This window comes from Panthera onca, chromosome C2, assembly GCF_046562875.1.
Source record: "Panthera onca isolate mPanOnc1 chromosome C2, mPanOnc1 haplotype 2, whole genome shotgun sequence".
NCBI lineage: Eukaryota > Metazoa > Chordata > Mammalia > Carnivora > Felidae > Panthera > Panthera onca.
The window spans coordinates 52,480,431-52,767,563 of NC_138347.1; the positions used below are offsets into that span (position 1 = coordinate 52,480,431).

At 36.5% G+C, this 287,133-nt stretch overlaps 1 protein-coding gene and 1 long non-coding RNA gene across 3 annotated transcripts; both read left to right on the plus strand.

Moving 5' to 3' along the window:
• Positions 1-12,415: 12,415 nt before the first annotated feature.
• Positions 12,416-13,983, plus strand: LOC132682762 (uncharacterized). Its single transcript, XR_009611851.3, has 3 exons — positions 12,416-12,595; positions 13,207-13,331; positions 13,897-13,983. It is a non-coding gene; the product is annotated as an uncharacterized LOC132682762 (long non-coding RNA).
• Positions 13,984-16,535: 2,552 nt separating this feature from the next.
• Positions 16,536-226,419, plus strand: ALCAM (activated leukocyte cell adhesion molecule). 2 transcript variants are annotated; one of them, XM_060640129.3, is made up of 15 exons: positions 16,537-17,283; positions 172,121-172,221; positions 175,979-176,198; positions 183,252-183,316; positions 184,761-184,848; positions 185,308-185,490; positions 194,940-195,067; positions 196,660-196,792; positions 200,578-200,690; positions 202,930-203,065; positions 203,173-203,310; positions 205,974-206,102; positions 207,939-207,977; positions 208,270-208,387; positions 226,303-226,419. In XM_060640129.3, the coding sequence occupies exons 1-15, from the start codon at positions 17,211-17,213 to the stop codon at positions 226,388-226,390; spliced, it is 1,752 nt and encodes a 583-aa protein (XP_060496112.1). In that variant the 5' UTR covers positions 16,537-17,210; the 3' UTR covers positions 226,391-226,419. The 2 variants fall into 2 exon arrangements, with proteins under 2 accessions (XP_078309102.1, XP_060496112.1); XM_078452976.2 differs by lacking the exon at positions 207,939-207,977 and having other exon boundaries at positions 16,536-17,283.
• The last annotated feature ends 60,714 nt before the right edge of the window (positions 226,420-287,133 follow it).

The following is a 287,133-nucleotide window of genomic DNA, read 5'->3' on the forward strand; positions in this document are numbered from 1 at the left end:
GTGTGGTTTCAAAGTTCATGCTTGTGAATCACAAATACCGTGAAAGGTTTTGTGGCAAAGTGAAAAGGACAATGGGAAAATCACTTCCCTTATTGTATCCTCATTTCCTCATCTTTAAAATGTGAATGCTAACATTCACCCTCTAGGCAACACAGATGTGTACATGTCTCAGATGGACTTGGCCTTCAAAATGTAAAACAATGTATACATGTTACTTCACTTTATTACAAAAAAATAATTTGTGTTTTTGAAAATTCCCTCTGAATCTCTAAATCACACACACACACACACACACACACACACACATTCAACTATATATACATGTATATACTCTGAATCTCTGAATATGTAGATGTATATATACTCACACACACATACACACATGCACACAATACATTGCATCCATCCCATCTCATATCTTATATAACCCACCTAGTACAAATATTCTGGCAAGGAATAGGCAAATCTGTGGTGGAATAGGGTTCTTCGAGGCTTCCAGGAGCCTCTCAGCAGACCAAGAGCAACACATTCCTTCCCCACTCAGGTCTTCTGAACACTTTGCAGTTTTTTAAATCACCTCCTGAAATGCTGGTTTCCTTCCTCCATCCAAGATACTCAACAAAATGGAACTTGTCAACTGTGTTTATGGTAATAAATCTCCTTTCCAGCATTTCTCCTGACATTCTAATGCCTTCCTGAACATAATAAAAAGGTCATTTTCCACCTGAATTCATCTTCTCCAAGTTACCTTATATTTCTGCAAATCCAAGTTTCAACAAGTTTGATTTCATTTCTTCTACAGTATTTTATTTGCTTTAACCAAGCTAAAAATCCCAGCTGCAACTGCAACCTTGTGCTCTCCTCTAATTGCTTGGGTGGGGATTAGGTTTTATTGGCTGACTGTATAATGTAGATACATTGTGAAAGCTCAACTGTTCCTTTTTTTTGAGTGGCACAGAATTAAATACTCCCTTTCAGATATTGTCCAAGGATTTCTTATGATTTTATTTCCCACATCAATTCAATAACTTTCTATGTATCAATTATGCCACGATCAGTATTCTCACTGTAAACATACAACAATCTCCTAGAACCACTCAGACCTGACCAGGCCTTTCATTTCGTGCAACCAACTCAGCTATATTGTCAGGTATTTCACAATCCTGTCTCCGGTTTCCAGAGGAGCTCAGGTAGCAGCCTTCCAGAAGTTACACCTTTTTGGTTCCCAATAGGTGGAATTGGTTCCAATAAAAGTAGCTGTATTTATCCTTGGTAGGTGCAGGTATTGATTTAAGTGCGATTGTCATTCTAGGCAACATTATTTGGAATATAGAGACATCTGCAATAAAAGTTTATGAGGTGGGGCGCCTAGGTGGCTCAGGTCATGATCTCAAGGTTTGTGGGTTTCAGCCCCCATCGGGCTCTGTGCGGACAGCTCAGAACCTGGAACCTGCTTTGGATTCTCTCTCTCTCTCTCTCTCTCTCTCTCTCTCTCTGCCCCTCCCCCACTCATGCTCGCGCACACACTCTCTCTTTCTCAAAAATAAATAAACATTAAGGAAAAAAAAAAGTTTATGGGTGAGTGGGACTACTAGGAGCGCCCCCAGGCAAAGATTTGGGAAAACCTGTACTTCTTGCCAGTGATAATGACAAGACACACACACAGTACTTGTTTATTCTGTTTAAGACATTTTGTGACATCCCTCTCTGAAGGCCAGTGCATCCACTTCCGGGAAATGATGAATCAATGACTTCAGACCAAGAAAGCAGGCGTGGCTCTTCACTACAGGAATAGGATCTCTGGTCACTTTGAGCACGGCCTCTCTTGCGACAGGCAGGAGCCACGGGATCCTGGGGGCGGAAGGTGCCCCAGGCGGCGAGCCAGAGCGTGCACCGCTAGGACGCAGGCAGCCGGGCTCTCCCCCGTCCCAGCGGTCCCGAGCCTGCAGCCAAGGACTGGGAGTACCCCGCCAACTCTCCAGTAGTTTCGATATGCCCTCCTTCCGGGCGCTGGGCCCGGGACGCGGTAGGGAGCAGGTGACAGCTAGGCAGAGGATATGAGGGACTCCCGGGAAGCGGAGGGAAGGGACTGGAAGGGAAGGACAGAAACCGAGACGGAGAGAGAACTAGGTTAGCCTCCTGGCCTGTTAGGGTCTCGGGACCAAACCCAACTCTGGTCTGCAGAAGGGATACAGGGTCAAGCTGCTGGAGGCCCGGAAAGACGCAAGCCTTGGACAGCAAAGGAGAGAAAAACCTTAAGAAAAGCTTCGGTTGCAAGGAGGGAGGAGGAAGAGAAGACAAAAGCATCCCTCTATTTTGGGGTTTGTTTTTTTTTTCGTCTTTTTACTAACTCCTCCCGCCCCCGCCCCAGTTTTTATTTTTATTTTTTGTTTGTTTTTTTTTTCCGTTACCAAGTGGAAAAGGCAATCAGCCGCGATTCTTGGTCTGGGGAGAACCCATTATTGAATGAAAACAGGAGAGCGGTTTTCTTCTTTGAAATAAATTCAGCAGCACTGTTTCTCTCTCTACCTCGTCGTTCTTCTTCCCCAATTTATTTTCTCCTATAAGACCCTCACCGCACCCCTACTCTATTCCCCGCTGGTCTTTTGGACTAATTGAAAGAATTTGTCTCAGTTTTTAGGTCCTGTTTATCAGGTTTTTATCTGCTTAAATGCCTTCAGAGTAAGCTATTCCACTAATTTGGACTTCCACTCTCAATGTTCCAGTCCTTTCTAGTCCAAGGATTTCATTATTAAGTGAGCTCAGTCCCTCCCTCCACCCCCTCCTTCCCTGCAGGAACACACATTTTCATTCCAAGCCCCTTGCATTCCAAGCCCTTGCTGGGTTGCTTGCTGTTTTGCCCTGAGGCTCTCCAAGCACATCAAAGAAGTTTGCTTTGACTGTCCTTAGACCCAGGTGGTGCTTAGTGGTGGGGTTGCTCTCTAGACTGGGAATCCACACCTCTTCATTCTTTTTTTTTTCCCCTGAAGCCTGTTTCAGTTCCTGATAATAAAAACAATCAAAATACTTAGACAAAGCTGTGAAGTAGGGTAATTTGACGTGTACTCTGCACTCCCAATACAATACTTCTCTCTCTCCTTTCTCATTTTCCTCCTCTATGCCCTTTCTCTATCCTCAGTTTCCAGCATCTTGAAAGTTCATTCAAAATCATGGAATCACATAAGAGAAAAGAGCTGGTAACTATCACTTTAGCTGTGCTGTAAAGTAGCACAACATTCAATCTAGAAACATGCATTGAACACTTCCTAGGTGCCAGACACTGGGAAGTGATCCAGGGACTGAAAAGTTAAGTGTGTTTCTTTTTTCATCACTCTCTCTCCTCCTCCTGCTCTCCTACCTCCTCTGTCATTATCATCGGCATCATCTCTTATAATATTGATTGAGTCCTTAATGTATGCCATAGAGGCAGCAGCTTTACGTGCATTTTCTCTTTTAATTATTATGAGGACTTTTATAATGGAGCGTTCCATTTTATAGGTGAGAAAACTTGAGATTAAAGAAGTTGAGTGGCTTCCTCAAGCTCATATATATAGTGTGTGCTGGTGCCGGGGGTTTCTAAAGCAGACAGTCTGACTCCAGACTTGTGGTATATCACTTCTAAGGAGTCACTGTTTCAGTGGAGGAGCCAGACTTGTAAACAGATAAATAGAATTCAAAGAGGTAAGTGCTAGCATTGTAGAAATAGAGGAGCAGCATGACTAACACTGCCTAGGGGGGATCAGGAAAGGCTTAAAAGCCAATTTGACTTGTGAGGTGGGTCTTGATTGAAGCAGGAGTATCCCAGGAAAACAAAGGGATGGGGGTGGTGGGTGCATTTCAGGCCGAGGAATCTATATGCCAAGCCTCAAGTTGAGAAAGGCTGCCATGGTATGTTTAGGAAACAGTGCAATCTGATTACAACATAGGCTTTGTGAGACTGTTGTGATGTGAAACTAACATTGTCGAATAGGAAACTAGAGGCAAAAATGTCAAGGACTAGAGATTTTGCTGGGAAGTTTAGCTTTTGTTTTGTAGATAAACTGACTCCAACAGAGATTTTCAAGAAAGGGCATGACATAATCACATTGGTGTCTTTGTCTGTCTGTCTTAAGATGACCAGGAAAAGTCTGGGAGAAAGGAGAGTAGAGGCAGATGGCAGAGATCCTGGCTGGAAACTTGCTATACAGATGATGGGGGCCTGAGCTAGGAGGTGTGAGACTGGAAAGGAGGGATTTTGTTCACCAAAGAATATTAGCATTACGTGTTCTACTTGATTCTAGAACAAAGGACTTCAAGCACAAAGAATTCTGTTCAAAATAAAAAGACCTCTTAAGAGAGCACTAAACCAGCTCTTCTATTTTTATAGGTATAGTTAAAGTCTGTGAAGCTTAGGAAGATTAAACCACACAATCACCTGGAATGATCATTGCCACATTTTATTTAGAGACGGCTGTCCACACACTTAGCATCCTTTAAAACATTTGACCCTCCTAACTTTTGAAAGTGAGTACAAAGCTACTCTTAAGTCCATTTAACAGGGGAAGAAGCTGAGGTCAGTAATTTGGTGAAAGCTGCACAGATAATTAGAGACAGAACTGGGATTCAAAATTATAGTTATCTGATCCCAGAGTTCATGCAGTTTTCATGTGTTATGTGCAGAGATTGAAATATAGACATCCTTACTCCTAAGCTAGTGCCGTCTTCGCTAGTTATTGCAGCCTTTATCATCTGCGATATGCAGCTTAGGCATCACTGGGCACACATTCCTGATATCTGAATGCCTATGCTACAAATGCTACAAATGTGCCCTAGAGTAGCATTTATTGTGGGTTCACTATCACATACGCTAAGCAAGACACTATGATGATCCTTTATAAGACTGGCTTTTTTGGTGAAAGAAAGAGCAAATACAAGTGACATCAACATGCAACCAGAAACCTAGCTAATCAGTGGTACAGGAATGAAGGACCAAGGGCTATTGGAGAAATAGCTGATGTTAGTTAGTACTTTTCTGTGCCAGGGGCTTGATATGTGTTATTTTATCAAAGAGCACTGACTTAGGTGAAATAACTTGCTCAGCGTCACATAATGCTAAATGGACGAGACAGAAATCAAGCTCTAGTTTATCTGGCACAGCAAACTCAGCTCTTCAGCACAATTAGATGGGTTAGTGAAGACTGAAGTTGGTCCCATGGACAGTAGTACGCTAGTAAATGTTTAACAACCAGCTCTCAAGCACAAAAACAAAAACAGCTCTGATTTGTGGTGTTGCCAACTTCCAGTTTCCAGAGGGTGTAAATGATCCACAACAGTGTATTTCACACTGCCCGTGTGACATCACTGAAGTCAGCACTGGGGAGGGATGACTGGGGAGGGAGTCTCACTGGGGAGAGCCTCAAGCATCCAGCTGTACCGCGGAGAAGGAGATGCTTGGGCAGTGTGTTAGAAGAGTAGTGGAAGAGATTTGGGGTAATTCTTAGAGAAAGAAAGGCTGGTGAAGGCTGGAATGAGGATTAGATTAGTTATATTCAAAGAAAGTAGATAGACTGAGCTAATTGTGGTTAGGTCAAGTAGAAAGCGGGGCAGTTATTTGCTTAAACTTTTGCTATTCTTGAGGGGTGGAAATTTGCTTGAAAAACGAGATCTAAAAATGGACTTATCTGAAACTTTCCACAGGCCCTCGTCTAAATGACTGACATGACCAAAAACATGCTTAAAAGACTGAAATCAGGGCTAGGTGAATCAAAAAGATTGGCCAGTATGGATTTCTGGCTAGTTATCTACTTTCGCTTTCTTTATGGCAAGGACAACAGCAGCCTGATGAAGGCGATAAATTGATAGAAAATGAGTTTTAGCGAATATATGGACAGTAAAATTGAAAACAGTTACTCAGTGCTTCCCTTCAAAAGAGATCCTGAGGAAATACCCTCTTGTTCCGTGAGACTTGCCTGAATGTAGCTTACAGTGACCTTACATCTGGGGGAAATCAATATATTTGCAAATACTTCAGAATATTTATCTTGTCACTTTGATTCATATCTTTTTTTGAGCATAAAGCAACACTAATGCTCCCCCTATTCCCACATAATCAGAAAGCACATAGGATAGTAAGGAGAAAAAACATTACCAAGGACTTGCAAATAATGCCTGTTTTCCCTCTGTGGCAATAATCTAGCCCTTTAAAAGGAGAAAGGATGAAAATAAAATTAGTTTTCTCATGATGCAGAATATTTCTATTCTCTCCCCCGTCCCTTGATAATCAAAAGCTCTTGTACACAATCTCAACAGAAAACATACTGATCCTAAGAACCAATAAAAAATAATACAAAGGAAATTAAGTGGAAGTCTCCTGTTTTTGTCTGCTCTTTGGAGAATGCCCCCCATTCCTGCGATTCTAAAGTACTGTCAAGCGTGATGCCCAGTGCCTGGCCTACAGGGGTGTCCACTAGACTCAGACCTGGTCATTCATGGTCCTGGATCTTCCAATTCACAGCAAATGACTCAAGAGATGAGGGAAAGCAATCACACTTTTTTCCATGAATAAGACGGTTTCTCTTCCTTTAGTATTTCAGTCTCTGTGGATATAAGCTTAGGTCTGAAGATAATCATCTTTTTAGTATGTGGGCTGCATCAGAGGAAATTGAGAAAATAGTCAAAGACAAGCAAAAGCATGTCAAGGTAAGAGATGGAAAAAAGGACAAAGAGCCTTGATAACTTTGCTCAAATGCCTTAAACCAGCTATGCCTAAATATATATATGTATATATGCTTTTGGAATTCCCAGTCATTTAAATTAGTAAGTCATCCCCCTGGTTGTTTTTTGTTTGTTTGTTTTGTTTTTTAGACTCCTTGGACTGGAACTGGAGTTTTTGTCACTTTCAGTTGAAAGTAACATGACCATTACAAAAACCTTAGTAAAAATTCCCCAACCTGACGACAAACTCCTGCTGGCTGACTGAGATTGTGAAAATAACATCATCCTAAATTGAACAAAAAGGCAGGGGCACCTGGGTGGCTCAGTCAGTTAAGTCATCATCTCACGATTTGTGAGATTCAGTCCTACATCAGGCTCTGCACATACAGTGCATGGCCTGCTTGACATTCTCTCTCTCCCTCTCTTTCTCTGCCCCTCTCCTACCATCAAGCACACTTTCCCTTTCTCTTCTCTCTGTCAAAGTAAATAAACTAAAAAAAACAAAAAAACAAAACAAAACAAAAAAACCAAACAAACCCTAAAAAGAAAAAAAAAATAAAATCAGAGAAGGGAGGATGGGAAATACCAAGAACTAAATTTCTTTCTTGGCCTGTATTCTAAGATATGCTAATTTATTTTATTTTGTTTCTCTCATCTGTGACTCATCACTCTTTGGACATCTCCTTCTTTCACTGGCACACAGACCACAATAGAGTCACTTCTTTATTCATAAATTATCATGGCTTTATTATTTACCTCAAAACGCAGAGCCCTCACAGAACAGGCAAAAGACAAGGTATGAAGTTGGGAGGAAAAGAAAGGAGGAAGATGTGCTAATCACTTTAGAATTGGAAGGACAAATCAGCTCCAGTTCTTTCCTTTTTAAATTTCATGGCAGATATTTGAGCAGATGGTGAAGAATCACCTCAAGATAGACTAGTTTGGGATTTTTCTTAGTTTTTCTGAGAAGATCCCAGAAGTTGAAGACTGTAGGAGGGACAAAGTGGGAATAGAAGATGATTCAGTTACTGGTCTGAGGGAAACACCTAAGTAACTAAGGCCTACCCTCTCAGGCCCAGTGAGTATAATTCCCCCTCTACATAGGCATCTCAAACTGCCCTTTGATGTGTCTCTGCCTTTAAAGTTTGAATTTAGTGCTTATTTAGTCGTGAAGTCAAGCTTTGTCTAAATCCTGAAAAAAATTAAAAATCTAAGGAATAACTTGGAGCTTGTACTCTTTTGAAATGTCCTTAGCCTAAGGGGGAAAAAAATTGAGAGTTACACTCTTTGGGACTTCTCTATTAATTTGATACGTTAACCACATCTGGAAAAAGTATTTCACTCTATAACTTGGATGTTCGTATTCACAAAAAGGCAAATAGTTTTCCTTAAGAGATGTATGTATCAATTAGCCAGTTTTAACAGAATTTCAAAACTGGAAGCTATAGCCAAAAATCATTTCATCTACCAGCTAGAATACATGACAGATTCTGGTGATTTCAATGAAAGCATGTGCATGTTTATGAATCTTTTCATGGGCTGGCTTATATAGCTGTTTTAATATGTACTGCATTTTCTCACAAGCTTTTCATCTTGAGGTACAATTATTAAGTGAATTTCTAGCCCTTACAAAGGAAAGTAAACACATTAAACACCTCCATGCAAAGTTAAAATGTTGGACATTAAATATTTGTCCTGTATCACTGCTAATTTAATAGGCTATGAATCTGTGTTTGTTGAATACAATAATTTTAGCAAATCCACTCTCTAAAGAACAAAGTATAAAGAACATGGAGGCTTAAAATCTTGAATACTGAACCGCCTCTGTAGACTTTGCAATATTGATACAGCATCCATAATCATGCCTTAGTGGAATGTTATACAGAACATTATTTAGAATGTTTGTTCTGGAGTTTGGATAAATGTATTGTATTTGAAATTGATTAATGCTGTCTGATATGCATCCAAATTTTTTATTATCTTGAGAATTTGTCTTAAAAGTTACAGGGTATCTTGTATATTTACTGTAACTGAAAGTGACCCATTTGCATTTGAGGAAAAAAACCAAAAGTGGGACCCAAAGCTGTGTTTAATTTTGGTTATGTCTTTTGGGCTTCTGGGACCTCTGTTACCTCATCTACCATATGATGTAGTTAGACTGGCCCATGGTTTTCTATCCTTTCTTTTTAAAACGTATTTATTATTGAAATATAGTTGACATACAATGTTATATTGGCTTAAGGTGTACAATATAGTGATTTGACAAATCTGTATATTAATCAATGTTCACCACCAGTGTAGTCACCATCTGTCATCATATAATGTTTTACAATGTTAGTGACCACATTCCTATGTTGTCCTTTAATCTCCACCACTTATTTATTTTATAACTGGAAGTTTGTACCTCTCAATCTCCTTCACGTATTTTGTTCATCCTTCCATCCCTCTCCCCTCTGGCAACCACCAGCTTATTCTCTGAATTTATAAGTCTGTTTCTGTTTGTTTGTTTGCTTGTTTGTTCATTTGTTTTATTTTTTAGATTCCACATATAAGTGAAATCATATGGTATTATTTTTCTTTTTCTGTCTGACATATTTCACTAAGCATGACACCCTGTAGGTCCATCTATGTTGTTACAAATGGAAATATTTCACTCTTTTTTATGACTAATATCCCATCGTGTGCATATACCATGTCTTTTTTATACATCCATCTATGGATGAACACTTGGGTTGCTTCTTATTTTAGTTATTATAAATAATGCTGTAATAAAATAGGGGTGCACATATCTTTTCAAACTAATGTTTTTGTTTCCTTCGGGTAAATATCTAGAAGTGAAATTACTGGATCATAAGGTATTTATATTTTTAATTTTTTGAGAAACCTCCTTACCATTTTTACACTGGCTGTATCAATTTACCTTCTCACCAACAGTGCCCAAGAATTCCTTTTTCTCCACATCCTTGCCAACACTTATTATTTCTTGCCTTTTTGATTCTAGCCATTCTGACAGGTTTTAGCTGATATTTCATTGTGGTGTCGATTTGCATTTCCCTGATGATGAGTGATGTTGAGCATCTTCACATGTGTCTGTTGGCCATCTAAAAAGACATTTGGAAAATTTCTTTTTGGGTCTTCTGCTCACTTTTTAATGATTTCTGGTGTTGAGTTGCATAAGTTCTTTATATGTTTTGTATATTAACCTCTTATCGGATATATCATTTGTAAATATATTCTCCCATTCAACAGGGTGCTTTTTTATTTGGGTTTTCTGATTATTCCTTTAAAGTCTAAAGGAGACAGTAAAACTTCAGGCTGCTTTTCAAACTTCAGCCAAAGCAGCTCCACCTATATCAGATTAATTACTTCATACAATAATTTATTAGTCATCCATGTATTAATAAACGGATTAAATCATTAATCAAATAGTATTGTGTGCCTACTATGTGTTTGCCTATTCTATGTATATAGCAGGGAATAAAACAGACATAAATCTCTGTTCTTGTTAACGTTTCAGTCCAGTAAAGGGAGGCAGATATTCAATATTCAGTATTCAAGATATATAAGGTTATTTATTATATGGTGGTAGAGTCTACGGAGAAAAAAAAGAAGCAGAAAAGGGAGATAAGAGTATTAGGGCTGGGGGGGTGTTGAGATTTTAAATAGTTGTTCATGGAACAGGTCAATAAAAAAGGTAACATTGGGGAAATACCTTGAAAGAGGTGAATAAGCTACAATAATGATTGTGGGGGGGGTGGGGGGAAGTTCCAAGGATTAGAAACAGCAAGTACAAAGTCTCTTATATGGGAATAGGGCAGGTGTATTTAGGAACAGTGAGGAGACCAATATGGTCTGAATGGATTGAACAAGGGAGAGATAGGAATTGGACTTAAGAATAAGCCTATATTAGAAGAAACAGCTTTGTATTTTAAAAAAAAGAGTGAAAAATGGGGTGCCTGGGTGGCTCAGTTGGTTAAGTGTCTAACTTGGCTCAGGTCATGATCTCACAGTGGGTGAGTTTGAGCCACCACGTGTGGAGCTCTGTGCTGCCAGCTCAGAGCCTGGGGCCTGCTTCGGATTCTGTGTGTGTCTTTATCTCTGCCCCTCTCCCACTTGCACTCAGTCTCTGTCTCTTTCTCTCTCAAAAATGAATAAACATTTTTAAAAAATTTTAAAAAGATTGAAAACAATTTATCTAAATTACTTGTGAGGCTCTGAAAATCATAAAAATTTTAAGGCTCTTTCTGATATTGCATAATCAATGAGCCTTTATTCAGTGTTATTAAGCTTTTTTTTTTTTTTTTTTTGTCTAAGTATTATCACTCCTTAGGGATTATCTGTTTATCTAAGAATGTCTTCTTAATACTATCCTGTAAAGTCAGTCATCTTACTTATTTTGAGGGAAAATAGTATGGATGAACTGAAATTTGTACTTAATTACTTTGCTTTCCAGAAGTCCATTAAATCCATGGTGATTTGCTTAAAAGAATCAAATATACATTGTTTTCATATTTCTACAGTCATGTATGTACCTCAAATTCCTGAATAAAAATTTCATAGATTGCAATGGCTAGGAGGTACATGAGAAAGCAAGAGATAACTTGGAAAACTTCATAAGAATTAATTAAGTTAAAATTTCCTTTAAGATATCAAACATCTGAATAACCTCACTCTGAGTCACCTATTACTCATTCAAAACCGAAAAGCTGCTTATTTCTGTTGAAAGATGAAAATATACAGAAACCTCTGAAGAGAAACTCTCTCAACAATAAAGTTCAAGGAAATATTTCTTAGCAGGATGGCTACCCATCTGTTCTCCAATCCCTATCTAGAGTGATTTTAGGAATTACTGACCCAAAAAACCTTGGGGTCCAGAAATAAAACAGAGTTTTGTTTTACCTACATAATCTCTATGACTCTTTAAAAGAGTCGTGTCTTCATAGACTTAATATAAATCCAATTTAGCCCTCTGTTTCAATCTTTGTCATCAGTGTATTAACCCAGGTGCTTGCCCATCTCCTGCCTGGTCACTTAGAAACTTTACTAGTCAGGATTCTATTCCCAGCATGCTGCCTACCCTTTTTTGTTTTAGACAAAGAGGGATGGCCCTTTTTGTTTTATTCTCATTAGGGGCAAATAGTTTTTATCATGCTCTTTCTCTTGTAGATTAACTTCTTCACTTTATATTTCAGAGTTTTCACTGGTGACTAAAACGTGACTCATTCTCTTTGCCTTTCCTAAACTTTAGTCAGCTAAGTTGTGACATTGTGATTTATAATAAGAAATATGTATTTGGTCTTGGATCCATTCCAGACAAGAGCTCCTAAAACCCTTGGAATTTTTTAAGTGATAACTGTGATGACGGTGTCTTTTGTTATGTTAATGAGTTACTTTGGAAAAGCCTTTGGATAATCTAAGAATGAATGTTGGTTGCTAGGAGGCCCAATCAGGTGATTAGAGGGTTGGAATTTTTAGTCCCACCCCTCCTGGGTGGGGAGAGGGACTCAGATATTGAGTTAAAATCACCAGGGGCCAATGATTTTAATCAGTCATACCTATGTAATGGAGCCTTCTCCAAATGTCAAAGGACAGGATTCAGAGAGCTTCGAGGTTGGTGAACACATGGAGATTTGGGGAGAGTTGTATCCTCAGAGAGCATGAAAGCTTTGCTCTCCTTCCCACACATCTTGCCATATGTATCTCTTCCAACTGGCTGATGCTGTCTCCAGGTAGATACTGTCAGAATGGAGTTGAATTCTAGAACATCCAGCTAGTGTCCAACAATTGATCGGTGGTGTGGGGGAGAAAACCACACATTGGAACTGATTTAACGGAATCATACTAGTCCAATCATTAAAGACCCACTTGAAACACCTTTCATCTCCTTATATCACTCTCCCTTGTAAGTTTGTTTCGAGGTTTATATTCTGTGAAAAAGTTCACTCACCATTCAAATGTGATTATTTATAGAGTGCTCAGTGTATTTGCAAAGTATTGGCTAGAAATGTCTAATCATCAGTGGGGAGGTGGAGGGGAAGAAAGTGAATTAGATTTATTGCATGCCCGTGAACTGCATTACCTGTTTTGTTCAAAAACTGGAACCTTACACAGAGCATGATGATATAAGGTGGTAGGAATAAATGTCACCAGCCTCCAATACCATCTTTAGTGAAATTTCATTTCTGGTAGGAAACTGTTTACATTAGAACAAGAACAAAATCATCTCAGCTTTTCAAATGTTCACATGCCTGACCTGACTATGTTTGTCACATACTGTTGGTTAATGTTTTAGTGCAGGGCAAAGGTTCCTGGTCTGAGCCTTAGGGGTCCTGAGTTCTGATCTCAATGGATTCTAAGTAGGAGAGTTGCTTGGTGTGCTGTGTCACTGCCTAGAACATACTGTCCTGATTGATGATGAATTCTTTTATATTGAAGATGCAAAACTCTTTTCATGTTCTTGGTAACATGAAATGTTTTTCTCTGGCTGACCATTATTCCTTTTAACTCTTGTAGTAAGAAGTACTGATGTGTGACTAAATCGTCTGGTAAATATCATTGGAATACTATATATTCTCAGTTGTAACAAAAGCAATTGTAATCCAGATGCAGTTGGAAAAGCTCTTCCTCTTAAGAACAAGGTAAGGTGGATCCAATCCCCCATTCTCTAGATTCTGAAGGACAAATACTCTCTTTACTACATTGTGGGGCTTATATTCTCAAGTTTCTTAACTCTGAGTTTTGCTTATGGTAAATTATTTCAGTCTAGAAATGCCCTTGACATCTCGTACGCACTGTACCTGGCTCATACAGATAGGATGCATTGCCTGATTAGTTAATTTCCCCAAGGAAAATATGTTTGAGGGTAGGAGACTTTATTAAAGTTTCAGAAGGTAAAGAGATTTCTATCTAAATCAAGTCCCCCAAACAAACAAAATAAGTCATAAATTTATTGTTAGACATCTCTGATAAGCAAAGTGGATAATGGGCCAAGTTGATAGGGATGAAGCTCCAGAATGAAATATGTTTTCCTCTGGTTGAACACTATTCATCTGACCTCTTGTAGTAAGAAGTAGCCATTCTATGCATGACTAAATTGACAGGAAAATATCATTGGAATCATCTAGAATCAAAGTGTGTGGGCTAGAAAAAAGGCTTTACCATTGCTATGAATCATGAAGTGACCTTCCTGTCTCTGGGTTTCAGTTTCTTCATGAGTGAAATGAAGACACCAAAGGCACCTATCTCCTAAGATTTTTTCGAAGAGGTAATTGTTTCAGTTCATATAAGTTGCTTAGAATAACCTAACATACAGCATGTGATCAATAACTGTTACTATTTAATTAATTAAAGTATATTTGAAGGCCTTCAACCATTTCCAAACTCATAACAATATGGCTTGGTCTTTGTCCCTTCCTTTCTCTCAGCATCATCTTCCTCCCTCCCCTGTTAAACTCCTATGTTTATTTTTATCATTTCGTAATTCTTATTTAAGTTTTTATGATGTTATTTAATAAATTGTCAGATGACCCTCACTTTCGTGGTCTTAGCTATATATAACTAGTAGCCTTCTTTTGGTGTTACTGCTCCAAGTGGCTTATCAAGGCATTTTCCTGAACTAGGACATATTCCTCTGTAAAAGGAACTCTAGAAGCAAGTGACTTTACAGATAAATATGTATATTGCTTTCAGAATTCCACACATGTGCATGTGTGTGCATAATATCCTTAAGTTATGGAATATATTTTGATCCAATCTAGCTGCACCCTTTTGAAGGTGGCACTCTACTAGGTCATCATACTTTAATTATGAGAGGCTGACTTTTGTTCAAGGTCAGTTGCTGAGTAAGTGCAGAAGAAAGATTTTAACCAGACTCTGACTATTCCCCAAAGCCAGAGCTCCTTCTACTCCCCCTAAGCAGTTCTTTTGTGTGATCTCACTTAATCCTCACCAGTCTCAAGAGAGTGGTACTATTGTTATCACTTTTTACAAATAAAGACACTAAGACTTTGAGAGGTTAAGTGAATTGACCAAGATCATGCAGCTAGTAAATGTCAGAGCCCAAGTCAGACAGTGTGCCTTTTGCAGATCTACTTTTTAACAATTATGCTGTATTAACTCCAACCCCAAAACCAAAGGGAGTCTAGGCTGAATATATAGTTAGGATGATTTGTTCTAGTAGGAGCTACTTAAAGCTGCTGTTAAAAGAAAAACAATTTCCTAAAGGAATTCTATGAGATCCCTTCGGAATGCTAGCAATTCAGTCAAACTTAGCTTATGAAACACTGAACTAAAAGGCATTTGTCTCCTAGCGTTAGCCTTCCAGTTGGTTCATAAGACGCAAATGAAATGTTAATGTTAAATCCAAGCAGGAAAAAAAAAAAAAAAAAAAACTACTTATTTTAAGAAGAAAAATATATAAGAGCTCTACTCTAGGATACTGTTGATATAAAGAAAACCAGGAGGACTAGACAGGCAGGCTTTTGACAAAAATCACAGCTGAAGACAGAGCTTGATAGTTTCCAGCATAAAAAAAGATAAAAGAATTCAGAGATCATTCTGAGTGTGTGTGTGTGTGTGTGTGTGTGTGTGTGTGTGTGTGCCGGCATGTGTCTACTTGTCTTAATAAGCTTCCCCTGCCGCCCAACTCTGCACCCCCATCTAGTTGGTGACTCGAAGCCTTCAGATGAAAGCTCAGTATGTGAGGACTACTAGTTGGCATTCTCTGCAGGAGACTAGCCTCACACAGGGGTGACCCTGTGATGCAGGAAAGGCTATTTAATGCCCTGGCGAAGTGGTTGAGGGACCAAGATTTTATTATGCTTCCGGGATCAGAGTGGTGATCCAGCATCCCTGATTTAGAGCCACTTAGGGCTCCAACAGCCCCACCCCGGAGTTCAAGAGGAAAATATTCCTGCATGGTCTCTGCCTGATCTGAAAAAGGCACAGCTTCCCGATGTTCCGCCTGGGAGATGGTTCAGTCTTTAGAAATTGCCAGAGAAGCCTGTCCATCTGCTGGGATGCCTGGCTTTCTGGAACGGACGAGAAGGAGTTAGACTTTTAATCGGAGTAACTTGAGGATTTTCTGTTTGTAACTAAAAACCGCCGCTTAATTCAAAATAAAAAAGACACATGCTGTGGCAGGTAGACACTGGGAAAATCCGTGTGACGAAGTATGATCTAAAAATTCCTCATTTAATTTCCCCCGGGAAAGAGTAAATATTTTCTCTTTGGTACTGGGGCAGTCGACTCGAGTGATCTGCCTTCAAAAGAAGGTGCGTTCGAGAGGTGGGTTAGTGGGAGCAAAACGGGGAGGAATTAGCCCAGGATTTGGATTGCTCCCGGCCAACCAGAAGCTGCTCCAGTTAACTCTCAGGAGGAGAGTTTCCACCGTTGCCACCCCCTCCAGACCCTTCTTCCTCCTCCGCTCCCGCCCTAGGACCCAAGGCGCGCCCCGCCCCACCAATCCGGAATTCTCCACCCCCCCAGCGTCCTGCCCCGCTACTCTCTTCATTGAAGATGGAGGCTGCAACATCACCGCCGAAAAATCCCTGCGGAGCGAGCCACTGGATTCAGCGTCTGGGGACAAGCGCTTTTTGAACCCTGGCGAGGCTGCGTGGTGACCAAGAAATGGGAGGCCGGACCGAGAGGGCGATCGTAAAGCCGCCGGCTAGAGGCAGCCCCGAGGGCTCCCCTCCCCGCGCGCTAGCGGCGCCTGTGTCTGCTCCGTATTGGCTAGCGTGGTTCCGGGGGCGGAGCCGCGGGAAGCACCTCCCACTCGGGGGCCCCTGGATCCCGCGAGCTGCTCACCCGCGGAGTTCCAGAGCTGGGCTCCGTCTGCGACTCGGTCCTGCAGCGCCTCTAGGCTGCAGGTCGGTGCTCCAACCACCTGCTCGGCGCTGCTTCCTGGGAAGCGGGGAAGAGAGAGGAGGGAGGGGGGGCGGCGGTGGGGGGAGGAGGAGGAGGAGAGAGGAAGCTTACACACGCCTTCCAGTCCCTCCACTCAGAGCAGCCCTGAGACCGCTGCCGTCGCCACTGCTTTCGCTGCTACGGCTCTGCCACCTGAGGAGACCGCCTGGACTCGCCGCCCCTGTGGCCACCCCCGGCGATTCCTGCCTAGCACCGGGCTTTTTATGCACACTGCCACTACCATTATTATTATTATTCCAAGAGAGGGAGAACAAGAGACCAGCCTGAAAGAACCACGTACACCTTTCTGAAATAGTCAAGTGTCTCCTGGGAAGAGAGGGTCGTCGGTCCCGGGAGAAGGAGCCACTGGGGCCAAGGGCAGGTGTTGAAGGGGAGGAAGGAAGAGTTGGGGCACTGCGTGGTGGAAAGTTGCTTGCCGCGGAGAGCCGAAGGTCCAGCGCCACAGCCCAGGGGGGGCGGTGTGCCTGGGAGAAGCCGCTGCCCCCTGCGTTGGGACCTGCGAGCTCGCGGGCAGCGCGGGGCCGGGACGACGCCCCCTCCTGCGGCGCGGACGCTGTCGGTGGCCCCCAAAGAGGACGAGGAGGAGGAATATGGCATCGAAGGCGGGCCCCTCCTGCCGTCTAGTCTTCTGCCTCTTGATCTCCGCCGCTGTCCTCCGGCCAGGTGAGCAGGGGCCTGGGAGCAGCCCAGGCCAACGTGGAACGGGGGCAATTTCCTGAGTCTGCGGCGCAGGCCTCGCACCTCCGGGGCTGTGAGCCGGGGCGAGTGGGGGCGGTGCGGGCACACATCTGGCCCTGGGTTCAGTCACCTGTGCCTCACGTTTGGGCTCGGCCGGCTGGCTCAAGTTTGGGCAGGGACTGGGGGCCTTGGGTAAATCTCCAGGAACTTTGGGTGCTGCCGGGGTTCGGGCTCCAGGGGCCCACGGGCAGTATTCGTCTGGTTCTCTCCCCGTCCCCCCCCCCCCCCCCCCCCCCCGCCCTTGCAGCTCCCGCCTAGGCGGCGAGCCCTTGCCCTCTGACAATTCCTCCAGTCTTTGGATATCAAAGTCCACGTCACTGCGCTCCGGGCAGTTTTCCTTTCGCTTAGCTTTCCGAGAAATAACTGTCTGCACTTTTGGGGGGATAAATCCCCTGGTAACTTCCCCTCGGTAAGAGGTGAAGAAGGGGTAGGAAGGGTAGAAGAGAAAGGGAGGACTTTAATCACTCCTTTTTAGAAAAACCTCCCGCAGCTCAAACCGTGGTTTGAAGCCCCCTCCCCCATGGTCTGGGTGGGTAATGAGTGCAGGGGTGGTGGCAGGCAAAGGACGCAGCCTGAACTGGACTTGGCAGCCAGGGTTGTGAGACCTTAGTGAGTGGCTTGTGGATTTTACAGGACCTGTGATTCAACCTCAGTTTTCAGTAATGTACTGAGGCTCAGAAGCAAGAAACTCAAAATCCCCAATAACTAAAATATCTAGCCGGGAATCCCTTTCCTACCCTGGGGACGGCCCCTGTGGCTGTCATCCTGAGACCCACCGGTCGGCCGACGCGAGTTGGTCCCTAACAGGGCATTCTGTATGTTCGCCGTCACTTGATAGAGCAGCAGGTTCATTTGCTCGCTAGACTCGAGTAATTTTTGGAATTGTTTTCTCCTTTTGAAGTTTTATCTCCAGCCCTTCATAGACATTTGCAAGTAAAAACTCCTACTTCCCTTTTTTTTTTTTTCCGGCTTCTGTTTGTTCTTTTATCCTTTTCTTTAGTTTTTAGCAAAGAAAGACTCACTTCCTTTCCGCGTCTTTAATTTCTCAACATCCCTTCAGTTACCAAGCTGAGGCTGAAAAAAAAAAAAAAAAAAAGATGTTTGGAAGCCTCCGTGGCTCTCCCAGGAAAAGAGGGAAAGTGAGGCTGGGGCTGGAGCCAGAAGATCACAAGTGTTTGTGAACTGCTGCTGCTGTGCCGGCTTCCTGGTGGTGGTGCGGAGGAGGGGGGTGGGTGCCCTCGCCCGATCTCTATTATAAAGTTACATTTCTGGGTGAGGTCCTGAGCTCACCTGCAGTTCTGAGGCTAGCGAGAATCATCTGCGACGCATCTCTAGCTCCAGGGCGGGGCGTGTGAAGCGCGAGTTGAACCGGATTTGAAGCAGGTGGGTTGGGGTAAGCACACCCGGGACGTGGCCAGGGGAGAGCCACCTGACTTTGGCACATTGTGGATTTCACTTTTTCCTGATCCCATTGTCCGATGTAGGAAGGAAGGGCACTCACTCTGGGGCCGAGGGGCGAGGAGGGTGGACGAGGGTGAGGTAAGTTAGTAGAATGCAAAGACCCACCCTCCCCACGGTTGGTTTTCAGTTTAACCCTCTGCCCAGTTGGAGAGTTGCAGTCTCACCACACCAATTCCCCGGGAGAACACGCACACGCCCGGTTTCCTTTTCAGTGCGGTCGCTCTGGAGTCAGTTTTCAGTCGGGCCACCTCCGAGGACAGGTTTTCCCTCATATTTAGCTGCTAAAAAGGGAGCGGTTCCGCTTTCAGACTTCCTTCTCTGAGATTCTTTTGGAGCCGCAAGCTCGCGTTTGCAGCCGGTTCCCAGAGGCGCGCTTTCGGTGAGCTGGATGCATTCTAGCTGCGCCGCCAACCTCGGCTGATCTGAGGGTCAGAAACCTCAGACCCTTAGATCAGTGGTTTGCTTGGATTTATTGGGTTGGCATATGTACAGAATTCTCGGTGTCAGTGTGTTTAAAAGAAAGGTTTGTGGCACTAACAGCGCCTCGTCCAGACTCGGGACGCAAGTCCTGGAAGGCAAGTGCGCCTCCTTCGGAGCCCTCTGCATAGCTGCGCCCGTTGGGGATACGTGCCAATGGCCAGGCTGGCTTAATCCAAGAGACCAACTGACTTACCCGCCTGCAACCCTTCATTTAAGGAGCACTTTTAGTAGTGTGTGTTGAGACCTAGAGAACAAAAATTCGCGCCTGTGGAACTGCTTCTGCAGGTCTTTTGGGCTGTAGTCGCTACATAGTCATTGATACGTTCGGGCATGGCCTGTCACCTGTTTTGAAGGGAGGGGGACAGTATGTATGAACCACAGAAACTGAATTCAGAGATGAAGGCAATGAAGTAAGTGCTGAGCATCCGAGGAAGCAAGAATCTCATTATCCTTGTAGAAAGAGCGTCAGCCTGTGGTGACATTTTGTATTGCTTTTTTAAAAAAATGCTTTCCTTGATTACTTACAACAAGGAGGTGCAGTTAACTGTTTCTTCTCTTGGATCTTTGGTGTGCACCCTTCTCAGGAATTTTTCTTAATTTCTTACTGATACAAGGTTAATTCTAAGACATAAGCACACTTAAGTTTTTCCCCCAGAGTGGGGTATTATGTTCTCAAGGCATTGTTTATCTCAGTAGGCCTTGGGGAAAGCATCAACTCAAATAATGTCTTTGCAGACTGCCTGATGTGGGACTATTAAAATTTATTAATTTAAAAATGGCAAACTGCTTAGTAGCCAGTAAATATTGCTTTTTCCTTGATGATTTATATAATCCAATAGTCATTTACAACTTAATGGGATACTATTTTCAGTAAGCTGCTTTCCTAGGCTTGGCTCAGCATCATTCACCTTTGGGCACTTGAGCAAGTTATTTCACATATTTGGACTTCAACTCTCTCATATGTAAGTAAAACGGTGGACTAAGGATCTACTCTCTGGGATCTCTTTAGCTCAAAACTGTTTCTAATGACCTAAGGTAAAATGCTGATTTGATCAAGGCAGAGTCATTATCCACAAAACAGATGAACATAAGGGAAGGTAAACAAAAATAATATAAAAACAGGGAGGGGGACAAAACAGAAGAGACTCATAAACATGGAAAACAAACTGAGGGTTACTGGAGGGGTTGTGGGAGGGGGGATGAGCTAAATGGGTCAGGGGCATTAAGGAATCTACTCCTGAAATCATGGATTCACTATATGCTAACTAATTTGGATGTAAATTTAAAAAAATTAAAAATTAAAAAAAAACCCTGTTTCTAATGACCTAAGGTAAAATGCTGATTTGGTCAAGGCAGAGTCATTATCCACTTGTATTTTTCTAATGCTTTCAGACAGACTGAAGGGATACAGTTCATATAAATTGTGTTGCTAGAAAATGTCAGTGGTACCCAATTGCGAAATTTCCATCTCTTTTCCTACTTGTTTAAACCCATTATAATACCTTGTGCTTATTCCTCCAGGCCTGAAGAGGGCTATTAAAAAAAAAAAAAAAAAAAAAAAAAAAAAAAAAAAAAAAAAAAAAAAAGTGTGATAGAGAGGATTTAGTCTCCTACTATCCTGGGAAAAGAGAGATTTTTAGGTCTCAGAAAACGCCATTAGTATAACCCATATGTCCTGGAAGACTGCCTCTATTTAAACTGCATATGTGGTTCCTAGAATGAAATGTTAAGTGATCGTTGATGCTAATATGTTCATGTGACAAAGCCTTATATGTACATCCTTAAGATGCCCCTAAAATAATTGATTTGCAAGGTGGTTTTAAGTGCACTATGGAAGGAAGTAGAAAATAATAATGCTTTCCTGTGGTTTTAAAATCTGTAGAAATCCAAAATTTTTTCATGACACAATTTCAAACTTTGACTTTTTAGAAAATTCAATTTAGCTTATCTTTTTAAATAGAATTTTGGAAGAGAATGCTTGTTTGCTGTTAACTTATTAAAGAGAAGAAAATCAATAAAAGTCTACTTTGATAGTCTTAAGTGTTACCAGAAATTATTTTTTTATTGGAGTCAGCACTCACATGTTCAGTTTCAGTTATGTCATATAGGAATGTTCTGACTTTGGGAAAGCTATTTTCCTCCTCCTTCTTATTTCCCATCTGTAAGTTTTTCTGTCTTTGTAATGCATGGTTCTGATTTTGGTGAGATTAGTAATTCCCTTGCTCAGCATTTGAATTTTTCAACTAAAGCATGTTATATTAACGTGCTATATGACATTATATTATTAATAGAAAAACACTCTTTAATTTATTACATTTAATTATCACTTTGACCATTTTAAAACTTAGTTTTTATTTTTTATCTTAGGGGAGGGGGAGGGACAGAGAGAGGGACAGAGGGAGAGAATCTTAAGCAGACTCTGTGCTGATGGCAGAGCCCCGTGCGGGGCTCTGTCTCACCATTGTGAGATCATGACCTGAGCAGAAATCAAGAGTGGGGCACTTAACCAACTGAGCTGCCCAGGCGACCCACATACCATTTTTTAAAAATCAGGCAAAAATGTCTCTTTTTGTTTCTTTTTTCTCCTTTTTCTTTTTCTCAAGTTTTCAGATCACCAAACATAGGCCTTTGTAAAATTGATCACTAAGTTGTTAACATTACTTGGTGTAAGAAGTTAGTATTTTGTCATACAGTATCTTAGATACTTTATAATCATCTTGTTTTATATTCTTAAACACACTTCTTTCTGTTCTAGTCATTTATTTAGCATAAAATATCACCAAAGGGTTCTCACTCTCTGAAGCTGTTAACTCAAGCAGTCACAGACATGTATATTACCAATTATGCAAGAGAGCAACATAGGTGCAACTATGATAAAATAGTGTGTATACATAGAAACTTGAATTTAACTTCTCAGAGTGTCAACTTTATTCTTCATTGTTAGGTTTTAACAAAGGCCCATTTCATTTTTTACACATGAATGTATGTGGCATATTAAGAAATGAGCTAACTCACTGGAATATTAAAGAAAGTTTCCTTAAGAGTGGTGGGTATGATGTAACATTCATCTATGTATTTACTCTTGGATATAAGAGCCCCTTCTTATGTTCAATAAGAAATGAAAAAAGACTGGAAAAATGTTCACTTGAATTTCTCATTACTTTTTTTTTTTTAAATTAGGGCAGAATTTCCCCTATGGAGAATAAAGTCAAGACTAAAATATATGTTTTATATTTAAGAAGAGGATATTATATGCTATTTGATAAGGTTAAATCCTACAGTTATTACAAGTATCCTTACAGTGTACAAAGTATTATATATTTGGAGTTACTTATATTACCATTCAGCTAATTTCTCTGTTTAATTAACAGGATTTATATGCTTCCTCTCACCTTATTACTAGATGTAATATCATATATATTTCAACTAGGACTAGTTCCAAATATGCTGTGGTATTCAGTAATTGTTTTATGGTAACCTATTATCATAGTCCATTACTGTAGTGTATTTTCCAAGAATGAAATTAGCTTTTAGTGCTTACTCTCTTATTTATCCAGTCAGTTCTCAATTATCCATTCCATTCAAGGGGAAATCAGTCCAATCCAAAACAGTTTGTAATCAAAGGATTACTTAATTCGACTTTGAATTGACGTATTTCAATGAACATGCCTGTGTCTGATCTTCTAAGAATTCATAGCATTGCGACATAATGAAACTAAACTGGGAGAATAGATTAATCAGAAATCAGACTGCTGTCCAGCTTCTCTGGCTTGTTAGCCCCCCTGTCCTCCCCCCCCTTTTCCCCCTAAAACTCTCTCCTCTATTACTCTGAGCAATACATCCCGGTATATCCACAACAGTCCTGGTTTATCCTGATGTCCTGATTCAGTTATTAATGGGACCTTACTTCACCTTCAGAAGTGCAGTTTGGATGACAAATTATATGGTCACTATGAGTATTAATGACTTGCCTGTTAATATGTCTTAGACTACTTAACTGTAAGTACTCTCATGCTGACAAAGTGCATATTTCTAACCTTTTTTATTTATAAGCTACAGGGAAATATCAATAAGAGGCCACATGTCCTCCCTATAGTGTCAAGTATAGGAGAGATGTAAAGTAAGAGCCTAGAACCTCAGAATATTGTAGTGGGTATAAAACATTAAGGATCCCATGGTTTGGAATGGAAACCAAATTGACCTGAGATACCAAGAGAATAGTAGTGTTTGGAATTCACCTGGGAGATATACTTTGTATCTATGAAAGCCTATTTCAGTCTGATTCTGAAACCCTTTCTCCGCCATTTGCACAATTCCCATTCTGTTCTTCTATGAGGTTTCTCAGTAGATCCACTATCAATTTGGATATAAAAATAATTGTCAGGGATGTCTATACAATTGAAGGAAGCTCTTAAGTCTTTTTGTACATGTAAGGTGACTTGACTTGGGGCAGCCAACAATATGGCTAGGACATTTGGTGCCAACACTGACTTCCTAATTAGGTGCCCATGTGTTCTTTGGTTCATCTATATCTAAGTGTCTCAAGTACTCAGAAAACCCCAAAAGGGAATGGAGGTAGGAAAGGTGAGACATTATTATCTAAGCACACAAAGGATGCCATAATTTTGTTCTTGATACTACAGCAGAATGAAGGGAGACGGCGTGGGTCATTGTGGCTAAAACTCTTGTCAGCACATCCCCAAGTATTTTCCCTAATTAGTTGGGGAGTTTATCAGTGTGGAATTTACCTAGTTCCAAATCAAGAAAACATAAAAACCCATGTAGCTACTCTTATTACATTTTTGAACCATAGTATATCAATTAATTGTGCTGTAAAATAGAACACTCCAAAACATAGTGGTTTAAACAGCAACCATTTTATGCAGTTCATTATTTTGCAGGCTGGCAATTTAGATTGGACAGTTGGGTGTTTTTCTGATTTTAGTTAGATATCTTCATTTTACTGTAATCTGCTGTGGGTCAGCTGAGGTAGCTTTGCTTCTGGGAGTTGGCTGGTTGTCATTCAGGGAAAATTGACTCTTCTCCATGGTCTTTGGTTCTCTAACAGGCTTCCCTAGATTTGTTCTCTTGGTGGAAGCAGGGTTCTGAGAGGAAGCAGAAATCTGCAAGGCTCCTCTGGCAAACCATCACTTCTTCCACATTCAGTTGGTGAAGACAAGTCCCAAGCCCAGCTCAAATTCAAGGGTGGGAAAATCATCTATTGAATGGAAGGAGCTAGAAACACTTGGCAAACAGTATGCATAAAGATCAGGGGAGAGGATTAGGACCATTTTTGCCATCAGTCAACCAGTGGGGGATGTGACAGCAGCTAGTATCCTTACTTAGCCCCATATTCATAGTTTACACCTTCCTCTTCTAGATCCTTTGGCAAGAAATATAACAGATTATAGAGGCTCAAGTAGTGTCAATAAAAACACTATTTCCTGTGGCTAAACCCTTATCTTCCCTTGGAATAAAATTATGGAAAGTTAAGTGTGTGTGTGTGTGTGTGTGTGAGTGAGAGAGAGAGAGAGAGAGAGAGAGAGAGAGAGAGAGAGACACGAGAGAGGAAAGAGAAAGGGAGAGAGGAAGAGGGAAAGAGCACACACAATTTTGAAGGGTTAAAGGCATGTAAATCATGGTCTGAAGTAAAATGTGATAGAAGAGGGATTGTTGGAAAAAATGGGAAATTACCTTAGATATTCATCTTGTTCAGTTTTTGTTTTGTTTTGTTTTTTTTTTGAGAGAGAGAGAGAGGGAGGGAGGGAGGGAGTGCATGTGCCTGTGTGCAGGAGAGGGAAGGGCAAAGGGAGAGAGAATCTTAAACAGGCTCCATGTATCATGGAACCCAATGCCAGACTCTGGGCTCTATTTCACTACCTTGAGATCCTGACTTAAGCTGAAACCAAGAATTGGGTGCTTACCTGACTGAGCCACCCAAGTACCCCTGTTTAGTTTCTTATTCAACAGCTGAGATAGATGAAGCCACAGGTGAAAAGATTACCTAAAATTCAATAGCAAATTAGCCAGTTTTTTGAGATAACGTCCTTAGTTTCATTTACCCCTAAACTCATAGATTCAAGGCTTGGAGCTATACAGGACCATAAAATTATTTAGGTACTTGTCTAAGTGTCACAGTGTTGGCCAATCCAAGATAAAAACTCATATAACTTAACGTGAAACTAATATAACACTGTATGTTAACTAACTGTAATTAAAATAAAAATTAAAAAAAAAACTCATGGAAATGAACTATTCAGCATTTATAAACAGCATTCAATAGATATTTATTGAGTGCTCAAATGTGCAAAATATTCTGCTTGGTGCTGGGGATATTGCAACAAACTAGTTACTAGACAGTCAAGGTCTTATCATTACAAGAAATTATCTTCTCTCTGGAAAATAGATATCAATCAATGAATTATATAATTTGCTAGAAGTTTTGCTAAGTACTACAAGGACAAATAAATAGCATTTTACATCAGAGTGCCAGATGTGACCCGGGCTGTAGGAAAATATTAGAAAGGTTCTTTCAGGAAGTGATATCTGAGGTATATGCTGAGGAATAATCAAGCAGAAGATATGGGCTGGGAGAATGGCATGAGTTAAGATGCCAACATGGGGGGCGCCTGGGTGGCTCAGTCGGTTAGGCAGCCGACTTCGGCTCCGGTCATGATCTCGCGGTCAGTGAGTTCAAGCCCCGCGTCAAGCTCTGTGCTGACAGCTCAGACCCTGGAGCCTGTTTCAGATTCTGTGTCTCCCTCTCTCTGACCCTCCCCCGTTCATGCTCTGTCTCTCTCTGTCTCAAAAATAAATAAACGTTTAAAAAAAATTAAAAAAAAAAAAAAGATGCCAACATGGAAGGAACATGACTTCTAATTCCTGGAGGTCACCAGGAATTCATTCCTGTAATTTCCCTAATTTACTCACCAGTTGTGGGGTTTAAAGAGGATCTATTTGATCTTATTCAAATACTCACATACAGTAAATACTTGCATATATACTTTTTCCCTTTAAAAAAATCAAGTGGGAACATACTATACATACCATTTTGTGCCTTTCCTTTTTTTGCTTAATAGCACATTTTGGAGATTAAGAGATTATCCCATATCAGCACATATAGCTCTACCTGATTTTTAAAGATGTATTGGGTTTTATTGTACACACCATAATTAATTTAAGCATTTCCCTAGTTCTTGAAAATGTAGACGGTTTCCAGTGTTTTTTGTTATAAACATGACTGTAGTGAACATCCTAATACATGTCTTATTCATATGCACTGTTACGTTGGTAGGAAATGTCCTGGATGTGAAATTGCTGAGTCAAAGAATATGTGCATTTTTCACTTGGAAAGAAATTCTAAAATTACAGTTCAGAAGTATATACTGTATTGTATATATTTGGAAGCTGCTAAGAGAGAAGATCTTAAAAATTCTCATCATGAAAAAAAAGTGTTAACTGTGTGGTGATGGGATAGTAAGTAAACTTGTGATAATCATTTTGCAATATATACATATATTATATCACTATGTTATATACCAAAATAATACAATGTTATATGTCAATTATTTCTCAATTAAAAAAGAGTGTGTATCTTTAAAATCTCAACAAGAGTGTATGAGGATGCCCCTTCCTCATATTAATAGTACAGAGTTATGGGGAAAGTATAATTTAAAAGAAAACAGGATAATAGGTTGATTCTTATTTATTTAAAACTATGGGAAAAGTGAGAATTATAGGAGTAATAGGCACACACATGCTCACGTGTAAGGTAAAACTATAGATTGATCGGTGCTTAGCTTTATGACGCACGTGTTGGGACCAACCTTGGGTGAAAGAAGTGCATTTATTTGAATTACTACCATTGCTCTTTCCACATGGCTTTCCATAAAGATGGCTAACTTTGAGAACATAAACTATGTAAGTCATATTTTCTTTCATTTTGGAAGATTCATAGTCTATAGGGTCAGATTAACTAAAACAGTGGATTAAGAGACAACAACATGTGAACCTTAAGGATAGTTGATATTGGGGCACCTGGGTGGCTCAGTCGGTTGAGTTTTTGACTTCAGCTCCAGTCATGATCTCAAGGTTCATGAGTTTGAGCCCTGCATCAGGCTCACTGTTGTCAGCCTGTCAACGCAGGGCCCACTTTGGATCCTCTGTCTCTGCTCTCTCTGCCCCTCCTCCGCTTGCACATGCTCTCTCTCGAAAAATTAAAAAATAAATAAATAAAACTTAATTAAAAAAAGAATAGTTGATATTATTTTATGTTACACAGATGGTTTCCAAATATTTGTGTTAGTTCATTGTAGGTACAATATACATTGTGTAGGTGGACTAATGCCGTTTTGTAAGCCCTGTATAATAGGTTTTACTAAACAGATTTCACTTATTTTTAAGTAAGTCATATTTTGAACAATTATTCCAACAAGTTTGTTTTAACAGTCTCATCAAAATTGTTTACTAGTGGATAAAACGTATCATCTTCTGTAAATTTATAAAAAACATCAGTGCCATTAAATATATTTTACCCTGTAATTTTTAGATCTCTTATGGAAGGGAGTAAAACATATTTTTATTGAAACTTCTGTATAGAAAAACTATAACAATATGTTTGTGAAGAGTTTTCAATAAGTATGTAATGAAGATATATTTTTTAAACAAGGCAACAAATATTCATAGTGGAGTTAATATTAATATGCACAAACTATAATTTCATAAATCAGTTTCTGCCTAGTATTTAGTTTTAAATGTTTCAGCTTGTGGCATTTGTACTTCATTCTGCAAGCATTTTCTCTACCTGGTGATAGGTATGACACTTTCTAAGAAAAATGCTTATGTCAGTTATAAGCATAGGTTTTATATTTTTGCAGAGATCGGCATGACTCTAAATATGAATAATGCTTTTGCTATCAGATCTAAGAGTAAAACGTAATATGTATTTGGATTTACCCTGTTGGATTAATCCTTTACCCAACCCCAGTGGATGGTAATCTAGTTCTCAAATAGAAATTTTCTTTAGGAAATGACTGTTTTAGTATGAAATAAAATTGCTTTTCTTATCATAGTAGAATGACAAATAAGTATCTGTTTATTAAAACAAAACCTGCATCTGCTTAGCTGTTTTTCTCTGCTGATAAGAAATATGTCTCCTTTCTAAAATAAATGATAACACAGTTAAAAAAAAAAAAGAGTAGAGTTTCAGGGTATGGTTTAGAGGTTATCATTTTTTAGAATTGATCTACAATGTTTAGTTAGAAAGGATGTGAACAGCCTGAATAGTGATTTTATTGTAGATAGTATGGTTATACCTCTATGATATTTTAAAAAAGTAATTATGTTCTTAATTTTTGTGGACTGTCAATGCTTACAGATTTCACAGACTGTCAATACATAACCTAGAATTGCATCTGAGTTCAAGGGCGTGGGTGATGGATCAGAACATTAGTTTAATATTCTAGCTCTTGTCTCTGTTTTCTGATTTGTAATATGAGGATAACAGTATTTCCAAGTTCATTTGATATGGATGTTCCAATAAGGTAATGAGTGTATAGCATTTCTCAGTGCCTGACATATAGTGGACTCTCAACAAATTATAATTGTTATGAATCACATTTTTTAGTAGTCATTTAACTGTATCAGCATCAGCTGATCAGTTTATTCATATCAGAAAATACCTCATTTTACTGTTTGGAAGATCAATTTCAGTTCCATCTAAGGACATTTTGGGGGGTTTCCATAACAAAGTTGGACTTCATATTCTTATTAGAATGTTTCATCGTCCCACTATCTGTCAAGCAATTTCAGTTTTAGCAACTAAAGGAAAACAAAAGAAAAACACGTGACTGAAAATTACAATCTTAAATGTGATTTGCTGCAAGCAAAAGCTGTTAAAAAAAAATACATGTTCTAATTCTTTGTAATTTACAATATTATCCTTAGAAATTTATATTGCATATGGTTTCTATAATTTGAAAGATATTAGACCTTAGAAAGAGAAAAAATTTACTATTATTATAATGGAATCATTTTGATGATAAAATTATGATTTTAAATACAAGGCACATTTTCTCAACTGTAATTCAATAGAGGGAGCTCCACTACTTTCCTTTTATGAGCACTGTAGGGTGCTTCTATTTATTATGATTTTCTGGTGATGTTTAATTTAATAATGAAATTATTAAGAATTTATAATTTTAATGTTAACAATATTTTAGAAATTGAGTAATATCCTCTTACTAATGAGATTCAAAAATGCTTCTACAAATAATATATACTCTAAAATCCTAGCTTTTAATTCTCTGTATCCGTTGGATAATAAATCACTAGAAGAAATCAAAGTAGTTATACCCCTGAAAAGCATACTTCATTCTTTTTTATTTTTTTTATTTTTTATTTTTGGGACAGAGAGAGACAGAGCATGAACGGGGGAGGGGCAGAGAGAGAGGGAGACACAGAATCGGAAACAGGCTCCAGGCTCCGAGCCATCAGCCCAGAGCCTGACGCGGGGCTCGAACTCACGGACCGCGAGATCGTGACCTGGCTGAAGTCGGACGCTTAACCGACTGCGCCACCCAGGCGCCCAAGCATACTTCATTCTAATATAGAAGGCATCAAAGGAGAACAAAGTTTATTTCCAATGATAAAATGCTAAATTTTTTGACACCACTTTTATGGTATCTATTAAATGAAAATAGCTATGTATTTGAATAGGAAACGAAAAATAGCTGGTATTTTTCTCAATGACTCTGCCTAGATTTTTATCCAGATGATTATAGATTTCTACATGGAACTATTCTGCACTCACATCTTTCTCTCTTTTTAATTTTCCCAAATGTCCTCTTGATTTAAAGAACTCCAACTATATTTTCAATCTAAGTTGGTCCATTACCTGTGTGTGACCCTGACAATTTATTTACCTTTTATGACATTCACCTTTGTCATGGAAGTATTGTACCATATGATTTCTAAGATCTTTACAGCCTAAAAATTCTAGGATTCAAAATTATATGTGATTTAGAGAAATATGTTTGAAATGATGGTAAGCAGTAACTTTTATTGGAACTCCAATTAAGAAAAAAATATTTGAAATGATGATCCTTGTTGATTTTTTATTCAAAATGGGAATTATTTTTTTGAGTTTTGCAGAAAATTGCATAATTCCACACATTAGATCTCTTAATTTATTACTAAAATGCTGTCAGTTAAAGAAATGGCCCAGTTCTCTGGTGTATTTAAGACTAGCCAACACAGAGACAACTTTTAAACATTTCATATTGAAATAAGACGCACTGTTAAGAGGGTAGCCTGGGGATTGAGGCCTGTAGCTTACTCATAATTTTAAGCATTCTTTAAAGTAAGTAATTGTTTTATTGTGCTTACTTGCCATTATAGATTAGAGTTTGAGAATGTGACTTCTGGAGCCAAATTGTGTGGTTTTGAAACTCATATCTCTACTCTCCACCAAAGAGCCAGGTGACACTGAATGGCTTAACCCTTTTCCTGTTCTAACCAGTGCAGTAGGGATAAGCTCATTCATCACTGTGATTGTCAAATAATAAACTCTTCAATCTCTTCTCTCCTCTGCCTCCAAAATGATATAAGATGAATAGAATCCTGTAACTGCTCTGCTTAAAATAATTCAGTGACTCCCCATTAGAGTAAGGATAAAATATAAACTCCTTAGCATAGCATTTAGGGTTCTAGTTATGTTTTGTAACACAAGTCTTTCTTGGAATTCCATGCTCCCACCATACTTCTAAATGTATCATTGCCTTCTTGTTCCCTGTCCCTTTTTAAATCCAAGAACGCTACTGTTATGCCCTCTCCCATCACCCTTTCTTTGCCTGAATAAGTAGTATCCCCATCTTTCAGAACACAGTTTAGATGCCGTCTCCTCTAAAAATTCTTCCCCGGTCTCTCTAAAGTGCTGTGTAGTTTTAAAGCTCATTTCATTTATTGCCTATTTATTCTTGTCATTCTTCCCTTAGAGGTTTTGAGATCCTGCAGGCAGGGTCTATGTCTTCTTAGTATTTTTTCAACTCCTTGTCTATTGATATATAACATATCTCCAGCACATATATGATGATTGAATAAATGGATTAATAAAAATTAGAAAACTTGACTATTAATGAAGCCGATTTATAATTGGTAAATATATTCACATATGAATAGGAAATATTTATATTGAGATAAATTTTTAGTCGTTTTCATAAATTTAATTAGCGAGTAAGTCTCCTGAGTTCTTAAAAAACAAACCCACAAAAACGGTATTTGCCATATTCTACCCAAGCTGTACAAATGAAGTATAAATAGAAATGGAATTGAGTTAGTATCCATCTGAAGATATTCCATGTTCATGTATTGGATGAACCAATATTGTTAAAATGTCCATACCACCCAAAGCAATCTACAGATATAATGCAATCTCTATCAAAATACCAACAACATTACAGAACTAGAACAAATAATACTAAAATTTGTGTGGAACCACAAAAGATCCTGAAACGCCAAAGCACTCGAGAAAGAAGAATAAAACTTGAGGTATCACAACCCCAGATTTCAAGATATACTATGAGCTATAGTAATCAAAGCATTCTGGTATTAGCACAAAAATATAGATCAACAGAACAGAATACAGAGCCCAGAAATCAGTCTGTCTGTCTGTCTGTCTATCTATCTATCTATCTATCTATCTATCGTCAGTTAATCTACAACAAAGGAGGCAAGAATATACAATGGTAAAAAGGTAGTCTTTTCAACAAATGGTGCTGGGAAGCTGGACAGCTATCATAAAACCTGGACAGTTTTATGATAAAGGATGTGATCACAGGAAAAGTGAGTATTCTGTAACTGCAGAGCACAAGAGATATTTAAGAGGACAGCTTGTCCTGCTGAGGGAGGTAGAGGAGGGAATGAGAGGACCTCTCTACAGAGAGAAGAGAAAGATAAGACCTGGAAACAAGCATGAAAAGGAAATTGCTATAAAAAAAAAAAAAGATACTTCCACATTATATATGTGGACCGGTAGCATTATACTATAAAATCATTTTTTTGCTTTGTTGAGACGCCTAGTTGATAATACATTCTAGTAATTCTAAATTTGAATCTCTCCTGTTAGTAACAATCATTTAATTTCTTTTCTTGAATTGTGAAGAACAAGGGCTGTCCAGAAACTTCTTACAGATAAATTCTGATGTAAAGCTCTCTTGAAGTCCTGAGAGTTATTGACCAAATTTAGCAATGCTTTTCAAATTTGACAATGTGAATTATGGTTCTTTATCAAAATTTAGGTATCTGAATGGCATTAGTTTGCTAAAATTCTAGAGGTAAACTAAAGTTAAGTAATGCTAGGGAATATCATTTAATAATACAATTAGGTAAATATACAATGTACCTATTAGTTTCCAACTGAGCATATATCTGGCATATACTCAGATCTGTGGGGAAAACTAGAGGCTTGTCTATACAGGTTCATGCCTGAGCCAATGAGAATGTAGTAAGACTGTTTTTGAAACTCCTCCCCCACAGATGGATGGAGCATATATTATTAATATACTACTGAGTGATCTACTCTAAACCCAGTGTGCCTGAGGTAAACTTGAGCATTGAGCTTCTCCTTCCCTTTACCCAAAGAGTGGGGTTAGGGCTAGAATACAGACGTTACTTCTCAAGTTTGTAGAGGAAGTTAAAATTAGAGAAATGAGTTTAAGAGAGAGGTAAGTGGTGATTACTCAAATTCTAGAAAGGGAAGTCTGATGAGTGAACAAATTTGAAGGAACAAGAAAAGGATGTTAGAAAAGCAGAATTAGGAAGACAAAAATGAGCCAGTGAGATGTCTGGTTAGAACAAATGCCTGTATATCTGTGTGGAATCAACTGCACAATGCTTCATGCATGGACAACTGAATAGAACTATTCGAGGCCAGAATAAACTGGAGATTTGGTTATAGTTTCAGGTTTTTTTCCATTGGCTTATTCACAAATAGAGCCCAATGAAATCCATTTTCATTGGCTATGAACATTACTCCCCATGCTTCGATTTTGGAAGACATTCCCTCACACCCTACCTTCTTACCCCTTTCCCCATATTCCCTACCCCTAGATATTGACTATTTCCTGACAGCTTAGACTTGACCTGCTTATCATATTGAAGTCAATATATACAGTTTATATTTATATTTAATTGCTTTCTTAGTGAGTTGTGGATTTTTTTCTTTAAAAAATTAAATTCATGTGGAAAGGGATGTTATATTGTTTCCTATTGAGTTAGGCACATATATAAGAAGCATGTCTGCTTGGACACAAAGCTCTAACTCAGGAACTACTAAATAATTACTATTATTTTATTCCTTCTTCAAGCAGTCTCCAATGTTTAGAATGCTATTCTTCTGAACTTAATCCTTTAATGTGAAAACAAACATCAAAGGTACTATGAGCAAGTCACCCAGTAAAAATGACTTTCACAATAGTTTTGATCTCAAATCTCACTCTGGTTAATACCATATTAAGTGTTAATGATATTTCAAACTGACTCCTCTTTTTACACCAGGTCATTTTTTAAATAGAAATTTAAGGATTTTTCCATAAGAGAAATAGAGTAACAGAGGAGTAATTACATTTCAACAGCAGTATTTAGTAGTCAAACAGGCTGAGCTTCCAAATGAGTTTGCTATAGGAATGGCAGGCGGAAATAAAAATAAAATAGTCCTCTCCACCCACAAAAAGAAAAAAAAAATAAAACAAACAAACCAAGAAACCATCAAACAAAACCCAGAAACACTTCAAGCATAAGATCATCTTTTACTTTACTTTTTTGCTGGTTATTTACTTTGCCTTCTGGAAATATTGCATAATCTATTAGCTTTTTCTGTTTAGATGTTGCTGGGTACAAAATGTACTAATAACTTTTAAAAAATAAACATTGATTCTCACGACATAAGCAGTGAGGAATTTTTAACCACATAACTACATTGTTGAATATAGTTGCTTCACAAATAACGAAGTAAAATGAAAAAGAAGTTAAGAAAACAGGCCCCATTCAAATAGTCCATATACTCCACTAACTTTATTATTTTGTGGCTTAAACTAGGAAACATTTAATAGTGAGTGTTGGTATATTATTAATGAATCAATAGCAGTAACCAGGACCAGGAACTTGCCTTCCCAGTGGCCTGAATGCCAGTGGTCACTGAGGAGGTAGATGACTGGAGAGGGAGTATCAGCCCCAGGTTTCAGTTCTGCCTTTGTCAGCAGCCCTGAGGTTTTGGTTAGTTACTTCTTATTTCTGTTTTCTGTTTCTTTGCTTATTCAATGACGATCTTAGGCTAGAACTGAGTGGGCGTCCTTCCATGTGATTATGAGCATTGTGTGATTTTATTCCATTGCCAAATAAAAATGATCTTTGCATTGTGTCTTTTTGTATGATGTATACTTCTTTTGTTCTCTTCAGTATGCTCAGTTAAGAGCTAGCCATGTAACATTTCCCAGATTGAGATTCCTAGTCACAGTGGTCCATTAATGAAATAATTGAGCCATAGAAATAAATGCAATGTAGGCAAGTGTTAACAGAGTGTAAAATTATGACAGACAAAGAGGGATACAACTTCTACTTTACTCAACACTGAACAAACTTCATGAGAGTACAGTATTATATTCCATTTCAGTCTCCCTATTTTAAACAAAGAGAAGTTGGATTTGGTTTAAGAGAAAAACAATAAAACAGGTGCTGTGAGGAAGGGTTAAGGTCAAGAAGGAAGGGGAGAAGTGAATTAATAGCTGTGATGAGAACATTGATCCTTGAGTCCCTGTCTCCATAGACAGCTGTTTCATAACAATAATGACAAAATAGGACTCAACTGCTGAAGAAAAATCCTTGACTTTGAATTTGCTACTTTTGGACAAGACTCAGAAACTGCTATCTCTGATAGTGTCATAAAATGTTACAGCCACTTGTTGGTCTGGGGTATTTTATATGTATTCCATACTCCAGTCAGAGATTTTCTGATGTCTCTTTCAATTTAGAGATGAGTACAAAAGGATAATAAATGTGTTGAGAAGTGCTTCATTTTTCTTATCTATAAAGTGATAGGAAGAAATTATAACTTACTTGGCTCAAGTGTTCTATGATCCTTTGAGTGTTGGGATGTTGGATCTAAACCTTAGCTTAATATGTTATTATAGAAATATTCTTCTAGGATACCTGTTTTAGTTTAAGAAATCAATCTTTTCTTTATTCTTCTTTTAAAATATAAAATGGGCATATTTTGAACTTAGTAACTGGATTCCAAATGGTTCTAACCACACCCTGAGGATTTTTTGCCCTTGAGGCCTCAAAGCCCTGAGAATTTATAGTCAATATTTAGAGACTATGAACTGAGTGGCTATAAAGATTTTGTGAAAGAATAGAGGAAGATTGAATAACTGAAATAAGTTATTTAAGTGCACAAGTTATATAATATATCTATGTCAGTTTCCTTGTCTGTAAAATGAAAGGAATAATGGTAATTATATCAGAGGTTTGTTGAAAGAACTAAGATAATCTTTGTAAAGTGATTAGCAAAATGAATGGGAAGTAACAGGCTTTGGAAATGTTAACTATTATTATTAATATTGCCAATATTGTCAGCATCTTAAACTGAACATTTTAATATATTGTACCTTCCAACAGAAAGTTCAAATATGACACACTTCAAATGTAATAGAAAAGATGAAAATATTTCCATGTAAAGTGGAAAATTATCCCACTACAGTTTTCTCTATTCTTATTTATTAAAAATACAAGGTTGAATAGTAAGGAGTGAAAGAACAATGTGTATCGTGTGCTCATTTGCATGAAAATGTATTTAAATAGACATAATCATTAAACATGACTGGGTATATGTTGATATTTTCTCTTGAAAAATATACAAGAACCTTTAATATGGCTATCTGTGAAAGGAAGAACTGGGGATAGGAGATAGGAAGGAAGCCCTATTTAAAACTTCATGCCATTTTTTATTAAGTTTATTTATTTATTTTGAGAGAGAGAGAGAGAGAGAGAGAGAGAGCAAGTGGGGAAGGGGCAGAGAGAGAGAAAGAGAGAGAATCCCAATCAGGCTATATACCACCAGCACAGAGACTGACGTGGGGCTCAAGCTCACAAACCATGAGATCATGACCTGAGCCAAAGTCAGATGCTTAACCTACTGAGCCACCCAGGTGCCTCCAAAACTACATACTCTTTTTTAACTAGATCACTCTTTTCGTGATGTGACTATTTATAATGTGTGTATTATTTTTAAATAAACTACCAGGGTGAAGATAATGGTAACAATGATGCTACTACCAAAACTGTAGAAGAGACATGCTTCCCAAGTAGTAATTTACTTATTTTGAATGAAGAAATTAGGATATTGAATTGTACATAGTGCTATCCATGATTATGAAATTTTAGAGTACCAATTTTACTCATTTTTATATATTTCATGCTTTTCTTTCCTTCGGCACATGAAAGTTTTCTGATTTATTATAGTATGCCTACAAACATACTGGAATTAAAATGATCCGTCATGTTTATTAGCATTTAAAGAAACATCAGTCCATATTTAAATTTAAACCGCATTTAAGATGAGATTGCAGAGTTTGCTTGCCGATTGGTGTTTTGAAGTGAATTGCAAATGTAAAATTGTAAGCCTGTTTGGTGACTTGTGAAAGATTGCTCAAACATATAGTTAGCAGATTTACACCTGTGATAACAAGCTAGTGAGTATGAGAAGACATACAATGAGAGGAATTCATATTTTGTATTAGTAATAATTTTCTTAACACCAAAGGTTGTTGAACCTTGTTTAATGGAATGGATTATTTTAGCAGCTGGTGGCATAGTAGTCCCAGAGAAATGTTTCCAAAATTCATGTGATCCCAATAATGAGGACATGCTCAACTTCATTTGTGGAATGGTGTATATTTATACTTACTCTTGGAATTCACAGTACAAATAAGCTTTGCTAATTCCTGATGTAAATAAATTTGTTTAACACTGTTTAATCTGATGTCTAATTGGAGATACTTGGAGAACCACTGCGTAGGAAACATTACTATAGTTATATCTACAAATAAAATATATCATATAGAAATATTACACAAATGAAACATATTATCCAGATTTAGGATTATTTAATTTCTGGCATCTTCTAAAACTATATTTCTGCATTATAAGTAAAAATACAATAGAACAAAAGAAACCTGTTCATTTCTATGAGTCTGCATGTAAGATTTTTGCATGATTTGGAATTTATATCATCCAAATTTAAATTTTAAGCTTACCCAAATATGGGCAATTTTGAATTTGAGGAAGTAGCCAATAATAATTGTATTATTATTTTTTGCCTGATGTATTGAATGCTTAATACCTCATTAATGGATGCTGGAGGCCTCAGAGATTCTCAAGGATATAACGTTACTACACAGAATATAGAAAAATTTTGTGGCTTTCTATTGTGTTGCCAAACTATTTTTCTCAGTCAGAAAACATTTCAAAACATAGATATCTATAAGTAAAACATTTTTGTTATTCTAATTAAAGAACTGCCTGGAGAAGTGGAACAATATTAGATCTTATCTCTCCATTAGAAGTTCACGGGAGGAATTTAACAGAGTTAAATTCTGCGAGACAGACTTAACCCTCCTAAAAATCTTTGCAACATTGAGGTTGATTCTTTTTGAGGCAGATTCATAAAAAATATGTTTATAACTCACCTGATTTAAAAACACACCAATTGGCCACCATCTCCCTATAGCTATTAACTCTGGCATTTTTCAGAAAGATCACGCATAAAATGATTCTTTTATATTCTGGCAGTCCAGGGGCACCTGGGTCACTTAGTCGGTCAAGCATCTGACTCTTCGTTTCTGCTCAGGTCATGATCTCAAGGTTCATGGGTTTAAGCCCCACATCAGCTGACAGTGCAGAGCCTTCTTGGGATTCTCTCTCTCTCCCTCTTCTTCTAACTGCCCCCCCCCCCCCAACCTGTCATGCTCTCTCCCTCTCTCTCTCTCTCTCTCTCAAAATAAATGAATAAACTTAAAAATATAAATAGGTTCTGGCAGTCTGAGTAATGGTGTCTTACTTTTAGATTGTATTCTGGCATTTACAAATCCAAACTGTTCTGATATCTTTGTCCTCCTTTGTATCTGAGATTTAGTTTATAGCTAGTTGAGAGCTAATTTGAAAGAAATTAGACTTTAAAATATATGTAAACATGTTTTAAAAGAAACAACTGAAAGAATAAGATAGTATAATTAAGACAGGAAGAGAAAGTTTTTACTGTTGCTGTTTGTTTGTTTTAAATTTAAAAATATGATGAACACCTGCCTGTAAGTAATCAACAATTCCAGAGTATTTAAACTGACCTCACTGTCCAGCCTATTTAAGTAAAAGTGCTTTAAATTTATGAGCTGGGATGAATAGTTTATGAAGGGCACTATGAATCCCCTCAAATTGCAGTAGTAGTCCAGCAGCTATAGGAGCAAACGAAAAGGCTTTGTGTGTTTTCACAGTATAGTTCTAAGCCCATTTCCCCAAGAATGCCACATCAATAGCCCGGATACGATGGCACTTTCACTAAGTGTGGTAACAGCCTGCAAAACACCTAAAACTGGAAGAATTAAAAGTAATCCTTAGATAATTGAACTAGCTAAGAAAGTACAGAATAGTTTGGTGCAGAGGTTGATCGTGCATTCTCCTTCTACCTCACCATGTGTGCCCATAATACAGGACTCACTACCTATCTGTGTCTCTGTCTGAGATGTCAGTACCTAAACTGGATGTGTGAGGAAGGGGAAGCATAGACATCTTGAAACAGTCCTACTTTCTTGTTGCTGACACACACAGTCATGGTCAGGAAGCCACTGCTCTCACTCACAGATGCCTAGGCTTTTCTAAATGCCTGATTTCATCTTCAAGAAGCCCATAGAACATTTTCTGCTTCTTTGCTGCTACTAACATTTTCTAAGACCTCAGAGATTTTCTTCGACTCCTTCAACCTAGGCAGACTTTGTAAAAGCTGACCTTTGTGCCAGAGGATTTTTAAAAAAATTATCACTTTGGGGCACTTGGGTAGCTCAGTCAGTTAAGCGTCTGACTTTGGCTCAGGGTTTGTGGGTTCCAGCCCTGCATCGTGCTGTGTGCTGACAGCTCAGAGCCTGGAGCCTGCTTCAGATTCTGTGCCTCCTTCTCTCTCTGCCCTTCTCTGCTCGCATTTTTTTCTCCCTGTCTCTCAAAAATAAATAAATGTTTAAAAATAATTTTTTTTTTAGTTATCACTTTTTTTTCTCCTTTGCTTTTCCCTATAGAGAACGAATGGATAGTTACCAGAAGGGAGGTAGGTGGGGGGATGGGTTAAATAGGTATTGGGGATTAAGGAGTGCATTTGTTGTGATGAGCACCGGATGTTGTATGGAAGTCTTGAGTCACTATTGTACACCTGAAATTGATATTATACTGTATGTTAACTAACTGGAATTTTAATAAAAACTTAAAAAGCAGTTATTAAAAATGCAAGACATGAAACATATTCCACAAATTACTCCTGAAAGGTATTTTCCTTATTTCAGAGTTACATTGAGTATATTTAAAACTATGCAGCTCTATGCCCTCCTAGAACTCATGCATTCATTGTCGTGAACATTTATTTAGTTTGGGAAGTGATTTTTTTTTTCCATTTACATTTTTTTTTTTTTTAACGTTTATTTTTGAGACAGAGAGAGACAGATCATGAACAGGGGAGGGGCAGAGAGAGAGGGAGAAACAGAATCTGAAACAGGCTCCAGGCTCTGAGCTGTCAGCACAGAGCCCGACGCGGGGCTCGAACTCACGGACCGCGAGATCGTGACCTGAGCCGAAGTTGGCCGCTTAACCAACTGAGCCACCCAGGCACCCCTTTTTTTTTCCATTTAAGATTAACTGCACCCATACAGAAAGTGTGGCAAGCCAATGATTATATTTTGGAAAATAATTTAATAATTCATTAGCTTACAGAAATTGCCTTTGCCTTTTCTGAGTTCATCATAGTGGACTGATGCGGTTTTGTTCTGTGTTGTTGTCCTTTCCATTAATGTGGAATGTAGAAGTAGTTTTATAATTGGTGAAAAGAATGCAGAGTAAGTAATAATGACCACGGTTTACATAGAGTTGTTCATAATATTATAATTGGAAGCATAGTAAATAAAGCATGTGTCTCATGCCACAAATATTATACCCAAAGCTTATACCTTTATCAAATGACCCTCCTGCCAATTTATTGACAAAGGATTTGTGCTATTAAAATTTTTTCATGTTTACTTTGGCCTCTTTGCACCTTTGCATTAAAAAATATGGTTAGTGGGGTGTCTGGGTGGCTCAGTCGGTTAAGATCCTGACTTGATTTGGGCTCAGGTCACGATCTTATGGTTCACGAGTTCAAGCCTCATGTCAGGCTCCACACTAACAGTGGAGAGCCTGCTTGGGATTCTCTCTGTCTCTCTCTCTCTCTTTCTCTCTCTCTGCCCTTCCCCCACTTGTGCATGTGCTCTCTATCTCTCTCTCACAAAATAAATAAATAAACAAAAAAATATAGTTAGTGGTCACAAAGAAGTATGATTTTACATTTTAGGTTGAGTAATATTCAACAGAACTTTTTTAGGATGATGTTCCATACATTGTCATCCCAATCCTATATAGTAAAATAAATATCTAGAAACTTTTGTCCTTGGAGAATATACAGAAATTTAGAAATCTAGAGCAACAATTAGGCCCCACTTTGCACATGCAGATATTCTTTCTCACTAAATTTGTCTCTGTTTATACTGATGTGATACATTTTTTTTCTGTATGATTTCAAGTGGCTTTTCCACATTAGCTTTCTAGTTAGATTATTTTCTCTGGAAATATGCTTTTCTCTTATTAAGTTAAAAGCAAGTAACTAGATATGACTCATGATTCTGGCACCTGTGTTATTTAGGGTATTTTATGGCAATGACCTACAGGATCTAGCCTAAGCAAAAAAATGGGGAATGTATAATAATATATTTTATATACTAATTTGTTTTATATAATGATATATTTTATAATATAATATAATATAATATAATATAATATAATATAATATAATATAATCTCTGTAACCTTGGGAGATGATATAGCTAGAACTTACAACTCGGGAACTAATTAGAATCAAGGGTATAAATGCTGCCAGTTCTCTCTGTCTTTGTTTCTCAGTTCTTTCTTTTATGTGCCTTCTTCTCTCACTCTATAGACTATCAAATTTTGATTACAATGCTATATGACAGTCTATAGCTCCTGGATTTAGTTTTCTTCCATTAATAAACTAACCATCATGGTTTGTCTCATTTTGATTCCAAATTTGCACAGAAAAAATTCTGATTGGCTCAGTTTAGGTTAAGTACTGACTTAAGGCCAATCAATTAAAATTGTGGGAGGGGACGTTGGCAGATTTCTGTGAAGTTTCAGGAAAACCATAACTGTGGTAACAGAAAGGACTAGGCAGGCAAGATAATACTTGCTTTCTATAGAACTTTGTAATTTAACTTAATTAACTTAGTATTTCTTACACATCCACTATAAGCAAGCCATTGCATATAGCTATTGTGTTGAATAAAGATGAATAAGATACAGTATCTGTATTCAGAAAATGTAAGGGAATACAGCTGCTGCACGGATCATTGGGGTATGGTACAGACAGAGAATGGGGTTTGGTGCTGATCATAGGGAGAGAAATAGGAGGTTAAGAGATGAAAGGTTTGCTCCTCTGGAGAGTTTTTGGGGTAGAAGAGGTCTAAGTATATGTGGGGCCCAAAAGAAAAAAGGAGCAAGCCAAAGGAGCCGGACTAAACTTAGAAGCAAATGAGGATTGATTGAGCAGAGTGTTAGAATTGGAAGAAGAGGAGGAGACAAGAAATGGAAGAAGAGGGCTTAGGAATTTGTTTGGTTTCTTCCTCAAAGATGAAACCAAATGATGGATAAAGGCATTAGTAACAGTTGAGTTGTTAAATAGGGTTGTAGTGGACTTAATAAAGTTTGGGACATTCGTCAGCAATATCTACTACTTAGGAGTTAAAATGTGGAACCATTTCTTCCCCATTGCCTGGTCCTCTATTTCTTTGATTCTTTCCCCCTGTCCGTGATGCTCATGGTGTCAGCAGTTGTTGGCATGGTTAACCCCACAGATGGCATTCAGGAAAGTAGATTGTCTCCCTAAGGGTTATCATTTCTTCCCAAAGATCATGGCTTCCGGATTCACTTCTTAGCAGTTCTTTTGTTATATGTTAGCATGTGAAATAATAATATTTATAAAAAGGATATGTGTATGATTAGGTGTCATTAAAGTGTTTGCTAACTTACTGCTTGTTGGCCTTCAGATAATTTTCAGCTCATGGTGACAGGTTTCCTGTTGCAGGTGAACTGAATTAATTTTTTAAAGTAATATTTTTTGGTAAGGCTATGTCAAATGGTATGTTAGATTTCAAATGTATTACTTTGCCCCATTTGTTATATTCTACAAACTTTTATAATTCAAACAACAAATATAATAAGTGTGTCTCCGAAAATTGTACATTGAGGAATGATGATGGCCATTACTCTCCCCTTCAGATTCATGAATTTTCCTCTTGGCATTTGTTCCCTTATTTAACTGGCAATATAAATTTACAGTTTACAGACACCAATCCTATCATTTTTTTGTTTTCGTTTTCGTGCATTTTCTATAGACAATGATTTTGAAAAAATAAAGCCTATGTTTTGCAGGTTGTACACATGTACATATGAATTTGCCCATACACGGATTTAAAACTATATATGTAATGACTTTCACAATATCTTTTTAAAGAATATTTTGTTTTTCAAATTCAACCGACTCTAAATTTGAATAAGAATTCACCCATTTTAGTGAAGCCTTTTAAAGTTTAACATCTGTTCCATAAATGAAATTATTTGCCAGCACTAAAAATACCTAAAATGATTTTTTAAGAAAAAGTTTTTTTTTAATTAATTCATTCAACAAATGTTTATTATTTGGGGTTGCCTGTTGTACTAGGCTGGGTCCTGGGGATACAGCAGTGAACACAATATGGTCTCATGAAACTTTCATTTCAGTGGAACAGTGGTTCTCAAACTTGGACACACATCAGAGTCACCTGGAGAGTTAGCTAAAACATAGATTATTGGGCCCAGCCCTTAGAGTTTCCAAATCAATACTTTTGATGTGGGCTCCAGAATTTGCATTTCTCACAAGTTTCCCATATGTTTCTGATGCTGCTGGTCCTGTGACCACACTTTGAGAACAGCTGTGCCAGAGGAAGGCAATGCTGTCTATCCACCAGCCTATGTGTGCCCTGCTGACCCACGCCCACTGCAGGATCCCCTTTGTACTTATTTCCCATAGTAAAAATGTTTTCTATAAATGCAATTTGGTGTGTGGATAGTGCACAGATTGTGGAGTTGCTTATCAAATTATCAAGAAATTTACAAGGTCAGAGAGACATAATTTTCAAAGACAAAGCTACCTTGTTTATCCCAATGTATAAAAATGTATAATCAGCATTGTGGCCTGATTTCCAATTTAATCATCACTTTATTTTAACATAAAGCTTTTCTTTCTGATCTTTTGGTAACCCTCCAGTTTTCCGTAGTCTTTTAAAAGTGATGGCCAGTGGTTCATTTATTGCAATAATTAAGATGGATAGCAGCATGCCAGCTGGAATGACTACACTTGTGTTTGTTGTATAAATTATTTTCCTGGTATGAAAGCCTCTTTTATGGCTCTTTATTTGGTCATATCGTTTGTACCCTAAACCGTTAAACATAGCATGTTTAAGAGAGATATTTATAAAGATGCTGGTAATATTTACCAGGTTTTAATCACTATTAATTCATGTCTGCATTTCTCTTTACACTGGCGACTGCCTTTAACTTTGTTTCTTCTGCCAAGAGGAGCAGAAAGCCCTTCTAAGCCCTCATAAGTCCCCTCACCCCCCCCCCTTTTTTTTTTACTACCTTTACGCTCCCTTTATTTTGTTCTGATTCTCAACCCTTTCCCTTGTGAATTTTAAGTGGCTTTGGGCAGTTCACCCAAAGTACATAGAAACACAGCCCCCAATGTGTATTTCTTACAAGGCATATTGAAATTCCCTTAAAACACAGATAGCAGTAGACTTTTATTTTTACAAAAAAATGCTAGTTGAGTTTGATAGTCTTTCCCATTGCAAAAGTAAATGCATCTTAGATTCAACAGAAACTATTCAGATAAAGTTTGGACCCTGGTTGCCTTATTTCTGTATCTGTCATAGTACCTAATACATTTCAGTAAGTATTTGCTGACCTAGTTTTGTTCTATACATTTTAGCTTCAAAGGAAATTGCATGTATGTTATTATTCTGAGCCTTAGGATATTCACTGTTGCTATATTTACAATATGCATCTTCGCTTTTAAATTATAAATCTGAAAAGATAAATAAGAATATGACACTGTCTAAATATTAATTTAGTTATCTGTATGTCAAATAACTAGGTAAAACAATTTAGAGTAGCTAACAAGAAAATTTAGTTAAATAAGTATATATTATTATGTGTATATATACATATTAGACCTAAGTAGATTTATTGTCCGCAACTCTTTAACTGTCCTTATCAGATTTCAGTATAAAGAAAAACAGTGAATGAAATAAGCAAAAGACTATACCTGGTTGTTGTCATTGATATTAATTTCTCTATCTTGTAACTCTCTCTATATTGTGATAATTTTGTGCTTTTGGTCCAATCTTGCAGGTTAGACTTTTCTGACCACCCAAACCATGAAAATTTGCTTTCCTTGGAAAATGTGAAAGAGCCGGTCAGTTCACACAAAGACAACAAGGGTCACTCTGTTTGGAAAATGTTGGCTTTCTTTCAGCTGGGTTGCTATTGGCCTAAGAATACAGAGTATCCTTAGTAGCTAAAATTAACTTGGTTAGTGGATAGGCTGTATCCCTTTATACATAAACCTTGTTTTCTAAAAGTCGCAAAAATTGTCCTAAATCCCTTTACCCTATTCCTACTACCATCATCTACTTTGTGTTACTTACTTGCCAATATCTTTATTCTTATAAACAAATTTGATATGTTGTCATCACTCCTATTTTCAAATAATTGAATTTAAAAACATAATAACCGTAAGGAGTAACTGCATTGTCTTATAAAGGCTGATAAAGTTAATTTAGGTACATTTAAAGTATAAAGGAAGAATAAAAAGTAAATATCTCTCTTCTTGATAATCAATAAGAAGATGAAATATTTTTCTTATAGAATATTTTAGACACCTGAAAGCTTTAATTTGCCATTGGTAAACAGATAATTGTTTTAAAGATTTTTTAATAGCTTATTTATTTATTTTGAGAGAGAAACAAAGAGAGAGAACATGAGCAGGAGAGAGGTAGAGACAGAGGGAGAGTGCTGGCAGCACAGAGCCTGACACAGGGCTTGATCTCACAGACTTCAACATCATGACCTGAGCTGAGATCAAATCAGATGTGCAACCAACTGAGCCACCCATGCATCCCCCGAACAGTTATTTTATTATTAGGTTTTGAAAACTATTTTTTGACATCTGCTCTAAATGTCATTTATTTGTAAATGACAAACAAAAATAAAACATCATCTTTTTTACATGCACTACAATTTTTTTAATTTAAAATAAAAAACTGTAATGTCATTCAATAAATAGTGTTGAAGGAGAACATTTGAGTAATAAACTGATCAAGCATAATGTATCCCTTTTTTTTCCTTAGCTTGTTTGAGACATAATTGACACGTAACCTTATAAATTACAAAATGATTACCACCATAGCATTGGCTACCACCTCTATCCTGTCACATAGTTACCGTTTCTTTTTTATGGTGAGAATATTTGAAATCTACTCTCGGCAATATTCAACTATATAGTATAGTATTATTAGCTATGATAACATGCTGTACATTAGACACCCCAACATGTTAATTTTCTAACTGGAAGTTTGTACCCTTTGAGCAACATCTCTCCTTTTCCTCTACCCCCAACTTTTGGTAACCACTACTTTACTCCCTGTTTCTCTGAGTTTGTCTTTTTTAGATTCCACAAATAAGTGATACTACACAGTATATGTCTTTCTCAGTCTAACTTGTTTGACATATGTGACACCCTCTAGGCCCATCCATGTTGTTACAGATGATAGGATTTCTTTCTTTCTCATGGTCTAATAATACATATATCGCATTTTCTTTATTCATCCATTGATGGACCCTTATATGACAAAATGTCCATCAAGAATTGGCACATTAAAAAAAATTTTTTTAATGTTTATTTTTGGGAGACAGAGAGAGACAGAGTATGAGCGGGGGAGGGGCAGAGAGAGAGAGAGAGAGAGACAGAATCTGAAGAGGCTCCAGACTCTGAGCTGTCAGCACAGAGCCCAACGCGGGGCTCAAACTGACAAGCCGTGAGATCATGACCTGAGCCGAAGTTGGATGCTTAACTGATGGAGCCACCCAGGCGCCCCAAGAATTGGTGCATTTTTTGACAGAAATTTCCAGTGAGTATAAACCACTTCACTAGATTATCTAAGAGTAAGTTGTTTTACTTACTTTCCATATCTTGGCTATTATGAATAATGCTATAAGAAATAGAGGAGTGCCAATATCTTTTTGAAATACAGTTTTCATTTTCTTGGATATATACCCAGAAGTGAGATTGCTGGATCCTATGGTAGTTCTATTTTTAATTTTTTGAGGAATCTCCATAACATTTTTCATAGTGGCTGCACCAAGCATACTGTATCCCTTGCATTTCTGTAATGGTTTTGTTAATGCTCTTCTGTAATTTGATTAGATTCAGAAAAGTAATACAATGATGATAAGCATGTTTAACACTTTTCAGCCACAGCTTCAGAAGTTTGATATAGAGAAAGAACTCTTCCCAGACAGAATGGAAGAAATATTCAGGTGAAAGTTCTCCTGAAGACAAGATAGTGGTAGGTAGCGGAGGTGGTGGCGGGATTTGCTGGGTGAGAAAGGAGAAGTCAGAAGCTGTGGCTCAGACATTGGGGTCAGACAGCCCAGGGATTAGATTCCTGCTCAGTCATCAGCTAGCCATGTGCTTTTGAGAAAGTTACTTCAACGTTTTGATCCTTTTATTCCCATCTCTAAAATGAGGAAGTTAATACCTTTTTTATGATGTTATTGGCACCATTAAATTTTTTAAATGCATATGAAAGTGTTTTACACATGCGTTAGGCACTCATTAATGAGTGCTATTATTAAAAAGTCTTATTATTAAAGAAAAGAGAATAAGCTACTATTAAGGAGAAAGCAACAATCTTTGAACTGTTAGAATCGTACAGCACATGTAAGATGTTTCCCATGGAAGTTGAACCTTAATCAGAGCATAATAAGGAATTGCTACAAGCATTGGTATTTTCTTAGAAATGGACTAGTGACTTTACAAGGAAGACCTGCATCCTGATCAGTGGTGATTCCCTTTCATGTTGAATAGAGAAGACTGCAATGACACACTAAATAACAAATTGAGATATGAGTTATCTCTCTGGAATTTGTATCTTATATATGATGGAGCATCACTGAGACTTATGAACCTTGCTGACTTCCAACACAACCACCTGAGAAACTTCTTCAGGGATGACCAGGAGCAACAGAGCAGAGACATGGGACAGAATTTTTGGGAGAAGATAATATGCAAATAACCTTTGTCATAAGAAATATGTTTTGCTTCTCAAAACATTCATGGTTGCTCTCAATATGGTTGTTTGTTCATTCGTTTGTTCAGTAAATTTTTATCAAGTGTTTATTTTGTTATTAAGAAGGAGCTACACATGGAAATATAGTAATAACCAAGACAGCTATAGTCCCTGCTTTCATCAAGCTTACAGCGTGTCCAAAATTTTCTTTTTTTTAAAAACCGTTCCAAGTCTTTCAGAGGGTATCTGTCATATCAGGTAGAAGAAATTATGTAAAGTTATCACTCCCTTCCTATAACTCTTTTAATGACCCCTGCCTTTCTCATTATTAGACATGACCAGGTGCTTTAGATGCTCTGAAACAAAGTAAATGCCTCTAGATCAGTGGTTTTCAACCCTGCACTTGGAGAGGTTTAAATACCAATACCTGAGTCTTATCACAAGCAATTGAATAAAAATCCTGGGGCCTGGGGTCCAAGCATCAGTATTTAAAAATTTTTTTTTCAATGTTTATTTATTTTTGAGAGACAGAGAGAGACAGAACATGAGTGGGGTAAGGGCAGAGACAGAGAGAGACAGAGTCCAAAGCAGGCTCCAGGCTCTGAGCTGTCAGCACAGAGCCTAACATGGGGCTCGAACTCATGAATCACAAGATTATGACCTGAGCTGAAGTCAGATGCTTAATCGACTGAGCCACCCAGGTGCCCCAGTATTCATATATATATATATATATATATATATATATATATGTGTGTGTGTGTGTGTGTGTGTGTGTGTGTGTGTATATATATATATATATATATATGTTTATTTATTTATTTATTTATTTTGAGAGAGAGAGAGAGAGAGAGAGCGCACCAGAGAGGGGCAGAAAGGGAGAAAGAGAATCCCAAACAGGCTCTATGCTGTCAATTCAGAGCCTGATGAGGGGCTTGAACTCACGAACCATGAGATCATAACTGGAGCTGAAACCAAGAGTCAGGTGTTTAACTGACTGAGCCACCCAGGCATCCCGGGCATTAGTATTTTAAAAAAAAGTTTGGAGTTGATTCTAATGTGTAGCCATGATTGAGAATCACTTCTTGAGAGAGAAGAACAACAGCTATAGAATTCTGGGATAGTGAGTCCTGACAAACACCAACCAAAGAGAATGATAAAAATAATACTTCTAGAACTTTGCCAAACTTCCTTCGCATGTGTTTCAAGTATATGGTTTATACAGAAAGCAAGTAAAACAACTTGCTCTTAGATACTAGTGATTTCATTTATACCCAGTGGAAATTTCTGTCAAGAAATGTGTCAATTCTAGACATTTTGTCATGTTGTTAGGAATTTCCTATCTATACAAGGTGGATTACTGCACCATGCCTGGCCAACAGGAGCTATATAATTACAATGAATTGAGGTCAGACTGATCTATGTATTTAAGATGATAGTACCTACATGAATTTGAATTTGGGACTTGTAACTTTAAACTATTGGCTTTATTTGATCCTCCCAGTCACCTTTGATGTTGTAACAGGGCCATCTGAACAGGGGTACCATTTGCAATTTCAGTCTCCAACGTTGCCAATCTGGGTCACTCAGAATTAGTACAATGGAAGAGGCAGATGGAACAGGCTGCGTTAGAAATTACAAAGGCAAGTTGTCTTATGCTGGAGGAAAGGAGATAGTGTCTGTTGTGATGAACACCATAAAATCCATCAGAAATTCCATTCACAGTCAATCAGGGCAGAAGAGTTAACGTCCATTTCTCCTTTGTGTATGTGTATGTTTGTATGGTGTTTGGGGGTGTGTGTGTGTGTGTACCCCAATATTGTTTGAACCTCCATGGAGATAGGCTTTGCTAACTTGGTTTATCATCTACTGTTGGTTTATTTGTAAATCTAAATGCTAACTCATTTATTCTGTTTTCCTTCCTGAGGCAGGCAGGCTTCAATTCACTTAACAGCATGCGAACGACTCAGAGACTGTGAAATCTAATCACATTTTGACCCCATCCTTAAATTACTTCATATCCACACGTTAGACTTTTCATCTGTGAAAAAATGTATGATGATGCCATATTCTTCCGCAGGGATTTGTTTGAGGAATAAATATTAATAATGATTGTGGGGCACTTTGAAAATACAAAGTGTTATGAAAAGTAAATTATTTTTAAAATTTTCTTTGACATCAAGAAAAAGTTTAATGTTTCCCATTATAAGCCTTTTAGAGAAATTTAATATTTGGTTTCTCTTTATAATTTTGTACATACTTGGGTACAATACTTCTCCCAACCCATTAATGGAGTGGGTAAACATCATATAATATTGAAGGATATTTCTATTAGGCTGACTTTCAATTATTCATGTTAATGGAAGAACATTAATGCAGCTCTTACAAAATGACAGACTGTCAGAAAGTTCTCAGGAAGGATGAAGGGCCAGAAAACCTAGAGGCCCTCATTTGTATAAATTTGCTGCACTGTCTTTGTCAACTGTGGCTAATAATTGTGTTAGAGGTCATGTGGTCAGGGAGAACCCCTTCCACCTGTGCAATCAAGAGGAGCCGGGAATTGGGAACAAGTGATCCCCACCCCTCCAAGACATCCCAAGTTCACTCTGAATTCCCCACTTGGTAGAAGAAAATTCATCTATCACGGTATAATAACAGTAGGAGAGGTATCAAAGATGTAAGAGTAAGAGTAAACGAGGAGTAGTAATAACAGCAGCAGTAGCAGCAACAGTTCTAGGAGTAGTAAGAATGCTATCAGTGGCACCAGGAGAAAAAGCTAGCGTTTATTGACACTACATGCCAGGCACTATTCTAAGCTCTGTACATGTTCTAACTCAGTTAATTCTCACCATAGTCCTTCTAAAATGGGCTGTTTCCATTTTATGGGATATTGTCTACAAGAACATTATTCATCAACCCCAGCAAAGGGCCAAAGGGCAAATTGGTATGCAGCTTTGAAAGTTTAGAGATGCTGGTTGGTCATCTGAAGAGAGCTGAACGGGGACTTCTTAGCAATGCTGCCTTTAAGGCAGCAGAAGTCCTCAGGTGACTCTTTGAGTATGTGGCATAGACAGCTTCTGATGCTAAAGAGCAGAACATTCTAGAAAGTTCTTCAGTCCTCTGTGTTTGGGGTCTAATGTAGATGTAAAACATATTTATCCTGAAGATGAAAAGTATAGAAAATGACTTAATCACATTTAAAAACTTATAAACAGGGGCACCTGGGTGGCTCGGTCGGTTAAATGTCCGACCTCGGCTCAGGTCATGATCTCACGGTCCATGGGTTCGAGCCCCGCGTCGGGCTCTGTGCTGACAGCTCAGAGCCTGGAGCCTGTTTCAGATTCTGTGTCTCCCTCTCTCTGTGACCCTCCCCCGTTCATGCTCTGTCTCTCTATCTCAAAAATAAACGTTAAAAAAAAAAACAAAAACAAAAAAACCCCAAAAAACTTATAAACAACAAAACAAAGGAAAAAAGTTCACAGTGGTAAGGGCATTTCATGAACTGATAGAGCTTGCTGAAAGAGGAAATGGAATCTTTTCCCTGGGAGACATTCAGTGTCAGGACTGATGGCATCAGGATAGCATCTGAGTAAAACCTGGAGAAAGAAAGGATGAACCTCTAGAGTTCTTTCAGACCTATGATTTTATAAAGTAATTTGTACATTTTTAATATCTCAGAACAGTACTCATAATGGGAGAAAGAGAAGCCTGTGTCCAAATAATTAGAACTTCAGTTTCTTTCAGCATTCTACCTTAACAACCTTGAAGACTGTGGCAAATAAATAAATAAACAAACAAATAAATAAAAATATGAAGGTCATAAAGGATTAAAAATAAATGTGCTCTTTTCTCATTGTTGACTCATGGGAGATAATGTTTGAATTATATAATTAAAATTAATTTGAAATATAGTCCTCAAGGTTTAAACAAATACATCTTCTTCATAGTAACACTGTTAGAGGTGAAATACAGTAGAGTGATTTTGTACTGAAAACCAGTAAAATTAGCGATCCATAAGTGCCTGTTTTCATGCAAGTTATTAATCTGGTACTATTATGTATGGGAAATACTAAACTGTAATTCAAAATTATATTTTTTTAAAGCGCCATGTTGTTTCCTTTACACATGAGATGATTTACAATCTTAAGTGCTATGTTATTCCAAAGAAAAATGACTTAGGTATAGTACCAAAAGTCAACATGAGCAGAAAACAAATGATGATTTTGTTTAGTTTAAGAAAAATTTCCCCAGCTCCCTAAGTTTGGAAAATACTGGGAGAAAAATGTGAATAAAAATATGAAATACATATTAACGTTCATCCTGTATGTTTAAAATTTTATATCACATACTCAATATGAGCTGATGGGTGTGTCAATGAGTATATTAATTAGAATTTCTGCAAAGAAACATTTTAAAGTAAATGATAATAAATCTCATGCATATATACTTCTCATTATGTGAAAAACAATAATAAAAGGTTTATCTAAGTGTAACGTTTTCAGATGCTTATGATTTGCCTGGATTCTATGAATTTGTGCATATAGTTAGGAAATATATCTTGCCATTCCAGCAAGCCTGCTTCTAAATCAGTGTTCTATCACTAGCTAGCATTATGACCTTGGATAGCTTTAATAATGTCTCTGAGTTTCCCTTATTTCATCTTTAAAATGTGTATAATGATACCATTTACCTAAGTATTCTTGCGAGGATTAAATCAATTAGTGAATTAAATGCTTGGCACAGTGATGTCTAATATGTCACTGAAGATTATATTTTATACTTATATAATCTTAAATACATCTGATAACAATACCAAATATTTTAGATTAAGTATTATAGGTTGAACAGTTATAGAAATAGTGTATTTGTATAGTAATTCTAGTGCTAATTTTATGTGCAAATTTGCTGTATAAATCAGGCTACAGAATAGTTTCTCCATCTCTATGCACATTCTCAGATCATTTCTATTTTGCAGAACAGGATTTGTACTATATAAACAGATTTGTACGACAGTCTAAAACATGCCTAGACTCTATAATCAAATATACCTGACTTCTAGTTCCTGCTGTGGCACTATCCCATCTCTGAGCTTTAGTTTTCATCTGTAAAATGAAAGAATTGATATTTAACTAATAAATTGTTTGAAATTATAGATGTAACAATGTCAAGTATCTCTATTGTTGACATAGAGCAGGCTTAATACTAAATAGATATGTGTCTTGAGCTCTTCCTTATTGCTACATGTGCTTGATCCTTGTAGGCTTCCTTTTAATTACAGTCTCTTTTAGTGAGGAAACACAAAAGAAAGATAATTAAAAAATTGAATGTGTAATGTATTGGGCTGAAATTTTGTACTCACGAAACAGAGGAAAATGGTATAGTACACAATTACATTTATGTAGTCCTAAAATGTACATGTGGTTATTTATTAAACATTTTTCAGTTTAATTTAGCAATTGTAATGCCTACTGTATGCAAAACATCATGTCCAGTGTTGATGAGGGGGATAAATGTAAATTAGATACAGTTCTGCTGTTTTGTGACTTCAAATCCAGTGATGGACAAAAACATAGTAACATGAGTAGTAACTTAAGTAATGTAAGTTATGAAAGTGTTTGGGGAGATGCACATTCAAAGTGCTACGGATTTGGAGGAGAAATACAGATTTGTTCTAACTGGAATGAACTGGGTAGCCTCCTTATGTAGTTAGCCTGTGAAGGATGGGAAGGCTGCTAGGAAGTTTAAGGGCACTCTAGGAAACAACTTGAACAAAGACTCAAATTTGAGAGAACTCAAAGAGTATGTTTATGGAAATGGAATAAAGGGTGTGTGTGTGTGTGTGTGTGTGTGTGTGTGTGTGCCCGCGCGCGTGCATGTAAGCAATGGGTTAAGTCAATGTAGTGAGAGATAAAGTTCAAAACTTAAGTTGCAGTTACACTGAAGAAGGATTTGAAATCTAGGCTTAGTGCTGTGGAGCTTATTTTGTGAACACATCAAAGGCTTTTTCGGCTAGGGGAATGAAAAGTGCCAATTTATATTTGAGAAAAGCAAGGCTGATGCTTGTATTTAAGATACATTTTCAGAGAGAGTGGAAGGAGAGAGAACATTCAGGAAGCTGTGGTGAAGGTAAGAGCAAGAGGTAAACTCGATCTGATCCAGAAGAGTGTGAGTAGAGCTGATGAGATATAGTAGAGCACCAACAAGATCCGTGTCAGCTCTGATAGTTTTGCCTTCTCTGTAAAGTACTATTTTGCATGAACCTGTCAAGCTAGTACCCTGGAAATGTTGTAAAGTTCTCTTAGGAAGCACCTTGGAATAGTTGATGGATGTCCATTTTTCCATGCTCATTTACTGAGAGACTGCAGGCGGGGTGCCTCAGTTTGCTCTTTGTCAGTAAACGTGAATTACTTGCCTTCATCACTTTGGTCTCAGAGAGGTTTTAAGGATTAATTAGTTGAGATCAAGTTCTTTGGAAAGAAGAGCTACAGAACATATGGTTGTCCTGAAACAAATAAATCTTACAGATGTCTCTAGATCTGTGCTTTGGAAGTAAATTGTGAAAAGGCAGAGATTGTGTCAAGTGAAAGATAAGCAGAGATCACCAAATAACAAGCCCCCCAGGACCAGCTTTTACATAGGAAATGAAAATTTATGTCCACTGACAACAGTTTGCAGATATACCTTTAAGAAAACAACCTCCTGATTAGCCTTAGAGCCACATTAATGCCAGCAATGGAAACATTTATTGGTTCTCTTCTGGAAACCATATGAATATATTGAATCAAAGTGGCCTTGTAGTTTTATTTGAATGTATATTCTTTTAGTTATTACTGATAGGATTATATGTTGTCTTTTTCTACCATGATATTTGTCTTAGCCCCCCTCTTTCTTTTTCTTTTTCTTTTCTTTTCTTTTTTAACATTTATTTATTTTTGAGACAGGGAGAGACAGAGCATGAACAGGGGAGGGTCAGAGAGAGGGAGACACAGAATCTGAAACAGGCTCCAGGCTCTGAGCCGTCAGCACAGAGCCTGACGCGGGGCTCGAACTCACGGACCGCGAGATCATGACCTGAGACGAAGTCGGACGCTTAACCAACTGAATCACCCAGGCTCCCCTCTTTCTTTTTAAATTATGTCTACAAATTTATGTCCAAAGATATATCTTCATTATACTTTTATCAATAGTTTTTTTTTCTTTGATGCAACCATAATTGAACACCAAGCAGACTTTACAGAGAACATTCATTCTATAGGTTTTACTCTTATTCTGTAGGTTGTATGCTTAAAATGTAGTCAGAATAACGAGATATTTGGGGGCCTAAAGTCAATCTATGTTTTATTTTATTTTATTTTTATTTTCTTATTGATCTTTATTGCATCTCTATAAGACAACCATGCACTCTCAGTGCCCTGTCTACCTGCCAACAGACAAGGCAGATGTGCTTGGTAATGCTCTCCGGGGTAGTCTGCCAACTCTCCTTCTTGTTTCCAAATTCGGCCCATTTCCATTATCTTCAAACTGGCTCCTGATTCTTTGCTCCATCTGTCATTCCCAACTTGACCTTGCTTTCTCTCTCACTCTCTCTCAGCTCTCTCTGTCTCTCAGCTCTCTCTCTTTCAAGGGTGTAGTGTGGACTCTCCTTACCAGTGATTTCTGTTGGAGAATAAATTCATTAGGATGTCCCCATAGGACCTGAGACCAGTGACGGGAGACTTTGGCAATGCTTGAACTATCTTTTTCCAAATATAGCATTTAATCTCCCTTTAATACTTCTTCTTTTACATCCTATCCAGTTGGCATTGGTACATACCAGCTGTGCAAGTTACTAAACTTTTCAGTTCTTAATTTTTCCACTTGTAAAATTGAGGTAATAACTACTTCAGAGGGGGTGTTGTAAGTAACACATATAAAGCACTTAGCACAGTTTCTGCCACAGAGTTCAACAATTGGCTATCATCATCATAATTATTATTAATAGTAACAATGCTATTATTCTAAAATTGCCCCATATGCTTCTCCTTCTGTGTTCCCAATCTTGATAAGTGGCACTGTATCCAACCAATTTTTAGACCAGTATCCCAAATTATCCTTGACACATCTTTATCTGTCATATCCTACAATCAGACAACAAATTCTGTGATTCTACATCTCAGATACCTGTTGCATTGCAACACATTTTCTCCATTTCTATACATACTCATACTCTTACTTGAAGCCATCACCATTTCTTCCTTGAGCTACCACAATAAATTCCTAACTCATTTCCTACATTTCTCTTGTAGACCTACAATTTATTATCATATTATAGCTGGATAGATCTTTAGAAAGTTCAAATCTGATCATATTAACTTTGCTTAAAATATTTCAATAACATCTCATGACCTCTTATAGAATATCAAATATCTTTGATAGGAGTAATAAGAAAATCCCAGCACCCTGTGTTCTTTGCCTAATTCCCAAGTGCCATTCATCTTCTCTGTACCCAAGCTTCAGGTTTGCTGAACTTGCTTTAGTTCCCCAAAAGTCTTCCTACCCCTCTTCCACCCAAGGCCTTGACACACACTAGTTCCTCTGCCTCCAGAGATCCTGTTTCACCTGGCTAACATTTACCCTTCAGCTCTACTAACTTTTCCCAGATTTCCTGATACCTTTCTCCTTCTCCACTCTACCCCCTACTGACCTATTATTTTTAATTATTTTTAAATTATTTTCAATGTTTATTTTTGAGAGAGAGAGAGAGAGAGAGAGAGAGAGAGAAGAGAAGAGAGGGAGACACAGAATCCGAAGCAGGCTCTAGGCTCTGAGCTGTCAGCACAGAGCCCAACATAGGGCTCGAATCCACGAACCATGAGATCATGACCTGGGCTGAAGTCGGACACTCAACCGACTGAGCCACCCAGGCGCCCCTTACTGACCTATTATTAACTCTAGAATTTTTATGCTACCGTTATTATTGGGTTTTATTTACTTATTCTGGGTCTAGTGTTCTCCAACTGATTCTTAAGTTCCTTGAGGACAGTGACAATTCTGTTTTTTTCCACCACTTTTACCCAAATGTGTAGCACAAATAAGTAATAGGTATTTAGTAAGTAAACACTGGATGAAATTAATGACCTGTAGTGAGAAGGTAATAGACTTATGTTAACCATTCGGACCTGAGCCTGAATCTGAGCATGATGACTTGGTGACTCTGTACCTTGAACAAATTGTTTAGTCTCAGGTTATTTGTTTCTTGGTTTTTTTTTTCTTTTTTTTTCAAAATCAGGAAATTGGGAGATAATTATACTCTCTTCATGATGGTTATGAAAGTTAAATAAGGTAACATATGCAAAGCATTTAACATAGTGTCTTTTCTATAAATGCTACTTCTTCTTTTCCTGTTTCGTATACTCTCCTAGGACGTACAGAACACGCTTTGCTCCCTTTTTTGGTCAGTATTGTTGGAATGATTGATGATGAGCCCTTTTACTGTCTCTAGGAATGGAGGAATTATTACCCCACCTTTTATTTTACAGGAATGAGTATTACTTCCTTTGCTATAACTTGAGGAGAAGGGGTGCTCTAGGGGCTACAAGTAGCAGAAACCAATTGTTCTTTTGCTGATTAATTGGAGATGTCTGATCGTATGGTGTTTGGGTGCTGACTCACTCCGAGTGAAGACATGTGTTCCATTCTCATTTCCTCCTATGATGTATGGCTCTGCTTGCCCTTTCTTATGGAAATCTTTACATTCATGGAATATAACCTGTAATGCAAATCAGATGTGTTTTGAAAATATGCCTTACTTGATGTTTTTAAAGGTAAACAGAACAGAGGGGTTGAAGAGGTTACTCTTTTGGTTTTAAGAATATTAAGATACAATCTTCACCAGCTGTCCATTTAAAAATTAGATTCCTGTTTCTTTCATTGGGGTACTGTGTACATTGGCTAGATTTAGAGTGAGAATTAAATGCTCAAAGAGCTTTGAAGTTAATTCTCCACTAAGAAACAGCTGAGAGGTTGAGTATGACACCATTTCTCCTTGAATCTGCAGTCAAGCAGATGTGTTTCTTTCAGTCAGTCTGTGCTACCATGAGATTAACAACAACAACAAAAAAATTAATGACAGTTCAAATTAATTTCATTGAGGAAACTTTTTGATTTATTTTATTAAAGAAATTTTTTTAGAGAGAATGCACGAGAGCAGGGGAAGAGCAGAGGGAGAGAGAGAGAGAGAGAGAGAGAGAGGGAATGAGAATCTTAAGTAGGCTTCATGCTCAGGGCAGAGCCTGACATGGGGCTCGATACCAAGACCCTGGGATCATGACCTGAGCTGAAATCAAAAGTCGGACACTCAGCCAACTGAGCCACCCAGGTGCCAGAGCCACCGAGGTGCTCCCATAGAGCATACTTTTTTATTTTATTTATTTATTTATTTTTTAATATATGAAATTTATTGTCAAATTGGTTTCCATACAACACCCAGTGCTCATCCCAAAAGGTGCCCTCCTCAGTACCCATCACCCACCCTCCCTTCCCTCCCACCCCCCATCAACCCTCAGTTTGTTCTCAGTTTTTAACAGTCTCTTATGCTTTGGCTCTCTCCCACTCTAACCTCTTTTTTTTTTTTCCTTCCCCTCCCCCATGGGTTTCTGTTAAGTTTCTCAGGATCCACATAAGAGTGAAACCATATGGTATCTGTCTTTCTCTGTATGGCTTATTTCACTTAGCATCACACTCTCCAGTTCCATCCACGTTGCTACAAAAGGCCATATTTCATTCTTTCTCATTGCCACATAGAGCATACTTTTTTAAAACCATGGGTTGTGATGGTTGAGGAATTGGATTTTTTTTTTTTTCTTCTGATGCATTACTTTTTTGTTCATTTAGCTGGTTTGGCTTGGTTTTGCTACTAAGTTAAATTGATGTGATAAGGCTCATCTGCCTCAGAATTTGGAGGGTTTTAGCATGAGAAAGCTATGACCAAAATACAAATGAGGGGTGCAGTGGTATAAAAAACATATTTAGGACAAAAGTTAGTGTTTGATATTTTATGTAATTCAATTGTAGCTTTCGTTTCTTGAGTTTCCAGAAATGGAATTTTTCCCAAGTTCTATTTTTTTTATACCAAACCCTAAAATATTTCCTTACATTTCTTATATGTTATCAACCACCTGCTCTTTCATTTCTACCATTTTCTTGTTTTCTTACAAATAAACCTTTTCTTATCAATTTCTACTTCTGTGTTTCTTTGAACAGTTGATACATTCTGCTTTCTTTTGAGATCATTTCTCTTTTTCTCCAAATTCCAGTGCCTCTACAGGATCTCTGATTTTTATAATCCTCTAAAAGAAGGTTCTATAAGATTAAAAATTAACATATAATACCTGTATATACAAAATAATAAATTTCTCCTAATTTCTCTCAAAAATATAAAATAAAATGCAGTGTTATCATTTGAATTGTTACTTACTTTTTTAAAGGTTAACATGAGGCCAAAAAAAAAAAAAAAAAGGGAATTTAGGGAATAATTCTGGAAAGTGTTTAAGCTCAATAGACAACTTGATTTCTGAGTCACATTCAGATTGGGGCCACTTCTTTTCAATCCTTAGTTTGAGAAAATTGTGACAGGTAGTTAAGTTTGGGCTATATAAGGTATAACTAATGAAAATGAAAACAACAAAACAGGGGTCAGGGAAACACTAAGGTTTCTAGAGCACTAATGGGAAAATGAGGTAATATGTCAAAAGAACTGTATTACATTTGCCTTGAGAACTGATAAAAGTGACGGCCGAAATTACATTACAAGGAGCACAGTAAGTCTGTGATGTTTCCAGGATCATTTTGACAGGGAGAGTCCAGAAGTAAAGAAGGAAAATGAATATAAAATACTGAATTTTGTTAGATCTTAAAGTTGATGGTAATAAAATGTTCTATAATGAATTTTTTTTTAATGTAGCATACTAGAAATTATAAGTGGTCTCCAAAGAGTCTTATTTTCCCAGTTGAAGTAGTTGCTACAAATCTGAAGCTTTGAAGTGTGGTAAAAATAAACAGGTGTTTATGAAAAATTAAATTTCCCTAGAGAAATGAGTAAATAATAATGACATGGAAATAAGTATAGTATCACATGGTTCACATTGTGAAGAAGGTCACATAGTGAGATAAATTTAATTTCATCCCCCCAAATGAATGTTTGTTGAGTGCCTACTGTGTGCCTGCCACAGCTATTGGCACTGTTCTAACCATCTGGATATGTATATGGAAGATAGATGGGGCAGAGAAAGACATAAAACCTTTTCAGATGCATAAGCACAATACGAAAGCTTTTTTGGATGTTTTAAAGAATCACAATATTACTTCATAGAATTTTTTTTAATGTTTATTTTTGAGAGAGAGACAGAGAGTGAGTGAGCCAGAGAGAGATGGAGGAGACACAGAATCCGAAGCAGGCTCCAGGCTCTGAGCTGTCAGCACAGAGCCTGACGTGGGTCTCGAACTCATGAACCGTGAAATCGTGACCTGAGCCGAAGTAGGACGCTTAACTGACTGAGCCACCCAGGCGCCCCAACTTCATATTTTAAAGTCAGAAATATTAGCAAATATTAAATACTTTTTTACAATTCTGTAAAAAGTAGGTGCTTCAATGTTATCATAGACGCTTGACTTATCTAATGTCTTGGAAAGTGCCACTGTTGGGTGTTCTCCTTCCTCTCTTCCTTTTTTTCTTCTCTTTTCTCTTCTTTCTTACCATCATTTCTTCCATTTCTTCTAATTATTTTTTCATCTCTTATGAAGATGAATTTAAGTTGCTTATATACATATACATTAACACATACATTTTAACTATAAGGTAATATATCAGAAATGATTTGAAAGAAAAGTAGATATTCTTATACCAGGTGTATGTGTGTTTGGTGTGCCATTACAAAATCTCATAGACTGATGGCATAAGCAATAGAAACTTATTTTATTACAGTTCTGGAGGCTAGGAAGTTCATGATAAAGGTGTCAGACAATGTGGTTCCTGGTAAGAGTTCTCTTCCTGGCTTATAGGTAGCTGTTTTCTTGTGGTGTCCTCTAATTCAGGGACACAGAAAGGAAGAGGCAGAGAGTGATAACTCTATGGTTATGATATCACTTATTTTTTTCCTTTTTTTTTAATGTTTATTTATTTTTGAGAGAGAAAGAGAGAGAGCAAGCAGGGGAGGGGCAAAGAGAGAGGGAGACACAGAATCCCAAGCAGGCTCCAGGCTCTGAGCTGTCAGCACAGAGCCCGACGCAGGGTTCTAATCCACTGGCGGTAAGATCATGACCTGAGTCAAAGTCAGATGCTTAACCGACTGAGCCACCCAGTCGTGGCTCAGTGTGGCATTAGACAACATGCTGTGCTTGAAAGAGCCTTCATTTAGGGTCACAGAGAATGCTGAAATGCTCAGCCATATATGACAAATAAGTAACTTTGGACGAACTGCATCACTTCCCTGCATCTCAGTTTTCTCATTGCAAAAGTGGGGTGGACAAAATCTACTTTTTTGTGTGTGTTATTGTAGTAATCAAATAAAATTAGTGCGTGCTGCATCTTATGCAGTGCCCTACATGCAGAAGGCATCTGTGAACTTCACACTACTTTCTCTTCTAATTTCTTGAATCTAGCGGAAAGAGGGAAAGAAAATGATTATGTATATTCCATTTTTTAAAATAAACGGTAAAAAGATTCATGTAAGGAAAGCATGTTTAGTTCCAATTTTAAGGAAAAAGTAAAAACTACTTCCTATTTTTATTTAAAAGATTTTGAGGAATATAATGAATGCATGAGTTTAGCCACAGTTAAATATATACATGTATATAAATACATATATACTATACATGTGTATAATATATACATGTTAAGTGCATGTATATAATACATATATTTTTCAAATGAACATTTTTTTTATATTGGTTCTCAAAAGCTTAGGATAGTTCGTTTACATGTAACTCAATTTAACTCTTGCTTATGGACACCTAACCTGATGTGATGCATACATGGTTTTGGTTCTCCAATGTAGTATATGTACAGGGGTTCTCAATATTGATTCCATACAGAGGCTGCAGCGTGTGTTAATTCTTTGAAAAATTTGTGGTATCTTATCACTTGCATTTTTCTGAGGGGAATTTTTATTGCTTTTCTTAGTTTCTCAAAGAGGTCTTTACCTCTGAAAGGATGAAACCAATATAATACAGAGACTGAGCTTCAAGTGCCAAGAGGAAGGGACAGTTCCTACATCTCTGTGGCCTCTTCTCTCAAATACCAGACATACAAGTTGTACTTTGGGAAGGACTGGATAAGAGCTGATTCAGGATTGTGCTGACTAAGACTCCCCGAGGTTCCTTTATTCCCCAAAGAGTGTACAACCTAGAAAGTAGTTACAAGGCGTTCAGATACTCAGGATGCAAATGCAGACAATGAGAGGTCTCCCTTTTCTTTTCACTCCAGAAGGGGCAGCTTTCTCTTTTCCACCTTGCCATGTATAGACCACTCGCAGCACCTTAGACAACACTTACGCTGTTCTTAAAAACAAAAGAAAAAGTGCTCCAAAAGTGTTCAGTTCCTTAGGTATGTAATGTCATTTATTATATTCTCAGAGTTCTTTTTTTTTTTAATGTTTATTTATTTTTGAGAGAAAGAGAGAGACAAAGAGACAGAGCATGAGTGGGGGGAGGGGTGGAGAGAGAGGGAGACACAGAACGTGAAGCAGGCTCCGGGCTCTGAACTGTCAGCACAGAGCCCCATGCGGGGCTCAAACTCATGACCTGAGATCATGACCTGAGCTGAAGTCAGACACTTAACTGACTGAGCCATCCAGGCACCCCATATATTCTCAGAGTTAGAATTGCACAATATTGACAAGACTATTTTAACATAGAGAAATTCAAGGACAAATTCTATGTGCTGATATCCACCATAAAAGGACCCAAATTTGGCTGTAAGAAATGATTGCCTTAAAGAAATATTGTGTCTAAACATCAGTCAAAATGAACTAACTACAAACTGAAGTGGCAGGGAACTGAGTGGTTTGATTTGCTGGATGGGAATATTTGGAATTATATACTTGAAGTTTGGAAATTATGTCTCGTCAAATAGTAATTTTTGTTGTAAAGATCTTTCTTAGCACTCAGAGCACCTATGTCTTAATGCCACTCCTGGGGCTTTGAGTTTGGCAGTCATTTAGAGAGAACCTAGCATGTTTCGGCAGGTATAAGGTTTTTTCTTGGATGCACTTACAGTGCAGCTGAAATGACACACATATTCACTACTAACTGTAATGCATTGGGAATGAGGGTTATAATGGAGATATTGCTATGGGAACATAGATGAGGGAGCAATATATTTTAGTGGAGGTGTGGAAGGTGTCTGTGCTGGAGAGAGGAAGGTAAGAGGAGGGAGATTTATCATCCCTGTGGGAGTATGGAGTAAAGGATTCAGGGTTTTAGACACAATTTGGCTGTATTTTAAGCGAGGAAATCAGTGATGGATTCGTAGTAACTTTAATCTGGAGCAGTTTTTTCAGGATTGGCAACTGGTGAGCAAATGATTTAGTAAACATTTGTTTATATTCCTCAGACTCTACTTAAACACACTTCTAGATGTTAGGTGTTTTACTTATGTTATCTGCCTTAATAATAGCAATAACCCTCTGAGGTAAGAGTGTTAGCTTTACTTTAGAGAGAGAGAAATAGCTTTGGAAAGAATAAGCAAAATGGTTCTGGTTACACAGTTAATAATCACCACCAACATTCTAGCTGATTGAATTAAATATAAGAGAAACCTACAAAAACGAAGAGACAAATTATGGAATTGATAGAAAAAATAGTATCTGTGTTAAGCTTCTTTTGAGACCCATAAAAACTAAATTTAGTCTTTGTGTTGAACACAACATTGAAAATGCCAGATCTTGATGACATAATCTATTTATAATAAACTTCTGTCATGAAATGCCAATAAAATTGGTAACTTGAAGAATTACTTTTCTCACTATTTTTAAAATAGAAACGCAAATAGATCACTTTTTAATAGTGTCTATTCTTTTTCTTAGCCTCCCGTGTCCTAATGAAGGATCAAAAAGGGCATGGTGTCTGAGAGAAAAGTGCCTCTCTGAAGAGTGGATTAAGACTTGTTCACCCTTAGAAATCCTGGGTTTCCCAATCTTGCACAGTCCATAGCATTCAAAGAGGAGCTCCAAAGAAGTGCTCTAGTTGAAAAAAATTCCTGGGAGATTTCTGTTTTTGAGTCAAACGTTTGATGAGGTTAAAAATATTTTACTCCACTTCTAGGACCTGTTTTGAGCAGTTTTGGCCCCTCCAGGGAAACAATACTTGAAACAACTAGTAATTTCAACATTATTTTTAGTGGTATTGGTCTTGCAATTGAGAGAGAATGTGTTGACTTTCTTTTTACTTGAATCAATGCATTTTATGGAGACTGATTAATGAATCAGTGCTTCTCAATTTTTGCTTTGCCTTTGAGATATTTTATAGCCTTGGGCAAAATATACACTCTTACAAACCACAAATGATAAGTGGAAAAAACAGTGCCTTTCTTCTCTTGATGGGGGCTGTAGCAATCATTTAATGTGTGCAAAATACTAGATGTTATCATTATGGTAAAGTATTGGATTTCTTTGCTATATTATGGAGCAGAATATTGAACAATAATAAGATAGAACAGCTTTTCAAACAACTGGTGTTCTAGTCACTGATAATTCTGAAATTATGCCAGACGATCTTGTGTTTTCTCTAGTCACTTCCTAAAGAGTCAGTGGGATACAAAATGTTCTAGTTGGGGAAAGCACTAATGGACAGAGAGAGCAAGTGTAGTTATTACTCTAGGGAATGTATAGTTGAACAATTGAACACATTTTCCTGGAATTATTAGACTCATAACTAACAGTTGTACTAGTTCTGTTGGAAAATATAGTAGCCATCCCATTTAACCACATAGTATATAGGTAGGTCATAGAGTTTTACTATAATTTTCTAATGTAAGTTTCTACTGTTAGTAATGAAAGCAACAACTGGCGACTAGTGCATTTTTGAAAAAGGTAGAGGAAATAGAAATTTTGTACAAGATCTTTATTTCTATATTATAGATGGAGAATCAAAAGTCTTTTGCACAATGACTTTATCACAGTAATTTATGACAAACATTATATTATACTACCCTTAGTTCTTTACTATAATATGCTTGGTTCTTTGCTAAATCCCACTCCCATACACAAACACCCAATATTCAGTGAAAGTATGTGATGCATTTATTTCAGGGCCTATGAAAAAATTAAATATTGTGACATGTGACTGTTAACATTGTCTGTGGAGCCTCATTTGTGTATAAATGCCTCCAGTGGAGTACAAACAGGGGCAAAGATTTAATAAAGACATTAGACTGAATCAGTTACCCTGGGATTTCAGGATAGTTTTTTTTTTAATTTTTTTTTTTAACGTTTATTTATTTTTGAGACAGAGACAGAACATGAACGGGGAAGGGTCAGAGAGAGGGAGACACAGAATCTGAAACAGGCTCCAGGCTCTGAGCTGTCAGCACAGAGCCTGATGCGGGGCTTGAACTCACGGACCGCGAGATCGTGACCTGAGTCGAAGTCGGCCGCCTAACTGACTGAGCCACCCAGGCGCCCCTCAGGATAGTTTTTTTTAACTGCAGGAAATATTTAATCACATTTTGTTGGGCATTTTTTTTTTTTTTTACATCTGTTCTTTTGGAAAACAACAACATATAATTAGGTATTCTTAAATTCTGTACATTGTGCTTCTAATTCTCTGCCAGGACTATTTTTATTTCTCTAATGACTAGGATTTGTATTAGTTCAGTATTAATCAGATTACTTTAGTTGGTAACACACTATTGTCACACATTTAAGTAGAAAATTGTGTATAAACATGTCATTTTATTCTATAAATTGATGCTGTTCTAATTCTATAACATAAAGGAAAAAAAAAATCCTTACTAGTTGAAGTCCAAAGCAATCACCACTTTAGTAAACCTTAAGCCCATAGTTAAGAGTTCATGCACTTTTTACAAAGGGAAAATAGAGCCTGTAAGGGCCTAATTATATAGTCAGTAACTGATTCATGGTGACTATTTTAAATTGAGTCAAATAAGCTACCCTTATTTGCATAGTTTGGGGAAAATGCACCTAATATTTTTTTAAAGAAATGCATTTGTATTAAAACTTCATATTACGCATTCATTTACTAACATTTTTGGTTACCAGGTACACTATTCTAGGTACATAATTTTTTTAGTAGTTAAGAGTGCCAGCTTCAGAAGCTACATTCTGTTTACTGGGAAATTGCTTTAACTTTCCATGCCACAATTCCCTCATGCATGAGAGATAGTATCTTGTACACTTCATAAGGTTCTTGTATCAAATGTATAGAATGGGGCCTGAGCCACAGTATGCTCTCACTAAATTATATGTATATGTTATTACCTATTATGTCATTTAATCCTCACAAAAAGCCTTTTGGGTAGTTTTTCCCATTTTACAAGGAGCCAAGCTATCCTAAATTACACATCTAGTTAAGTGTTGAATTCAGATTAACATTTAGAATTTCTAGAATCTAAAAATCATGTTCTTCTTATTACACTGATGATGAGAAGGCATTTCAGAGCAAAAACATGTTGATATAGGACTAAGAATTTTTGTGGTACTATACAGAAGGATTAACTGCTTGATTTTAGGTTAGGGGGTAAATAATACTGAATAGATGTAAGACCAGTTTATAGAACATGTTAAAAGGCATTATAATTTGGGATTTGTTAAGGTTGGTATTTGGAGGCATTGATAACATTTAGATATGTCTAAAAGTGACAGAAAAAGGCTTTTTTTTTTTTTTTTTTTTTTTTTTTTTTTTGAAAAAGACAAGGTTAGCAACAGAAGTGGGGATGACTTTACAGGAATCTTGATGTGAAGTGGTGGCCAGACTAAAATGTCATCAGACAATGAACCCATGTTCAAGATGACACAGACATTTCAAAGAAACAAATGCTTTGTTGATAGACTGGCTATGATAGGTGAAGAAGAGGAAAGAGCAATATCCTTTCTAACCCTGGAGACTGGCTTCATTCAATCAGGATGAACAAATCAAAACTGACCACCTGCTATGTGTCTGCCATTGTGTTAAGCACAATGGAGTGAGTAGTAGAAGTGGAACTTCAACTCTGGGATGTCTTACATAGTCTCTACTCTCAGTTTCACTGTACTGCCTCCAACCTGTGGGTGGCAGCAGGTTCAGCTATTTTGAGTCTCATTCTAGAGAGGGAAAATGAGGCTCAAAGATGCCTCAAGTTATCTTAATAATAAAATAAAAGAATGAATGCTAAAATTCAGAACCTTTCCATTCATCTTCCATGTTTCATGATTGTTAAAATTGTCCACAGTTCTTTTAGCATAAGTGATAATCTCTCAGAAAAAATTAAGTTCTTGAGTTCAGGTTGTTCTACATGCTCATATGTGGTGACACATTGACCGTTTCTTTCTCTCTCTCTCTCTCTCTCTCTCTCTCTCTCTTTTTGTGTGTGTAGTATCTAGCTAGGCTTGAGTGGGATAGGGAAGCCAGTATCATCTCCTCTTCCAGAGTGGGCCCTCTTCAATCTGTCAGAGGACAAGCTTCTATTAGACGAATCTTGCACTTTTAGTGCTTCTGCTGAACACTTTCGAGTCTAGAGAATTGATTTTTTCCCCAGCAATAATTTAAAGAATAATTTATCATAAAAATTAAATAGATTACACTGTAAAAATCATATAATTACTCCTGTAACACTACAGATGAAAGCAAGCACAGAAAATTATAGTGTAAAGTTTTTAATTAGCTTCTGATTAGCTGTAAGCTTATGTTTTAAATGTACCATGCAGTACCTTATAATAAGTATGCATAAATTAAATAGCCACTAATATGTATGTGGTGAAAAGATTAATTTTACAGCTACAAGGCATTTTTGCTGTCACAGTTTTGATACTTTTTACTATAAATGAAGGTAAATTCCGTGGAGTTGGAGTTTCCATCACACGATAACTGGAATGGCAAGATATTCTTTCAGAACAATTCTTTCAAGGCAATAGTCTTACCTAGTTGCTTTGTGATTGGTGATTGGTCATCTCTTAGAAAATGAGGAGTCTGTTTTTCAAAAATGAGATCCTTGGAGGGCTTCTTCTCTGCATAGGAGATCTCCTCTGGCTGAAGGGAACACTAGCCTTAGGATCATAGCAAAACTAAGCTCTATTTTGCTACTTTGTAGGAGCTGTCGTGTCTATGTTCCTCATTTTAGGGTTATACACCGGAAACTCAATTTGAATGAGAGTCAGAGTATTTTTTTCACTGTATATTTAGTGACTTTTAAGTTGCTGGGTGACCTTGAGCAAGGCATTTAAACTCTCTGGGCTTTAGTTTTCTAATTAGTAAATTAGGAAGTTAGATTAAATGATCTTTATAGTTAGTATGAAACCAAAGGAAATCATATTTCCACAGTCATTCTATTTTTGAAGATTTTTTGGCACCTAAGTTCTTTCAATATTATCTTAGAAATCAAAAATATTTAGAAATGTTTTTAAAAAAGAAATGCCTCAATATTTTGACATGAAGATAAACATCCAATTGCTTTCCAGTTATGCAGATTGGATGTTACCTGCTTAAGCAGCTAAGATTCTTCTCAATTACACTTGGGATCTCATTGGGAAAAATCACATAAAATTTATAAACATGCCCAGAATTCAATAGGATTTAGATACAATCCCTAGACATATGTACTGGGACAATGACGATTATTTACATCTTTTTGGTTACTTTCAGGATTAACAGAAAATGGAGGAAAGACTATAACATCTGACAAACAAGGTTCAAGAGTGTACGTCATTTTATGTTTTTGAAAAGGACTTTCCTGGGGCGCCTGGGTGGCTTGGTCGGTTAAGCGTCCGACTTTGGCTCAGGTCATGATCTCACAGTCCGTGAGTTCAAGCCCGCGTCGGGCTCTGTGCTGACAGCTCAGAGCCTGGAGCCTGTTTCAGATTCTGTGTTTCCCTCTCTCTCTGCCCGTCCCCTGTTCATGCTCTGTATTTCTCTGTCTCAAAGATAAATAAACGTTAAAAAAAAAAAAATTAAAAAAAAAAAGAAAAGGACTTTCCTCAGGTCATAACTGATTTTGGATATGGTAAGGAAAGTCTGGCCAATGTAGACTCACTACTCACTTCAAATACAAAATGCAAATTAGCATATAAATGTATTTTTTTCCCCTGGGCATTATAAATATGGCCAGGATTAACAACAAAAAAGTATCATTAGAAAGACTTCTTTGAACTTATTTTTAATGTTTCTATTGATTAAATAAAAGCACAATTTAACAGAATATAGGCAGTTTTGTACTTTATATGCAATGACTGGGATATTTCTCTTACATTTGGCCAGTCATTCCTTCTGGAGAGATATGGACATTCTGCTCAGTGTCAGATGGGATTGTCCTGTGCTGGAAGAGATCCTTAAGGAGTGGAGAAGAAAAGCGGAAGAAGGCAAATTATTTTATTTGTCACCACTCCCTGTATTTTCCAAAGGACCTTCGTTAGTTCTTAGTAATTCCTTGCACATTGGGGAAGTGGAAGGAAAGAAAACACAAGAGGGATAGGATATGGAGGTAACTGGGTGGCTCAGTGAGTTAAGTGTCTGACTCTTGATTTCTGTTCAGGTCATGATTTCATGGTTGTGAGATGGAGCCCTTTGGGCTCTACGCTGACAGCTCAGAGCCTGCTTGAGATTCTTTCTTTTCGTCTCTCTCTGCCCCTCCCCCACTGGTGTGTGTGTGTGTGTGTGTGTGTGTGTGTGTGTGCGCGCGCGCGCACTCATGTGCGCATATGCATTCTCTCTCTCTCCCTCTCTCTCTCTGTGAAGAAATAAACATTAAAAAAAAAAAAAGGAGAGGGGTGCCTGGGTGGCTCAGTCGGTTGAGTGTCCAACTTCGGCTCAGGTCACGATCTCGCGGTCCGTGAGTTCGAGCCCAGCGTCGGGCTCTGGGCTGATGGCTCAGAGCCTGGAGCCTGCTTCCGATTCTGTGTCTCCCTCTCTCTCTGCCCCTCCCCCGTTCATGCTTTGTCTCTCTCTGTCTCAAAAATAAATAAACGTTAAAAAAAAAATTAAAAAAAAAAAAAAAAGGAGGGATAGAATATGTGGAGAGTCAGAAGTCAGGGTAACTAGGAGAGCAGAATGGCTAGCAAAGGTAATCTTTATCACTCTTTTACCAAACACTCCCATTGGCTATTTCTCCTCTTTTTACTGAACAAACTTCAGCTGCCCTTGCCCTTATTTTAACTTACTTTCTTCTGTAATCAAGAGGTAGAGGAGAAGGAAGGAGGAAGAGCTGGAAGCAGAGAAAAAAAAAATAGGGTGAGGGAAGAAAGGCAAACTCTAATTTAGATCACATTAAAACTTACATTGCTGCCACTTCTTGCCCTTTGTTGCCGCTGCTTTAACACCTTAGGCCAAAGACTGCCTTTGAGTGGTGAGGAAAAGAAACAGGAACCTAGGACCCTGAAAACTCTAGTCTCCTTCAGTATCCACCATTCTTCATCTATTTCTTCTGCCTTGTCTGATGCCTTACCTGGGACAAGGGTCTTAACCCCTCAGCTTCCTCATCCTTAACTGTGCTTCACAGTATTCTTTACTCCATAGAAATGTAGGCAAAGTTTGGAGTGTCTCTGAGGGTTTGGAAGGGGAGGGATCTGTAGAGTTTATCAGATTCCTAAATGCATTCTGGACTTCATTTTGTCTCAGCATAACCTAACCCACCAGTGATAGTTAACTCTTCCTTGGCTTCTTCTTACCAACTCTTTCTCAACCCTTGCATTGCTTCTGTGGGTTCTCCTGAAAACCCAACCCCCATGTGCACTGAACTGTTTCCATTGAAAAATGCCTATAAGTGATATACCAGTTTCCAGACAAAGCACTTCAAGATTAGATACAACCTATAATATTCATTTAAAATAAAATAGTAGGGAAACCAAATGCTGGGTTGAGAAAATATATATTTCATCCTCCCTCCCCCACCTCCCCCCACATGAGAATTTTAAAAAGGAAAAGAAAGGCATTTTAAAATCCTTCATTTGTAATCTTGAAGCATCTGAACTAAATATTCGAATGCCTAGAAAGACCTGGAGTTGCTATGTGCTTTTGGGATCACACTTCTCATATCCTTTGTAAATTCCTCGTGATTGAGTAAATATTATCAGACAAACTTAGAATTGGAAGCTTACGTTTTTGACCCAAAGACTTTTCAGGCCCTTTTGACAGAAAGTTCCTCTTAAGTTTTAATGAAACTGGACACAATAAAGTCTAAAAAACAAAACAAAACAAAAAAACTATGCACATCAAGAATTTTCTCTCTCTTAAATTCTCACCCTTATATCCTTGAGCCCCTTCCTTTTCTTATCTGCAAAGAAACGATTTTCCCAAAAGTTCCTACTTCCAAGATATTGTAATACGACACAGGAAGAGATTAGGTAAGTACTCTTTATGTATTTTTAGCATACCTCATATAATGCATGTTTTATAGGTGAATACTAGGAATACATATACAAACACCACTATTTAATTTTCTGCTAATCTTGTTAATGAGGGAATTAGATACTGAGCAAAGTGCAGGGACTAGACATTATAGTGCTGACTTTTTTTGAAAAATTTTTTTATGTTTATTTTTGAGAGAAAGAGACTGTGAGCGGGGGAGGGGCAGAGAGAGAGGGAGACACAGAATCTGAAACAGGCTCCAGGCTCTGAGCTGTCAGCACAGAACCCGATGTGGGGCTTGAACTCACAAACTGTGAGATCATGACCTGAGCCAAAGTCGGACGTTTAACCGACTGACCCACCCAGGCACCCCTATAGTGCTGACTTCTAATAAACATTTTCAAAAAGTATTTTAAAAGTTAATTTATGAAACACTGAATTTATATAGCTCTTAATAATTCCATTATTTATCTTTCCTGTGTAGACATGGCAGTTGGTCTGTAGACCATTATGCAACACAAAGGTAGATTAATACCACTAGCATCTGAAATAGTTAACCAAAACATTTTATTAAAACTGGAATATGTGGTTGTGAGGGCATGCAAGAAAAAGCAGTGTTACAATGCACTGAAGATGGTCTCCAGACAGGAATTGGCATAAACAGACCCTGAAGAAATGAAGAAATGAATCTTTAATCTTTATGACTTGGTAACTCACTTAACATTTCTCTATTTATCCTCAATATAACCTTCACACTGGACATAAAAAGAAACACTCTTGATGAATTTATGTTGATATTTTCATTTACAGAACAAAAATCAAACGTAATATGATTCCATGATAACCTACCACTGAAAGCTGTAATTTTTGCTTCTGTGTCATGCCCAACTTCGGACAATAAACCTTAAAGCAACATTTTTAAATTGCTCAACTCTCTACTTCTACCTACAGAAAATCTCTTTTGCTTTTTAAGACCTAATATTAGGTTTCAACCACGCTTTGTAGCACCCTTCGTTTGATTGCCACATCAGTAGACAAGGAGACTAAAAGCATCTGCTTGATGCAAATACACTGCAGTTCATTGCCAAACAGAGATTCCCAAGAAACCAAACAGAGAAGGGATAAAAATGAGAGGCGTGTTTTATGAGATGTCTTCTACACCTGCTTCCTTCATCTTTTAGACCTGTTTACCAAAGCCCACTGGATATTCGTAATTTTTTTTTGAAAGCCACAAGGCATATGAGTTAATGGCTATTTTTGTCACTGCTCTAAACACTTGTCTTGTAATATTAAATTTAAGGATAATGGCCGAGTATTAAAAAATAATAAAGTTCTGTATGTAGGGGAGCCCCATGAAAGCTTTTTAGCTGAAAAAGGTTATAGTTGCTAAGTAGATTTGTTATTTATTAAACTAGCACTGTAAATAAAGAGTATTTAAACAGCTGGTATCTGTGTGATCCTACCATTAATCTTTTCCAGAATAAGTGTGACAAGAATGATATTTGACAATAGTTTTAGAAAATGATAGTGAAAACTGATTTTGCAATTTTCATTTTATTTTCAAAATTATATTAAAATAGTATGCAATCTACTCATTTAAATTCATTTTAGAATTAATATTAACTATTTTAGCCTATATATTTATTTTAACTTTCAGAGTGAGATACTGTATGTTTGATCTAAATTAAAGTAGCAATCAGTTAAAATTAATTTGTCTATAATACTGTTTGTAAAATTACAGTTTTTCAGGTTTGGAAAAAAAAGTGCCTGAAAGTCTGATAGAACCTAACTAGATAATGAAAGGTAAAACAAGCAAATCTGGGCATCTGGGTGGCACAGTCAGGTAAGCCTCAGAATCTTGATTTTGTCATGATCTCACGCTTCATGGGTTCAAGCCCCATGTAGGGCCCTGTATTGATAGTGAGTAGCCTGCTTGGCATTCTCTCTCTCTTTCTCTCTCTCTCTCTCTGCCCCTCCCACTCATGCGTGCACTCTTTCTCAAAATAAACAAACATTTAAAAAAAAAGCAAATCAACAATATATAAACAAAAAAGATGTGTAAAACCAACCAAAATCTTCACTCTGTGCAGTATAGCGGTGAATGATAATTTACAAAAAATGCATACTTTATTGACATGTATTTTAATGGGCACTATATTTTTAAATGAAAGTTTAATTTTAGACCATCTTTGGATTTATAGAAAAGTTGTGAAAATGGGAGAGTTCCTATATACTCCATACTGTGTCCTCTGTTGTTAACATATTAGTATGATACATGTACCACAATTAATGAGCTGATAATAATTACATAATTATTAACTGAAGTTCATACTTTATTCAAACTTTCTTTTTTTTAACTTCTTTTAATGTTTATTTATTTGAGAGAGAGAGAGAGAGAGAGAGAGAGAGAGAGAGAGAAGGGGAGGGGCAGAGAGAGAGGGAGACATAGAATTTGAAGCAGGTTCCAGAGCTTCAGCACAGAGCCTGACATGGGGCTTGAACTCACGGACCACGAGATCATGACCTGAGCCGAAGTCAGGCACTTAGCTGACTGAGCCATCCAGGGGTTCCTATTCAAGCTTTGTGAATTTTTATCCATTTTTTCTGGAACATTAGAATTCCACATTACATTCAGTCATTATGTTTCTCTAAGCTCTTGGCTATGACAGTTGTCCAGACTCCTCCTCTTTTTTTTTTAAAGAGGTCTTGACAGTTCTGAGGAGTACTGGTCAAGTATTTAGCAGAATATTCCTTTGTTGAGATTTGTCTGATGTTTTTCTTATGATAGTATTGCGATCGGAATTAAAGGTTTTGGGGAGGAAAACCACACAGGCAAAATGCAGTTCTTATCACATCAAAGATAAATACTATCAACGTGATTTGTTACTGCTGAGGTTCATCTTGATCACCTGGTTGAGTTGTGGGTTTGTCAGACTTCTCCATTATCTTTTCCACTTTTTCTGCTGTGTGCTCTTTCGAAGGAAGGCAGTATGTGCAGCTCACACTTAGAAGTGGGTACTTATGCTCCACTTCCTTTAGGGTAGGATATTTACCTGAATCATTTGGAATTATTCTGCGTGGGAGATTTATTATTTATTTACTTATGTATATTTATTTTATGGTTTGGATTATAGTTCATTATTACTTCAGTTGCTCAGTTTCAGACATTATCTTTTGAACTGTTTATTATATTTGGAAGTTTCTAGTGCAGTGCCAAAAACATAGTAAATGCTCAGTAAGTGCTAACTTAATGTGAACCTAAATACAGAAATGTGCTCGGGGCACCTGGGTGGTTCAGTTGGTTGAGCAACCGATTTTGGCTCAGGTCATGATCTTGCGGTTCATGAGTTCCAACCTCACATCCGGATCAGTGATGTCAGCCTGTCAGTGCAGAGCCTGCTTCAGATCCTCTGTCCTCCTCTCTCTGTCCCTCCCCTGCTTGTGCTCTCCCCCAAAATAAACAAATATTTAGAAATATGCTTGAGGGCTATTTCCTAATTGAGAAATAGAAAATGTACTTTATTGAGATGGACTTAATCCTTAATTACAGAGCTCCACTTATGCCCTGGAAAGAAGAAGAAAATGAAAGGAGACATATAACTTAGATATTACCATGTAATGGCACGTTATAAATCACCATCAAAACTTCTCAGCAAACAACAATAAACATTTGTTTAGCTCATGAGTCTGTGGGATTCAGTTGATCTGTGCTGAGTTTGGCCGATTTTGCCCGGGTTCATGCATATGTTTATGTGGCAGGTGTGGGAGGAGTGGGAGAGTGGTTGGGGGGATCACCTGGCACTGGTTATGCCTCATGAGACAGAACAGGGCAACTCCACCCTGGTCCACTTTTGCCTCTCATGAAGGAGAATGGCTGAGCATGTTCTTGTGGCGATGGATAAGGGTCAGAGAGCAGAAACGTGTAAGTCCTTTTCTCAATTCTCTGCATCTTGTTTACTGTCATTCCAGTGGCTAAAGCAAGGCACCAGGTGTGCCCGGATTCAAGAAGTGGGGAAAGAGATTGTGCCTCTTTAGTATAAAGAACTACAAAGGCACATAGTAAATGTGTATAAAGGAAGGATAAAGAATAGGGCCATTAAAGCAATCAATCTGCCGTGCATAACTATGCAAGGGAAAACATCTAAGCTCTCTTGGGCGTGTGTTTATTGTTTTTGAAATCAGTTTCCACTCTGTTTTTGTTATGAATTATGACAGTAAGTAGAAGTGTAGCATTATCATTAACTGTCATGTTTCAAAAGCTGTTCTTTCCAAACTGAGGACCAAATCATTTAAAAGTATAAGATGGTAATTTACTTTTCAATTCCACGCACAGCTCGGATTATAATGAAATCTTATTGAACAAATGCTTTTTAATGGGATGTATTTTCAATATGAATGAGAACTTCATGCAGCAAAACTTGAAATATAATAATGAACAGGTCTATAAAATGAAAGAATTAGCTAAGCTGATAAATCTCTTCCATATACATTTATGCCAGAATTAGACATATGAATAGTCTGTTCTTAGTATTTAGGAAAGGATAAACTCTTCCTTATAAAGAGGACTCCATGGAAATGCTCTTTCAAATAGTTATTGACAATTGCAAAACATACAACTTGCAAATTTGTTGTTTTAGTGTTTGTTTAAAATAAAATAAGCCTTTAAGAATTCATGCATATCAAATCCTAATTTTGTCTGTAGAAAAACTGAAATCTTTTTTTCTCAAAACATTTGAAAATAATGTATGAGCTATAATTAAACATAAACTTCTTTGTTTACATCTTCTGTGCTAAATACACTCCTGAAAGCAGCAGTTTCTATTACACTTCCCTTAGAAAGCTGCTTATGTTTGAGGCAACACTTTGTAGAGAAAAAGAAAAAAAAAGACAAAAGAGTTTCAGATCCGGGGAGATCTGAGTTGAAATCCTGATCTGTCTTTTGGTTTAGCAGGGTTTTTAACCTCTGTGAGCCTTAGTTTCCATATCTGTAAAAAGGAAGTGTAATATCTATCCCATGTGATTTTTAATGAAAATTTACTGATAAATAAAATGTCAAATTTAGCACAGTGCCTCACACATAACAAACCCCTTACTAATATTTTGATATCACTGACTTCCAAGATAACACTTTTACATTTACTTAATGTTTAATGTCCCACTAGCTATCTTTAAAAAAGTTTTTGTCAGGGCACCTGGGTGCCTCAGTCTGTTAAGCATCTGACTCTGGATTTCAGCTCAGGTCATTATCTCATGGTTGTAAGATTGAGCCCTGCATGGAGCCTGCTTGAGATTCTCTCTCTCTTTCTCTCTCTGTCCCTCCTCTGCTTATGCACGTGTGAGTGCATACGTGTGTGTGCTCTCTTTCAAAATAAATAAACTAAAAAAAAAAGTTTATCATCATATGCTGGGATGCTGTCCTCACTTAAAAAAATTTTTTTTAATGTTTATTTATTTCTGAGACAGAGAGAGACCGAGCATGAGCAGGGAAGGAGCAGAGAGAGAGGGAGACACAGAATAAGAAACAGGCTCCAGGCTCTGAGCCATCAGCACAGAGTCCGATGCGGGGCTCGAACCCATAAACTGTGAGATCATGACCCGAGCTGAAGTTGGTCGCTCAACCGACTGAGTCACCTAGGTGTCCCTGTCCTCAACTTTTAGATTATCTACCATATACTATCACTTTGTAGGCACATGTAGGCATGGGAAAATATATACTAGAAAAGAAATCATCCTCAGAGTCTGAGCAAAACAAATGACTAGCACAAACAAGTTATGTTATTGCAAGGATTTATATATACTCTTGTTCTATTCCTATTCTCTGAAACGTAACAGGAGCGTTTGTTAACATTGGTTTGATAACCACTCTACGTGAAAAAGGTTTTCACATATATGTGTGTATACACATACACAAGTTAAGCTGGTGAACTTTGTTTAGAACACTCTGAGCTTTGAGAAATATCTACACAGGGAAGAAAACAGGATTCCAAATATTCAACTTCAGTTTAAGTATCACTTTTTCCTCTTTCCAGAGATGATGAAAACTCTTGCTTATGGCTATAATATCAGGCTATACTGTGAGATTCATTTCTAAAAACCGTTCTTAGTGTGATTCTTTTGTTATGGCCATATGTTTGTCACCAGGTATCCTAGATAATGCCAGGTCTTCAGCGCCAAAGTCAATAAAGGACAAACAGGTCCAGTTGATAAATGCATGTTCACAATGTGCAGTTTTTGATATGAGCTTCACCTCTTGGTTCAATGAAATATTCTGGTATTCCAGCCAGGGTGTTTCACTAGAAGAGTCTCAATATCATATTGTATAGAATCTGTAAACAAGAGTTATGTCTAAGCCACCACATTCCTCCTTTACCTGTTAGATAGTGCTGAGTAGAAGGTAGAGGTCTCCAATAGAACTTTACATTACTTCCATCATGGTAAGAAATACATGCACACTCCCAGACAAGCAGACACATTGAAAACTGGACTAAAGACAGTGTATTTAAATTTTGTGATGGGCATGTGATGAACAAATCCACCAGTTAGTCCTTATCCCACTGTGAAAAGTGTTCTGGATTTGTTCCCAGAAAGAAGACTGAATGATTAATCAAGAACAATTTTTACTCTGATTTCTCCCCTCAACATCAGTTACTTCATTGCCCTGCCAATGGGGATATATGCAAGGGTCTCAATTATCAGATGGAGTGGTCTTAAAATGTGACTAAAGTGCCATTGATATTAAGAATTCCTTATGATTTATATCAAATTTATAATCTATTCTCCCCTATGAAATGACTCTCCCTTTTAAAATTCTTTGGTATTTATGGAATTAGTAATGTGTTGCATTAACACAGAGCTTTTCATCCAGGAACTTCAAAGCACTTTTATTTGTCCCATACTATGGTTATTTCCTGTGACTATAAATAGCTTTTATGATTGATATGGAAGTGAGAGAACAGTGAGAAAAACCAAGTATAATTTTTGAAAGTTTTCAAATACATAAGATCTCATTTTAATGAACTGTATTAGTTTTCTGTAGTGCATGGTAGACTGAAATATGCTTCCACTTAAAAGTTAGCTTTGCTAAGATCTATTTCTTTTAAATTAGATTTTAATTTAAAATGGTTTGTCCTTATTTCAAAAAATATAATACAGAGAATATTTTGTCTCAGATTTTGAGTTTCCTTCACTAAAAATTTCATATCTTAATATATGTAAATGTATTCTACATTGGCCTTTTTATCCTCTTGGGCAATTACTAAAGTAATTCATAGACTATTCTTCCTGGTAAGTAGGAATAGATTAAATTTGTTAGGACACTTAAGTAGTATTAGACAAATTAAGTTCCATTGACCTAAAAGATAGCCAATTCTCTAGAAAAGGATCAGTTTATTTCTTAACTCTTATATAAGTTTATTTTGGAATTTTGAAGGTATTAACGAAATCATTGTTTAATGAGCTCTTAGAACACACTATGAAAATCTTTGTCATTCATCCAAGTGATAATACAGGTATGCAGAAATTGTGAACCAGTTTTCTCTATGTAAATAGAATTCTAAGCTTCAATAAATATTTTGAACTCTTATGTATGTGATTTAAAGGCAAGTTTCTGGAAATAAACTACAGCATAAAAATAAGTAAAATCATAGTATGGTTTGCTACATTATAGTTCTTGCCTCTGCTACTAGTCAGTGATGAGACGTTAGAAACGTCCCTTAATTTATTTCAACAGTAAAATGAAAGTATATGTAGGTTGATTATTCCTGAAGCCATTTTAGGCTTCTATATGATACAATAAATTGTAACTCTTTCTAAAACATGAAGTATTCTTTCTCTGTTTTTAAATCATGCCACCAGTTGTTTGCTATTGACAAAAAAAGAAGTAATGATTAATTATAAAACTTACTTCAGTTCTGTAGTCAGCAGTGCTGAAATCAGTAGCAGGTCACACAAGGAAAAATATACTATCTAGAGCTGTTGACAAAAAAATAATGCAATTTTTTCTCCTTATGAAATTTTATCCGAGTAAATTAAAGGACACAAACATTGCTGGGCATTTTTCCCCAAGTTTTAATTTAAATTCTAGTTAGTTAATATGTAGTGTAATATTAGTTTCAGGAGTAGAATTTAGTGATTCATCACTCAACATATAACACCCATTGCTCATCACAACAAGTACTGTCCCTAATACCCATCACCTATTTAGCCTATATTCCCACCCACCACCCCTCCAGCATCCTTCAGTTTGTTCTCTGCAGTTGAGAGTCTGTTTTATGGTTTGCCTCTGTCTCTCTTTTTATTTTCCTTTCACCTATGTTCATCTATTTTGCTTACACATATGAAAGAAAGCATACGGTGTTTGCTTTCTCCGACTGACTTATTTCACCTAGCATAATACACTCTAGCTCCATCCACATGACTGCAAATGGCAAGATGTCGTTCTTTTTTATAGCTGAGAATATTCCATTGTATATAAATACAACATCTTCTTTACTCACTCATTAGTCGATGAATGGGCCCTTTCCATAATTTGGCTGTTGTTCATATTACTGCTATAAACATCAGGGTGCATGTGCCCCTTCAAGTCAGTATTTTTGTATCCTTTGAGTAAATATCTAGTAGTGCAATTGCTGGGTTGTAGAGTGCTTCTATTTTTAACTTGTTGAGGAAACTCCAGACTGTTTTCTAGAGTGACTCCACCAGTTTGCACTCCCACCAACAGTGTAAGAGGGTCCCCCTTTCTCTGTATCCTCACCAATATTTCCTGTGTAGTTATTTTTAGCCATTCTGACAGGTGTGAGGTGATATCTCATTGTAGATTTACATTTTCCTGATGTTGAGTGGTGATGAGCATCTTTTCATGTGTCTTTTAGCCATCTGGATGTCTTCTTTGGAAAAATATCTATTCATGTCTTCAGCCCATTTCTTAACTGGATTTGTTTTTCAGGTGTTGATTTTGATAAATTGTTTATAGATTTTGGATACTAATCCTTTATCCAATATGTCATTTGCAAATATCTTCTCCCGTTCTGTTGGTTGCCTTTTAGTTTTGTTGATTGTTTCCTTCCTTGTGTAGAAGCTCTTTATCTTGGTGAGGTCCCCATAGTTCATTTTTACTTTTGTCTCCCTTACCTCCAGAGACCTATCTAGTAAGAAGTTGCTACAATGTCAAAGAGGTTACATTTAGATCTTTCATCCATTTTGAATTTATTTCTGTGTGTGGTGTAAGAAAGTGGTCCACTTTCATTCTTTTGCATGTTGTCCAGTTTTTCCAGCACCATTTGTTGAAGAGGCTGTCTTTTGTCCATTGGATATTCTTTCCTGCTTTGATTAAGATTAGTTGACCACATACTTGTGGGTCCATTTCTGAGTTTTCTCTTCTGTTCCATTGATCTACGTTTCTAATATTATGCTAGTACTATACTGTCTTGATGCATACAGCATTGTAATAATAGTTTGAAGTCTGGAATTGTGATGCCTCCAGTTTTGCTTTCCTTTTTCAAGATTGCTTTGGCTATTCGGGGTCTTTTGTGGTTCCATACAAATTTTAGGATTGTTCTAGCTCTATGAAAAATGCTGGTGGTATTCTGGTAGGGATGGCATTAAGTGTGTAGATTGCTTTGGGTAGTATAGACATTTTAACAATATTTGTTTTTCTAATCTGTGATCCTGGAATTGTTTTTCCATTTTTTTTGTATCATCTTCAATTTCTTTCATAAGTGTTTTATAATTTTCAGAATACAGATCTTCTACCTCTTTGGTTACATTTATTCCTGGGTGTTTTATGGTTTTTGATGCAATTGTAAATGGGATTGATTCCTTGATTTCTCTTTCTGTTCCTTCATCATTGTTATATAGATATGCAACAGATTTCTGTATGCTGATTTTGTACTGCTGGATATTTCTAAGAGTATTGCTATGACTATCACTGTTTTCCTTCCATAGTTAGGTGACTTAACATCAGCATGGTACTATTAATTTCTTCTGTGTATAGGGAGAATAAGTAGTTAAGTAATTAATGCATGGGTATTGGAGGATATATTTGTTATGATTCTTCCAGCTGCAAATAATAGGAATACATCTCAAACGAGATTTATAAAAATGATATTTATGGATCATATAAGTTCAAAATAATAGGTTAGAACTGGCTTCAGTTCTGGAAGTGCAGAACTTAGATGATGCTAAACTATACATTTTGCTATTCTTTGGCTTGATGTTTTTTATTTTTACTTCATTTGGACAACTTCTTGCCATGGTATGTTAAGATAGCCAGAATGGAAGTCCATCCACTCAGCAACCTCAGTGTAAAAAGCTCTTTCTTAATAGTTTCAATTAGATATCTTCTGCTGAGTCTCCTTGGCCTAGTGTAGATCACATGCCATCTGAACCATTCATATGGCTCAACAGAGGACTCTTCCTATTGGCCAGATTATGTGTGTACTTGTCTCTGGAGCCTGTGAAGGTTAGGGGTGGGAACAGTGTCAACTTGCTTGAATTACATAGGCTTGAGACCTGGGAAGGAGTGATGATGTAGTGACAGTCAAGGTATTGTTCCCAGGAGAGTGAATGACTGCTGGGCTGGCTCAAGTAATAGATACCCATTTCAATAAAGAGTCAAAGAGTATGAAAAGGGGAAGTCAAAAAGGAAAGCACCATTCTTTCAACAACTATATTTTGAGTGTTACTATGTGTCCTATACACTGAGAACACAGAAGTGATCAAAACATACAAAAATCCTTGTCTGGTATTGTTTATTCTGGTGGGAGAGATAGTGTTGTATGTTGACCTCCAGTGAAATACTGGTGTCTTGGTCCTTTCAGGCTGCTATAACAGAATGCTATAGACAGGGTGGCTTATAAGCAACAGAAATTTATTGCTCATACTCCAGAAGTCCAAGATCAAGGCATCAGTGGATTTGGTGTCTGGTGAGTCTTATTTTCTGGTTCAGAGATGGACATCTTGTGTTCTCACAGGGCAGAAGGGATGAGGGAGCACTCTGATCTCTTTTGCTCTATAGTCCATCTATAAGCACATTAATTTCATACGTAAGAACTGTACTCTCATGACCTAATCACTTCCTGAAGGCCCCACCTCCTAATACCATCATATTGGGGGTTAGAACCCAAACATCTGAATTTTGGGGAGATACCAACATTGGTCTATAATAATTAGAATAATATATTTCATGATATGGGAGCTATTTGGATTCAAATTTAATTCAAGACTAGATTTCTCACCTCTACATATTATAATTTTGTGGACGAATGCTAAGGATTTTGTTTTATTCTCCTAACGATTGTTGTCTATACTAGTTACAAACCTCTAACAACTTAATAATAGAATTTTTAAACCTACACTATATCATACATTTTACTAAATATAATAGGCTTTATTATTTTCTTAAAATTCTTAGTACTTGAACATTACATCAATCCTTAACTATCTGGCAAGTGTAGATTAATGGAAAAAAAAAGTCAAACTCCTATCCCTATGATGAACTGTTCATGTACTAAAGATATTATATTAAAAACATACTGAAATATGTCAATTACCAACCAAGGCATGTGGAATTGGGATGTTATATAGCAGTTGCAAAATAGGTGAAAGTGTTTGTTCTTCATGATCGGATGAGATGGTTGCAGAGTCTTAGACAGTGAACAGCCAAATGTTGAAAGGGGAGACTTTGGCTCCGTGCTTATTAGTACCTGGGTAATGAATGAGGAAATTAGGATAACTGACAGAGGATTTGTACTTCTCAGTAGTCAGGAACAAAAGAATTTTAGAATCCTTAATGTAAATAGGTCTCTGAGGTTTTAAATTACTTATTAGTTATTACAAACATATATAATTCTAGACCACATAGATCATTTGAGTGGCTTGTGCAATTGTTACATGCCTCAGTTTCATTATCAATAAAAATGGAAAAACAAAACAAAACATTTTATTTGCTTGGGTGTTTTTGTTGTATCTTAAAAAATCATGGAATTCACCTTCTACATGGTAAGCACTCAATGAATTATACTTACTATGATCTGGATAAAGAAATGGTCTCTTTCTAAAATGAATTTATGATTCTGTTGAGAAGTCATATTACAAATAATACAAATGAATGGGAATTGAGGATGTGAAGAATTTGGGCTCAGTGTGGAATTTTGAGCCTTTTGTATTCTAAAATGAAAAGTTGCAGCAAGTGTTGATCTAGAATTGGAAAGGCCAGGTGCACTACAATCGGGAAACAAGTATTCAGGGCATAGAGTGAATCCAATACCAAGGCAGAGTGAATAACTTCTGTGATCTATTTTGTATTTCCTGAAGGAGTCTTCTAAGCTGATGGTCAGGGCAAAAAGTACAGTTGCTTCATAAAGAATAGAGTCCCTATGGCCACAGAACTTGCTGTTTTTGTTGTTGTTCTTATTGCTAATATTTGGCTATGACAAAGAAGGAAAAGGATGACATTAGGAATGTTTTTACAGTTCCAGTCTGTAAATATAATTTTAAAAGTTAATAAGTATTAATAAATTATTTTTCTAATATTGCAACTTATTTTGTCTTAAATCATATGAACCCTTTTTGTGTATAACAGTAATTCTTCCTCTTGGTTTTGAGTTTGTCTTTAAATAAAGTTAGTTATGTGAAAGTTCCTAGAAGAATTTGTAGAACGTTGTCTAGTCTCTTTTTGCTATTCTTCTTCTTTACACTTTACTCTGTTACATCATCATAAGAAGAAAATGCATATAAATAACTACTGCATAAAAACTAAAATAGGAAATGTAAGTTAAGGTTTCCATGATTAGATGCTGATGAAAGTAATGCAAATAAAATGAAAACTAGATTAAGTTACATCAATAACATCATTTCTTCTAATTCTTTTTTTTAAAACAAAGATGGATGGGGTGCCTGGGTGGCTCTGTCAGTTAAGAGTCTGATTTTTCAGCTCAGGTCATAATCTCATGGTCCGTGAGTTTGAGCCCTGCAATGGGTTCTGTGCTGACAGCTCAGAGCCTGGAGCCTACTTTGGATTCTGTGTCTCCCTGTGTCTCTGCCCCTCCCCACTCACACTCCGTCTCTGTCTCTGAAAAATGAATAAACCTTAAAAAAAATTTACAAAAAAATAAAATTAAAAAAAAAACAAAGATGGAAAGAAATTAATAAGAGTAAATACATTTTACTTTTTACTATACAAAGTTTTTAAACTAACATTCAAGTATTTTTTGAAAATTTCTAAAACTAAGTTTTCATATGACACTATTCTGAAAAAGAAAATCATTTTATTTCAGCATCTTTGCAGTTTTGTTTTCAAAACCTTATATTTAGTAATTTCTGAATTTGCATGCTATTTCTGTCCTCTCACTTCATTACTTATTTACTTCAAGGCATAAATCAATATGTTGAATTAAAAACCCTCAACCTAAGCACGGATCATCTTTAGGATGATAGTTACTTCCCATTTAGCTTTAGAAGTTCAAAATACCAAGTGAAACAAACTATCATGGTCTTTCCTCTTAGTTTATGATTATAAAAAATAAAATATTTAGAAATAATTTCTTAAAAATTGATCATTAGCCCTGTAAATAATTTTTACAAATTATTTTAACAATATTTTGTTTTAATAGGAGAGATTCTTAAATGAATTCTGTCAGAAAACACTGTTGTGGCTGATTGAGAGTGCTATCCTTTCGTCTTTAGCCTCATTTGTAAATCTTTAAAAAAAAAAAAAAACAGATAAGAATGACAAAATTTAGAAGAAGTACTTTTTGACTGGTGCCTTTGTAAAGATGAAAAATATCAAATGTTAATACCTCAGAACCAATTTTCATCAACTGAGTTGAAGTTTCAGTAAAACTTGAGTAATCTTTAGCTATTGATTGTATTAAATTCTTTTCTCCTTATTTTCATTTTAATAAAAATTAAGACTTTTTTTTTCTGTTAGACTGCAGCATATGACTTATCTTGCATTCAAAAGAATATGTTATGGCCATACATTGGGTAAACTTGTTCTTTCTAAAGATTATTTGGATATACAATATTATTGTATTCCTGTGGGGAAAATATCATCTATATATCATTCATTTAACAGTATGTAAAGGCCACTTAGTATTTGCAAGGAGCTCTACCAATCATTGAAGATTTAAGTGATCAGTGTAAGACAGATAAGGAGATAAGGAGAGAACACACCTAGGAGTTGTTCAGCTGTGGATTTATAAGGAATAGCACCCAAGTCAACTCCTAAGTCAATCTTAGGGCAGGAAAATCAAGAGAACAGAAAACAGGAAAGGAAAGCACCTTCTAGGAGGCAGCACTTGTAATAGGAAAAATAAATAAACCATTTGCTGAACAATTCTAAAGCTAAAAAGCAAAATATTTGTTGATTACTGCTCATTCTAGGGTAGCACAGGGTGTTTTCAGATCTGCTCTACTTTGTTTTATTTTGTTTAATTTTTTGTAGTTGTGGTGGGAGCAGGGGTATGGGTTGGGAGAAAACATCCTTATGTTTTAACTTCTCAACTTCAGGGGCTGAAGAGTGTCCCCTTTATGTCCCCATTTTCAGTTCAAAGCTCAGGTCTAGGAAATGAGCAACTGCCAATTAAAAAAAAAAAAAAGGCACAGTCTTTAAAGGGTTGCCAAGTTACTGATCTCTTATCTACAACATGCCCTAGGGAAGACGTTAACAAAGAGCACTAGGCCTACCACCTCCTGTCACTAATCAGGATCCATTTATGTTAATAATCCCCCCCCCCCTTTTTTTTGAAAGCAAGTCAGACTGGAAATTTAAGTCCATTCACACTTCTACATAAATTACCTCTATCGGAAAACCAAACAAATTGCTTTTCTTTTTATGCTATCTCAGATCTCCTGTCCCAGGATATTTTTTTCAAGCAGTAGAGGAGAGGTGTGAGTTTCTTTGGGAGTCCTGGCCATTGGGATCTTGGTGTATTGGCTTGGGGAATAGAATGAGGGCATGGAAACACAAGAGAAAAGTAAAGGCAAAACAGAGAAAACACTGAGAAGAAACTTTGTTTTATTTTCATTTAGGGTTTATGTTTAAGTTAGAAAATCCTTTCAAGAACATTTGTTGTAAGTTGCTGACTCCAGAACTAATGTAAAATAATAAGACCCGAATTTATGACTTTGTTTTGTACATCAATCATAATCACTGGATAATAAACAGAATCCTACATATCATTTGAACATTTGCCAAAGGGTCATGACACTTTGTGACCAAACAAGAGTAAAAGGTAATATATAAGTTCTAAATATCTGACTTTTCTTGTGGTCTTACAATTTTTTAGTCCAGGACTAGCATTGGTTCTGTTTTTCAAATTTACTCATATTATTTAACTATGGTAACTAAGTGGTCTCAATGGTACAGTTGTAGAGAAAAAAAATTTTTACCTTATTTTCAGGTTCTTCTAGCTGGACTAAGGATTAAATTGACATGAGACAGATTAACAGGAGAAAATCAAATTTAATTTCATACATACAGGGAATACACATAAATATGAGATTCCAAAGACTGGCAAAATGATGTGTATATGTCATTCTGGACTAAAGAGAAAGGGATAATGTCTGGGACATTAAATGGAAGGAATCAATTCACAGGAAGATAAAAATAAGTAAATGTTTGGCAAACAAATGTTTGCTGAGCCATTCAGAAATGATGGGACATAGAGAGGACTTTGGTCAAAGGGGCTTTGCTAAGTTGCTTCCTATCTACCACAGCTATATCATATGCAACTGTAGTTATCTGTGATGATGGCTCTTTTCCTAGAGTAGCTCCTCCATCTAAATTCTTTTAAGCAACTGTGGGGGTTGGGAGGGGTGGGGTTTGAGTTTCTTCCTGAGTCTTTTGGGCCTTGATTGTTTTCAGCCTGGCATAATCTACATGCCAAAGTGGCCCATATTGGGGTGGCCCACCCTTGACCCAGACTCTACAATAGCCAGAGTTCATGGGCCAGTGTCTGTGGTAATGTAATGAATAAGGTTTCTACCCCCCCTCCTTTTTTTTTTTTATAAAAAGGAAGATTGACTGAAGAGAACACTGCCACCTTTTTCATTATGTATAGCTCATTAGTTCCCTTGTCAACTTTTCTTTGCTTTTAAACATTTGAAGGAAAAAGGCTTCACAGATTTTCAGTAGGAAACATATGGAGCTGTAACTCATCAGTAATGTGTGAACTTAATTTAAAGGTGCAGCTGACCTTGACCATGCATCCTTCCCAAGTTGCCTCTTGTAAATCCTGTGATCAATAAATGAAATAGTATTTCAGCCCCTTCACAACTCACCTTCAAATGTCTGTTTCCCCACAGATCATCTAAGCTTCCGTAAAACTTCCCCCCCCCCCCACTCTGTAACAGGAACCAATCCTTTTTATATTACCAGTTTCATAAAAGAAGGGTTTAGCATTTCTCCTCAATATTAAGTTATGACTAAAATAATGAGTTAACAGATTGATATTTTAAGAAGTCCAACTCTCTTTAAATATCTAAATAAATGCTGCATCCGTCTAAGGAGTCACTATGAGTGGCAGCATATTTATTTCAAGGGTTTTGCCATTGCATGTAGGTTATTGGTGTTCCTTTGGAATGGCATTTAGAATCTACTTGCAAGTTTCAATACTTTACAGTTAAGCCCTAATTTTCATTATTTACTCAAGTGAAGCTTTCTCTTCATCAGCTTTTAAAAAATAAACAACGGTATTGAACATCCACCAGTATATTTCTTTTTCTCTGTATGTATTTGTGAGGGTGTTGGGAAGGGTAAAAGATTGGAGATGGGTTGATGCTGGATATGAGACTGGATGAGATTTTATATTATTAATTTGGATTAAAATATGCCTAGAACTAACTTATCTTGGGCCTTTATACTCCTTTTTTGTCTCTTGGGTGTGAGGTATCAGGGCACATTTAGGGTCATCCTAACTCTTAGAAACATCATGGGCTTAAGTAGAATGAACTTTATTATTTTCAAAGTATATTAAAACATTGCAGGATGTTGGCTAAGTAACTTGTAAAACTTACTTCTTTCACTATAAGGGAATAATGAGATACCTTTCCACTTTGTTCCTTGGAATAAGGGAGAAAAATATTTAATATTTAAGGATAAAAGATTTTTTTTTTAAAGAGAGTTAACTGTAAAATAAGTAAACTTTAAGTTTTAAGGTTGGAAGAGGCATTTAATGTATTGAAACTTACTGTTAAAAGAGGTAGAAATTACATTAATAAAAATAATTCTTTCAACGAAAGATTTTTTTTCTCAATTCTATTTTGAGTGTACTTTAAGCTCTCAAGTATACTATTAAAATGTTATATGCGTTATTTGGAAAACAGAATTGAAACCTTATCCATTTAATCATTGATTTTTATATGAGGACAAGCATATATTCCTGGAAGGGGGTAAATTATGAGGCTTAGAGAGATTTTTTTTCAAAATGCTTTCCTACCTTCCCAGCCTCCTCCAGATCTGATATGCCTCCTCCTGTTCCCTTCACTTCTCCTGTGTGGAAAATCATACAGTGCACATGCAGTGTTTCTGAGTGGATTATGTTCTGCAAATAAGCTTTCTAACACTGAGGAAATATTGAGAACCAATGAATTAAACCATACCAATCTAAAATACATTGAAAATAGTAAGAGGTATACAATAGAATTTAATATTCATTAATTAACACTGTAGCTGGGGTTTTCCCCTAAAAGATTATTGACTTTTATAACTAGGAAATATATATTGAAAATCTAATTTAAAACGATTTCTCTTGAAATTGTAATAAAACATATATATGTTGGTTGGATCTTAAACACTGGGCAAAAGTAGAATGAAATGCCTATGCTTATTTAAAATAGGTATAGACAGGTTTCAAATGATTCTGCATATAAACTTGCTGATATGCAGAATTCTAAATGAGGCCAGTTATAGCTTTCATTCTTTGGACTAAATTCAAAATTCTGTTACTTTCACAGTATTACAGAAAAAAACTAAATGTTTTTAGTTTCATTCAGTCCACACCCAATTTGAAGGACTGCTGTCAACAATGTCAAAAACATGTACTGAATATTTAGTAACATTCCTGATATGATAAAGAGAATCTGGGGTAATTGTATACCATAGTCTGATTGCTGAACCCATTTCATACTTTTCAAATAAAACTGAGCTACCACTAGTTTCTTAAAGGTCTTTACAAAAATTGACTGCAAGAACATGATTTGATCATAGAGCAAAATATGCCATTTTTTATAGTGCATTCAAAATGGAGGTGGTTATGTTTATTTTTAGATGATATTGTGATTTATTTTCTATATAAGTAAAAAAAAATACTGACAATGTAAAAACACAATGTAAAATCAATTTAAAAAGCCCCAAAATACTTTTTAAAATTTGTTCTGAAGATAAAAAATAATTAAAAATGTTGTAACTTTTGGGGCACCTGGGTAGCTCAGTTGGTTAACCATTTGACTCTTAGTTTTGGCTCAGGTCATGATCTCACGGCTTCGTGGATTTGAGCCCCACATTGGGTTTTGTGCTGGCATTGTTGAGCCTGCTTGGTATTCTCTCTCTCTCCCTCTGTCTCTGCCCCTCCCCAATTTGTGCTGTCTCTGTCTCAATAAATAAATAAATAAATAAATAAATAAATAAATAAAATGTCATAACTATCTAAATCAGAAGCTGCCATTGTACAAGGTGTTTATCTTCACAATTAGAACCAAAATGCTTAGTAATGCTACTTTAGTTTATATATACCTTCAAAAAGTATTCATGCCCTTTATCTCCCTGTTCTTTTATCTTCCTCATTTTCTTTTTCTTTTTTTTTTTTTGAAGATAAACAGGTAAGCAATCACTGATGCGGTTTTACAATAAATTATGACACCAGTCTGTTTTATCTTAGTACATATGAACAATGACCTTTTCTTTGAGAATATTTAAAGCATTCCTGGAAAGAAATTATATATATATGTATATATTTTTAAATGGCTCATATATTCCAAGTACATCCAGGAGACAACGAATAGTTTCTTTGATGTATGATATATCAAACAAATTACTTAAGTGACTTTATTTATCTTAGCCTAAAAGACAATAATAGTATTTCTAATGAGCTCAAAGAACAACAACATTAAAAATGGAGATACTAACATTGAAGTTATAAAATAAATAAATAAAGTCATTCTATCACACAATTTCTATGTATTCAAATACATTAAATGCTGGCTAAGTAATACATGAACAGGTAATTTTTATCTTGAAAATTTGGAAGGATTAGCTAAGAGGGAAAAATGTTTTAATTTTTAAATTAAATTTTTAATTTAATTTTTAAATTAAAAAGGGTTTTAATTTCAGCAGAGTGGATTTCAGAATTTTAAACATTTTTAAAGGTAAATTATGACCTGTCCATTAAAAGGGAGAAAAATCTTTGTTTATAATTTAAAAAATATATAGTTCTGAAAATTCTAGCATGTTTTTGTCAAGGTGTTTTGCTTTTGTCATCAAAGTATGCTGGCATTTGCCGGTGGAATGGGATTCAATTTTCTTTCATATCATTGTTACCAGTATATACATGAATAGAATAAAAAGGTGTATTTCACTTTTTCTTTATCATGTTATAGGAGTAGGTTGAGAATATGAGCAGGAAGTTGTTTCGATAATTCTGATTGTATTTTTGTCATATAGATTTCTAGATTTCTGCAATTGGATGTGTCTAACATCAACCTCTGATATATAGTCATTACAACTACCCACAAAAAGCAATTGGGATTGTGAAGTTCTGATAGTATGGAAGGTGCTTTCATTTTTTTTTTTTTTTTGGAGGAGAGGTTAGCTATTTAAAGATCATCTGAAGCTGGACTGTTCGTATTTCAATAGATTCCGGAAATAATTTGGTTCTAATTCAGAGACCTGCTTCTTGTGATCATTTTGAAACATTTTCCATACACACATACATATTTGTTTAACATATATTCTGATAAATAAATTTATAAGTACATAGAAATCTAGGTGTTAAATATATATGTTTACATTTCAGACATTATAAAGTCATAAAGTTGAAGTTTTATAAGCAGAAATAAATAATATGTAAAAATCTTATGTAGTATATGATTATTGGTAAGTTTGTGACTGCTCTGATTAAATTCCTTTAAGATAAAAGAAAAATGTCACATGCAATTGTTTAGTCTCTGTTAAAGAAAGAATTCCAGTAATCTTCTGAATCCCTTTTCAGCCAACAGCTCTGTAACATCTTGCCTTGACACGTGATGCTGCCTTTTTAACTAATTCCAACTTGGAGAGCTGAGTAACCATGGCTCCATCCAATTTTCCCCCTGACATCTGTGGCAGCATCGGCATTCACGGAACCTCTCCTGGAGAATCCCCCTTAGGTGGAGTTTGAATTTCTGTAAGAAAGTCATTGACACCGGAATCAGTCAGATTCTGCTTTAGGACTAGACGCTTCCTGGGTTCGGATGCTGACAAGGCCATGTTTCTTATCTCTGAGATTTCCTGCCCCTCCCCCACGATGCTCTGTTCCTCCAGGCTGGCAGAGAGCTTGCCTGTGGGCTAGAGGGTGACAGACCCCCTTTGATGATGAGCATCCACAGTCACAGGGAGCAGACTCCTGCTATTCATCGAGCTGCACAGCTGTGGCAACTGGATCCTGCCTGGGTGTCAAAAATTGGGGGCAGGGCTTCAGTTTAAGCAAAGAGAGAAAACCATTTAAGTACAAATGAACTACTTTTGGCTCTCTGAATTTATTGTCCTCCAGTTGCCCTGATTTAAGATCCACCCTTTATTTTACTGAAATGTCAGAGTAGACCATCTTTTTCCATGGGCTCATGGAAAAAAAAAAAAAAGACAAAAACCACTACCATCATGTTTTCACACCTAAAAAGGCATTTTCATATATAAACAGGTTGGTGGATCTTTGGCATTAATATTTTTTACAACTTATTTCTTATTAAGCCATGGGTTCAACATGAAATAAATTCTTGTTGATTCATCTTCAATACTATTGCCTGGTTTGCCTGACTGCAGGTTGTGTGGAATAATAATATTCAGTGGATTTTCATTTTTTTGTGAAAAGAAACTTACACATTTAATGAATGAACTGCTCAAGTCTTGAAGGAGTACAGGCATGTTCACCAGGCATTTTTAGAATGACACTAAATGGAATCTATAGCAAGTGGCTATTTCTAGCTATGCAAAGCTTAAAAAACACATAAAGAGTTAACTCAACTGTACAAATGAATATGCTAATCAGGGCATAATTTATCTCTGAAGAAACATATTTATTGTGTCTTCTATTTGATTAGATGGCTTCAATGTTCAATTAATCAGTTACCTTTCAATATCATTCCTGAGAGCTGCTTAATTAATCTGTTGCACTGCAGCCCTATTCATTCTACTAGCAATTCCTCGCCCCATTTCAAATGACAAGACCCAGGAACTGTGCCACATAAAGACTTTATGTCAGTGTCAGGTGAAGGTTGATAAGTGGCTGACTTTTTTTTCTTTATTAGGTTAGTCAAACCAATCAGCCTTATAGGATTCACATTTGTCAAAACATTTTCATGCATTGAAACTAATGAGAAATAGAGGAGGAAAATCACCAAGAGAATGGTGGCATTGTTTGTGTGTCTCAACGGCAGTATTCTACTTTCATCAAATGGACTATTTGCTTGTCTGTTTCCAAATGGTGGATTTTAAAAATAGTGCTAATTGAACCCAAATTAGTGTTCTAGATGTTTATTGCCTTCTGGGCACTATTTATTGCTTCCCAAATGCTACCAATAATCATCCCAGTAATAGTTCTATGAATATTTATCAGATAATAATCAGTTTGAAGGTACTCTGTTCACAACATAGAGTACCCATTACCAAATAATTATTGAGATAACCCACCTTTAAATTGCAGGTTCATGGCTGTTTCTCTCATCTGCTCCCCACACTTGGAATCTCCCTTCTATTTCCTTTCTCTTCTCTGGATACTGACTGAGCCTCCACATTGTCCCTCCATGTCACTCCCTTTTGCTCTGCAGAAGCAGAAGCATTTTGGTAGAAGTTGCACCAAATTAGGATGCAGACCTCATACCGTCTTCTTTGTCTTCCCAGTGTCCTAGGCCCAAATTTCATCTCCCAACACTACCTCACGCAGACCCACGTAGCTTTCCAACAAGGAATTAAAATACTCTGAGTCAATCATTTGTTATCCCACATAACTTCTAAAATAAAATACTCCTGAAAGCATAGGGCAATCTTTATCTTTATGTGGGTACCATAAGCCCCTTTGAGAGAAATAATAGTGATAATCATAATATTTGTATACGCTTGAGTTCTTTTAATTTACCAAGTACATTTTAATTTTTATATAAAATATGCATTATTTTATGTAACACTATCTGAAATTATCCCTATTGCTATTATTTTACTCATTGTACACATGAGAAAACTGAGACACTGGGAGATTAAATAACTTGCTGAAGAGCATGCACCACCCTATTAAAAGGGAGATAACATTAAATGTATAATTAAAAAAATGTAATTCTGAAAATTCTAGCAGGTTTATGACAAGTGCTTTGCTTTCATCATCATCTAATACTATTGACAAATAATCTTCTCCTTAATTTATTCATACCCATAGAGACTAACTGCGCAAAGTTATCCAAAATATTACCTTTTATATAAATCTAATTTAGTGGAAACTAATAGTAAACAAACTATTTTAAGCAAAAAAGAAAATTAGTGGTGTGGAGTACTAGGAGATACCAGGGTACAGTCCTAGGCATGCTTGGATGTAGGTACTGAAATGCGTCATCAGGATATCACCTCCCCCTATCTGTCAGTATGCTCTCCTTCATAGTAACTTCATTTTTAAGAAAGCTAAGTATACCAAAGTTTAGAAAGTGGACCTCAAGTCACTCAGCTTGTGTTCTAGTCCTGGCTCCTTCATTTATCAACTGGTAACCCAGTGATATCCCATTAGAGAAGTTCTGAGTAAGCTCTTCCTCATTATTTACTGCTAAATAGCAGCCAAAATAGTATTGACACATAGTAGATGATAATTAAAATTTATCGAATGAATGACATTATGTAATAACAAACCCTTGTTCAATTACTGAAAGAGATTGAGGCAAACCCCTGTGTTTTAAGTTATCGAAACTAAAATGTTATCCATAAGCTTGGTTATATGCAAGGTGATATTTTATCCAAAGTCTGATATTTATAAAGAAAAGTTGTTAGAGACGTTAAGTTCAAAATATAGAAGAGGCAGTGTAGATAGAAATGGTACACATGAATAACAAACATCAAAGCATATATTGAATGCCTTGAAAAGTTACAAATCGCCAATGACAAAATGCAAATAGATACTGGTCAGTTATTCACTAATTTATCCCCTTAAAAATGATTTCAGTGTTATATTGGAAATTAAGAATCCCTTCTTGTTGTTTTTTCTATGCATTTTAAGTAAAAGCATATTCATAGTTTTTTTAGTAATTGTTTATTCAAGCTTAAATAAGACTTGTCCAACAACTACGTGGGGGTTCCCTGGACTCCTGTTTATGTTTTATGTGTGGATATACAGTCAACTCAATATCATTCAAGTATTGAAAGGTGATGTGATGTGTTTCTTCTTACTGTGAATGCAGTTGAGTCCAATTTGGGATTATTTGCCTTTGTTCTAAATGTCACTAATGTCACTACTACCATGACCCCCCCCCCCTTAAGTATATATAAATGTAAATGTGTGTGTATATATACACTTATACACATTTATGTATATTTATACATATGTGTATATTTACATATATGTACACACATACACATATACATATACATATGCATATACATGTCCTGTTTATGCCAAAGGACTTACTGCTCTTTATACAATATATTTTAAAAGACTTTAAAAATTAATGTTAAGAAAGTGAGGAAATCAGAACACAGATGAATTAACTAAAACCAATGAGATGAGACGAGGCTGGAGACAATATTAGTACAGTGTGTATTATGAGGTACTGTCAACTTGCCAGAGGAAGGCACAAGTGACTAGCAGCCCACGAAAACAGGATGTTATATGTGCTCTGAGTTTCTAGGTTGTACAGAAGAATCAGATGTACAGAAGAATGTACGGAAGAATCAGAATCAGGTACTGAGAAAAACTTTTACATTTCCATGTCTTCTTATTAAATGTTCTCTAATTCTACCTGGAATGTCCTGCCACTCTTCTCTTGGCTAACTTGAAACACTTCACAAATTCCTCATCCATTCCTGGAATGGCATTGTTAGGTGCCTCTCCTCTGTAACGCTATCATTTGAGACATATTGCTGTCATTGTGCTTACAATATTGTATTATAATTATTTGTTTAATCATCTTTCTTTGCCATCATTTCAAAAGCTCCAGAATGGCAGTGCCTATGTATTATTATTCATCGTTTAATCTCCAAAACCTAGGACAGTGTCTGGAAAATTATAAATCAATAAATATATCTTGAATGAATGAAAGGATACTGGTATTGTGCTTAAAAAAAAAAAACCTTCTAAATGACATACTCATTATAAAGATAAAACACTGTTTTCTTAGAGCTGTTTCTTATATAGCCTCGCTGACTGTACATGCCGTTCAGAATAAAACCTCCCAAAAACCAAAAAACAAAACTTTTTTTTATAGTCAAACTTTTTTTATAGTCAAATTGATTCACTTGACTCAGAGGTAAATTTCAGAGGAATGGTTTGATTGCAAGTCATACAATCTTAAGAACTTATTTCAACCAAATAGTTGATATATGTTAAGCAGTAATGAGTTCAAGGTTATCTTCTCTGGAGATTTCCTTGAGTGCAGTAGTGCTCTGTAGCTTTCAGTGAGGAGCCATATGCTTTACCCGTTAGTGAAACTGAGTGTACCATTGACTTTTGCAAGAAAGCCACACCTATGTGGGCCAACCCAGGATTCTATTCCAACATGTAGAGAAATGTTAAATGTCATTAAGCATGCTAGAAATAGTGTCCTAGTTGTTTTTGTTAATTTTTAATTTTGTTTTTGTCTCTTTCTTTGATTAAGCTATTGGCTGTCACTTTTTACTGTTCTGTGAACACCTACCTCCCTACCTACCAAACACTTCCAGTTTCTAGTTTAAAGTGGATCGGTAAACCAGAGATTTATGCTGATTTTTAAGTTATCTAAATAAAATAAGGTGTACCCCAGATAGGTACCTGAGAACTTTCTGCTAAACATGTGGTGGATATCAAACCTGCTTTTGCTCCTGGATTTCCTATCTAGATGAGGGCACCATCAGCTCCTCAATTGTCCAAATGTGGACTACTGCAGGGACTTCTGGTCTGGTCTCTCTAATCTCAACCCCTCCAATCCTACCATTACACTCACTTCTTGGAGACTTTTCCCAAGTGCAAATCCTTTCCATATATATATATGCGTGTATATATATATATATATATATATATATACACGCATATATACGTATATATGTGTGTGTGTATATATATATATATCTATATATATGTATATAGATATATATATATCTATCTCACCCTTAGGGTAAAAGTCAAACTCCTTAATCACTCATTGATTCACAGAAAAATTTAACACCTATTATGTACCAGGCACTGTGTGGGTACTTAGCGTATGCAAAAGCTTTCCAGGATCATATTTCTTTCCTGGTTCATCTTCTAGCATCTCCCTAGTCAGATCCTGGGAGTAAACTCATCATTCAGAGCTACAAATTCTTCTTGAAAGCAGAATGTACTTTCATACTTACAGGACTCTGCATGTCATGGTACTTTGGTATGAAATGCCCTTCTTTCTTTGTCTTTCAAAATGTATCTCCTTCTTTGTAAGAACTTTCTTGCACTGCCACCGTATCTGGGCAGAGATAGAAACTTTTTCTTTGATGCCCATATAACCGTGCTTTCTATACTTAAATGCTCATTTTAATCATAATTGTCACTGTTTCCTTGCATTACTTTCCTAACAGACTGGGAAGGCCAGGGGTATTATCTTTTCATCTCACTATCCCCAGGAATTTACACAGTATCTTACAAGTAGTGAATGCCCAGTTAATGTCTTCTGAAGAAGTTGCAGAATGGCCACCTGCTGCTTTACACGGGCAATAAATTGATGGTGCTTTTGTGATCCAAACCCCATTGTATGTCATGGTTACTTGTAAAATTGTCTTCTTTCCCTTTCAATTAGATAGTAAGCTCCTGTAAGGCAGGGAGTTCTCTCTCCTGTGGTACCTAGTAAAAGACTTTGCACAGAGTAAGCACTTAGTCTATAACTGTTGAATTGAATTTTAAAATCACTCCCGTAAATTTCCCTGTAGTCTGTTTGAACTTCCAACATGATGACTTCATTGCTGTATGCTCATTAAAGAGGTATAAAGAAAGAATTGCAGAACTTCCTAGGGAAATCATTTCTCCTCTTCCTGTTCTCCTCTGGCTTCTCGCCCACTCTGATTGACTAAGCTTTAGGATTGAGAAGAGAAGGGGCACAAAACTGTGGGAGGAAAATGCGTAATATGTAATCGAGGCCCCACAGAAATAAAAAGTCAGTTGGATTTTTTAATGGCAGAAAGAGACTGCAGAAAATTGTTGGAAATATTAATTCAAGGAGCATCTTGGGTGAGAGGAGACAGAGACAGAGAAATGTGTTAGGGGGAGGGGAAGGAAGCAGTGAAAGTGAGGCAGCTTTGACAGTCTGTGGTGGATACTCTCTCTGGTATGACTAATTGAGAATTGATTGTGCATGCAGAAAGGTTATGTTTTATTAAGGGAAACCTTTTTCCCTTTTGTCTTTATGAAATCCGCTCCTCTGTAGATGTTACTCTCTTCCCATACTAAACCCTCATTAATTTATAATTCGCCACATTTGCTTTAAAAGTGCTGTGCAGATTTCCTGTTTCTCTCACATACAGTGCTTCTAATAGAGAAAGTCAAGTAGGAGAGAAGTTGAAATGCTACTTGTCTTGAGGGCTGCATGCCAGACCTGCTGGTGCCAAAACATTTCACCGATTGTGTCTTAGATCATTGTAAATGTTTCCAAGTACCATTTTGCAAGCTCCATGAAAGTGAATCTGGGCTCTAAAACAAGTCTTTTACTGTTGACTATAAATTGACTCTGGTTTCTAGAACCTAAAGTCAAAGCTAAGTGGAGTCTTCTAGTAGGGCTCTGTTAATTTCAAGGACAGGTACCCTCATACAGAGAGGGGCACCATCTCACCAAATGCAGACTCTGAGGGCAGAGGCAATAGAAATGGAGAGAAGAAAATTAATCTCCCTCCACCATCTAACAGTTCTCTCTGCCAATAGATTTGACAGAACCTGGGAAACCAATGCATATAGAAGTGTAGAAGAAGTGAAAAGTTTTTAAATGCCCAACATGCCATTAGTGAAGATACAATTAAAGAAGGAGTAGGTTTAACATCAGATTTCATTGAATCCCACTTTATACATATAGAGAAAATAAGACGATTTGACAATTTAGACAATTTTAAAAAATTTAAACATCTTGAATATGAAATGCCTAAGAGATATATATGGATATAGCTATAGATAGAGAACTCAGGTTTTTATTTAAAGACTTCAAGTAAGTTAGGAGTGTGTGTGTGTGTGTGTGTGTGTGTGTGTGTGTGTGTTGGGGTGGGTATATTAGCATGGACTATCATGCAGGAGTTAAAATCTCACCTAACCCATAGATTCTGGGAAGAGAACATAAGTAAAGCAAGCTAGGTGGAGATTGACAGAAATGTGTGCCTGGACTAAAGAGACAGTAGCTATTCATCTCTGGTTGATCACTGCCAAACAAGAATACAGGCCTGGTGTAACCAGATCTTATTTTTCTCCCAAAAGTATGACTGCTTTTTGGTCATACAATCTTACATGAATATCTGCAACTAGCCAAATATTGACATTTTGTGATGGTCAAATAAAACACGTACAGGAGACAAATTTAGCTGTAAGTTTGAGACCTCTGGATTGCACTTTTATTTATTGGGGAATAGAAACTTCAGGTTAAGCAATTCAAGAGTAGTATATCCCATTAAATAATGAGATTTTAAATTAAATAGAATAAGGTGTTTGTTGACAAATTTGTAAATGTAGAAGGGGAGAGATCAGTGTTGGCTGAGGTTAAACAGAATTATGTGAAGAAGTGGGATGTCATCTGAATCTTGAAGAGTGGATGGCTATCAGTGGCAATAAGCAAGGGAGAAAGCATCTGAAACAAGGAGCCAAGAGATGGTAATTTGGGGACAGTGAATGGATTATACTAAATAAGAACAAAGAAAGGACTAAACCATTTTTCTTTTTTTTTTTAATTTTCTTTTTTCTTTTTTAAAATTTACATCCAAATGAGTTAGCATATAGTGCAACAATGATTTCAGGAGTAGATTCCTTAATGCCCCTTACCCATTTAGCCCATCCCCCCCTCCCACAACCCCTCCAGTAACCCTCAGTTTGTTCTCCATATTTATGAGTCTCTTATGTTTTGTCCCCCTCCCTGTTTTTATATTATTTTTGTTTCCCTTCCCTTATGTTCATCTGTTTTGTCTCTTAAAGCCTCATATGAGTGAAATCATATGATTTTTGTCTTTCTCTGACTGACTAATTTCACTTAGCACAATACCCTCCAGTTCCATCCACGTAGTTGCAAATGGCAAGATTTCATTCTTTTTGATTGCCAAGTAATACTCCATTGTATATATATGCCACATTTTCTTTATCCATTCATCCATCGATGGACATTTGGGCTCTTTCCATACTTTGGCTATTGGTGATAGTGCTGCTATAAACATGGGGGTGCATGACTCCCTTCGAAACAGCACACCTGTATAAACAGCACACCCTTGGATAAATGCCTAGTAGTGCAATTGCTGGGTTGTAGGTAGTTCTATTTTCAGTTTTTTGAGGAACCTCCATACTGTCTTCCAGAGTGCTGTACCAGCTTGCATTGCCACCAACAATGCAAAAGAGATCCTCTTTCTCCGTATCCTCGCCAACATCTGTTGTTGCCTGAGTTGTTAATGTTAGCCATTCTGATAGGTGTAAGGTGGTATCTTACTGTGGTTTTGATTTGTATTTCCCTGATGATGAGTGATGTTGAGCATTTTTTCATGGGTTGGTTGGCCATCTGGATGTCTTCCTTGGAGAAGTGTCTATTCATGTCTTTTGCCCATTTCTTCACTGGATTATTTGTTTTTTGAGTGTTGAGTTGGTAAGTTCTTTGTAGATTTTGGATACTAACCCTTTATCTGATATGTTATTTGCAAATAACTTCTCCCATTACGTCGGTTGCCTTTTAGTTTTGCTGATTGTTTCCTTCTCTGTGCAGAAGGTTTTTATTTTGATGAGGTCCCAGTAGTTCATTTTTGCTTTCATTTCCCTTGCCTCCGGAGACATGTTGAGTAAGAAACTGCTGTGGCCAAGATCAAAGAGGTTTTTGCCTGCTTTCTCCTCAAGGATTTTGATGGCTTCGTGTTTTACATTTAGCTCTTTCATCCATTTTGAGTTTATTTTTGTGTATGGTGTAAGAAAGTGATCCATGTTCATTCTTCTGTATGTCGCTGTCCAGTTTTCCCAGCACCACTTGTTGAAGAGACTGTCTTTATTCCATTGGCTATTCTTTCCTGCTTTGTCAAAGATTGGTTGGCCATACGTTTGTGGGTCAATGAGAACTATTTTTTTCTAACTCAAGTCCTTATCTTGATCTAGGATAAAATAGAGAGAGTATAAATTAAGTAAATATTTACTGAATGCCAAGCACTACTCTAGGCTCCAGATGACAGTGGGTGTTAATGCTATTTACATACTCTCCCATGCATGTGGACACAGATGAAGTCCAACTTTATTACAAATTGATCACATCAGTAGTCATACTAGATACATTTTAATTATTCTAGAAGGAAATGGAATCGAGAATTTCCATAATCCTGGAAAAGTATAACCAAAAAATAAATTTTGCGTATGAGATTCTATAGTAAGTGTCAAATACTCATTTCAAATATTTCTAGAAGCAATTGATTGAGTATAAGACAATCTCATGTTCATCGACAATTTATAAGAAATTAGAAGTGGGTAGTCAACCAAAATAACAGTTTGTCCAGTTAATGAATACACCCCATTCAACAGCCATCAAATGACCACTTAGCATTAGGACAAATATTCAGATCAGTATAAAAATGTTTTTATATTTTGCTTTCTTGCTTCTCACGTACTTTGAGAAGGTGGCATATGCAGAGAAATAGGTAAAGAGAATAAAAAAAGAGAGAAAGAACAACTGTGTTGGATAGGTTAATACCAAAAAGTGTGTCCCCAAAAGATCTTTAATTATATGTAGCATTTCATCTTATGAAAAAATACTATGCATGTATAACTATAAAAATTACTTAGCTTTCTGGCTTCAGCAAATGCCTTTATACTTTCTAAAATATGTAAGTGATGAATCACTAAATTCTACACCTGAAACTAATATTGCACTGTATGTAAAATAACTAGAATTTAAATAATTTGGAGAAAAAATATGATAATCTGTTTTATAGTTGAAGTATATTATGTATCAAAGGACCCATATTTAACAGTGTAAAATGTAATCTATTTAAAAAATAAGCACATTGTTAATCAATGAATATGAGTAAGTACTGGGAGAAAAATTTATTCAAGTGTTCATTGTCCCTAGCAAAGTAGATTGTAGAACATAAAGCTAACAAAAGACTATACTGACGTTTCAGACTCAGTATCACTCTTAAAACAAGATCAAACATTTGAAAGCCATTCCAAAAGCATTAAAGTCTAGGTGGTTTAATATAAAATATGTACTTACAAAGCTTGTGTTGCATAGTGACATTCAGTTCAAAAATGTTATACTGCTGCCCTAACCTTTCTATCTGTTTCGCATAGTCTTCTTATCCAGGCACTTTTCCAAGACACACACAATGTTAGCTGTGCACTCTCTAAGTTTAACTTGAAAATTGAGAGAGATCAGATCCATATGTTCAAGAAAAAGTGTCAGCAAGACCATCTTAAATCTGTATTTTGGGTATTATTTTTAAAAGCTACTCCTTCATAGCTGATATACTATGAACAAATATAATGCAATTGAACCTTATTTTGTTGAATATCTTTCACAAAACCCTTTCAATCATGAAAAGGGATACAAATCAATATGACTTAATAATTTTGATTAAAAACTATGTACCCTAAAGGAACATCCCAGTATTTGAATTTCAGCAATATTTCACCTCCCTCAGTCCAAAGTCTGCTGTGTCAGCACAACATTATCTCGAGCAGCAGCCCTTAGTGTGGTTGTTTCTCTAATGCTGGCTCTCTTGCATACATTTTACTTCTTGCTCTGGTGGAATTTTTATCTTCACAAATATGTTTTCTCATTTGTCTATTTCTGTGTCCAGTAAGTCTATATGCTAAGAAGGTAAAGGTGCAGCAATCTTTAAGTTACTTAACCTTAAGAGCAGAATTTTCCTACAGTGAACAACTTGATATACTTTCTTTAGGCACTTTTGATAAAAAATGAAACTTTCTTGTTAAGGTTTTTCATTTGCAGTTTCCAAGAATTGGGAGTTTGGAGGGTTTTGAGAAAAAGAATTATTCAGTGGATACCACCTGCATCACAAGGCTAGACTAATTCTCTTGAAAAGTTTAAAATTTGCAATTACTCTAAAAAAATCCTTTGTTGACTTTTAGCGATAATGCAGATGTCTACTATATTTTTTTATGGTGAATGTATTATAACATGTAACTGTGGAATGTTAAGGCCATGGATTCAAACATGCAAAAAGCTATTTAGAAATTTGGGAGATTTTGTTTGTTACTGAAGTATTTCCCTGAAGTCACTTAGTCAATAGAAGGAATAGCAATTTCCCAGGGACTGCAAATTACTTTATCTGGATGGTTGGCAATTTATAAAATTCACATCCTTCCTAAGGAAGGGTTTTTATAATGCACAGATATTTTTTTTCACTGAAATCACGATTAGAATAAGCTAACAAATGTGATGCTTGTTTTATCATATTTAATGCCTATAGAATGTCTACTTCTCTCAAAAGAGTTAATCTGTTAACCTCCATAATCAGCATAAGGGAGTACACGAAACAGAGATAGTCATGTCTTAAATAGTTAAATACATATTTGTCTGTCTAAGTATATTATAAAGTTTTGGTAAATCAGATTTTTATAACCAAAATTTTCACTGAAAGCTTATACTTAGAGGGATATTAGATTTTATGAAATCCAGTATAATGGGGCAATAATTGAAAACATTTAGTAATTTGGTAATTGTTTATATTGTGCATAATCTTGATTCCCAAACATAAAATTTCTGTGTATAGGTCTTTTAGTTAGTAAAAAAAAAAAAAAAAAAAAAAAAAATAGCAAGCATTTTAGAAGGGAACCTTTTTTCTTTTTAGCTAATATGTATGGGGGACTTTGGTTATCTACAGCAACCAAATTTCAGTCCACAAAGAGGTTACAACTATCTTTGAGTGAGGGGCCCAGTTTTTGTTTATATTTTCCTACTCTAAGCACACGAGGACAAATAATAAATTTTATTGCTTTTGATGCCCTTGGAGTAATGCAGTGTATTTTCTACTTTATAGGAAATTATTTTATCATCAAAAAAAAAAAAAAAAAGTCTTATCCAGGAGTAATCCTTCCCAGTAGAGGTGACTACATTTGCTGATTAATGGGGTTTTAATACGAGGTTGTCTGGTTGTCTTTGGAAAAGTACCTACAAAATAATATTTGGTGGAAATAGTTAATTAAAACGAAAGTATAAGAGGATAGTTTGGTGGAAGAAATACCAGAAAATACATGCTACACTTTCTGAATATTTTTTGAGACATAATTTGCATTTAGATCTTAATTATACAGTTCGATGAGTTTTGATGAAGCATTCAGCAGTGGAACCAGCAACCTAATCAATATATAGAACATCTCCATCACCCCAGCCAATTCCCTCATGTCCCTTTCCCATCAATGTCTCCTACCCCCTGCCTAGAGACAGTGTTACAATATCTTTCATCACAGATTAGTTCTGTCTATTCTTGAGTTTCATATACATGAAATAATATATATACTTAGACATTTTGATAGTGAAAAAAAACGAGAAAAAAAATACTAACACCTCATCATTAGAAGAGGCAAGGAAAATTTTGTCAAGATGGAAGAGACTTGTTTATATTGTTCATGGGCTCAGAGAAAAGAATCTGTGTAGAGAAAGACCTAGAAAATTTAACAAAGGGCATAAGATGTGATTTTCGAAGAGTAGAAACATACCTTTTTTGAGCTGGAGATATCAAGAAAATATGTAAATCTAAATTTACAGTGGTATCAGTCAACACTGTTACATTACTTTTTCCAGCATATTCCAAGCTGCTAAGGAGCAGGTTCCAGGGTATTGGATGACATGAGTTAGCCAGGGTTGTTTATGGGCAAGATGGGTTCAACAGATAATCAAAAATGTAATGATAATTAGAGCATAGTTGGTAAGCATCAAAGGAATGGCTGTTACTAGACAGTTACTATGAGTAATACATTTACACCCACTGGTTATTTGTGGTGAGCACTTGTGACCACTTTTAGCGTGATGTCTGAAAGTAGCTACTGACAGTTCATGCCTAATTTCTTATTCCAGTTTTAAAGAGGCAATGTGTTTATTTGAACATGACATGGTTGATAAACCTTCAGCAACTTTAGGAAATTTTTTATTTGGTTTCAACTCCTACTGTTATTGTAGAGATGCATAAAAATGAATTAGTTAACGAAGTCCTTCCAAAAACAGGATATTTTTGTAGTTTTTTAATCCTTCATAAAAAATACCTGGATCTGAGATTAAACCTGACCAGAGATCTAGACCACTGTATATTACCAAAGAGGTAAATAGATTCTGACTTTAAACACCAGGAAAAATACAGGAAGAAGGAGGCAGTTGGCCTTCAAACCCCAGCTCTACAATGGTTTCACTAACAATCAAAGTGATGCCAGTTTCTAAATTGCCTTCTATTCTATAGACATTAATTTTGCATTCATGTTTTATTGAAAGCAGTCCTTATGCACAGCGTCTAATGTCTAATTTAAAAAATGTTCTTCCACCATATTTTTCTTGGTCCTTAATTTCCAAGTCAAAGAATGTGATGATAGCTGCCTGGTTATCCTGCTCTATGGTCATGCTTTCTTAACTCTTCAAAATTTTCGGAGAGTTTCTGCCCTTGTTGACCCAGATTTACTTAATTTTCAGTGCTTTCTCTACCTAAAAAGTGTCTTTCTGGTCATCTTGAGTGTTCTCCAAAAAAGCATGGATAAAAAGACCAGGGTGAGAGCAAATAACAGCCATTTCACGAATGAGGGGCCAGAGATCAGGCAAAAGCATTCTTTACGATTGTGCCATCTTCACATTTTTATTTAAGGTTACTCGCTTATTAAGGTTGCATATGTTCCAAATATTCTGTTCCTTATGTAAGAAGTATTTAAGTGCTTTTCTTATACCCATTTGTTCTTTTTATATTAAAAAAATTCTGTCTCCTCCCAGCTCCATTAGTCATCAAAACCATTCTTTTTCATGTGCCAGGATGCAGCTCAAAGGTTAACTTGTCCATCCAGCTTAATCAAGAGGTGACTGTACTCTGCTATCCCTGAGACATGCAGAATGAAAGGTTATAAACCCTGAATGTTTAGAACATTGTTTCAGCACATATTAATTAGTGACAAATAACCTGAATTGATTCTGTCTGGATTTAGGTCAAGTGAGCAAGCAGATATTTGACTTCTAGCCTTAGATGCTAGAAGCCTGGCTGTTGGATATTTCCAGCAGTAGATCCAAGGCCTAGTATCAACAGCTTGAATGAGTTAGACTTTTGATTTTATCAGTCCCTCAGAGGGTAAATGAGTAGAGTAGGCTCTGCAGAAGTGATTTACACTAAGCAAGCTCATCAGAAACTGATTTATAGAGCAAAATGGCTTTTTATCAATTTGCAGTGGAATAGAAAGAGCATGGACTTCGGAATCACATAGAATGAGGTTTAATTTTCAGCCTCACCATTTGACATCTGTGTAACTTTGGAGATATAATTTAATCTCTCTGAATTTAATTTTCCTATTTGTAAAATGAATGTAATACTTATTCAGGACTCTACTGAGAATTACATAGGCCATATATGAAAAGTGCATAGGATCCTCCCTGGAATATATTACATGCCAAGTAAATACTGGCTTCTTTTAATTCATTCCTATTGAGAACAGAAATGTTTATCTAAGAAAAGTTTGCACTTATGTGTAGATTCCTTCGGAAAGTCAGTCTACAAATTAAATAATTATTTCATGGACATAGAATGATACAAATGGTGATAACTTTCTTCTAGGAGTAGCTTAATGAATTGGTCTTCTACAATCTAGGAATATTTCAGGACAGACAATTAATGTTAGACATTAATCTTAAAAAGTCTCATCTGTGCGGATTGTGAGACACACACACAAGAAACGTTATACTATATAGCTCACTTTTTTCAATTTTCCTTATTAGCTCACTTTTTTCAATTTTCCTTATTAATGCATGATTCTCATAATCTTTCCTAGAAGATGACATTCTTAGCTAATGGGGCTCCTAATATTTTGTGACACATTTTTGATTAGGAATACATTTTAGGATGTTCAATGAGGTTTAGATTTACCTTAAATTAATTAATTAATTAATTAATTAATTTATTTATTTAATGTCGCTAATGTTTATTTTATTTTTATTTATTTTATTTTTATTTTTTTTTCAATATATGAAATTTATTGTCAAATTGGTTTCCATACAACACCCAGTGCTCATCCAAAAGGTGCCCTCCTCAATACCCATCACTCACCCTCCTATCCCTCCCACCCCCCTTCAACCCTCAGTTTGTTCTCAGTTTTTAAGAGTCTCTTATGCTTTGGCTCTCTCCCACTCTAACCTCTTTTTTTTTTCCTTCCCCTCCCCCATGGGTTTCTGTTACGTTTCTCAGGAGCCACATAAGAGTGAAAACATATGGTATCTGTCTTTCTCTGTATGGCTTATTTCCCTTAGCATAACACTCCAGTTCCATCCACGTTGCTACAAAGGGCCATGTTTCATTCTTTCTCATTGCCACGTAGTACTCCATTGTGTATATAAACCACAATTTCTTTATCCATTCATCAGTTGATGGACATTTAGGCTCTTTCCACAATTTGGCTATTGTTGAGACTGCTGCTATAAACATTGGGGTACAAGTGCCCCTATGCATCAGCACTCCTGTATCCCTTGGGTAAATTCCTAGCAGTGCTATTGCTGGATCATAGGGTAGGTCTATTTTTAATTTTTTGAGGAACCTCCACACTGTTTTCCAGAGTGAGTGTACCAGTTTGCATTCCCACCAACAGTGCAAGAGGGTTCCTGTTTCTCCACATCCTCTCCGGCATCTATAGTCTCCTGATTTGTTCATTTTGGCCACTCTGACTGGCGTGAGGTGATATCTGAGTGTGGTTTTGATTTGTATTTCCCTGATGAGGAGCGACGTTGAGCATCTTTTCATGTGCCTGTTGGCCATCGGATGTCTTCTTTAGAGAAGTGTCTATTCATGTTTTTTGCCCATTTCTTCACTGGGTTATTTGTTTTTCGGGTGTGGAGTTTGGTGAGCTCTTTATAGATTTTGGATACTAGCCCTTTGTCTGATATGTCATTTGCAAATATCTTTTCCCATTCCGTTGGTTGCCTTTTAGTTTTGTTGTTTCCTTTGCTGTGCAGAAGCTTTTTACCTTCATAAGGTCCCAGTAGTTCATTTTTGCTTTTAACTCCCTTGCCTTTGGGGATGTGTCAAGTAAGAAATTGCTACGGCTGAGGTCAGAGAGCTCTTTTCCTGCTTTCTCCTCTAAGGTTTTGATAGTTTCCTGTCTCACATTCAGGTCCTTTATCCATTTTGAGTTTATTTTGGTGAATGGTGTGAGAAAGTGGTCTAGTTTCAATCTTTTGCATGTTGCTGTCCAGTTCTCCCAGCACCATTTGTTAAAGAGACTGTCTTTTTTTCCATTGGATGTTCTTTCCTGCTTTATCAAAGATTAGTTGGCCATACATTTGTGGGTCTAGTTCTGGGGTTTCTATTCTATTCCATTGGTCTATGTGTCTGTCTTTGTGCCAATACCATGCTGTCTTGATGATTACAGCTTTGTAGTAGAGACTAAAGTCTGGGATTGTGATGCCTCCTATTTTGGTCTTCTTCTTCAAAATTACTTTGGCTATTCGGGGCCTTTTGTGGTTCCATATGAATTTTAGGATTGCTTGTTCTAGTTTCGAGAAGAATGCTGGTGCAATTTTGATTGGGATTGCATTGAATGTGTAGATAGCTTTGGGTAGTATTGACATTTTGACAATATTTATTCTTCCAATCCATGAGCACGGAATGTTTTTCCATTTCTTTATATCTTCTTCAATTTCCTTCATAAGCTTTCTATAGTTTTCTGCATACAGATCTTTTACATCTTTGGTTAGATTTATCCCTAGGTATTTTATGTTTCTTGGTGCAATTGTGAATGGGATCAGTTTCTTTATTTGACTTTCTGTTGCTTCATTATTAGTGTATAAGAATGCAACTGATTTCTGCACATTGATTTTGTATCCTGCAACTTTGCTGAATTCATGCATCAGTTCTAGCAGACTTTTGGTGGAGTCTATCGGATTTTCCATGTATAATATCATGTCATCTGCAAAAAGCGAAAGCTTGACTTCATCTTTGCCAATTTTGATGCCTTTGATTTCCTTTTGTTGTCTGATTGCTGATGCTACAACTTCCAACACTATGCTAAACAACAGCAGTGAGAGTGGACATCCCTGTCGTGTTCCTGATCTCAGGGAAAAAGCTCTCAGTTTTTCCCCATTGAGGATGATGTTAGCTGTGGGCTTTTCATAAATGGCTTTTATGATCTTTAAGTATGTTCCTTCTATCCCGACTTTCTCGAGGGTTTTTATTAAGAAACCTTGCTGAATTTTGTCAAACGCCTTTTCTGCATCGATTGACAGGATCTTATGGTTCTTATCTTTTCTTTTTTTAATGTGATGTATCACGTTGATTGATTTGCGAATGTTGAACCAGCCCTGCATCCCAGGAATGAATCCCACTTGATCATGGTGAATAATTCTTTTTATATGCTGTTGAATTCGATTTGCTGGTATCTTATTGAGAATTTTTACATCCATATTCATCTGGGATTTTGGCCTGAAGTTCTCTTTTTTTACTGGGTCTCTGTCTGGTTTAGGAATCAAAGTAATACTGGCTTCATAGAATGAGTCTGGAAGTTTTCCTTCCCTTTCTATTTTTTGGAATAGCTTGAGAAGGATAGGTGTTATCTCTGCTTTAAATGTCTGGTAGAACTCCCCTGGGAAGCCATCTGGTCCTGGACTCTTATTGGTTGGGAGATTTTTTGATGACTGATTCAATTTCTTCGCTGGTTATGTGTCTGTTCAAGCTTCTGTTTCCTCCTGATTGGGTTTTGGAAGCGTGTAGGTGTTTAGGAATTTGTCCATTTCTTCCAGGTTGTCTGGTTTGTTGGCATATAATTTTCCATAGTATTCCCTGATAATTGCTTGTATCTTTGAGGGATCGGTCATAACAATTCCATTTTCATTCATGATTTTATCTGTTTGGGTCATCTCCCTTTTCTTTTTGAGAAGCCTGGCTAGAGGTTTATCAATTTTGTTTATTTTTTCAAAAAAACAACTCTTGGTTTCGTTGATCTGCTCTACAATTTTTTTAGATTCTATATTGTTTATTTCTGCTCCGATCTTTGTTATTTCTCTTATTCTGCTGGGTTTAGGCTGCCTTTGCCGTTCTGCTTCCATTTCCTTTAGGTGTGCTGTTAGATTTTGTATTTGGGATTTTTCTTGTTTCTTGAGATAGGCCTGGATTGCAATGTATTTTCCTCTCAGGACTGCCTTTTCTGCATCCCAAAGTGTTTGGATTGTTGTATTTTTATTTCCATTTGTTTCCATATATTTTTTAAATTTCTCCTCTAATAGCCTATTTGACCCACTCATTCTTTAGTAGGGTGTTCTTTAACCTCCATGCTTTTGGAGGTTTTCCAGACTTTTTCCTGTGGTTGATTTCAAGCTTCATAGCATTGTGGTCTGAAAGTATACATGGTATGATTTCAATTCTTGTATACTTATGAAGGGCTGTTTTGTGACCCAGTATGTGATCTATCTTGGAGAATGTTCCATGTGCACTTTAGAAGAAAGTATATTCTGTTGCTTTGGGATGCAGAGTTCTAAATAGATCTGTCAAGTCCATCTGATCCAATGTATCATTCAGGGCCCTTGTTTCTTTATTGACCGTGTGTCTAGATGATCTATCCATTTCTGTAAGTGGAGTGTTAGAGTCCCCTGCAATTACCACATTCTTATCAATAAGGTTGCTTATGTTTGTCAGTAATTGTTTTATATATTTGGGGGCTCCAGTATTCGGCGCATAGACATTTATAATTGTTAGCTCTTCCTGATGGATAGACCCTGTGATTATTATATAATGTCCTTCTTCATCTCTTGTTACAGCCTTTAATTTAAAGTCTAGTTTGTCTGATATAAGTATGGCTACTCCAGCTTTCTTTTGGCTTCCAGTGGCATGATAAATAGTTGTCCATCCCCTCACTCTCAATCTGAAGGTGTCCTCAGGTCTAAAATGAGTCTCTTGTAGACAGCAAATAGATGGGTCTTGTTTTTTTATCCATTCTGATAGCCTATATCTTTTGGTTGGTGCATTTAGTCCATTTACATTCAGTGTTATTATAGAAAGATATGGGTTTAGAGTCATGATGTCCGTAGGTTTCATGCTTGTAGCGATGTCTCTGGTACTTTTTCTCACAGGATCCCCCTTAGGATCTCTTGTAGGGCTGGTTTAGTGGTGACAAATTCCTTCAGTTTTTGTTTGTTTGGGAAGACCTTTATCTCTCCTTCTATTCTAAATGACAGACCTGCTGGATAAAGGATTCTCGGCTGCATATTTTTCCTGTTCATCACATTGAAGATCTGCCATTCCTTTCTGGCCTGCCAAGTTTCAGTAGAGAGATCGGTCACAAGTCTTATAAGTCTCCCTTTATATGTTAGAGCATGTTTATCTCTAGCTGCTTTCAGAATTTTCTCTTTATCCTTGTATTTTGCCAGTTTCACTATGACATGTCATGCAGAAGATCGATTCAGTTACGTCTGAAGGGAGTTCTCTGTGCCTCTTGGATTTCAATGCCTTTTTCCTTCCCCAGATCAGGGAAGTTCTCAGCTATTATTTCTTCAAGTATACCTTCAGCACCTTTCCCTCTCTCTTCCTCCTCTGGAATACCAATTATGTGTAGATTATTTCTCTTTAGTGCATCACTTAGTTCTCTAATTTTCCCCTCCTACTCCTGGATTTTTTATCTCTCTTTTTCTCAGCTTCTTTTTTTTCCATAATTTTATCTTCTAGTTCGCCTATTCTCTCCTCTGCCTCTTCAATACGAGCCGTGGTTGTTTTCATTTTATTTTTCAGATCATTAATAGCATTTTTTAGTTCCTCCTGGCTGTTCCTTAGTCCCTTGATTTCTGTAGCAATAGATTATCTGCTGTCCTTTATACTGTTTTCAAGCCCAGCGATTAATTTTATGACTATTATTCTAAATTCACTTTGTTATATTGTTTAAATCGTTTTTGATCAGTTCATTAGCTGTCGTTATTTCCAGTACGTTTTTTTGAGGGGAATTCTTCCGTTTCATCATTTTGGATAGTCCCTGGAGTGGTGCGGGACTGTGGGGCACTTCCCCTGTGCTGTCTTGAATAACTTGCGTTAGTGGGCGGGGCCGCAGTCAGACCTGATGTCTGCCCCCAGCCCACCGCTGGGGCCACAGTCAGACTGGTGTGTGCCTTCTCTTCCCCTCTCCTAGGGGTGGGATTCACTGTGCAGTGGCATGGCCCGTCTGGGCTACTTGCACACTGCCAGGCTTTGGGTGCTGGGGATCTGGCGTATTAGCTGGGGTGGATCAGCAAGGTGCACAGGGCCGGGAGGGGCAGGCTCATCTGGCTTTTCCTTCAGAGATCCACTTCGGGAGGGATCCTGCGGTACCTGGAGGGAGTCAGACCCGCCGGAGGGATGGATCCACAGAAGCACAGCCTTGGGTGTTTGCACGGTGCAAGCAAGTTCCCTGACAGGAACTGGTTCCCTTTGGGATTTTGACTGGGGGATGGGCGAGGGAGATGGCGCTGGCAAGTGCCTTTGTTCCCCTCCAAGCTGTGCTCTGTTGTCTGGGACTCAACAACTCTCCCTCCCGTTGTCCTCCAGCCCTCCTGTTCTCCGAGCAGAGCTGTTAACTTATAACCTTCCAGATGTTGAGTCCCGCTTGCTGTCAGAACACACTCCATCCGTCCCCTCCGCTTTTGCCAGCCAGACTCAGGGGCTCTGCTTTGCCAGCGGGCCGCCCCTCCACCCCTGCTCCCTCCCGCCAGTCCGTGTAGTGCGCACGGCCTCTCTCCTCTCCGCCCTTCCTACCCTCTTCCGTGGGCCTCTCCTCTACGCTTGGCTCTGGAGAATCCGTTCTGCTAGTCTTCTGGCGATTTCCTGGGTTATTTAGGCAGGTGTGGGTGGAATCTAACTGATCCGCAGGACGCGGTGAGCTCAGCATCCTCCTAGGCTGCCATCTTCCCAGAAGCTTAGATTTACCTTAAATTTATCAAAAGTGATTAAGGTGTGGTTTCTACAAATTTATATTGGTTCTTATTAACTTCAATTTCAGATGATTTTCAAGCCCTCATTCTGAAATGAGAACACTTACTAGGTGCCTCCAATCTCCAGTAAAAATTTTGGTTATGGACAATCCAAATGTGGGATCTCATTTTTCAAAACAGTACTGTGGCTCTTAAAATCGTATTCATGACTACCACTGCCTCGGACATCTTGTAAAACTTCTTTCCTCATTTTTTAGTTTCTCATCCCTCACAATCTTTTTGAGAGACTGTGTGTATTCACACATGGAGGAGGGGCAGAGGAAGAGAGAGGATCTTAAGCAGGCTCCATGCCCAGCATGGAGCTGAGCTGGACACAGGGCTTGATCTCATGGTCATGAGATCATGACCTGAGCCCAAATCAAGAGTCAGATGCTTAACTGACTGAGCCACCTGGTCTTTTCTTCACTCTCAACCTTTCAGCTTTGTTGAGGTCTTGAAGTAAGAATCAACTTGGGAATTCTTTCCACGTGGTGGCCTATTCCCCAAAAGTAGTAGTATTCATACCTGCTCTCAAGAAGTTTGAGTATGGTATGGGATGCAGGCAGTAAAGTAACAATTACAATAGAATGTGCTAATTTCATCACTGAGCAATGTACCTGGTGTGGTGGGAGAACAAATTGCAGGCTTAGGAGAGGGAGAGTGTCTGATTCATACTGAACATGTACCTGAAGTTTAGCCAAGAAATAATGAGACACATTTTACCAAACTCTTAGCTTTACTACTCTTCTTCTGTACCGTTGCTAAAGACCAGGATACCTATAAAATATGTAATAAAACCAGTTTAATTGCCAACTAATAAAGCAAGTTATTAAGAAGTCTGGTTGACCAGCTGGGGTTGGTTGGATAGTAATGCTGAGAGATCTAATAGCATAGCTCTGACTACTCCATACCCTTCTCAGGTAATGTCATATCGTGAACTCTTTTTAATGGTCAGAGGGTATCTATCAGTGTGACCAGAATCTATTCCTTTATATTAATTTTTCATAAAGGAATAGAAAATCTGGATGATTTTTTCATCCTGTCAGCATTGCTGGAAAGTCAACCCACAAAGAGGCATGACCATTGACAGAAGTCTGTGGTTCCATACCTACGAAGGTTCGTACATATGAAAAATTGTGACATAATTTACTTTACCATCTCTATCCCTTTCTGAAAAATAATTCCTCACTAACAGCTGAATAAGACCATAAACAATGACCAAGAGCACATAAAAAAATATTTAGTTCAATTTTGTACTTTGTTTTTACTTGAAATGTGAATCTGGCATGTCTGAAAACAGTGATGTTTATGTGAGCAAATGCTATATGCCCACACCAGCCTCTTATTTTAGGTATTATATTTTTCAATACCAGAATTTTATTTGGTTCCCTCTTATTTCTTGAGGTCACTTCCTACTTGTTTATTGGTTTGTAGCATAAATGTTTATGTCTTTGAGGATAGTTATAATAGCTGCTTTAAAATCCTTGCTTGCCAATTGTAGAGTCTGAGTCTCACAAGGGCTGGTTTATTTTGATTGTCTTTTCATTATGTGTGAGTCACATTATCCTGTTTCTTTATATATGTAGTAATTCTAGATTGTATATGGGACACGTGAGTAATACATTGTAGAGACTCTGGATCCTGTTATATTCTCCCAAAGAGTGATTTGTTTGTATGTTTGTTTTATGAGGCAGTTAAATTCCAAACTTTATATGCATTGATGTGGGGAGTAGCTGAAGTTTCTGTTGAGTTGTTTTAGCTATTTAGATGTCAGTTGGGCTTTTTAGAGTCTCCAAAGCTTAAGCATATAGGTCAGGATTCTGCTAGTGATTAGGCAGAGTTTATATATACTATTTGTCTCCTTCCTTCTGGCTATTTCTTTTCCAAGACTTTCCCCCTCAGTCTCCAGATGCTATTGTATCTCCAAACTCAAGTGAGAAATTGGGTCTTATTGTTATTTTTATAACTTGAAGGCACTGGAGAGAGATGAAATGCAAGCAGAAAGCAGAGAGGAGTTGACAGTTGAACTAAGAAATAGAGAATGGCATTGGGTGAATTCAGGCAAGTTTCCTGGTTTTACAGGTTCCCTGATGTGAGGGGCAAATGAATAAACAATGTGTATGTACAAAATATATACTATATGTATTTTTATTCCACAGTTTATAGATTATAATTTTTACATGCAGGAAAGTTGGTCTGTTTGGAACTCTAGAATTAGAACTCGAGTCCAGGTTTTAAACTCATATCTTCTAGAATGCCACCTTGTAATATCTGTCAAATTTATTTCATATTCTTCCACTTTATCAACCTTTCAGGACCCAATTCTAGTCCTCTAGGAATTATTACTTTCTTACTATACTGGCTAACAATGTAATTTCCATCTCATATTGGGACTAAATATAAACTCCCTGGCTTATTGAATCTCACTGAACCTCAGTTTTCATATCTGTAAATACAGAAATAATTATTTTCCCTATAAACACTGTGAATATTAGTGCCATATATGTGCATGTGTGTGTTTTTGTGTGTAGGTGTGTGTGTATGGTGTGTGTATAATTATATATAGTGTTTTAAAATGGTTGATAATTGGTAAATATTCAAAAAATGAAGTTTAATTTTTGCTTACAATCTTTATCTAAATCATGCATTTTATTTTACTTTACTTAAAAAAATTTTTTTAATGTTTATTTATTTTTGAAGGAGAGAGAGACAGAGTGTGAGCAGGAGAGTAACAGAGAGAGAGGGAGACACAAAATCTGAAGCAGGCTCCAGGCTCTGAGCTGTCAGCACAGAGCCCAATGCAGGGCTCAAACCCACAAGCCATGAGATATGACCTGAGCCAAAGTCAGACACTTAACCGCCTGAGCCACCCAGACTCCCCTAAGTCATGCATTTTTTAAATTGCTTTCATAAGTTAGAAAGCAGAAACCATGTACCAAGTTCAACAGTGCTTTGTACATGGTAGGTTTATAATATTAATAAAAAAAAATCATTCTAAGAAAAACCTAGATTACTATGTACTTTCCTGTCCTCTCCTTTGCATAAACATTCCATCTTCTGTACACTCCATATTAAGAAGATATGTAACCTGTTTCATTCTAAAAGCTCTTCCTATTTTCACCAGGATGAGAAAGAACTTAATTAATTTATAACTCAAAATAACCCTTATTCCAGGTTCTTCCATGCCATAAATAGCAAATGTACTGGCATATTTTGTCTTATTGTGCTTTGCTTTATTGTGCCTCACAGATACTATTTTTTCCCCCAAATTGAGGCTTTGGCAACCCTACCTCAAGCAAATCTATTGGCATCATTTTTCCAATAGCATTGTTCACTTTGTGTGTTTGCGTCACATTTTGGTAATTTTCTCAGTATTTCAAGCCTTTTCATTATATTCATCATGGTGATCAATGATCTTTGATGTTACTGTTGTAATTGTTTTACTGTTGTAATTGTTTTGGGTCACCCTGAACCACACCCATCTGAGGCAGCAAACTAAGTCAATAAATATTGTATGTATTCTGGCTGTTCCGGTAACTGGCTGGTCCCCCATCTCTCCCTCTTCTGAGGACTCCCTATTTACTAAGACACAAAAATATTAAAATAAGGCCAGTTAATAACCCTATAATGGCCTTTATATGTTCCAGTGAGAAGGAAGAGTTGCATATCTCTCACTTTAAATCAAAAGCTGAAAATGATTAAGTTTAGTGAAAGGAGGCTCAGTGAAAGCTGAGAGAGGCCAAAAGCTAGGCCTCTTGCTCCAAACAGCAGAATTGTGAATTCAAAGGAAAAGTTCTTGAAGGAAATGAAAAGTGTCACTCCATTCAACACATGAATGATAAGAAAGTAAAACAGCCAAATTGCTCATGAGGAGAAAGTTGAAGTGGTCTTGAGAGAAGATCAGACCAGCCACAATATTCCCCTAAACCAAAGCCTAATCTAGAGAAAGGCCCTAACTCTCTTCAATTCTGTGAAGGCTGAGAGAGATAAAGGAGCTGCAGAAGAAAAATTGGAAGCTGGCAGAGGTAGTTCATGAGACTTTAGGAAAGAAGCTGATTCCCTAACAGAAAAGTGCAGGGTGAAGCAGCAAATGCTGACAGAGAAGCAACAGCAAGTTATCCAGGTCTAGTTGCAATCATTAATGAAGGCAGCTACGCTAAACAATAGATTTTCAATGTAGAACAGAATAACCTTCTATCGGAAGAAGATGCCATCTAGGACTTTCATAGAGGAGAAATCAGGGCCTGGCTCGTAGGGACTAATTTGAAGTTGAAGCCAGTGCCCATTCTGAAAATCCTAGGGCCTTTAAGAATTATGCCAAATCTACTTTGCCTGTACAGTAGAAAAAATGGAACAACAAAACCTGAATGACAGCACAACTGTTTATAAAATGGTTTACTGAATATGTTCATCCTACTTTTGAGACCTCCTTCTCAGAAAAAATAAATAAAAAAATAAAAATAATTAAAAAATAAAATAAAATAAAGATCCCTTTCAAAATCGACTGCCTATTGACAATGCATCTGGTCACCCAAGAGCCCTGATGGCGATGTACAATGCAATTAATTGTTTTCATGCCTGCTAACACAACATCCATTCTGCAGTCTATAGATCAAGAGATGATTTTGACTTTCAGGTCTTATTATATAAGAGAGATGTTTTATAAGGCCATAGCTGCCATAGATAGTGACCCCTCTGATGAATGTGAACAAAATCAATTCAAAATCTTCTGGAAAGGATTCACCATTCTAGATGCTCTTGAGAACAATTGTGATCTATGGGAAGAGGTCAAAATATCAACATGAACAAGAGTTTGGAAGAAGTTGATTCCAGCCCTCATGGATGACTTTGAGGGGTTCAAGACTTTAGTGGAGGAATTAATTGCAGATTGGGTGAAAATAGAAAGAGAACCAGAATAAGAAGTGAAGCCTGAAGATGTGATTGAATTGCTTCAAGCTCATGATAAAACCTGAATAGGTGAGGAGTTGCTTCTTATGGATATGCAAAGAAAGTGTTTTTTTGAGATGGAATCTACTGCTGGTAAAGGTGCTGTGCAGATTGTTGAAATGACAACAAATATTACATAAACTTTGTTGATAAAGCAGCAGTAAGGTTTGACAGGATTGACTCCAATTTGGAAAGAATTCTACCATGGGTAAAATGCTATCAAATATCATTGCATTCTACAGAGATATCATTCATGTAAGGAAGAGTCAATCAATGCAGCAAACTTTATTGTTATCTTATTTTAAGAACTTGCCACAGACACCCCGGCCTTTAGAAACCACCACCATGATCAGTCAGCAGCAATAAACATTGAAGCAAGATCCTCAACCAGCAAAATAATTCGAACTCACTGAAAACTCAGATATGGTTAACATTTTTTAGCAAGAGTATTTTAAATTGTCAGGCACATTTTTAGACATAGTGTCTAAACATATTTAGTAGACTACATTATTATGTAAACAACTCTTATATGCACTGGGAAATGAAAAAAATATTCACTTTATTGCCATTCACTTTATTGCACTGGTCTGGAATCAAACGTGCAGTATCTCTGAGGTATGTCTGTATTTGTGTCAAGAAATGAGTTCATTAATAGGATAAGCAACCATGTTATTAGAAGTTAGGAAACAAGTGTTTAGGGTTTAAATATGATGAAAATAATTCATATTTTACCAATCAAAAATTGTGTATGTAAAATTATCATAATTTATTATAAAAAGGTTAACTCTAGTTTATCACGATTTTGTAACACTCAGATTTGAAGGAAAGAAAAAAGTAAGGGGAAAAAAAGCAAGTTATAAATAGGATTTATTCAGAAGAGAATCTTGTATGGCATTTCTTAAAGATTATATATAATCAGTTCAAAGTCCTGTACCATCCCAGAAATATACAATGAGAATTGTTATTCATAATGATAATTCTGAGTCACATGATGTAACCTATCAAATATGTACATTCTCCTCCATAGATTACACTTAGTAAGCCAAGGAAGGATTCAATCATTTTAAAAAGATTTAAAAGAAGGATTGAAATTTTAAAAATGTTTTCTTCCTGCGTTTACTTTAAGTTTATTAGAACCTCTCTTTTTTTGAGTATTGTACTATTCATGTATAAAAGATATTTTTCTTTCTTCTACTTTGTTATTAGTATATCAAAGTGCTACCTATTTCTGGGTATTCATTTTGTATACTTCTACTATATTGAATTTGTTTATTACTTCTAATAGTTTTTTGATGGAATTTTTTAGAGTTTGCTATGTATAGTATCATGTCATCTGCAAATAGTGGCAGTTTAACTTCTTCTTTACTGATATGGATGCCTCTTATTTCTTTTTCTTGTCTGATTGCTGTGGTGAGGGCTTACAGTACTATGTTGAATAAAAGTGGTAAGAGTGGACATCCTTATCTTGTTCCTGACCTTAGAGGGAGAAGTCTCGGTTTTCCGCTATTAAGTACGGTGTTAGCTATCGGTTTTTCATATATGACCTTTATTATGTTGGGGTATTGTCCCTCAAACCCCACTTTGTTGAGAGTTTTTATCATAAATGGATGTTGAATTTTGTTAAATGCATTTTCTACATCTATTGATGTGATCATATGATTTTCATCCTTTGTTTTGTTGATGTGGTATATGATGTTGATTGATTTGTGAATATTGATCCATCCTTGCATCCTTGGATTAAATCCCACTCGATTGTGATGAGTGATATTTTTAATAAATTGTTGTATGCAGTTTGCTAATATTTTTGTTAAGAATTTTTTGCATATGTTCAGCAGGAATACTGTACAGTAATTCTCTTTTTTTGTGGTTTCTTTGTCTGGTTTTGGCATTAGGGGAGTGCTGGTGTCGTAGAACATATCTGCAAGCTTTCCTTCTTCCTTTATTTTTTTATAGTTTGAATATGGAATAGTTTGAGAATGATAGGTATTAACTCTTTTTTAAATCTTTGGTGGAATTCACCTCTGAAGCCATCTGGTCCTGGACTTTTGTTTGTTGGGAGGTCTTTGATTACTGGTGTAATTTTGTTACTAGTAATTGACTTGTTCCAATTTCCTATTTCTTCCTGATTTGGTCTCAGAAGAGTAATGTTTCTAAGAATTTATTCATTTCTTCTAGGTTGTCCAGCTTATTGACATATAATTTTTTATACCAATCTTTTACAGTCCTCTGTATTTCTGTGGAGTCACTCTTTCATTTCTGATTTTACTTATTTCAGCACATTCTTTTTTTCTTGATTAGTCTGGCTAAAGGTTTATCGATTTTGTTTATCTTCTCAAAGAACCAGTTCTTGGTTTCATTGATTGATCTTTTCTATTTTTTCATTTCTATTTCATTTATTTCTGCTCTGATTTTCATTATTTCTTTACTTCTATTAACACTGGGCTTTGTTCTTCTTTTTCTTTTTCTTTTAGTTGTAAGTATAGACTGTTTATTAGGGATTTTTCTTGCTTCTTGATGTAGATCTATATTGCTATAAACTTCTCCCCTAGAACTGCTTTTACTGCATCCAAAAGATTTTAGACTGTTGTATTTTCATTTTAATTTGTCTCCAGGTATTTCTTGATTTTCTCTTTGCTTTCTTCAAGGATTCATTGGTTGTTTAGTAACATGTTACTTAGCCTCCCTGTGTTTGTGTTTCTTCCAGGTTTTTTTTCCTTGTAATTGATTTCTAGTTTCCTCCCTTTGTCAGAAAACATGCTTTAAATGATTTAAATCTTCTTAAATCTATTGAGACTTGTTCTGTGGTCTAAAATGTGATCTGTCCTGGAGTATGTATCATGTGCACTTGAAAATAATGTGTATTCTGTTGTTTTGGGGTGGAATGTTCTGTATATATCTGTGTAGTCCATCTGTCTAATGTGTCATTCAAAGCCACTGTTTTCTTATTGATTTTCTGTCTCAGTGATCTATCTATTGATGTAAGTGGGGTGTTAAAATCTCCTACTGTTACTGTATTGCTGTCAATTTCTCTCTTCATGTCTGTTAATCTTTGCTTTATACAGTTAGGTGATCCTAAATGGGTGCTAAATACTTACAGATGTTATAGCCTTTTGTTGGATTGATTGCTTTCCATAATTGTAATGAGCTTTTTTGTCTCTTGTTATAGTCTTTGTTTTAAAGTCTATCTTGTCTGATGAGTATTGCTCCCCCAGCTTTTTTTTTTTTTTTTTTTTTCACTTCTATTTGCATGAAGTAGTTTTTCCATTCATTCACTTTTAGTCTGTACGTGTCTTTAGGTCTGTAGTGAGTCTCTTGTAGACACCATACAGATGGCTCTTTTTTTTTTTTTTTTATCCATTTAGTCACTCAGTGTCTTTTGATCGGAGCATTTGGTCTGTTTACATTTAAAGGAATTATTGATAGATATGTACTTCTTGCCAGTTAGTTGTTTTCTGGTTGTTTTTATAGTTCTTCTCTGTCCTTTTCTGTTGTGGTTTAATGGCTTTCTTTAGGGTTATGTTTGGATTCCTTTCTCTTCATTTTTGTTTATCTATTATAGAGTTTTGGTTTGTAGTTACCACGGGGTTCTAATACAACATCCAATGTGCATGGCAGTCTACATTAAAGTGGTGGTCACTTAAGTTTTAACACATTATAAAAGTACTAAATTTTTATGTACTCCAGATTTTATGTATATGATGTCATATTTTACATTTTTTAAATTTCTGTAACCCTTGACTAATTTCTTTTAGATAAAATTGATTTTACTATCTTTTAACCTTTTACTGACTTTATAAGTGATTAATCTATGCCTTTACTATTTGTTTGCTTTTAATCAATGAAATTATTTCCTTTCATGATTTTCTTCTGGTTGTGCCCTTTTCTTTTTACTTAAAGAAGTCCTTTTCACATTTCTTGTAAGGCTGATTTAGTGGTGATGAACTCTTTTAACTTTTATTTGTCTGAAAAACTCTTTATCTCTGCTTCAATTCTGAATGATAGTGTAGCCAGGTGAAATGTTCTTGGTTATAGGCTTATTCTTTTGGCGCTTTGCCACTGTCTTCTCTCCTGCAAAATTTCTGCTGAAAAAATAAACTGATAGCCTTATGGTATTTCCCTTGCATGTAGCTGTTTGTTTTTCTGTTGCTGTTTTTAAGATTCTCTCTTTATCTTTAATCTTTACCACTATAATTATTATGTGTCTTAGTGTGGACCTCCTTGGATTCATGTTGTTTGGGGCTCTCTTTGATTCCTGAACAGGCATGTTTATTTCTTCCTCAGATTAGGGAAGTTTTCAATTAGGTTTTCTGCCCACTTGTCTCTCTCTTCTTCTGGAACCCTTATAATGTAAATGTTATTATGCTTGATGATATTTCAGATGTTCCTTCGAAACCTTTGTTTCTTTCTATTACCCTGTCTTCCAGAGCACCAATCTATTCTTCTGCATCCTCTAATCTGCTATTGATTCCCTCAAATGTCTTTTTCATTCATTTATCATATTCTTCAGCTCTGACTGGTTCTTTTTATATTTTGTATCTCTTTGTTGAGGTTCATCCACTCTTCTCAAGTCTTGTGAGTATCTTTATGACTATTGCTGCAAACTCTTTATCTGACATATCGCTTATCTCTGTTTCATTTAGCTCCTTTTCTGTGGTTTTGTCTGATTTTTCATTTGGAATATATACCCCCATCTCCTCATTTTGTGTAACTCTCTGTATATTTCTATGTATTAGGTAGGTCAGCTACACCTCTTGGTCTTGAAAATAGCAGTCTGTGTAGAAGGGGTCCTGTGATCCCCTGTAGAGTAGTCCCCCCTTATCACCAGAACCAAGTGCTCCAGCAGTGTCCCCTGTGTGGACTACATACACTCTCCTGTTGTGGCTGAGTTAAGATTGCTGTGGGTGCTCTGATGGGCAGGGCTGACCCTCATCTCAGCTGACTGCAAAGACCTGCTTTGCTTGCTATGGCTCACTGGTGCGCGGGCCTTGTTCCCTATGTGGCCAACTGAGAAGCTAGGCTATAATGGACATGGGCTTGCTGGTTGGTGGGCCTGGCACTTAGCCTGTCTATGTGTACTTAGCTTCTGGGACAGCTGTACTGCACAGATGGGCAGGGTTTGATCCCTGTGCAGCTGAAAGGCTCAGCTGTGGAAGCTGTGGGTACACTGGTTTATAGGGTTAGCTTCCCGGTTCCCTAGGGCAGGAGTCAGTTTCCAGGGGCTTTGGTTTCAGCCAAAGCTGCCTTTGGGTGTGGTGAGGTGGGAGCCACTTTTGAAATTCTAGGGCAGGGCATCAGATGCTAGCAAGGTAGATGGAGAGTATTAACACTGGTTCCCACGAGTGTCAGGCTATCGAGACTAGGGAAGGGCAAGAAAAATGGTCCTTACCAATTCCTTTGTTCCCTGAGAAAGCTTCTGGAGTTGTCTCCCTGACACACATCCTAAAATTAGTCAATAAATCTCCTTCATATATAAGCTAGGTGCTTTTCAGACTTGCTTCTCTGCTGTGTCTTGGGCTGAGTTATAGGGTGTGCTGGTTCTTTAAGGGTGCAGCCTTGCTTTCCTGTTGCCCTCCAGCTCTCCTGGAGTTAATCCCTGCTGTTTTTTAAAGTTCCTGGTATTAAGCCCCACTGGTTTTTAAAGCTCCTAGAGTTAAAAATCTGCCCCCACCGGGTTTTCAAAGCCAGATGTCAACGGACTATCTTCCCACTGTGGTTCCTCAGGGCCGGGTGTGCTAGTATGGAGTCTAATCCCCTCACTCCTCTGTGCTTGTGATTGCCTCCCATTTGTGGTTAGTTCTACTGGAGGTCTGTGTCTTCACCCCTCCTACCCTTTGTGATGTGGCCTTCTCCCTACAACTAGCTCTGGAGGATCTGTTTTGTAAGTCTTCAGATTGTTTTTGGAGTTAATTGCCATACATGGTATATCCATGGAACTAGATGAGCTCAGGATCCTCTTCCTCTGCCATCTTCCTTCACCAATGCTTATTATATTTACTTTTATGCTAATTTGCTGTTCTCCCAAAGGAATGGGGCTAGGGAAAGGAGAAGAAAGAACATAGGAGCCATTTATTCTTATACATGTAGGTCAGTTTATTGGTTTATCTTGTTTAATTTGAATACTCTTTGGAGACTTTATTAACATAGAGCAGATCAAATCTGATAGAACGGGGAATAAGCGTCTTTATTGTTAAAAATTAAATAATTCTCTTTTGGAAGCCATAATTTAAATCTTATCTGGCCAAACTATTTAGAAAAGAAAAGAAACCATCTGAAAAAGAAATTTATGGGAAGGAACAATGTCATTTTCTAAGAACATCTTGGCTGTAAAAAACCTGATTATTATCATATAAGAAGATCAGCAAATGGAAAATGGGTATAAGTAAAAGGAGACAATTTTAGCAGGACAGATTTGGTGGTGTGGTAAACTTCTAGATGAATGCTACTTAATGTTAGACTAATTATCTTCTGGGGAGAAGGCTGTTAGGATAAAAAAAAAAAAAACTTACAAAATTGGTACTGTAATTGGTCAGCTGAAATTTTAAGTACCATACTTCAATAATAATAATAGTAATAATAATGAAAATAATAATAATAATAATAACAATAAAATTTCTTTGAAGCCAAATATCTTTGCTCCTGTGTAGATAAAGTGTTCTTCCCTTCTGGCTTCTTTCAATATTTTTTAAAAATTGACTGTCTGAAGTTTGAATATGATATATCTAAGTTTAGACTTTTTGGCATTTTTCCTCATTGATATTCTCTGAAATTCCTGGATTTATGGCCTGTGTGTTAAAAGATTTTTCAGTTTGCTATAAAATTCATAATGAAGTTTTTGTTATAATATTTTTGATTAATATTTAGGAATGTTAGGAACAACTGCAAAATACCATCAGACTGATAGATTACTTGCCTGTTTTCTTCTCTAAGCAATGAAACGAAAATGGCGCATCCTTACTTTTTGTAGAATTTTATCTTGGCAGTTTTATGCTTAAAACTGGGTTTTTTGAAAATCTAAATATTAATACCCATCTACATTTTAAAAATAAACAATTTATTGTTTCATTGTAACTTACATATGTCTGAAACTGAGGCTCATGTAGACTAAGCAAAGAATGTAAAATTCATGTGGGCAGGTAGCACATTTGTCTTGTTTATCCTTGTGTCTCTGCCAATCAACACAGATCCTTGTACATAGGTAGACCTTTGTACTGTCTCTATCAATTGCTGCACATTCCAAATCTTGGGTTCAAAAATCCCATTTTCTAATCACAGTGACATATCCTTCTTTTTCTTTTTTTAAGTTTATTTATTTTTGAGAGAGAGAGAGAGACAGTGAGTGAGTTCAGGGGAGGGATGGAGAGCGAGAGCGAGAGCGAGAGAGAGAGGGAGAGAGATAATCTGAAGCAGGCTCTTTACTGTCACTGCAGAGCCTGAGGTGGGGCTCAAACTCACTAACTGTGAGATCATGACCTGGGCAGAAATCAAGAGTATGAGACTTAACCAACTGAGCCACCTAGGTGCTCCAGTGACACATCCTTCTATTTGAATTTCTCTATCTTAGACAAACAGATTTGATATGACAAGATAATACTTTATTTTCAAGATCTATCAGCCTTCTCCTATCTTGTTCTTACTCCCTACTTTCCCAGCCTAGATCCTATGGTTTTTCATTGTAATTAGATCCTTACAAACTATAACTTACTTGTCCCTTCCATCTTTCACTTTTCTTACTGTACAAACCCCAAGTTTCTATAAATTCAGCTATCTACCTACTCTGAACTTTTTTGTACAAACTGAGCATAGCTGGAGAAAAATTACTATTATTATTAGTGTCATATGAAGTGCATGACTATGAATCTCAGGTGAACATGCACCACTACTCAGGAATCTTACAATATAGCCCTAGAAAGTCCTTTTCTCACATGTCACTACAGCACATTATGACAAAGGAACTTGTGTATAAGACTCCCATCCACAGAGTTTCATGGCACATTCCATCTCCTGTGCCATCCTTTCCTGCTGAAGTCCTGGGATGGTACTTAGATCAATGAAGCCACTAGGCCAGGTGGGCTGCCGATAATGGGAACCAGCATAGTTTTTCTTTAAAAGTCAAGGTGGCTGTCTTCAAATGTCTGTCATACCCAATTATTTAAAAGGTTGCACTCAAGGTTGAAGCCATGGTTTTTAAGTGTCATTGACTACTTCATTACCAACTCCATCACCGTGTATATGTTCCTGTTCTATCAGTACCACAGGTAGTGGTTAGGCTTTGTAGCATTTGGTATCACTCTCAGTAATTGGGAAAGTATCCTTTGAGGTTTTAGCAATTACCCAAAACATATGCTGTTTTTCCAACAACATCAATTAGATTATGTAGACTTTGTTAAAAGAATTTTGATGCTGTTCTGTTACTTGCCCTCTCATAATTTTGAATTAAAGATGTAATTAGACACTGAACTGTTAGTATGTACTATGCATGTCAACTCTTTTCTGTGGTGTTCATGCTGCAGCTCTGCGTGTTTATGTATATGCTCCAGCTTGTTCCATGCTGCAATTCTTAGACTAGATTGAGGTATTATATGGAAAATTTTATAAAAATGTATTTTCTCTTGTTCTGTGAGAGTGTGGTGAGTCTGTTAAAATTTTTCCAGAACTTGAGGTTAATACGTAAGAGACCTATAGCGCCCATCTGTGACTTTAATCGTAATTGGTCTCATTTGCTAGGTACCTCTACTTTCAATGAAAATATTTAGACTTAAGACTTTCCTTATTTAAAAAAAAAAAGGAAGAAGGAAAGTTTTATCATCATTTTACATTAAAAGTTATTTTCTCTTTCCATATTTGGGAGTAAGTGATAGTCTATCTGCTACCTTGATAATGAAGAAAATTTGAAATAATGAAGAACATTTGACAGTAGGCAAGCTATAATTCTAAATTATTATATTTCACTTATTATAATGCATTTATAAGAATTGCTGTTTTTAAGTCTCCTTTGGCTACCCACTTCTTTTTATTTGTGTCATATGTAAAATGTTTTACAGTTTCCAGACAGTCCATTGACTTAACTGGCCAGTTGAAGACCATCCCCATAGTGGCTCAATTAGAGCAAATAATGTCTGATTATCTGGCAACTGTGTTGAATTATGGCTGGTGGAGTCATCTAATCATACACTTTGGAATAGTTCTGCCAAATTCTTGTAGATATAGCCAGAGTCACCTACCTGGCCCCCTACTGTGGCTAAAAACCTGGCAAGGCATTTTCTAACCTACTTTGTCCTTGAGAGTGTCTGATTACATTGTCAGTAGGAAAAGGGGGGGTATATTTCAAAGGCTGGATTTTGAATTTAAATCACCAAGCAAAGTCCATTAATGCAGAATTTTTAAAATTTATAGTTTCCTCAATGAATACATTTAAAAATGGTACAGATAACCCTATATAATATCCTTCATGTGAGGTTAGCTTGTATGCCAGCAAAATTTTAAATGAAATTTAAGAAAATCACTCTGGTTGCTCTGAGGAGAAATCACTCAGGTAAATCTGCAGAAATGTGACACTAAATTGCAATATGTGTTCTGTTCATCTGTTTCAGTTGTGTACTTGCTTGAAACTAATTTGCTGGTTAAGTTATCATTTCCCTTTACAATGCTCTCTTATCTGAGTAGATAAAACATATCCATAACTTTTGATTAATTGGGGCATAAATTTTAAATACAGAAGACTTAACCACATAGACACATGCACACAAAATTTGCTAGTAAAATTTTTCAGCATCAGATATAACTACTTTATAGATCTCATGCTCAGTGAAATATCAGATTATTTGAGTAAATCTAAGAGAAAACTCTTCCAAAATGCTGTCTCTGATTATTGGACTAACTCTAAAAACTTAAATAAATCCTATATGTTATAGCTTCTTACAATTTCTTCTCCCAATTTACCCTCTCTTGTGTCTATACTCTCTTCCCCTGAACTGGATCTTTGCTATCATCACCATGCTCAGAATTCTCCATCTTAAAAAACATATTTTCATAACCCTACTTTCCTCCATTATTTTAACTGCCACTTTCTTTTTCCTCTTCCTTTTTTCTTTTTTTCTAACAGCCAAACATCTTGTAAATAGTTATTTGTAATAAGTTTCCATTTCTTCTTTTTCTACACATGCCTTTCTCTTCAGGGTCTAGTTTTTCTTCAAGCTTCAGCCCTCCTTCAGCCCTCGCCCCTTTCCCCCCAACTCCCCCCAACACACACACACACACACACACACACACAAAGATTTCTCCAAAGATCAACAGAGCCCTGTATTACTAATGCAGGCTCAGGTCTTGATCTCACAGTTGTGAGAAATAAAAATTACTAATTTTTATTTTATATGACTTCTCTGGTGCATCACGAACTATAGACAATTCCTTGCTCCAGATGTTGTTTCATTGCCCTCCATCACACTGCACAACACTTGTTTCTTTCCTATCCCTGGCTCACTCTCATCCACCTAACCTTCAAATGCTGGAGATCCTTGAGGCTCAAGTGGCATAATTTATACCAGTTTTTTCTTTCTTTCATGTTCTCATTTGCAACCATAGCTCCCATTGTCCTCTCTGTGCTAACAAATTTATACCTCTAAACCAAAACATCTCTCTGACATCCACCTTTGTATTGAGCTGTATACCTAAAAATCTTCCTCTGAATATCTCGTAGCACTCCACTAAAATTTGGTTTGTCCCGATAAGATTTCTACCTTTTACATTTTTTTCTTCAGCAAATGGCATCACCATCCATTCAGTTGCTTAAGCTAAAAACCTGGGAGCCATTGTTGATTTTGTCCTCTTTTTCATTCTCCAAATCCAGAATATCTGCTATTCCTTTCAGTTGTAAATCCTTTGTCTAAAATGTCTCAAATGGTTATCCAATCTACTTAGGGAAACAAACAAACAAACAAACAAACAAAAAAAACCCACCTTTATTTGGTCTACCGGCTCAGCTGATTTGGCCTGCTGTACCTGGAGACCATATTCCCTTTCTGTCTGTGCTCCACTGATAGGCTTTTTCTTAGATCTTTCAAACACATTTTCCCCTTTTGATTCACAGCCTCACACATTCCTTTCTCTACTCAAAACTCTGTTCGTTGATTAGTTAATTTTTATTCATTCTTCAAAGCTCAGTTCCATTTTCTGTCACTGGAGGATATCTGCTCCATGTTTTGATATCACCATTTACTGTACTTTCATTGCACTGTTGTAATTACATAGTTAGCTATTTTTACTATTGTATTTACTGTCTTACTTCCACATTAGAATATAAACTTTATTAGACCAGAGAATATTGATTATATCCCTAACTCATAACATAATGCCTCATATGTACATAGAGTTAATTTTAAAAAATAACTATCAAATTAATAAATACATAATAAATGAAATTATTCTTCTCTGTTTAGATTTTAAAAGATAAATGTTTCAAAAATGAAAACAATACAAATATAATGTTTGATTATATGCCTATAAAAATAAATGTTTAGAGCTTTATCAAAAATTTTTAAAGCTTTCTGCTACTTGCACTTAGAGAATTGAATTAAAATTTTTTTGTTGATGAGGTTGCAGTTGCTCATTTACTAAATTTTAAATCATGAAGTTAATAATTTATAAAAATTTTCTTCTTTTGTTGTACAACATGGGGCTTGATCTCACAACTGTGAGATCATTAGCCGAAATCAAGAGTTGGACACTTAACTGACTGAGCCACCCAAGCACCCCAACAGCGATTTCTATTTAAGATTGATTGGATATTAACAAATAGATTTACTTATCAATGATTTACAATCAATGAAAAATACTCAATACTAAAGACTAATGAATTTTTCAAAATTAAAATCTTTTTGAAAGTATAGCAAAAATAGACAACTGATTTCATATCTTTTGCATTTATATCCCTTTCTGTTAAGGTCTTAGAAATACAAATTCTGAAAGAAAATTTACTAATTCATTGACTCCACATATCTAAGTATCTTAAAGATACTTAGGAGACTCCAACATTTTGTTTACATCTAGCTCTTTAAAGCTCTTAAGTACTATGAAAACTTGAGTATACTAGAGTGATACATTGTATGTATTGTTTGGGAAGGTTATTTTTTTCATAAATCTGTTTCAAAAACAACTAAAACTTAGCATTTTAAGTAACAAGTATTTTTTTAAGATATTTTATTATTTATTGATTTTAATTTAATTCCATAGCAGTCAGAGAGCACATTTTTTTTTTTTTATTTTAATTCTTTTACATTTGAGACTTGTTTTATGGGACAACATATGTCTGTCTTGCTGTTAGTATTATGTGTACTTGAAGATTGGGCATTTTGCATTTGCTGGGTATAGTATTATATAAATATCAATTAGGTCAAGATATTTGATAGTACTGTTTAGATTATCTACATCTTTTTTTTTTAAGTCTAGTTATTCCATCAGTTTTGGAGGATATTAAAACTCTCCAACTATGATTATAGAATTGTTTATTTTGTCCTTTAATTATACCCATTTTTGTTTCATATACCTTGAAAGTCTGCTATTAGGAGCATATACATTTATGATTTCTGTGCCTTCATATTAAATCTCATATCATTTTGAAATGCTTCTTTTATATTTAGTAATACTCTTTGTTTGGGTCAGTTTTATCTGATAGTAAAATAGCCACTGTGTAGTTTCTTATGTTTACTATTAACATGTGAGTATTTTTTCATGTACCCATTTTGAAACTGTTTCTTTATATGTGGGTTAAATAGCCATTCTTTATGAGATTAGATGATGTTATTGATTTCCTAAAATCCAATCACATCTGAGGTCTGTATCTCAAAGCTTTGAACCAGATTGTATAGTATGAGGACTCTACTCAATTGTGGCTAATCTATTCCTACTCCATACCAGGCACAATCTGAAATAGAAAGTCAGCCTTTATTCATAGTATCTTTATATCCCTATTACTCATCCTAATAATATGAATATCCACATTTTGGCATAATCTATTAACACATAAAGATATCTAGAACAAAACACAGTAGCAATAAGAGTATTTTTAAAGTTTGGCCTCAAATTTCTGGTCTAGTTAGTATTTTTCAAAGTTCTTTATATAATTTATTGTCAAATTGGCTAACATACAGTGTGTAAAGTGTGCTCTTGGTTTTTGGGGTAAATTCCCATGATTCATCGCTTACATACAATACCCAGTGCTCATCCCAACAAGTGCCCTCCTCAATGCCCATCACTCATTTTCCCCTCCCCCCACCATCCACCCTCAGTTTGTTCTCTGTATTTAAGAGTCTCTTATGGTTTGCCTCCCTCCCTCTGTCTTTGTAACTATTTTTTCCCCTTGTCTTCCCCCATGGTCTGCTGTTAGTTAAGTTTCTCGAGATCCACATATGAGTGAAAACATATGATATCTGTCCTTCTCTGACTGACTTATTTCACTCAGCATAATACCTTCCAGTTCTATCTATGTTGCTGCAAATGGCATGATTTCATTCTTTCTCTATTGCTAAGTAATATTCCATTGTATATATAAACTACTAGGAATTTATCCAAGGAATACAGGAGTGCTGATTCATAGGGGCACATGTACTCCAATGTTTATAGCAGTGCTTTCAACAATAGCCAAATTATGGAAAAAGCTTAAATGTCCATCAACTGATGAATGGATGAAGTATTTTTTGAAGTTCTTGTTACTGGAGAGAGAGATTGAGAGAGACAGGGTGTGTGTGTGTGTGTGTGTGTGTGTGTGTACTGTGAAATATTTGAAATAGTTCCTAAGAAATGGTTTGAGAAGGGAGCAGAACTCTGAGCCATTGGCTTAACAGAAAATCACAGAGCTCAGATCCAAATTCCTCCAAAGCATGGATTCAACATGGTAGTCATCTGGGATTGTTGAAGGGGCATACTCAGCTAACATGCAGCAAAAGAGAGCTTGTCAGGGTTAGGACTTTTCTGCATACATAGAATAAAGCTTCAGACTTCAGATTTTTTAAACTTTGTGTGGTATTATTTTGAACCTCTTGTATTTATGAAATACAATTTCACATTAAATGCACTTTCTGAAACAATTTATTATATGTTGGAAAATACTTGCTAGAGATATAAATGCTGTCATTTGTTCCCTGGTCTTACACAGTAATCCAACAGAATTGCTTGTATGGGGATTCTTTCCTTTGTTTCCACTCCGGTGGAGGAAGGCACCAGAGAGTGAAATCCTGTTGTCTGATTGATGAGATTTTGTTCAGGCTGTGACAGTGCATAACTCCTCTCATTGACCTATCTGTTGACCCCCAGAGAGGCTGAGAATAGCACAACCTTGGGACATAAAAAGTTTTGAATTTTTTTTCCAACACTGTTTACAACAATAGGAACCATCAGCGGCCATGATAGCGGAACGTGAAGTGTATTTTTAAGCCAGAAAGTGAAGAGAAAATTGATGAGTTCAGGTTGCTTAATGGGGCTAATAAAGCAAATGCCATTAGACTTGGCAGTTATATAAGACATATAAAAATATTCTGTTTTCCCAAACCAAAAACTGAGCCCATAACTATAGCCCATAATCATGTTTTCAACGTTACTCACAGATTGCAATGGGAACCAGGGCAGACTTAGATTATGTGTAGCTTAATGCTATTCAAGTTCCCATACTAGGAAAGAACTGGAAGTATTTTTCATTGATGGAAGTGATGGCTTTCCCTTCCTTTCTGAAGGACAGAGCATTCATACCACAAAGTTATAGGTCACCAAGTGAAAAATGTAATGTTAGGCATTAAGAGAACTTAAAATTAAGTGAAATGATGATAAAAAATGGCGTGTAATTCTGAATTAGTAGGTTTTTCTTATCTTTTTCAGAAAGACTAATTCTGCAAGCAGTCTAGACTAAATACAGACTTTAAATGATGCTTTTATCAAAGGGAACCAATAGGGGAGAATTTGTGTTTATTGAACTTCCCCATGTATTTCATAAAGTGAATTAAGATATAGAGTGGCACAAGAGAAACCATAAGAGACTCTTAAGTACAGAGAACAAACTGAGGGTTGCTGAAAGGGAGGTGGGTGAGAGGATGGGCTAAATGACCAATGGGTATTAAGGAGGGCACTTGTCTGGTGAGCACTGGGTGTTATATAAAGTGCTGAATCAATAAATTCTACATCTGAAACCAGTACTACACTGTATGTTAACTAACTAGAATTTAAATAAACAAACAAATAAATACAGACATAGAGTGGCACAAATTTAGGGATGAGAGATTTTCTTGATGGGCAAAAAATAAAGCAAAACCTTTGTCTATTGTTTAGATATTTCTTAGTCTTTATAAACTTATAAAGGTGTAATTTGAATTGTTTGACTAATTCATTAAAGGAAGTTTGCGTGTTTAAATTCAAAATGAGAGTTAAATCTATTGGCTCTTCAGTATTTACTCAATCATTTTTACTAATTAAGGATATACAATGTTATTATTTTATAGGTTTCAAAACTGTAGACTAATTAACCCTGAAGAGAAAGTTTAATGGAAAACAAATTTTAAGCAAGAGCCAAGAAATACTGCCTGAAACTTAATCATTTTTTACTAATGTTAATTCATATTATAAAGAAAGAAAGTTTTTAAATTTTCAAGAGGAATTTATTTTACAGAGAAGGTATTAAGAAAAGTTGAATTATTATTATTACTATTCATATTAGTGCAGAGTTTGTCCCTACCAGAACAAATAAATATAAAAAGACCCCTGGAAAACCCCATTCATTTTGAAGGTCACCACATAGCTGAGACCCATGTAGAACTAGAGCATAGTTCACAGGAGACCGAGACTGAATGTGATCCTACTATAGTTATCAGTATGTTTGTGCAGCCTATACTTTATATTAAAACATAAGATTCATTTGAATTCAAAAGAAGTTTATAGAATAATGCAATCTGTTTGTTTGAAGCCTCATGTTTCATGATTTGTGACTAAAATTTGGGGTCAAGTCTTTCTCTCTGAGTCTTTAATTTTGTAAGACAGAGATCTGAGGTCCTTAAGGAAAAATTGTACCCAAGTGCATCGAAGCAGTCAAAGCTACTTGGGGAGTAGAAAAACTAAATTGGTCTATGTGGAAACCACTGAATTTCCCTTTGTCACACTCCAGTTTTCTCCTGTTACTCAATCTAAAGATATTAACAGAAAACTGATAGAATGTAAATGAATAAATAAATTTATTCATTACCTAGGTTTTCATACTTTAGGTAGACTTTTTTGAACCCAGCTTAGGTAAAGTTCCTCTCCTGTACGAACTTTCCTGGAACATAGCATGCATCATATAGCTCTTTATCTCTCTCTGTTTGTCAGACGATGACCTAAATGAGGGTAGAAACTATGTCTTGGTTATCATTCATTTGTTCATTCTTGTTCTATTCATTCATCAATAAATATCTGTGGAGTACTTACTATGTGTTAGCCATTACAATGGGCCATGGTAGGATGGGGAAGGTGAGGAGGGGACAGATGACAGATATTCACGTAAGATGTTAGGATGACTTTGTTATTGGTTAGATATGGAGAACTCAGGGTGGTAGAGAAATCTAGAATGTCAGTCAAGTGCCCAATTTGATTGCCTGTACAGATTGTTGAATTAGTAATCAAGTAGAAAATAGAAGAGGAGAAGCCTATGGATAATAGAGTAAGGAAAATAAGAAAATCATTAGTTCAGGTTGGGCCATATTAAGTTTGAGGTATCTGTGAAACATTCAGATAAAGAGGACCTGTGAGCAATTACAAATATGGATCTGAATCACAGGAGCATGGTCAGGGGTGGATATAAAGATGGAGAGATCCCCACAACTGGATGCAGTTCATATAATCTAAACAGCCAGGCAGAGAGCGATAGAGAAGGATTACTGAGAGGATAGAGAGTGCCAGGAGAGCAAGATACCATGGAGGTCAAACAAGGAATGTGTTGTATAGAACACATGTGACCATAAGTTACATTGTGCTGAAAGAGGTGAAATGAACTACATACAAGAATGAGAAATTTTTATTAGAGTTATAGTTTGGTATATACTGAATGCCAGAACTTAGGCTGTCTGAGGTTTTACAAAACCCAATTAAGTTATAAGTAACTTTTTAACAAGCCGTATGTTCTTAAACAAGTCTCTTTATCTTTTTTTTATTTGTAAAATTTAGAAATTCAATAAAATGATGTGAAAGCTCTCTCTCAGTTCTAATATTTTAAACATACAACATTGGAAATAAGCAGCAAAATACTCTTAGTAGAAAGCAATTTCTGAGAAAATAAAAGTAAATGAATAGAGCCATCATATGTCAAATTCATACTATATATCAGAAAAATCAACCATACAAGAAAAATTTGAAATCACTGAAATAGAAAAGTTATAGAGCAGTTATTGAATTTTTTCCTCTACTGGGTGAGTTATTTTCATTATGCAACAAACTGGGAAACCAAATCAAGTATATCTATAATTAGGGTTTTAGTGATGTTTTCCTTCACAGACTTAAACCAAATGCATCTTATATGATTGCCACATCATATCCCAAAGAAAAAATGTTAAATATGAATGATTCTAGATGAACGAAGGTCAGTGAACCACATTATTATTACTAGTCAATATTAATACATACCTTCATGGGAAATTTTTTAAAAGGTCTATATATTGAATTTACACAGTTAACTGAAAACTATTGACTTAAACTCAAGCTTTTTTACCCAAAGTCAGTGTGGATGACTTTGTATTATCAGGATCATGATGACCCAAAGAGTTTAGTACATAGTAATACCAAGGTCACATCAATCAAGGGAGAGGGAAGAAGATGAATCATTAACATCCAAAGGCATTTTATACATGATCACAATTGTCTCCAGGTGCTCAGGTTAATATGCTTTCAATGGAAACATGTGGAATAAACAGATGTTGTGGATATGTGCCACCAAAATGAAAGCTTTGCTCAGCCAGAGGAACAATTGGCAGGCTAGTGAACCAGTACGTGCTTATACCTTAGGAAAACAAATACTTTTCACTGGGACCATAAGCAAAATTAAAACCTTGCAAGATTTCTTTGGAAAATGGTAGAAATCTTGAAAACATACTCAGTATTACTGAGTGTTTCATAAATACTGGCTCATATTTTAAAATATAACTTTTTATTCACTGTCCAATTTTTAACAGTTAAATCTTGAGTTATGAAAATAAACTTAGTTTACATATGGAGATAAAAATAAAAGTAGATATTCCGGCAAAACTCAATCTTCCATCTTTAACGTGGCATAAAAAGAAACCTGTGGATGATGTGTCCAAATTGCTGGTATCAATGCTCATACACATACTGCTCCTGGTCAAAAAGTGTCCTTATGTTTTGCCTTGAGTATTCTATTGAGATAAGTTTGAAAGAAACTTTGTGATTACAATCCTGAAACCCTGGTAGACAATCTAGTTTAATTTTTTTTTAACGTTTATTCATTTTTGAGAGACAGAGACAGAGCATGAGTAGGGGAGGGGCAGAGAGAGAGGGAGACAGAATATGAAGCAGGCTCCAAGCTGTCAGCAGAGCCCGATGCGGGGCCCTAACTCATGAACCACGAGATCATGACCTGAGCCTAAGTCCGACGCTTAACTGACTGAGCCACCCAGGCGCCCCAACAATCTAGTTTATTTTTGAGACTCCAGACAGGACTACATTTTGTGTGTGTGTGTGTGTGTGTGTGTGTGTGTGTGAGAGAGAGAGAGAGAGAGAGAATGAGAGAGAAAGAGAGAATGAGAGAGAGAACGAGAGAGAAAGAAGAAAAAGAAAAGGAAAAGGAGAGGTGGATGGTAAGACTACTGCATATAACCAAAAAAATACAGAAGAAATCCGTCTGCTTCTATGCTTCTTAGAATGCAGAAGACACAGTAAATCAATACAGTTTAACTCAGAAAGGTGGATTGAGGATTAGCTATATAAGAAGACTGAGAGATGAGTTATGTCAACTCATTTATTTGGTAAATATATAATGCAGACCAACTGTCTGGGTTATTGAATGATAATCATGGTTTTAATGAAATTATATATCTATCAACCTTGGTTGAACAATATGAAACTACCACTATGTACTCATATTTTACCTCAAAAAAAAAGGCTATTTCATATTTTGGAACTTAACATTTATCACTAAGTCATGATAAATGTTAATGGACAGCTTGTAAAGGAATTGTAAGTAAAGCACAATTTATATGAATCAAAATAATGGGAATTTAAGCTTTGACTCTACAGATTCACCCAAATTATATCAACTTACCAAAAAGACTATTTTTAAAAATCTGAGCCAAGCAAGGGCTGGCTCCTCTTGATGGTTTATCAGCTGCCAAAATAGCAAGTCAGATTTCTTATTAGAAAGTTATTGCCTGGGGCGCCTGGGTGGCGCAGTCGGTTAAGCATCCGACTTCAGCCAGGTCACGATCTCGCGGTCCGTGAGTTCGAGCCCCGCGTCAGGCTCTGGGCTGATGGCTCGGAGCCTGGAGCCTGTTTCCGATTCTGTGTCTCCCTCTCTCTCTGCCCCTCCCCCGTTCATGCTCTGTCTCTCTGTGTCCCAAAAATAAAAATAAAAAAAAATGTTGAAAAAAAAAAAAAAAAAAAAAAAAAAGAAAGTTATTGCCTATAGAACTTTTTAAACAGTTGTTTCAATAACTTTTAACGAAAACATTAAAAGTGTTAATCTATTTGTAGCAACTTTGAACCTTTCTAAATTTAATGTTTTTAAATGAAAGCATTGATTCTCCCATGCTTCATAAAGCAGCATCCTGCTGGGCAGTGTCATTACAATGATAGTCCTACTGGGAGAGACACCAATCCAGTTTATAAAACGAAGAGCTTAATATTGTGATAAATACTTCTAAAGCTCAGCTTGACTTTTAAAAAAATGCTTTCATGCCTAGTCGATGCTTACTGTACTCAGCTATTCGCGATGTTGTGGCACTTCCTGGATTTTCACATAAAGTGCTATTCTCTGAGTAGATATTACACCAGCTTTTAAACCCTGCTATATTTTCTACCTTCCAGATGGGCATTCAACAAACTTCAGTTGTGTCTTTATATTATACTGAACTATAAATCAGTAATTCTTTAAGGGGGAGAAGAGTAGAAAGAAAGCAAATCATGTGACAGCGACCATATTAGGGAGAATTAGTTTTTAATAAAGGAGAATGTGTTCTGCATTGTTTTGAATTGTCATTTTATGCCTCCTATAAAATATGCATATTTGTTATAATTGCACTGGTTGTTTACTATATAATTTACCACTGGGCAGGATGCATATATGGTTAATTTAATTCACTAGATATGGAGCATTTTGGAAGGTCAGCTGCTGACAATTAACCAATCCAAAGGCATTCCTAAAAATACAAATGGAAAACTTGCTTCAGGAAATAACTTGCGTTTATCTTTCAACATTAATTTTCAAATTGGTTAGCATAAGGCCTAACTTTAAAATGGATGGATTATATTTTGAAAATAAACACTTGCATTAAAAATTAGGTTATTTTTAACAGTGAATTATTCTTGTGCTATCTCTCTGAGCAGAATACAAGATATATTTATTTATTTAGTTGCTATGCTAGGCTAAGATTCAAAATAGGTTACTAGTGAAGGAAGATTTTTGCCTAGTTTTGCAAGTTTTATCTATAAGCCCTGTGAATAGGAAAGCTTTCTTTGGCAAATCCAGCTAAGATTCAAGAGTCATATATACATTTTGGAGATGGAATAACTGTACACAAAAAAATCGAACCATACAAAACTGTGAGAGCCCATTGAAAGAGGGCCCCCTCCCATTTTATTCTTCCAGTCACATTCGTCTCCCAGATCCTCACAGAGAGGTATGCCTAAGGGAGACTCCAGATAAATTAATACTTTTTATTACTAATTAGGGTTTAAACTTAAATCCCTATGTAATGTCTGCTCTTGGCTAGCTAAGCTGAACTTCCGCCTAATGGAGTGTACATCTAACATAAGGACTAGACTAAGGGAAAAGGTACATGAGAAGGAAATGAAGTGTTCCTGCTTATGTTCCCCTATTATCTACACAGGAAGAATAGGAGAAAAACAATGCAAAGAGGACAAGTAATCTAAGAGCTGTAGCAGGTTCCAAGAAAGGGACACTGGAAGGAGAAGAGCTCTTGATTTTTTTTTTTTTTGTTTGTTTCTTTCACCAGAAAGCATAATCTCTCACAATTTTGCCTTTGCCATGAGTACTAACATTAGTAACTATTCTTAAAAGTTAAGTGTGGGTTCAGAGGAGGAGGAGCTGAGTTTTTTGTTTGTTTGTTTGTTTGTTTGTTTGTTTTTATCTTAGCCCCAGAGAGGAGACTAAAGATTTACAGAGTAGAGACAAGATCAGCTCAGGAGAGCTAGGAATGGAACAAAGAAAAAGTTAAATTGCTGGTTTAAGAAGAGACCCTAGGGGGGCACCTGGGTGGCTCAATCAGTTAAGCGGTTAAGCCTCTAACTTCGGCTCAGGTCCGGAGTCAGCTCAGGTCATGATTCAGCTCAAGTCATGAATCGGCTCAAGTTATGATCTCGGGGTTTGTGAGTTTGTGAGTTTGTGAGTTCGAGCCCCATTTTGAGCTCTCTGCTGTCAGCGCAGAGCCCGCTTTGAATTTTCTGTCTCCCTTTCTTTCTGCCACTCTCTGCATGCATGCTGTCTCTCTCTCTCTCTCTCTCTCTCTCTCTCTCTCTCTCTCTTTTTCAAAAATAAACAAACTTAAAAAAAAATGCGAAGAAGAAGAGTTCCTAGACTGAGCCAGCAAGATTCAGGAAGTTGGAATGAATGCCACCAATCTGAATGTGATGGTCAATCCAGGCAGAAATGGAGACCAGAGCTGCAGGGGAGAATGAATAAAGTTTTAATTTAGACACAGGCCCAGCAGCAAAGATGTAACTAAGTGGGAGACTTAAATTAATGGGAACCCCACTCCAAGTCTTGTTAAAGATAAGTAGAGAGAAACCTAAGGAGAATAAACCCATTAAATAGCTCTGACATTGATGTGAGGGAAGGGAGTGAGCGCATGAATTTCAACAGAAGGCAAAGCAGAAAAAAAGAAACAAAACGAAAAAAGGAATTATTACCATCAACAAACATGTGAATGTGTGATTAAAATAGAATAAATCATATTAATGCTTGATTGTTATGGTAAACCAAGTCACTTCACCCCTCTGAACTTCAGTTTTGTCTTCTGCAAAGTGAGAGCAGGTTGAACCTAATGATTTATAACGTTCCTTAAGAATTTATTTATTTTATTTTATTTTATTTTATTTTTATTTTTATTTTATTTTATATTTTTTAAGATGTATGTTTCATTTATAGAAGTTCATTTGATTCTTTTTCCTTAAGGACTTAAAAAACCCATGATTCATGGTTCTAAATTGAGTTGAATCTATTTATTATCTAGTTATCTGCAACAAATTTATTTGAACTCTGAAAGTTTTTCGCAAAGATAACAAAATTTTTGCTAAGGGCATGTCATATAATGAGGATATCCCACAAAGGTAAACTGGACAGTATTAAAGGAAAAAATTGAGATTCAAGAACAGAAAATCCTGATTTCTCAGTAATGAAAGTCATCATTGGAGAACTTTTTATTGGAGAGTATTATGTTTGAAATCAGTGCTTCTCAGACTTCATGTGCATAAAGAACACGTGGGGCCATTGGCAAAATTCTGATTCAGTAGGTCTTAGGGATGAGGGTAGTGCTAAGCTTTTTATTTCCGACCAGATCCCAGGTAATGTCAATAAGTACCACTTTTTTTTTATATCCCAGTACATATTGTATTCTGATGGTTTAAGGTGAAAAAAACAAATACAAGTATACCATATTTATTAAGCCAAATTACAGTGATACTCATCCAGAACTAGCTCTGTATTTATCCCTTAAGCAAATAGGAGAAAGTGCTACCGGGACTTAGATAATGAAAAATAAAATTTAATGAGTGTACTGATTTAGGTTTTAATATGAAAAATTAAGACTGCTGGGTTTTAAATCTCAGTTATCTGATTCCCTCTTATGATTTAGTTCATTTTGGTAGAAGACAGGTTAGAAGTAGTAAGGATAGGAAGGGAAAAATCATTAAACCAGACATACTAAGGAAATGATGGTTGACAGCGATGAAGGAGATCAAAGAATCAGAATTTACAAAAACACAGCAATCCAGAAGGCACTTAGTGGATGCTCCAACACATTCAAACAACATAGTATCTCCCAGGGGATTCATTCTCTTAAATAAGGGACAATAGTTATGACCCTCATATCATCAAAAATAGGCTAGATTATGTGCAACATATTACCAAGTTTGATAGGTAAATCAGTGGAGTGTTCAATGCATTTTGGAAAGATTGCCATCCAAAATGTCAAAGCATGCTTTGTTAATATAATTTTATAATTAAATGACTATATTTTAGTTAACTTGAAAATTTTCTCATCCAGAACACTTCATTCCTCAGGGAAACACGTTAAAAGAAGTGTCAGTGTAGGTATATACATTTACATGCTGCCTTTAGGCATGATTCCATCTATTTGATTGGACTGAATATAAACTATGTTCTCTGAAGACTGTGTTGGCATAGTGTAGACGTATTACTGTAAGAAAGTTTTATCTTGGTATTTTTTTCCCCATACATCATTTGACCTCACTCAGCTGGGTCACCACTCAATGATTTTCACCTGTGTTATTTTTCACATTCCAGTCGTTGTGCCAATGGCCCTTTAGAAGTAGAGTTAGTTTAGCCCCTATCAGTTTCTCCCACTTGGATCTGATTACAATGTACATTTTAAGATATTTTGTTTCCCTAGCAAACTAAGGAATTTGGAGAAGTGAGGCTCAAAAATATATCTTAGGCTGCAAGTGGCCTCTCTCCTAAAAGTTTTCTTTATTGAGAGTCTTTAGGTCACAAGCGTCTTTCCTATGAAGGCATTGTAGTCAAGTTTTTATTATCTCACATTTCTTAAATACCAACTGTTTGAGCCTCTTCTGTCCCTACCCTTTCACAAACATTCAGATGATGCTTTAAAACTAGAAGAGTGATGCCAAGGACCATGCTGGATAGATGTTCTTTAACACTTAACGAAAGAAATCCGGGAAATAACAGGTATCTGTTCAGCTTTACTTTGACACTGAATCCTCTTAGCGTGTCGTACCTTTGAAAACAGGAGTAAAAGTACTGTTCTTTCTTAGGTATACACTTGTGTTCTACGGTTCTTTATTTCCTGCATATTTTCTGTTATTTGAGAGGTAACTCTATGTGCGTGTAAATGGGGATGTGTGTGTGTCATTGAGAAGAATGGTTGAGAAGAAAGCAAGATATAGATTGGGATTTAAATTTTTGGTTTCTAAATATTCTTCTCCATGTACAATTAAATTAAAAATATACTTCTATTGGACTGTTTCCTTCTTCATCATTTACTGAGCCGAACTCAGTAAATCTTGGATGTTGTTGGCACTGACCTTTCTGGATACCATTATCTTTGACCCTGCATGAGCTCCCATAAATGAAAAATGAATTTCCAATATCTGCAGTTTCTACCTAATATTAATCTGTAATTTGAATATAAATTAACAGAGAAGAATTCTCCAAAGAAAAGATAATTTTGAACAGAATAACCCATACTTTGAGCATCATGTATGTTTGTATTTATTCTCAGGACACTAGTCTATTAAGGGATATAACAGTGCCATGAGAAGATATTTTGAACATGGCTGGAACATTGTGGGGAAAATATACTTTGCCATTGTCAATTACATGTAAACCAGAAATTTCATCACCTGTGCATATTTCAAATAGCTAAGTTTATTGCTGAATAGGCTTTTGGTCAGATAATACGAGTTATTTTGGTGATGAAGTAACTTCTTTCCATGCAGTCCTAAAGAAAAAAAAAGTGCAGAATTTACAAAAAGGAGTAATGATTACAAATGATTTCTTTAGACATTGGTAGAACTTTTCTATCAATGTTTCTCATTATTCAAGTAAATTTAATACAGCTTTGCATCAGATGTCTAAAAATTTGAAAAATTTTGCCTAGGAGGAACATCTAAAACTGATATTTATAAGGTTATTGGAGGAATAAGAGATAGTAACCACCAAATGCCTTATCATAATTTGATTTGTTTGTGTTAGAGAATAGAAACATGGTTTTTGCCTAGATTCGTCTATGTAAAGTATTGATATAGCCAAAACAGAACTGTGGACTTATGTTAGATTTGTAAGATATCCTTGGTCTGTGTTTATTTGCCTCTAGCAGGGTATATGTGTAAGTATTTTCAAACTGTATCCCAAAATATTTCAAACAATTTTGATGGATCGTCTATTTGAATCAATATGGAAGCTCTTAGAAGAAAAATGAAATAATAGGTTAGTGATATTATGCTATCATAAATTGGAAATGAAATAAATTGTTTTCTTCCTGAGGTGTTAATTTTTCCTACAAGCATATCCACTCAGAACTACAGGAACAAAAAAAAAAAAAAAAAAAAAAAAAAAAAAGAAAAGAAAAGAAAAAAAGGAAAGTAAAGAAAAATGCAACAGAAAGCAAGCAAGGGGGTGGGCGGCACCTGAGGGCTCAGTCAGTTGAGCATCTGACTTTTGATTTCAGCTCAGGTCATAATCTCACAGTTTGTGGGTTCTAGCCCCACGTCGGGCTCTACGTTGACAGCTCAGAGCCTGCTTGGGATTCTCTCTCTCCCCCTCTCTTTGCCCCTCCCCTCCTCTCACTGTTTCTGCCTCTCTCAAAGGAAATAAACTTAAAAAAATGACGAGTTTATAAAAATTAGCAAGCAAGGAAAAAGAGAAGCACAGAGATACAATATCTGTGCTCTAAAAACTCACTTTTTCCAAATCTAAATTTTAGTCTGAATTCAGTGAAGCTTAGCAATTATAAGTATTCTTCCTAATACATTTTAAGAACATTGCTATGTAAGGCAGAAAAATTACTGTTTTGTTTTTCTAGTGTTCTTGGTTTTCCAAATTAAGTGATTAGTTTGATATTTGAGGTCCTATACAAACTAAATTTCAAATTAACTTTAAATATTAGGTGCACAGTTCCTATTACTGTTCTCAGCACTGTAATATAGGGAAAACCCTGTGTTGAGTGAGAACTATGAATTGTGGAAAATCAACATCAACTGACTCGGATAGCCTTTTGCAAATCAGTCATTTCCCATCTCTTGTCTGATTCCTCATTTGACAAATGAGCAGTGTGGATATATATTAAAGGTCAGGGTCATGAAGTAATACCTAGGGTTTAATAGCCTATAAGTGTATGACCATGCTAATGTCAATAAAACAGTAATGATACTGATACTACTATGAAAGTAATAACATTTATGGAGCATTATTCTGGGGTACCGGGCTGGGGAAAGCAGAATAATTCATGACCTCACTCAAAGATGTCCACATTCTATTCCCCAGAACCCAAGAATATGTTGCTTTGCATTGCAAAAGGGACTTTGCAGATGTGGTTAAGGTTAAGAACATTGAGATGGGGAGATTATTCTAGATTTCCTGGTAGGCCCAACCTAGTTAGATGACCGCTTAAAAACAAAAGCTTTTGTGCTGCCATGAGAAAAAGAAGCAATGTTGTTGGCTTTGAAAATGGAGGAAGGGGGCACAAGATAAGGAATGTGCTGCACACAGCTTGTGGAAGGCATTGAAAACAAGGAAATAGATTCTCCCACAGAGCCTTCTGAAAGGAACATAACCCTGATGAAATCTTGATTTTAGTCCAATGAGAACCATGTCAGATGTCTTACCTCCAGGAACTGTGAGATAATAAATTCTTATTTTGTAGCCACTATGTGGTAATTTGTTACAGCAACAATAAAAATTCTCATGTATCAGGCTCTCCACTATGGTAATTTAAATGAACTCATTTTGGCCTCACAACGACCCCAAGAAATAAAGACCATTATTATCCCCAGTTTACACATGAGGAAATTGAAGTTTAGGGTGTTTGAGTAATTTCTCAAGCTCACAGCTTATAAATGATGAAGCCAGCATTTGATCCCAGGACTATTTTGTCTGACTAAAGATGATGTGTTTTAAATCCTCTTATATATCAAAACCATTTAAGAGTTTCCTGTTTCATTTCCTCTACTAGTTGAATGAAACCATTTTTTTTTTTTTTAAACTAATTGCCTGCTGGAAAGAAGGGCCAATGAGGATATCTTTGTGAGGATTTGGGGTCCTTTAGAAAAAAAAATTATTGCATACTTTATGTAAAATTAGTTTTATTTCCTTTTCGAAATTCATCAACTTCTACTTTTCTTGTAATCAGAATGATTTGCTAGTATTTTGTGGAAAGAATAAATAAAGCATGACATCACTAATCTGACATAGTCTAGAATGTAGCCAAGAATTTTTTGTTTTGATGATGAAATTTTTTCTTCCTTCCTTTTTTTTTTTAAGCCTAAACAACAACTCATTTACTTAAGAAGAAAAGGATTTGATCCTTCTTTAAAAAGATATGTTTAATGCCAGTTTGCCAGGCCACAATGCTTTCTTTTTATGCTTCTGATGCCTCTTATTTATCTTCTTTTATTCTTATTGCTACTCCCAGATGTCTCCCTTCTTTTTGGTTCTTTAATACTTTTCTACTTATTTCAAAATCTTTCCTTCCTCTCTCCTAACTCATTCAGGTTAGGAGAGATTTTTCTTTTCTTTCTTTTCTCCTCCTTCTCCTCCTTCTCCTTCTCCTCCTCCTCTTCCTCCTCCTCCTCCTCCTCCTCCTCCTCCTCCCCCTCCCCCTCCTCCTCCTCCTCCCCCTCCCCCTCCCCCTCCCCCTCCTCCTCCTCCTCCTCCTCCTCCTCCTCCTCCTTCTCCTTCTCCTTCTCCTTCTCCTTCTTCTTTTTTGGCTTGGGAGCTTTGAACAGTTTTACATCCTCTTCATCAATGCTTTTTATTTGTACAAAGAAAAGGAGAAAGGGGATAAGGATGGAGGGAAAGGAGAAGGAAAGTTAATATTTTAAACTCTGTCACCTAAACAGGCTTTTAAAAAAGCTCTATGTCCTCTGCAGTCACTAAAGAGGAAATATATATTTTATATCTTCCATTTTCTTCAGTTTCATTGGACTTGGTATACCAGTTACCACAGACATCACTCTGCATGACCCCTCTCTTTCACCATTCTCTATATTGTTTTGACATTCTTCATTTTTAACCACATTAACAGAGCAGTCACTGAGATAGATAAGGCTACCTTAGGTAAAGTTGTAAGGTAATTTATTAATAAAAGGGTTCCTTTTTAAGAGATTACTTCTCACCCTGATCAATGAGGTTAGATAGTTGTCCAGTTAAAAAGAAAACCTCTGCATGGCTGTGTGCATGTAAGTGAGTGTGTGTGTGTGTGTGTCAGAAGTGTAAGAAAGAGACCAGAAGGAGCAATGAAGAAATGTGGTAAAGATTAGCCCTCAAACATGAATGAATGAAGTGAGTCTTCTCCATCTCCCTTACCCTCTATTATTGCTTTCCAACTATTCTTAGTTGTGAAAGGAAAAGGTCTTCTACCCTATTTTTTAATTGAATCAATAAAAAAAAATGTTTTATAGTATCTTTTAAAGGAAAGAATTACAATGAAGTGTACTTTCCACCTAAATAAACCCAGAGAACCATGAAGATGTTTTCTTTTTTATTTTCTTTAAACAACAATGAATCATTCTCACTCAGAAAAGGGGACTTTTAAAAGGCCACAGGATATTTTGAAGATAAGAAATGATTTCTCTCTAGACGCTAAATAGAAGAGGGGTAAAGAAGGAGGAAAGACATTCCCCTGGCCAGTCCAGATATTGATTAACTTCCTTTAAGTTCTCTTTGTCCTTCTATGTGAATCTGAATCTAACATATCAGAATTGGTTGTCACTATACTTTACATTAACATGAAAAGTTGAATGCAGGGTTTTTTTGTTTTTTTGTTTTTTTCAGAGAAAATTACTGTCTGGAAATGTATTGTGCTTTACTTATCCCCTCCCACATACCTTTTAAATGAAGACACCAAAGTGTGTTAAAAAAATTCCTTTAAAAATAAATGTGCTCAGATACTCTCCTGATGTCTACATTCCTCATAGCATGATAAACACCCATCAACGTTTTACATTTCCAGTTTCAAATATTCTGTTCTGCTGTCACTATAAATGCATTCCTACTCGACAGACTATGTCCCAGTTTTTCATTTGGAAGATATGATCACTGAACTTGTAGGTTGCCAAACAATTTTCTTGGTTCTTACAGTTTGAAAGGAACAATTGAAGTATCCTTTAAGAATACATACCATGTGCAGATTGATCGATGTCCTACATTCATTATCTACTTAATGTTGAAAGGTATAATTATTTCCATTTTACAGATTGTGAAGTGGAGAGGCACACAGGTTAAAAAGCATATTCAAGATTATACAGCTAGGAACTCAGTGCTAGGGTTCAAACCATAACATTTGAATACCAAACTTCTGTGTTTTGCACCCCCCCCCCCCCCCCCCCCGCCCCTGCAGTCTCCATTTTATTCTGCCTCACTATTCAATAGTTTCTGGTCAGACAAACTAAAATGTAAAATATCAACGTTAACTTAGAAGTTTTCTAATTTCCAAAAATTAAATGTGTGAGTACTGTGCTAAGAAATTTAGAACTTAGGTTCTCAATACTAAAAGAGAAGAATCATGATGCAATTTGTCTTCATTCTGATAACCTTGCATCCAGCCTGCTGTGTGTGTGTGTGTGTGTGTGTGTGTGGTGTTCTAATTATCTGTTTACTAGTGTAATATGTGTTTATTTGTCTTGCTGTCATCTGGTTAGTGTGATAAGATATTAACTATGTTCCATTAGGGAAACTATGTTCTATGTTTCAAGGAGTTTTGTGCCTGGACCTGGGGGCACTTGGCTTTGAAGGAAATCTAATAAAGCTCTTCAACCTAAAACCTTCAGAGGCACAGAATGATCCAATAATAAAACAAAAGTTCAAATAGAAACATTTTGGTTTACCAATTAAAATCACCCCTTGCTAAATCCCTGTTGCATTATTCTTGTATACAAGAATACAATATGGGATATGGTACAATGCCTTTAGTATTTTCCCCATAGATTTAGTTCTACCACAAAGTGCTGTAAAATAGAGTGAAACAGTTTCTCCAATATGTCACATAAATATATGTAAGTGTTACACAAATATATATATATATATATTTTTTTTTTCAAAATGATGTATATGTTCAGCAATAGGTAAGATGCAACTGATCTCACCTTTCTCTAAGCAAATGAATGACAATAAACTACAATAGTATAATGTCACAAAATTACTTCTGAGTTCATAAAAGTAGTTAAAAGATACCAGCTGAATAGAAATGATGTTTAAGTCACTGTGTAAATCCAAGCAAAGTAGACTTTTCAAAGTGGTGTAGAGTGGAGATCCCATATCTTCAATATCAAGGAGTTAGAAAACAATTTAAAATGTGCATATTTTTCATACCGTCTAAGAGTAAGTGACTTTAGGTGAGAGGAGACTAAAGATTGATAAGTGAAATACCAGTTAGCTAAAAAAGAATGTAGAAATTATGCTGGTTTTTCTTTATACTATAATATTGTAAATTTAGTAAATGGACCCAGTGATAAGGTATGCTTTATTAATTTTCTCCAAATTCCCAGCCAAAAATCTCACATAGGTCTGATTTCCAATCATGCGGAGAAAAGTCTTTGAATTCCATCTTGCTAAAGAAAGAAATATTTTTTGCCCTAAAAATGTGTTCTATGAATTTGTTTATGTCTATCCTTCTCCATACCAATTAATTTCTGTTCATTGATTAAAATCTTCTGGGATTGCAGAGGTCGTTGTAGTAATTGACCTATCAAGTGTAAATGCTATTGATTAAGTAGGGCAAACACTAGCAGGGACGGCAAGCAGAACCAAACACATTTCCTAATGATCCTCTGGCAGAAAGCTGGTGTGATTTCTAGAGAACACCAAGTTCAAATATGGCTACCCCCGCACGCCAGCCCCACTTAATTCTAGGAATCCCCAAGGAGAACTGCTTTTTAAAATGGATTTTTAGAACTGCTGGTCTAATAAATACTGGTCCTTTAAGTTGATACAATATCTGCTGTCTTTTCTTATTTCCAGTTACTTTACCTGAAAACCGCTTTGTTTTCAGAACCCGTTTGTAAAGGTCAGTGTGTTGTTGATTAGCTTCTCTCTCACAGTCCACTCAGGGTCCTCATTACAGGGTTTATTTAGGACTCCTACCAATTAAAATCTACAAACTTATTTCTTACATGTTATACTCTATTTACCAGGGCAATGGAAATTCTCCAGAATTCCACTCCCCAGGCTAAATATGTGAATCATCATGAATATATCATGAGAACAAATATGCAAATATTTAAGTCAACTTCTCCTAACGAAGGGAAAAAGTGTACTTGACTTTTTTTGTTGTTGTCCAGTATAAACATATTGCAGAGTAGGTAGTAAAGAGCTAAACTGACTTTTCTAAAGTGAGATAGACAAATATTATTTCATTATGTTATTCAAATGAATTACTTTAATCTCAAGATCATCACTTCATTCTCTTTCTATTCCAGCATGGTCATTTGACAAACAAGAGAATGAACTTATAGGCACCCATTTTTTCCTGTTCTCAACCCCTAAGAAGAATTAAATGTCAAGTCAAAGCATTCACTCACTTGAACACCAAAATATTTGGTATTCATTGTGTTGGTTAGTTGACAGTGAAATATTTAGTGGGAATAATAATAAGTTTTTCAATTACACCATCACTTAGAAGTGACCGATTTAGCCACCCTTGCCCTGCTGCCAGGAAGCTGGAATTGAAATATCTATGTTGACTTAACCACAAACTAATTATAGTTTATATTAGGATGGGAGAAAACTCTTAAGATATAAAAGTTGCCATGTTTCCTTACTATTAATATTGCACAGAATGACTTCCCAAGTTCTCCTGACTTCCTTCCTTCCTCCCTCCCTCCCTTCCTTCCTTGTGCTCACTTTTTCCTTTTCTCCCTCCTTTCTTTTTTTATTTTCTTTTTATTTTAGGATTCTGTATTTGCAAGATACAAGTTTTGTATGTGGTGGGTAGTCCAAATGATGTTAAAAACAATCAGTATCTCTTTTAAAATGTTTCCAACTTTAGAAACTATGGAGAAAATACTGATACAATATTTACAGTTTAATAGTGGGAAAGCAATCCTTCTATTTTATATTTCTTTGCATGTCATATAGTCCAAACACTTTGAAAATGTGTTATCTTCATCATATTATTTGTGCCCAGCTTTTAAAAACCCAGTATCTTAAAAATACCAAGGTGATATAGGGCAAATGCATGGTGTACTGTTAATAAAGAGACTGTTGGATCGAGAGTCAGAAGAGTTGTTTCCTTAAGTCAGTTCTGCCTTTTACACTAAAAATTATCTGGCCCAGAGCCTCCTTGGTTATATGATGAGTTACCTGCAATAAATAATCTTTTAGGTTATTTTGCATTCTAATGTACAAAGTCTCTAAATCACTAGACATTTCCTTATAAAAGCATAATAACAGATGTATTTCATTGAGCCAGAGGCTTCTTATCTGCCAACCTCAACCTTTCAGAGCCCAGCCAAGAACCCGTGGGAAACACAGAGGTTCTGGGCAGCCCAAATAAATGCTGATGTCCATGAACTAAACCTTCTTCTTAAGGAAACTCCTTGGGGCCTTCATTCAGAGACTGTTTACTCTTTAAATAGAATCTCTTTTTAAGTTTGATCATCTGGTTTTCAAAGGCCTGGCACTTTAGTGGCAAATTGGAAAGGGACTACGAGGCAATCACAAAATGGAACAACGTCTGCGAAAGTGCTTTGCAGGCTCTGAAGTACTGTGCACGTGTGAGCTGTTCCCATTAACAAGAGTGACAGCTGACAGGAACTCTGAGAGAAAAGATCAATCATTTCAAACAAAACACAGCAGTTGCAAAATCCTGTTGGGGTGGGGCTGTTTAGTGTACCGACAAATTGGTCTAGTCACTTCGATAGTTCCTGAGATCCTCCCTGAGTTACAACATAGAATATGCTTATAGAAATAACTGAGTTATCACAGAAAAGTTCATTCACATTCTGAATAATATTTTGTTTAAGGTATGATATACTTGGAAAGTGCATGTTTAAACACTGTATAAATATATGTTAGTTATAATTTGATTTGAAGTCAGGAGACTAGACAATGTGGTACAAATATTTCCCATTGAAAGAATTAAAAATTAAAAATACATATGGTACATAAGGGGTTAGATTTCAATTACATAGGAAATTATATCCAAATAATCTTGAATACATGAAATACTACTCTAATTTTTAAATGCAGTTAATTTTTATTATCCACAATGGAAGTAATTAAGGTAAAATAAAAATAATTCATTTTGTTCCACATTTTAAACAAAATGATTCTAACGCTTGGATCAGAATTTTATGCAACATGTTTTTAAAGTCATGAGCTCACTATGATGGTACTATTGGAGATATAAAACATAGTATATGCTAATACCCAAAACATATATTGAGGCATTGTAATAAAATTTTTTAATAATTCTTAAACGATAGTGGCAACGAACCTAAAGCAAGCTCGCGTTACATCTAAAAGCATTTATCAATGGATACAGAGATAAAAACCAAAACCAAAGTTTGTTCATTGTCATGTTACTAAAATGTTCATTGGAAACTCCAACAGCAAAGTTATAAGATAAAATAAGAAATCTGATATATCTTTTAAAGTTTTGCCAGTCCAGACTCAAAGGTAATATGGTCTCAAATCCCAGCTAAAGTTAACTATGCATCTCTCATTTTGGGAAATGTGAATCCTAGAATATTTAAGACTTGTTCTATATTATATTATACCTGAATAAACTGAGGCCCAGGAAAACAAGGTCACAGTGATTTAGAGATGAAGATGAGACAAGAACTCAGGTCTCTTTATTCTGGTATTCTTTTAACTCTCAGTTAGAGAACTGATATTCGATACTGAGATTTTAATAAAGATGTCTTATCATTTGCTATGTAACATCAATGGCAGGCATTTTAAGAGTAAAGAGTATGGTGGACAGGACAGCCCATGATGCTGAGGGCTTGAAGCCATAGTTTTGGAAATCATTTCCCAGAGTTGGGGCATTTAAGGAGAACACACCAAAGCAACTGAATGGTGAATGGGAGAAAGGCCATTTAGCCAGGCAGATGCAGGTTAGTGGGATGGATTGAATAACAGGAAGTCCAGAGCACAGATTGCTCAATTACCCTTTGTACAGCAGGGAAAGAAAGACAAGAACACCAAAGGCTGCTAACTCCTGACTACCAGCAACTTCCAAAAGAGATATGTGAAAGATATATGAGTAATATTTTCCAATCTCTCCCTGTATAGGACAGGCATTGTGCATCAAGTCAAAGCTGAAATTCCCTAATAACCAAAGGTAGCAGCAATAGTTCCTGGCAACTATCTTTAGTCACACTTTCACTTGAACTGGAATATTTATTTATTTTTTAAAAGCCTGTTTATTTTTAGAGAGAGAGAGAGAGAGTGAGAGAATCCCAAGCAGACTCCATGCTGTTAGCACAGAGCCCCACGCAGGGCTCGATCTCACAACCCTGAGATCATGACCTGGGCCAAAATCAACAAGAGTCAGATGCTTAACCGACTGAGCCATCCAGGCACTCCAGGGAATGTTTAAATGATAATAGCACAATGGCTTTATACTTTCTATCAGAGCTTTGCATGAAGTCTTTGTTCCACTCATCAGTGCTTTTAGAAAAACTTCTGGAGTCCCTAATAAATTTAGAAACTGCTCTAAAAAAGAAAAATTACTGGTTACTGAAAAGCAAGATACTATAGGTCGTTTTGTTTTACATTTCATCTTGTGCTTTCTTTCTAATTGGTAAGTACAAAGCCTAAAAAGTAAGAAAAAAGACAGTATTTTTTAAGGACTGTTTAACTTCTTGATTTCAGCTTTTCTCTTTTTGTAGTTTGTAGTGTTTACTAAGAAGGGCTTGCTTGCATTAAACCCAAAATTCATGTTACGTTACCAATTTGTGTTTAGAAATCCAGGCACCTCACACCACCAGTTAATATTTGCTTTGGACTATTCTTCTTATTTAGTGTCAAGCTTTTCCAAAGAGCTAACACAAAAAGAGGTAGCTTTCCTATTTGCCTAGTGAACGTGTGCTTTCACATAGGGTATGATATGTTTCTGCAGAGACTAAGTATTAGTTATTCTTCACATGAGCAATGTCCTTAGCTTTGTTGGGAAATGCGAACTTTGGATATTTTTTTTAATGCTTATTTATTTTTGAGAGAGAGAGTGCAAGACAGAGTGAGCAGGGAGGGGCAAAGAGAGATGGAGAAACAGAATTTGAGGCAGTTCCAGGCTCTGAGCTGTCAGCACAGAGCTCCACTCAGGCGCGAACTCTCTAGCTGTGAGATCATGCATGACCTGAGCCAAGTTGGAGGCTTTACCAACTGAGCCACCCAGGCACCCTGGGAAATGTGAACTTGGTAGTTGCACAATGCAGCAAACTTACTGAAGCTCATGTTGTTTTTTCATCTTGGAAATGTCTCCTCTTTACCATGCTTCCTCTTCTTCATTCCCCTGCTCTATTTTGTATGAGTACATGACCTAAACATTTTAACTTTCTTTTTTAAATGTTTGGTTTATTTATTTATTTGAGAGAGAGAGAGCGAGAGAGAGAGCGAGCATGCTAACAGGGGGAAGGGCAGAGAGAGAGGAGAAAGAGATGATCCCAAGCAGGCTCTGCACTGTCAGCATGGACCCCGACATGGAGCTTGATCCCGTGAGCGAGATCATGATCTGAGGTCGAAATCAAGAGTCAGATACCCAATGGACTGAGCCACCAATGTGCCTCAACATTTTAACTTTCTTGAGAGGGTTACCTTTCTCCAGTTCCTCCATCTGCTGATTATCCTTCACACTACTGCTAAAAAAATTTCCAATAGAAGAAATCTGACCATTTTGCTGCCATCCTTCAAATCAAACCAAAAACCAACAACCTATTTATTGCCTCCCTATTCCTTACAGGATACGGTCCAAAGCTACTATTTAAGGGCTTTAAAAGCCTCATGTGCACAGCTCCCTTCCCAGCTGGATTTCCTTCCATTGTCTCTCATAGGCCACACTGGCCAGACAAGATCATGCCACACTGGCCAAATGAGGTCATGCCTTTCACTCCCAGTCTTTCTTCTGCATGGAGTTTCCTTCATTCTCTTTTTCACTTGAATTGATCCTCATCTGCAAAGATCAGTATGAATGTCCTTTTTGAGTAAAGCCATCTCCAGTCTACTCAGCAATCTCTCCTCTGCTTCTACGTTCACACATAATCTCTTTCATTCTACTGAATAAAAGCCAGACAGATATAATAGCTAGCATTTTTGAGCTTTATTGAAATATTATTGACATAAAAATTTTATATATATTAAGTGTACAATGTGATGTTTTGATGTACACTACATTGTGAAATGATAACCACATTCAAGCTAATTAACACGTCTGTCAACTCACAGAGTTACACTTTGTGTGTGTGTGGGGGGGGGGGCACATTTTCTTTATCCATTCATTCATTGGTGGACACTTCAATTGTTTGCATATCTTGACTACTGTGAATATTCATGAGAGAGCAAATACCCCTTCAACATATTTCCTTTGGATATATACCCAAAGTGGGATTTCTGGATCATATGATAGTTCTAGTTTTCATGTTTTGAGGACCTCTATACTGTTTTCTATGGTGGCTGTACCAAATTACATTCCCACCAACAGTGTACAAAGATTCCATTTTGTCTACATCCTCACCAACACTTATATTTGACTTTTTAGTAATAGCCTTCCTAATAAGTATGAGGTGACATCTCATGAGTTTGATTCATTTTCCCTAATAATTAGTGATTTGGGCATCTTTTCATAATAGCTAATATTTATTGAACACTTATTGCATGAGAAATACTCTTAAGCAATTACACATTATTTAGTATTTACAGTAACTCTATGAGTTTGATATTATTATTGTCTTCCATATAGTAGTTGGGAAACATGAACACATATAGGTTAAGTAACTCTCTGGAGGTCACCTATCCTCTTAGTAACAGGGCTTGAATTATACCATGAGCCTTCAATCCAACCATGCCTTCACTGCTATGTTGTGCTACCCATTGCATTTCATTTGCCTCTTCTTCTAGATTTTAATCTCTTTGGCATGGATAACTTATTTATGTTTATATGCCTAGTAGGAATATAATATCTGACATATTGAAGCTAAATAATAGCTTCATGTCCAATGTATTTGAACTAATATGAAATGAAGTCTTTTGGATTAAAACAAATACTATTTTCAGAAGTTTATAGAAACAATTAAGAAATTATGTAAGGAACAACTAAAGAAAAAATTAAGGAGTGTTTTACAAAAGTCAGTAATTAAAACTTATCGATACTGATGAGATGCAGCCTGTGGCTCTTGATGTTTAGCTTATATGTTTATAGTTTCTCAATTATATCAACAATTATATCAATGATATGTTTCACCCATACTTACTATATTCTGTCCTTCAGGCACATGAATTTCCCATTGTTAATAGATTACACTGGCTTTCCCATGCACATCATCATAAATTGTCTTACAGCTACAAATTTTGGAGAATGAATAGCACAGAAAGGTAAGGATACCTTTCTGAAGCCCGTGTGTATCAGTTGTTTTCATTGGCCATGTGTGTTTACCTTGGGTGACTGTTAGGTAAGATGTCGCATTGGAAATTTCCTTTGTAAAATAGCTTCCAGCTTTTAAAATTAGAAGTGAGAATCAATGGATTTCTGAATAACAAACTCTAAAGCCATACTGATTCTACCTAGAAGGTATTTACTATATACTTACTGATTGAACATGTACCATTAATCCTATTTGTATGTTGAGGCTGGCTGCTGGCAATTCAGAAATGATAAAAAAGAAAAAAATGTAAAGTTGATTTCAGAGATGTTCTTTATCACCTGTTCTATATACACAGAGAGGCAGAATTGTGGCTGAAGAACACGCACGTAGCAGGATTTTGTAGGACTCTTCACAGGGAACTAACTTGAAAGTTAACATTGGATTTTCCAACAGTGACACAGTCTAAACATATCAGTCTTTTTTATTTGGTTGATTTTTTTGTTTTCTAATTAATCACTTCTGGGGAGGGGACGCTTTAGGAGTACTTTCAGTTATAGAATTCAAATGAGATTCATAAACAAAAGACATACAATCTGAGGCTTTGCTGAGATTCTTACAGCTCATCTCTGTAACCCAGCAATCTTCTAATGTGTAGGAATAATGAACATTTTTTAACCTTAATGACATTATGGTCTTTAAAAGCTGTTAAAAATAGCAGAGCCAACGAGGTAGTATAATATTCAGTTTGGGAGAATTTTGAGTGTCATTATCTCCCTGAGCAGTAACCACGAACAAATGATCAAAGACGCTGTCTCTTTTAAATGGAAAGATGAACCAAATGTATTAACACCTCACTGGGATTGGGAATACGTGGGAAATATAATCATAAAATAGCAATTGCTGGCTATAGCACGGCCACCCAGGACACTCTGTTCAGCAGAGGTCCTGATGTTGTCAGCACCTGCTGATAGCTGCCTGGGGATTCAGCTGCCTAGATTGAGATCACCTTTGCTGGTGGAGGCAAAGCTTTGCCCTTGGTTTTTATGTCCTTCCTTCTACCATAATCATGGGAATTTAGATAAGATTGTCTAAATATAGAATGCATTCCATAGGCTGAAGAAACTATATGCATCAATTTTTTTAAAATAGAGTACTTTTTATCTGTTTTAGGTTTATAGAACAGAAAGTAGAGTTCCCACATACTCCTTCAACAGTCTCCACCCTCCAGTTTCCCTATTATGAACATCTTGCATCAGTGTGGTATATCCTTACAAATGATGAGTCAATATTGATACATTATTATTATTAACTACAGTATATAGTTTACATTAGATTTCTTTTTTTATGTTGTACATTTTATGGGTTTTGACAGATGTATTCAAAATTATCAGAGTAATTTACTGTCCCCAAAATTCTCTATGCCCCACCTACCTGTGCCTCCCTCCCTTCCTTCAAACCCCTGGCAACCACTGATCTTTTTACTATCTTCATAGTTTTGTCTTTTCTGTCATGTCGTACAGTTGGAATCATACACAATATAGCTTTTTTAGATTGGCTTCTTTCACTTAGCAATATGCATTTAAGATTCCTCCATTGTCTTTTCCTGGCTTGGTATCTCATTTCTTCATTTCTTTTTATTAGTGAATAATATTCCATTGTATGGCTGTACCGTAGTTGTTTTATCCATTCACCTATAGAAGGACATCTTGATTGTGTCCAAACTTGGGTAAATTATGATAAAGCTGCTATAAACATTCATATGCCAGCTTTTGTGTGAACTTAAATTTTCAACTCACTTAAAAGTTGTAATTACGAAAAGATTTTTTGATGGAAAGACACGTTTTTAAGTTAGAAAAGACTTGATTTGAATCCCAGTCTTTTCATGTTGTTTATCCAAGAAATTTTTTCTTGGCAGTCTATTATCTCTACTGTGTTAGGTACATAGATAAAATGTTACTCTGCCTGTCAACCAAGTGTCTTGTTTACATTAAAGAACCTTAATATACTTCTGGTTCCTTATCTGGAATGCCTGCCACTTTAGTTATTTGCAGTTTGCTATGTTACTTAGAGGATTAGGTGAACTATCATGGATAGGACTCAGTTTATTCCTGGCAACAAATGGTCCACTGCTACATAACATCACAATGAGAGAGAGAGATGATCAAATATATTCATTTGTATTTTTTCTGGTCCCTCCAATCTACAGATTTTTAAATATTTAAGTCTCAATATGGAAAATATTTTAATTCTTTTCAAATAATATTCTCAAATTAGCCACAGTATAAAATAACATAAAAACATGTGGTCATTTTCTGTGTACCTAATAGCGATGAGAATTGAACATGAGTTGAGAATTAATTTTGAACTCTGGCTGCGCTACATAGTATCTTGGTCATGTTCAGTTAGTCTCTTGGTTTTGCAGGGTGAACAGTGCCTTATCTGAGTAAAGTGAGGTATCATAAATTTATTCATGATACAGGTTTATTTGTTCATCATACAGAGCTTTTTGAGAGCCAAGTGTAAAAATGCACAATGTGTATAAAAGAATGTTGCAAGATACAAAGCACTATTAAAATGTCACTTAATATTACTATTATTGCTCTAAAGTATCTTTATTTTTAATTTAGCTAACCCCTTACTAAATCAAGTGTACTTTTTTTCACTGTGTCCATATCGAAATCCCAATTTTCTAGAATCCAATAGTCTACTAATGTCAGACAATCAATATAGCTATGTTCTGCCTAATTCCTCCCACGTGTTAGCCAGGATCTTTTGAGAAGCAGATGTCAAATGGATTAAACGTGTAAGGATTGTACTAGGAGAAATACCTGGGTGAGGAAAAAAAAATGAGGAAGGAGAGGTGGGCTTGGAAAATTATCAGAGTACAATGTGAATCTGAGCCCAGGGGAAAGAGAGACGGACAGAAGGAAGATGGGTGGCCATGTTCTAGACTGTTATGCAGTCTAAGATGGTTTCGTCAGGGAATCAGGGGAGCCCGTGAGACAGGGTCAGCCCTCACAGGAGTCCTTTGACTCCAGGAACCTTGTGTGCCTTCGCAGCCCTACTCTGCTCGGTCATGGCAACAGCTGAGGTAAAGTGTGGCCTCAGCACAACTTGGTGATGGATATGAATGCAGGCAGCAGTTAGGGTCCTGTGGTTGGAGGGGGTCTGTGAGGTGTGCTTTCAGTTTTATCATCCTTCACAGTTTTCCCTTGAATAATAAAGAGGAAGCATTTGTTTAGTTGCTGCTTAAATAAGAATGTGAAGCTGTGAAACAGAAGCAGGGGAGATATGACACAAGCTTTAACAACCACAGAAAACCCACCTGAATGTGGGTACTTTCTCAGGCTACAGAAGAGCCATTTTTCTGCTATAAGAACTTGTTTGTCTGATCTGGGTTTTGTTTTGTCTTGTTTTTGAGGGATTACTTTGTCCATGATTGCTAGTCTTTCCGAAATTCTTCTGGGGGTGGGGGGAGTCATTAAACCGTTTCCTAAATTTCAGCATAAGTATGGCACATTTAAAAAAAAACGTTTATTCATTGGGGTGCCTGGGTGGCTTAGGTGGTTAAGTGTCTGACTTCGGCTCAGGTCATGATCTCACGGTTAGTGGGTTCAAGCCCTGCTTGGGGCTCTGTGATGACAGCACAGAGCCTGGAGCCTGGTTCTGATTCTCTGTCTGCCCCTCCCCTGCTCATGTGTGCTCCCTCTCTCTCCCAAAAATGAAGTAAATACAAATTTTTTAAATGCACACCCAGGAGTGGGAGAGGAGCAGAGAGAAAGAAGGAGAGAGAGAATCCTAAGCAGGTTCCATGATGTCAGCACAGAATCCAGCACAGGGCTTGAACCACAAATCATGAAATCATGACCTGAGCCCAAAATGAAGAGTGGTACACTTAACCGACTGAGTCACCCAGGTGCCGCACCCACGTATGGCACATTTTTAAGTTACAATTGGCCTCTGGTGCTCTAAGGCGAAGCATTCAGGAAGTTAAAATCTTTGGGAGTAAGGAAAGTTTCAAAGCTGGAGGCAATTTCAGGTCCAGATTTTACAAGATATTTAAAGCAATTCCTCCATCTGACACCCTTAGAAATGATAAAACTACCTTTCAATACAGCTTCTTATATTTTTCATCTCTACTCATTGCCTTCCTAAATTATCTTGTTCTCTTTCCCACTTTTCCTCCCACTCATCAATTAAGAATAATGACTGTCAGGGAAAATGGAATATATGAAAAGTTATTGTTAATATTAATAGATGACAGTATTGTCTTTCTAAGTTTATGCATTCCAGAGTTATTCCACTGAGCTTCCACGGTGGGCAAGCTATAATGGGTATTGTTTTGCAGGCTTACTTGGTCCATGAGGTGACATAAGATCTATCAAAGCTGGAAGATGATTTCTGTTTCATATAAGAGATTCTGCTGATTTTCTAAGCATATGCAATATTTGTTTTATTTTAAAATCGTATCTTTCCTGTGGCTTTATTCTCTTTAAAAAATCACTGTAGACAAATGTTTCTATTTTTCCTTCTCCCTCAACACCAGAAAACTAGATCTTGCAGTACACTGAGTTTCTTTTTTCTAAAGCTTTTTTTTTTTTTTTTTTTTTTTTTTTTTAGTTTTAATGTTTATTTATTTTTGAGAGAGAAAGAGAGAGACAGAACATGAGCAGGGGAGGGACAGAGAGACAGGGAAACACAGAATCTGAAGCAGGCTCCAGGCTCTGAGCTGTCAGCACAGAGCCTGACACAGGGCTCGAACCCGTGAACCACGAGATCGTGACCTGAGCTAAAGTCGGATACTTAACCGACTGAGCCACCCAGGCGCCCCTAAACTGAGTTAAATTCTTAAAGAAAGGGAAACATCATAAAAAGCAATCATTTTTTTTTTTCTATGACCTTACCTTATATTACAACCCCTCTGGAGAGATGTCAATTAAAAGCATGAAATTTACATAAATCTAAACCTCAGAAATCAGCCAGCAATCTGCAGGAAAACCTATTAAGTAGCTTTTTAACCTTTCTTACTTACCATGTTTGATTGTACAAATCTATTTCCTCAGGAGACATAGGCAATGCTAATTGGGATTTGTGTGAAGAAAAGAGCAAAAACTGACTTCAACCTGTGGAAACATTTTTTGGTACCCAGTTAGACACTTAATGTGGAAGACACCAGTAGCAAGCAGACTAGACAAGACCACTCAACCAATCAAGAAGAAAAAGCCTACTACTTTGCTCCTTCAGTAGCCCTAATAATTCATTTGTTTTCCTGGTTAATTCACTACCTCAATTATAAACCAAAATTCTCTAATGCTATTGAATATTAATTGAAATGCTAAAGAAATACAATTAGCACAGCTGTTATTAACAGAAGCTCTCTGTGAAAACAATGATGATCTTATTGACTAAAAGTTTTTTCTGATATATTTTTTTCTAAGGCATTTGAGGAATATTAAAGCCATTAGGAATTTGTCATTTGGGGGTTTGGAAGTGTTATCAAGGACAGCTTTGATTTTCTCAAATCAAGAGTCTTTTTGTTGTCATGGCATTAAATTATTTGCAGAAAACAAATTTCATATGTCACAATAATTATGAACCCTTTCTGAAGACAGACTCTAGTCTAAATGCCGAGAAAGTTTCCATTACTTCAGATGATGCAATTAAGGCCTTTTGTGAAGTGCTGTGCCTGTTTTCCTGTTGATAGTATTTTTCTGTTGATAGTGTTCTCATGAATACAGTGAAGTTATTGTTCTTGTTAAAATAATTGAATTCTATTCACAATTTCAGTGCAACTTATATGGCAAGATGCACAGGAAAATGTAACTTTTCACCATTCAAATAGAACTGATGGTTTGAATTAGTTAAATCTGGACATTCCTGCAGAGAAAATGTTCAGAGTAATAGAGCATCCATGTATCCGTCTCTCCTTTGCATTACTTTAACCTGCAGGATATTGATTTCTTCTATCTACCTGCTTAGTTAAGCTAGTTCCCAAATGAAGTCCTCAGATTCTGGACACAGACAATGCAAGAACTAATGAGGGTAATTGAATTGGGGGTGGGAGCAGAAGGAAAATAATATTTTGTCGATTTTTTTCATTGTATTGACCAATTGTATGAGTGGAGGATTCTCCATATATATCTTTTCTTATTTATTTTTATTTATTTAATATTTATTTATTTTTGAGAGAGAGAGGGAGAGAATGACAGAGAACACGAGCAGGAAGGGACAGAGAGAGAGGGAGATATAGAATCTGAAGCAGGCTCCAGGCTCTGAGCTGTCAGCACAGAGCCCAATGCAGGGCTTGAACCCACGGACTGTGAGATCATGCCCCGGGCCAAAGTTGTACGCTTAACTGACTGAGCCACCCAAGGACCCCCCTCCCCCATATATAAGCATCTTAAAGACATAGCCTCAAGTCCTACATAATTAGGAGAAGTATGATAGTAGAGAATAGTCAACTTTGTGAACTTCAACTAACATAAACTATTCATTACACAAATGCTTTTTATTTTTTATGAGTAAGCAATATAGTATAAAAATGTGTTTGAACATTCTCCTGTCTACTATCACTATGAATGTCTATACTAAAATAAAATATAGAATTTCATTCTTTCCATATATAAAATGAAAAATTTGAGGTTTGATGTAGTCTATCTCCTCCCACCCATCACCACACATACAGAGCATGAAGTGTTCTCAAGTATTTTCATTTAAGTCTGTCCCCACGAAGGGACCAATGTTTTGGCATTTTGGCATAGACCCCACAGGCTCATCAAAAACTCATCACTGGGGAATGATGGCTTGGAAACACAGAGGGTCCTTTGTGGCACAGATGTGTGGAAATCCCAGTCTCGTCCTCAGAGTAAAGAATATGAGAAGAGTTGCCAAACAAGTCCTAAACCCTGGCACTTTTAGTGACATTTCAAATGTAAATCTAGATCTGTGCACTGGTTTGCATGTATGCTATATTCCACTAAAAAGTTTTTAAAGAAGAAACAATAGCACTTTGGGGTTGACAATTTTAAGATACTGATTTCTAAACACTACAGCACCCCTCATCCCCACCTTTCTGGGTTCCCTAGAATTTCAAAGGGTAGTATATGGTTTTCTGGATTGTTAAATGCAGAGAAAAGAATATGGGCTATAAGAATATGATCTTACCGAGTTCTTTTCGATGTAGTGTCGTGGAGCTTTATTTTACCCATTATTATTGAACTCCTGCAACCTTCATGATGCTGCAGCAGATTTCAAAATGAGAAAAAATGTAGGTCTTTCTTTCAAATAGCTTGAGGCATAGTGGAAGAATTAAACTGGTTATTTCCCCTTTTTTCAAAAAGAAATTAAACATTTAAATACATGAATATGTATATATGTTTTAGAATTTAAACCCATGAGAACAGTTTCTTGTTTTGTTTTTGTTTTTGCACACTGCTGATCACCCATCCTGGAACAGTGCATGGCACGGAGAAGGTACTCAATAGTCAATGAATGGAAAAATGATTAAAATTATAACCACTGAAATATATAGAAATGGGTCAAGTAGAGCATTGTGTGCATATGCACTTTATTGTGCCTGTATTAACAAACATTTAAGTCCCTCCAGTTTTTAACATTCAAAATAATGCTGTATTATCTTTGTATATAATTGTGTATTTGTACAAAAATTTTCATAGTATAGATTCCCAGTGGTATGATCACTGGATCAGAGGGCATTAGCATTTTAATTAGACAGATAGTATCAAATTGTGCTTCCATAAGTTCTACTCAGTTTAGTACAATGAACCTCAGACATTTTATTTTTTTTATTTTTATTTTTTTTAATGTTTATTTATTTTTGAGAGAGAGAGAGAGAGACAGAGTGCAAGCAGGGGAGGGGCAGAGAGAGAGGGAGACACAGAATCTGAAACAGTCAGCACAGAGCCCAACGTGGGGCTTGAACCCACGAACTGTGAGATCATGACCTGAGCTGAAGTCAGACGCTTAACCGACTAGGCCACCTAGGTGCCCCAACCTCAGACATTTTATTTTTTATTCAAGGTTACCTTTGACCATATGATGAGAGCCTTAAAATCTCTTTTTATAAAATTAAATGTTTTAATATACCACAATTTGGGGATCTTTGAAGTACATTTAGAGGAGTCATACATGCCCTAAAGTTCATTCATGGATCCCAAGTTAAGAAATTCTAAGAAGCACAGTAGAATCTTTATATTTGTCAATTTAAAATTCATGAAGTATCCCTCAGAAAATAAAAAATCACAACTTAATTCTGTTGCTGTTAAATCATTTTTAAATAAACATTTTGCTTGTGATTTAAAAGTGGCCTTAAAAGAAATCCAAACGCTAGTGTTGGTAATGAAAGTAAAGAGAAGTAGAGAGATCTAACCATTTCTTGCATTTATTTAGGGACATTTTTTGTTCATTTATGAATTTCAGAAAACTGCCAGTCAGGACATATTCCTTATGAAGATCAAAGATCTACTATGTAGAAATTACTGTAATCAAGAAGGAAGTTTGCCATAAGAGAGAAAACCGAGGACCACTCAGTGACTCTACATGGTCCCTGGCTATGACATACGGGTGAAGTGATACTTATCTTCCTATTCATAGAAACCTTTATTCAGTGTTTAGGTCAATTGAAATTTCCAGCAAGAGGCCTTTACCAGTATCCTCAAGCTCATTGCAGGGATTTCTTCCTCTGCATTCCCACAGCACTTTGTTTACAGCAGCTCGTGTTCCTGGAGGAATAGGCTTTGGTATTTATATATGTGTGTGTATATAATGTGTGTGTGTGTGTGTGTGTGTATATATATATATATATATATATATATATATATATATATATATTCATTCCCCTCCTCCAAAGAAGATTGAGCTCTTTGCCTCTAGTAGGTATTCAATAAATACTTGATGCATGATCAAATGTTTAAATAGATGATTCAACAAAGGCCCAAAGAACAATGATAAAATGAGGCAGAGATGGGCTTTAGGCTTTGCCTGAAGTACTTGGGAAGAACTGAGACTTACCTAGCCTCATAGATCCTTTCATGCTTATAGTGTGATGAAATATCTTGCAGTGGTAAATTGAGAAGATAGTTTTCAGCACAGTGATGTAAATGCTGATATATTTTTATTTTTTTATTTAAAATTGTTTTTCTTTTTTTACATTTTATTTTTGAGAGACAGAGCACGAGTGGGGGAAGGGCAGAGAGAGAGTGAGACACAGAATCTGAAGCAGGCTCCAGGCTCTAAGCTGTCAGCACAAAGCCCGATGCGGGGCATGAACCCACGAACTGCGAGATCATGACCTGAGCCGAAGTCGGATGCTTAACCGACTGAGCCACCCAGGCGCCCCAATACTGATATATTTTAAAAATGTTAGTGTTTCTGTAGATCTCCTTTATATGATGTAATATAGATTATTATTATATTAACCTGTAGTTTACTAAAGAGATGAATATTTCAAGCATTATGATATACCAAACTTGCAAGTAAAGAGCCCATATATTAAAACATTTTCCTGGGTACTAGCAATATTGTATAATTTAGTAAAACGGCCCTTCTCCCTCTGAATGTTATTCCACAGTGGTCTAACCATTTTCTAAAAGATATAATCCATGTAGAGAATTTCAGGAACCTCTAGAAGAAAGAGAAAGAAAAAAAATCACTATTTTTCTTATTTGTAACTAGGCGTTACATAGTTACACCTATATCAGAACATGTGACACTGGGGAAAGACCATGCAGAAAGCAAATTTTGAATAAACATCTTCCTATTGCAGATTCAACAAAAACCCAGTTCGGTTCAAGTACCTGTTTGTTGAAGGGAAATTGAGAAAGTAGGAAAACACTTTTCTGTATTTTTCAAAATAACATATTTGATCAGATATCTTCTGTCTGCCATCCATTCTAAATTATTTGGGATTACAAGTTTTCTCCCTCTCTCTCTCTCTCTCTCTCAACCTCCTTCTCTTTCATATCTTACTTGTTGTATATCACTTGACCTTGACAAAAATCATAAATATATTTAATGCAATAAAGAATAGGAATTATGAAGTAACTTTGTGTCATTGAGTCACAGAATCACAAGTTTGGAAAACTTTATTTTTTTAAATTATTTTTGAGAGAGAGACAGAGCGCAAGTAGGGGAGGGGCAGAGAGAGAGGGAGACGCAGAATCCAAAGCAGACTCCAGGCTCCGAGCTGTCAACACAGAGCCCGATGTGGGGCTCGAACTCACAAACTGTGAGATCATGACCTGAGCCGAAGTCAGACCCTCAACCAACTGAGCCACCCAGGCGTCCCATGGAAGATACTTTAAAGGCATCTACTTCATGGTCTATCAATAGAGTATGATATTTTATCATATTAAATAAAATACATGTGATATGTATAGCTTAGAAAGCATATATGGTGTGTATAATTTGTGCTTGATTGTAGTACATGAAGTAGATTTGCTAAAACAGAATATAATTCTGTGGGGTGCTAGGGTGGCTCAGTCGGTTGAGCTTCAGACTCTTGATTTTGGCTCAGGTCATGATCTCGGGGTCGTGGGATTGAGACCTGCATCGCAGGACCTGCTTGGCATTCCCTCTCTCTCTCTCTGTCCCTCAGCCACACCCTCTCTCTCAAAATAAATAAAAATAAACATTAAAGATGAATATTATTTTGTAATCTCTGTGAAGAGTTGGATCTCAAATCCCCAGAGTCTGGAAATCAGTCTCCCTGTCATAGTTTAATATAATATGTCTCTATGAGGAAAACAAAATTGATAATAGCTAAGTGTTAATATGTGCCATTTCTGCCTCAATCCCTCTATTCGCATTCAGTGATTATTAGTCCTGTACTAAGATTCTGTTTTACAACAATGATCTCTTTAATGGAAAGCAATTTTATTGAATAAAAAAGGCCAGTAGTTTAAGATCTAAACTGGTGGTTTTCAACTAGATGGGAGTTTGGTGGGCAGTTTTGCCTTCCAGGGGATATGTGTCTTGTCTAGAGATTTCTTGTTGCCATAACTGAGGGGGAGAGTGCTATTTAGTATCACCCAGTGGGCAGAGGCAAGGATGCAGTCCCAACAACAAAGATTTATTCTGCCCAAAGTGTCAGTAGTGATGAGGTTGAGAAACAGTGCTATAAACTGATGTGACAAAATATTTACATGTTTAATTGGAATTGTACATATCTTAATTCATTAATAAAGCACATGGGAACATTAGCATGTTTATCTGTCAAAATCAAGTAAATATGAAAGTAATTTCTAAGGATACTTTTCTCATTTCTACTTACCTTCCTCCCCAACAGTTCATCTGCAGAAATAAATTTCTCTAAAATTTCTGTGGAACTGTGATTTAGTTCTTATGTCATAAGCCCTGTGCCAGTTGTAACCTTCTATGGCACCTAACAGAGCTACAGAGCTCAAAACAACGCTTTTTTTTTTTTTTTTTTCAAAACAACGCTTTTAAGAATGATGATGCTATTGAAGTATCAGTGCAATAAAAAATAATTAACCACACCAAATTACAGCATGTAAAAATAGACTCTTTAATTCTTACCCTAGTTTCTGTATTATTTACTGTTCTGCTTCAAATATGGTAGCAAATTCTGAAATTTAATATAACTTTTAAGATACTCACATGTCTCTATTTTATCAATGTGAAGAGAATGATTACTCTGAACTTGATAGTCTTTAAGAGTTAATTTATACAGAGGGCACCTGGGTGGCACCGTTGGTTGAGCATCTGTTTCTTGATGTTAGCTCAGGTCTCGATCTCAGGGTTGTGAGTTCATGTCCAGTGTGGGCTCCACACAAGGCATGCAGCCCACTTAAAAATTAGTTTATGTGGAAAAAGCATATATCACCAATATGGCCAAAATTATTATATTTTTATTAGTGCAGTTAGAAATAAACTATGGTCACCTAATTTCAAAATTACACCAGAATCTGCTTCAGTGCCTCCTTAAATTATTTGCTGTACAAAATCTATACCTATGTTGTATTTATGATCACTTGTCTGAGATTTTATATGTCGGAATTATTGGGCCACCAGATTTTTCCTATGCTATGCATTTCCCATTGTATTTTTATTGAATTCTCCTGTATAACCTTTCCAGTTCTCTTGGTCTTTATCTTTAGTTAATAAGTCTTTGTAAAAAAAAAATCTTAAATATTTACATACCGCTTCTCAAGTATAACGTGTTTTTGCATTTTATTTTATGTCAGACATTTTGATAGCAATAGTAATATTAATAATTCATAACAATACCTTATATTTATAAAACATATTTACTACAGAAGGTTTTTAACCCAGTTTAAAATATCTTATGGCATATACATATACGCATAGATATAACGCGTACCACCTAGAAATGCACACATTTGTGCGCACACACATTCTTTCCATATTTTCTATTTAGCTTCTTTGAGGAATGACATCATAGCCATTCTATATTTGTAATAGTCCAATAATCTCTAGGTTATAAAACCATGAATAATTTAACCAACTAATATTACAGGGAGAAAACTGCCGAGGAATTTTAGTGAGCTAAATTCAATTCAGACTTGGCAAATCAAAGATAAAATCTTTTGCTTCTATGAAAAGTACAAACAGAACCATTTATGTTGACAGGTTCTTTGGGTGTGTGTGTCACTGACACTTCATCTCAAAGACTGAGACATCTGTAGAAATCAGGATGCTAATTCATCACCAAATCACAGTGGTTTTGTAGCCACTCTATCTCTACAGGGTTAGGGATGTTAGCTCTACTGCACATTCAAGTAGTCCTAGTCTCTGCATCAGATGAACCTGGGAGTTGGTATACTCTTAGGAAAGAGGAAAGTTGATGTTTATAGCCAACTTGAAAATGATTTCTGAAATCATCACATCTGTGATTCCTAATACAATCCAACTGATTATTATTCATTGTGCCCTAGGTCTGTAGACCAGTGCTTCCGTCTGTAACCATTGGCCTTTTACCTACTGCCCTCATTCTTGTCACATGTCTTATTTCCCTTAGGTTTATTATTCTCTTAAGAGTTCCATCCTGGCTAATTTTGGATATCAAGCTGTCATTAAAAGACCCAACTTATGAATTCTTAAATACTTTTAAAAACAACCCTTTGCTTTGTTGTCATCACAGTAAGAAAAAAGACATTTCACATCATCGTTTGCAAAACACAGAGCACAAATAATCCTTACTTTCTCTTGAAATTAATAAGTAAGTTCCATAGAGAGAAATATTCTCTTCTATAGTGTCATCCATGAATTATTATAAGATTGTTTGCTTTGTGTTTGTTTCTCTTCAAGAATGAGTGCCATGCAAGCAAATCCACGTTCTCTGCACATCAGAGACAATCTAAGACAGCCTTCAGAATCCCCAAAGTTACACTGTTGCCAACTTCTCCCTGATTTTCAAAGATGTTAATGTAATAACCAAAATGGAAAGGACTTCAGATATTCAAGTGAGAAATCTAATACGATGTCTGTTCAATGCCAGGCATTGCTCTTGGGGATACAAAGATAAGAATATTTTGTCCCATTCCTTTATTGTTGCACTTCCATCATGCTAATAAAACGCTATGTACTTGAAATTCATGTAACTTTAAATTTTATTACGGGGGCACCTGGGTGGTTCTGTTGGTTAAGTGCCCGTCCAACTCTTGATCTCATCAGGTCATGATCCCAGCGTCATGGACTTGAACCCTGTTTTGAACTCTGCACTGACAGCACAGAGCCTACTTGGGATTCTTTCTCTCTCTCTCTCTCTCTTTCTGCCCCTCCCCCACTCATGTGCACGCTCTGTCTCTCAAAATAAGTAAATTTAAAGAAAATAAAATCTGGGGCGCCTGGGTGGCTCAGTCGGTTAAGCAGCCAACTTCGGCTCAGGTCATGCATGATCTCGCGGTCTGAGAGTTCGAGCCCCGCGTCGGGCTTTGTGCTGACAGCTCAGAGCCTGGAGCCTGTTTCAGATTCTGTGTCTCCCTCTCTCTGACCCTCCCCCATTCATGCTCTGTCTCTCTCTGTCTCAAAAATAAATAAAAGTTAAAAAAAAAATTAAAAAAAAAAAGAAAAGAAAATCTATTGCAAAATTTGGTATCTATATAGCACATTAACATTCTATAAGAATGAGAAAAGTGGTCTGTAAGAAATAGGAAAGAATTACACTTTTTGCAAAAATAATTTTCTTATTTTCCCTGTATACCTGGTAAAGGATTCACCTCATTGGTACCTAAGCTTTATAAACTGTTTTCACTTCTTGACCAACCATGGGAGTACCACCAGTTGTCAAAAAAAGGTGTGCTTTTATAATGATAGGAAATAGAGGTGTGTATCCTGTCATAATTTAAGGTACAGATGGAGATCATCTTAGAGTCATTACATATTTAAGCAACTTGCTATATACTGATGAAAAAACAAAATGTCAAATCAGAAAATAGTTTTCTTGGGCTGACATCCCTGCATCGGTGTAGTACATGAACAGATTTTAAAATACATAATAAAAGTTCCACATCTAGGATACAAAGTAGTATAGAAAACAAGCACTATATTGAAAAATAAAGTAATTTCTTAATTCTCATTAGTTTGCATATCTGCAACCACATATCTAAACCCTCACAACTGAAGAGACCGTTTCTTCATTTACAGTCTTATGCTCTGCGATGGTTCTAAGTTAAAAGGAATTAGCATTGCAGTATGGGAAACACTAAACAACTTATAAATTAGTGAGGTAATTTTTTATTATAATACCATACATACAATAAACAGCTTTGGTAAATTACTTTAATAGCAAGTGAAAAACACATTATTATGACTTATAATTTGTATTCTTTATTTTAATCATGTTAAAAATTCTGGAAACTAGTTGTTCTGTGGCATGTTTACATGAAGTTTGTGTTTGTAATAATGATTTTGTTCACTGAGCAAAATTGCTTTAAAGGGAAGTATCTTCCTTGGTTGATAGAATTTTAAAATAGGAATTTTATTACCTTTTTTTTTCTCTACTAAGATTAATGATTTTTATCCCCATATGAAATTTTCCTACACATTGTGACGGATGGGTAACAGTGAAAGATAGTGTTCATTCTGTCTTGTTTCCTCAGTAAATCATAAAATGGTATTTATTTGTGTTGCAAATTGCCTTAGCTTTGCGCTTTGGCACCACCTGGTGGACAAAATATCTTTTTTCCCCCTCTACAGTTTAAAATAGCCCCTTCATACTCTATATCCAATTATGACACATCTTAATAGATATTTAATTGAAAACATATTTACTATTAAAAACAGTTGTGAATAAACTAAGATGAAAAATCTGAGATGTTTCCTAAGTACTATTGCCAAGTTAAATCCCTGAGGCTTTTAAACTTCATGAATATATACAGATTTGTATAGTATGTTGCATACATATGCTAAAGTTGTGGGGGTTTTGACAATTTAATTTTTATCATCTAAATTTTTCCTCGATAAAAAATTAAGATCAGGAAGTCTTCTGTACCTTAGTAGCAGATTATGGTTTGAGTTAGATTGTCTATACAAAATTCAGAGTAACCACTTGGTAAACACTTTACAAAGAATTTTTATGCTACAGATTCCTGTCTTGTTAATATTTTATGTGTAATTAAAATTAAAACCAGTATATTAACCATTGCTACTATAAAATAAGCCATTTTCAGTTTCATTTTTCTACTTTTAAAATTTAGTTGTGGTCTTATATGTATTAGTTCTCAGTTTTTAATAGTTTTTTAAAATTTTCCAGAGGTTAAATTTGACAGTATTTTCAATGAAAAACACAAATATATATAAAGCTAATTTTGAGAATTTTAAAAATGATGATCTTTGTGTAGTTCCATGTGACTGTGAAATAGAGTATAATTTTTTTCTTATGACATCCAGTTAAGAAGAGAATATCCTTTCAGATTCCACTATGTTCCTTTGGGATACACACTTATCTATTCCCTGGTAAAATTGAGGGGTCTATAAATTTGAATGTGTGACATTCCAAAGCTTAGTAGCTAAAGAAGAATTGTTGCTATTTAAGTAGGAAGTATGTTCTAGCTTCATACTTTCTATAGTCATATAAGATAAAATTATAATAGATAATCTTCATTAAGACATATATCTTGAACTAAAGTTATTTGCTTGGTTACTTCAAGAAAACATTTAAAATCTCTCTTTTTTCTTCCTTTCATCTAAAGGCCTTGGATGGTATACTGTAAATTCAGCATATGGAGATACCATTATTATGCCTTGCCGACTTGATGTACCTCACAATCTCATGTTTGGAAAATGGAAATATGTAAGTGTGACCTACCTTGGACTTGGTTAACTGCTTCTAGTTTTTGATTTTTGTTTGTTTGTTTATGTTTGTTTGTTTTTGAGATACTATTCCTTCTGTGAGTAAATGTGAATTTCAAATTAACATAATGGCAATATTCAACTGTGAGTACAAGTGTAGGAAGGTAGAATTAATGTGTTGAATATCTCAAAAGAGTAATTCCTAAGTCTTACATAAGAAGTGCTATTTTAAAATAAAGCCAATAAACACGTAATTCTTAGATCATATTAGTCTGAAAGATTTAACCTTAAATGTTAGAGGCAGAGGAAAAGGCAGAGTTCCAGAGTAAAATCAGTGGAATATAGGACAGAGCTCAGTGAAAGACGGCAGCCTTTCTCCGTATACTCATGTTCTATTTGGTGTGGCTATTGCAAAGGCAAAATACACTAGTTGCTAGAGTACCCAAATATTCATTGGGAATTAGTCATCAGCGTTAGAAGCTTGTTTTTAGTATTGTCTTAGGAACATATTGATGTGGCAGGTCCTTTTTACATTTAACATTTGTTCCTTTAGTCATTTCTTACGGATAACACATCATATCTTCTCAGGTGTCAAGGTACAGATGGGTCTGGAAATGGAGGGTAGATATCCTGGTAGATGGATATAGGGTGGCTAGGTAACATCTAATGATACAATGTTTCAACTTAATTACCGAAACCAACAAAAGGTAGCTGTGTGGCACAATTTCCTAAGGCTGAATCACATGAGACTCATGGTAGTTTGCAAGCTTAAAGTAGCCATATATTTCCTTGAACACAGTAGGCAGTTTTTCCCAAGTTCCCCAAAATGTTAAAACGTATTTAAATAGGAAAAAAAAAATCCTATGGTCAAATAATTTTTGAAAACTTTATCACAATACTTCTCAGAGCTTTTCACACACTAAAATGCATTATGAATTGTCTAAGATTGATTCATTTCTTAGATTTTTTTAACCACCAACTTTTTCTTTCAAGTATCTGCCAGAACAAACATTTTGCAGAACACACTTTGGGAAATGTACTTAAGGTTGCACTCAAGGAAGGATAGAACACAGTCTTTCAAAATGTACGTTCTTAAGTCAGACTGACATATTCTGCCGTATACTTGTGGGATTCTGGACACGTGAATGAACCTCCATTGTCTCATCTATAAAATGAGGTGATAAGAGTAATCTTCCTTACAGTGTTGTGAGGGTTCCATGAAGTAATTCTTATCAGAATATTGACTGAGCCCTTGGCACAAGGTACCTGTTACGACTGTTGGGCTGTGGATCTCTAAACGTACGTGCTTGTACGAGGGTCATATGGAAGCAGAGGAAGGGGACTTCCTCTGTGCTCTCCTTCTGATACCTAGATCACAGTGGGCAATTTTGAACTATTTCTGGTTTCTTATTAAACTAGAAATAGGAAGCTATGGCCTATGAGTCTATTCACTCCCCTAAAACTCCAAGTGAGTCTACCACATACTTGACCTGTTGCGCCAAACTTCCTGCCAAAATGAATGGAACGCAGATGGTGAAACACTGTAATCATAAACATTCCTGATGATAATTCAGGGAATAATTTTCACCTAAACTGAACTGGTACAGTGGTAGTGCAAACAATAATGACAATTTTCAAATTGTTAATTAAGCCAAAAGCTTCAGCAATAAACTGATGAGATATGTATGAAGTACCATGTGCTCTAAAAACAGTGTTGATTTGTAGACATAGTACAAAGGCTCTAATTTAATGAAAGATAAATGGTAGGTTTGGAAAGAGTGAAAGGGAGCAAACAGGGGAAGGATGGATTAGCTTTTCCCCACCTGCACAGTAATCCCCTGTGAATAGAGATCATAGTTCCCTGAGTCCACACCTCACCCCCACCTCTTCTCCAGCATCTGCCTCAGTGCCTGGGACAGAAGGTATCTGACAGCTATCAAGAGCAGTACGGTGCAGTCATGATGGAGCTAGGGTGTGGAACTTCAACCTTGGCTCTCCTGGGACACACTAGCTGGGCTCCTGGATGATTTATTTAAGCAACCTCTGTCTGTACTGTGTAATCTGTAAATGGATCTAATATTGCAACTCTAACCTTCAGGGTTGTTATGAGTATTAAATCAGTTAATGCATGGAGAGCCCAAAGAAGATACCTGGCATATAATTAAATGCTCAAAATTTAATAACTATTATTCATTATGTAAATGTTTGAATATAGAAATATAAGGGACTGGTTTAACATCTTTCTCTCAGTGAAGGAATGATTGAGAGCAAGGATTTGCTTTGTAAACCATGGGAAAATTAAAAAATTTAAGGAGAATATTATTGATGTATTCAGATGTTCAACCAAATAAAACTTTTGGACTCTAAAATTAGCTTAGTAATTACCTTGGCTTGGGGCGCTATAACAAAATACCATAGAGTAGGGAGCTTACACAAAATATATTTATTTCTCATAGTTCTGGAGGCTTGGGAATCTAAGCTCAAGGTGCTCGCAGGTTTGGCTCTTTGTGAAGGTCCTTCTTATTTGCAGAGGAATCTAAGCTCAAGGTGCTCGCAGGTTTGGCTCTTTGTGAAGGTCCTTCTTATTTGCAGACAGCTGCCATTTTGCTATGTGCTCATATGACCTGTGTTTTCATGGAGAGAGAGACCTCTCTTCCTCTTCTTATGAGGCTACTAATCCCATCATAAGGGCACCATCCCAGGACCTCATATAAACCTAATTACCTCTCAAAGGCTTCCCCTCCAAATATCAACACACTGAGGGGTTAGGGCTTCAGCATATGAATTTGGTGGTGACACAAACATTTAGTCCATAACAGTAATAAATATTAATAATTCTAAAAATGTAACTTCCCACAGCACCTTGAACTTTGCCATGTACTTTAAAATATTTTATCATATTTTATTTTCTCAAAGGCCTTGTGAGGTAAGTTAAAGGGATTGGCTGCTATTTTAGAGTAAATTGCTTATTTGGTAAAAAGATTTTTGTGGGAGCAAAGGAAGAGATGAATTATATGTCTCGGGCTCTTGGCATAATTGTTCATGTCAGATTATATTTTATTTTGATAATAAGTTTTTACACGAAAGCTCTTTGAGCTAAGTTTTATGACTCAGATAGCAAAACTATGGATTTTAGTGATTGATCCTGTTGCTTAATGGACATGATTGTTTCACAAGGGCAAATACTGTTCCTCCATGAAGACTCATTAAATTATGTTATGAGTAAAGGTCAGCTATGTCAGTTTTGGCTGAAACTAAAAGGTGTGGACATTTGAAGTATGTGGATTAAAGTAATGAATATGCAAAAGATAACCGTCCAGGATTTCTAAATTAGTGTTTGCAGCCCATGTGTATGCTTGCTGGGAAGGTTAGCTGAATATCATTTTGTACATTTGCATGTTTGTTTTCATCTATTTTTTTCTTTTATATTAGACCTAATGCCAGCCCTTGTTGGTTTCAGAACAGTCACTAATTCTGTTGTTTGGATGCAAGGAAAGTTAAGACTCCAATAGCTTTGTCTTTCCATTTTCACATATTTAAACTGATAACCTGTAAAAGAACTTACAGCCTCTCCTCTTATGAAGAGTAATTTTCTGTAACCAAAGAATTTATGTGAAGCTCATATCCACAATGACTCTTCGTAGACAGAACTATAAATATTGGTAGAAGAATATGGCCAAGGAAATTGTGTTACTTTGGATGTAATCCTGAAACATCTGAATATGCTTGTTTTTAAAATGTGTTATTTTAATTTTTAGGAAAAGCCCGATGGCTCCCCAGTATTTATTGCCTTCAGGTCCTCTACAAAGAAAAGTGTGCAATACGATGATGTGCCAGAATACAAAGACAGATTGAGCCTCTCAGAAAACTACACTTTGTCTATCAGTAACGCAAGGATCAGTGATGAGAAGAGATTTGTGTGCATGCTAGTAACTGAGGACAATGTGTTTGAGGCACCTACAACAGTCAAGGTGTTCAGTAAGTAGTCTGGGGTGTAACTGCTAAGTGGGATTGATGGCTTGTACTAGAAAATGTTCTTTAGAAAGAAGAGTGAACTCTCTGTGGTGTCTCCACAGCAGGTATCTGTAAAGAGGACTTCTAACAATCTTCATTCTGCTCATGCATGCTGTCAGTGAGGAAAACCAAAAACCTGAATTTCAAATAGGAGTTTTGCAGTGACGAACTAGAAGAACATTCTCTGTTGTTTTGTTGGGTAAAATTTCCTGTGATATGAAGTACTACCAAGTGAAAACTGGCATGTGATCTTTAACTTTCACTGACACATACAAATAAATGTTCTGTGAAATATACATAGCTATATGATACACATATCCGTGCATATCAGGCACATACACACACACACACACACACACACATATATACATACATATATATATGTATTAGACTGAATAATATAAAATTAAGATTTTGATATATAAAAACAACAAAATACAGGCAAATCCAAGCCATGTTATAAATGAGAAATCTAAGCTTTCTGCATGTGTACATATGTATAGTACTATATACGCACACACATGCACACACACACATATATATCCTGGCCTTTAATGCCGTTGCTATATTTCTTCAAAGTGTTCAGTTGTATTAGCAAATTGCTCCAAAATTAAAAAAAAAAAAAAGCTCACCACACCCTGAATGTGTATGTGGAATACACCAAGGAGAAAAAGTAGAGTAGGGTTGGAAGAAGTCGGCAGAAGAAACTTGGAGTAATTACTGTAGTCATTATGGCAAAGTTACTTTGCCTAATGATAATATATAGTTAATGTTACTGTGCAAATAGCTATGTAAATGAGTGACTTGAGAAGTTCTAATTAAAACATTTTATCTTTTAATATTCAAATAAAAATCCCACCTCCTATTACATCATAATATTTTAGAAATTACAGGGAGAAAAATAGGTCACAAACGTTTCAGGATGCCAGTCTTTTTTAATTAGGGTAGAAGGTCTCAGTTTTCAATTTTTTCCCTGTTTTCTGATAACTTGACCGCACCTAGAAATTATTAAAATAAATAGGGAAGACAGAAACCTAGAGGGGCTTGCTACTACAGAAAACAATCATGGATTTTCCCCATTTTTCTTAGCCGCATAACAGCCTATGCGACTAAGGAGAACTGTCCCTAAGTATTTACATAGATTTCAAAGCTCCTATGGGCTCATGACATGGATTCAAAGAATGTTTGTACTATCAAAGGAAACCTTTGTTCTCCAGAACCTTGTAAAAGCAATTATATGTTTCAATTGATTACCTTTCAGCTTAGAAGGCACTTTCCAGAAAACATCCACCCTTTTCAGTCATTTTATGACTCAAACCAAATTCCAAGTATTTGCCAGTCATGCCTTCCATTAAATATCCCAAATAATATGCATCCTTTATTTACCAGTGTTCCATGTATTTTTCTTTTTCTTTCTTTCTTTCTTTCTTTCTTTCTTTCTTTCTTTCTTTCTTTCACTTCACTTTGATGTTATTAGGAAGATGGATGGTGAACTTCTAGGGACACTTTTTGTAAAGAGAATAAACCAAAATATTTTTTTTTTATTAGGCCATGATGTCATAAATATAAGTACACAACAAGAATGTCGCACAGTAGGTAGAGATTAAGTCACAGCTCCCTGAAGTTTATGTGTATTGATTTGTCATTGTCGGGTTTCTTTTTCACTGTGTTAAAAATTATCAAATAGCAAGATGGTCTACAGGAAAGTTGAGAAAATCCAGGTTGTTTCCTTTAGAAGAATCATTTGTGACAATTTTCAGAATACACTTTAAAAATATCATACAGCAATCTGAAAAAAAAAATCCAGTTGGTCTACTTTGATAAAATTTGTATGCTATTTTGGAATACAGAGGATTTCCATGATTGTGAAAACAAACTCACACCCCACATACTGTCAGCACCTCCCTACCCCCCCTCTCTTTTGAATGTTGTTGAAAACAAAGTGATTCTCAGAAACAGAATTTGCATTCTAGGCTCTGGGCCAGGGAGAATTTAAACAGACAAGTTACACACTCTTGAAAATGGCATTTTATATTAGAAGCTGTGGGACCTCCAAGTCCAATTAAATGAACAGCGCAGCTCATGATAAGGAAAGTGTTTGCAAAAGCATATAGAGGCTTTGCTTTTTTTAAAAAAATAATGAATTTACTTTGGGTCACATTTTGTGAAGCAAACAACAGCTGTGACAGGGAGGCTTTTATTCTGTGCATGTATATATTGCAGGCACTTAAGAGTTACTAGACTCATCAATCAGTCCTCTGTTTCCTTCTGTCAAATCACCTAGCAACATGCACTGTGTACTATAGAATCAAGTATGGTTAACGTGAGCTAATCCCAGATCAGCTTGCTGCAGAGTGCCATCCTCATGGGCAAACTCAAACTGTTTTTATTCAAAGTGAGGCCATGACTGATGACTCTGTTACCTCTGATGTAGGTTTGTTTGTTTAGTTTTAAACTGTATCTCAGATACAATAGTCATGCCCATAAAGCAAGCCAGATTCAAATAAGTCCCATTTTTTATTGCCACTAGTACAGCTTTTTATTTTCTTTTTCCTTTTTTTAAAGTTTATTTATTTTGAGAGAAAGACAGCAAGCAGGGGAGATACAGAGAGAAGGAGAGAGAGAATCCCAAGCAGGCTCTATGCTGTTAGCACAGAGGCCTAGTGCAAGGCTCAAACTCATAAACCATGAGATCATGACCTGATCCCAAACCAGGAGTACAACACTTAACCGACTGAGCCACCCAGGTGCCTCTTGCACAGCTTTTTAAAAAATAATTGGATGGCATCAGAATTAAACTGTGTTTGCATTTAATGCACATTTGAAGTTCATAAAAAAATTTCAGAAACAACAGTAGAGACTTTAAAGGTCTGAAAGATTCACTGCAGTCATTGTACAAAAGTCTTGGAGCTCAAAAGAGTACCCAGATTGCCAACTGGCTGTCAGTAGTTTAACAGAAACATCACCGACTGGTTATCAGAAGACCTGGCTTTGTTAGGTCTGCTGCTAATTTCTGACTTTGGGGAGGTTTACTAGTCTGGCACTACGATTCTCTCATCAACAGTAAAATGACTGCTTTGAACTTGTGGGTGGTTTTCCCACTGTGTTCCTAGGATTTTCTTGAGTAGCTAATGAAGAGGGCTGGTAGGTCAGGTGAGGCACTGCTTCGATTAGTTAGCCTTCCACCCACTCGATATTTCAAAGTTTTTTCGTGATAATTCATTTAGGAACAACAACATAAAAGGGAGAATGGCTCTAGCTCTAAAAAGGCATTTGAAAACCACAGTCTAGGCTAATTGGTAAGCCCTCCTGTACTCTACTGTCTGGTGTTAAAAGGAAGACTGTTTCCATGACAGAGTCGGTGGACACTTGGACCAGCTCTTCCCTTAGAGATGGGCAGTGCTGGTTGACTTCAAACAGTTACTTTAGAGCTTTCATTTGAACACTGTTCTCCATGTTTTATTAGAACTGAGCATCCTTCCTCTCCCCCTGCCCTGTAAAAGTTAATCAACCTGCAAGGAATTTTTTTTTTTTTTAACTGAAGGAAGCAGAAAATGACCTATTTAACAAATGAGACCTACACAGTATATTTTATTTTGATTCTCTAAATATAAAAAGTACTTTCCCCATCTCTTGAGGAAAATAAGCTATAAGAGGTAAAGTACTCTTACAAAGTACAAAGTACTTTATGACAAAGTACTTTATGACAAAGTACTGAGAAGCTCTCGTGAATCAATGTAACCAGTGCACCTTTTTTTTTCTTTCTTTCCTCCCATATCGAATTGAGCTGTCCTATGTGTGGTGTTTGGTAATAGCACTGTATATTGTGGGTGATATAGGAAGTTTTGTCTTCATCACTTCATCCTCAGCTGGCTGTGATGCTCTTGCAAAATTATTTTACTAATGCAAATAAATTTCTTGTATGACTTTTCCTTTCAATTCTACATTCAGTTATGAATCCCTGAATTATAGTAAGACATAATTCATGTAAAGTTTTTTTTTTTTTTAAACACTTCGGAATCAATATGCAATTTTGCTAAAATAGTACGTGTCCTCTTTTATGGCTCTCCAACTAATACCCATTGATTGTTACAAACTAATGTAAGAAAATTACATATAAAATATCTAGTGGGTTTGCAACCAAAGTTTGGGAGAAAAGAACTCAAAGAATTCCAGTAGCTATTACCATTATTCCACAATACCCACTGTGACTCTTCCAAATAAAAAAAAATGAGTTACAAAGTGGAGTGGCCTAAACTTTAAGCACTCTTCACCAGGTTTCCTGTTTTTTCCAGTTTCATTTTATTGAAAAAACTATACATTTTAAAAAATGTTTATGGAAGAAACGTAAACATGGCCATGTGTAAAGGACCAACATTTGTAACACAACAAGTATTTATGATCTTATGTGCACTGGACATCACAAGGTTACGAAACAGAAGAATATATATATATTCTGCATAAGAGGACATATGTGCCCAGCCGTTGTGGTATATAGTTTTTTTTTGGCAAACTTAGAAAGTAATGAAGCTTAGCAACACCACCCACCTACATTTTGTATTAAGAGCCTCAATTAAAAAAAAAAAAGGAACCTCAGATTTTTTTTCAGTTGATTTTTCATATCTCTTTATATATTCCAGGCATAGATACTACTGAAGGGGAAACAAACAAAAAAATTGTTCTTTTTTTCTTCTTAATTTTGATTCTTGATTGACTACATAAATTAATTTAATATCTTACCTCTCTTATGCTCTCAGAGAGGTATCACTAAATAATTGATTTTGGTTCCCAGAGAACTTTGGCTTACTTACTTAAGCACCAAGAATTTTCATCTTGTTTTAATATTTTGAATGTAGCCTTCTCTCAAATGTTTTAGACTTTGGCTTAAAACATAAATTCAGAACGGAATGTAATGTTTTATCGGTAACTCAGGGTTGTAATTGTGGACATTAATGACTTTACATTAAAATAGTGATAACACCAGTGCTTAACTGATATATGGAAGGCTTTAGTCCCCTACCCTGTGTTTCCCAGAAATTGCTGTTTATTTTGACTTTTTTTTGGTCCGCTTTTAATAATTTTTTGGTCACATTTCTAACAGCCAGAATATCAGGTTTCACTTCTTGTTTGTGTTAATGTAATTGTCTCTGTTATACCTTTCCATTCTTCTGTATTTTGTCTATTTTCTCTTTCTTATGTTTTGTTTCTAATCCGTATATTTAGAAAACAATCATCTTATGAAAATTGAATTAGAATTATATTTCTAGAGTCAATAGACTCAATAGTAAGTAGGTGCTCCTATAATTAAAGTGCACAAGCTGAAGACATAGGAAGATATACTATTATTATTCATTGTTCCAATTTATAATATAAAATACTTGCAAAAGGGAAATTAACTCTTAATATTAGCATGAAGAAGTTTGCTTTTTTTTTTTTTTTTTACATAGTCTTGGTGATATCCATTTTGCCGTTCCAAAGACTTTTTGTCTTCATCTTTATTTTCTGTAATTGTCTGGGTTGGCAGCATATCTGATAACTGAATTGCAAATTGAGTAATAATTATATAAAAGCCAATTTAATCTAGTTTGGTAGTAAAAATTAAAGGTACTAGAGACAGTAATCCATTAGACCATGAACAAAAGAATAACTGGTTGTTTTTATTTGTGTGTTTATATGAAAATAGAATAGTTTTGCTCCTTGAGATTCACAAAAATCAATACAAAGAGGCAAATTCCATTTTATATAGACTAATTGTTAAAACAAATTAAAAAGTCCATCAGTGATAGATATGTAACATCAAGGAATAAATAAAGTTTGAATAATGCCTTATTGCTAAGATTTTTAAACATTTATTTATTTATTTTGAGAGAGAGAGAGAGAGAGAGAGAGAGAGCAAGCAGGGGAGGGGCAGAGAGAATCCCAAGCAGGCTCCGTGCTGTGAGCCCAGAACTGATATGAGGCTTGAACCCAGGAACAGTGAGATCTTGACCTGAGCCAAAACCAAGAGTCAGATGCTTAACTACTTACCCAATTGAGCCACCCAGGTGCCCTGCTGAGATTTTTAATCAGTTCTTTCTGAGGGCTCTCTTAGAATGGATGCTTACAGAACTTCCTATATTTAAAAAAAAAAAAATTTTTTTTAACGTTTATTTATTTTTGAGACAGAGAGAGACAGAGCATGAACAGGGGAGAGGCAGAGAGAGAGGGAGACACAGAATCTGAAACAGGCTCCAGGCTCTGAGCTGTCAGCACAGAGCCTGACGCGGGGCTCGAACTCACGGACCGTGAGATCATGACCTGAGCCGAAGTCGGATGCTCAACCTACCGAGCCACCCAGGCGCCGTGAGAACTTCCTATATTTAAAATGCTCTTTCCATTATCTCAGTTCCAAATTTGAAGGATATCCCCACATTTAAAGTTTCGTAATGTGACTTCACTTTAAAGATGAGGTTTGAGATACACAGAAAACTTGAGCTTCTATATCCCTTAACTCCTTTTAGTTACCATGATTTTAGAGCCATGATTCTCAGTGTGCCTGAGAATCTTATAGGAAACTTGTTTTAAAAAGTAGATTTATATAGGACTTCCCTAGATACTCTGATTCTGCATTTTTAACAAGTACCCACTGTGGATTCAGGTCTTCACCTAAGTAGCTGGAAGTTATTAGTAAATAGAAAGTACACATGATAATCAATTGGAAACAACATTCATATTAGTATATTAACCTCTGTTTCACTATCAAATCCATATTCACTGTTTATAAAGCATTCAGAAAACATTACCAGTATTTTATTTAAAGGTGTAATAGGCATTTAAAATAGTATTTAATATAATAAAGCAAATATTGGGAGGTAGTGGGCTAACCAGATACCTTAATTACAGATTATATGGGGATGTGGTCTTTATTGCTTGTGCTTGTTTTTCTTTGAATAAGTGAATTCTTTTTCTATAATCCAAATCATAAATGTCTTTTTGTTCCTTCATGTGTACTTAATACCTTTCTCTACTTAACTTTAGAGCAACCATCTAAACCTGAAATTGTAAGCAAAGCACCTTTTCTCGAAACAGAGCAGCTAAAACAGGTAAGAACTTGGATTAATTGCCTTCACTTAGCTTAATGTTAAATGTCTTCTCCTGGCTTCAGATGCCAGGACAAATAAGGATAGACTTTGCTCTTATGGAGGTGGCAAGGTTGCCAGTGCCAATCAGAAAGTCTGCCCGAGTTAGAGTGGGAACACGGAGGGTGATGTAATCATTTCTGAAGGGAGAAGAGTGGGGAAGAATCAGACATCAGCCTTTCTTGTTTGAATGAACTGAATGTTAAGTGGAGTCGTGAAAGATGAGTAGATTTTCTCCAAGCCAAGGGTAGAAAGGCTTTCCAACAACATGATATACTATGACATGAAGGAGAATGGCATTTTTAGGAAGCATCAAGTTATTCACTTCGCTGGAACTTTGTGTAGCAGAACAGTGGGCAAGAGAGTACAATAAAAGATAAATCTGGAGAAGTAAAGAGAAGCTGGGTTATGACAAGCCTTATGTAATGGTGGGAGTTTGGACTTTATCCTATTGACAGATCAAACTGTTGAAAAGTTGAGGTAAAGATGTGGTAAGATCAGATTTGAACAATCGCATTAGCAGAAGTGTGAAGAGAGGCTGTATTGAGAAGGGACAAACTGGAGTTTATATTTGGGCTAATGGACTAATGATATTATTTTCACTAACTGAAATACCTAAATTTTCCTTTGTGAAGAAAAAAAACAAACAGTTCTTTGAATCAAATTAAATTTTTCTGCATAACAGGGGTGCCTGGGTGGCTCAGGTTGGTAGAGCCTCCAACTCTTGGATTCAGCTCAGGTCATGATCTGGTGGCTTGTGAATTCAAGCCTTGCCTCAGGCTCTGTGCTGACAGTGTGGAGTCTGCTTGGGATTCTCTCTTTCCCTCTCTATCTCTCTGTCTGTCTCTCAAAATTAATAAATAAACTTAAAAAAAATTTTTTTTAATCTTTAAAAAATTTTTACTGCATCACATTTTTTAACAATGCTAGCTATTAAAGTTATAACACGTTTGCAAAAAAGTGGTGGGAATTATAGATTTGGTAAGTATATAAGTGTATGTATCTGAACTTGATATAGTACAAGACTGGAGAGGCAGCCCCACTTAATGACTCTTGCATACTAAGATCTGTGAACCATGGGAAAAGCCAATGTTAATGTAGTTATGTTATTTAGTTAATGTTAAAAATGAATAATGTCTAAATGAATTTGGTAATGCTTTTAAATGAATGTGATTTTATTAAAAGTGGCAGCATCTATTGCATATTTTTAAATGGGCAAGACCATAATTTTAAGTATGAGACCTTGTTTTTAATGCAAGAGAGCATTTATTCAGTCCCTCGTCCATGCTCAGATAATGAATGGGTCAGGGAACCTTTGGAAAAACTGCATCCTCTGAGGAGTCTAAAACTTTCAAATTGACAACCACTGATGGAAACAAGGTAGCAACATTCCCTCTTCTTTTTGCAGTTGGGAGACTGCATTTCAAAAGACAGTTATCCAGATGGCAACATCACGTGGTACAGGAATGGAAAAGTGCTACAACCCCTTGAAGGAGGTGGGTATGCAGTGGGCAATAAATTCAGATGACCTATTTTGACTTTCTCTTCTCTTGGCATTCCTTAGACTGTCCTGCATCTAAACATATTGCCCTCTTTGATCTATGACTCTATGCTTTGTTACTTTAAGTAACCATTAAGTCATTAAGTGATTCTTTAAAACATCATTTTAGCCCTTGTGTGGAAGAATCAAGAGCAGAGAAAAATTATTTCTGTATATGGCATGTTCTAGACATTAATTAAAGTGAGTGGGAGATAGGATTCCAGGACTCTATTTCTGTCTATTTCTCTGATTTCATCGTTCTGAAAAGACATTCTACCTCAGTACATGTCAATTTTCCCTCCTGTTAAATATAGTAAGAAGGACAAAACCACTTCTCAAAGATTTTGCGACATTCTATTAAGTGTTGTGATTTTCCAATGAAAGATGCTATCATTAGTATTCTTATTTTCTTCAGTGGTGGTCATAATTTTTAAAAAGCAAATGGACCCGGTAACTCAGCTCTATACCATGACTTCATCCCTGGAATACAAGGCAACCAAGGCTGACATACAAATGCCATTCACCTGCTCTGTGACATATTTTGGACCATCTGGCCAGAAAACAGTTCATTCTGAGCAAGCAATCTTTGATATTTATTGTAAGTAACTATATAATTATGCAATTTAATTTCTGAGAGTATTCAAACGGTATTAATCTTCTAAGTCCCAATCCACATGCTCTTTGAATTCTTCTTTCAACCCCCCATTTCTGTTCTTCACTCAAATAATATCTTTCTCCTTGGAAGACCTTTTAAAATGAATGCTTAACTATCCTATGAAACCTTTCACTTTCCATTTGTCATTTCTGAACATCTCTTCTGTATTCTGCTAGATGCTAAATTCCTTAAAGACATGATCTCTGACTTAGTCTGATCCCTTTGGGTAGTCCTTAGCCTGGCACACGGCTATGAATTTTGTAAGAGTTCAAAATGCCATCTGATTACTTTCTGAATGAATGACAGATGAATAGAGGCTTATGACTGATTGGTCTTCTAGATATGGGATTTCCATTTTAATGAAAAAATGTATTTTAATAATGAGATCAATTGCATAAGTTTAAATAGGATGTTGTATTCCAAGACATTTGGTTAACTTTATTTAATAGATTGGAAACATAGAATATTATACTAAAAAGGAACCTTCTTGATCATCTGATCTAACAACATTATTTTACTCAGCAGTAAAGTGAGGGTCAGAGACTTGACCTAAAGTGCCGTGGAGACTGGGTTAGAATCCTTTTCTGCAATGTTGTTCTCTATACTGTAAGGCAGGTGCCAAGACTCAGAGCAAACATACTCATAATGCAGACCCAGTGCAGTGTGTTTCTAGAAGAGGAGCTTAACTGCTTTTGGTCTCAGTTTGGAAAAAAAAAATAACTCATAGTGTTGTTATGGAGATTAAGTGAAATCACAGATCTAAAATAGCATCCTATATCACTCATTAAACTCTTGTTATTAAGTTAGTGTTATTATTACTATACGATCATTATTACTATGTAAGCATAGAACTAGAGATATCACTTTTGGAGAAATGTAAGAAAGCATGTCATTATTTTTAAAAAATGAATCAAAACTTCTTATAATACTACCGTATGGGTAGAATAACCTAGTACTTCTGCATCTACTCTGGAGAAAGAATAGAAATGCCAGTTGAGCCTTTGGAGAGTTTTGTCTCATCTACATTTCTATTTTGGTTCCATAAAATGCAGAATATTATATAGAAACAAAACTAAAATTCCACTCGCCCTAACAAGAAGAGATTGTTTTGCCTTAAACGTTGTATGTAAGTTTCAACTTGACTTAAAAGCGAGGATTTAAAAGATTTCACTATGTACAGCTTATCTAACATCAAACTATTATTTCTGTAAGTAAAGGCAGAATTCTGTCTGTTCAAAAATATCCAGTTGGAAATAAACTATCTTGGTGTAAGTGCAAGAGTACAAGATAGGAAAGAGCATCAAGATGAGTAATAAGGATGGGGAAATTGGCTTAAGAAAAAACAGGAATGTATGTATCAGTCATGAGGAGTTGGGTAGGCAGAAAAGTCCTTGGAAGAATAAGAAGGAAATGATTTTATTGTGGCTGGATGTGGGGGGGAGGGGGTGCATTTGGCACAGCTTTTAAGAAGGCAAAATGTATGCAGTGCTGGGCTTCACAGTAAAGATATAAAAGTGCTTAAGATATAGTCCTGGCATTCAAGGAGTTTACTACTCCAATAGAGAAACAAGATAACTACATCAGGAGGAAATTGTCAGTGCAAGGTTGCAAGTGGTAAGTGACACTCAGAACTCAGTAAAATAGCCCCCAAAGCTCAGATGCCCAAGGACAGTGATTCTCAGGCTTTTGTGTGCATCAGAATCACCAGAAGGACTTAGAACACAGATCACTGGATCCTGCTCTGAAGTTTCTCATCCAGTAGTTGTGGGGAAGGGTCCAGCACTTTGCATGTGTAACAAATTCCCTGGTGATACTCATGCTGTTCATCAGAGGACCACACTTGGAGACCCACTGCTCTAGGTGACTTCAGAGAGGAGAAGGAGGGAGCTAAACAGAAAGGACAAAGAATACATTCATAATATAGAAATTTGATCAATTTATCTTGAGAAAGATGCACTAGTCTACTCCTACCCTTGTCTCCCTTACCCTGTCCAGTCAGTAATAAAGTTTTATAGAATCTAGTTCTTTAATCTTTATGTTTGTCTGATTCTGCCTCTGACGCTGCCTAAGAATATGCCACCATTTGTCATCGCCAGTATTTCTGTGATTTCCAAAATAATATTCCTTTTGTTCACTCCAAACTGCCCTCCAAGCTGCTGCCAGAAATATCTTTCTAAAAACAAATGTGACCATGTTAGTGCTGTGTGATGACAGTTTTTTAATGACTCCTCAGATCTCTCAGATTAACCTTCACACCCCAAATATTGTTTCTTCCATGTTTTAATTTAAATTCCAGTTAGTTAACATACAGTGTAATATTAGTTTCAGGGGTAGGATTTAGTGATTCATCACTTACATACGACACCAGGTACTCATCACAAGTGCAGTGCCCTCGTTAATCCCCACCACCCATTTAACCCAACTCCTGCACATCTCCTCTCCAGCAGCCCTCAGTTTGTTCTCTATTGTTAAGAGTCTGTTTTATGGTTTGCCTCTCTCTCTTTCTTTTCCCCTATGTTCTTCTGTTATGTTTCTTAAATTCTATATATGAGTGAAATCATATGTTTCTTTCATAAAATTGTCTTTGATTTATGTTGCTTAGCAAGATACTCTCTAGCTCCATCCACACCATTGCAAATGGCAAGATTTCATTCTTTTTATGGCTGAGTAATATTCCATTATGTGTGTATGTGTATGTGTGTGTATATTCCATTGTGTGTGTGTGTGTGTACGTGCATACAAACACACATCCCACTCTTCTTTATCCATTCATCAGTTGATAGACATTTTGGCTCTTTCCATAATTTGACTATTGATAATCCTGCTATAAACATCAGGGTGCAAGTAACTTTCAAATTAGTATTTTTGTATCCTTTGGGTAAAGGATAGTGCAATTTCTGGGTCATAGGGTAGTTCTATTTTTAACTTTTTGAAGAACCTCCATACTGTTTTCCAGAGTGACTGTACCAGTTTGCATTCCCACCAATGGTGCAAGAGGGTTCCCCTTTCTCTGCATCCTTGCCAATGCCTGTTGTTTCCTGTATTGTGAATTTTAGCCATTCTGACAGGTTTGAGGTGATATCTCACTGCAGTTTCGATTTCAGTTTCCCTGATGATGGGTAATACTGAGCATCTTTTCATATGTCTGTTAGCCATTTGTATGTCTTCTTTCGAAAAATGTCCATTCATGTCTTCTGCCCATTTTTTAACTGGGTTATTTATTTTTTGGATGTTGAGTTCTATACATTTTTGTATATTTGGATTCTAATCCCTTATCAGATATGTCATTTGCAAATACATTCTCCCATTCTGAAGATTGGCTTTTAGTTTCATTGATTGTTTTGTTCACTGTGCAGAAGCTCTTTATCTTGGTGAGGTCCCTTTATAGTTCAGGTTTCTTTTGTTTCTCTTGCCTCAGAAGACATATCTAGACATATCTATGAAGAAATTGCTACGGCTGATGTGAAAGAGGTTACTGCCCTTGTTGTCCTCTAAGATTTTGATGGTTTGCAGTCTCACAGTTAAGTCATTCATCCATTTTGAATTTATTTTTGTGTATGGTGTAAGGAGGTGATCTAGTTTCATTCTTTTGCATGTTGCTGTCCAGTTTTCTCAGCACCATTTGTAAAGAGGCTATCTTTTTTCCATTGGATATTCTTTCCTGCTTTGATAAAGTTTAGTTGATCATATAGTTGTGGGTCCATTTCTGAGTTTTCTATTCTGTTCCATTGATCTGTGTCTGTTTTTGTTCCAGTACCATACTGTCTTGATGACTATAGCTTTATAATATAGATTAAGGTTCAAAATTGTGATGCCTCCAGCTTTGCTTTGCTTTTCCAAGGTTGCTTTGGCTATTTGGGGTCTTTTGTGGTTCCATACAAATTGTAGGATTGTTTGTTCTAGCTCTGTGAAAAATGCTGGTGGTATTTTGGGTAGAGATTGCATCAAATGTGTAGATTGCTTTGGGTAGTATCAACATTTTTGTTAAAATGTTTTTATTCTTCCATTCCAAGAGCAGAGAAAGTTTTTGCATTTCTTTGTGTCATCTTCCATTTCTTTAATGAGTGCTTCATAGTTTTCAGATCTGTACTCTGAAAACTTTTACCTCTTTGGTTACATTTATTCCTAGGTATTTTATGGTTTTTGGTGCAATTGTAAATGGGATTGATTCCTTGATTTTTTTTGTTCTGCTGCTTCATTATTGGTTTCTGGACATTGATTTTGTGTCCTGTGACTCTACTGAATTCATGTATGAGTTCTAGCAATTTTTGGTGGCGTCTTTCAGGTTTCTACACAGAGTATCATGTCATCTGCAAATAGTGAAAGTTTGACTTCTTCCTGGCTGATTGGATGGATTTTATTTCTTTTTGTTGTTTGATTACTGAGACTGGAACTCCCAGTACTATGTTAAATAATAGTGGTGAGAGTGAACATCTTTATCTTGTTCCTGATGGTAGAAGAAAAGGTCTTAGTTTTTCCCCATTGAGGATGATATTAGCTGTTTTTGTTGTTGTTGTTGTTGTTTATGTGGCCTTTATTATGTTGAGGTATATTCCCTCTATCCCTAATTTCTTTAGGGTTTTTATCAAGAATGGATGTTGTACTTTGTAAAATGTCCTTTCTGCATCTATTGATAGTATCATGGTTCTTATCCTTTCTTTTCTTAATGTTGGTGTATTAACGTTGATTGATTTGCACATATTGAACCACCCTTGCAACCAAGGAATAAATCCCACTTGATCATGGTGAGTGATTCTTTTAATGTACTGTTGGATTCAATTTGCTAGTATTTTGTTGAGAATTTTTGTGTCCATGTTCATCAGGGATATTGGCCTATAATTCACTTTTTTAGTGGAGTCTTTGTTTGGTTTTGGAATTAGGTTAATGCTGACCTCATAGAATGAGTTTGGACGTTTTCCTTCCTTTTCTAGTTTTTGGAGTAGTTTGAGAAAAATAGGTATTATCTCTTCTCTAAATGTTTGGTAGAATTCCCCTGTGAAGCCTTCTGGCCCTGGACTTATGTTTGTTGGGAGATTTGTGATTATTGATTCAATTCCTTTGCTGGTTTTTGGTCTGTTCGCATTTTCTGTTTCTTCCTATTTCAGTTTTGGTAGTTTATATGTTTCTAGGAGTTTATCCATTTTTTCCAGATTGTCCAATTTGTCGCCATATAATTTTTCATAATATTCTCTTATAAGTGTTTGTATTCTTGTTATGTTGGTTGTTATTTCTTCTGTCTCATTTGTGATTTTATTTATTTGGATCCTTTCTTTTTTCTTTTTGGTAAGTCTGGCTAGGGGTTTATCAATTTTATTAATTTTTTCAAAGAACCAGCTCCTGGTTTCATTGATCTGTTCTAGCTGTTTGTTTGTTTCTGTATCCTTTATTTCTCTTCTAATTTTTATTATTTCCCTCCTTCTACTGGCTTTAGGCTTCATTTGTTGTTGTTATTCTAGCTCCTTTTGGTGTAAGGTTTAATTATGTATTTGAGATTTTTCTTGCTTCTTGAGGTAGGACTGTATTGCTATATACTTCTCTTTTATGACTGCTTTTGCTACATCTCAAAGGTTTTGGACCTCCATGTTTTCATTTTCATTTGTTTCTCTATATTTCCTTGTTTTTTTCTTTAATGTCCTGTTTGACCTATTCATTCTTGAGTAGGATGTTCTTTAACCTCCATGTATTTGTGGTCTTTCCAAATTTTTTCTTATAGTTGACTTCAAGTTTCATAGCAGTGTGGTCAGAAAATATACATGGTATTATCTCAATGTTTGTTACTTGTCAAGGCCTGATTTATGACCTACTACGTGATCTATTCTGGAGAATGTCCCATATGCACTTAAAAGAATGTGTATTCTTCTACTTTAGAATGAAATGTTCTTGATATATCTGTTTAGTCCATCTGGTCTAGTGTATCATTCAAAGCCCTTGTTTCCTTGTTGATTTTTGCTTTGATGATCTGTCCAGTGATATAAGTGGAGTGTTAAAGTCCTCTTCTATTATTGTATTATTATTGATGTATTCCTGTGTGTTTGTTATTGTTTTACATATTTGGGTTCTTCCAAGTTGGGGGAATAAATATTTACAATTTTTAGGGCTTCTTGTTGGATAGACCCATTTATTATGATATAGTGCCCCTATTTACCTCGTTATAGTCCTTGGCTTAAAATCTAGTTTTCTGATGTAAGAATTGCTACCCTAACTTTCTTTTGGCATCGATTTGTGCGCTGAATGTTTTTCTATCCCCTCACTTTCAATCTGCAGGGGTCCTTAGGCCTAAAATGAGTCTCTTGTAGGCCGCATATAGATGGGTCTTGTTTTTATTTTTTAATCAATTCTGATACCCTATGTATTTTGATTAGAGCTTTTAGTTCATTTACACTCAGAGTAATTATTGATATATATGAATTAAGTGCCATTTTATGACTTGTTTTGTCATTGTTCTGGAGATTTTCTCTGTCCCTTTCTAGTCTTTGTCATTGTCATTCTTTCTTTCCTATTCAAAGAGTTCCCTTAAATAGTTCTTACAGGACTGGTTTAGTGATCACAAACTCCTTTAATTTTTGTTTGTCTGGAAAACTCTTTATCTCTCCTTCTACTCTGAATGATAGCCTTGCTGGATAGAGTATTCTTGCCTGCAGATTTTTCCCATTCAGCATGTTGAATATATTATGCCACTCCCTTAGGACCTGCCAAGTTTCTGTGGAGAGATCTGCTACTAACCTTATTGGTCTTCCCTTATAAATTATGGACTTCTTTTGTCTTGGTGTTTTTAGGATTTTTTTTATCTTTATATTTTGTAAATTTAACTACAATATGTCTTCGTGTTGACCTGGTTTTGTTGATTTTGAGGGAGCTCTCTGTGCCTCTTGGCTTTGGATGTTGGTTTCCTTCCCCAGATTAGGAAAGTTTTCACCTATAATTTCCTCAAATAAAACTTCTGCCCCTATTTCTCTCTCTTCTTCTGGAACCTCTGTGATCTGAATGTTACCATGTTTGATGGAGTCTTGGGATTCCCTAAGTCTGCTTTTGTGAACCAAGCTTTTTCTTTCCCTCTTCTCTTAACACTCCCAATTTTGATATGCCTTGAATCTCTTGCAGCCATGGTCTCAATCTTTACCACTTCACTGTATCTTCTTCCATCTTGTTCTGTTTTCCAGATGCCTCCCATAGAATACTGCTTACTTGCCTATCCATTTGCTGTCACTACCTTACTTTTATTTTCTAGCAAACACCTACTTATTCTTTAAAACCCAGCTATAGCATCAACTCCTACAATATCCTTCCCAGTCTTATGCATCTATAAGCTACCAATGATCACATTATATGCAATTTTTATGTTGTTAGACCTTATAAATAGATTGAAAATCATGCTGTTTTCAACTTTATAACTTTAGCACTTAGTGCCTGCACAAAATAAATATTTGCTAAACAAATGAATTCATGATTGGGCAGAGCATAAATGGAAAGATGGGACAAGGAAAATTTAAAATAGACTCTTGCTTATTATGTAGTGGTATATATAGGTATATACTTGAACTAGTTGAAGGCAATTATGGGTACAAGGTTAAGAAATTTTTATTTCAATCTTCACATATTGGTATCACATGAAGGATCTTGCATATCATTGTAATATTCAAAACACTACTTCAAAACTGATTTAAAGGAAATATGTATGTGAAGGATTAGAATGAGGGACTGACTAAAGTTTGAGGGTAGTATTTCAGGTAGCCTGTGGGAGAACTTGGATTATAGAAGTGTTAGTAGGAATAAAAGGAGAGAATCAGATGCAAAAAATAGTATTAATCACTAAGACTTGGTGACAGAGTAGATAAGAGAAAGGCAGAATACCTGGCAGAATGATTTACTAATGGACAGAACAAAATAGGGACAACGGGAGAGCAAGTGATGGTTGATTTTGTTTGAGGCATGTTCATTGAACATCTAGAAAGTTACTGTTAAAACTCACATCTCTCTGATATCATTGTAGTTCTTCAATTCTCTAATGCAGAGCAGAGCCTATTGAAAGAGGACACAGAGAAGGGAAGTTTTGAAATAAAGCAGAAAGTCAGATAGATTGTGATCCCTATCTGTTCTGATGTCAGTTTTGATTGAGTAGTCTCACAGTGACAAGCAACAGGACAAAACTGTCAGTGAAGGGCCTCATAAAAGAGTGAAGAAGACCTAGAAATGGAAGGTCAGAGAGGGGGATGGCAAAAAACAAACTTTATTTACTTTCCAACTCTACTGGGAACTGCTGATCAAGGAACTGCCTCACGGAAATTCAGGAAAACTAACAAAAAGTATATTAAACCAATCACTGTTTACCTTCAGAACATCCTGGGCAAATATTCAGAGAGACCCCATGCATGAAGAAAAGGAAACACAGTAATCTATATCAACCCTTTTAAGTTTTGTATGCATTTTGATTTTGGGAAGAGAAAGAAATGATAGCAAGAGATAGAAAAAAAAAACACCTCTGAATCGATCACTTATTTGTTTTATTAGCTAATAAAAACAGTAAGTCTTCATAGATTATTATTCTACTCCTACTCTTATTCTATTATTCTTATTATCCAGCTATATAACAAGTATGTATATTAGAACGTGGGTCATTTATAACTGCCAACACCCCCTCCTCTTATTTCCTGTTTGCTACATATGGTCCTTTGTATCCAAGCCTTTAATTTTTTTAGTGTTCTACTATTAGCAGTACCCTCTACTAAAGAATACCCTTTAGCCCTATTTTCTCCATAAAAAGTGACTAAAATGGAATGGAAAGTGCACCTTTGCCCCAATGAACAGAACAGAATTACAATACATTTACAGTCCTGTTGACTGGGTTAAGGATCTCCTTCAGTTCACAGGATTCATCTTTTTGAAAACTGATCTACTCTCCTGCATGCCCAAAATCTTGCTGGTTGTTTAGCTCATGTCTCTTTTTATTCAATATAAGGTATTATTATATAAGATGAGCATAGGGGTGACCTAACAGTTTTAGCTACTATGCTAGCTGATCCAGTCTTTCCAAACCGTGAGGTTCATATAATAGAGTTAAATGTCCTTATAATGAAATCATGCAGTGAGATTGTTCCTACTGGTCTTTTACACATAAAATAATTATGGTCATTTCTACCTCAGTTAAAGACATTTTGCTAAGAAGAAATTGGTTTTTATGTAACAAGGTCTCTTTGTAGTTTGCTCTAACCAAGATTAGTACTTGTTTTAGCAAGTAGCTATTAACTTCAATCCCTCTATAAAAAGATACATTTAAGTAATTACCATTACTAGCTTCTTGAGAAAATTGTGTATAATTTAGTCATTTATATTGTACGTACAGAGTAATTTGGTACTTGATGAAAATGGTTAACTTGTGTCTGTGACTCTTGTAGATCCTACTGAACAAGTGACAATACAAGTGCTGCCATCAAAAAATGCCATCAAAGAAGGGGATAACATCACTCTCAAGTGCTTGGGAAATGGTAACCCTCCTCCTGAGGAATTTGTGTTTTACTTACCAGTAAGTGCTTACGGATTATTACTTGGGCTTAACTACTATCATTTTGTCCTGTTGTGTGGCAGCTGGCTGACATTAAAAATTGTACGTACTTGGGCAGCTTGAGAGAGAACGGTGTTGTTCTTGGGGAAAAGGGACACCTGTAGAATGTCCTTTGAAAGTTGTGGGGGGTTTTTTGTGATTGTTTTTGGCATCTGCCAGTGATCCTGCCTTTTCCCTCAGTGTTAAGAGATTTCAGGGGAAAAGAGATAAAAAGCTGCTCATAGGAAACCATAATTACAAACACTCAAGTTTTCATTATCCAGATAAGCTATAAAAATCTCTTCAAAAACAGGTAACTCTAAAATGAAGAACGATGACAGCAAATGGCTTGATGTAGATTCTAGGTCTACCCACAATGCCTTCATGAACACATCTCTGAACCTCCAAAGTAGGACCATTCTGTTGTGTGTTCTATTTAGCTAGATAAAATAAAGCTAGGGGCTATATCTTGCCATCATATATGGTCTTGAAGGGCCAGCCCCTCAGCTTTAATCAGTATCATAGCTGAAAAGAATGATGCAGACAGAGGATAATTTGGAGCATTCCTCTGGGATGTATTCTAGACATCTAGTGGTATGGAGCCAGATAGAGAGAGCTGTCTGAGATACTAGTTAGTTCTCCCAGAGCTCTTCCCAGGTTTGGGTATGACATAACCTTCCACTGAGAGAAGCCATATACAACTTTATATTGCATTTATTGAAGGGATATGTTTACAAATGTCACCTACTACGTTTCTCAGTAATGTTTAAGAATATCATCTACTCCATTACTCAGAAGACTAACATAACTGATTTCTTTTAGACTTAAATATTGGCAGAAAACTTTGTTTCTCCTAATAAATTGACATATTGCTTTTGTTTCATATGCAAATGGACTTCTAAAACTAATTATGTTTCTACTTTGGCTATCCTAATAGCCAAATTTGACAGATTTGACAAATTTGTGTCTTGGTTTTTGGCAATAATATCTAATGATTATGGGTTTTTGTTGTTGTTGTTGTTACTATGTGCTCTTAGTTCATCTATATTCTTTCTATTCTTAGTTTATTAATTCTTTTCTTTTCTTCACTTTTTAAAAAAATTGTTTTCCTCTATCTTTCTCTTTTTCTCCCCATTCCCTTCATCCCTCCCCCCTCTTCTTCCCTTCCTTTATTCCTTCCTTTCTTATTTTTCTCTCCTTTTTATTTGGATATGTAGTATGTTTTCTTTTAAGCTGCCTCAAATATTTTTGTTGAATTAGTCAAGGCATAAATATAAAATGAAGTTTTAGAATTAAAAAAAAAAAAAAACGCCTTAACCCTCAAATCCGAGCCATGCTATCAATGGAATAGATGTTATCCATACCATGTACGTGAGCTCCTCAATTTCCTTAGAACCCAAATCTCAGTTATTTTTCCAGAAATCAGATAACACAAACTCTACTCTCATTTGTCCAATCATAGAAACACATTCCTTTTTTTCTTACATAAGAAAATGCCATTTTCATCATGAAATACAACTCATCTCATTGTAGCTACCAAGTGTAATCATCTGACATTTTACCTCTATCAAAAGGGACAGCCTGAAGGAATAAGAAGCTCAAATACTTACACGTTGACAGATGTGAGGCGCAATGCAACAGGAGACTACAAATGCTCCCTGATAGACAAAAGAAGCATGATTGCTTCAACAGCCATCACAGTTCACTGTAAGTCACCTTATTCTTCATTACCAACTTCACTTTAAAGGCCTCTAATAGTCTAACTAGCCGTCTTTTCAAGTAAATTGCAACTATATATTTCTCAAATGATGTGTGCTTTCAATAGGCTTATTAAGTGCATCAAAGCAAACTCAGCTTTGGTCCAGATTTCCACTGCATTATTGAAATCTGGAGTGGATCTAACAAGTGCAACTTTTGGCAGTGGAAAACTTCCATCTCCTTTCTAAATCTCTTCTATTTGTGCTATTAACAAAATATTCATGGGGATCTTAAAGAAATTACCCGTTTTATATTTTAAGAAAATACTTAGATGTTCTCAAAGTTCACAGTGTTTGCACTTAGCCCAGAAAAAAAGTATAGATTAAATATATTTTAAATTTTTTATTGCAGAATATCATTAGTGCCCAAACCCAAGCAACATAAAGTTACTATAGACTCAACTTTTGGAAGCAGCAGAGGTAGAGACCACTAAAAGCCATTTATTGTGTGTATAGAAGGATAGAAAATTTCTGGAAATAGAACCTCTTCAAAATCACCCTAAACATACCTATTCATTAACTGTTAACCTGCTTTTGATCTCCATATACTCCAATAGTTATATTTACTCTAGTGTGATAGGAAAAAATATACACACAAAAAAGCACCTTAAGTCCTTTACTTTGAAACTGCTGACAGTCTATATTCTTGATGTACCTGACGCATTATGGAATTGGGGAACTAATTTGAACCGTTCCCCAGTGACACTACAATTTACAGAATGCTTTAGGCAAATGTCAGTCTTGCTTGGAGGTATAGGCCAAACTTTTCTAGTAAGTCCTTTGTACCCAGTAGCACCTCAAGACATGATCCATTGCAAGAAAGTTTCTCTAGACATGATCTGCTATAATCCCATTGAGTATGAGGGGTTTTGTTGTTTCAAAACCAAAAGAGACTTTTGAAATTGTTCTGAGGTAATGATTGTAAGTCTTTCTTTCTGCCTATAATGCTTGGAAAACATAGAATGGAAGCTAAGACTTTGAGGGAGATACAAAACTATACACTGGGGAAGAGAGTAACCAGATGGTTGCTTTGAGTGTCTGATGTTGGGAGAACACCCTGGGGAACCCTAGAAAAACAGCAAACTGTTAAGAAATGTTCACCACCAGGCCATTTCTCTGTTTGTTCCATGTTCATGTTGTATAGATCTGAGTGTGTTTGCCATCAGAAGCTGGTTAGAAAGAAAGCAGTGACCTTAGGATAACAACAATGCTACTTTTTCTCTGGGGACCAGTCAGTCCTGGGACCATTTATCCAGCCTGTTCCATGACTACCCATCCCCCAAAAGAAATGAAGTGAGAGAACATAACCAGCAGATAGAACTGCCTATAAAATAACTCCCTGATATCATTGTCCATGAGATCTGTGGGCCAATACCAATAATCCAGTGCTTGGAGATGGTACAGGAAGCTTAAATTTAAGAGACCCTAAAAGGAAAGAGCCCTTATTTGTGTTACTTGTAGATCAGCAGGGATGGATAGATAACAGAGTGATAAGGCAAAAGACTTGGGTGCAGCCACATTGTAGCTCAATGATCAACTGTGATAAAGAAAAAAATAAAATAAACAAAAGTATGTAACAACTTAATTGGATTTCACTGCACTTAATTGGATTGAAATGATTTTCGGTTTTGAAAGGTCGACTATCACATTGGGCTTTAAGGACTGTATTTCTCTTTAACTACAAATAAAACAAGATTTTACTCTGAATTACATGAAATGAAAACATAAAAATCCTATTTTTTGGTCCATTTATCCTTGATTGTTGTTTGTTGTCTGAAAACAAGATTTGTCTCCTTTGCATAGATGACTAAAGGGAGTATGGATAGAGAGGCAGCAAGCCACGCTTGCACATGTTTGCAGAAGGTCGTCAGGGCTTCCCGCCCACAGATCCATAGTTGCTGATGAAACATCTACTATTCCTCTGCCGATTCATGCACAGATATAGTCCTCATCAGAACTTCCAAAGTCCATCATCATCCTTTAAAATCACTTCTCTTACCTCCTCACCGGCAAGTTAACTGTCCGACCAGTAAAAGCTTCTAACTCTCCCTGAATAGGATGTTCATCTAAGTGTAATTGACTCAAACTTTCTGAGGAAACTCCACTTTTCTCTGTGACAATGCATATTTTAATATTAATGAGAAACGGCGAAAGCATGCTTCTTTCTTTCATTCAGTAATTGTGTTTCAGAGCCTACCATGTAGCAGACATTGTGGATACTCAGTAACAACTCAAGGAATGGCTCCTACCTTCACAGTTCTTACAATCTTTATGTATTTTTTATCTCTTTAAAGTTTATTTATTTTGAGAGAGAGGGAAAGAGAGAGAATCCCAAGCAGGCTCCATGCTGTCAGCGCGGAGCTTGACACAGTGCTCGATCCTATGAACCACAGATCACGACCTGAGCCAAAATCCAGAGTTGGACACTTAACCCACTGAGGCACCCCAATAGTTCTTACACCCTAACAGGAAAAACAAGTATTAAAAAGGATGTTACAATCAATGAACTTAAGTTATAACATGTGTAAAACCAAGGAAAAGCACAGGGTGCAATAGGAAATCCCCACTGCCATAGAATAAAGTCTCAACTCTTAGCAAGGTAAGCACAGTCCTTTAGGGTCTGGCTTCTACTAATTATATAGGTTTATCTTTCATGTGTTATAATCATTCATAGTAGATTACTCACCACTATTAAAGCTGCCATACACCCTCAGCTCTTTGCCTTTGTTTATGTGGTAGGAGTTTCCCTGTTTCTCCATTTATCAAAGCCCTTCTCAACAGTCAGGGACCACAAGCAGACACTGCCTCCTATACAAGGCCTTTATCAGTGGTTTGAAACCCAGTTTGGCTCTGTTCTCTACACTCCTATAAGTCTTTGCTTGTACCTCCATTTGTAGCCCTTCCTTTAGTTTTTCAACAAATATTCATTGAGCTGCTGCTGTATTAGAGTCACATAGTTGAGTGCGTATTACTTCTACCTCAAAAATTGTAAATTGTAAGCTTCTATTCATTTCTGTATCTCCTGTCAGAGCTTGAAACATAGTAGCTGCACAATAAATGTTTGTTCTATTGAATTAAATTTTCCTCATACAGATCATACTGTGATAGTAAGATTTTATAGAAATTACTTTCCATCTGAAAGATTATGCCTACTTAGATGTTTTTATACTGTATTTTAAAAATGATACCTGCCAAGAATGTACCTAACAACTGATCTTATTTAAAATTTCAACTGCCTGAGAAATGGAATAGCATTTTTTAAAAATCTACTATAGTCAATTCCCTCTGAAGAAACAGACTACCTCATGGTTTTTCACATTATCACCTGCTGTCTAAATATACTTGATTTTCTCCTGGCATGGCTTATCAACTCTTTTTATAATATTTACCTAGTCATCATCTTTCGTTTCTTCCAGAAGTGATTTAAGAAATATTTTTCTTAAGGTAATAGACCCCAGGGGAATACTTATATGCAGTCAAAACATCAGTCATGTTAACTCCAAATAAATGCATAATCAAGTAGATTGACCATTCACATGTCCAAACTGGTCTCAAAGCTGGCTTGAAATACTGGACTTATTATGCTACAGTTCAGTTATTTTGGTCACATAAATCAGTTCTGAATTTTGACTACAGTTAGAAGGACTTTTTTTCTTTCATCTTTTCTTCTCAAAAATATTTTGAATATCTTCCTTTCCTGGAGTTTGCATTTCAAGCAGATTTTTTGCTTCACAGATTTGGATTTGTCCTTAAACCCAAGTGGGGAAGTGACCAAGCAGATTGGTGATGCCTTGCCTGTGTCATGCACGATATCTGCTAGTAGGAATGCAACTGTGGTATGGATGAAAGTAAGTATGATTCCTTGGTACTGTTACACTGTTTGGACTGACTCCTTTTTGGCTTCTTTTGCATTTTATATGACATCTAAATATGTATATCCATGGGTAATATGTTTATACGCCCACACTCATGCTCTTTCTCTACATTATAATAATATAATGATGTCATAATCAAATTTTAGAGGTACTCAACAACACTATGGCATCCATAATTGGTTGTCTGAACTTTACCTTGGGACATTGATTTGTGTGTATCTACTAATTCTACACATACACACATGCTCACAGACACACACATGTATGCAGTTACATGCTGTAGAGCTTAACAATTTTCAGTGTGTTTTAAGCCACATTATTCTCACAAGACCCCTATGAAATATGCAGACATTTATTATATCCTCATGTTATTCATAAAGAAGCTGGTGTGAGAGAAATCAGAAAGGTCTCAAGTGACAGAGTTAGATTCCAATTCAGGCCTCACTGGGTACAGTAAATGCTGTGCTTCTGATCACCCAATGTTCAGCTTCTCTGCTGAAACTGATCTTAAGTGTCTGAATGTGAGTTCATTGAATTAGTAGCTCCTTGAAGGTAGGGATCTCTTTTCATCCCTGGGCCATAGTAGATCACAGTGGAACTTGGTCAGTATTTCCTGAGTGAGTGCTTATATTCTTGTAATTGTCTGAAATGTAAGCAATTACTGGGAACCTAATCACTGTTCTTTTTAGAGTGTCATAGTAGGATTGGTAATTGGTAACTTGAGACAAGGTTATCACCAGAGGGAAAGATGGTAACTATAATCCCACCAGGAAATCATTCGCTAGTATATCTAAACATCCAGTGCATGTGTTGACAAACACATACAAACCATTTCACATAGGAGTTGACAAGAATTGTCTTTATAAAAAAATATATTGTTAGAATTTCTCCTTGCTGAAAATATACATTATTTTGTATCGATTTTTTTAAATTTTTTAAACATTTATTTATTATTGAGAGACAGAGAGAGACAGAGAATGAACAGGGGAGGGGCAGAGAGAGGGGGACACACAGTATCCGAAGCAGGCTCCAGGCTCTGAGCTGTCAGCATAGAGCCTGACACGGGACTCGAATCCACAAACCATGAGATTGTGACCTGAGCCAAAGTCGGGTGCTTAACCAACTGAGCCACCCAGGCACCCCTTGTATTGCTTTTTGATCTCTTTTAACACTAGATCCCCTGTGACTTGTTTTTTTCTTGTAAAGCTCACCTTTGTATTTTATTTTCTTTTAGCCTCCTCACTCTTCTTGTGTTCATTCAGATAATTAAAATGTCACTCTGTAGACTGCATATTTAATAGGATGTATTTGTAGTCGTTGATGGTCAAAGGACTAGACAAATTCTAGGCAACTAGACTACTCAGCAATCATATGAGCACTCATAGTTTGTTTTACTACAGGACTAGAGAAACTAAATTTACTTGGCTAAACCAGTTTCTACATCTGCAGATGCAGTCACTGTTGTTAACTGAATGCCTAATGTCAATAGGGCTGATCAAGATTACCTGGCCATTGATTAGTTGATGAGGAGTGGAGAAAAATTCACAGTGGGGAAAGACCACATGATTTTAAGATTGTGTTTAGTTTTCTGCTTAAGAGAATTTCTATTACTGGTAATAATAGAATTGTTTTCTGTATATCAAGTGATTTTTTAAATTAAATGCTATTTCATTTGTTCTAAGAAATTAGGATAGTAAGCTGTTATTAATGGTTTCTTTAAAAAGCATTTTGTCATGATTGTCATGGCACTGCAATGCATCCCATGTCTTGAGAAAATGACATTTCTAGCATTTATGCCTATCATTGATAACATAGTGTGGGTCTCCAGGGTCTTTCAATACTAGTTCATCTACATTTACTACAAGGGGTAGCTGTTATTAATTGGGAACTTTCCTGAAAGTTCTTATTACTTATATAATTAAGTCCTCACAATTCAGTATGGTAAGATTATTATCCTACTTCAATAATAAGGAAACTGAGTCTTAGAAGTGTATGAATTTGTTCCAAATTATAAATTCAGTAAATAAGACAGTGAAATAAAACTTAATCTGTAAAACTACAAAGGAAAAGGGAAATCTATTTTTGAAAGCATCTGAAGTTAAGAAAAAGGAACTTGCCTTTTCTTTAGACCCAGAAGAATAATTTTAGGCTCCATGATTATCTAATAAATACATGTGGACCATATGAAGTAATTAACTTCTTATTTAATCAGGATAACATCAGGCTTCGATCTAGCCCATCATTTTCTAGTCTCCATTATCAGGACGCTGGAAACTATGTCTGTGAAACTGCTCTGCAGGAGGTGGAAGGCCTAAAGAAAAGAGAGTCGTTGACACTGATCGTAGAAGGTAATAAATACTGGCACACCAATTCAAAATTTTCTTTGAGAATTTGGTATCTAGTTTCTCTTAAGAGCTCTGTTCAACATCTTACTTTAATTGTAATGATATTGCAGGAAAACCTCAAATCAAAATGACAAAGAAAACTGATCCCAGTGGACTGTCTAAAACAATAATCTGCCATGTGGAAGGTTTTCCGAAGCCAGCTATACAGTGGACAATTACTGGCAGTGGAAGCGTCATAAACCAAGCAAGTATTTGTCTTCTTGTTATGTGCTGTACTTGGTATGATGTGGGGTTTTACTGAAGTACCTAAACTGTAGGCTAGCTTGTTAGCAACATGAAATTTGCAGTATATTCTCAGAGGAAGCTTTTGCTAACTTCCTAATTTTTCTGAAGGAAAGAACATGGCTCAAAGAGAAATTTTAAATCCCAGGGCCATGGAGAAGGGAAGAATCATTATGTTGTGGTCAGTATCTGTTTTTAAAAGAATGTAAACTGAGTGCTGTTCCATGGTCATTAATTTCTGAAACTTGGGTGATTAAAACATTAAGGTATACACTTTTCTGCATCATAAACTTACACATCTGAGTATAAGTGGCCTCCATTACTTTGCTTACTTATGCACGTTAAGGGATATTTCTTCTTAAAACTGGGCCCTGAGGGGTGGTGAAGAACACAGTCACCATTTGTAAACATATGGTCTAATTTGTGTATGCCAAGGCTAGGGCCAGAATTAGGCTGGCTAAATAGATAGTGTCTCTCTAGGATGTTTCCTTCTGAACAAAAGTAGACATAAAGCAAACTTTAATATTTGTACCTTTGTCAGGACATTTTAATAATAGCAAAGGGCTAATAACTTATGGACACTACCAATAATTTTCTGTTTGACAGAAATAATAATAATAATAGAATCTGACCTGTCACTAGGGGTTCAGTACTGTCATCCCATTAAATTGCTAGTCTGCTTGGGTTACTGACATACTTGTTCATTCCATTTTCTCTACGGTAGTTTTCATGGCCCTGTTCTTAGTGGAGTCAGTTAAAGACTCTTTAGGAACACCCAGCAGTGCCATTTGATTATCTGAATCTTCTGTGCTGCCTTCTTCCCAGCTTTGGACACAATTGAAATCCGAGAAGGCATTCATAAAGCAGAGTTGCATTTAGTTTTAAGTTAAAATTTCCACTCTTTCTCTGCCATGGAAGTTGGGCTGCTGGTCCAGCTTATACAACATAATTTTGCAGAGCAAGGTGAATTTTGGCTCTTTTACCTGTGAGTGATGCATATGTATTTGCATAACTCCAAGTATGGAAGGTCCCAAAGGAGTGGACATACTTGAAGCAAATGACTCCTGATTTGATTGGGTGTGATGGGGACACACAAGGCAGCATACATGAGGAAGGCAAAATGTCTCTAGACACTTTGACTCTAAGGAAATTCAGTTTTTTTATTTCAGAAAAAGAAACAAGAAACACCAGAATTGCTGACAGCGTACAGATCTATGTTTTTTTTAGCATCAAAAATGACTGTTTTCTGTTCTATTATTTTTGTTTCTAGTTCAATTCAGTGATAATTATAGCAAAAAAAAAAAAAAACACCTTTATATACTGGAAAATAGAAAAATAAGCACACAACAGATATTTGATGAACAGATAGAAAGATTTAAAAGGCCACCCTTGAAATGAATAAATACATTTTACAGAGATAAAACAAAAGCAAAGACTCAGTGAGAAAGTCATGTGAGAAATACTAGTGGGAAGTGGAAAAGTAGCATGTGAACTTACTATAAGGATAAAAATAACAATGCCATTCTTCATTGTCAAGGAGAAGGATTGATTCTGGCCCACTAGGTGATATGTTATTTTTCTTGTTCTGGATTTGTGCTGATCCATCCATAATCTTTTATTTGTTCCCTGCTCAGTCACGTGGTGAATCTATTATTTTATAACTACTGATGCCTCTAACCACTCCTGTCCCAGGGACTAGATAATCTCCCTAAGCAAGAGACTATCCTATGACCTCAAGGCTCTTACAGTATAGTTGGAGGAAGCAAAGAACAATGTAGGACATGGTGGCATAACACAACTCAGAAAAGAGTCCAAGTACATATTTGCTTTAATCCAGTTGGCCCTTGGAGCCAAGTCCTGGGAAAGAGATTAAAGTGAATTGTCTCGGAGCAACTGGGTGGCTCAGTCAGTGGTGCACACGACTTTTGATCTCAGGTTTGTAAATTCAAGCCCCATGCTGGGTGTAGAGATTGCTTAAAAAAATAAAAAATACAAATAAAGTGAATTATCTCTTATTTTTGGAGGAATTGAATTGCAATGATTGTCCTCATTAACGCCTCACAAAAAACAAATGAACTTACCAGTCACTGAAAAAGAACCCATTCTGTATTTAGCTCAGGAAACAAGAAAAAATAGTTTGATTTTCCCATGAGCAAATCATACATATGTAAGTACTTAGATATAATGTTGAAGATAAAGGAATTAACCCCTGAAGTTAAAAACAATGACATAATTTACAAATAAAAATTAAATTCTTAAATGTATTAAGAGAAAACCAGTGATTAGATCATTGCTGATTAATCATTTTGAGACAAGTACTATCACGCCAAAGTACTAACTAGCCTGAGAATCTCGAAAAAACAGAAAGAGTTTAATTAATTTAATAATTACAATAAAAGAATAAACAGAATAGAAGAATAAACAGAAATTTGATTTTGGATCCACTAATCTTTCCTTCCCTGCTGTAGATAGAAACCTGAATTGGCCTTTTATCGTTGACCTTATACATATCCTTGAACACCAAATAGCACTACAAAGCACCTCTCCTGGTTCACTCAGTATTACTCTTTTCCATGTGTTTAATCCCTTTATACTTCTAAGTTCATCTTCCTTCTTCTTTTCCAGACAGAGGAATCTCCTTATATAAATGGCAGGTATTATAGTAAAATTATCATTTCCCCCGAAGAGAATGTTACATTAACTTGCACAGCAGAAAACCAGCTGGAGAGAACAGTAAACTCCTTGAATGTCTCTGCTAGTGAGTATTTCATTTATGGCATTAAAAAAGTAAGAAAATTTGAAGTTATTCTTCATTAGTTTAAAATCTTCAATTCCATCTTCCTGTACTGCATTATGGTAAGTTTTATTTATTTATTTTGCATTTGGTGTCATCATCATAGGCTCTTTTCTTTTTTCTTTTCCCGGTGTCCATCCTTGTACTATCCTTGTCTTGACAGTTAAATCATTTCATGTTTTATCAGTCCAGAGACCTTATCTTGTCCAGGTATACTTCCCAAGAGCAACAGAGGATAAGAACTGAGTTGTTCTTTTTTAATCCGTGTTTTGTGTTCCGAATAGAGATAATTCAAAGACTATCTGAAAACACCTTTTAACAGTTTTAATTTTGGTAAAATTTTAATTCCCTTTAATCTATTACTTTGCATTCCAATTCTTTGAGGTATTTATCCCAACTTTATTTTGAATAGGAATGCCACATGCTTAGTCATTTAGCAAACTGATAGAAAACCGATACTCGAATTTATGAAATCCAGCTTCCAAAGTTGATGCTTTTGAAGATGATATTTGAGTCATGACTACAAATTAGATCAATGCAATTATCTTAGAAAAGTGAAAAAATCTGACATGTTGAGCAACTTCTTCTGAAAACAATTTTCACTTAATTTGAAATTATCTATCATCTTCAATTTTGTCGTTGTTTCTATCACCGGTCAACATTAAGTCAGGACCAGCCTGGAATGAGGCTTGGTTCTGGACAGGATGCTAACTGACCTTCCAGACCTTTATTTTTCACTCAGTTGGAATCCTGTATGTGACATGAGCCAGGATAGGGATATACTGACTAGGAATTAGCTGGAGCTAGGAAAAAATAATTGTGTAGAGATAATGGGCCTTAACAGAATATGACGGAAATATAAAAAAGCCTGATGGATTGACAGGACAAAAGAACCAAACAAATTTAACTCTAAAATAGGTGCATTGACTTCTCAAAATTCAATTTAGCAAGTATTGATTTGTCCAACCTACAAAAAGAACTTATCCTTTCTTCCTGAACACAAGTTTCTCTTTTATTCCAACCCATTGAATAGCAGTTTCTAGACCTTGCAGTGGCTTGATGAACATTTAATACAGTTGTTTTCAATTTCACTGAGCACCTCCTAAAATTCCAATATAGTATATATGAGGACGGTCTGGGAATCTGCATTTTAACAAATGTCACTGGAGGTTCTGATGCAGGCCCATGCACATAGAAGAATATTTAAGTAGTTTAATATTAGATGATAATCCAGCACATCAGCAATTCTTAAAATGGGCCAGGAGCATGGTGCTATCAGAGTCATTTGGAGGGCTTCTGCAAACATCACATGGGATACCTCTTTGTCTCTGAAACATCCCTAGTTTTAACCTCTGCCCCCACCACTGTGAGAACATAGCTAATGACAAGTCCCTGACACTAGAGGATAAAAATGAATTCTCCACCGAGGCAGGAAAAGTTGAGAAACACTGCATTGTGATATATGGCAACTTGTTTCTCTTAAGGAAAAAAAAGCCCTATTAAAAGGTGGTAAATAGTGGAGAAATTAATACGGATTTCAGATTAACACTAAAGCTTGTCAGTTGTGAAATTTTCTATGGTAGATTAATACCTTCGCAGTTTTAACGACTCTCCTTAAAACAAGATTAATTTCTTTGTAGGGAAGTTCACGCTCTATTAAATGTAAATTTTTTTCTACCCTTAGCTGTAGAATAGATATTTTATCTTTGAGTATTATTACATCATACTATAATGGTAAAGGTGACTTTCATATATCAACAAATTTTGTTTTTAATTTCATATTAACATTTTTCATTTCAGTAAGTATTCCAGAGCACGATGAGGCAGACGAGATAAGTGGTAGGTACTATGCTGCCGACTCTTCTTCCTTGACTATCAGCTCAAGATTTATGAAGTGTCATTGTATAAGTAATTTCTTAGCTGCCACAATTTTGACTTGAATTAAAATAGCAAATGAGACCAGATAGCAAGAATGCTAAAACTTTTATCTTTTAAAAGCACAAGTTTGCATGTTACTCATAGTAGTAGTAAGCCTTAATTATTCTTAATAAAAAATAATAGCCAGATTGACTTCTTTTCAGAAATCCTTGGCGGTGTCTGTAATAGCATGGACTTTTCTTCTCTGTTGTAGATGAAAACAGAGAAAAGGTGAATGACCAGGCAAAACTAATTGTGGGAATCGTAGTTGGTCTCCTCCTCGCTGCCCTGGTTGCTGGCGTTGTCTACTGGCTGTATATGAAGAAATCAAAGTAAGTTATGGAAAAACTAACGTCCCTGGGGAGAAAATGCAGTGTGTCAATGATGCTAACGTCAGCTGGGTGTACAATTTCTGTAACAGGAAAGGCATGTACCCCAAATCGGGCTGATGGTGTTTTGCTTTCAGCTCACAGTGACTGCTTTGTCAGCATCGGGGAATTCGCTTGGGGTGTGATTTCACAGGTGTCCCCTTATTTTTCTCAGTCAATCGTCTAAATTCAGTGCTGGTGTGTGTGGGGGGCAGGGGCGGTGGGTATTAAAAAGCACATGCTGCTAAAAAAGTCGGCCATTCTAAGCCATTTGGCTGAGGTTGGTAGAGAGGAATTAAAAATGGTTAGTACAGGGGTACTGGGTGTCTTAGTCGGTTAAGCGTCCAACTTAGGCTCAGGTCATGATCTCATGGTTCATGGGTTCAAGCCCCTCATTGGGCTCTGCACTGACAGCTCAGAGCCTGGAGCCTGCTTCAGATTCTGTGTCTCCCTCTCTCTCTCTGGCCATCTCCTGCTTGTTCTCCCTCCCTCCCTTTCTCTCTCTCAAAAATAAATAAATGAACATTTTAAAAAATGGTTAGTACATCCTGTACATCCTGTGGGAATGGCCAGGTGTCTGCAGTGACAGTTCTGGCCAGCAGTGAAACTGCTGGTGAGATAGTATTATCTTGTCACTTCTCCCCTATTCTAGTTAAGTCACTTAGGTCCATAAAAGGATCTAACTCAGGAAAAAAAAAAAATCATCATTTTTTTTTTTTGTCTGTAATTTAAAAAGAAAATTAAAGTACCAAGACTACTTAAAAAATTATTTAGGTTAAAAATTATTACTCATAAAATAATCCAGTTAGAACCAACTTTACAAATGATCTAATAGTGGTTTATAATGCAAATCCGATTAACCAATGAAGATTCTTCACATACACACACGCCTAATACTCCTCATCACCCCAGCCTTGGCCCCAGATTCAGATGTGGAAGGGCAGAGATGGGGTTCTAGAGTTTTGCGTTTTTAGTTTCATTAGTGATTCTGTCGCATACCGTTGGTTTCATACATGAGGAAATTGATTTTTGCAAGGGGGGTGTGTATAGCTAGTGGCAGCTTCGGACTTAGTTTTCTATTTTCTTGATGTCTGATATAACCCCTTTCAACAACTCAGGTAAGTTAACTTAAAAGAAAATGAAAAGAAAAAGCAGACTTAACTAAGACCCATGATGTTACCTTGTAAAGAAAGCAATTTCGGTGAAGCAATATTCCAATGGAGCTGCCATCAAAGAGAGGCAATAGCTTAGAAATCTTTAAAGTCACATAATATAAGCCTGTATTGAGTTCTGTTTTGATCCTGCAGCTCATCTCTGAAGCAAATACTATTATTATTCGTATTTCACATTTGAAAGAATTAAGGCAGAGAATAGTTTTAAATTACTTGCTTAAGGTTACAGTTTGTAAGGGCTGGAATTGTATTTGGTTTAAGACAGAGCTGTTTTAGCATCTTTGTGCTTAATTACTAGGTCTTATTGTCTATCACCATGCCTTACTTTTTCCATGGTTTGGGATTTGTTTTTGTTTTTGTTTTTGTTTGGTTTGGTTTTGGTTTTTTGGTTTGTTTTCATCATGTATGTTCCTGGTATGTGTTATAGTTGTACTCGTTCACTCTCACGTAGGGGCACAGTCCCTTTTGATCTTGGCACCTCACTCCTCAATCTTGAGCAGTCCCACTATCACTTGGTAACAAATGTATTCTTTTTGTCAGTGTACATTTTACCTGCCAACACTTTATGTGGGTTTGTGCCTGTGGTTTCTATGGAAAATTTAGAAGATGGCCTGTTCCCTGTGCATGAAAGGAAACGCAAACTGTTGCTCAGAGACAATATCTAATAAAAAATTCTTCTATCTGTAGAGGTTTCTTGATGGTCAAAATCCTATTCTCCCTTTATAATTCACTATAAAGTATTCACAAACCTAACAGCTTGGACTCTGGAGTATTTCCCTTTTATTTACTTCAGATTTCTGATGCATTCCAATGTAATTTTATTTCTTAAAAGAATAAAAATGAAATTTCTCTGTATCCTGGAACTGAGCTGAAAAATAAACGGCAGTTCTCTACATTATGACAAAATAAATGCTGAATTTTTGGAGCTCCCCCAATGTTTTTAATCATCCTATTCTAATTGCCAGGATCTCATTAGACCCCATTTATTTTTCCATGAATAAAAAAATTATGTGTGTAGGATTTTTTTTTATTGTTACTTCATTGGCTATTATCATGGTGACCGAAAATTAAAATCATGGATAAATAAATTCTGGACACTTGGCCTCATAGTGTCTTTAGGTTAAGGGTTAAGACTTCATGAATTTCCTTTTAAGTGCCTCATTAAATTAAGAGCAGATTTTACCATCTGACTTGAACATTTGTCTAAATAACTGTTATTTAATTGAAAAGTACATCAACTTTGCCAGAGTTATTATTATTGGTAATCAAAGTAATAAATTGCAATTCTCATCCCAAGCATCAGAGCATTTTTATGAAGAATTGTGGAACTATTCAGATTTGCTAAGTATTTTGCATTCCTGATTACTTATTCCTTGCTAGTGCCCTCTGAGATAAGCCAGCATTTTTGCAACATGAGTCATTGTTAATCCTTGTGTCCAGAGTAAGTTGCACATTCATAATAAGAGCTTTCAAGTTAAGAATTGCTACATCATTTTGGGCTGTACTATACTCTCTTTCTTTCTTCTTTTCTATATAATAATTTCGACTTTACAAATCACTACAAGGGTTTCATTGCTGTCATCAGCTAATTCATCACCATTTTACATGGGTCTGAGAGATTTTTAATAAACATATAGTCCAGAGCTTTTCCCCAGATATATAACCCTATGTTTACCATTTTGAAAAATAATACCATCAATAATGTTGCAAGTCACCATTATGGCAAACACTTTGAACAAAGATTACAAGTTAGACATCTTATTTAAAAGTCTCAGTTACACATTTCCCAGAGCAGGAAGGTTTAAGCGGCATTTAGAAGTTCTTTGCATTGGCAATTTTAAAAGTCAGTGGAGAAAGAGGAGAGAAGCAATCTTTCATGCCCAAGTAGAACTTAAGAGTACATTTGTTAACATGCCTAGTGGCCACTTAGCTAACATGCATTCCCCATTCCATTAGTATGAGCTGCATATATTCGTATCTATTTCAAATATGAAGAATTGCAACAAGAAATGCTTAGCAGTCATGCTTGGCATTGTGATCTGGTATATTCATTGTAGAGTAAGGACTCACGGTGATTCCTCTGCTGCTTTAAATCATATGATTTCTCATTACAAGTTATTTTCCTTAAGTTGGATGTTTTTTAATAATGAAAATGGATGACTGGTCATTTCCCATGTATATAGAGAATTAATTCATAGTACTACGCAAAAAGCATTAATTGACTAACTTCATTTCTAGCTGTCTAACAGATAGGAGAATATTAAAGAAATAGAGGCTATTCAATTATTATTTTTTATTGGGGTGCCTGGGTGGCTCGGTGGAACATATGATTTCAGCTCAGTCATGATCTCACAGTTCATGAGTTCAAGCCCGCTGTCAGCATGGAGCCTACTTTGGATCCTCTCTTCCCCTCTCTCACTGCCTCTCCTCCACTTGCATTCTCTCAAAAATAATAAATAAACATTAACAAATTATTATATTTTATTATTTTCTCCATTTCTCTTAATTCTGTCCTCTGAACATTGTTTTTAGCTCCTCAAAGTTAAATGTTACTCTTTGAGTTCCAAATCCTCTCTTGCATATCTTGGAGTACAATAACTAATGAAAAATTAAAAGCCAAAGATAAAGGAAAAATAGAAAGGCAGCATAATGTAACCACTAACTTATTCAGGCATTTATTAAAACCATAATTTCCAGGTTGGTTGCATTTAAGAGACCCCTGACCACCATACTTCTTATCACTAAACTGCGAGTAAGCATTAACCAGACATTTGTAATCTCAAAATACACATTGTGTGAATCTTGGAAACTTAACAAGCGATTTATCTTTTGCAACTGTGGAACTCATGACTATTTTCATGAAGTTTTTCTGTAATATGTAGACAAGCTGTAAGTCTAAAAATCACAAATATCTTGTCAGTTCTGCCTTGTGTAATGCTATATTATTCCACTACTGCCTCAGGAAAAAAAAAAAAAAAAAAAACAGAGACAGTCTTAAATTGGCAAAAAGACTAAAGAAGACTTGCCTAAAACCCTGAAATTTTAAGAAACAATATTATTTGTTTCTTAACCATGCTATTAAGCCTTTCTAAAATGTTTCTCATTAGTATCTCTTGATGTGTAGAACAAGATCTTGTAAGAAACTTGATTTTAACTGAATTCTCTTTCCAATCAATACTCTAAAATCAAATGCATGTTCCCACGAGGGAAAACTGACCCCCTACTGAATAAATTGAGGATAGTGCTGGAGGACCATTTATAGCACATTTTTAATGACTTTCCTCATTTATTGCTATATAAGCACCTACTAGTCTTTTTTCTATTTATTTTTTTTAACTGAAATTCTCAACAATTTAATGAGTTAAATGCAGGTAACCCTATTTCACAGTGTCCAAGTCCTTGTGAAATTAACCTGCTCAAGGTAGTGCGTGCAGTATATTATTCCATATCCCCATGTAGTTTCAAGTATATTTTGCTGCTTCAAAACTTCTTTGGAATTAAAATTTATCTGACTTGGATTGGTTGCTGGCATTTAATATAGTGCGAGGGATGGGAAAGTGTGCTTTAAAATGCAGGCCTGACATGGCCTCTCTCCTTGTGTTATAAATTGGGCTAATCCTTGGACACCTAGGTGGGCCAGTTGGTTGAGAGCCCCCGACTCTTGATTTCGTCTCAGGTCATGATCCCATGGTGATGGGATGAAGCCCTGTGTCAGGCTGTATGTGGAGCCTGCTTCAGATTCTCTCTCTCTCTCTCTCTCTCTCTCTCTCTCTCTCTCTCTTCCTCTGCCCCTCCCCCTCTTTGCTCTCTCTCAAGAAAAGAAAAAAAAAAAAGAAATTGGGCTAATCCAAATATTGGTTTCTTTCCATAACCTAGCAGGCAGCCAGAAGAAGGGAGAAAAGAAAATGCCCCATTAGTCTATCAAACCATAAATAACAGTGGACTAGAGGGAAAATAAGATAATGTAGAAATGCTAGAGTCTTCATCCAGTCGATCAATCACAAGGTCATTGGCCATTCAAAGGGCAGAACCATCCATCCGTGACCCTGCTAGATATTACCTGAGATGTTTCCAGAGGAAAGGGCTTGCATCGAAATATAATGTTTTCAATTTTTAAAATCTTTTCTAGCTGTCTGTATATACACGTTTCATTTTTTTAAAATTTCAAATATGTTTTCTCTTCAAAAGTGAAGGGAAGCCTTGTTCCCTGAGCCAAGCTATGTGCTATACCAACATTACCCACCTTAAGGAAACATTTTGAACAGTAAGGCTGCAGGTGGCATCCTGTTTTTGTTGCATATTCAGAATTGTTACATTTATTTTAATTCTCTAATTGTTTATGTAATAGATGGTCCCCATATTCACTATTGGCCTAAACGAAAGGCCATTTTTTGAGATTTTTACTGAAGACTTAAGGATTTCCTATTTTAGCAGAGAGTTTCTTTAGTGAGTCTTAGAAATTCCTAAGGATATGAAGTTGGAAGTAGCAATAATAAGACGAACTATTTATTTTTCTTCTTTTCCTTCTTCAAACCCAGAAAATGCTGACAAGTCTTCTTCTGAGACACAGGGACTAGAGCCCTCCTATCCTCTAACTCTTTATTAAGCTTGGCCCAGGAGGAAACTCACTTTGCTGAGAGCTGTGACCAGGGAAGGAAGAAAAATAACTATTCTCTTGGATATGACCTTAATTGCCTGCACAGGTATCAATGGCCAGTTTGCTGAAAGAGGCAATTCCACACTCTCAGGGTCCCAGGCTTAAATGCCAGTAGCCTTAGTGCCATTCTGTGGGGTCTGCCAGGCATGCCAGAAATGAGAAATCGCAGAAAACGTCCCTCTACCTAGGAAGTTTTAACGATTACTCATGCTCCCTCTGAAAGAGTTTTCAAATTTGTTATACCTAAGTCTGCTTTTGAAAATCCTAAAATCTTATGAACTCTTCCATGTGCAAGTTATTTTAAATGGGTATTTTTTTGTTTTCCAAATGTGCAATTCTAGTGTAACATTTTATTTATCTTTTCATAATACCACCTCGCAAGATTGTGATGCATTGGTTAGGACTGCCACTCTCACCCTCCTTCACTTTGCCAAACTTCTTCATTCCCCACTAAATTATTTTTTTAATGCGGTCGTAGTTGACATACAACATTGGTTAATAAGGTGGACGACATATTGATTCGATACATTTATATATGGTGATAAGGTTACCACCAGAGTATTAGCTACCACCTCCATCATGTCACATAATTATCACCTCATTTTGTGGTGAGAACATTTAGGGTCTAATGTCTTAGCAACTCTGAAGTGTTAAAATGAAGGCACACTTAGTTGATACTACCATTATACGTTCCCTACCTCCTTCAAAGGAGATCTCAAAACAAGTCTATAATACTGAGGGAAATCTCACCAAAAAAGTTGGAGAGTCTTCTCAAAAGTTATTTAAAAGCAGTTTGAACCCTTAATAGGCACTGCATTTATGGAAATGACACAGAATGAAGAGTTGAGACTTAAGTTTGAGCTCCCTTCTGCTACTTAGCGGCTATATGGCCATGGGCAGCAGCTCCATGACTCACGTCAGTTTGGTCAGCCTCTGTCACTGCTGAGGGCTTTGCTGTCCACTGTCACATTTACCCTCATATCTGCCCTGCGAGCAGATCCTGTTATTCCCTGTTTATAGGTGAGCAAGCATGCTTCAGAGGATGTATTTGTCCAAGCACTTGCAACTCAGACTTGACACATGAGGATGAGAATCCAGGCCCTCTGACCCTATGACCAAGACTTTACTCAGTCTCACAGATTAGTCTAGATGGTCACCTCGAGGGCTTCCTCCATGATTATTGCGATTCTATGATTTCAATGTTCTCTTAAAGTTACATAAAAGCTGAACAATGAATAAAGTTTAAGGCAACCAATAATAATTTTGACCCAAGCACTCATTCTTCATAAATGCCTAAACTTGTCCTTCAAATCAATTGACTAGAGAATATTTTGCTAAAGAGAATGACTTAAATAAATTTTTCTAGGGTGTCTGGGTGACTCAGTTGGTTAAGCATCCAACTTTGGCTCAGGTTAAGCATCTGACTTTGGCTCACTGTTGTGAGTTCGAGCCCTGCATCGGGCTTTGTGACAACAGCTCGGAGCTTGGAGCCTGGAGCCTCCTTCAGATTCTGTGTGTCCCTCTTTCTCTGCCCTTCCCCTGCTCACACTCGGTCTCTCTCTCAAAAATAAATGAACATTAAAAAAAATTAATTTTTCCTCTTCCAGTAGTAGAGGTATTTATAACCTCTATAATTATTTCAAATCTCTGCTATTTTCCAAAATTAAAAAAGATACATCCATAAAGTTGTATTTATTTTTACTATATCATTTTAAAAACCAAGCCAAAGTAATCAGAATAATTTTTAAATGCTTTTCCTGCTAGGTAGAGTGGAGTCTCAGTAATACAAATGGAAAGATCAGTGATAAAATTTATGTAAATCTCATGTACATAAACACAATATATACCCCCTCCCCCACCAACCACACTATTGTTATTTCTATTTAGCACATTTCATGATGGTTAACACTTAGCATATTTGTATAACTGTGTAACATGGTGCATGGATGCTAAGACCCCTGGAGTTTGAATCCTGGCTTTGCTACTTAGTAGCTGTGTGATCACAAGCAATTTTATTAATCTCATTGTAATATCTGTACCACATTTAGAACAGTGCCTGGCACATTAAGGCATTATAAGGGTGTTAGCAGTTATAATTTTGGAGAGTGAGTTTAAGAAGGGAGATATTTGCTTTTCATTTACAGTTTCATTTTCATATATATATATATATATATATATATATATATTTTTTTTTTTTTTTTTTTTTTTTTTTTTTTTTTTTGCTTTGTACACTTTAAAATAAGAAAAACAATTTGCTTTGTAAACTTTAAAATAAGAAAAACAATTTGTATGGGGTGCCTGGGTGGCTCAGTTGGTTAAGCATCTGACCCTTGATCTCAGCTCCAGGTCATGATCTCACAGTTCGTGGGATTGAACCCCAAGTCAGGCTGTGTGCTGACAGTGTAGAGCCTGCTGGGGAGTCTCTCCCTCCCTCTCTCTCTGCCCCTCTGCCACTCGAGGTCTCTCTCTTTCTCTCTCTCTCAAAAATAAGTAAACTTAAAAAAAAAAATAAACAAAAAGCAATTCATTTGAAGTTACTCAACTCTAACTCTACAAACATTTTCTACAAATATTTCATGTTGCCTTTAACAACCCTTTTTTCAAACTGTGAACAGTGATCTTTGGCCTGATTTACCTGAACAAATACACTGAAAAATACTGTGATTTGCCCTGAGTAAAGCTTCCCTAGGGAAAATTCTAGTCACTCCCTTTTTCTTGATACCTCTTTCTTCTATTTGATGTAACTTGATGAAATCATCCCTAGACCAATATATCCACCTAGAAAGTAAATAGAAAGGGAAATAAAATGTTATGCAGTTTTTCACTGCACATATTCCCTGGTTCTTTCGGTCTCTGACTAGAGGCATATGCTTTAGCTTGTGGCTCTGTATGTTTTTATATTAAGGTAAAATTTGCTTACAATAAATGTGCCATTAAATGTTTTGATAAATGTAATACATCTTGTGACCATTACTCCAGTCACAGAATGGAGCATCCCATCACCCCAGAGTATTCCCTTGGACTCTCTTCCTGTTCAGCCCCACTATCCATGTTCCCTTAGGCAACCACTGTGCTGATTGTTATCACTAGAGATTACGTTTGTCTAGTCTGGAGCCTCATACAAGACGTACTCTTTTGTGCCTCGCTTTTTTCTTTTAACATAGTGTTCCTGAGATACATATATTAATGATTTGTTGAAATTACTGAGTAGTGTTCCATTGTCAGAATATGTCACATTATTTTAATCCATTCTCTTGTTTATGGACATTTGAATAGTTTCCAGTTCAGGCTATTATGAATAATATGGCTAAAAAAATCCTTATATAAGCATTTTTGTGAGTATTTGTTTTCACCATCTTGGGTTAATACCTAGAAATGGAATCGCTAGGTCATAGGGTAGATATTTTTCATAAGAAATTGCCAAACAGCTGTCCAAAATAGTTGTCCAATTCCCGCTTCCACCAGCTATGTATGAGAATTTTGGTTTTTCCACATTCTTGCCTAACTTTGGTATTGTCATTCTGTTTAATTTTAGCCATTCCAGGAAGTGTGAAATTATATCTAATTTTGGTTTTAACTTGCATTTCCCTGAGACCTAATGATTTTAAGCTCCGTGTACTTATTGGTCATTATCTTTTGTACAGTTACTATTCAGGTCTTTTACTTGTGATTTTACCGGTATTTGGGTGTGTGTGTGTGTGTGTGTGTGAGTGATTGATCTGTAAGAGTTCTTTACATGTTCTGTATAAAAGTCCTTTGTTATAGATATATTGTGACTTTTGTTCTAGTCTGTGACTTCTTTTCTTTTTTTCATGCTGTCTTTTAATGAGTGGAAGTTTTTAATTTTAATGAAGAGCAACTTATGAGTTTTTTTCCTATTATGCTTACTGCTTTCTGTGCCCATGGTACAAAATGTTTGCTTATCCCTAAATAGCAGAAATATTTTTCTATGTCTTTTTCTAGAAACTTTATACATTTAAGAATATGATATATCTAAGATTTTGTGTGTGATACAAGACAAAGTTGGCTTATTTGTTTGGTTGGTTTTGCTTTTGTTATATTTGTCAACTCATTCCAGCATCATATGTTAAAAAGATTTTCTTCTGGCCTTGGAACTTTTGTAGTAGTAATAGTGGTAATAAAAATAATGATAATAAAATGTAAGTCTTTCAACTTTGATGTTCTGCTTGTGTTAACAATCTTATTTCTTTCCATTTTCATATAGATTTTAGCAACTTGTTAATTTCTACCAAAAAAAATTTAAGAGCTTTGTGGGATTATGGTTGCTTTGAATTTATAGATAAATTTGGGTAGATTTGAATCTCAAATTTGACATCTCTTAGCCTTCCAATATGTGAATATCATTTTTCTCTCCATTTACTTTCCATTTTTTCTTAGCAATATATTTTTTTAAATTTTAATGTTATTTTTTGAGAGAGTGATAGTGAGCAGGGAGGGCCAGAGAGAGGGGGGGACTGAAAATCTGAAGCAGGCTCCAAGCTGTCTGCACAAAGCCCAATGTGGGACTGGAACCCACAAACTATGAGATCATGATGGGGCCAAAGTCGGATGCTCAACTGACTGAGCCACCCCAGCACCCCGCTTAGCAATATTTCATAACTTTTAATGTAGACATGGACATGTCTTATAAAATTTATTCTTATGTTTTATGTCTTTTGCAGCTATTATAAATGCAATTATTTTGCAATTTTATTTTCCATTTTTATATAAAAATATGATTATTTTGTTGTTGTTGAAATGTATACAGCCACCTTCCTACATTCACTTGTTAATTCTATTCGTTGTCTTGTGGATTCCTTAAGATTTCTATGTAAACAATCACTTCATCTGGAAATAGAGATAATTTTACTTCCTCCCTTCCCCTCTGTATGCTTTTTCTATTTCTTTTTCTTGCTCTGTTGCACTCATAGAGATCTCCAATACAATGTTGAATAGAACGGTTGAAATCTTTACATGTTCCCAATTTTAGGGAGGGAATTGTTCAATATTTGCCATTATGTATGATATTTGCTCTTTGTTTTTCATATATGCCTACCCAGAGTTAGCCAGACTGTGGGGCTAAGGTACGATTCTCCCAACTGCCAAATCTTCCCAGACTTCTGACCCCCAATGCAAGGAGTTAGTGTGCAAATACTGAGTTTAGAAGGAAGAGTCCACATAAGAACATCCTTGCTTCTGATACTAGTTCAAGTTGAGGGTTTCCCAAAACCACACTCAGGTTTGATCAATTGCTAGAAATACAGAGTTTTACTGGAACCTAATATACTCTCGTTTATGTTCATTACAAGTAATAGATATGTTGAAATTGGCCAAGGAAAAGAAATAGCGCAGAGTCTGGGAGAGTTCCAAATGTGAAGTTTCCTTTGTCTTCAGACATGTTACTCTACTGCCACTGATGTGTGGCAAAAGCATGGGCTATTGTCAATCTGAGAAGCTCGCTTGAGCTTTACTGTCCAGAGTTTTTATTAGGGCTTTGCTACACAGGCATTATTGATTGACTACGTGTCCATATGGTTTACCTCAATCTCCAGCCTCTCCCTTCCTCAGAAATCAGGCTGATACCACATAGCCGAAAGCCCTAAATCATATAGCTGTTCTTACAGGATGGCCAGCCCGCACCCTAAGACCATTGGATGTTGATGGCCATATGCTGAGACAACCTCTCAGCATAAACTATTCGATGCGATTGGAGATGCACCAGGAAAAAGAAAGCCACTCCTAGCACTTAGGATATCCTAACTATTTAGAGATTATCTCCCAAGAACTAATGACAAAGCCCAGACTTTTCTTTGGGCAAGGCCAAATTCCTTACTACACAATGCCCTTTAAGAGGCTGAAGAAATTTTTTAAATATTCCTAGATTACTGAGAGTGATATTCGTGATAATTTTCTATCACAGATTATCATTGAATTTTCTCAAATGCTCTTTTGACATCTACATTACATTACATCTGCATTTATATTATTTCTATAAAAAATCATATTGTTTTCCTATATTCTTTATTCTGATAAAATGGTAAATTATATTGATTGATTATTGAATATTAAGCTAGTCTTGCATTCCTGGAATAAAGCCTACTGTATTATATCATATTTTTTTATATATTGATGGATACTGTTTATCAACATTTTATTAAGAATTGTTTTGTTTACATTCATGAGGAATAGTGATCTGTGATTTTCTTTTCTTATAATGTCTCTGCTAAATTTTTGTACTAGGGTAATGTGAGCTTACTAGAATGAGTTGGAAAGGGTCCCATCCTCTTACTGAAATATGTTGTTATTTCCTTAAATATTTGATATAGTTCAGAGATAAAACCACCTGGGCCTGGAGTTTTCTTTATGAGAATTTGTTTTAAAACAAAAATTATGATTTCAGTTTCTTTAATAGACATAAGGTTGCTTCCTCTTGAATAATTGGTAAGCTTTTCAAGAAAAATGTCCATTTCATTTACATTGTTGACACTTTTGCAAAAAGTTACCCATAGAATTCTGATTCTGCAGTGATAACACTTTACTTTCTAATATTGTTAATTTGTATTTTATTCCTTTATCATGCTCAGTATTTTTAGAGAATTAATCAATTTTCTAATAATTTCAAATAACTTTCTTATTTGTTTTAATTTCTATTGCTTATTTTCAATTTTAATTCTTTTTGCTCTTAGGATTACTATTCTCTTTTCTTCTACTTTATTTAGAAAGTTATTCAACTTTCTCTTCTTTTTTTAATTTCATAAATGAATTAAAAATTTAGATCACTGCTGTTAGCCTTTCTTCTTTCATAACACAAGCATTTAAACTATGAATTTCACTCACAGCACTGAGTTAGCTGCATTCCACAAATTTCAGTATATTTTGTTTTCATATTCATTCAGTTAAAAATGTGTTTCAATTTTCTCTGTGGTTTCTTCTTTGGAGCCAGGTAGCTCAAACTGTGTTAAATTCCACACATTTCTCCTTGACTTCTGTTTTGTTAAGACAGCCTGCTCTGTAAGCTTTTAATCTTTTGAAATGCATTGAAAGTTATTCTTTCGGCCTTCCATGCAGCCATGCAGCATTACCTGGAGAGTGCTAGATGAGCATTTGAAGAAAACACTTTGGTGGTTGATGGGTACGGTGTTCTATAGCTGTATGTCAGATTAAGATAGATAACAGTTTGTTTAAATCTTCTTATCCTTACAGATTTTTTTTTCAAATTATATAACATCACTTCACATGTAAGAGGGTTACAAGCCAGTACTTCCAGTACTAGAGCTAGCTCAGTGCTAGTAACTTCATCATGATTGTGCATACGGAATTTTGGTCCATTAATCCTACCAGCTACTGAGACAGGAGTATTAGATTCTCTAAATAAGGTTGTGTATTTGTCTGTTGATTTCTCCCTTTAATTCTGTCAGGTTTTGCTTTATGTTTTCATTAATTACATACACATACAATTGTCATGACTTCCTTGTGTATTGAAACTGTTGTAACTATGAAACGTCTCTCATTGGTGCTGTAATGTTCCTCGTGTTGAACTTTACATTGCCCCATATGAATACAGCTATAGTGCTTTCATACGCTTCCTGTTCACAGGTATATCTTTTTCTCTCCTTTTATTTTCAGTTTGCGATTTCTGTATAGTTAAAGTGCACCTCATGTATGGTAAAGGTGTTAAGACTATGACTCTCAGGCTGCTGTCTGATTTTGTAAAGAAAGGTTTTTGGTAGCACAGTCATGCCCATTTCTTCACATGTGCTTTGTGTTGTTTCACACTATCACGCCAGTGTGGAAGAGTTGGAACAAAAACCATATGGCCTCCTAGCCTGAAATAGTTACAATCTGGACCATCCAGAAAAAATTTTAACGCCTGGAATATCGCATTTGCTTACTTGCTTATGACAGTCTGACAGCCTCCCTTTTATTTATTTTTTTTTAAAGTTTATTTATTTTTGGCAGAGAGAGAGACACAGACAGACAGAGCATGAGTTGGGGGAGAGGCAGAGGGAGGGAGTGACAGTCTCCCTTTTAATTGGAGGATTTAGCCAAGCTACACTTGACTTAAGTATTGATATAATTACATTTAAGATCACCATCTCACTATTTGTTTTCTAGTTGTACTCTGTTTTTCTTTTCCTGCCTTCTTTTGACTTACTCAGATAAGTGTTAGTATTATATTTTAATTTCTCTAATGGCCTTTTAACTATACCTCTTTCTATTCTTTTATTGTGGTTGTTGTAGGGATTACAATAAGAACTCTTAATTGTAACCATCTACTCATGTAATAATCTAAAACTCTTGAAACATTATAATTTTAGATAACCTCCTTCATGTAATTATAGTGTGAGGTTGATAATAAATGAGTTGTAACGAATATGACAGCAATAGCAAAAAGGATGAAGGAAGTTAAATAAAATTATGTTTCAAGGGTCTTACATAATGCAGTATGTATCGTATTAAATGATTGTCTTTATAAAAATTGTTTTGAATAGTATTTATATTTACCACACACATATAATCTGAATTCATTCTTTCTTGTCCATCTGAGTTTCCATGTAGTGTCATTTCCCTTCAACCGAAGAACTTTCTTTGATACTTCTCAGCACAGGTCTGCTAGCGATAATTTATTCCAGTTTTCTTTCATCCAATTTTATATGTCTTTATTACCTTTGCTTAAAAAATCTTTTTACTGGATATAAAATTCTGGGTTGAGATATTTTTCTTTCAGCATTTTAAAGATGTTTAGTTATCTCCTATATGCATTTTTTTCCTGAGACATTAGCAGTTATTCATGTCATTGCTCCTCTGCCCAAATTTTCTGTGGCTACTTTCAAGTTCTCTTTATATTTGCTTTTGGTTGGTGTGATTATGACATACGTAGGTGTGTTTTTCTTTGTATAATTCCTGCTTGGGGATTGCTGAGCACATTGGATCTCCAAGTTAATGAACATGAACAAATCTGGGAGTATTTTTCATTGTTTCTTTAAATATATTTTCTACCCCCTTTGCTTTTACTTTTTCTACTGGGACTCCAATTACACATATGTTAGACTACTCAATATTGTCCCACAAGTCACTGAGGATCTTTTATTTCCTATTATCTTTCTGTTTTTAAAAATTTATAATTTATGTTGTTTTGTCCTGTGGGTTCACTGAGGCTTTCCTCTGCTACCTCCAATCTGTTGATATGATAATTTAGTGAATTATTCATTTGCAGTGGGAATCATTTTTGTTTACATTTTTTTTGCACTGAAATTTGCCTATTCTCTCATTGTCACCACTTTTTTCTTTATGTCATTTAACATGTAATATAGTAACTGATTTAAAGTTCTTCCTTTGTATTTCCAAATTCTGTGTCATCCAAGGATACTCTCTGGACTTTATGTTAACATTTTTCTATTCTTCATATGTATGGTAACTTTTTTTTATTATATATTGGTCTTTTGGGGGTGATATGTTATAGAGATTCCATGTTCCATTATATTCTCCTAAAGGAGATGGATTGTTTTTCTTGGCAGGCAGTTCAACTTCTGGCTGATTTCCTTGATTTTGTGAAAGTTACATTTACATTTTATATGACATACATATCTTAGGTTGAATACCAAGACTCATCACAGAGTCTTGGCTTTTCTGGGATTTCAGTGGAAAGATTGATATGTTTGCCAAGGACTTTTGGCTTGGTGAGATTCAACTCCAAACATATGTTTCTCTATGTAGGGTAGTAGCTAAAATCTATGTCACTTTTTTTTTTTAATATTTTTTCATTTTTGAGAGAGAGAGAGAGAGAGAGAGAGAGAGAGAGACAGAGTATAGGCAGGGGAGGGACAGAGAGAGAGAGGGAGACACAGAATCCGAAGCAGGCTCCAGGCTCTGAGCTGTCAGCACAGAACCTGATGTGAGCTTGAACTCATGACCTGAGCCGAAGTTGGATGCTTAACACACTGAGCCACCCAGGCACCCCTGTAGCACATTTTTAAGCTTTCCAGTTGTTGCTTTCTACTTGACTAAGTGAAATTTCTCGCCTCCAAGGGAAGAAATAACATCCAAAGGGTTTATTGTGATTTACACGAATATTTGGGGTTCTCACCACTCTGTGGCTCTCTTCTTTCTGAGATTTTTTTTCTCCTTTACTTTCAGAGTTTTAGTTAGCTTATGCCTCTCCAGCTGGGAAGTGACCTCAGAGGAAAAGTTATGTAAAAATAGAGCTCATCCAGTATAAGGGTCAAATTTCCTTTAGTTTCTACTTGATTTTAGATAGATATAGATATAGATATAGATATAGATATATAGATATATAGATATAATGTAGACAGCATATGTCTATATGTCTATATGTTATATAAAAAATATATACTGTGTTTATATATTTTATATGAGAAAAATATGAGAAAAAGAGCAAGGCCATTTGCATCATTCTTCCATTTTCCTGGAAAATATATAGGATAAGGGTGTTGTCATTCACCATAATGTACCATTTTACTGCAAGGTAGGAAATATTTATGTGATAATATGATATAGGTCAAGACATAGACTCCAACTGACAGCATGTCTTATTTACATTTGAAATGTCTGTTGTAAAATGCTATTACATATTTTAGCACTTCTCATGTTGGCAGAGTTTGAGCCTGCTCTCCTGCCTTATGAATGGACTTAGAAGGCTGTAGTTTCAGCTAAACTAAGAATTTTTAAGTCAAAAATTAAATTAAACTCATGCTAAATATAATGAGTGTCCCCAGTTTAAATGAGCCATATGTCTTTATCTCACTTGGACATATATCATATACCATTACATACCTCTTTCTAGTAAAGTTGTGATTCTTAGCAAATGAATCCATTTCAATAATGGAAATACTTTTAAGGGAAAAATGGAGTTTTCTCCCCAGTTTCCTTGGCACATCTGGATATATATTTTTTCTTAAAAATAGAAATATTATTAGGAATTATATGGCAATAATAATTTAAACTACCATATCACTGTGGTTCTGCTGATGAGCTTATAACAGGGAGGGAGAGAGTTAAGGAAGGAGAGAAAGGAAGGAAGGGGGAGGGAGGGAAGGAGGGAGGGACAGAGGGAAGGAAGGAAAACAGGAGGGAGGGAGGGAGGGAAGGAAAACAGGAGGGAGGGAGGGGAAGGAGGGAGGAAGGAAGGAAGGGAGGGAGGGAGGGAGAGAGGGAGGGAGGGAGTGGTATACTTTTTGAAATACAGTTATGGTTTCTCCTGGGTCATCCTAAAACCAAGGAATTTATCTGTGTGCTTAAGAAAACCTGATTTCAGCTCTTAAAGGATAGAACCCAGTCATGTGTAACCATGACAGCAACTCTCAAACTTTGGCAGAAGCTGAGCCACCAGGGAGCCTTGTTTATCATGGATTGCTGGTCCTCTCCCCAGAGTTTCTGTTTCTGTTGTTCTGTTTGCGCTTCTGTCAAGTTCCCAGGGGGTGCTGATACTGCTGGTCTAGGACCACAGTTTGAGAACCACCATGTTAAAGCTACTTTGGCTTCTGCTGCCAGATTCCTGTCATAAACTTGGGTCTCTTTCTAATCTTGCTTGTGATTTATTTGATAAAACAGAATTCATAAACAAAGATACAGGACATTAGTTCAATCTGGATGCATAATATGGAATGACAAAAGAGAAAGGCACTAATGAAACACCCTCAGAGAAAATTTGCAGAAAGTATTTGCCAAAAGGAAATTTTTGATTATTCAGTTGATAATAATTACTTCCCAGAAAGTGGAGAGGAAAAAAAAAACAGCCCAAAACATGATGCAACTAAGTATGTATAGTCTATGTTCACAATAATTAGTTGGTTTTTCTCCTACCATATATTTAATGCAACCCCATTACCCAAGGTAATCTCATTGGAACGTGTTTTGTTACCAGTCCAGGTTCACAGATGTGGATTTGTTCACCCCAGTAGTTTGTCTATATTAGATGTAAAACATTTGCTTTTCAAAGATACATTCATGTGAACCCTAAAATTAAAAAAAAATTAAAAAGTTAAATACACATGTGTCAATGTGATGATATTTATTTAATTTTCTTACAGGACTGCCTCAAAACATGTAAACAAGGACCTTGGTAATCTGGAGGAAAACAAAAAGTTAGAAGAAAACAATCACAAAACAGAAGCCTAAGAGAGAAACTGTTCTAAAGTGTTGTCCAGGTGGGTAGGCTGTTTGAGGTTTATAGAAATAATTCCCAATGAAAGTACAAAACACCTAGGAGACGAAAGGGAAAGTAAGCCTTGACGTTGAGATGCTTCGTAATTGCAACTTTCCAAACAGGAAGAGAGTTTTTGCCAAAGGAAACTTTGGTAACTCAGAAAGGTGTTCTCAGAAGAACGGAATCTCAACAGTCTACCCATCTTCTAAAAAATAATCATTATTCTGTGACTAATTAAAATCAGTGTTGAGGTTGTAACATTCAATTAGCATTTTGTCTTCTAATGCCAAAATTTTTGCTGAGTGCAAAGAAGTTGAATTTTCTAAATTGATACTTTGGTTGGATGAGAGCTGGTTCTAATACTTCAAATTTATCTTAAAAAGCAATTATGAGAAGAACTTTTAAATATAAAAATTTTAATCTAAGGATTTAATATACTTACAAGTGTCGTGTATTTATGCAGCCATTCCCCAAACTATTTTAATGAAAAAATTTGTGTAGACACACAAAACTTTTGCAGATAGTATGTGTATTATATATATGTGTGTGTATATGTATATGTGTATCTACATATGCACATATATGTGTATGTGTGTATAATGTATATATCAGTGTTACATATATTGCATATATTTATATATAATAGCTATATGAGTATGATTTTTTTAAGACAATCTCAAAAAAAGTCTTTTCCATGGTATTGCCACTTGGAATTTGAGCTTTTCATTTTTATTTATGATCTCTTCAGCCAGCCAAACACAGAAGCCATTTGGACAAATTATTTTGTGTGTCCTTGAGAATAACTGTTGCTGTAGTTTACTCATGTGATGTAACAGTCCCCAACAACCACAGTAAAGCTTTGGTTCATTATAAATAAAGCACAAGTCACAATCTGAGTAGGTCACCCCAGGTAGCAAGCATGGGAAATAATTACAATTGGAAGGATACACACAGGAAAGAAAGATCGAATAATTGGGATAACACATTTTTAGAATCTGAAAACAGATCTCAAACTGCTCATGTGAAAGAAGTAAGAGCTGGGTCCTGCTGTCCATTGGAGGCCAAGTATGAGCATTCCCGTCGGACTTTTTTTCTGCTTCTCTAGGTGCATTCCTCAATCCTTTGTAAACATAGAATTTACCTTCTGGTTATCTTCAAAATTTGATAAAGTCTCAAATAAAACTTAAGCTTAAAGACAAAACCTGCAGAATGCAATATTTTCCTGAAAAAAACCTTCTAATCGTCATATGAATTAAGCAATTTTCATAAAAATAAGTACTCTTCAACAATTCGAAAAAAGTATTTGTAGAAGGGGCTGCAACAGTGCCTGGGATCACAGATGGGCTCAGGGACAATGGAGTTTTATGAAAGGCTCCTATAAAGTAATTCCTATCACTTTTAGTACAAAGCATCTGTTGATGGTGAAAAATGATTGCTATGGTAACTTACTAAATTGTGTTTTTTTTCATCATTTCAGAGAAAAAAAAAACTATATAGACCAATTGAAGCATGAACGTGGATTGTATTTAATACATATACAAAGACATTGACAGCAATTCATGGTTCAAGTATTAAGCAGTTCATTCTACCAAGCTGTCACAGGATTTTAGAGAATTATCTCAAGTAAAAACAATGAAGTGAAATTACAAACAAAAACAAGTTTTGGCAGCCATGATAATAGGTCATATGTTGTGTTTGGTTTTTTGTTTTTTGTTTTTTTTCTGTAAATGTCTGCACTGAGGATTTCTTTTTGGTTTGCCTTTTATGTAAATTTTTTACGTAGCTATTTTTATACACTGTAAGCTTTGTTCTGGGAGTTGCTGTTAATCTGATGTATAATGTAATGTTTTTATTTCAATTGTTTATATGGATAATCGGAGCAGGCACACTTCTGATTCTGATTGCTATCAGTAATGCCCCCAAATTTTCTCACAAGCACCGAAATCCCAAAGGTGGCAGCTTGTGAAGGCTGGGGACACACACATTGCTCTATTCAAAAACTGTGATTTTTTCTATCACAAGGGAGATGGAGGCAGAGAGTCAGACTGATGAGCAGCCGATGAGCTGATTCTGATCATGCACCACCAGCTGACTTTCCGAAGTAAATCACACATGCATACGGACGCACATACATAATAATGGTACTCCCAAACTGACAGTTTCGCCTATTTGAAACAGGACATAACACAGAATTTGGGCAGCACTTACCTTCAGAGACAACTGCTAATATATTATTTTCTGTCAAAAGAAAAATGAGAGACAGTTTGGAAAAATCATGGATAACATTCCCATTTTCATAGATCACGATGTAAATCATTGTAATTAAAAATTGGTGTTAAATCCTTTGGGTTATCCACTGCCTTAAAATTATATCTATTTCCTTTAAAAAAAGATATCAGTCAGAATTGGAGATTTTTAACAGTGGTCATTATCAAAGCTGTGTTATTTTCCACAGAATATAGAATATATATTTTTTTCGTGTGTGTTTTTGTTAACTACGCTACAGATATTGAATGCACCTTGAGATAATTTAGTGTTTTTAACTGGTACATAATTTATCAAGCAGTACATGAGAGTGTAATAATAAAATGTCTATGTATCTTTAGTTACATTCAAATTTGTAACTTTATAAACATGTTTTATGCTTGAGGAACTTTTTAGGGTGGTAGTATAAATGGAAACTTTTTGAGGTAGACTGGATAAGGGCCAATAGCTACTTGTGACTAGACTTTTAAACTTTGCTCTTTCAAGCAGAAGCTTGGTTTCTGGGAGAACACTGCACAGCCATTTTTGTCCCAGGATTTACGTAACTTTACAGAAAAAAAAAAAGTGAACATCAGATTTCCAGGTAAAAAACTGTATTCTTTAGGAGCAAAAGGAAAACTGATGTTTATTTCTTAGACTGACAGAATAAAAAATTATGATGGCAATGAAAAACAAATAGAAGATAAAGTCAGAAAAAGATTGGGAATAATATTTTACCACTTCTGCATTAAGAAACACATGTTATTGTACATTTAATGAACTGTTTATTGTCTGGGCAGTAGTGACTCAGTTTAATAAAAGCTTCCTGTAGTGCATTGATATGGATTAAATACATAAAATATCCTATTAGACTCAATGCTGTATAAAATATTACGGGGAAAAAGAAAATATGTTATTTTGCCTCTAAACTTTGATGTATTGAAGTTTTATTTGGCAGGAAAAAAATTGAATCTTGGTCAATATTTAAACCAAAGTGAAAGGGGAAAAACCAAAGTTATTTTTTTTGCATGGCTAAGCCATTCTGTTATCTCTGTAAATACTGTGATTTCTTTTTTTTTTCCTTCTCTCTTTAGAATTTTGTTAAAGAAATTCTAAAATTTTTAAACACCTGCTTTCCACAATAAACCACGAACACTAAAATGAAATCACTTCCATATAATTTTTTTTTTCTTTTGGTGTGGGAGATCAAAGATTCAAAGTCTAACTCCTAAGATCTATTTGCAGAAAGAAGCAATGTTGCAATAGAGAGGGTCATACTACAATTATTTCTTGGCTTCCACTTGCTGTAGTAAACTGAGTGCAAAAACAACTGTCAGAACCTAGAGAGCAGAACATTCGCAACTCAGAGTTCTGGACGGACAGCAGAAAGTTTGCCAGGGAAAAGGGGACAGCATTATTACAATTGAATCGATGCCGGGATAAAAAGCGGAGTGTATTTGTGTAACGGCAGCCATCTGCACAGCAAGACTGGGAAGGAAGATAATGCACAATCCTCAACTTCTGAGGTTGCATCTCTCCAATTTCACTCTTTGGAAACAGGAGACAGGTTTTGCCAGTTCAAGTTTCACTTCCTATCTGTGATTACAGGAATTGTATGTGGAAATGGATTAACATACCCGTCTATGCCTAAAAGATAATAAAAATGAAATATGTCTTCACATCTCTCTCACAGCTGTCTTCTTGTCTTCATGAACTAGGCTGTTCATGTGTAGAAAGTAGTCGTCTTTATTAAAGAGGGGGGAAATCATTGTGCCTGGAGAGGGAATGCGGCAAAACAAAATTGTCCATGCCTTCCCATTATGTCAGGCGGGCCACCTTAGCCACTCCTAGATTGCAGCAGTGTCTTGTTCTAGAATGTGTCTCCATCTTCAGTGGTAGGATTATACTTACTGTGGGTATCCCATGTGGCTGTCCTAGAAACTTAATTAAGAGGACACTCTTCTATTTCTTCACTCCCTCCATTAACACACCATTCAGCCTACCATTTGGAATTACATAGGCATGAACTTTCACTGAAATTCTTTCCCTTCAAAGTAAGATAAAGCCAGCTATGTATACATCAGAGAAAGAGATTACTATTTATTGAAGCAATACTATGTGCTAGGGTCATCCATACATTATTTTATTTAATCCTTAGTAGTTGTAAATATTATTAAATGGTCCCCATTTAATAGCTAAAAACTAAGGTTTAGACAGGTTCTATAACTCCCCAATACATTTAGCTTTTAAGTAGGTAAGTTGGGTATTAAACCTGACCTGAGGGGCGCCTGGGTGGCTTAGTCAGCTGAGCGTCCGACTTCGGTTCAGGTCATGATCTCACTCACGGTTCATGGGTTCGAGCCCCACATCAGGTTCCATGCTAGCAGGACAAAACCTACTTGGGATTCTCTCTCCTCCCTCTCTCTCTGCCCCTCCCCCACTTGTTCTCTCTCTCTCTCTCTCTCTCTCTCAAAATAAACTGAAAGAAAGAAAGAAAAAAGAAAGAAAGAAAGAAAAAAGAAAGAAAGAAAGAGACAGACATGACCTGATTCTCAAGGTCATGTTGCCCTAGTCTACTATAGTCCCCAAACTTCTTTAATAAAGAAGTTATTCCTTTATTTCTTAATAAAGGAATCCTTCTTTTCATAATATGTAAAGTTGGGAAATACTAATTGACACATGAAAGGCTTACACCATTATTAAATAATTATTCTAAGATGTTCAAATCCTATAATAGGCCAATATTACATAATTTTTAAATATCTGTATTTAGATGATTAGATATTTTATTATACATATATAATTATATGTGTATATTTAAAGCATATATATTTAAAAGTGATATGACATACATTGCACACATAACATGTGATATAGATATGTCACGCTACATTTTTAAGCAGATGCATATTCCTGTCATACACTAAATACCAGTGATGAGACAGGCACTGTATTGATGTGTTATTTATATCATTTCACTTAATCTACACAACATCCTGCTACAGGAGGTGCTGTCTCCACTTTACAGATGAAGACAATGTAAATAACTTTTTCTACAATCACAGACACCAGAGGTGATTGAACCAGGTGATTGAACCCATGCTTAAGTCCAAGTTCTATTCACTCTACTGCTTATTATCTCTGTTAAAAGAATAAACATCTATCTATGCTTGGGGAGGATACCAAAAAGATGGATTTGTAGTAAATAACCTACTCAATCCTCTTAAGTAACTAATGACATTCATATTTAAAGTAATATAAGACATACGTGGAAACTGCTTTAAAAACAAATTCTATATAAATATTAGTTTTTAATTTATATGTCTAAAGAATCCAATGGAACTAATTCTATTAAGACAATCAATTGTCTAGATTTGGCTTTATAGCTATAATACTTTAACAATAAAAATCCCCAAGTTAAATATGGATTGCTTATTTCTCCTCTAAACTTTAAAACCACACTGTCTTTCGAAAATATGAAGTCAAAAAATGAGCTCATTTTTTTCCCCCCAGCATGCTGTCTTCACCTATTCACCATCCTTATTCTAATCCAATTTATTTTTGCTCCAAATCTGTTCTTCTCTCATTTTTCCTTATAAATGCTCCTCAAATGCACAACTATTCATTGGGGAATGAATACACAGGCATAGAACTCCAAAAGGAGATTCCATTCTCAAGTTATCTGTCTTGTCCCTTTTTATTAGCTAGCTCTGGAAAAGGTTTTACCTTGTGATGGCCAAGCAGCTGAATGAGAGAAAGATGCTCAGTTACACACACACACACACACACACACACACACTGTGGGCTATTTTACCCCATTTCCTAGAAGGGAGGACATAGAATTTTCTGATCAAAAAAGGAATGTTTTGAAGGACTGCAAAACGCAGCTATGGAGTTAAAATATTCAAGATATTTGATGACAGCCATTCGTATGTGTAATAAACAGGTACAATAGCACATACTAGACTCAATAGTTGCAGTGAAATTTGTATGAGCAAACCTAATTTTATAAACTCTATACTTCAAAGAAATAAATAAGGTTCTCAACATCATAGAGGCTCAAAATAAATTATTATATTCTTTAAGAAAACTTGTATTATCAGAGAGTAGAGGCTATGGTCTCCAGAAGGTACAGCATTTGCTAAAATTGGAAGCTGACAGCAACTCAATTTAGAATATTTATGAGATAATCAAAATGAAACCTCAGCTTTTCCCATAAATATTTTTTCTGATCATATTTTCCCAGGTAAGTCAGGATAAATTAAGCTTCAATTAGCAGTTTAAATTGATGGCTTGATTCATATACCCTCTGAAATGTTCACTTCTACAGAAATAACTGTTAAAATTTTGGGAGCCCTATACATTTCTTTGAATTCTCATCAGTAAGAAAACCTCATTATTAGTAAAATATTATGTAGTTACTGCTTGGAAACTGATTCACAGCACTCTCCCTGGAATGGCTCATTAAGGAAATGGAATATTTCTGTTAAGAAAAGGTTTATGTCTTAACAGAAGTCTATGGGGGAGGGGAAGAAAATAAAAAGAGGTTAGAGAGGGAGAGAGCCAAAGCATAAGAGATTCTTAAAAACTGAGAACAAACTGAGGGTTGATGGGGGGTGGGAGGGAGGGGAGGGCGGGTGATGGGTATTGAGGAGGGCACCTTTTGGGATGAGCACTGGGTGTTGTATGGAAACCAATTTGACAATAAATTTCATATTAAAAAAAAAAGAAAAGGTTTATGTCTAACAGTCAATCTTTGGATGCTAAACTGTTACAAAAACTCAATTCACCCAGAAAATTTGGGCTTCTACATTATTGGCAGTAAGTAAACTATGTTCCTTTTTCTCAGACTGATTAGAAAGCTTTCAAATAGTCTTTGTATTGAGAGACAGACATTACCTATTGTTGAATCTGATTCCAAGAGGAATGATTATTTTTAAAAAACGTTTGCAGGTTCTCTTACAGGAGCAATCCTTCTGTGACTTTTCTTAATTTGGAGAGCTTTGTTTTTCGTATATAATCGTTGCATATAAGCTGTTTAAAAAGAGGACGAGTTTTTGGTCACAAAGGCAACACCACAAAAAACACATACGCAACACCAACTCCCCCATGTTCCTAACTAATAATCTGTTTTCACAGAAACACAATTAAATAGTGCCTGTAGTGACTTTTGTTACTCTTTCATTCTTTGGAGTTTAATTTTTCTCAAACACAATAACATGTAATAAAGTTATTAAGATATCAGATATGTACTTCACAGTTATCACCACAGGACTCCTTATATTTTTTGGTGTCCTGAAGCTAATGCAATGTATGGAATCAGTGTTCAATTCAGAGGGTTGTGAAGATTTGTGAGGATTAACACTGCTGTTTTTTTGTGGGATTTCTGCAAAATAGAGCAAGTGAAATTTACACAAATCCCCCCACCACCATTGCCTGGGGACTGTTTCCACTGAAGAGAAACTGGCCGTGAGGCAGCTTTTGTTGGTTTGGCTTCATTAGCCCCCCCTCCTAGTGTTGGAGGGTTAGGGTTTGTATGCGTATATAGGTTGGGGGTTGGGAAATCTGCTTCTCAATTTCTCCTTTAAAATGATTTTTCCAAGCATTTGATCCCAGCGGTTGGGAGCAAAGTCAAATGGGCTTTACCAGAATAGTTGACATTCCGATTTAGAAGTGAAAGACCAGAATGGAGCAGCAGACGTTTGGAAGGTTGGATGAGCACAGGGAGCTGTTCACTTATGATTTGGTTCCCCAAATGAGCTCAAGTTTCCAGATTTAAAGCACATATCTCTATAATTACAGTTAGCTGAGCTTTTGCTAACAGTTGACTTTGTGTGATGAAGCACGTCAGTAACAGTTCACACAGTCTTTGATTTTATCTTTGGCTCATATTTTCTTCTTAAAAGAAGCTACTATAGCTATATCAAAGTATGGGTCCTTTCCTTCCATCCCACTGTGTGTATTTCAGAAGATGCTTCCTAAAGTTAAATGCTTTTGCAAAAAAAACACCCTGTTCCTGTATCTTGTGTGGTCTGTTTGTTGCCTTAGATGCCCTAATTCTCCACTCTTACCTGTCTCCATCCCCTTTGCATGTATGTTTGCAGTTTTACCCACAAAATGTCAGGCCATATTTTTTCACCCCTTGACATTAGTTTCAGCCATGTGATTTGGTTTAGCCATTAAAATCACATGGAAGTGATAGTTTCATAGTTCTGAGTCTGGGACTCAAGTGGCCTGCCATGTTGCTTCTCGCCTCTTATACTGTCATCGCTGTGAGAAAGGACAAGCTAAGGCAAGCCCGTTAATGCCAGGAGGAGGTTGAGGACACACGGAGCAGATCTGCACCAGTTAAGGTGCCTCAGACAAGCCCAGTCTAGAGCAGGGCTCCTAGCCAGCCCATAGCCACATGAGCAAACCCAACCAAGATCAAATCTACATCAATCTACATATGTTGGGCATCAGTTGAGCCCAATCTACGTTACCTGTCAATCCGATGATCCATGGACACGTGGGCTACAATAATAAATGAGTACTGTTTTACGCCACTGAGTTTTGATATTGTTGTTATGCAACAACAGGTCACTGGTACACCTTTTCAGAAGCAACTGACTTTCCTGGTTGGTTGATTATGTCAGGATAATATCAAGAACAGACACATCTTATTAGAGCCGCAATTTTAGACTTCTGTGCTTTTGAAATGTTTTCCTTCTTTCCTGAGCTTCCTAGGACCAGCATTCACTACCTAGGGCCCCCAAGGCCTGTATATGCTATTAAATATACGTTGGCATCAACATGTAAGAATTATTTGCAGTAATGCCAGGTTGCTATTTAGAGATCTTTCTTAACTGTGTAAATCACATGCAACTCTCTTGACAGACCGGGCACATTATGTGTTCTTGTCTGGCTGTGGTCCACATTTGTCCTTTTACATTGTTCTGGAAGTTCAGCATTCAAGACATGTTCGTATAATTGCTCTCTCTGTATGCCCCCATAATTACATGCCAATACCTTTTCCCAAATTAGGAATTATATTCAGGCTAGATATTCCGCTGACACCACATTCCTCACCAAATGTCAGAGTCTCTTTAAAAATATTCTCTGCTCAAAAGCCCTAATTAGGTTTTCAGTAATTCATGTCATTGGTCATTAGGACAATCATACAAATCAGCAGGCTCTCAGGTGCCGAGGCACTAAATCGGAAAGTGAATCTTAAAGATCACAGGCAATATCCTAAAAGAGATCAGAAGTTTCCTCACTGCTTTCATTAACCTTTTTCTTATGTTTTCACATTTTAGGCATAGATTCTTTAGACCTGTAAAGTTGCTCCCCAGAAAGTTTCAATGTTAGGAGAAGGAGATATGAATGGGATTGTTTAAATACGAAACAATCGGAAAGAGTTAATAAACATACCTACGCATACGCCCTCGCCAAATTTTCCTGCAAGCCATGCGGCTTCTGACTACCCACTACATCCTGGATAAAGTAATAGTGGCAGTGGTGTAAGGGCAGAGGTGGGTATTTTGTTTTTTGTGTCCCCCAAACAGCACAGGACATTTTTGAAAGACTGGTGTACTTACTGGTTTAAAGAAAAAATTGTAGTCTTTAGAAACGAGTAGACTTTGAATGGACTTCTAAATGAACAGGGATCTACAATTTACTAGTAGTGAGGCCTTGAATATAACACCAGAAACTTTGAGCCTCAGTTACCTCATCTGTAAAATGGCAGCAACACTAATTACTTCAGAGCTTATTGCCCTTTAAAGAATAAAATGTGCATGTGAAGCAGAAAATGACACTTTGCCCAGCTGTTAGGTACAAATTAGAGATCACCACAGGGTGGGAAAACCCAGTTCAACAGAATGTAGGTTACAGAGACTGAGACAGTAAGCAAAGAAACGGGCGTTACTTAACTATGCAAACTAAAAGTGTCTTTTCTCACTTTGGGGAAGCAGAGTCTCAGCTCCACTGAGGTCACAGCACCAGACTTGCTCATGGTGGATTAGTCTATTTAGATTAGTCTATTAGATTAGTCCTTGGGCAAATGCTGGCCTAGCTCTTCATGGGTATTTCTGGAAATGGTCTCCTCATATACATAAGAGTTTTCATTCTAGCTGAAGTCAGGTCTGTGTTCCTCTCAGCAGAGTAGATGGCAATGTCGAGGTTTGATAAAGGCAAAAGGATGGCAGTTCCTGCTGTATAGTAAGCACTCCACATATGTACGTTCATCTTACTGCGTCCTTTTCTACTGCACTAAGCAGCCATGTGGACCTACGTGGCCTAGTACAGGTAAGATCGATGGGATACTGTTTGGGGTGACATCACCTCTTCCAATTCCATCCGTTTAGTTACTTGCTTCCTTTGTATCTGTCTATAGGAGCTCTGTGGCCTGGTATGCTATGGTGGGGGAAAAATAATAATAATAATAAAAAATTAAAATAAACAGCTTTAAATATCCCCCAAGGCCAGAGGTCTGGAAGCCATCAGCGGGTAAGAAACTTCCTACCTCACTAGCGTTTTCCCTCCTCCTTCCCCATGCTCCACGTCCAGAGAGTTGAAGCTTGAGAAACAGAGTCAGGATGGGATGGGGATGAACAAAAAAGCAGGCACACCCCAATTCTGTGCCCAAGTCTTAGAGCAAAACGAGAAAAAGAAAGGCTTTATGTCACAGTGGAGATTAAATTGTTAATTCCTATCTTAAACTGGACACTACTAAGTTGAGACTATGTGACAAAAAACTGACTGTTATCTCTCAGGGAAACAAAAATTCATGAATCTTGTTTCAGTTTCCATCCAGGGGTAGGGAATGAAAAAACACAGCTCTTTTCTGTTTGAGTGTCTGGTTCTTGAGACTGAAAGTCATTGAGTGGACAATACAGCAACCAAGACAGTGGCTAATTCTGCCTCATTTCTTACTTGTATACCTCGGCTTAACAAGGAAAAATGATCGTTTGCACTGTGGAGTCCCTAAATGACATTGCCAAGGCTGCTGAAAGCAATCAGGTGTTTGTAGACAAGAACTATGTCAGTTGTAATTTCTTTCTTACGTTTCCTTCCACTTTTCCTCTCTTTTGCAAGTCTTACACACACCAGCAAATACAGGATGGCACAAATTATCTGATCACCATTACAACTAATGAGATGAGCTTTCTATTGTGCACAGTTGCAAATTCGATTTTGTAAATGAATCTATCTTCTGTTTGTCCTGATAGGAAACTTTTTAAGCAGCCTTATAGAATCCTTGCAATTACTGCCAGTGACAGTAGATTTAAAGGATTTGGGGTCATTGATCTAAATTAATGCATGGTCTGATTAGAAAGCACACTGCAATGTAATTCATCCTTTAAAGGATCTTTTCCAGAATTAAAATAACACATGGTTAGAGTATCATTTCCTTGAGCTTCCTCTGCATCTCAGGCAGCTAATAATTAACATGCAAGGAGGATCATTCCAAATTCAACGTTTAATACCGCTGACATGTCCCTCCCTTAGAAGCTAGCAATTTTAACCCCTTTACTATTAATTTGATTAATGCAAACTACTGTTATGTGGCTGTGAAGGAACAGACGCAAATCAAATGTAGCACATTGATTCATTAAAATTTAAATTGCTGAAAATGATATGCTCTTTGGCTTGTGATATCAAGCAAAGGAAAAAAAATATTCCCTGTATAAAATAATAGATTTGTTCCTATATGAAGAATACAGGGAAATATTTTAAATCAAAAATGACTATGTGTATCTGGGAATGATATATATCCTCTGTGGATTTAAGGGAGGAAAAATAAAATCTGTAATACACATGAATGACAGCAAAGGAACCCCAAAGGCAACTTAGTTAACCAAGAACTCATGTGCTAAATAAGAGGGTCATCTGGGCTGCAAACAACACCTTAGAGAAATATAACCAAGATCATTTTATAAACGTCATTTATGTTTCATTTTCCATGCTGTTGCCCTTTTTGCATTTCACTGATCATCATTTTAGGCAGAAGTTTTTCTTCTTCACCTTGAAGAATACATGATATTCTGTAGAAAATAGCTCCATCTGTAATTGTGATTTTAAAGTGTCACACCCATAGAAACACTCACATACATACGTTTATTTATGTAATATACAAATATAAAGAATTTGAAGGTCAGGAAAGCAATTCCTAAAGAGTCCAAATTGGTAGCAGAGAAAAAATGCATTTCTTATTTCAACATTGTTGACTTGTGATATTGCATTCATCTAAAATGTCTTCCCCCCTTTAATTATCAAATGCTTCAAGACTGAAACCAACTGCATAAAGTTGTGATCTTTATTTAATTTTCTAATGACTTCCAAGTACCCATGCTAATGTCTACTTCATGATAGGCAGTCAATAAACATGTGGAATAAATATGGAAGGGAAGGTGGTGAGAAAGTAGGGAGACAGGAAGATAGATGGCCACTGGACACAAGTCAGCAATTAAAGAGAGGATTTAAACCCAGGCACTCAACTAGCTGCTTTGATTAGATTCTGTCTCCACATGTCATGATGTTTAAGTGAACCTTTTTTTTTTTCTTTCTAACTACTCAGCAATCCTAGGGCCTGCATTTTACTTCCTCACATTTAACATCTCTGTAATCAAGATACAAGTTATGCCCAATGATGCTTTACTTTGCCTGGCAGCAATCAGGACAGTTGTCACTTTAAGAGAAAATATGAAAAGCTTCAGCATTGAAACTTACAAAATTAAATTTCAGTACATTGGAGGAAAATTAGAAGCATTCTTTTAACCTGTAGGATATAAATAATTACAGAAGGAGATAGAAAAGGCATGGACCAAATGGGTTGAATAAGTTCCAAATGGAATTCAAAGGCAGGCTACGTCTATATCATTGCAAAACTGACTTAAAAGTGCAGCACTGTGGGCTTTAATTATGTTTTGGTTCTTGATGGCACAAAGGAAAATATGTGGAAAAACATGGACCTTGATTACTGAATTGAAGAGCAATGTGGAAAGTCGTACTCTGGTAAGAAATTTTAGGAATTCTTAGCCAACATAGTTTGCTAATATTATCGATTTTATGTATACTAACATATGCTTCAAAACAAATGTCTAAATAACACTATAGGAATTCCTTCAGAAGGTAGCAAATAAAAATTCGATATGATAAAACATTGTGCTAGAGTTTAATTGACGCCATTTTTCTTTCCTATTATATAAAATAATTGTAAGACTTAAAATTGATGATATTTGAATCAATGAAATATAGTTTATGATAAATAAGCCAAGGACAAAACACAAAGAGTGATTTGCATTAGCTAGAACGGCATAAGCAATACTCTTTAATGAATTTGCTGTTCTACAGATAAGAAAGGAATGACATTGAACCTTTGGAAACTTCCCTGTTTGTAAGCATTGAGTGTCCTTGGGGAAAGTTATTTAACCTTTTCTTAAGCCTCAGGTTCTTCATCTGTGAAACAATAAAAATAATGCCTCCCACAAAAGATTGTTATGGGAAGTAAATGAGTACAAGAAACCCAGTGCCTGGTCCCTAGAAAGCATTTATAAGCAATTGCCATTATTTTTATTTGCTTGTGTCTACACACCTCTCAGACAGACATTCAAGGTCTTCCAGAATATGGCTCAATGCCTGTTATTTCCCAAGGGAGGTACTTGCTCCTCCTTTGCTCCTGCGGTTTAGTACCTGCATCTAATGCTCTCCTCCCATCGCTCCCATTTCCTGTCAAACTATAAAATCCTACTTATCATTCCAAATTCAACTCATTCATTGCCCTGTACTCTCTGTAAATTGGTCATTAAGTTTGGATACTTGAGTAGATTTAGGTGCCATTATTTAGGCAAATATCTCCTATAGGCTTTTTGTATCACATCAGGGGGCACGTGTCTGGTGGTCTCACTTTTTAAAAAATGGTAGTAAGTATATACGACATAAAATTTACCATCTTAATCTTTTTTTTTAAGTTTTACTTATATATTTATTTTGAGAGAGACAGCGTGAGTGGGTAGGGACAGAGAGGGAGAGAGAATCCCAAGAAGGCTCCATAGAGCCAGTGCAGAGCCCTGCATGGGGCTTGAACTCGTGAACCGTGAGATCATGACCTGAGCTGAAATCAAGAACTGGACTATTAACTGACTGAGCCACCTAGGTGCCCCCATCGTAATCACTTTTAAGTACACGGTTCAGTCAGATTAAATCATTATCCATTCCCACAACTCTTTCCATCTCATAAAACTGAAACCCCATACCCATTGAACAACATCTCCCCATTCTCCCCTCACCCCAACCCCTGGCAACAACTATTATAATTTCTTTCTGTCTTTATGATTTTGACTATTCTAAGTGTCTCATATGAGAAGAATCACACAGTATTTGTCTTTTTGTGACTGGCCTATTTCACTTACCATCATGTCCTCAAGTTTCATCCATACTGTAGCATATGTCAGAATTTCCTTCTTTAGGACTGAATAATATTCCACTGTATGTAAACACCACATTTTACTTATCTATTCATCCATTCATTATCCCCTGGATTGCTTCTGTATTTTAGCTATTGTGAATAATGCTGCTGTATACAAGGGTATACAGATATCTCTTCAAGTTCCTGATTTCCATTCTTTTAGGTATATACCCCAGAGTGGAATTGCTGGATCATATAGCATTTCTCTTTTTAACTTTTTGAGGAACCACCCTACTGTTTTCCAGTGGCTGTACCAGTTTACATTCCCACTAACAGCGCACAAAGGTAGCACTTTTTCTACATCTTCACCAACAGTTGTGAAGTGGTAGTCTTACTTTTAGTGATGACTGGATTTGGGGTTCAAGGTGCTTATCATGATGTTTCCTATTGACATTTAACAAGTGGTTGAACATCCATTGCTGACCTTTTCCCAGTTCCGTTGGTAATTTAGTGGTTTATAACATGACAACTTTCTAATTATATCATTTCGTCTGTATTTATTAGAGGAAATTCTTCTATAAAGAACGTTCACACAGTCATTACTTGGTAACCCTAAAATAGGTTTATACAGGAAAGGAAGAACAGATGCCCAGTTCTTCTTTGATCAGTTTTTAATTTTTTTAATGTTTATTTATTTTTGAGAGACAGAGAGACAGATCACGAGTGGGGAAGGAGCAGAGAGAGAGGAAGACACAGAATCCGAAGCAGGCCCCAAGCTATGAGCTGTCAGCACAGAGCCCAATGTGGGGCTTGAACTCACGAACCACGAGATCATGACCTAAACCAAAGTCGGTGCTTAACCAATCGAGCCACCCAGGCACCCCAATCAGTTTTTTAGAGAAATTGGGTCTAGTGAGCTCCAAATGGTGACCAAGGAGTATTCTTAAGAATTTTAATAAACAAATAGATTTTTATATATGTTGTGTGTTCCAATTCATGTGGTCATTATTCTTTTTCGATATATTGTTCTATTTTAGGCCAGGGTGAGGGAACCCTTTCCTTTTGGTTTCTGTTTTCTTCTGATATGAACTCATTGGTCTGGATAAATTCCTTATTTCCTGTTACAATAAGATGCCCCAATTTCATCTTCCCGATTTCTGCCCTAAGTCTGGCTGAAGTCAGCTATTTCACCAAAAGTCCTAGGATGTTTCAGTGTAAAATCATGTTTCCAAACCACACGAGTTCTCATTGCTACTAGGCTTTTCCTGTGAACAGTCAGGAAATAAATGTAGTTTTTTAAGAGAGAAAAAAATGAGTTTCCAAATCAAATTTAAGATTACAGGGTTTTTTTTTCTGTTGTTATACTTTATACAGGTATTTCTTTCTCTGTTTTCTTTCTTTTTGTTTGTTTGTTTACTTTTTGATTTAACTTTATTTTTTATTTTTGAAAATTTACATCCAAATTAGTTAGTATATAGTGAAGCAATGATTTCAGTAGATTCCTTAATGCCCCTTACCCATTTAGCCCATCCCCCCTCCTACTCTCTGTTTTCTTTTTTAAAGTAAACTCTACCCCAAGGTGGTCTCAAACTCATGACCGCAAGATCAAGAGTCACATGCTCTACTGACTGAGCCAGCCAGGTAAACTTTTCTCTGTTTTCTCAGGCTGAAAAACCTCCTTCTTTAACTCCATTAATAATTACCTATTTTTACCTTAAAAAAACTGTTGCATATTTTATTTTTAAGTTTATTTACTTTTCAGAGAGAGAGAAAGAGCGCACACACAAGTAGGGGAAGGGCAGAGAAAGAGAGAGAGAGAGAGAGAGAGAGAGAGAGAGAGAGAGAGAATCCCAAGCAGGCTCCACACAGCTAGCACAGACCCAGTGGGGGCTTGAACTCACAAATCCTGAGATCATGACCTGAGCCAGAACTAAGTCAGTTGCTTAACCAATTAAGCCACTCAGGCTCCCCAGTAACCACTGTACTTTTAACATAACAATGTGTTTACTTGGAGCGCCTGGGTGGCTCAGTCGGCTGAGCCTCCCACTTGGGCTCGGGTCATGATCTTGCAGTCTGTGGGTTTGGGCCCTGCGTCGGGCTCTGTGCTGACAGCTTGGAGCCTGGAGCCTGCTTCGGATTCTGTGTCTCCCTCTCTCTCTGCCCCTCCCCCGCTCATGCTCTGTCTCTCTCTGTCAAAAATAAACATTAAAATTTAAAACAACAACAACAACAACAACGTATTTACTACTAAAAGTAGTCACTTGAAGCTTTTTTTAAACCTGAAGGAACTTTCTGGGATGTTACATAATCAACAGCTGAAATCACTTGTTTCAGTTCGTTTTTAACTTAAATTTCTTCTTCCTATTTAATATATTTTTTCTCAACTGTATAAAACATTTTTATATGTTTTTATATGTTTTAATGTCAAAATTATAACACAAGTTCACACCTTAACCTATCTCCTTCTTTACTATAATGCTTCCTTCCTGAAAGGTAATCATTGTTAATTGAATTTTTAAAGTTTCTTTTGTTTCCTTCTGAAAAGCAAATAATCTAATATCTATTCCAGATAGTTACAGACAGACACACACACACACACACACACACACACACACACACAAACACACACATAAGTTCATATCTTCATATTTCCTGCACTTTTCCCAAAACACAGCATATGATAAATAGTATTCTGCTCCTTGCCTTTTTTCACCAGATCATACACCCTGGTGATCACAGCATGTGGGTATATAGAGATCAGCCCCTCCATTTTTATAGCTACATTGTATTCCATTCTGTGATTGCACCATGACTGACTCAATTAGTCCCCTATTGGTGAATGCTTCTGTTGTTTGCATTTTTTATATTACTTATAAAGCTTCAGTGAATAGACTTGTGCACACTGAACCTCATAATTTTTTCCAGTGTATTATTTAGTATATATTCCTAGAAGTGGAAATTCTGAATCAAGGTACACCTCCATAGAGTAGGATAATATACCCCAGCAATGCATGAGTTGTGTTATTTCACAACCAGTGAGTGCAATATGTAAGAAATATATCTTAGTTTAGTTTTAATGTGAATTCTCTTATTTCAAGAAACATTAAATATCTCTTGTCAAACTTCTTTTTCTGTGAACAGGTACAGGACTGTTATTTGGCGGGAAGGTGGGGTGGAGGGGGGGAATGGACAGGTGGGCACAGGGAATCTGTGCTTTTATTGGCCCAGCAGGCGACTTGAGGGAGAAGAAGAGAAGCACGTGGCCCCAGTGCAGGCAGACCATGCCTCATGGGCTGGTAGGTGACGGAGAACTTGCCCAGGTAGTGGCCAATCATCTCAGACATAATTTTCACCTGGTTGGGGCTTTTGCTCTTGTAGATGCCCACTATTTGCTCACCCATTGCAGCAGGATGATTATAACAGACAGGTGCGTCTTCACTACCTTGGGCTTCTCCAGGGGCCACACCTCCTATATAATCACGAGCAGGCGCAGCAGCAGGATGTGTTACCCGCAGGCCCTGGCCATAGCCCGTGCCCCTCTAAGGTCTGTACAGTTCTCTCAGCTGCTCCTAGGACACGTCCAGCAACTGATCAAGGTCCATATCAAGGTAGGTGAACTTGAGGATGGTCTGCTTCTTCTGCTGTACTTTGGCTCATTTTATTCTTGGGTTGTTGGCTTTTTCTTCTCAATTTTAGGTATTGTTTTATTTTAGGGATTCTCCAAAGAAACCCAGTTGGGCATAGATATGTATATATATAGAGAGAGAGAAAGACTTATTTTAAGAAATTGGCTCATGTGATTGTAAGGGTTTGCAAGTGTGAAATCTGTAGAGCAGGCTGGAGATTCATGAAAGAGATGATGTTTCAGTCTTCAGGTCACAATTTGTAGGCTGGAAATAGGCAAGGTTCTACGCTGCAGTCTTGAGGCAGAATTACTTCTTGAAGAAAACTGTCTTTGTTCTTAAGGTCTTCAGCTGATTATATGAGGCCACCCACATTAGAGATTAATTTGCTTTATTCGGTCTACTGACTTAAATGTGAATTACATCTGGGGCACCTGGGTGGCTCAGTCGGTTGAGTGTTTGACTTTGGCTCAGGTCATGATCTCACGGTTGGTGAGTTCAGCCCCGCATCAGGCTCCATGCTGACAGCTCAGAGCCTGGAGCCTGCTTCGGATTCTGTGTCTCCCTCTCTCTCTGTCCCTCCCCCACACTCTCTCCCCCTCTCAAAATAAACAAACATAATTTAAAAAATTACCTTAAATGTTAATCACATCTAAAAAATAACTTCACAACAACCTCCAGAGGGGTGTTTGACAAACAACTGGGCACCATAACCTAGCCAAATTGACACATAAAACTGACCATCACAAATACTAAAGATGTTTTCCCCAAGTTGTCAACTCTATTTTGGCATTGTCTAGCTCAAATGTGATACATAATAAGTATTCAAATATTTGTTGTATTAAGTTGACATCTATTTACAGATATTAGCCATTTTTAGAGTAAGTTGCCCACTGAGAATTATTAAATTGTATTAAAGTCTTTGCACTTCAATTAGTAATCTTCACATAAACAAATGACTAATATTCTAATACTTTGCATTCATTTTTCACTCATAAGGCTGAAGTTAAGTGAAAACTTTTTTATATACTCACAGAAACATTGGGTTTCTTTAAGAAATAAGTCATAGGATATTTGTATAAGAGGAAATGTCCTTTTAATTCTCAAATATACACATATGTGGTTCTTCTATGGTGAATGAAAACATTTGAATATCTGAGGATGAATTCCCACAAAATATTCCATGTATATGAATTTTTATATCCCCAGAAAGACACCAAGCCCTTTCTTTCCCTGGAAAAAAATTTTTTTTTGTAATCTGTCATACAAGTAGTCCCCACCAGCATCTTAAACACCCCATCTCTTGGCTTCACGACTGGTTCTGATCAAGATAGAATGATATGTGTCCTTTCCTGGGACTTCTTACCTGGGGAAGAGAGAGAGCCAGTTTCAGTCTCTCTCTAGTATGGCTAATGTAATCTTCTGAATCTATGCCTTCTAATGTGTTTTGAAGGAGCTGATCAACTGTAAAAGCAAATAATGTCCACCTAAGGAAGAAACAGACCCACTACAAGGAGCAAGCACTTAAACTTCCAAGCCCACCTGTTCCCAAGGTACCTAAATTCCACCTGTTCTTTATTTAAGCTGCCTTTTGGATAAGCTGGTATGGATTTGGTTTCTGTCACGTGCAACCCAGAGAATCCTAATGTACATAGGTGCTCAGAAGTTTTGCACATTGTTTTAGGAGATTTAGGGGCTTCCTAAAGAAGTCCATCTTTGCAACCTTATCCTCAAATATGAATCTCTGCTCAAAGCTACCCTTCAGTTCTGCCAACATTAGTCTCTATATACAATTTACCCAGGAAAACACTAATTATCAAACTCTTTTGCCTCGTAGCTTTCACGCACTTGATCACATTCAGCTCTTATTGCCACAATTCACGCAAATAGACATCTCGTCCTCATTTTCTATCTAAAGACCCTGAAGCTAGAAAGGTTAAGTAACATTTTCTAAAGTGATACAGCTAAACTAAACCTGGTATTTTTGTTTAAAATCTGGAGTTCTTTCTCCCATTGCTTCTTAGCAGTATTGACTATTGCTTGTTAATAATTATTTTAAGTGACAGTTCTGAAATTTGCCTTTTAATATATAATTTAATTGAAACAGGAAATTGCTGTTGCCAATCTAAAAATGCAATAATGGAAATATGTATAAAATGTACTTGTAAAAGAAAGTTTTAGATTGCTTATTTGCATATCACCTCACCCCAGTTTTAAATAAACTGATGATTAGTGATAGCATGCTAAAGCACACTGAATTCAGAAAATTCTTAGAAGAAAAGAGCTGTAGTAATAATAGTGTCATTTTAAATAATTAGAAGTGTTTGTAACACATCCACCTTCAAAAGTTTGTATAAAATTACTGACAAGTAACTCACCTAGCATCATCTTCCCACTTTGATTTTGTTTCTATGAGAATCTATTTATCCCAGTGGAGAGCGAAATCCACAGAAGACGACCATGAGAACAAAGCGCATGGCTATGTGGGAGGGCTTGCGTTTCTTTCCTAAATACAAGCACACGAATCAGCTCTTGCAAGTTTGCATTTCAGAAATAATTGAGACAGCAGGGGAAATCATGCTCCACATTATCTCAAGTGGGACAACCTGTTCTTCAGATCGTTGCTCGGCTAGGCAGAGGAGGGAATCCACAGAGGAGATCAGCAAGCCTGTGTTCCACCTCTGCTCACCTTCCCTGCCAACCCCAGCCCCTCACTGGTGAAATAAGAGATTTTCCTTTTGATCAGGCAGTATCCGCAAACGTCACATGAGAACGTGTAAAAAAACACAGTGAATACAACCGGAGAACTTTGGCTTAGCCGGTGCTGTAACGGCTGTCCTAGATTCTGTCCTCTCTGTCAGGCAACTACGTGAGATTTGTCTTCGCTGGGTTTACAAAAAGGCTTCTGTGCTCCTTTGTGACTGGAATACATAGATTTCCGGTTCTCAGTGGGGTTTTCAGGTTGTTCAGAAGCTCTGTGATTTACAAGTCCCCCTGGGTGCATTGGATCTGGTTAACTCCCAATTCCCTTAATCCAGGAATGAATATTTTCTTGGCTAACAGAATACTTGCAGCCTAAAATTAGCTCCTCCTGGGTAGAATACATCGTGCTGCGACATCCTTCCAGCTAACCTTGACTCCCCTGCTTCTCTCAGACTTCTAAGCAGTTGGCAGACAAGGCAGCCAGGCAGGAGGTCTGTCTTCTTCCTTTGTCATCCCTCACAGAGCCTAATCAGGTGCTTTGAGCCCAGTAGGTGCCCAGAAAATGTTCTTGTCTGTCAGGCCGCCCGCCTGTGGTCTCCCAGAAGGTGGGACCAGAGTGCTACTTCTTCCCAGGAAGGCTCCGTTCTTCCCATCCCCACCACCAAGCACTAAAGATCTGGAATCAGACAGCTTGGATGTATGTCTGCAGCCACTTGCTCAGCGCTGTTCTGAAGTTGTGACAGGGCTAGTTGAAATGGGCGCTGGGTTCAGAGTAAGAGTTTTTAACCGAAGGTGGGTCAAGATGGATAGAGCAAATCTGTGCATAAAGAAAGAGCATTAGAAAGTTAAGCATGAACTGCATGCTAGGCATTTTCCATTCATGCATTCACTTCATGCTGGTAAAGAGTTGGTGCTTATTGTCTCAATGCTGTTGCACAGAATTAAGGCTTAACTGATGCAGTCCCATACAGAAAGACCGGAGGGACTATATCGTAATGCAGAACTCAGGCCCTTCCTCTGAGACCATTCTGCCTCCAGAGAAGGAAGAGTGCAGGGCACACATTAGTGTTCGCTTCACATCTCACAGCCAACATCTGGGCGGGAAATAGAGGGAGAGAGGACTGTGGAAGATTACAAGCAATACAATAGCTTAGAAGTAGAGAGTGGCTGGAAATTTCCTAGAAGCAAACTTGCAAAACAAATTTAAGAATATAACTGGCTTTAGAGATAAACATAAAAACTGGGATATTTTAGTATGTTCACTAACTGGACCTTAAATAAAAACTTAGGAAAAGAAAATAACAGGGCATTTTAGGTTTGCAATTCTAATGAATGGGCTTTCCCATGCTATGGAAGTATGCAAAGTTGCTGGAAAGAGGGTAGTTAAGGATGTGTTCACTCTTGTATCCATCCAGGACCATATTCTGAATTGGTTGCCAGCACTGGCTCACACAATCTATTTGGGTTTCTTCTTCAGAGGAATGGTCAGCAGACGTGGGCAATCAAGCATCACTATCTGCTAACAGCACATCCAGGGAACACTTGTGTGGCAGTCAATAGTGGCCGCTGCTCAGGAAGAGATAACAGGTTTTCATCAATCACTCAGAGTGGGAAGGAATGTCTGGGGCTACAACCCACCTATTCAAGTGTGGCATCCATTTGTCTGGAGTGGAGTCTCCCACGGGGAAGGTTTGGGAGGAAATGGCAAAAGGCATTAACACTTATCAGACCCCTCCTACTTCCTACTATCTTTACATTAATTCCTTATAACTATCCTGAGGTAAAGGTTACTGCCCCATTTTACAGAAGAAGTGGAGATTCAGGAAGGTGAAATAAGGTAGCCAAACTCTTGGTTGTCAGTAAGTGGTTTCAAACCCTGGCTGATAGGATTCCAAAATTGGCTATTTGCATTTGACCACAACTGCCTCATTATGCATAACTGTTAATACCCAGATTATATATTGTCTTGGAGCCAGACAATAGCAGCAGCAGCAGTAGTAATAGCAGCAATTTTTATGAGATTTCCATGTGCTAGGCATTTTACAAAGATGGGCTAATTTAATAGTCAAAACAACAAGTGAAGTAAAGACTTTTTTTATGATTCAAGACATGGAGAATTTTGTCTTTCCTCCCCTTGGGGCTGGAGTGTGTGTGTGTGTGTGTGTGTGTGTGTGTGTGTGTGTGTTGGAAGGAGGAGGGATACAGATGACTGCTTGGGCTGGTGTTAGTAGCAATGGAATAGATCTGATAAGCTCTAGGCTCTATCCTTGAAAACTAAACAACAGGAGAATATCTTTTTTAACCAAAATTTAGGATGTCAGTGAATCTATGGAGCTTTTCCAACTTGACGTGTCTTGTGTTGTATGAGACGTTGATAGCTGAGTCTGTGGCTATCATGGTCTTCCTCATTTTTTTCCCTATGTCCTGAGATACGTGCATTAACCTAAGATTTTTAATACTACAGAGTATTTCTTGTTCTTAGTCCTGTGTATATACTTTAAAATACATGTATTTCTGAGAGCCGTTTTCTAAATAGTACTCCCTAAGCACATTCCTACAAGCATTTGTATTGATAAAGTACAGATCACAAAGCCCAGGGAATCATGTGAAGCTGTTACCTAGTTTTGAAGAGAACAGATTGCCATTAAAGGAGATGCTTCCTCCTCAGTTTCTATCACAATCTAGGTCTCCCCTCATAGCAGCAGTGTTAGATCCCTCCTATAGTCAGTATCCTGGCTTTCTTTCCCTTCCATGTGTGTAATGCTGAATAGGCATTACTCTTGAGGTCACTTGTGTTTTTCTCAGCTAATATAGCATTAGATTCATATTCAGTTATGTCCATTGTTACCAGCTTAAAACTTCACCATAGGTCATGTACTGAACATGCACTTATCTTTCACTTCTGCCCTAATTCTAGCAGCTGCCTTCTGCTCAGAGATGGGAACTTTCCAGAAGGGAAAGAGCCAGTACCCCTCTGAGACTCATCCACAAAATCGATTTTTACTTCCATTCTCGACTTGCCCTCAAAACACAGATGCTGTGCTTAAAAGACTAATTGATCATTTTATTTCAATTGCACAGAAATGATGTTGAAAAGTGAGCAGACCTTAGGCCATTAGAGCTCAATACTTGGCAAAAGCAATCTGCTTATCAATTAAAATTAGAAACTCAAATCCTCACTATTTTCAATTGTCATAGTAACAGAGAAAAACATGTACCTCCACATGGTACATACTACCAAATTCTTATGAAACTATATCTAATGTGATGTTTATAATATTAGCATTGTCGATTATAAATTTCCTGACTCTAATAGCTAATAATTTATATGTATTTTACTTCACAGTCCATAAGTTAAATGTGCTATTCTTCATATGCCATAGATCTGACTCCCTTTCTACCACATGCTTTACATGAAACCATTTGCTATTATCATTTGTATAATTTAATAACTTTCTCCCTGTACTATTCTTTGTATTTTACAAGTGGAATGGCTCTTGGCAGTGAAAGAAGACCGGGAAATCCAAACTACTTAGGGAAAACAAAGGCAAGACAACAACTTGCATGACTAAATTATCACATTTCTTCTGTATTTAATTACTATTTCCAATCGACATTTACTCGGTTCCAATTATGTGCTTTGCACTGTACTTAGCATTATAGTTGAATCAAAGGAAATTAAGACAAAGGACTAGCCCACATTTAGAAACAGATGTGAAAACTGAGCATGATAAAAGGCCAACCAGGATCAATAATCCACTTGCAGGGTGTTGTTGGAATGCAGAAGAAGGGATTCTTTTTCACTAAAGGGTACCAACAAGAATCATGGAGAAAATAAAAGTTTGGTTAACAAATGAAAAGAACTGGGGCGCCTGGGTGGCTCAGTCGGTTAAGTGTCCAACTTCAGCTCGGGTCATGATCTCACCATTTGTGAGTTCGAGCCCTGCATCTGGCTCTGTGCTGACACCTCAGAGCCTGGAACCTGCTTCAGATCTGTGTCTCCCTCTCTTTCTGCCCCTCCCTGCTCGCACTCTCTCGCTCTCAAAAAATAAACATAAAAATTTTTTTTAAATGAAAAGAACTTTACTACACAGAAAAACGGAGGTTGGAGTCTCCAAGCTAAGGGAAGAATGCCAGAAAATGCACCTGGGTGTAGAAACGCAGTAGTATTTGGGGCAAGTGTCGGGGATTTCTAGGTCATTAGACCAGGTGGCCTGGGGAGATGAATTGAGATGAATCTGGAGAGTAACATCTGGCAGACGTTTTGAAAATGGTCTTAGATACTGTGGTAGATTGTAAAAGTAGTCATAAATTCTCATCCCCTCTGTACACCCCCGTTTTCTAAAAAAAAAAAAACAAACAAAAAAACCTTTTTAAAAGCATTTAGATTTACAAAAAAATTGTGTAGAAGGAAGAGCTTTTCCATACACTCCTTCGCCCCTTGTCCAACTTCCTCTGTTCACACACTATGGTTTCTCCTATTAACATCTTCGTTAGTGTGGTACATGTGTTATGATTGGACCATTACCTGAAATCCATAGTTCAAACTAGGGTTCACTCTATTGTGTATTCTATGGGTTTTCATAAATGCATATCATGTGTCTACTATTTGTGTACTACAGAATGGTTTCACTGCCCTAAATACCTTGTGTTCCACTTATTCTTTACTTTTTCTTGCAACCTTTTGGTATTTATTGATTTTACACTATCTCTAGATTTGCCTTTTCAAGAATATCCTATATTAAAATCACGCAGTATATAAACTTTTCAGACTGCCATTTTCCACTTAGTAATATGCATTTACATTTCCTCCATGTATTTTCATGGTTTGATAGTTCATTTGTTTTTAAACACTGAAGAACCCTCCACTATATGGGTATTTCACAGTTCATGTATCCACCTATTAAAGGACACCTTGGTTCCTTCCAATTTCTTAAATAATTATCCTAAAGCTGCTATAAACACTCATGAACATTCCTTTTTAGTGTGACTTTGCACCTCCTCCCAGCAAGACATTGTCTATTTCTCTATATTTCTCTACCCCTTGAAGCCAGGTTTGATCATTGACTAGTTTTGGCTTATGGCCATTAGGAGGCATGACAAACACAGCTTGTCTCTTGCTGACCTTAGAACCTTGCAAGAACCATGTGAGGAAGCCTGGGCGAATGTATAAGATGATACATGAAGATCACTTGTCCCTGGTTGTGCTAGCCGACAGCCAGTGAGGCCATCATCCTAAGCCATTCAGCCACAAACTTATTTGTTATCTGACCTCAAACATATGAGAGATCAGACCAGAGAAACCACTCGGCTGACTCATTCAACTAAATAAATGGTTGTATTTTAAATCAGTAAGTTTTGGGGTGGTCTGTAATCTAGTGAAAGCTAGCATACCAATGCCATGCTAAATATGAACTAATCTATTTTATGATAAACAAGAAGTTGGAGACTACAAAGAATGACATTAAGTTTATTTATTTGAGAGAGAGTGTGAACAAACAGGGGTGGGACATAGAGAGAGAGAATCCCAAGCAGGCTTTGCACTGTCAGTGCAGAGCCAGACACATGAAGCTTGAACTCCCTAACTGTGAGATCGTGAACTGAGATGAAATCAAGAGTCGGACGCTTAACCGATTGAGCCACCCAGGTTCTCCCAAATAACATTATTTAGAAAACTGTTGCCTTTAGTCTGCATGAGAGAGTCTAAGGATCAACACTTTGAATGATCATCAGAAAAATAATGGTGCTAAAGAGATTGTAGCAGAGAAGAGTCTGGAAAAGAACATTTATCCATTTCTTCATGGAGTTTGAAATCATTCATAAACAGAAAAATCTGCAAATACCAATGTACTATATAAGTATCAGTTTCATTTTATTTAAGAAGAAACATGGAACTATAAGAAAATTTCTGTGGGACTTCTATAATCATACTGATCAATTTTTGTATATACATAGCTGTTTGTATTAAAAGATCTCTGTCTGGAAATAAACACTTCAAGGCAAGTGCAAGCTATCTAAATGTACAGACACAAAAAAGCTTGAAAGGCCTACTATGTTATATTCCACGAGCCAGCTTCAGAACAAAACATATCAGGAATTTATTAGTGTAGAGAGATTTATAATTAGAAAACTAACAGACATTTCGGGCAGGGACAAATTTATGAAGGCAGATTCAGCCATAGGATGAGGGAGACTCATAAGACAGGTGGAGCATGGGAGCAGCACAAGAGTGTTGTGAAAGGTGGCAACTGACTACCGGTGTTTTAAAAAGGTACCTTTTGAAATGTCAAGAAAGTCCAGCAAGGACAAATGTAGTATCCTGGCAAGTAGACTAAGCCTGGTCACAGAGAACCTTGTAGACATTGAACAGGTGGATAAATAGAACTGTGTTGGTGATAAGGTAACCTACTTAACAAAAGTCCAGCCGTTGGGTCACCAGATCAGATATTAGGTCTGAGAATACCCTAATCCTAAATCTCATGCTACCTGGAATGTCCTTCTTCCATGTATGCACAGGAGAACTAAGTAGCCACTCAAATATCCCCTATCCCAGAGACTTTAATATTAGAATCTAAAACGTCCTCTAGTTCCCACAGACACATCTGGCATCCCATCCCCTGCTCTCTTTTTCCTTCCCAATTAGCACTTCCGGTATTTTATATAATTTCTTCTGTCCCATTGTCCCCATAAAAATGCAAGATTCGTGAAAGCAAGGGCATGGTTGTCTAGTATATTCTCAGGGTTCAGTACAGTAGATGGCCTTAGGCACTTAAATATTTTTGAATTACTGAGCAAATAAATAAGTTGTTGTGTTCAAGCATGGCAGGGCATGGAGCTGTGTCCTTACTTAGTCAGGAATGGGGTTCTTGCAATCCTATGTGTGGACAGCATCTATGGAACACCTATAACACACTAAGGCAAGCAGAATTGGGGCTGTTATGATGGTTGAAAAGTAATGATAATCGAATTCTCATGAGTTTGATCGTATTGATAGTAAGACACCTGTGAAAAGGGTATGTGGAGGGGTACATCTCAGAATTGATAAAATTCTATACTACCGATTTCATAATTCTTAGTTATTATTAACTGGATGTTGAAAATGGTGAGAAAATTCCAGCTGAAATCCACTATCCAACTGTAGCAGAGATGTCATTGTCCTAGGAACTATCCATTCTTCTGTCCTCCTCAGTGACAAATCCCTAAGTTTTACCATGAGTTTGTTGACTCTCAGAGTGAAAGGCTATATCCCCCAGATTTCCCAACAGTGCTTCTCGTGAGATGTGGTCACATGCTAAGTTCTGATCAGTGAAATGTGGGTGAAAGTGTTGGAGACTTCAAAGAATGTTGCTTAAAGAGATCTGAGTTGGGAAGCACTCATTTTTAGCAGGATTCTGTAATTCTCCACGCAACCTTCAGTGAGGTGATGATGGTTGGAAACCCTGGAAATCCAGCAATCCTCATGGAACATACACCCATGCTGAGAATGGATTGTGGCCATGTGCTAGGATAGAGAGGAAAGAAAGATCGGATCCTGGTCTGTAATGATTCCCTAGAGTCGCCATAACCACTCACAGCTTCCCACCTCCAGACAGAGGCTGCTACTGCTGTTGCCGGTATATGAAGCTGATCCTGATTCTAACAAATATGCCTGGCTTCGAGAATCATAACAAATAGATGAATGCAAAAAAAAAAAAAAAAACAAAAAACCACTGGATTTATATTGAAACAACCATTGTCACTTAAAACTGGGAAAGTAACTAAATCTAAGAATCTGCTTTTGCATTTTAAAATTTGGAAAAATACTACATACTTGGAGGTTGTGACTTTGTGTAAAGCTCTATATGAAAGTGTATTATATAGAGTATTAACAGTAATTATAAGTAAGGAGTCTTTGCAAAAAAAAAAAAAAAAGGTGCTTCTTCTGGCCTATTTAAACATTTCTAAGAAGCCACCAATCAATGGTTTCATCATAAAATTTAAATGACAGAACCACCAACTATGTGCAAATCAGTATTAGATGCTCAGGTAAAAAGATAAATTATAATACCAGCCCCCAATCACCTGTATTCTAAATAGGAGAAATTTTTGAAAACTCAACTATTACCTCATCATGAATTACTACAGTTCCCTTCACAAACAGACTAAATGATCCAAGTGACAGAAGTGAATTTTGGTTTCTATCCACAAATCTATATCTGACTAGGCCTTACTCCTTGGAATAGTTGACTAGAAGAAACTGAGAATCTTCTGATTATTTTCTGACAATTCACAGGCAGGAAAGCTTTCAAACCACATTTTAGAGTGCATTTGGCAAAATTCTCTGTTTCAACCTCAGGCTCCTCCATAGCATGAATAAAATATTTTGTTGATAATACTTAGAAAAAGGAAACTGAAGATTAGGAAAAAGGAAGGAATAAGGATGGCAGAGTAGAAAGAACTGTTTTTGCCACAAATTCTTGCAAGAAACAAGCAAACAAGGGACAAATAGTGCTGAGACCTTCGACCTACACTAGTGTATTTTGTGGGAGGAGATAAATGAAAGGTGGGTTAAGAAGTTGCTAACACAATGTAGTAATCATTAGTGATGTTTACAAGTCTTTCTGCCTTCTCACCTTTGGACACATAGAATCACGTGCTTTTTGACCCCTTCGTGGATAGGTGAGGAGGTCCAAGAAGAAGACATATGTCACTTCTGAGCCTAACCATTCAATTATTGCTGCCAGACCCCCCAGAGTTCCCTTTCCCTCTGCAGTGTGGTCACCAGTGTTTGAATGGTGGTTTCTTCATCAGACTGCATTCTGGAGTGTGATAAAAAGGCACAAAATCCCAGCTGATCTGCACTAGATTATGTAGAATGAGCGAGACATATATTTAGACTTTTTTCTGTCACTGAGATTTTGGATTTCTTTGTTGCTGCAACATAATCTAGCCTTTCCTGACTAGTCTATACAATATCAGAAAGCTTGTCATAGTATGCCACAGCAAGGCCATAGGTAGAGTTTGGGCTATAAGTTAAATAATGGAGACAGAAAAAACATATAACTTGTTGTCAGTAGACATTTGCTGCATAGCTAAGTAAGTTAAAAATATGATAGAAAAAATTATGTTGGAAAAATAATGAGCTGTTTACTGACTCTCAAAGGAATAGAGTATAGGGAGGTTGTATTCTTTGCTGAGCAAATGGTTAGGCTGGGAGTGACTGTTAAATTGCTCTGTACCAAGTGAAAAAAGAAAAGGTCGAATTCTAGCAAGACCTGAGCATAGAAGTGGGGGCAGGTGGGGGAAACTGAAGCCAAGAAGCTAGAAAAGGTGGGTGCTGGAAGGGTGGGAGGGAAATGATGTGATTACAGGTGAATTGGAACTCTGAAGGTAGAACTGAGGAATCTAACAGGAAATTATATTAAGTATTTTTGTGTGGCATGTAAATGCAACCCTCTCCTTCTCCTTCCTGTAAAATCCTTACCGAATCCCCCAAAGCAAATTTAATTTCACAGATGCTTAGAAACTGCTACAGGTTTTACCGAAGTGTTGATTCCTGCTTCAAGGTAGGTATAGGATAAGACCATGAAGTCCCCATGGGCCCTAGACATAATTGGTAAACAAACATTTTATCCCTGTTTTTCAAGCATTCACATTACTCTGTGCTTCTAGAATCACCCTAAGACTTTTCTTGAGACTGCAAAAAATGAGTCAAGAGACAGTTTTATAACCTCAAAAGTTGTCAAAGCTATAGGAGACAAATTTATAACTACCATTTTTATAGTTTTCAAATATATTTTTTGGGGAAAATAGGTTGTCTTCCATTTTAAGTCAATATTATTTTTTAAAAATGCAGCTGTGATCTTGCTCTCAATAAAAACCTGTGGCAAGTTTCAACAGTGGCAGCTTAAGGGTGGGGAGGAGGCCAAGACAAAGGAGCTCTCAGCCTCTAACATTTTCCCATTCAATCAGAGTGTCTTTGTTTTTATGTATTTTAAATATTGGGTTCCCAGAAAGAATTCATAGTGGATTTTATCTTGTTTTTTAAGAAAAGGTGTGAAAGTTCAGTTTTTCTGGGAAGGTTTGAATACTTCTGTGTGTATTCTCTTTATTCGAATAAAGATTTCAAATACTTGCCTGTCTGGTCTCTTCTGAAAAATTGCCCTAGTAAGTTCTTTGCATACTGTCTTTTACCCCCAATCAACTCTACTTCCTCATGCAGCTCCCCTTATTGGACCCTCAAGACAAATGCAGATCTGCCACACTGACTTTTTGTGCTTGGAATATCTTGTGGCATTTGGCTTGACTTCTGCATCCCTCTTATTTTCTACCAACTATTTTCCTTTCAAGTTTTGATTTCATACTTTTATTCCAAACTTGGTATTCTCCCACATGTCTCCAACTCCTTAAGCATTAGGAGTGAATTTGTCAAAGTCAAGCACCAAGGCTTTAGCTGTAGAAACAAAATCAAAATATTATCTTTAAAGCAGAAGTTAATTGCTAGTTTACACATGCATTTTTATGGCTCACATTAGAGCTCTGAGTAGTGATTCTGCTGGATTTAAAATAAAAACAATCCTAGGACAGTTCTGCCAAGAGGAATAGCGATAACACGACAAATCTTCCAAATCTTCTAAGAGGGCATCAGTGAAGTGGGCCACCAAGTTTTATTCTTCAGTCACCCTGTCACTGGGAACTTTCTCACAGAGCAATGTGAGAACAAGAACAAGTTCAAGAACAAGAACAAGTTCAAGTTCTTGGTCATTTGTCCTGTGGAGACTGACTTCTTCACTCTTTACCAGGACCAGCAACAATCCAGAGCTGTATCTCAAATGGAGCATAGTTGCTGAACAGAGTGTTTTATTGCTCAAAACTCTGAAATACTCAAATGGAGGTTTGTGGTAGGCTCCATTTAGAATTCCAATAGCCCACAGGAAATTTAAGCACCATCAGGTCAGCTGGGTGTTAAGGCTCAAGTGATGAAGTGTTGGTAATGCAACCTGGGACAGCTGGGGAGCCGTCACAAGGCCATAGCAAGAGTTGTACAAGTTACTTGGTAAATGGTTAGAGTAGCAGATCCACATATCGTTTCTGTTGCATCCAAAATCAGAGGCCCACCTAAATGTTTAACTTTCTCTCTGTGGTTGGTAGGATAAAGTGTAGCAATTGTCATTCCTTTGAAGGCTATAGCATGCCTGAAAAGTGGACGTCCAGAAATTTCACTGAACTGCCATGTCCTTGAATTTTCTTGGGGTTGACCTCCCAGCATCTTGTATGAATTTTTCTTCCCAAGATATGGGAAGATATGAGTGTTATGCTCACCTGGTCCAATATGCATGATGCCTTTACTGCAGTGGATGGTGTAACGTTCTGTGGAAATGTGAGGTGATCAAAATCCCTGTGGATTTACTCATAATAGAGAACTAGAAAATTAACAGATGGATTAGGATTGTAAAAAATACTGTTGGCTCTGCCAGATGAAAGAAAATTGATTCCGATAGTCTTGGTTTATGATTTAAAAAAATACTTATTTTTTATTTATTTTTGAGAGAAAGAGCATGTATGGGGGAGGGCAGAGAATCCAAAGCAGGCTCTGTGCTGACAGCAAAGATCCAGACACGTGGCTTGAACTCAGAACTGAACCATCAGATCATTACCTGAGTCAAAGTCAGATACTTAACCTACTGAGCCACCCAGGTGCCCCAGGATTGATTTATGATTTAAAAATCATTTGCCTTCTCAATAACTTCACACCAGTTACTAGAGGCTTTGTTGATTTGCTCCAGTCAAATGCCCCTATCTGGTAAGTCAGCTCCAACTGAAGTTTCCCCTTGGTCTGTTAAGATAATCCAATGTCATTCTTGAAGACCCATCTACATTTTCAGTGATGAAACAAGGAAGTAAAATGAAGATGAGGAAGGAAAACCACCTACAATAGTTTCTTAGGGATGCTGTAACAAAGTTACAAACTGGGTGGCTAGAAACAACAGAAATTTATTGCCTCACAGTCTTGGTGGCTAGGAGTCCCAAATCAAGGTTGATGGGGTCATTCTTAGTCTGAAATCTGTAGAGGAAAATCTTTGCTTCTTCCTACACTCTGGTGGTGGCCATCAATCCTTAACATTCCTCAGCTTGTAGATGCATCACTTCAATCTCTGCCTACATTGTAACATGGCATTCTCTCCCTGTCTGTGTCTTAACATGGCCTTCTCTTTCCTGTGTCCCTCACCTCTTTACTTAAAGGGACACCAGTCATATTAGATTAAAGGCCCACTCTACACTAGTAGAATGTCCTCTTAATTTCACTAATTACATCTGCAACAACCCTATTTCCAGATAAGTTCACATGCTAAGGGACTGGAGGTTAGGACATCAATATATCTTTTGGGGGAATACAGTTTAACCCACATCACCCCTATATCTTATCAAGACTTTGATGTGGATTTCTGAAGTTTCCCCAAAGATTCAATATTGTGTTTTGTGTAAAAAGATTATCTCAGGGGCTTCAGATATGTCTTTCTCTTTTAATACCCTTCATTCCTTTGGTCCGAGAGCCAATATGGGATTCTGCTAGTTATAATTTATTTATATATATATATATAAATTATATAATATAATATAATATAATATAATATAATTTATATATATATATATATATATATATATATATATATATATATATAATTATGCATTTAGAAACAAAATAACCTCAGAGTGTATTGGCAATCTCACTAGTCCTACCCAATATAGACTTAGGCTGAAATTCCATTTATCTCCTGACCCCATGCCCTAAGCCCTCACTCTGACTTTTCTCACTGTGGTGGTCTGACCCCCAGAACTAGTGCCTGAATATTGCTCTTTCCTAGTTAGTGATAACTCTAGCAATGAGAGGAGGGATCTTTTGGTGGGAGGTTGTAAAGAAACTTCATATTATATACTTGTGACAATGCCAGAAGAACATGTTATCTCTTGATTCAAAGATCTCTAAATAAAACAAGTCTGGGAAGTGGGTGAAAGGCAATGACACTTCATTATAGTGATAGCAATTCAAGTTATATGTACACTGGCCAGATCTATCATTTGATAGTTTTGTTTGTTTTTTTGTTTGTTTTGCTTTATACAAAATCTGTATGACAACAGCCTTCTGCCCAAATATTTTAAGCCACTGCCAATGATTCCCAATTATTAAAGGATTATTAAAGTCCATTAACAGTATGGACTTGATTGCTATTATAGCATTTATGCTTCTTGATTTCTGTGTTGTCATTTGTCTCTATTAGAACCAGTAGGAGAGAAAGTGAGAGATTTCAAGAAATTGGCTTCCTTGATTATGGGGGCTGGAAAGTCTGAAATCTCCAAGGCAGGCCAGCAGGCTGGAAACTCTAAGCAGGAGCTAACTGTAGTCCATAGGTGGAATTTCTTCTAACTTAGGGACACCTCAGTTTTGCTCCTTTTCCCCCAGTTTTATTGAGAAATAATTTACATACATCCCTGTATAAGGATAAGGTGTACACATAATGGTTTGATTTACATATATTTTGAGAAGATTGCCACAATTGATTCAGCTAGCATTCATCATCTCATAGATATAATAAAAAGAAAAGAAAACAAATTTTATGGTGAGAACTCTTAAGGTTAACTCTTAACAAGTTACCTACATATCATACTATTATGTCAGCTATAGTCATCACGTTGTACATTGTATCCCAAGTACTTATCTTACAGCTAGATGTTTGTACCTTTTGCCTATCTTCCTCCATTCTCATTCTCTGCCTCTGCTAACTACACATCTGATTCTTTTTTATGAGTTTGTTTATTGGTGTATTTTGTTTGTTTGGTTGTGTGTGTGTGTGTGTGTGTGTGTGTTTAGATTCCACTTATAAGTGAAATTTTATAGTATTTGGTTTTCTGTCTTATTTCATCTAACATAATGCCCTCAGGTCCATCCATGTTGCCACAGGTGGTAGAATTTTGTCTTTTTTTTTTTTTTTTTTTTTTTTTGCTGAATAATATTCTTCCCTATATATATACTACAACTTAAAAAAATGTTAATGCTTATTTACTTTTGAGAGAGAGAGGCAAAGCATGAGCAGGGGAGGGGCAGAGAGAGAGGGAGACACAGAAACTGAAGCAGGCTCCAGGCTCCAAGCCGTCAGCACAGAGCCCAATGCGGGGCTTCAACTCACAAACTGTGAGATCATGACCTGAGCCAAAGTAGGACACTTAACTGACTGAGCCACCCAGGTACCCCAATATACCACAACTTCTATATCCATTCATCCATTGATGGACACATAGGTTGTTTCCACTGTTGGCTATCGTAATAATGTTGCTGCTATGAATGTGTGGGTGCAAATATTTTTTCAACTTAGTGTTTTTGTTTCCTTTTCATATATTCCCAGATAATGGAAATGCTGGATCATATCGTAACTCTTTTTTAAACTATTTGAGGACATTCCATTCTGTTTTCCATATTGACTGCACCATCCCATCAACAGTGCACAGGGGCCCCCTTTCTCCACATCCATGCCAACATTGCTTGTCTTTCTGATGATGTTCATTCTCAAGGGGTATGAGGTGATAGCTCATTGTGGTTTTAATTTGCATTTCCCTAATGACTAGTGATGTTGAACAACTCTCCATGTGTCTGTTGGCCTTTCATATATAATTTTTGGAAAAATGTTTAATCAGGTCCTTTTCCCATTTTTAATTGGTTTATTTTGTTGTTTTGCTGTTTAGTTGTATGAGTTCTTTATATATTTTGGATATTAAGCCCTCATCAGTTTGCAATTTTTTCCTCATTCTGTGGGCTGTCTTTTCACTTTGTGAGGGTTTCTTTTGCTGTCCAGCAGCCTTTTAGTTTGCAGTCCCACTTGTTTTTTATTTTGTTGCTTGTGCTTTAGGTATCCTATCTAAAAAATTATTACCAATACCCATGTAAAGGAGCCTTGTTTCTATGTTTTCTTCTAGGAGGTTCATGGTTTTAGGTATTACATTCAAGTTTTTAATCCATTTTAAGTTAATACTTTGTGACTAGTGTAAGATAGGGATCCAGTTTCATTCTTTTACATGTGAATATCCAATTATTCCAGCACTGTTTGTTGAAAAGGTCATCTTTTCTTTATTGAGTATTAGTTGATCATATATGCTTGGGTTTATTTCTGTGATCCCCATTCTGTTCCATTGGCCTATTTGTGTTTTTATGCCAATACTATATTGTTTTGATTACTATAGCTTAATGATATAGCTTGAAATCAGGAAGTGTGATGTCTCTTGCTTTGTTCCTCTCTCTCAAGGTTTCTTTGGTTATTTGGAGTCCTTTGTCATTCCATGTAAACTTTAGAAGTGTTTTTTCTACTTCTGTAAAAGTATGCCACTGGAATCTTGATAGATTTCACTGAATCTGTAGATGTCTTTTGGTGGTAGTGACATCTTAACAATATTAATTCTTCCAATCTACAAATTTGTTTCCATTTTTTGGGGTCTTCTTCAATTTCTTTAGTCAGTGCCTTATAGTTTCCAGAATAGAGCTCTTTCACCTCCTTGGTTAAATTTATTCCTAAGTATTTTAGTGGTCTCTTTTTTTTTTAATTGAAGTGTAGCTGACACACAATGTTACATTAATTTCAGGTGTATGGCATAGTGATTCAACAAGTCTATATATTATGCTGTGCTCATCATGTGTGTAGCTACCATCTATCACCATACAGTACTATTACAATACCATTGACTGTATTTCCTATGCTGTACTTTTTATCCCTGTGACTTATTCAGCACATAACTAGAAGGCTGTATCTCTCCTTCCCGTCACCATTTTGCCCATCTCCATTTCCTCATCCCCACTGGCATCCTTCAGTTTATTCTCGGTATTTAGGGATCTGTTTCTGCTTTTTTTTTTTTTTTCACATTCCACATATAAGTGAAATCATACCATATTTATATTTCTGTATCTCACTTATTTCACTTAGCATAATACCCTCTAGATAAATCCATGTTGTTATATATGAAAAGATTTCATCCTTTTTATGGCTGAGCAATATTCTATTGTATAGATGGATGGATGGATACTATAGCTTTATCCATTTCTTTTTTTTTTTTTTAACTTTTCCTAATATTTATTTATTTTTGATAGAGATACAGAGTGCAAGTCGGGGAGGGGCAGAGAGAGAGGGAGACACAGAATCTGAAGCAGGCTCTAGTCTCTGAGCTGTCAGCACAGAGCCTGACATGGGGCTCAAACCCACGAACTATGAGATCATGACCTGAGCCAAGATCAAATGCTTAACAGACTGAGCCACCCAGGTACCCCTATTCATTTCTTTATTAACAAAAAGTTGGGTTAGGGGCACCTGAGTGGCTCAGTCAGTTAAGCGTCCGACTTCAGCTCAGGTCGTGATCTCACAGCTCCTGAGTTTGAGCCCTGCATCGGGCTCTGTGCTGACAGCTTAGAGCCTGGAGCCTGCTTCAGATTCTGTGTCTCCCTCTCTCTCTTCCCCTCTCCCGCTTATGCTCTCTTTCTCTTTCTCTCTCAAATGTAAATAAATATTTAAAAAATTTAAAAAAAAAAACAGTTGGGTTGCTTCCATATCTTGGCTATTGTAAATAACGCTGCAATAAACATAAGGGTGCATTTATCTTTTTGAATTAGTGTTTTGATTTTCTTTGAGTAAATACCCAATAATGCAATCACCAGATCATAGGGTATTTCTGTTTTTAATATTTGAGGAACCTCCGTTCTTTTTTCCACAGTGGCTGCACCAATTCATAGTCCCACCAACAGTGCATGAAGGTTTCTTTTTTTCCACATCCTCGTCGCCACTTGTTATTTCTTGTCTTTTTGATTCTAGCCATTCTGACAGGTATAAAGTGACATCTCATTGTGGTTTTGATTTGCATTTCCCTGGTGATGAGTGTTGTTGACCATCTTTCATGTGTCTGTTGGCCATTGTATGTCTTCTTTGGAAAAATGTCTATTTAGGTCCTCTGACAACTTTTTAATCAGATTATTAGTTTCTCTGGTGTTGAGTTGTATAAATTCTTTATATATTTTGGGTGTTAACCTCTTATCAGATATATCATTTATGAATACCTTCTCTCATTCAGTAGATTGCCTTTTTGATTATTAATGGTTTTTTACACTGTGGAAAAGCTTTTTATTTTAATAGTTTATTTCTGCTCTTCCTTCCCTTGCTTGAGAAAAATAACTACAAAAATGTTGCTAAGGCTGATGTCAAGGAAATTACTGCTCACGTTTTCTCCTAGGAGTTTTATGGTTTAAGGTCTTAAACTTAGTTCTTCAATCCATCTCGAGTTCATTTCTGTGTGGTATACGAAAGTGGTTCAATTTCTCCACCACCACTTCTTGAAGAGACTCCTTTCTCCCCATTGTTCTTGCCTCCTTTGTCACTGATTACTTGACTTTACAAATGTGGGTTTATTCCGGGGCTCTCTGTTACACTGATCTGTGTGTCTATTTTTGTGCCAGTGCCATTCCATTTTGGTTACTACAGCTTTGTAGTATATCTTTAAATCTTGGATTGTGATACCTCTAGTTCTTCTTTTTCCAGATTGCTTTGGCTTTTCAGGGTCTTTGCGGTTCCATACAAATTTTAGGATTGTTTGTTTTAGTTCTGTGAAAAATGTTGTTGGTATCTTGATAGAGATTGCATTAATCTTGTAGATTGCTTTGGGTAGTATGGACATTTTAACAATATTCTTCCAATCCATAGGCATGGAATCTCTTTCCATTTGTTTGTATCATCTTCACTTTCTTTCATCAGTTTTTTATACTTTTCACAGTACAGGTCTTTCGCTTTCTTGGTTAAGTTTATCCCTGGGTATTTTCTTCTTTTTGGTGCAATTGTAAATGGGATTGATTTCTTAATTTCTTTTTCTTTTTTTTAATGTTTATTTACTTTTAAGAGAGAGAGAGAGAGAGAGAGAGAGAGAGAGAGCACTGTGCTGATAGAGAGCCCAACGTGGGGCTCAAACTCCTAAACCATGAGATCATAACTGGAGCTGGAGTCAGACCCTTAACCGACTGAGCCACCTAGGCACCTCCTTAGTTTCCCTTTCTGCTACATTGTTATTACTGTACAGAAATATAACACATTTCTATGTATCAGTTTTGTATCTTATACCTTTACTGAATTTATTTATTAGTTTTAATGGGGTTTTTTGGTGGCATCTTCAGGATTTTCTATGTATAGTATGTCATCTGCAAATAAAATTTTACTTCTTCCTTGCTGATTTAGATTCCTTTTATTTCTTGTGTGATTGATGTCACCAGGACTTCCAGTACTATGTTGAATAAAAGTGGTGAGAGTGGACATTCTTGTCTTGTTATTGATCTTAGAGAAAGAGCTCTCAGTTTTTCACCACTAAGTATGTTGCTAGCTATGGATTTGTCATATATGACTTTTATTACATTTAGGTACATTCCCTCTAAACTCATTTTGTTGAGTTTATATCAGGAGCAGATGTTGAATTTTGTCAAATGCTTTTTCTGCATCTACTGAGATGTTTTGTTGATGTGGTGTATCGTGATTGATTTGCAAATATTGAACCATTTTTGCATCCCAGGAATAAATCCCGCTTGATTGTAGCAAGTGATCTTTTTAATGTATTGTTGAATGTTGTTTGCTAATAACTTGTTGAGGATTTTTGCATCTTTGTTCCTCAAGGATATTGGCCTGTAGGTGTTTTATTTGTTTTTACTGGTTTTTTTTTTTCTTTTCTGTTTTTGCTATCAGAGTAATGCTGTCCATGTAGAATGCATTTAGATGCTTGCCTTTGTCTTCTATTTTTTTTTTTTTTTGGAATAGTTTGAGGAGAGTAGGTATTAACTCTTCTTTAAATATTGGCAGAATTCACCTCTGAAGCCATCTGCTCCTGGACTTTTGTTTGGGAGTTTTTTGGTTACCAATTCACTTTTGTTATTGGTGATTGGTCTGTTCAGATTTTGTGTTTATTATGAATCAGTTTCAGGAGATAGTTTTAGGATTTTATCCATTTATTCTAGGTTGTCAAAATTGTTGGCAGTAATTTTTTGTAGTATTCTCTTATAATCCTTTGTATTATTGTTACTTCTCTTTAATATCTCATTTTATTTATGTCCTCTGTCTTTTTCTTTCTTGATTAATATAGTTAAAGGTTTATCAATTTTATCTTTTCAAAATAGCAAGTTTTTTTCATTGATCTTTTTTATCTATTATGTAGTCTCTTTCATTTATTTGTCCTCTGGTCGTTATTGTTCCCTTCTTTCTACAAACCTTGGGCTCTTCTTGTTCTTCTTTTTCTAGCTACATTAGGTATAAGGTTAGATTATTTATTTGAGCTTTCTCTTGTTTTTTTGAGGTAGGTCTATATTGCTATAATTTCCCCTCTTAGAACTACTTTTGCTGCATTACAAAAATTTTGGACCCTTGTGTTTTCATCTTCATTTGCCTCCATGTATTTTTTTTATTTCCTATTTGATTTTTCTTGATCCATTGGCTGTTTAGTAGCATATTGTTTAGCCTCCACATGTTTGCATTTTTTTTCCAGTTTTTATTTTGTGATTAATTTCTAGCATCATACTGTAGTGATCAGAAAAGATATATGATATTATTTCAATTTTATTAAATTTATTGAGACTTGTTTTATGTTATTAACATGAGATCTATCCTGGAGACTATTCCATGTGAACTTGAAAAGAATATATATTCTGTCTATTTTGGGGTAACATGTTCTCTCTCTCTCTCTCTCTCTCTCTCTATATATATATATATATATATATATACATACATACATATATATATATACATACATATATATATATATATATATATATATCTGTGAAGTCCAACTGGTCTAATGTGTCATTCAGAGACACTGTTTCCATATTGATATTCTGCCTGGATGATCTATCCATTGATGTAAGTGGGATGTTAAAGTCCTCTACTCTTATTGTAGTACTGTCAATTTTTCCTTTATTTCTATTATCTTTGCTTTATATATTTAGGTGCTCCAATGTTGGGTGCATAAGATATTTAAAACTGTGACATCCTCTTGTTGAACTGGCCACTTTATCATTATGTTAATGCCCTTCCCTATCTGTTGTTACAGTCTTTGTTTCAAAGTCCTAGTTTATTTTGTCTGATTTAAGTATTGCTATCCCAATTTTTCCACCTATTCTATTTGCATGGTATAACTGTATCCATTCCTTCACTTTCAATCTGCATGTGTCTCTATGTCTGATTTGGGAAACCTCACACATAAAATTAACTATCACAATTATTTTACCCATCAGTAAAATAAGTTGGGCCATTTAAAATAGCATTATTTCCCACCTTAATGTTAGCCCACAAGGGATAATTTATATACTACTTTATAATAATCTGGTGCTTTTCTAACATGCATTTCTTAGTGCTTTGATGATCAGTATGGGTCTGAGTCTTCCTACAGACGTAATTACAGTTTGGATGAGTAAACTACACATAATAAATCTACCCCTTCATTACTGTGTTCCTAAGTCTTTGTATTCTTCTTTCTAAAATACACACAGAATGTTCTGGAATGCTCAAATCATTCCATATAAGTCAATCTTGGATCAGAAGCACTTTCAGATACTTAAGCTAGCACGTTGACTTAAAAATTTCTGATCAATGTACACATATTGATAAAAAAACTTAATGTAAACATGTCCTTCTTTCCCATTTAGGACCTTAGAAATCCATTCTCACACATATTTTGTAGATGCAAAACAAATTAGGAAAATCTTGAAAATTTCTGCTGTAACTTTACCTCATTCCTTGTTGGAATTTGCTTTTGGCTCCTGGGCATGTGGGATCTGACTCTATTCTGAGAAACATAAGTTTGGGGTAGTATCATGAGGAGAGTTGGTTTTTGCTTGCAAGGTAACTACCTAATGCGAAGACTCATAGGATCTCTAAACAAAGTAAAATCAGCCTTATAAGACAAAAATGAGGAGCTGCTTCTGCCAACATGGGAGGACTAGTAGGCTTGGAGGGCCTAAGAACTCAGATTCCTATGAATGCACCTAAGTATATTCATTCCACTAGTGAGAATCCACTTTTATATGAAAAATTGCACTAAATTATATGAATCTTCATGACACTCTACTCTAATTCAGCCTACGTGACCAGATTGTACCTTTGATTTTTAGCTATATCATCATGATAAGAGATCATTTTAGAGTAGGCTCCTGATCCTTGATAATTCCTCAAACTAAGAATTTATACCTTGATTTATTTTCTTTGACACTCCCTCTCTCCTTTCCTCTATTCCTTGTTCTGTCTCTCCTTCCTCTCTTTCCATGCCTCTCTTTTTTCCCCTCCTTCCTATTTTCCTCTTTCTCCTCCTCCTTTTCCCCATTCTTCATCTGGTATCTATATCTGGTATTAATTATAAACTACCAGTCCAATTTACAGTCACAGTACTCATTTTATCAAGACTCATTTTAGAAACCTATTGTTCTAATAAAGCCTAAGCTTTACTCCTGTTGATATTGGATGATAATTTAATCTTTAAAAAATGTTTTTAAGGTTTATTTATTCTTGAGAGAGACAGAGCATGAGCGGGGGAGGGGGAGAGAGAGAGAGAGAGAGAGAGAGAGGCAGAATATAAAGCAGGCTCCAGGCTCTGAACTGCCAGCACAGAGCCTGATGCGGGGCTTGAACCCACAGACCGCAAGATCATGACCTGAGCCAAAATCAGTCACTTAACCAACTGAGCCACTCAGGCACTCCAAATTTAAACTTTTATTTTTTTTTTGTCATTTCACGCAATTTTGTGTGTTTTTTTCTAATGGTATTACACCATTATTGCCTTTAATCCAAACCAGGTGAAATAATCGCAGAAGTCATCCTTCAGTGTTAACTTCCTGCTTCAAATATTGCATTAGTGTTGGAAACAGAAACTACTTATATTCAGAAGAAAAAGTTTAATTCAGAAAATTAGGTGGTCAGAGCATTATTTGAAGGGCTTAAGAAGACTATCCTAGAGTTGGTCTATAGGAATCATTCCTAGATATACACAGGATTAATTCACGAGAGCATTGTTTCACTGGAGGCCAATAGTAGTGCAATAAGTACAAGAATACTCTGGGACTCTAATTCAGGCTTTGGAAGTAAGCTGTCATGGAAAATGTCTCTTAACACAGAAGAAGAAAGATAATAGACACTTAAACATTGCTTCTTAACAATGCCTCTCCTAAATCTTAAACTAGTCCATCAACAAGTAGAATTTAATTTAGGTAAAGAATCTAAGTTGCAAGGGACTCTGGAAAATAGAGTTTTCACCTTTCCAATCTCACTAATAGGATGATGGACTGGAGGTTGAGGGATCCTTACTCCATTTTTACCAAAAATAGAAATATGGCAACATAGGAAGAGCCTGAATTTCCTTCCTTCCACGGACATACCAAATATGAAGCTACACACAGAAGTTCCCTCTTCAAGAAATCCAAAAACTAGATGAGTGACTTCTACACATCAAGCAACTGAGAACAACTCACATCAGAATAGGAAGAAAAGCCTAAGATACTCTCTCACCAAAAGCTCCACCCCTGCCACAGTGCCATAAAATCAAGAGGGAAACCTCAATTATCAGTTTCTCCTTGAGGACCAAAGGGTTTGAACTGTACATCCAGAGCTCCCAATTTTTAAAACTATTTATTTTATTGACAGACAGCTAACCTACAGTATTAATTTCAGGTATACAATATAGTGATTTGACAATTTTATACAACACTAAGTATAGCGCTTCTACTTTTGAGGCCAGCACCTGAGAGATGGGCCCCCAGATACCCTAGCTCTGAAAGCCAGTGGAGCTTGCATTCATGAACACCACAGGACCACAGCAAACAAAGAAGCTATTGTTAATGGGCACATGAGCACTGGCCGAGGCTCTTCCCTCCAGGACTCAGTGTAGAGGGAGCAGGCAAAAACACCCATTTGCCAGACTTTGGAGGAGATTTGACTGCATAGTTTACAAGCTGCTACCTGAAAGTCTGACTTCTAATCAAACTACATGTGGGTGCTGACCATGATCCTGCCAGGGGCCCAAAAGCCAGTATGCATTTGCCCTGATTTTATCTTTTGGCTTGGTCCAACAATAAACCAAGATTCTACCTTCTCCCTGGAAAGAGCTTGTCTACACATCTAGAGCTCCAGCTTTTGAGGCAACCACCTGAGGAACAGATCTTCAAATCACCTAGCTCTAATACCCAACAGGGGTTGGCCTTCACAAACCCTAAAGAAAATGCAATTTTCAAATGGACAGAAACACTTCATGTAACTATCATTCAGAACTAAGCACAGATGGAACAGGCAAAAATTTCCATCTCCCATTTTCTCCCATACCAGGATATGGCTGTATGCTTTCCCAGGTACTGCCTGAAGTTCTGGCTTTTCATCTCTACACATGATAACTGGGATCCTCCCAGGAGCATGATAGAGCTGGTGGACACATTCTTTGCTGTTTTCCCCCAACTTATTCTAAAAATAAAAGTCAAGTATCCAGTTTCTCCCTAGAAGGAGCTTGTCCACATATCTTTTACCCCAAGTCTTATGGCTGTCACCCAACTGTTACTCAAAAATCACCCAGTGCTAGGATCTGTTTTGGCATTAGTGAGTCCCCAGGGATAACACAAAACAAAGAAGCAGTTCTACTTGGGCACATAAGCAAATCCAGAGATTCTTCCCTCTGGCTCAACATGGAGTGAGTAGGAAAATCTATCACCTAGCTGAAGTTTCTCCCTGATGGAGGCTAGACTACCTATCTAATGCCCTGACTTTCCCAGCTGAGCTTCTAGTTAGCCTACTTCAGAAAGCTGAAGGGCGAGACAATTAATTAGTAGTCATCCTGGTACCTGAATAGGTATGTGGACATTTCCCACACCTTTGGGAAACTGACAAGTCTTGGAACATCCTAAGCTGCTTCAATCTCAAAGGTTTGAGAACCTCATCCTGGGCTAATTGATGAGGCTTGTCTACAAGAAGCCAGTCTGATGAGATAGAGAGGCCTGTTTTAGCTAATGTGCAGAAACCTACATATAGTGCTAATAAAAACTAAGAAATGAAAATATTTCCAAACAAGATAAATCTCTAAAAACCAACCTTAATGAAAGAGAGAAATGATTGAATTAATAAAGAGTCCAAAATAATGGTCATGAAGATGATCACTGAGGTAAGGAGACTAATGCATGAACAAAGTGAGAATTCCAATACGGAAAAATATTTAAAAGTACCAAACACATTTTAGAACTGAAGAACACAATAATTGAACTGAAAAATTCAACAGAAGGGCTCAACAGCAGACTAGACCAAGCAAAATAAATGATCAGAGAACTTGGATCATATGTTAGACCACAAAACAAGTCTTAACAAATTTAAGAAGCTTGAAATCCTATCAAGCACCTCCCTCTACAACAATAGTATGAAACTAGAGATCAATTATAGGAAGAAAACTGGAAAATTCACAAATATATGGAGATTAACCAACATACTCATGGGCCACCAATTGGTCAAAGAAGAAATCAAAAGAGAAATTAAATACCTTGACATAAATGAAAAGGGAATGACAATATACCAAACATAAGGGATGCAGCAAAAGCAATTCAGAGAGGGAAGTTGAGTAATAAATGCTTGCCTTAAGAAAAAGGCAAGACCTCAAAAAACCTAACTTTAAACATCAAGGAAGTAGAAAAGAACAAGATAAGGCCAAAGTTAGTAAAGGGAGGAAAATAATAAAGATCAGAGTGGAAATAAATGAAATAGAGACTAGAAGATTATAGAAAAGATCAATTAAACTAAGCTGTTTTTCGAGAAGGTAAACCAAATTGCAAATGTTTATCTAGATGAACAAAGGGGAAAAAATAAAATCAGAACAAAGAAAATAAAATCAGAAATAAAGGAGGAGATGTTACAACTGGTAACAAGAAATACTAAGGATCATAATAAACTATTAGGAATAATTTTATGCCAATAAATTAGATGACCTAGAAGCAAGAGATAAATTCATAGAAACATACAAGTTACCAAGTCTGAATAAAGAAGAAATAGAAAATCTGAACAGAGTAGGGAGATTGAATGAGTAGTCAGAAACCTCTCAACAAACAGTTCTAGGGCCAGATGGCTTACTAATGGATTATACCACATGTTTCAAGAAAAATTAATATCATCCTCTTAAATACTCCCCCAAAAGAGAACACTTCCTAACCCATTTTATGAGGCCAGCATTACCGCAATAGCAAAGCCAGACAAAGGCACTATAGGAAAAGAAAATTGTAGGCCAATAGCCCTGATGAACATAGATGAAAATTTTTTCAACAAAATACTATCAAACAAAATTCAGCAGTACATTAAAAGGATCATATGCCATGATCAAGTGAGATTTATTCCTGGAATGCAAGGATGTTTCAACATAGGCTAATCAATAAATCTGATACACCACATCAACAAAATGAAGTATAAAAATGATATGACCATCTCAATAGATACAGAAAAAGCATTTGGCAAAATTCAACATCTTTCCATGATAAAAATTCAACAAATTAGGTACAGAGTACTTCAATATAATAAAGGCCATATATGACAAGCCCACAACTAACTTCATACTCAAAGGTAAAATCCTGAAAGCTTTTCCTCTAAGATCAGGAACAAGACAAGGATTCCCACTCTCACCACTTCTATTCAACATAGTGCTGGAAGTCCTAGCCACCGTATTCAGACAAGAAAAAGAAATAAAATGGATGCAAATTGGAAAGGGAGAAGTAAAATTTTCTGTTTGAAGATGACATGATAAGTATAAAAAGCTCTAAAGACTCCACCAAAAAAAGAACTAATAAATTCAGTAAATCTGCAGAATATAAAATCAATATACAAAACCCACTTATTTCTATATACCAACAAAGAACTACCAGAAAGAGAAATTAAGAAAACCCATTTATGGTAAGCATCAAAAAGAATAAGAACAAATTTAAGCAAGGAGATAAAAAATCTGTACCTAGCAAACAAAACATTGATGAAAATAAAATGAAAACACAAATAAATGGAAAGATATTCTGTATTCATGAATCGAAAGAATTAATATAGGTTAAATGTTCATACTCTCCATGTAATCTACAGATTCAATGTAATCCTATAAAAATTCCAATGACCGTTTTCACAGTAGTAAAAATCCTAAAATTTTAATGGAATCACAAAAGACTTCAACCAAAGTTATCTTGAAATAGAACAAAGCTGTAGATATCACGTCCTGATTTCAAACTATATTATAAAACTATAATATAAAGCAGTATTATGGGCATAAAAACTCCATGTAACAGAACAGAGATAATCAGAGGCAAACCATTTTATTTGGATCTGAGAATCCAAATAAAATGGATTAAAGAATTGAATGTAAGACCTAAAACTATAAAACTCCTGAAAGAAAACATAGGTGAGTAGGATCCTTATCATCGGTCTTGGCAATGACTTTTTGTATTTGACACCAAAAAGCAAAGGCAAGTAAAACAAAAATCAACCTAAAACGTTTTTGCACAGTAAAGGAAACTATCAACAAAATGAAAAGGCAGCTTACCACATGGGAAAAAAATATTTGCAAACCTCAGATCTGATAAGAGGTGAATATCCAAAATAAACAAGGAACTCCTACAATTTAATAGCAAAAAACCCACAAATAACCCAATTTTAAAAATTGGCCAAGGACCTGAATAGATATTTTTCTGAAGAAGACATACAAATGGCCAGCAATTACGTGAAAAGATGCTCAACATCACTAGTCATTAGGGAAATGCAAGTCAAACCACAATGAGATATTACCTCACATATTTTAGAATGGCTATTATAAAAATAAGAGATAACAAATGTTGACAAGGATGTGGACGAAAGGGAACACTTGTGCCCTGGTGGTGGGAATGTAAAATGGTACAGCCAATTTGAAAAACAATATGTAAGTTTCTCAAATAATTAAAAGTAGAACCACCGTATATACTTCTGGGTATATATCCAAAGGAAATGAAATTACTACTCAAAGAACTCCTATGTTCATTGCAACATTGTCAACAATATCCAAGGTATGTAAACAAAGTGTTGATCAGTAATTAAATGCTATATAAATATGCACAGTGGAATATTATTCAGTCTTAAAAATATAAGAAAATCATAGTATTTGTGATAATAGGGATGATCTGGTTGGCATGATGGATGCTAAGTGAAACAAGCCAGAGACAGAAATACAAGTACTGAACAAGGTCACTTATATACAGAATCAAATAAAAACAAAAGCAAAAACAAAAAACAAAACAAAACAACAACAGAAAAATGCAAAATATCACACTCATAGGAATTAAGAGTAGAATGGTGATTGCAGAGCCTGGGGGTGGGGGTTGGGTGGGAGAAATAGGGACATGTTGGTAAAAGGTGCAATTTCCAGTTATAAATTCAGCCTGAGAATCTAATGTGTAACATGGCAATTGATTGGATTGGATTGCATAATTGAAATTTGCTGAGAGACAATAGAAATTAAATGTTCCTATTACAAAAAAATAAAAAATAAAAGTTTGTGGGGCGGAGACAGACCACCCAGTGAAGTTATTTTTCCTAAGGACCTGTCCCGCACCCTTGAGTCACATGTGAAGTCTGGCTTTGTTAAAATCCTAAAATTTTTATTACACATTATAAGATGTCTGACCCTCATTCTGACAGTGATTCTAACTTTGTGTCCAGGAAGTACAAGGTCAGTAGGCTGGAGAAAGGACTGCTCTGAGGGGCATTGAGCTCATTCCCAGGACCCTGTATTGGTACATCATCAAGGATAATGAGCCTAGGCAGGGTTCCCTATTTTATAAGTAGGAACATTGACCATAGACCTTGTACATCAACCATTTTATACCTCACATATGACATTCCTTCTGGCAGAATCTAAGATATTTGCAAATTTGGGAGGACTTTCTACAGTGGTAGGGTGGTAAAAATAGCTCTGGAGACAAAGGGAGCCCTGACTTGTAGTGTTTGTTCTTGGGGTATAAATTCTTCTGACATAATGCCCAATGTCAAGCTACCAACCTGATGCCATTGAACACAGGAAGAGATGTATATAATCAGCTCTTGAGAACCTTCAGGATGGGCTCCAGTACTTCACTAAACCTCTGGCTTTCTAGCAGAGTAGAGGAAGTTTCACTCAGGTACAGCTTTGACTCATTCTAGAGGTAGGCTGAAGCAAGTTAGTATACCTGCTTGCTCACCGTAGTTGAAGTTTTTATTACTACTGTATAGTTATAGGAGAGGGTTAGAAGTCTAGGCAGCAGTGGTGTTTGAGTCAAGGTGCTTGATCTAATTCCCTGACTGTAGGGCAAATGAAACTGCAAATTACACCTAGGATACAGTTCATCCAGAGGAATCCCAGAGCACTTTATAACCTGATTAGAAAGCCCACATCTAGGAATCAGCACACTTAAAATTGAAATGCTCCTGCCTCTGGGGCCCGTCCTGGCAGTGCTTTAGCAAAAGACAGCCATGCCACACTCAGACCCAAAGAGGCCTCTGTATAACGAAACCATACATCAGCTCCTGATTCAATGTCATGGAGCTGTGTATTACAAAGCACAGTCTTGAAATGAGAATGTCTAGAAAATTCATTAGGACCAGCCACCCAGGAAATTATGGTGTTTTTCTCTTATAGCACAGTGACTAGAGCATGGGCTTTGGAGTCAGACTATCGTTGGAGCAAAACCCAGTTTGACTATTTTAACTAGCTGTGTGACTTGGGCAAGTTATATAACTGCTTGAAGTCTCAGTCTCTTTAGATGGATTACTTTTTGTAGTAAATGAGATGATGTAAGACCTTAGCCCAGTGCTTGGGACTTAGCATATGTTTAATAAGTCTGTTAACTTCTCCTTCTTCCTAAAAGTATTTTTCTTTTTATAAAAAATTTTCTTTTTTATTTATATTGTCCTCTTCCTTACCACCATTTTAGGTACACATATATCATATACATTATATAGTGTGTATGTGTATCAATATAGTATTATATATATTATATACAATGATGTGTGTATATATATATATATATATATATATATATATATATATACATATAAAGGGTGGGCTTTCATTTGTACTCCTGCCCCACACTTCACCATTGTCCAGAGGGATGGACTTCCCATAGGAGAAAAAGAAGCTCTCTTATGTTGTCAGGTGGGGAGGCAGAGTCTAAAAGTACAAATGCTCATAGGTGGATAGATCTGGTAATGGGAGTCTTGGGAGTTTTTAATGATTGGTTCAAGTTTCTCATTTTTTCACTGAAGTGGAAGAAAAATTATCAACTAAGAGTAAAGGTCAGGCAGGAGTTTTTGCATCTTTGAGGAGAAAGAGAGGTGTGTAAAGTAATTATCTAAACAAAGATGAGAATAAATGGCCAGGGTAGATATGGCAGGATTTCTGGCTAGCGTTAAGGACCCTCTTGAGGTTTGTGGTCATAATTTTAAAGTGAGACCAGTCAGCATGTTTGTATTTTTCTCTTGGTATGTTTAGCTGCATGATGTAAGCATGGAGTAGACAGAGAATTTGATTTATCCAAGGTTTAAATTTAATCAGGGTTTAGCATGGCCAAGAAAATAAGAGAAGGGTAAGGGAATGGGCAATGAGTGCAATGAAGGTATTATAGTGATTGGCCTAGTATTTAAGCTGTGATAGGAGAAAGGCCATCAAGGGTATGAGGGAGCATGATGGTGGAAGGATCAGTAGATTAGAAGTACTAGTAGGGTTAAGGGATCAGGAGTCAGGTTACAGGAGGGAGATGATGGTCAGAGAACTTGCTGTATAAAATTGAGATTATGGAGGTTTTCAGTTGTGGGAAATGAGAAAGTTTAGGGGGTGACCTAGAAGTGAGTGGCTGAGGTAGAATAGAACACAAGATAATTGACACAAAGAAGGTCAGAGTGGTAGGGGGTCACTGAGTTAGAAGGATCATCAACTTAAACATTAAAATCACTAAGATTTACAACAGCAATAGTGTGAGAGAATTTGAATTATCTAAGACTTACTAAGAAGTGAAGGGGAATGATCAGGGTGTACGTAAAAGACCACAACAATAGAGAGAAGTCATTGATTAAGTACAATCCTATGAGATCCATAGGTGGTAGGAACTGAGGATCCTTCTTGGTCTGTGGTGATAGAAATAAAGAGATCTGGGGAAAAAATTAAGAATAAAAGATTATCTTACCATCCAGAGTTGATAGTATTTTAGAATGTGTTTTTGCAGATTTTTAAAGATACTTATACTGGATGGAAAGAGTGGTAGAGTCAGTAACAACAACAAAAAAGATCTGTGTGTCTGCTGTCCTCTTTACATCACTGAAGAAATCAGAGGGAAAAAATGTAGGCTACTCTTAACTTAAGGAGTCAAGATTGGGACCTCCAGAAATGTTTAGCTATTTTCTTGCCATAGGCATAAGAGTTATAATCTGAAACCGAGTAGAGAAAATATATTGCGGGAATTTGGGAGTAATGTCCCCAGTTATATACATGGAAGATATCTTTTTCTGTCTGTTATTGTTTATATTATTCTTTGTAATCAGATTTACAAATTTCTGTTGGGAAGAACTTTCATTTCCCTTGCTCCAAGTTTCCTCCAAAGGGGCAGGGACTATTCAAGCCAGTATCTCACATGATGGAGAGCAAACTGGCTAAGGAGTAGAGTTATATTCCCTAGCCAACTATAGAGTAATAAAAAGTGATCTTTTGATCTTCGTCTCATGAGCTTTATTCCTCAAATAATTCTTAGAGTGGAAAGAGAAAATTAGGGAGTTATGTATTTGTCCATCCATTACATATACACATGTTTTATGTTTTCTGGTTTTAATGTCTCATTTCAAAAAATCTTACCCCAAACAGATAATATATTTCCCACATTGTATTCTAGAATACTTATGTTTTCATCTTTCATATTTAAGTCTATTGCTCAAATTTATTGCATGAAATAGCAATTTATATTTTTAAAATTCTAAGTTGTCCCAAAGCCACCTACTGAATAGTTTAGCTTTCCCCCACTGACTTGAAATTATAATATTTAATGGCCTATCTATCAGAAAATATCATCTTATATTTGGGACATCAAATGAAATGGTCTTGAACTGGGAACATAGAAATTCTTGTATTCTTTGGATACTCTTACAGAAGCTTATATTCTTCAAGGAGTTAAGATGGCAGAGTAATAAGGGGCCCCTGGGATTGTCTCATTCCTTGAACACAGCTGGATCAACATCAAACCATTTTGAACACCTAGGAAATCAATCTGAGGATTAACAGAACAATCTGCATAATTTGATGGGGAAAACACTGGCAAGTACATAGTAGGGAGAGATGAATTGGGAAGGAGACTAGCCAAGGTGCTTCAGAGGGGAGGGAGCCATCTTCATGGAGAGGAGACAGGGGGAGAGAGAACAGTGTGTTGGGTTTGTACAATAAAACACTCCTCCTGAAAGCAGCTAGAGAGAAAGAGTGAAGACATGCACAGGGGACTGCACAAGAAAATTGTCCCCCAAACCCACTGATAGGGAAAAAAGGAAAGGGTTTCAAAACTGCCAGTTTTTTATAAACAGCAGAGCACAGAGCCTGAAGTTTCAGAGGTCACCACCTGATGGTACTCTAGAGAGGAAGCAGGGCGGAGTCCCGGGAGTGGGACTAGAAATCTGAGGTCTCCTAGGTCGCTTGGGGAGAAGCTGTTAACCTGCTTGGATGCATTTTGTAGAGGTGATATGGCTTCTCCATGGGCAAAACCCCAGGGGGTGCCATCAAGCTGCTATGTTCACCCATACACGTGCAGGCTGAGGTCATCAAACCCTGGCACCAGCTGTGTGTTGCAATTTATCATAAACTCTGAGCTCCAGCCACTGGGTGGTTACATGACCATTTCCTGGAATGAGCTGGCCCTGGCCATAGCATGGTGAGACCTTCCCCCAGAAGATTATTGTAGATCCAAACTGTGGGGGTCTCTGAAGTGTGGGGTTTTGAAACAGCCACACCTGAGACAAAACTCTGGAGACAGGCACCACCTGGTAGCTGGGACACGTGGGGGAAGGCAGGGAGTTGATGGAAGTGGGAGGCATGGGAGTGGGGGGGGGTGACTGATTACATGTCCGAGAGGACACAAATTTCCCACCCTGGAGACAAGAGAATGGGGTGAAGTCATTTTCACCCTTAACCCACCAACCCTGATCTACTCCAGTGAGATACACAGTGCCTCCAAGTGGAGAACAAGAGCTGTTACAACAAGTCCTGCCCCCATGCCATCCAGGCACATCCCCATTGGGGCAAGTCAGTCAGAGAATCAGAGCAGCAGGCCCTACCCCCAGAAGACCAGCACAAACCCCTTCCACTAGCCTTAGTCTAATGACCACAGACTATCGCAAAGTTTCAGCTCTAGAAGAAACTGGATCTAGCTTCATTTGGGTTTTTCATTTGTTCAGTTTTGTTGCTACTTCTGGTTTTGTTGTTGTTTTTCTTGGACACAGAAAGAGCAAAAATTTTTATTTCATTCTCTTTTTCTATCAAGCTTCTTTCTTAAAAAAAGTAGAGAAAGCATGAATGTGAGAGGGGGAGAGCAAGAGAGAGAGAGAGACAGAGCGGGAGAGAGGGAATCCCAGGTAGGCTCTGCACTGTCAGCTCAGAGCCTGATGTGGCGTTAGAACACACGAACCATGAGATCATGACCTGAGCTGAAGTCAGATGCTTAAACACTTGAGCCACCCAGATGCCCCTTATCAAGCTCCCCTTAACAAACAGACTAAAACATATCTAGGGTCTAGCTTCCTTTATTCTTTTTCAAAAATTTAAAATTTTTATTTCATTCTATTGTTGTTATTGTTTTTCTTCATCAAAAAATGACAAGATGGAGGATTTCACCTCGAAAGAAAGCAAAGGAAGAAATGATGCCCAGGGATTTAGTCAATGCAGATATAAGTAAGATGTTTAATCAAGAATTTAAAATTATTATAAGGATACTAGCTGGACTTGAAAAAAAGTGCAGGAAACAGCAGATAGAATACCTTTCTGCAGAGAAAAAAACCTAAAATCTAATCAGGATGAAATTAAAAATGCTATAACTGAGATGCAAATCCAAATGGAGGCCATATAAATGAGCATGGATGAGGCAGAGGAATGAATTAGTGACACAGAGGATAAGATTAAGGAAAATAAGCTGTAAAGGAGAGGGGAAACAAAGGTCAGGGATCATAAAGGCAGACTTTGGGAACTCAGCAATTTTTTAAAATGTAATAGCATTTGTAAATTTTCTTAACGTTTTATTTTATTTTTTAAGAGACAGAGAGGGACAGAGCATGAGCAGTGGAGGGGCAGAGAGGGAGGGAGACACAGCATCGGAACCAGGGTCCAGGCTCTGAGCTGTCAGCACAGACCCCGATGCAGGGCTTGAACTCGTGAACTGCAAGATCATGACCTGAGCTGAAGTCAGACGCTCAACTGACTGAGCCACCCAGGATCTCTTAAAATGTAATAACATTTGTATAATAGGAGTCTCAGAAGATTAAGAGAGAAAAAGAGGCAAAAGTTCTATATGAGCAAATTATAGCTGAAAACCTCCCTATCTGGGGAAGGACACACACATCAAAATCTAAGAAGCCCAGAGAAATCCCATTAAATTCAACAAAAGCTAGCCATTGCCAAAGCATATCATAGTCAAATTCACAAAGTACACAGACAAGGAAAGAATCTTGAGAGTGGCAAGGCAAAAACAAAAAAAGTCCTTAGCCTACAAGGGAAGACAGATCAGGTTCACAGCAGGACTGTCCACAGAAACTTGGCAGGCCTTTCTGGCAAGTGGCAGGATATATTCAATGTGCTGAATGGAAAAAAATATGCAGCCAAGAATACCCTATCCAGCAAGCTGTCATTCAAAATAAGATGATAAAGAGTTTCCTAGACAAACAAAAAGTTAAGAAGTTTGTGTCCCCTAAGCCAGCCCTGCAAGAAATTTTAAGGGGGACTCTTTGAAGAAAAAACAACAACAACAAAGACTAGAAAGGATCAGAGAGTGTCATCAGGTAAACCAACTCTACAGATCACATAATAACACTAAATTACCGTCTTCCAATAATCACTATGAATGTAAATGGATTAAATGCTACCATCAAAAGACATAGGGTATCAGAATGGGTAAAACCAACCAAACAAACAAACAAAAAAACCCAAACAATACCCATCTATATGCTGCCTACAAGAGACTCATTTTAGACCTAGAGACACCTCTGATTAAAAGTGAGGGGGTGGAGAGCCATTTATCATGCTGATGGACATCAAAATAAAGCTGGAGTATCCATACTCCTATCAGACAAACTAGATTTTAAACAAGACTGTTTAAACATAAATGTAAACAAGAGATGAAGAAAAGCATTGTATCATAATTAGGGGGTCTATTCACCAACAAGATCTAACAATTGAAAATATTTAATGCCCCCAATGTGGAGACACCCAAATATATAAATCAATTACTAACAAACATGAAGAAACTCACTGATAATAATAAATAATAGCAGGGGTCTTTAACATCCCACTCTCAGCAATGGACAAATCACCTAAGCAGAAAATAAACACGGAGACAATGGCTTTGAATGACACACTGGACTGATATATGCAGAACAAATATATTCAGAAAACTTCATACTAAAGCAGCAGAGTACACATTTTTTTTCAAATGCACGTGGATCATTCTCCAGAATTGATCACTTACTGGGTCACAAATCAGCCCTTAACAAGTACAAAAAGATCAAGATCGTACTATGCAAATTTTCTGATCATGACACTATGAACCCTGAAATCAATCACAAGTAAAATTTGGAAATCCCCCAAATACATGGAGGTTAAAGACCATCCTAATAAAGAACGAATGGGTTAACCTGGAAATTAAAGAAGAAATTTAAAAAAATACATGAAAGCAAATGAAAATGAAAACATGACAGTCTATAACCTTTGGGATACAGCAAGGAGTCCTGAGAGGAAAGTATATTGCAATTCAAGCCTATTTCAAGAGCAAGAAATGTCCCAAATACACTCTATACCATTACACCTAAAGGAGCTAGAAAATACACAGAAAATAAAGCCTAAAGCCAGCAGAAGAAGGGAAATAATAAAGATTAGAGCATAAATAAATGATATAGAAAGAAAGAAAAATAAAAGAGATCAGTGTAACCAAGAGCTGGTTCTTTGAAAGAATAAATAAATCCCTAACCAGACTTATCAAAAAGAAAATAGAAAGGACTCAAACAGATAAAATCAGTAATGAAAGAGGGGAGATCACAACCAACACCACAGAAACACAATTATAAGACAATACTATAAAAAATTATATGCCAACAAACTGGAGAATCTGGAAGAAATGGACAAATTCCTAGAAACATATAACAAAAGTGAAACAGGAAGAAATAGAAAATTTGAACAAACTTATAGCCAGCAAAGAAATTGAATCAGTAATAAAAAATCTCCGAACAAACAAGGATTCTGGGCCAGACGGCTTCCCAGGAGAAATTCTACCAGACATTTAAAGAAGAGTTAATGCCTATTCTTCTTAAACTGTAATAAAAAATAGAAATAGAAAACTTCCAAACTTATTCTACAAAGATAGCATTTCCTTGATTTTAAAACCAGACAAAGACCCAACGAAAAAGGAGAACTACAAGCCAATATCCCTGATGAAACTGGATGCAAAAAATTTCAACAATATATTAGCAAATTGAATTCTACAGTACATTAAAAAAATTATTCAACATGATCAACTGGGATTTATTCCTGGGCTGCAGGGCTGGGACAATATTTGCAAATCAGTCAACTTGATATACCACGTTAATAAAAGAAAGAATAAGAACCACATGATCCTATCAATAGATGCAGAAAAGCATTTGACAAAAATACAGCATCCATTCCTGATAAAAATTCTCAACAAATTAGGGATAGACAGAACATAACTCAAAATCATTAAGGCCATATATGAAAGACTTACAGCTAATATCCTCAATGGGGAAAAACTGAGAGCCTTTCCCCTACAGTCAGGAACAAGACAAAGATATTCGCTCTCACCAATACTATTTAACAGTACAGAAAATACTAGCCTCAGCAATCAGACAACAAAAAGAAATAAAAGGCATCCAAATCAGCAAGGAAGAAGTCAAACTTTCACTACTTGCAGATGACATGATACTCTATGTAGAAAACATGAAAGACTCCACCGAAAAATTTCTAGAAATAATACATGAATTCAGCAAAGTTGCAGGATGTGAAATCAATGTGCAGAAATCTGTTGCATTTCTACATACCGGTAATGAAGCAGCAGAAAAAGAAATCACGGAATCAATCACATTTGCAATTGTACCAAAAACAATAAGATACCTAGGAATAAACCTAACTAATCAGCTAAAAGATCTATACTCAGTTGAAGAGCACACAAAGAAATGGAAAAGCATTCCATGCTCATGGATTGGAAGAACAAACATTATTAAAATGTCTATGCTACCTAAAGCAATCTACACATTTAACACAATTCCTATCAAGATACCATCAGCTTTTTTTGCACAGCTAGAATAAACAGTCCTAAAATTTTTATGGAACCACAAACAATCCCAACTAGCCAAAGAAATCCTAAAAAAGAAAAAAAAAAACTGGAGGCATCACAATTACAGATTTCAAGCTATATTACAAAGCTGTAGTCATCAAGACAGTATGGTACTGACACAAAAGCAGACACATGGATCAATGAACAGAATAGAAAACCCAGAAATGGACCCACAACTATATGAAATAGAATATCCATATTCTATTGATAAGGCAGGAAAGAATATCCAATGGAAAAAAGACCGTGTCTTCAACAAATGGTGTTGGGAGAACTGGATGGCACCATGCAGAAGAATGAAACCAGACCATTTACACCATACACAAAAATAAATTCAAAATGGGTGAAAGACCCGACCTAAATGTGAGACAGGAAACCATCAAAACCCTAGAGGAGAACATAGGCAGCAATCCCTTTGGCCTTGACTTGAGCAACTTTGTAGGAGACACATCACTGAAGGCAAGTGAAACAAAAGCAAACATGAACTAATGAGACTTCATAAAGATAAAAAGCTTCTGCATAGAGAAAGAAACAATCAACAGAACTAAAAGACAGCCTATAGGAGGGGGAAAGATATTTGCAAATGAAATACCTGATAAAGAGTTAGTTTTGAAAATCTATAAAGAACTTATCAAACTCAGCACCCAAAAAAACCCCCACAAAAATCCAGTGAAGAAATGGGCAGAAGACATGAATAGACACTTTTCCAGAGAAGACATTCAGATGGCTAACAGACACATGAAAAGATGCTCAACATTATTCATCATCAGGGAAATACAAATCAAAACCACAATGAGATACCACCTCACACCTGTCAGAATGGCTAAAATTAACAACTCAGGAAACAACAGATGTTGGCAAGGATGAGGAGAAAGGGGAAAAATTTGCATTGTTGGTGGGAATGCAAACTGGCACAGCTACTCTGGAAAACAGTATGGAGGTTCTTCAAGAAACAAAAAATAGAACTACCCATGATCCGGCAATTACACTATTAAGTATTTACCCAAAGGATACAAAAATACAGATTTTAAGGGGTACATGCACTATCAGAATGATCAGCAATAGCCAAACTACAGAGAGAGCCCAAATGTCCATTGACTGATGAATGGATGAAGAAGATGTGGTAAATATATACAATGGAATATGAGCCATCAAAAAGAATGAAATCTTGCCATTTGCAATGACATGGATGGAGCTAGAATGTATTGTGCTAAATGAAATAAATCAATCAGAGAAAGGCAAATACTATGTGATTTCACTCATATGTAGAATTTAAGAAACAGATGAACATATGGGAAGGGCTGGAAAAGAGAAGAGAAGGAAACAAACTATAAGAGACTCTTAATGATAGAGAAGAAATTTTGGGTTTACAGAGGGAAGTGAGAGAGAAATAGGCTAGATGAGTGATAGGTACTAAGGAGGGCTCTTGGGATGAGCACCGGGTGTTGTATATAAGTGGTGAATCACAGAATTCTACTTCTGAAACCAGTGTTGCACTGTATGTTAATTAAAATTTAAATTGAAAAAAGAAAATATATATATACGTGGTGTAAATAAAATATATGACATTTAAAATGAGTTTTTATTCTCATTAGGATTACATTGAATGACCTCAGCTTTTGTTTGAAAGAAAATTGCGTTTTCTTTTCTTTTTTCTTTCCTTTCCTTTCCTTTCCTTTCCTTTCCTTTCCTTTCCTTTTCTTTTTTTCTTTTGTAGGTAGATTCTAGATTGAGAGTTTATCACTTTTAAAACATCATTTCTTTGCAATATTTTTTGGATGGAAAGGGAAGTGAACACTAGGGTTTTCCTAGTGTTTATCTTAGGATTTGTTGAGTCTGTTGAATCAGTGTCGCCAGATTTCACCAAATTTCAAATCTTTCAAACAATATGTCTCTACATAATTTTTCCTATGAACCTCCCTCCTCTTGTCCAGAGTCTCCAGTTATATATACATATGTTGGAGCATTTGGAATTATATCACAGGTCAACTTCTTTTTTTTTTTTTTTTAGTCTCTCTGTGTTTCATTTGGATATATATGTTGCTGTTTTATCTCCAATTACTATGTTTAATTTTCTGTTAAGCCAGTCTTGGGAAATTTTTACTATAGACATAGTTTCCATCTTTAGAAGTCTCATTTCTTTCACTTATTTTTGTAATGTCTATCATTCCTCTAATTGTATCCATTTTTTTCCTTTAACATATTTAAAATTATAAATATTGTAATGTACTTTTATGCTTGTTCTATCATCCCTGACATTTCTGTATGTGATTCCACTGAGTGAATTTTCTCCTGGTTACATTTTCTTGCTTTTTGACATATCTAGTAACTTCAGTAGGATGCTGGACTTTATGCTAGTTTGTTAAAGATCGGGTTTTGTTGTCTAACTTGGGAGACTTCTGGGATTTCTTTCTTTCTTTCTTTCTTTTTAATGTTTATTTATTTTTTGAGAGAGAGAGAGAGAGGAGGGTCAGAGAGAGGGTAGAGACAGTTCCAAGCAGAACACACTATTAGTGTGGAGCCTGATGTGGGGCTCAAACTCACGGACCATGAGATCATGACCTGACCTGAGATCAAGAATCAGACACTTAACCCACTGAACCACTCAGGTGCTCCATGCATGTTTGCTGGGATTTCTTTTCCTGTTTAATGATCACTGAGAACTTTCCACTCTGGCTGTTTCCACTCAAATAACTCCTAACCCACTGTGAGCTCTGGTAATTGCACTCTTTACAGCTCCCTAGTTATTCTTTATTCCTGTTTGCAGAGTTTTATTCTCTCTGTGTGTGTGTGTGTGTGTGTGTGTGTGTGTGTGTGTGTGTGTGTATGACAGAGAGAGAGAAAGAGAGAGAGAGAGAGATGGGCCTTAGCAAAGATGCAAAGAAAAGCTGGTGTAGATATCTGGGGCAATTTTTCTGCATAACTCTCTCCATTTCTGGAACTCTGGCCACAAATTTCATCTGGATTGGTCTCCCTAACACTGATCTCCAGCATCTGAACTCCGTAAGATGTCATATACTATTTAGTGTCTGTCTGTATCTATCCGTAAGTTTGGAAACTTCCTTTTGCCTAATGTGTGAAAACGGTTGTTTTTTCAAGTAAGCAGGCTTAGTTTTCTGGTTATTTATGTTAGGTTAAGTCATGTTCTTGTTT

What these genes read in the sequence shown, in the direction of transcription:
- ALCAM (XM_060640129.3), top strand. Translation starts at nt 17,211, where the DNA reads ATGGCATCGAAGGCGGGCCCCTCCTGCCGTCTAGTCTTCTGCCTCTTG. An exon ending in AACAGCCATCACAGTTCACT is followed by an intron (nt 196,793 to 200,577) that starts GTAAGTCACCTT and finishes TTTGCTTCACAG; the next exon opens with ATTTGGATTTGTCCTTAAAC. An exon ending in TGAGGCAGACGAGATAAGTG is followed by an intron (nt 207,978 to 208,269) that starts GTAGGTACTATG and finishes TCTCTGTTGTAG; the next exon opens with ATGAAAACAGAGAAAAGGTG.